Source organism: Rana temporaria, chromosome 1 (assembly GCF_905171775.1).
Source record: "Rana temporaria chromosome 1, aRanTem1.1, whole genome shotgun sequence".
Classification (NCBI taxonomy): Eukaryota; Metazoa; Chordata; class Amphibia; order Anura; family Ranidae; genus Rana; species Rana temporaria.
The window spans coordinates 326,501,586-326,789,943 of NC_053489.1; the positions used below are offsets into that span (position 1 = coordinate 326,501,586).

General features: G+C 42.2%; 1 protein-coding gene across 2 annotated transcripts; it reads right to left on the reverse strand.

Annotated features, from left to right (window-relative positions):
- Positions 1-2,977: 2,977 nt before the first annotated feature.
- MUSK (muscle associated receptor tyrosine kinase) lies at positions 2,978-237,535 on the reverse strand. Of its 2 annotated transcripts, XM_040360661.1 has the most exons (17): positions 237,234-237,535; positions 156,886-157,012; positions 130,495-130,646; positions 120,936-121,063; positions 112,904-113,045; positions 89,788-89,912; positions 87,955-88,114; positions 83,379-83,385; positions 81,391-81,654; positions 61,133-61,308; positions 55,154-55,177; positions 51,765-51,853; positions 49,836-49,995; positions 46,034-46,229; positions 37,794-37,985; positions 26,395-26,543; positions 2,978-4,916 (listed from the first exon to the last, which is right to left on the reverse strand). In XM_040360661.1, exons 1-17 carry the CDS (start codon positions 237,310-237,312, stop codon positions 4,237-4,239), a joined length of 2,850 nt encoding a protein of 949 aa, XP_040216595.1. In that variant the 5' UTR covers positions 237,313-237,535; the 3' UTR covers positions 2,978-4,236. The 2 variants fall into 2 exon arrangements, with proteins under 2 accessions (XP_040216595.1, XP_040216605.1); XM_040360671.1 differs by lacking the exons at positions 156,886-157,012; positions 237,234-237,535 and adding an exon at positions 155,958-156,016.
- Between the last annotated feature and the right edge of the window lie 50,823 nt (positions 237,536-288,358).

Below are 288,358 nucleotides of genomic sequence, written 5' to 3' on the forward strand. Positions count from 1 at the left end.
TGACGTGCGGGCATGTCGTTCTGCCTGTCCATGCCATTCTGCCGACGTATATGTACATGCGACGGTCGTTAAGCGGTTAATCCCTATTTTTTTATTAATTAATGTGCAAATAATGAGCACTAAGGGTCTCTTTCTTGTGTTCCCTATCATGTGGATGTGCTGACTTTGGAGCATCTAATTGTGAGAGCATATGGTGGAGGAGGTCAACTGTTCCGGTACTCGAGGAGGAGAATGATTTTTCCTTTTTAGAATCTGTTATGGGGTCTAATGCTGAGGTAAGCAGGTTTTTCACCCAAAGGTGGCGGTCACTGAATGCTTCACAAGATTGAAGACTGTTGCAATTAATGCACTGCTGTGTTTATACAATTGGGACTGTATATGAACATAGGACCTGTGCTAAGAGGGGGGATTTATGCTGTGGGAATGGGGTGAGAGAATCTGTGCTAGGAGGAGGGATTTGTGCCATGGGGATGGGGAGAGGATTTACACCAGGAGGGGGACCCCGGGGGTTGTGCCGAAAGATGTAGAAAGATGGGGATCCCATGCTAAGATGGGAAATATTGAGGCTATTGGAAATGGGGATTGAGGGGGAGGATTTGTTCCAGGAGGGGGAACCTGGGGGCGTGACAGGCATACAATTTGCTAGGAGGGGAAATTTGAGGGGTGATTTGGGGGTTCGTGTTGGGGGGAAGAGGATTTGCGCTAAGAGGGGGGAACCAGTTCAAGGAGGGGACTTTTTTTGGGAGGGTGATTTGGGGGAGAGGATTTGCGCTAGTAGGGATGATTAATGGGTATTTGCGCTGGGAAAGTTTGAGGGGGGAGGATTTGTGCTAACAGGGTGCTTTTTTGGGGTGGGATAGTTGTGCAAGCAGGGGATGTTAGGGAAGAGAGAGTATTTGAGCTTAGAATCGGAAAACAATACTAATACACAGTTTTTATCATATACAATTTTCACATGGGCAAATTATTCAGAAGATTTTCATGCAGTAAACTGAATTTTAAGGTAAACTTGGTGAATTGTCTATGAAATGGGTTTTAACAAATATGCTAAATTCTGCTTCTCATAATTGTCATTCCAGGTTTGCCACTCCAGGTTTACAGACTTCAGGCTCACAGATCCCACCACTAGAATCCCATAAATTAGTTCATATAGGGTTGGATGCACTTGCAGGACTTTGAGTGGCATTATATGTTGGTGCCAACTAATGAGGCAGAAGTGAAAGTCAAAGGGCACGCCATATCTGAAACAGGCAATGTTTATGGCAGCGTAACGCAACATAAGCTATATGAACTCTTGCCTAAGTACTTGTGTGTACTGAGCTGTTGGTGAATACATTCTCTCCTCCCAAAAACAATGACTGTATACAAGGACTGTATGCTGAAAATTCCCCCTAAAAAGCTTTAGGCACAAGGTCATAGAAATATAATATAACTATTTTATTCCTTATCATTTACCCAAAATTGAAATATTAGTTAAAAGTGATCTAATGCTTTTTGTGATTGATTGTAATGGCTTCATTCCAAATAAACATAATCTAGACAACTCAATAAATATCCACTGTTTATTTATAATAATAAAAAAGACATTTAAAAGTGACATACAATTGCATTTAGCTGAAATAAAAAAGTTAAATAAAATGTTAATAGAAACAAAAATGTTTGCTTCTGAAGAAATAAGCAAAAATTGGTAGGTGTCGTGAAATTGTCTTAAAATTTTTTATTTCATTTGAATTATGTACTATTTTTTTTTACAACAGAATCCACTGTTAAAGGAAACACAAATTGCACATTGTTATGAATCAATAGTACCACTGTAAAGCTATACAATGCATGCCATTGAGCAAACATGTGAAAAAGCTTTAAAGTAGATGTAAACCCAATCACAAAAACTCATAAAAGCTTTAACATGTTAATGTAATTTCAAAAGTAATTTTTAATATCTTTTAAGTTTACAGTTTTCATTAAAATAATACCTGGTTATCCTGCCATAAAAGTCCCTGTTCAGGAACTCACTGGTATAGAGTGACAACAATCTGTCTCCCACTCACTCTCCTGCATTATCATCCCATCAAATGTACTTATAGTGGGGAATATAAGTGACTATGGGCCAGATCCACAACCAGCGGGGGCAACTTAAATGTTCCGATTTAAGTTACACCGCCGCAAAATTTTTACCTAAGTGCCCGATCCACAAAGCACTTACCTAGAAATTTGCAGCGGTGTAACTTAAATCCGTCCGGCGCAAGGCAGGCCCAATCTAATGGGGTGAGTCCCATTTAAATTAGGCGCGCTCCCACGCCGGACGTACTGCGCATGCTCCTGACGCTATTTTCCCGACGTGCTTTGCGTTATGTTACGTTGCGCCGAGTTTTGTGAATCGCGACGGGTAAAAAAGAGATGCGGCGGGAAAAAAAAATAATTAAAAAGAAATTTGACAGCGACGCGGGAAAGACAGGTATACTTTTACATGGTGTACTAAGTTTACACTTTGTAAAAGCAGCCCTATCTTTGCGACGGCAAACTAACATTTACGAGACTTAACGAAGGGAAAAAGCTTCATGGATCTCCGTAAGTGCTAATTTGCATACCCGACGCTGGATTTCGACGAGAAATGCCCCCAGCCGCGGTACTGCATCCTAAGATTCGACAGTGTAAGTCCATTACACATGTCGGATCTTAGGGATATCTATGCGTAACTGATTCTATGAATCAGCCGCATAGATAGAAACAGGGATACGACGGCGTATCAGCAGATACACCTGCGTATCCCTTTTGTGGATCTGGCCCTATGTTACCCCTGAACATGTGCATGCATGTTCCATTGTTCTCACCTTCAGGAAACCCGCCCTGAGAAATGCCATGCAGCCTTCACTGGAGTGCACACATGTAGTCTAGAAGTCACTGAAATAAGGTAATGAAGGAGTTCAAAAGTATTGAGATGCAACAATCAATGAAAAAAGAAGACATACATCTTTTCTACAACATGATAAATGTGATTTACAGTTCTTTTGCAAACTAAATGACATACCGTCAGGATTTATATCTGCATAGGACTTTTTTTCTGCTTATTGTTTCTGGAAATGTTGTACCTATAAATCCAGAGCCCTTACTTTGGAGTTTACATTATTTGGTACTCCAATGATAAGAATTTAAATTAAATGTTAATCAAAAGTTCCAAGAAAGAGAGAGACAGTGTAGGAAATGATCAAGAAATAATATGTTTACAGGGCCCTGGCCACCTCCATTCCTGCCACCAGTATCTGTGTACTCTAGACCAAAATTACATTCTAATTTCGTCCACATTCATAGCAGTGATTTTGTTTTCAAAATCACAGATTTAAAAAAAAAAAAAAGATTTGACTGCTTTTTGTATTGTTTTTACATATTATTTTTTCTTTAATAAACCCTTATGCAGTCAAAGAATATGCCATCTTCTTGATACGCCACCTGTGTTTTCAGCAGTACCAGTTGAGATGCAAATATGTTCTTGGTGACAATTCTTAGAATTGACCCTTCTCTTTCATTCATCTCATAAATGCTTCCTGCTATGCTGGACCCAAAAAATTTGGAGAACTTTTCAGACCTTCAGCTGGCAGATTGTAGAAAGGTTGAGATACCAAGTGCTCAAATTACACCATACAGACATCCGAGAGGTGGCGAGTGGATCCCAATGATTTTCTGACCTTAAACCTTCAATTTGGATGTAACAAATATTCTTTCAACTTGTAAATTCTAGTATTTTGATGATTGAAACATACATATAGTTATGCAAATAAGTACTTGTACCCTGCACTTAGTTATATTCAGGAAAACACAGCGCTGTCTATAAAATAACAGGAATGAATTGGGTTATTAAAAAGGTATATGAAATAGTTTTTATGTCAATGTGAAAATGCACTATAACTGAGCATGTTTGTATTCTAAATGTGTGTTAACTTGAAATGTCCACGGTGTTCGTTCACATATGTTGATCATTTACACTGTGAATTGAAAATTGAATTAGCTATTTTCACCAGTTTTTTTCCAATAATATACATTCATCTAACTGAGTGTTTTTATTTCTTATTCAGTTATGTTAATAGTACATGAGCATTTTCTTCCCTTCTGGTGACTTCTTTCCAATGCCTACTAATGTATGTGCTGAATACCAGTTTAATTACACATATCACAGCAGGTTATAGGAGACCAAGATATACTATGCAAGAGTAAATTTAGTTGGTATTTTACATGTGTCTTTCACACATCAGCAGAAACTGTCCTGTTATACATGCGCTCTAAGATACGATGGATAGAAGCAAAACTTGGGCGATCGGTAGGCATCTTGCTCCAGCAGAGCCGCATTAGATTATACAGCTCCAATGGACAGTTTTCAGGGCATGACAAAATATTTCCATCTCTTACATAGTAGATGACTTCTTCATGAGCCATTCCATAGTATGGTTGCATACCATATGAAAATATTTCCCATAAGACAACACCATATGCCCAGACATCTGATTCAGTTGTATAACGGTTGTAAAATATGGACTCTGGAGGCATCCATCGGATAGGAATAGCATCATTTTCATTGGCCTTATAATAATCAGCTGAATATATGTTCCTTGAAAGACCAAAGTCTGCAATTTTAACCACCATGCTTTCACCAACCAAGCAATTCCTAGTGGCCAAGTCTCGATGGACAAACTTCCGTTCTGATAGATAGGCCATTCCTTCAGATACCTGACGGGAAATGTGTAGTTGATCTGTGCAAGATAATGAAGATGGATTCATGTCTGAAAGTCGAACTTTTGTGACAAGGCTGGTGTGACTTAAGCTGCTTAAAGCTCTAGGGGACCTATGACGCAAGTACTCATTTAAGTCTCCATGGGCCATGTATTCAAAAAGAAGGCACATTGGTTTGCCAACAGCACACACACCTGAAAAGTAAAAATAGCATGTTATTAATAATGTCTTCATACCTACATTTAGTCTAGTTTAACAAATGACTTATGACCTATTGCTTGGTACAGAAAATACAAGGAGGGTATAGACTTGTTGCATGTAAACTATATAAAAAAAGAGAGCAGATAATCCTTTAAAACACTATGAATGCATTATACTTCTTTTTTTAAAATACAACAAAATATAATTGTGTAAAGTAGGCCATGGCAACCATAAGATCTTTTCACAAGTGGACTACAGAAGCATACTGAGATTAAATGATGTTATAAAGGGTAACATCATGCACTCTCTGCAGGAATAAGGATCAACGTGGGGTATGTTTAGCTTAGACTCATGGGAGTATAGACAATATCTCTTATAGAATTTGGAACCCCATCTCTCACATAGGAATGAGAGCTGGATTAAACAATATCAGAGTTCTTACTATCGTCACTTTGAGGCCTTGTACACACGAGCAGACATGTCCGATGAAAACGGTCCGCGGACTGTTTTCATCGGACATGTCTGCTGGGAGCTTTTGGTCTGATGTGAGTACACACCATCAGACCAAAATCCCTGCGGACAGAGAACGCGGTGACGTAGAAGACACCGACGTTCTCTAACACGGAAGTTCAATGCTTCCACGCATGCGTTGAATCAATTCGACGCATGTGCGGGATTTCGGGCCGCTGGTTATACATCGTAACCAGCGGACATGTCCGATGAGTCGTACTAACCATCGGACATGTCCGACGGACATGTTTCCAGCGGACAAGTTTCTTAGCATGCTAAGAAACTTTTGTCCGCTGGAAACCTGTCCGCTAGGCCGGAAAACTGTCCGCTAGGCCCTACACACGACCGAACATGTCCGCGGAAACGGGTCCACGGACCAGTTTCAGCGGACATGTCGGTCGTGTGTACGGGGCCTAAGAATCTATCGGTATTGCAGCAACAAATTCCTTAAGAATAATTGCAAGTTCTCTGTTCAGAAAAGTGGCGGCAATTAAGACCAACTCTGATCAGGTGTAAAGAAGTACGCCAATACTCAGAGCAGGCAACGCCTGTGCTGGGAAGCTCTCATGTATGTGACAGCTTCCAGCACAGTTCTGTATCCCCTACCTCATTTAGCTGTCATCCCGAAAGATTCCCTGGCTTAGAACTATATCAAAGCAAAAGGACCAGGGATACAGCTGATGTCATTACCCAACTATGCACACTGCTTATATTTGGGAAATGACTTGGCACTGGCTGGACGGTGACTCATGGAAGTATAGACAAGTATCTTGTATCTACCAAAATAAATAAAAATAATATCCGCGCTTGGTAGAAAAAAAACAACAAAAACAACAGCTAAGCACTATAACACAGATATTGGGCACAGGGACAAAATGTGTAATATAAAGTGCAGCACTATAAATTAAATAAAATTGTGTACCAAATAAAGTGCAGGTGTGCAAAAGTTAGCAGTGACTGCTATACAATGTTCCATGTAAAACCAACACAGTGCAAAATAAACACATTTAAATGTAAATCCAGTTTCATATAAAGTGCAACATGGTGAAATCAAACAACTATGCACATGTACAAAAGTTCATAGGTGGTTTGAATTCAATGAGAGAGATCCCTTGTGAAGTATGAAGCATGAATCAAATACTTGACCACGTGAAACCTGTCACCACAATGAGACAAGAGGCTTACCAGAAAGCCAGCGACCAACCTTATTCAGGGGGGTCACAAAAAAGCTTGTATTTGGTACACACATATTTGTATTATGTGATTGTTTAATTTTTTATTCATAGCGCTGTACTTTATCTTACACATCTTGTGTCTACTATTTGCTCTTATAGAATTTGAAGCCCAATCTCTCTGACACGGGAACAAGAGCTAGATTAAACAATATCAGAGGATCAAAAGCATAAATACTTATGCCTTGGACACACAATAGGAATTTCTGATGAAAACCTGATAAAAATCCTATGGGAAATTCCGATCGTCTGTGTGGAACTCCGTCGGAGAAAATTTCAACGCATGCTCGGAAGCATTGAACTTAATTTTTCTTGGCTTGTGGTAGTGTTTTACGTCACCGCGTTTTGTACGGTTGGAATTTTGTCTGACAGTGTGTATGCAAGACTGATGGGAGACAGCTTAATCGGAATTCTGACGAAAAATTCCATCAGATTTTTGTCCTTCAGAAACTCCTATCGTGTGTACAAGGCATTGGAATTAATACGTATGGTCTATAGACTTGTTAGTAAAGGAAATTAATCTTAAATTACTAGCCAGGTGGTATTATGTTTCATCAAGGATTCACTAGTTGGACCCCAGATTCAGCCAGATGTTGGTACTGTGGGAACTCAGTGGCCAATCATACAAGAATACTAGAAGGAAATCTTGAAAATGTTCTGAATTATTTGTGGAACTGAAATTCCATTTGACCCCTGGCAATGCTGCTTCCATGCTACATCTAGCTTAAGAGGAAAATATAGAAAATAAAGTAAAAATTCACTTAGTTTGGATGTGGCTAAAGGACCGATACCTAAACATTGGAAAATAAAAATTCTGGTCTTCCATATAAACAAGTCGAGTTTGTGATGTCTCTTTCGAGGTTTGCAGCCGCCTCAAACTATTTCTGGTTTGATGGTAATTTCTACAGGCAGGATACGGGAGTTGCTATGGGGGCAAAGTATGCCCCCAGCCTGGCGAATCTCTTTATGGCCAGGTGGGAGGAGGATGTCATCTATTCAAGAGCTATACCTCAGGTCACCCCATGGGCCAGGTATATTGATGACATCCTCCTCCTATGGGCCGGAGATCGCCATGATCTGGTCGAATTTATACTTCATACCAACTGATAGCTGCCATCACAAACCTTGGCTTAGGGCGGTTCCAAAAAGCCAGTACCTTAGACTTTGGAGGAACTGCACAGACACCAAGGAGTTCCTGACTCAGGCAGAGATACTAACAGGCTGTTTTTTGGAGAAATGTTACTCGATGAAGTCTCTACAAGGGTCTAAGAATGGGGTACTGGCCACTAATAGGGATGACCTTTTGGTTGAGAAAGTCCCCACTGATGGGAGTCAATTCCCAGTGGGAGTACCATTTATAACATCGTATTCGCTACAACACAAAAGTATCACACAGCTTATCAACAAACACTGGCATATAGCTATCAATGATAATGTCCTGAAGGATATCCTACTGATGAAACCAAGGGTTATCTTCAGAGGTGTACAGTCCTTAAGGAACCAAGTTGCAGTTAACGTTCTGGACCCTCCAGTTAGTAGCAGAGGTTTCTTTGACCAATTAACAGGTTATTACAAGTGTAAAAGTTGTAGAGTTTGCTCTCTGAATTCCTGCCCACAGAGACAAATTACTACATTTACCTTGACAGCCACTAGGCGTGAGTATACTATAAAACCTTGTATTACCTGTGCTACCACTGGAGTTGTGTACCTACTGCAGTGCCCTTGTGGCCTGCAGTATGTGGGATGGACTAAGCGAACTTTGAAAGTCCGTCTCAATGAACATATTACCAATATCTTGGTGGGCTTCAAAAATCACTCTGTCTCTAACTACTATCGGTTGAAACATAATAGAGATCCATCTAATACCCTTTACTTGGGGATAGATACATTTAAACCCCATTGGAGGGGGAGTTGTTTGGTAAGGGAAATCTCTAAGATGGAAATGAGCTGGATATACCGTTTAAAGACCTATGCCCCCTATGGGTTAAATATAGAGACGGATGTCAATGCGTTTATTAACAATGCTTGAAAATGTAAACCCGTTGTGATATGCATCAATAGGGGTGTATGCGTCCGGAGGAGAAATAGGTTATATTCCACTTCCAATTTTCAATTCTCAATTTTTGTAATTCTGGCATAGCCATGATGGATTATTTACTGGCTTATACAGTTTGTATGGTATTGATACCAATTATATATGAATACAGTTATACACATATGCACATAAGCACAAAATCACTTATGAGGTATGGCCCTGTCAATGGGGTACACACCCATTTAATTATTATTTTTTACTTCCTTCTTTTTTCGTTTTTTTTGTGAACGTGTGAAAATGTTAGTATGAGTTTCACGATGATATTCATGTATTGACAAGAGACAACTTTCTTGTAAATAAGAACGTTTCCCTTGAAAACTTACGGTTTATTAAGACGGGCATATATGTACACTGTCACATATTAATAGATGATTCTAGGCCCGTGAATGGGGTACACACTTGCACAATGGGGTACACACATGCATAACCTTGCATAACCTTTTATATGCACAGTATTATATATTAATGAGCGGGACAGCAAATGTCTCTATTATTATTATTAGTATTTTTTAGTTTATAGAAGTTTGCAATTGGTATCAATTACCGTTTTCTCTTTAGGCTGGGGAGTAGAGAGTTATTAAACTTCTATTCCTATGGGTTTTTCCAGATTTTTTGTAATAAGTATCATTTATCCTGACATCGTGATCTTGGATCCGATGCATTGTATCAGGAAAATTCCTCTGCTCTAGTTATGGGCCACCATGGGGGGGAGCTATTGTCTGTGACAGGGAGGTGTCTAAATAAAGTTTTGTCCAAGTTAGTCTAAGCGTGCCATACGTTAGGTATCTCTTTGTATGGTGCTGGCAGTGTTTTTCCCTTAGCCAAAATGGCGCCTGCATTGCTATTGATTTGCATCTCACAACGAGGTCTGGGTATATGTACACGGTGAGTCACTGCTGCACCCTATCCCATGGAAAACGTCAAACCCATGACGAAACGCGTCTGGCAGTGACGTCACAACGCTAAGGAGGAAGGGCTCCGCTTGTTGCCGGCCGGCATCTGTTTTATGTTTGATGATGTTATCTGCTTTGTTAGTACCCCTTACATCTTTTTTAAATAAATACGTTTATGGAAATACGCTATGGTGCACCTTTTCTCTATCCATGTTCATCTGGACGAGTCTGTGAATGCGCTGGAAGCCTGATCTGGAAACTTTTAACCCTGTGAATCCACTACAGTCCCTAAAGGCCGCGGCTGGGCTATAGCCAATTGCTAATTGAGCTTGCCCTTCTGGTAAGCGGTTTTATTACTTGGTGGTGGGTGTTCACTTCAGTGCGAAAACACATTTGTTTTCTCACGGTGGTGTTGAAGTTTTTGGAGGATTCTATCTTCAGGATTGACCATTTGTGTGCACACTAATAGTGCACATTGGGACTTTACCTATTTGAGTTTCAGTGGACTTTATATTTTCAATTTTGTTTAATGGCGCAGCTTTAATTTTTCTTTTCCATTCTGCTCTGTGTATCGCACGCAAGCTGCTGCCTTCTTAATTTTAATTTTAGTTAATTCAGTTCAAATCCGGAGAATTTTATTTTCTGTGTACCTGTAATTAGCACAGTTTTTTGTTTTTCTTTTTGATACCTAAACATTGTTTTATGGAAGACCTTGTATAAATCCATAGCGATTCTAATGATATGTTTTATAGCGTTTGGAAGAGATGTAAACAGTCCCCAATATATGGTACGTTCATTAGTGGTAGTAGCAAAGTTATATAATTAAGGAGTAGGTCATCTGAAATAGAATATTCAGGGAGAGATGCAATTTATATTTAAAAAGCAGAGGGGTAAGCCTAGGATAGGTAGGATGGGATAGAAGTTTTAGTTAAGGAAAGATAGAGATGAACTGTCAAGATAGCAGTTTAGTATGTACATCCAATGGAGGCAACCCCCCTTTAAAAGGACATAAGCACCTTTCACCCTACTTTACCAGCCTTTCCTATAGAAGACACTAATGAAGGATTGGTAATATGGACTATTTAAAGAGTGGGAACCTCACCCCCCACCTCCTGCTGATTTTTTTTTCTAGTTTTGAGTTTTGGTTTGGCATACTTTAATACATTTGGTGCTGATCCGTGACAGAATTGTAAAGGGTGTACAACAGCCCTTATGAATTCCCCTGAATTCATCTACATTTTTACAAGCCCATTCAGAAGGGGACTTCAACAGTGACAGCCTCCATATTTTTTCACTACAAATTTCCATCAAAAAGATTACATTATGAATTCATTAAAATAAATGTTGCTATTTGAATTCCAATGTGGTTTTAACATAAAAATTACAAAGTGTGCTAACGAGGAACAAATATGTGACCTCAGATTTTCAGTGTGATCACTTAGTTTAGGAATGTAGAGACAGAACACTCTACTTGCCTAATCTGTCTGCAACCTAGCACAAATATGTGTGAAATCCATGTTCACAAATATGCGTGAAACCTACGAATCACCCAGATATGTATTATGCTCATGTTCATTCTACTGTAAAAGAAAGAATCTTTTTAAGAGAAAAAGAGCTTGTTAAATCCACAGCAATACTCCTATTGGTTAATAAGCTTCTCTCTATCTACAGCTAATTCATTTAGCTGAAACTATACCTTTACCTATATTTACAGTATAAGGTCAATGGCAGCCTCACTGTGACATTAAGACCCCTTTCCCACTGAGGCGCTTTGCAGGCGCTATAGCACTAAAAATAGCATCTGCAAAGCGCCCTGAAAGAGCCGCTCCTTTTACACTGGAGAGGTGCGCTGGCAGGGCATCAGAAAAAGTCCTGCCAGCAGCTTCTTAGCAGCGCATTAGAAGCGGTGAATACACCACTCCTAAAGCTCCCCTGCTCATTGAAATCAATGGGCAGCACCACCGAACCGCCGGCAAAGTGCCGCTGTAGCGGTGCTTTTAATCCTTTTTCCGGCTCTAGCGCAGGGTTAAAAATAGCGGTGTTTTACCGCCGACGCCCGGGCAATTTCAGTGTGAAAGCAGCCTTAATGTAAAGTTTTTTAAAGAGGGTTTTGCAAAGTGACAAAGGTCATCTGGCAACTAATACAAAGTTGCTAAGGTGCAATCCACTCCCCAAGCTGAGATGGATCGAACATGTACAATGGCCGATCTGGCTGCAGAAATGACAAACACTAACCACCAGCTATGAAGTTGGTCAATATAAAATTGACTATAATGGGTATTTAGGCTAGATTCACACCTATGCATTTTTAGTGCTTTTTGCATTTTGCAGATTATAGTGTAAGAATATTTTGTGAATACTGCGCTGTCCACAAACAAGACAGCGCGATATTGTAATGGGGATTTGTTATGGACCAATGTGATTAAATCAGTAAGTATAGTGAAACATAGTCAGATGTTCACATTAACCACTTTTCACTTTAAGAGCATTGGGCGGAAGTGAAGCTTTGACGTCGCTTTCGCCCTGCAATGATTATTTATTTTATTTTATTTATTTCAGGTACTTATATAGCGCCATCAATTTATGCAGCGCTTTACATATACATTGCACATTCACATCAGTCCCTACTCTCAAGGAGCTTACAATCTAAGGTCCGTAACTCACATTCATACTAGAGCCAATTTAGACAGGATCTAACTAACCTACCAACATGTCTTTTGGCGTACCGCCTGCCTCCCCCTCCCTCACCGGAGAGCGGCGGGGGGGCCCTCTCCTGCCGCCGATAAAAATGATCTCACTGTAAATCCGCCACAGACACCATTTTTATCTTGAAGCGTACCCTCCGCTCTTGAAGAGGATACCGAGGTTATGGTAGCTAGCTGCTACTATAACAACGGTATTCCTCTTCAAAGTAGCGACATACTGTATAACAACGGCGGGTGGTCCGGAAGTGGACTAAGATGCTTATAACTCATCCAAACAGCAAATTGTATTTTGTGCTTTGTCTTCTTTATATTTACTCATTAGCCATGACATTACAACCACCCACCATAACATTATGATCACCCACCTATTATTATGACCTATCCTCCTTTTCTGCCAAAACTGCCTTGACCCATCAAGGCATAGACACCACCAGACCTCTGAAGGTATGCTGTGGTAGATTCTTCAAGCCCTGTAAATTGTGAGGTGGGGCCTCCATGGATCAGACTTGCTTTTCCAGCTGATCCCACAGATGCTCCATTGGATTGAGATCTGGAGAATCTAGAGGACAAGTCAACACCTTAAACTAATTTTTATGTCCCTCAAACCATTCTTGAACCATTTTTGTAGTGTGGCAGGGTGCATTATCCTGCTATAAGAGGCCACTGCTATCAGGAAATACAGTTTCCATGAAGGAGTGCACTTGGTCAGCAACAATGTTTAGGTCGGTGATACAGTATGTGTCAAAGTAACATCCACCTGCATAGCAGGACCCAATGTTTCCCAGCAGAGCATTGCCCAAAGCATCACACTGCCTCTGCCGGCTTGCCTTATTCCAATAGTGCAGCCTGATGCCATATCTTCCTCAGGCAAGTGACATACACACACCTACTCATCCACATGATGAAAAAAAAAATGTAATTCATCAGGCCAGGCCATCTTCTTACATTGCTAAGTGGTTCATTTCTGATGTCTATATGCCCATTGCAGGTGATTTTGGCTTCGTGGTTCGTGGCTACATAGTCCCATTTACAACAAACTGTCATGTGCACTGTGCTCTGGCACCTTTCTATTGGAACCAACATTAACTTTATCAGCAATTTGAGCTACATTAGCTCTTTTATTGGTCTGGAATACATGGGCCAGCCTTCGCTCACATGTGCATCAATGAGCCCAGGATCATGTCGCTGGTTCACTGGTTTTACTGCATTGGACCACTTTTAGTATGTCCATACCACTGCAGACTGGGAACATCTCACAAGAGCTGCAATTTTGGAGCTGCTCTGACCAAATTGTCAAGCCCTTGTCAAAGTTGCTCAAATACTTATCCATGCCAATTTTTCAAATTCAGGGACCACATGTTAACTTGCCACCTTAACTTGCCACCTAATATATCTAAGGTACCATTTTAACAAGATAATCAATGTTATTCACTTTACCTGTCAATGGTCATAATGTTATGGTTGATCGGTGTATGTAATTCAGTTATGTTTTTGGTACATAGTAACACTCATGAATCAAAGGCTTTTTAAAATGTTTTGTAAGGAGGAGTAGGTTAATAAAACAAATTAGGGTTAAATTATTTGTATTAGATAAATAGCACTAGTAATACACAAAGTGAGACTTACTATCAAACTGACCCTCAGATTACACCCTCAGATTACACCAGAAGAGTTGCCTTCTCACTCAGTAGTAATGTTCAGAAATAAATTGTCACTTTGACAACTAGGACCTCAAGAATGCTGAGGATACCATGAGAAGAAGAAAGTAAGGCAGGAAACATTTGCCTTAATTAACCAGTTGAGGACCTAGGGTAAGATATGCCTTTCATGTCCTAGGGCAGTGATTTTTAAACTAAGTGCCAAAACTGCAACATAAAACCAACGTATATTTCAAAGTGCCAACATCCATCACCATGCAACACATCGCACATCTTCATCACACTGTAACTTCTAGCACATATTATGTATTTGCCTTCACCTCACACCCTCTTGACCCCCAGGAAAACAAGCACCCACTTCTCTTTCTGAGCCAGTCGATTTGCTGTTCATTCCCCGGCCGAGGGAGGTGATTGGCCAGTCTGTGAGTCAGTCCCTCAGCACTTTCTCCAAAGAGTTGTCTGCTGAGTCAAAGTGCTGTGTGTGATCCGGAGGAGGTAGGCAGGGCTGAGAGTGTGGGGACACTGGGCTCTTTGTCCTCCTAGTAAAGTGTGAGGAGCCTTTGTGTGCCCGGAGCTTCTGCATGCCCACAGACCCACAGAGAGGGCTCTGCGTGCCAACTGTGGCATGCATGCCATAGGTTCACCATCACTGTCCTGCTGGATAGAGGCGGACAGGGAAAATTGTTAGGACTTGCCATCAGTTTGACAGCCAAAGCCCTTATCTGTAGCACAGTTGCTATCAGCAGCTATGTCATCTCTGCCAAGCTCCGTGCTTGTAAACAAAAATGTATGTAGTAGTGTCTGCCTCTTAGAATTAGCTTATTGCAATGTATTTATTTTTTACATATCGCTGAGGCAACACTCTTTCTTGTAACATTTATAAAATATTGTTATTAAATGGTTTCTAGTTGTGGATGCCCCTCCTAACATTAAACTCAATGACACTGTAGCTAGCTATGCCTGCTGTATACACTGTGGGGTTGGATTACTAAAACTGGAGAGTGCAAAATCTAGTGCAGCTCTGCATAGTAGCCAATCAGCTTCTAACTTCAGCTTGTTCAATTAAACATTGACAATGAATACATTTTTGCACACTCCAGTCTTAGAAAATCAACCCCAGCTGGGGCAATGGGGAAATTGCCCAAAGACCACCCTCCCAGAGAAATTAGTGATGGGCAGGCGGGTGAGCCAGTCAGCAGGCCAGCAGGTGAGCGGGCACACCAGTCCAGGGGCCGGCGTGTGAGCGGGCGGACCAGTCAGAGGGCCTGCGGGTGAGCGGGCAGGCCAGTCAGCGGGCCTGCGGGTGAGAAGGCGGGCCAGTCAGCAGGCCAGTGGGTGAGCGGGCAGGCCAGTCAGCAGGTGAGCTGATGGGTGAGGGAGCAGAGAGATGACATCATCTCTCACCGCCCGCCCTGCATCACTGCAGTTCCACCCTCACCTGGTACACAGCAAGTGACAATTTGCACCTTGTAACAGGCAAGTGACCCAACAAGTGACAATCCGCAACTTGTGGCAGGTGACCTGGCAAGTGACAATCTGCAACTTGTGGCAGGTGAAGTGGCAAGTGACAATCTGCATCTGGTGGCAGGTGACATGGCAAGTGACAATCTGCAACTTATGGCAGGTGATGTGGCAAGTGACAATCAGCATATTGTTGCAGGTGATGTGACAAGTGACAATCTGCATCTGGTGGCAGGTGACGTGACAAGTGGCAATCCGCATTTGGTGGCAGGCAACGTGGTAGGTGACACACTCGGTGCTCCTACTGATTCTGCATTATGGTAAGTCAAACTATTTAATTTTATATTCCAATGTAAAAATAGAAATAATGCTCTTCAATCATCCTGACACCATATCAACTTTTGGTTAATCAGACTGTACTACTGAGATACTGTAGCACAGCAGAAGAAATAATGAAATCAAAGAGTCAATTCCTATGATTCAATTTTTGCAGGGCTCTCTGGAAATCCCACACAGCATAATAGATTGTTGTTATATTCATCTATTCCTGCATTATAATGAACATTGGACTTCCACTAAACATAACCTGTTGCTGCAAAAGTGCAACCAGATCAAGCCCACTATGCAGTGAATAAGTCAAGAAAATAATAAATAAAAATGGAAACCCACACATAAAATCAATAATAAAAGTAATGGAAATAAAAGTAAAACATTAACATTAATTATCTATACATTCTCCGGCTACTTTATTAGGTACACCTGTTCAATTGCTTGGTAACACAAATTGCTAATCAGCCAATCACATGGCAGCAACTCACTGCATTTAGGTATGTAGACATGGTGAGGATGACTTGCTGAAGTTCAAATTGAGCATCAGAATGTCACTATGAATTAAGGCAGTTCTGAAGGCAAAAGGGGGTCCAACCCAGAACTAGCTAGGTGTACCTAATAAAGAGAGTGTATATAACCATGCATACATATTAGGATTCTTAAAGATAATGGAGAACCTTTAAGTTTGTTCTGTAAAACTGAGCTACATTTCATAACAAGACTTGCTCATAAAGCTTTATTCTCAGGAGAACTATATTCAGATATTCTATAAAATATAATCTCCTTCAATAATTGTCTGAGTTGTAGGGGCAATGTAGTTATTGAAGGCAAACCACACAATTCTGAATGGAAAAACTTTCCACATAGCTGGGGGTAATGATTCTTGGGCCAAAGTAGTTAACCTAGAAGTATTATTTTACTGTGCTATGCTGTTCTAAATTGTGTGATTACCAGAGATGGTGTCAAAGTATAGGAAATACCTCATTAGATGCTGTTTACTGTCCTCAAGGGGATTGACAATGATAACTATATGATTACAAAGTACAGCTGACCACAAACAACATGTGCATGATCAGATTTAGTAGTAATCCTAATTGTTGACCTTTGTTGATGAGTTATTATAAAAGTGACAGCTGCATAATCATCAATTTTTAGCATGACGTTTCCATTTGTTCTGCTTCTTATAACCACCATGAAATGTGACATTGGTGATTCAATCTTGGTTATAAGTCATACAAATTAAAAGTTGCAAAAATAACTGGACAGAGTGGGTCACATTTTAACCACCATCCTCATCATAACATGCCCAAGCACCCTCATTATAGGAGCATTACCCATTTTCAAATAGCAGTGATTCAACCATGGAGTTCTATGTGACCAACAAAATCACCACGCAATTCTGTAATCGCATAATGGAAAAGCATGAAATACCACTTAGCTTTGACACACATTCTGCTCTTCCACTGTACATTGGAGCATCTAAGATGTTTATAAAGAAATTTGCCATGGGACATTGGAATGGAAGAGGTGCATGCCCAGGCTCCAAAGTCAGATGATTTATCGAAGAGTACAACCAAGTGGAGCATGAAATGCAGAACATGTGTGTTTACAATTTAGATAGAAATTAAACAAATACTGTAGCTGCTGACTTTTAATATTAGGGCACTTACCTGTCTAGGGATCCCGTGATGTCAGCACCCAGGCCGCCGATTTTCTGATCGGCTCTTGTGCTGCTGCTGCCATTCGTGATAAGGGAATCCCTACTGCACATGTGCAAAGCACGCTGTGCTTTCTAACTGGCCCGGCGAAAGAGGAAGGAGGAGGGGGTACGAACTTCCAGGGGACCCAGGTCTCCCAGAAGTGGGGAAAAATAACGGTACTCGTTCCCCCCTCCCCCCAAAAGGTGCCAAATGTGGCACCGGAGGGGGGAAGGAAGCAAACAAGCGGAGCTTCCATTTTAAGTGGAACTCCGCTTTAAGAAGTTTCTTATGATAGTGAGGTTTGATTAACCCAAAACTGTGTGGGTTCGAGAATGGGGGAGTGGTACTAAACACAGTGTTTAAAATTTCTAAATTTGTTAACAAAATGTTCAGATCAAATTCTCCTGTCTACTGTAGGCAGTCATGGAAGGTGACAAGTTTGACAAAACACAGTCCAAGATAGAAGGAATGCAGAGATATCATAAACCTCAGTTAGCCAAGGTCTTCAAAGGACTTTTGATATATCCCGGCTGTAAATGGTCAGGTCATAAATGGTCCGAAGTACAGTTTAATTATTACACATCTGTGATACTGGGATAGGGACATACAGTATATATACACAATATATTGACCTATGGCTGACCTTCCATACATCTCAAACACTCAACTTCCATTCATATTTCAGAACTCCTACTATAATGGAGTTATACTATATCACACTAATGTAGCAGAAGATACCACTCAAATACCAAACATGCCTACAGTATATTACAAGGTCTAGAAGGTTAATAAAGCACAGACATTCTAGAAAAAATGCACACAAAAAAACTGTCATGCTTGGTGTCTAACAAATTATAATTTAATTCTGCTAAATAAAATGCTGGATTGTGAAACTTTGTCATATGGAAATTTAGATAGATAGAAGCTTGTGTGTACATATATGTACTGCTAGCTCAGAAATGAAAATAATGCATTCTGGCCCTAACATAACCTCTACACCCTAATGTTTAACTTAAAAACCCTGACACTTAGGGCCATATTCAGATAGAGATACGACGGCGTATCTCCTGATACGCCGTCGTATCTCTGAGTTCCGTCCGTCGTATCTGTGCGACTGATTCATAGAATCAGTTACGCATAGATCTCCCTAAGATCCGCCAGGTGTAAGTGACTTACATCGTCGGATCTTAGGCTGCAATCTCCCACCGGCCGCTAGGTGGCGCTTCCGTTTGTATACGCGAGGAATATGCAAATGAGGAGTTACGCCGATTCAGAAACGAACGACCGCCCGGCGTTTTTTTTTACGTCGTTTGCGTACGGCTTTTTCCGGCGTATAGTTACCCCTGCTATATGAGGGGTAGCTAATGTTAAGTATGGCCGTCGTTCCCGCGCGGAGTTTTGAATTTTTTACATTGTTTGCGTAAGTCGTTCGCGAATACGGATGGACGTAATTTACGTTCACGTCGAAACCAATGATGTCCTAGCAACGTCATTTGGAGCAATACACGCTGGGAAATTTAGCGGATGGCGCATGCGCAGTTCGTTCGGTGCGGGGACGCGCCTGATTTAAATTTTACACGCCCCCTAGCCGCAGAATTTGAATTCCGCCGGGGGATTTACGATACACCGCCGCAACTTTACAGGCAAGTGCTTTCTGAATTAAGCACTTGCCTCAAAAACTTGCGGCGGCGTAACATAAATCAGATAGGTTACGCGGATCTAAAGATCCGCTGACCTATCTGAATCTGGCCCTAAGCCTCCAAACAAAAGGTAAAGGTGCTACTACCTCAAGGTCCCGGACCCATTTGTTAGTTCAGTGTAGAAGTGAGAGTCCAGCACCAAAGCATCTTGGATTTAAAGGAATCATTTTCTTTATCCAACAAGGCATAAAAAGGAATGAATTCCTTGTAAAAAATGTATGCATTTAACCCTTTTGTAGAGGCCTTAGTCATAATAAAATAATATACTATGAAAAAATATTCATATACAATGACCCACAGCTGCAGAAAACAAAAAGGAGACAGGGCAGCCCAAAAGACAATTTAATGCATGCATTTGTTAATAACAGTCATGACATTCTTTTGGTAGCACCACATACCAATATAGAAATACAAAAATTAAAAAAAATACACAAAAGTCAATAGTAAACACAAATATTAACACAATATAATTATAATTAATAGAAATGGGACGAACACGCCCTGGTTAGGTTTGCGCCAGAACTTTCAAACATCGCAAACGTTCAGACTCAAACCCCATTGAAGTAATTGGGACGAATTTGAAAAATCAAATGTCCTGATTTTGAAGGCTTATATGAAGATTAAATGGCAACTGGATCATGAATGACCTAGATGCTAGATCAGAATAATCTATAAACGCCTTTAGTTCTATATGTTTATAACTATACTGTATATGTTTAATATATATTTTTGACCACCAGACACCAAGCTTCTTTACATACAATAAAACATTACAGTTCATACATATGACAATATTTAACAGCATCTAACAGTAGAGTTAGCGATTAACACGTTTATAAAACACCAGATTAGTAAATGCAACAAACTTACATTGAACTTTGACAAATAATTTTCTGCCATTTTCTGGGAAAAATAGTCTGAAGAAATGATGAAGACTGAGTGTGTTTTAGGGCTCATGCACACAGAGCATTTGAATTTCTCCTCTAAATGCCTTTTACTCCTAGCAAGAAAAATCAGCTTAAAAAACCCACTGAAAGCCATAAATTGCATCAAGTATTGGATAGTTGATCATATTATGGCCACTGGAATACATGATGCTCAAGTTCTAAACATGTTTAGTGTTTAGATGCATCTATGCGTGTCAAACTGTTTTTTTTTTTTTTTTTTGCCCAAAACCTCTCTCTGAACGCACTGATGATTTTTTATTTTTAGCCTGTGAGCAATCCTCTTCTAATATGCCTGTAAATGTCTATGTGTGCACGGACACATAGGCTAACAGAGGCTGAAAAAAAAAGAGACGTCAAACACCTGTAATAGAGCAATTTTTTAGGCCCTGTGTGCATGAGCCCTTATTCTATATATCTCTAATTAGCTTTTAAAACAAATGAAATGGAAACCCTAGATTAACTCACAAAAATACAACATTATAATTTAGATTAATGAAGAAGTTAAAGGCTAAGTTTACATCTTTTTTTTTCGGGCTAAAATCCAGTTTTACCAATATACCATTAATGTACCTCTATTGCACAAAAATTTACGAGTTACGCCAGGAAAATAAAAAAATTTAAAAATTTAAAATTTTTAAAATAATTCAAAAGCGACGCGGGAAAGACAGGCATACTTTAACATGGTGGAGTACTTTTACACCATGTTAAAGGTGCACTATCTTTGCGACGGAAATCTAACACTCGCGGCGACGTAACGACGGGAAAAAGCTTTGTGGATCGCCTTAACTCCTAATTTGCATACCCGACGCTGGTTTACGACGCGAACACCCCCCAGCGGCGGCCGCGGTACTGCATCCTAAGATCCGACAGTATAACTGCATTACACCTGTCGGATCTTTTGCCTATCTATGCGTAACTGATTCTATGAATCAGTCGCATAGTTAGAAACAGAGATACGACGGCGTATCAGGAGATACGCCGTCGTATCTCTATTGTGAATCTGGCCCTAAGTTTTCTCTGATTTTTAAAACAAGGCCTGACCTCATCCACAGTTATAATTTTCAAATCGCTTCTGAAACTCCCTGGTATACAGACAGACAGACCAGCCAGTAAGACACATGAAGGAGATTACAGTGCCTTGAAAAAGTATTCATACCCCTTACATTTTACACATTTTGTCATGTTAGAACCAAAAACATAAATGTATTTTTGGGGATTTTATGTGATAGACCAACACAACGTAATAAATGGTTTTTAAAACTTTTTACAAATATGTGAAAAGTGTTGCGCGTATTTGTATTCAGCCCCCTTTACTCTGATACTTCTAACTAAAATCTAGTGGAACCAATTGCCTTCAGAAGTCACCTAATTAGTTAATTGGTAAAGAGACATACATGTATGTATGTATGTCTCTTTACCATTGATGGACTCCCATTGGTCTAAGTTTAGCCCTTACGTCGTTGCCCTCACTTAAGATGGAGAGGCGGCGTTATATAAGGGCATACGTGATGACAGGGAGGCAGCAGCCAATCCCAGACGACGTCAACATATGACGAAACGCGTAGGTATGGCCTGTGTCCTGACGTCATCACGCTCTTTGGAACAGACTGACATAGGAGAAGGAACGAGAGGGGATGCCGAGACCCGCTTTGCACCCCGCATATGTCATATTTGATCCGGCATGCATTGCATCTACTTTTCTGTAAGTACATTACCAATTATTTTATTAAAACTTGTTTTGCAGTCTACACTATGTTTTTTTTTTCTGTTTCTTACCTGAGATCCCCATCAGCGTTTGATTGAACCAGCTCCAGCCATAGAGTCATATTGGGAGACTTTAAAAACCCTGTGCTTGGTCTGACTGCCAGTTTGTGGTCTTAGTATCTGGTAAGGAGACTAGATCTATCTCACTCGGGTGCTCACTTGGTGGAAGGAGGTTTCATCCCTGTTAATACATCACCCATTATAAGAAGATTTTGGATTAATTTATTACACGTGGGAATGTTTTATGGACACTTTTTACCTCATTTGTGTTTGTCACATTTTTTGGACTTTTACTCTTTTTGCTACTCACATAGGGCTGTATTCAGATAGATTGGTCTATCTATTCGCCCGGCGTAACGTATCTCAGATACGTTACGCCGCCGTAATTCAGGGCGCAAGTTCTGTATTCAGAAACAACTTGCGCCCTTAGTTACGGCGGTGTAACGTATCTGTGTCGGCGTAAGCCCGCCTAATTCAAATGTGGATGATGTGGGCGTGTTTTATGTATATTAACTGTGACCCCGCGAATGCTCGAAATTCCGCCGCAAATTGTCATTGCTTTCGACGTGAACGTAAATTACGTCCAGCCCTATTCGCGAACGACTTACGCAAACGACGTAACATTTTCAAAACTTGATGCGGGAACGACGGCCATACTTAACTTAACTCTGGAGATATGCCGTCGTATCTTCTCTCTGAATCTACCCCACAGTGTTTTTTACTAATTTTGTCTCTAATAGTTATTTACAATCCTTTTTGAGAACTGGTGCCCAAAACTGAACTGCATATTGCAGATGAGGTCTTACTAATGATTTGTACAGGGGTCAAATTATATCTCTCTTAATACAAGAAAGGATTTTGCTTGCTTTGGAAACCACAACTTGGCATTGCATGCTTATATTATGCTTATGTTCTACCAAAACCCCCAGATCCTTCTCCACTATGGATTCCCCCAGTTGTACTCCCCCCTAGTATGTATGATGCATGCATATTCTTAGCCTCCAAGTGCATAATGTTACATTTATCAACATTAAACCTCATTTGCCACATAGTTGCTCAATTAAACAGTGCACTGAGGTTGGTTTGTAAGTTGGAGACATCCTGTAAGGACATTATTCCACTGCATAGCTTGGTGTCAAAGACAACATACTTTTAATCCCAGACCCTTGGAGTACACCACTGATAACCTTATACCATACAGAGTAAGAATAATTTACTACTACTCTCTGAATTCTGTCTTTTAGCCAGTTTTCTATCCATTTACAAACTGATCTTTCCAAGCCTGTAGACTTTACCTTATACCTTAGCCGTGTGTGGGGAACTGTCAAGCACTTTTGCAAGATCCAAGTATACTATATCTGCAGCCACCACTCTGTCCAAGGTTTTACTTACCTCATGATAAAAAAAATCAGATTTGTTTGACAACTTTTGTATTTCATAAATCCATGCTGTCTGACCCTTAAAATATTTTTTTCCAACAAGAACGCATCTATGTGGTCTTTTATTAAACTCTCCAGTATCTTCCTGACTATAGAATTTAAACTAACAGATCTATAGTAACTTGGTAAAGACTTCGATCCCTTTTTAAATATAGGAACCACATTGTCCTTATGCCAGTCCAGTGGTACCATCCCAGTCATTAATGAGTTCCTAAAAATTAGAAACAATGACTTTGAAATGACAGAACTCAATTATTTTAGGATCAACGGGTCGATGCAATCTGGTCCAGGTGCTTTATCTACCTTTATTCTGTTTAAACATTTCTGGACCATATAACTTTTGAGCTATTGTGGATCAATTGGGGCTGTGTCAATACCATGCCCATTATGGACTTGAGCTCCCCCATGCTCCTTTGTATACACAGAGCTGAAGAAAGTATTTAATACATTTGCCTTCTCTTTGTTCCCAGGCACCCATGCTCAGACCTGACCTAAATAAGATCAATATGTAATGGTTGTGCGCATTGAGCCCATGAAAAGCTGTATGCGACATCCGATTTGTTCAGTTCTCAGCAATGTTTGTCATAATAGCCCGGTAATCTTACCCCCCCCCCCCATGTCCTCCTTCAATTCATGGAACCCATAGGCTTAACTTTAATACACTTCAAAAGAGCCTGATATCTCAACTTCTGGATAGCAGGCGCCAGCACACATGCCTATGCAGAGTTTTAAACAGCAAATTGAGTTCTGTCAGGATTTCTGCTGACCAGACCTATCGTAAAATTATGACCAAATCCTTCAGTTCTGTCATCCATGGTTGTTGGGTAATTAAAGCACTAGAAACACATAACAGTGTGCCATAAAATGTCTACCCAGAAAGCAGTCAGACGTGGGGCGATATCGGCAAGACTTTTGCCCATTTCACAACTTAACAAAATCTACAAACAATTCATGAAATCAAACAGGACCAAGACACATTAATATTATGTATATATTTGGATGGGCAATATCATCCCAAACAAATTGAAGTCATACATGACTAAGCTAGCACATACAGAGGGTGAGATAGCAGTCGGATACCTCCTGGGTGAAAGATACTATGTGTTGTATCACTGGACATAAAATTGAATGCTGAAAAATAATCTACCAGTTTCTAGAATGCAACCTGCACATATTGGAAGATATTAATATTAGTATAAAACTGCGTGTAAGAGAGGGCCATAATACAGTCATAAACATGATGGTCACTCCTCAGAATTGGTCAAATGGCCTCTGCCACACCACTTTGATCCCAGAGAAAAGGGTGGTGTCAGGACAGTTTGACAGTTCTCATGTGCCATTAACCAAGGAACATCTGTTATGAGGGCCGATAACACCTTGCTTATTGACTGAACTCAAGGACTAAACCCAAGGACATTGCAAACATTTTTCCTTTTTAACTCTTTTTTATTTCTCTTTGTTGTCTCTTTATTGCTTGTAACACCCATTTTCTGTAAATATTTTATTTCAGTGATCATCAAGGGCCCACTAACAGGCCAGGTTTGCAAGATAATTGAAATACATCACAGGTGATATCATTTGCTGCTCAGTGATTGCAGTATTCAAGTCGGCATCATCTCCTCAAGGTAATACATAAAATCTGGCCTGTTAGTGGGCCCTGAGGACAGGGTTGATGATCACTGTTTTATTTGCACAATTTTTGCCTTTTTTGTTCTTAACCTTGTCTCTAAATGCGCTATGCAAACTAAAAAGAATCTCTGTCTCTTGAACAGTGCTATTGTATAGTTTAAATCCTCTGAACATACCTGTCTGTGGTCACAGTGTGTGTTACGGACATTTATTCAAAAAATTATAGTTGGTATTGCTAAGATTGTGAGTTTCCTCCTTCTCTGTGGTGGTGGTAGCTTAATGGCTTAAGTAAAGTAACCCAGTGACAAAAACTCTCAGGCTGCTGGCACCTAGATTGGGTCCCAAAACCTGGAAAATCTTTTTGCAGAGTGCAGAGGAGGGTGGCATTGTTTCGTAAGTGACAGCGTGTTGTGAAATTTGCCAGTTCTTTGTCACAAGTTGATGGGGGAGGCAGGGATCTGATATCCACTTTTCTCACACAATAAACTGTTTTAAATTGTCATACAAATATAAATTTGAAATCAAATCTTTATAATTTTTTGGCAAAAACATGGTGTGGGCGGATTTCTGTCAGCCACAGGCTGTGTCATGCCCCTCCAGCCTGTGTACACACGATCGTTTTTCCTGTTGGGAAAACTGCTGTGTTTTCCTTTGACTGGGAAAACTGGTCGTGTGTATGCTCCTTATCAGTTTTCCCGACAGGAAAACTGCAGTTTATAAAATTCAACAATTTTCCTATGGGAAACACTGCGAGGGAGCATACACAAGGCCGGTTTTCCCAACCAAAGTTCTCCTGGCAGTTTTCCTGTCGGAAAAGGGACCGAGCCGGTTCTCGGTTTTCCCAATGGTTTTCCCAGCGGTCTTTTGAACGTCGGGAAAACCGATCGTGTGTAATAGGCATTAGAATAAGAGGCAGGTGAAGTCTACATCAATCTAAATGTAATATCCCACCCCATTGTGTTTAGCTGGTTAGAAGGCATGGAGGAGGAGGGAGGGAGTGAACTGCCATTTACCACTGTGTATAGGCCCACATGTGTGACTCGATAGTCACATGGGCTGCTCAGATGTGATAGAGAGTAAATGCTCTGCATAGAAACTCACTAAAAACTGAGCATATGCAAAGCTGCCAACTCTACTCTGCAAAATTCCTAGCTGAATTGGGAACTTGGACAGAATGGAGAAAGAGAGAACAGCAGGATCAACCATTTTTTTTGCAGAATATAGAAAGAGTGAGTGAGTGAGTAACTTATGTAGCGCCAACAAATGCAAACTAAATCGCCTCAAGGCGCTTGTATCCAGAGTCGTCCTTGTCTCAATAAACAGCATTTATTGATTTTTTTTTTAATGATGTGGGTTTAGTGACACTTCAATAGTAAGTTTCTTGTTTCTTTATGGAAGAACAGCTTACCTAGAAGTTTTACAATGTTTGGGTTATCAAATTCTGCCATTAGTGCTGCTTCTCTCTGGAAGTCTGCCTGCATGTCAGCTGACGCCTCTTCTTTCAGCATCTTTACTGCCACCATGGTGAAGGGTTCATATGGAAGCAGTCCTGGAGCCCTGGAAGACCATTATATTTTATGTTAATTTTACAGTTTTTTTTAAGTATCACATAACTTAACAGTAACAAATAGCTTCATGCATTTGAACAGAAGTCTCTTAGCCAGAGCAAAGTATATTTTCCTTTTCACAATGAATCCCCTGCTTGTATTTGAGTACTATTACCATAGCCCCAGTATGTTCATATTCTGTTTATTTCTGTACTCCATTGAAGTTGCAGTATCGAATATTCTCAAGATCATAACAAAATTCATGCAAACATAATACTAATAATGATAATATTAATAAAATAGTGCAATAGTGACAGCAAACTGGAAATAATTGAAAGAATTTTACCATTATGTGATTTTTTTGAGAAGCATCCAGCCCTTTTTATCAACCAGTAGTTATTTTCCTAGAAACATATCCTGAAGAAGATTACCAACATTTTTTACAGCTCTTACAGGAAAGAACCTTTCCATTTGCAAACGCTAAATTTGTTTTCTTCCAGTCGCAAGAAGTTCCTAACTGTCTTTTGGGGTTACCTAATGTCTACAGCTGTCCATTACATTTTCTGTAAGGACTATTTATATATTTATAAAAATTTCACAAAGGTGAATACATTACCATCATATCAATTTTATTCTACTGTAGAAGATTTGAAACTGTGATAGATAGATATCTGAAAAGTGTGGTGTGCATTTGTATTCAGCCCCCATTACTCTAATACTCCTAACTGAAATCTAATGGAAATCTAATGGAACCAATTGCCTTCAGAAGTCACCTACAGTGCATCCGGAAATATTCACAGCACTTCCCTTTTTCCACATTTTGTTATGTCACAGCCTTATTTCAAAATTGTTTAAATTCATTATTTTCCTCAAAACTCTACAAACAATACACCATATTGACAAATGCAAAAAAACAAACTGTCCTGTCTAATAGCACACATTTGCAAATAAATAAATGCTTAAGCTGCAGAGGCCACGTTGCGGCAAGTCTTTAAATTTTGAGAGCCTCCATGGTAGGAGCACATACGGCATAGTATATAATAATGGATAGATTGAGAACAGGTATTCCTGGAGGGAGCCCACCCTTCCTTAAAGGCACAGGGTATCCCCTTTACCAGATAACCAACGGTACAAACAAAAGGAAACTGCCCCAACCTATAACTGGCCTTAACAGCAAGGAGCACATGAAAGGGCGACACAGGTCAAACAACAACAAAGAAGAATTCCAGGCTCAACTTGCCAGCCATCCTGCAATGAACCAAACTGTCCAATCTAACAGTTCACGTTAAAAACAGGGGTTTAGTTTGCACACATTTGCACGTACATGCATAAGCTGCATAGGCCACGTCACGGAACACCAGTATTATCTGCAGTCCTAATTTTGAGTGCCTCCATGGTATAAATAATGGATAGATTGAGGGCAGGTAAGCCTGGAGGGGGGCACAGGGATGCAATGGGCACCTAGAAATCAACAGAATGGCAGCAAAGATGTCCAGTGTGTGCCCTCACCAAGAAGTTGGGGTTGTTATTGTTTGTTTGTACTATGGGGGAATCACAAGCCTTTTTTTTGGGTCTCCAATTAACATCTATATTAGACCCATATCTAGAATAAGAGTCTAATATAGATGAAGGGAATTCCTGACTGTTTATTTTCAAGCAAAATAAAAGCAGCTTAAGCTGCCAATTGCTGGCAATTTAAACAGGTTTTTAATTTGCAATTGTAAATTTTTCGGCAGTAGGTTATATTCATTGTACAGGTGTACCACTTCACAGGCAGGTCAAGGGCATCCATTGGGCATGTTATTTACAGAAATGTTGTCATTTTAATATTCCACTTTAAGCATTATTAAAATTGCTGTCCCCTGCCAAACTGATTTGTTTTTTTAAAAACTCAGCCTCCACAATGATTTTTTTGACAAACCTTTGCTAATTACCCTTGAAAATGGTCAGAACAAATTTTTAACTATTGCCTTCTTTTGATGTCAATGGGGGTTTAAATTCAACACCTACAATTTTGTAATGTTCGTCAAACTTGCCTTGAACTGAACCCAGCTACATTCAGCTCTGTGCTAATATTACCATAAGTGGGCCAGATTCACGTAGGAGAGCGTATCTTTGTGCGGGCGTAGCGTATCCTATTTACGCTACGCCTCCGCAACTTAGACAGGCAAGTGCAGTATTCACAAAGCACTTGCTCCGTAAGTTGCGGCGGCATAGGGTAAATCGGCCGGCGTAAGCCCGCGTAATTCAAATGTAGAAGAGGTGGGCGTGTTTTATTACAATGAGCCGTGACCCCATGCAAATGAAGCGCCGATCGTACGGCGCATGCGCGCGCATGCTCAGTATCACGTCGAATTTACTCACTAAGATACGCCGGCTCAATGCCTGTGACGTGAACGTAACCTACGCACATCCCCATTCACGTACGACTTACGTAAAAGACGTAAAAAGATACGCTTGTTCCGACGTCCATACTTTGCATTGACTGCGCCTCATATAGCAGGGGTAGCCGGACGTTAGCCTAACGTAAACGGCATAGCAGGCGCAAGTACGTTCGTGAATCGGCGTATCTACATAATTTACATATTCGATGCGTAAATCTACGGAAGCGCCCCTTGCGGCCAGCGTAAATATGCACCCAAGATATGACGGCGCTCGTATCTTGGCCAAATTTATGCGTAACTGATTGTAAGAATCAGGCGCATAGATACGACGGGTCACATTCGGACTTACGACGGCGTACATGGAGATACGCCGTCGTAAGTCCTTTGTGAATCTGGCCCAGTGTGTTTACTGTTTGCTTAAAGCCACTAAGCAGCATGATAGTACTCAATCATAACCATTTATAGCTCAATTAAGAACAGGTGTGAGTGTTTCCAAATCCTGATTCTTTGTACTCAATTTGTTCTGAAAATAATATTGTGATATAGTTTGAATTTCATCGAGGCAACACATTTCAACCCCCAGCATAATTCTGTTTCTTAGAAATGAGAACAGACAAGACAAACATGGTTCCGGAATCACACTGCAAAAAATATGGCAAAAGCTCAGAGCATGAAATGCGGAAACGTGGAAAGTAAACTTATAGACCACTAGACATGTTTGCTTAGCACACGTGTAATGAGCCAGAAGATTATCATTTGTCCAAAAGTCAAAACCAACAAAGGGAAAGTGACTGTCCTAGATTTTGTTGACATTTCCTGGAAAGTTCTTCTCAGATCTTTGATTAATTTTGTCATTAATGAATAATTCATGTAATATCTACCCTGCTTTTATTTACTCCAGTCTCAATCTCTTCATTCTATATGTGGATAATTTCCTGAAAAGACTGATCTGCAATGGTTTTCCGCACACTAATATTTCCAAAGTTACAAAGCAGCAGTAAACATGATTTGCCATAATAGCTGCTCTTTTAAGCAATGGCAGTGGAAAATCACAGTCATGTGGATGAAAATAACTATTGTTGTAATGACGTGCTAATAAAATTAAGCACATGGTGTGTCCTTATAAGAAAATGATATGTAAGTAGAAATAGTTATTAAAGCGGAGTTCCACCCACATCTCAAGCCCTGTACACACGGGCCAGTGTCTCGTCAGGAAAAAACCCTTGTTTTTCCTGACGAGATTCTTGGCAAGAATCTCCTGCCGCCCGAGTGTACAGACTCTCCTTTCAAAAGAACTGCGGTTCTCTTGAAAGGCAAGAACGCGGTGACGTCATCGCGTACGATGAGCATGCGCTTGTCACATTCGATGCCGTCGCCACCATCTTGCTGCACCCTACCTATGCCTAGGAAGCTCCCGCGCATGCGTCAAGTCATTTCGAGCATGCGCGGGTTTCCACGGTGACATGTAAGTATACACACTCTTGGGTTTCTCGGCAGGAAAACTGCAGAGAATCTCACGACGAGGAAAATAGAGAACATGTTCTCTATTTTTCTCGTCTAGATTCTGGGGAGTTTTCTTGTCGAGAAACCTGAAAGCCTCGTACACACGCTCGGTATACTCGGCAAGAACCAGCAAGAAAACTGTTGGCAGAGCTTTCTTGCTGAGTAAACCGAGCGTGTGTACGAGGCTTTAGATTTTTTTTAAAAAGAACTCTTACTCTTGCATAATGCATATTAAAAAGGTTGTAAACCCCTAAGCCCTGTACATACGGCCCAGATTCTCGCCAGGTAAAAAAAATTGTTTTTCCTGACGAGATTCCTGGCAAGAATCTCTTGCCGGCCGAGTGTACAGACACAAATGACTTATCGTATGTTAACGTACATGCTTTAAAGGGGTTGCAAACCCTTGTGTGTTTTTTAACCTTAATGCATCCTATGCATTAAGGTGAAAAAACTTCTGCCAGTGACCGGCCCCATAGCTCCCCCGCTTTACTCATCTGAGCCCATTCGTTCTCTCGGCGGAGGCCAGCTCTTCCTCTCTGCCCCATTGGCTCCTGCTGCTGTCAATCAAATCCAATGATGCGGGCACTGGGGGGTGGGGATGAGTCCTGCATTCTGTGTGAATGTATACAGATGTAGGACTCGGAGGCGCACCCGCATGGGTGTCCTCTTTAGAAGAGCCTTCTCCAGCATGGACACTCGATGCGGGGAGGAGCTACCAGCGCTGCCAGGAGACCTCAGAAGTCGAGGATTGAGGCCACTCTGTGCAAAAAGAACTGCACAGTGGAGGTAAGTATGACATGTTTGTTATTAAAAAAAAAGGGGGTTTACAACCCCTTTAACACAATGCATAGGAACAGACAAGTGTGACTGGGCCCTTAAGCAGTATGGCCCGGATTCACATACATCGGCGCATATTTATGCGGGCGTAGCGTATCTATTATACGCTACGTCGACGTAAGCGCACAGAGGCAAGCACTGGATTCACAAAGCACTCGCTCCCACTCGCTCTTAAAGATACGCTGGGTTTCCTCGGCATAAGCCAGCGTAGGTGGAAGTGAGCCATGCTAATGGGGCGTGACCCCATGCAAATGATGGGGCAAGCGCCATAGAAGTACTTAAAATGAACGGCGCATGTGCCGTCCCGTGGCCGCATCCCTGTGCGCATGCTCAGAATCACGTCGGAACTACTCCCTAAGATACGACGGATCACTTCCTACGACGTGAACGTAACCTACGCCTAGTCATATTCACGTACAACGTAAACGACAAAATATACGACGGCTTGTGTTCCCTGGTCCATACCTTTGCATGAGTTGCGCCTCCTATATGGTGAATAACTTTACGCCGGACGTACGACTTACGCAAACCGCGTATATTATGCGCCGGGCACAACTACGTTCGTGAATCGGCGTATCTCCCTCATTTGCATATGTGCATAGAAAATCAATAGGAGCGGAAAATGCGCCCAGCGTAAATATGCGCCCACGATACAACGGCGTAGGCAAGTTACGTCGGTCGTAGGAAGCCTATTTTTAGGTGTATCTCAGATTGTGGGCACGGCGCATAGATACGACGGCGCATAGTTACACTTACGCAGCGTATCTTGAGATACGTCGGCGTAAGTGGTTTGTGAATCTGGGCCTATGTGTTTATCGGCTGCATGTTGGACAATTCGAACTTCCTCTTAAGAGATTTAATAAATGTCATGACCCTTCCTTCCTGCATTGACAAGCTTCTTGACTGTATGCAGACTGCAAACAGCATAAACAGAATGCTGCCGGTTGACATATTATTGGCACTTAACTTAGAATTATGTCTCAGGAGGCAAAATGCTGCACTAGAGGAGAGAAGAAGGTTACTAAGTTTAGCAACAAGAATGTGTTTAAAGTAAGACAAGACAAATATTTTAACAAGAGCAGAAGGAGATGATTCGACTTATGTTGATAAATGTTGTACTTTATAGACATGAACATATGGTCAAATGGTGCCAAAATGTAAATCTGAGACATAGTGCATATGGAAGACAAAAATGTAAAATGTATGTCCTGTCTTGGTTTAAATATTACAACAGATGTCTCATATAATATAAAAGTTATTTAAAGATTGTGTTTCATAGTAAAGGGAATCCCCTGATTTTGATGATTACAGTAAGGTGTTTCACACACTTTACCCCACCTATGGAGCATAAGTGTATCCATATAGTGGCATTATGATATTAGATAAAGATGCACTGATACCGATATCAGTGCCGATACCAAGCATTTTCACGAGTGCTCGTACTCGTGAAAATGCTCCAGATACTGAAACTGATGCTTTGCGGTGCGTTTTGTGTGAATAAAAAATGAATGGGCGCAAATCACGCTACAAAGAATCGCATGTGATTTGAGCAGGAATGCGGTGTAATTCCTGTCCGAATTGCATTCAATTTCCCCCACTGCTTCGGTGTGTGTATGTGTGTGTGTAGAAAGGGAAAAGCGCCATCTAGTGGGCAGTTTATTAAAAATGTTAGAACTCACATTAAGTACAGTTCAAATGCAAAACCTGCATAGGTGTCCCGGTCCCACAGATGATAGAAAGTCACAGCTGCTGGAGGTTCTCACAGGGCTGCAGGAGATGTATAGATGGTCCGCCCCAGGTTGACATCACTTCCGCCCCATACCAACGGGCTCCCGGAACTTCTCCTCCAGCCCTGTGAGCACCTCCAGTGGCCGTGATTTTCTATCATCGGCAGGACCGGGACACCTATGCAGATTTTTAATTTAAAGGGTTTGTTTTTTATTTTCTAAATAGGTTCCTTTAAGCTAGTGCATTGTTGGTTCACTTACCTTTTCCTTCGATTTCCCTTCTAAATGTTTTTTTTTCTTTGTCTGAATTTCTCACTTCCTGTTTCTCCTCAGTAAACTTGCCACCATCATCCAAGCGGTGTTTAGTCAGCCAGAACAGCTTAGTGAACAGCTTACTGAGGAGGAACAGGAAGTGAGAAATTCAGACAAAGAAAACAAAGAAAAAAAACATTTAGAAGGGAAACGTTAAAAAGTTAAAGTGAACGTTAAAGGAAAAAGTTAGTGAACCAACAATGCACTAGCTTAAAGGAACCAATTTAGAAAATAAAAAACAAACCTTTACAACCCCTTTAACCATATATTCAAACAGAAATTGCACAGCATTCCTGTTCAAACCGCATTCAATTTTTTTTGCAGTGCGATTTGCACCCATTTATTTTGTATTGACGCAAATCACACTGCAAAGTATCAATAAAAAAACGGTATCCGCACAGCCCCACATATTATATTAGTTTAGATTTCACTATCAGTCAACAGTTTTCTCCCTTTACCAATATTTCTCAATGATTTGCCAAAGACCTTTCTAAAGTTTTACTGTAACAAAAGGTAAGTTAAGATATGTCAATTACTGGCCCCCTCTTGTGTGTAAAAGGAAAGCCAAAGAGAGAGTATTCTTTAATTCCTGCGTCTACTACTTGGTTTACTAGAAGTCAAACATTGGCTATACTGTAAACTCTCCTGGTGACTCATATCATGTAGTATTGCTTCTGCTGAGAAAGGCCAATGTAACTTCAGCTACTAGAGAAGACAGGCATTTCGCATTGTACAGTATATTCTTTAGATTATTTTCTCCACCAGGCCAATAATAACTGCTTAGATGAAAACAGTCTGCTGTTGAGGTGGCTCATTAGCTCAAACTCAAATTACTCACACAACCGAATAAAAATTACACATCTCTTAAACTCTTCTGTTCTGTACTGCTCCATACACAGATGTTGATTTACTAAAACTGGAGTGTGCAATATCTGGTGCAGCTGTGCATGGTAGCCAATCGGCTTCTAACTTCAATTTGTTCAATTAAAATTTGTCAAAAAAGCTGATTGGTTTCTCTGGTTTTAGTAGGTCATACCCACAATGTCAAGTAAAGAGATCTACTGTGCTTTCTCTAAAGAAAGTCAATAATGCTCTGTGATGTGTCTCATTGGTACACACTGTATTACATATTTAGTAGTAATACTTAAAGGGGTTGTAAAGGTTTGTTTTTATTTTCTAAATAGGTTCCTTTAACCACTTAAGCCCCGGACCAATATGCTGCTAAATGCCCAAAGGCGTTTTTACAATTCGGCACTGCGTCGCATTAACAGACAATTGCGCGGTCGTGCGACGTGGCTCCCAAACAAAATTGACGTCCTTTTTTCCCCACAAATAGAGCTTTCTTTTGGTGGTATTTGATCACCTCTGCGGTTTTTATTTTTTGCGCTATAAACAAAAATAGAGCGACAATTTTGAAAAAAAATGCAATATTTTTTACTTTTTGCTGTAATAAATATCCCCCAAAAACATATATAACATTTTTTTTCCCTCAGTTTAGGCCTATACGTATTCTTCTACCTATTTTTGGTAAAAAAAATCGCAATAAGCGTTTATCGATTGGTTTGCGCTAAATTTATAGCGTTTACAAAATAGGGGATCGTTTTATTATTTTTTTTTTACTACTAATGGCGGCGATCACCGATTTTTTTCATGACTGCGGCATTATGGCGGACACTTCGGACAATTTTGACCCATTTTTGGGACCATTGTCATTTTCACAGCAAAAAATGCATTTAAATTGCATTGTTTATTGTGAAAATGAGAGTTGCAGTTTGGGAGTTAACCACAGGGGGCGCTGTAGGAGTTAGGGCTCACCTAGTGTGTGTTTACAACTGTAGGGTGGTGTGGCTGTAGGACTGACGTCATTGATCGAGTCTCCCTATAAAAGGGATCACTCGATCGATGCAGCCGCCACAGTGAAGCACGGGAAAGCCGTGTTTACATACGGCTCTCCCCGTTCTTCAGCTCCGGGGAGCGATCGCGACGGAGCGGCTATAAACGAATAGCCGCGCCGTCGTCCCGGATCGCTCCCCGCGGGAACCCGACCACCGCATGTAGCAGGGGGGGGGGTCCCGATCGGGGACCCGACCCGCAGAAAGGCAAGGACGTACCTGTACGCCCATTTGCCTGTACGTGCCATTCTGTGGACGTACATATACATGCGGCGGTCGGGAAGTGGTTAAGCTAGTGCATTGTTGGTTCACTTACCTTTTCCTTTGATTTCCCTTCTAAATGTTTTTTTTCCTTTGTCTGGATTTCGCACTTCCTTTTTTTTCCTCAGTAAGCATGCCCCCATCATCCAAGCTGTTCTGGCTGGGGGTTAGTCAACAGGAACAGGAAGTGAGAAATTCAAGAAAACAAAGAAAAAAAAACATTAAGAAGGGAAATCGAAGGAAAAGGCTAGTGAACCAACAATGCACTAGCTTAAAAGGAACCTATTTAGAAAATAAAAAAACAAACCTTTACAACCCTGTTAAGTAGAGCTGAAGTTTTTTTTCCATTTTGGGAAGAGTGGGGGAGAGTTGACTTCCTGTCCCCATAGACAAAACAGGAAGTGAGAGGAAATCCCTCCAAAGTGAAGGAATTACTTGGTAGTCACCAGAACTTATTTACACATTGGAAGATTTCCCCTCTATTCCTGTTCTTATGGCCACTCAAAATTTTAGATTCTCTTTCACGTTCTGTAAGGGTCAGCAGGGCAAATTGAGAGGGTGAATCTCCCTAACAGGGGCATGGACTGCAATAAAAACCTGACAGGTGTCTTAATCCTTTGCCACTATAATCTAAAACCCCCCAAAACGCCCTCAGTTATAGTGTTGCTCACGAATATTCGTATTGTGAATATTCGGCTCGAATATGGCATATTCGAGTATTCGTGATATATTTCGAATTTTGCGGTGAATATTCGCAATTCCGAATATTCGCATTTTTTAAATTTTATTTTTAAAACAGATCACATCCTATCGACGTCTAAAAGCATTGCTGGTATGATTAGAGACCCTGGGCCGAGTAGCTAAGCTGAGGCGATCCTTTTATGTTGCCGAATTTAAAAAAAAAAAATTGCGAATTTTCGCTAATGCGAATGCGAAAATTATTGCGAATTTTCGATAACTGTGGTAGGAGAACTCTGATTGTCTCTGATGCAAAAGGGGGGGGGGCTTTGTGTATGTTTCTGTTATGAATATTTGTATGTTTGATATTATTTTTTTTTGTAAGAAGGAAAAAATTGCGCATACCTTAAAAAAAGGGGAGAATACAGCAGCAACTCAAAAATGTTATACAACATAAATTAATACAAGACAAAAAATGGAGTCGCTCTACAAGAATAAAAAATATGTCTAGTGACAAGACATGTGGGCAAATTATAAAATAAGCAAGCGCAAATAACTTGTGAAATACACAGTGAAACAAATATATAAAGAAATATAGTCCCAATAATAGAAAAAAAATCTTTCATAAAAATGTCTTTGATATGTGAAGTGAAAAAAAGTCCAAAGCATGCAGCATGAACGTGTTCAATCTTCAAGGTGTTTGATTGACAAACGGCTGTGACAGATGGATAGAGTAAAGAATCACCACCAATGCAAAACACTTTTTATTTTCTATTGTAAAATATCAAGAATATTCTGAGCCAATCAGAGTGCTCCTTCCGCATTTGCCGAATATTCGCAATTATTTTGTATTGTAAAATATCAAGAATATTCTGAGCCAATCAGAGTGCTCCTTCCGCATTTGCCGAATATTCGCAATTATTTTGTATTGTAAAATATCAAGAATATTCTGAGCCAATCAGAGTGCTCCTTCCACATTTGCCGAATATTCGCAATTATTTTGTATTGTAAAATATCAAGAATATTCTGAGCCAATCAGAGTGCTCCTTCCGCATTTGCCGAATATTCGCAATTATTTTGTATTGTAAAATATCACGAATATTCTGAGCCAATCAGAGTGCTCCTTCCGCATTTGCCGAATATTCGCAATTATTTTGTATTGTAAAATATCAAGAATATTCTGAGCCAATCAGAGTGCTCCTTCCGCATTTGCCGAATATTCGCAATTATTTTGTATTGTAAAATATCAAGAATATTCTGAGCCAATCAGAGTGCTCCTACTGCAGTTATCGAAAATTTGCAATTATTTTCGCATTCGCAATAGCGAAAATTCGCAATTATTTCATTTCGATAAAATATCACGAATATTCGAATTTAGCGAATATATCTCGAATATTCGACTATATATTCGAGATATATCGCGAAATCGAATATGGCGTATTCTGCTCAACACTACTCAGTTATCCATTTTACATAAATAGTAAACAAAATATCACAAAAAAAAAAAATAGATCCCAAACAACTTATTTTCCAGTAAGTTAGGTTATTGGTAAGTATTCTTGTGGTTGGGGACAGGGGGGGTGATGTCCTGTAAAAAAAAATCCACTTCAAGCAAAGTGATGGAGTATGAAGACACATGATACATATGTTACAAATGCATAATTACCTGGCTTGAAAGACTCTCCCAAATGCTCCTGCTCCTATGTCTCTGACATATTCTATATTGTTCCTAGGATATTCAAGGCTGATGAGTTTATGGTTAAGAAGTAGAGGCATTCTCTGATACATTGGGTTTGGATGTAATCTGTCCAGGACGAGCTCTGAAGGAATGGCTGATAGAGTTGGGACAGTGGATTCCCTGAAATAAATGTAATTTACCATCATTAACAAATTACCAATAATTCAATGTTTCATGTGCAGCTAGAGCAGGGGTCAAGTCCTGGGGAAAAAAGTGTGGGAACTCCCACCCAAGATCCACTCCCCCACCAAAAAAAAAAAATTATACGCACATATGCATAATTACTAAACCGAAAGTTTTTTTTTTTCTCGATCTACTGTACCTTAGTAATCCTTTATGTTACTGGCCGCTTCCTGTATATGAATTCATCAGGTAGTGTGCGGGTATTCCGTCACTTCCTCGATGCCGCAATGTGTCCTGGGAGCTTTTGTCATTGTTCCCAGGAGACATTGCGGAGGTCTGCAGCGAGTTATCGCAGGATTTACAAAGAAGCTAAATCCCGCGATAACTCGCGGCAGACCTCCGCAATGTCTCCTGGGAACAATGACAAAAACTCCCAGGAGACATTGCGGCATCAAGGAAGTGACGGAATACCCTTACACTACCTGATGTATCCATATACAGGAAGCAGCCAGTAACATAAAGGATTACTAAGGTTCGCCTGCCCCTGACAGTGACTCAAGCTGGGCATCGCCGCTTAGTGAAGGATTGGCTCGGGCGGCTCGGCTGCTCTCGGCTGCTCTAGTCCTGCAAAGGGAACTGAGTTCCTGCTGTGAAAAAAGTGTAGGAACTCTGTTCCCACGCGTTCCCGCAGGACTTGAGCCCTGAGCTAGAGGAGCAAAATAATAATGGAATAAATCTTCACATCCTGCAAAATATTGCGGTATCAGCAATTTCAGAGACGGTGTGTGGCTGTATAAAACACAAGCCTGCATAGGTTTTTACATATGTAACAGACCTCTCAAGTGATCTTCAATCTTACTTTTTGTTCTAAAGTAAACTTCTACTAAAAGAAATCTGCAGGCTACCTTTGCTGATCCTCTGGTTTTAGCATTTTGAAACAAAGATCTGGAACACGTATACAGTTATAAAATCTTAAAGTCAGATGTCATTATCTTCTTATTTGTTCTGGATTTAGTCAGAGGCTCAGTATGACATTCAGGCATTTAGTATTTGCAGAATGAGAAGTCAGCAAGCCTCTATGCTTCTCTCAGCAAACATTTCAGGAACTGTTCAGGATAATTCTCTAGGCATTTAGCACATTAAAAATAAAATACATGGAAATTATACTAAAATTGTTCAAGCCTTGCTAGAACATAGTGTAGTAAGGACCCCGACCCTTAGAGGCCTAATGGTGACCTCCAGAGTCAGGGAGAGCTGACATCCTTCTTTGTAGAGTGGGTTACTAGGCATAGTGGGTGTATGGCAAGATGGAATGATTGGGCGCCAGTCACTTTTTGAATGCGGACAAAAGAGATTTATTGTCTCTTAACAAAAACTAGGGGAGAGAGGGTTAGGGCCTGAACACCCTTAGACAGATGCAATAGCAATTGGCAGACTCTGAGACAGAATAGGCAGACAGTTATACAGGTTGAGGACCTTTAAGCTGGTTGCAGCACTGTATTTGTAGAACTGCTGTCTCTTATGGCAACTGGACTTGTAGGTTGACTTTAACACAGATCTGCACACATACCAGACTTGGTATTCCCGTTGTGTAGGACCCGGCCTCCATCTCACAGCCTCCCGCTGTAGCTTTTCTTACTGAGCTCCCAGTCTTCTCACCAGAACTTCAGATCCCAGCCACCTGCTGGATCCCTGAGCTCTACAACAGCTAACCCGCTGTACACTCCAAGCATCACCCATGCTACCTGCTGGGTCCCTGGCTTGGCTCTCAGCTAACCCGCTGAATCCTCTTCCAGTGTCACCCCTGCTGACCCGCTAGGTCCCTGGCTTGGCACTCACTGATGCTCCTCAATCGTCACCTCTGTTGTCCCGCTGGGTCCCTGATTCGAACGCTGAAGCTTTCCCAACTTGTTTACCTTCCCTGGCTAGTGAAAAAGGCTGCTCTGTTACTTCTTCAGGCTTCAAAAACCTGGCCTCTGATAGCAAGAGTAGTTGTCCCTTACTGGTGACAGTGTCCCCTTTATCTCTGACCTCTGGTTCTCGTTTGCCGCTGGTAACAGAAGTGGTCGTCCCATGTGGCAACTGCTTCTCCTTCACCTTTGGCAACACTTGGTTCACCGTCCAGCTGAACCTCTGCAATTATCAGGCTCCCCTTGGGCTGAGCCTCTATACACGTGGCTAGGCTTCAGCCTTAGGCCTAGCCCATAGCTGCTGCTTCACACACAGCCTCCAGGCCTCAGCCTGGGGCTAAAAGAACATTGATCACCTGACTCATTCCCATAAATAGACTCTCCCAGCATGCTTAGCCACAAATATGATTGGCTGAGGAATTATGTCTATTCACAACCCAAACTCACTGTGGTCTTGTCATTCTAATGCCAAAGCCAGCAGTGTCACCTATTGACAGAAGAGAGAAATGCACCATATTCAGGGTTAAGGCAAAAAAGTCAGAGGATACAACTACCAATTAGCTGGGTTAATTACTGCCTAGCATAACTACATTTGTTAGCAACCCTGCCTAATACCGGGGTGCTACAATAGTTTTTGGGATATAGTAAAAATAATTGCTCTTTATAGTGAAGGTGTTGATAATGCAGAGCAAAGCAACATTTTCACTATACTGCCACCCAAACAGCTGCCTATACATACCTTCACTTTACTCCGCACCACTCTCTTCACCTATGTAAGCAGAGAGAAGGTCATATATTGCTGAGGACATTCTCTTTATCTCCCTGTATCAATGCTGGGTGCCTTAGTACCAATTCACCAAGCATCAGTGCTGTCATGGCAGGAAATACTGGGTATATCTTTTTGCTTCCCCAGGCAAATGGAGTAATGATGGGGCAAAGAAAAGGTGAGTAAGTAACTGCAGGGGTTGTGATCATACTAAACCCAATTTATTACTTTTATTGGGAAAAGTAAAAATTAGTTTAAATGAGAATTCATTGGTCCCATGTATGCCCCTTCACATATGGATATACTATTGCATAGCCTGACTATACCTGTAGGGTATAAAGCAGATTTTAAAAACATGTTAATGTCAGCAGCCTTGGCGGTCATTATATTTTATATGCTGAGATACTGAAATGTGGTTTTCTATTAAATGGGACATCCAAAAGAGTTCCAAATGGTAAGGGTTGACACATGGTGGAATCTGGAAAACATGCTTCATAACGACAACTAAAGATCTGATAGGGACCTGGCATTAAATACATGACAAACAAATGACCACTTTATAATTATGCATCTGACAGTATAGAATCACATAATTCAACAATGAGCCCCATCGAACAACAAAATTACTATGAATAAAAAAATAAATAAATAATGAATTGGAGACTCAATGCCCCTACATATAGAGTCACTAGGTAATAACACAATTACAGAAGAATGCATCACTCCCCACCTTTGACTACTACAGATGAAAAATACATATTCATAAATCTATAAAGTAATATTGTCACTCTCCAGATAAAGAGAAAGTTGCAATGACAACGTACAAATTACTTTGTTTACAAATCAAGGTTGAATCACCTAAAACCTTTATGAATAATGCAATCTTTTTTTTAATTGATAAAGCTGGCTGTTTGTTTTCAGCCACCGGACTGAATGGAAAAAAATAAATAAAAACATATTCCTCCATCTACACAACCAATGTATATGGAGGAATCCCCCCTGCCAAGACCATATATTCTGAACCGACAAATTCGATCCATTTATGGCCACCTTAACTGACCTCTACTTTAGTTTGTCCTAGAAAAAAACATAAAGCCATCTTGTTTCTCTTATGTAATATCAGGATTACCCTTCATAGCCACACTTCTTTTTAGGCACCACACACATAGAAGTGGCTTAATCCAGCTGCTCACCGAATAATTCAGATTTGTTGAGAAGCAGATTGGAACAGACATTCCTGTCCTTTACGGTAATTGCAGGACTTATATGGCCAGCATGTGCTATGTCTTATGAATGATAAAAATAGTTTTTCCCAAATGCATAGTAACTATTCAGATAGTAATAAATCTTAAAGAGGTATTCAAGTACATAATGCTCTTTTCATAAAATACACACATGGCAGAACTGCCCAAACATAATATATGTGTTATTAACTCACAAAAACTGTCAGATTTGAATTACACACAAGGGTCTTACCTGCTTTACCTACTCTGACCTACAGCATGAGATAACTAACATTCCTACTGATAGTTCAAAGCTCAGTATGGACCCAATTTCTTCCATTGTGGCCCAGTGAAGCTGAAGGCCTTCCCTCCCACATTTCTTTAATTTCATTATTCATAAAGCTGAACGCCTTACCTTTAGCCATGCCCAACTGTACAGGCTCCTCTTTTGTACTGGAATTGCTTACTCTGATTCCACTGCACAATGTGAGTTTCTCACAGCAAAAACACATGATCGTGGTGGGGGGCATTGTCCATATTTTATTGCAATTGGAATCTTTACAAGCCCTCCTGGACCTAATGAATCTATTAGTTACAAACATTTTTTATAAACAGATCTTTTGTCAGACCGCTATCATATGAGTTATTGATGTTAGGATGGAGTATTAACCTCCCTGGCGGTATGATTCTGTCAGAAAAAAGGTGCTGAAAGCGGTACCATTATTTGCAAGGAAATTTGGTGTTTTATATTGTAGGTCTGTAATTTTTAGAAATAACTCACTTAAATCTGACCAAACAAGATTCTAATAGGCATCCCGGGTATGACATTTTTTTAAAAACAAAATTATAAATTATAATATAATAAATAATTATAAATAATTATAACAAATAATAATATAATTATAATAAAAATTATTCAATAATGTAATCAAATTAAAATCACTGAAATTTGCTCAGTTGCAGAATTGTTGCTGTCATTATTTTTTTTTTTTTATGACGAATTTCCCCACAAATCGCTATCGCACAATTCTGCAAGTGATTATAATTTATTATCGCTGTTTTTTAGCTGATCTAAAACTATTTTTGACATAAAGGGACACTTTTGGTTGCTATGGACAATCTACAGTTTGCAGGGAGAAAGAAACGTTTTTATTATATAAAATGACATGCATGACACAGGACAGACCACTAGGGACAAGGGGGGTGTGTTTTTTTTACATACAGTACTGTAATCTATAAGATTACAGTATACTGTATGTAAAGTGTTTGTTTACGTTTTTAAATTTGGCGCCGTTCTCCGTCCCCGTGCGTCGTAACGTCGCAGGGAACGGAGATCGGCGTCACACGGAAGCACTATGTGAATCGAGCGAGGTCCCGCTCGCTCACACAGCGCGGTGGCATCGCTGGATCCAGGGACAAGGTAAGTAAAAAGTGCCTGTGGATTCAGCGAGGCGAGCCCGAGACTGACTCGGGGTTACCGATCGTAGCAGGAAAATCAAACCCCGAGTCAGTCTCGGGAAGACCGCCAGGGAGGTTAATAATACCTATGTACTGCCTTTTTTTTTTTTCAATTCATGTGTTTGTTTGCATTATGTATTGTTACTTATTTTCATTAGAATTTTTGGGAAAAAATAAAGAAGACATATTTTAATAACCTATGTTGACATGCATACTGACTTTATTTGATTTAATGGTGTTGTTCACTGCACTGCAATTATGTTCCTAGGGTTCTCCCCGAACCAATGGGGCTGGGAGGTGGAGTTGTCATTTGGGCACAGGAATTGCTGGGGTGCCCCAGGATCCATGTGGTTGCTCATACTGTCCCCTCTTTTGAGGCCATTGTACGAATGTCCAGGGTGTTACCAGTGGCCCACGATTTCTCCCTCCCCTCCAGTGACAGGGGGGAGGTGGGAGGGTTGGCGCACATGCATCCTCCCCCTTGGGATACCTGCCGTGACCTCACGTGCCAGCAGGGTGGAGGGGGTACAAAAATCAGGCCTCCAGCGACCATTTTGCCAGAACCTGGGGAGCCTTTCCACATGGTAATTAAGCAGCAGTTGTCTTACTCCATAGGTGAGTGTTCATTTTACTTCAAATCCAGCCTTTTGCAGAGGGAGTGATTACATATATCTATGTGGGCAATTAAGATACATATATGTACTTTGCGCCAATTCTCCTTAGGGGCATATTGCAGCAAGTAACATATTGTCTTTTATAAGCAGGATATGCTAAATTAATCATATTTGGTTGCATGTTTAACGATTTGGATATATAGTTACCTTATCAGGAGCTATGAGCACCATATTAGGTAACTGGAAGTTATATATTTTCTATTTGGCCTTCCACTCCTTCCCCACTTTTTTTATATATTGCATAGATCTGAATCTGGACTCCATTAAAATGAATCACTCAGCTGCATCAAACTTGGTTTGATTTTCATTACCGCAAGTCACTACTACATTGGTTTTAGTAAGTATGCTGATTCCAAGTAATCAGATAACCCTGAGAAGCTATTCAAGTCATTGGCTCTAGGAGTATAGTTATTTGTTTTCAATATGATCTATATTGTAGATTCAGGTTGACTTGTGTTATTTTACCCCCTCTGTGACTGGCCCTGTGTGGGGGGTGTGGGGGCTCAGTGTGGACCTCTGGGTGTCCTTTGTATTTCCTTACCCTTTTGGGACTGTGCCTTATGTCACCTCCAGCCTCCGGTCTCAGTTGGGTTGGAGTTCTGGTGGCTTTGGTATGTGATAGGAGCTTAACATGATGTATGTACTTGATTTATGTATCTTTATTTATTAATTATACATATTTTCTTTATATAGTTGTACTGTTGCACTTTAATACTTCCTGAAGAAGATGAACTTGGCAAAACATGTAGAAGATATAAGCTATTCATTTGTAACCAAATACAATGCAACAATACCCACTGTTCAACTTTGTATATGTACTCATAATATCTATGTGTTTAAACTTTTTTAAGAATAAACTGTATATGTTTTAAATTTACTTCAGTGGACTTATCTGGCACCTATAAAATCCCATTCCTTTCTGGCCTTCAAAAACTCTCACATCAAAAACATAGATAGAGTCTGCCTTAATTTATAGCTGGAGGATGCCCAACACTATCCTGACCTTTCTTTCCCAGCCTTACTGTCCATGGATTGGATTTCAGTTATTTAAATCATGGAAGCTTAGCATCCATGAGGGCAAATGCATGTGAGCTGGTGCGAATGAGTCCCTAGCTGACATCATATGCAGATCGAGACTCATCCTTTTGATCTTCAGATGAAAGGAACAGAATAGACATAACAGTAACAATGTCAATGTCTCACATCTGAACAACCCCCACTCTCACTTATTTTCAGCTTTCTTACCACTCTGATGCCCCCTCCCTTGCTGGTCTGCATCACCCTTGCTCACTCCATACTGTCCCCAGTCTGTACTGCCACCCTCTCACTCATCTACCAGACATTTTTAACCCCTCCCCCCCAGGACACGACCCTGCCTGCACTTACCCTTCTTAAACTTACCAACACCACTTTACTTGCCACCACCTCAGTTCATCTACTCTCGCCAACATAGCTGCCCCAACACACTTTTGCTAGTTATTTTTACATGGACAGATTCTCATGCCCCGTACACACCATCACTTTATGTGATGAAAAAAAACTACGTTTTTAAAAACGTCACTTTAATTGACCGTGTGTGGGGGGAAAAGGTAGTTTTATGTCTTCTAAAAAACGACCAAAAAAAATTGAAGCATGCTTCAATTTTATGTGTCGTTTTTCAAAACGTCGTTTTTTACTTCACAGAAATTGACCGTGTGTAGCAAAAAACGTCGTTTAAAACGACGTTTTTTCATCCACGCATGCCCAGAAGCTACTTATGAAGCGAGCTTCAATGGAAAAAGTGGTGAGAACGTAACCTCGCTTTGCTAGAACATTGTGAGAAAAACGATGGTGTGTAGGCAACTTCGTCTTTGAAAATTGAAGTTTCAAAAACGTAATTTTTTACTTCACAGAAAATGTCGTTTTTTTTCATCACATAAAGTGATGGTGTGTACGGGGCATTAGACTCTCTCAAGAGTTGAATGTGAGGCAAAAGTTGCACATACCTTAATTATAATAGATAATAAGGAAATACCTGTTTATATGCTTTAGTTTCTTCTGTCTGCGACAGCAAACGAGTGCAACAGCTATCAGCAATATCAAGGCAGCAAAGCTGGAGATGGCGGATATGATAACTATCATAGAGTGTACTGAAGAGAAGGACGAAGACAATGATGGTATAGCTGGTGCCTCAAATGCTGTTTTTATAGTTGCTGGTAAATGTGGTACACCTTAAAATGAGGAAAAAAATACAAGTTTAAGACTCATATGAAAAAAATAGGCTGTTTTAAATACCCATCTGAATTTCTAGTTTGCCATTTTTGGCCTGATAGAAAGAATAGTCCATCCAAAAGCAATTCTGTTGCAAAAATAGATGTTGAAAATAAAAGTCTCCCTGCAAAAAAGATAGTCAATACTCAATTCTTCTGCTACAAGTGCTGTAGTGGCAAAAAAGAATGTTTATAAACCAACACTTTCTGGAGTACATTTTCTTGCCCCCCACTACACTTTTAAGTTCCTCTTGCAGACCCCTAAATTCTACAGGACACAGTGGTGACATAGGGCCAGCAGACCAAACTGCTGTGTGCAGTAGGAGACCAGAATAATCAGAATTCTGCTGAATATTTAGCCAGTGGTTTCTCTTTATTGCACCAGAGATTGGTGGCACAGACAGCAGGGAGGCAAGTATTAATTATATTTTTTATTTTGAACATCTATTTTCTGACAAAGTTGCTTTTATGAAATAATATGAATTGATTTGAATGAACTTTAACTTAAAGCAACACTTACAGAAATTAACTTAGCTATTTCCTAACAATCCACTAAGCTCTAGCCCCTACCATTAAAAAGTCCAATACCAGAGCCTTAGCAGGCTGTGGATGGTCTGCTGAAATGCATGTGTAGCGCCTGGTTACTTTGAAGAACCGGTGCTATTTAAATTTAAAGGTAGATCAGATGCCTCGTTTCCACTGAGCGGATCGGTTCGGTTCGGTACGCTATTTTGGGTGTTTCCATTATGAAAGCGTGCCATAAAAGCAAACCGTACCAGACCATTCTGGGTCCTGCTTCAGATGTGGGGCCATAGAAATGGAACGGTTCCATTAGGGCGGACCTACAAATACATCTCACTGATTGGTGGACGTGCTAGGCATTTTTCCTAAATCCTGTATGGTCCCGACATTCCGATTTGCAGTGGAAACACTCACAAGAATAGACCGGTCCATTCTAAACCGTTCCAAACATACTGACCCGAACCGTTCCGTTCAGTGGAAACAAGGCAAGAGTGTAGTTAAACTCTGATCCAAATTGTTATGCTTAAAACAGGGTCTCTGTCTCAGCTTGGCTGTGCTGTGCTGTGCTGTGTATGTGGTTTTTGCACTTAACACTATTGATCTTATGTCACTATAAGAATTTTTGTTTGATTCATTTAGCGCTGCACTATTTATTATCCTGATTTACTTTGTTTGTTCGAGTGCTGGCTGCTTTATATTTGTTTTCTTGTGGGTTAGCACAGTTTTTTCCCTTTTTACATTAAAATAGTATAAAAGAAAAATTGCAGTTTTTCAAACATAATAAATGGCTGGTATAACAACATTATCACCTCAAAGCGACACATAGTAATACAAAGTATTCTATCACTTATGTCCTTTAGGAGTGAAAAACACATGCACGCCAGCCATACAGGTTAAAAACCAACAGTGGCATCCATCATAGCAGCATGAGGACAGCACATTCCAAATGCCCATTGTTTTTTTCTTATATATGTTGGGGGTATGTGCAGCTATCTAGACGTGACCCTTAGCTGTCCTTGTTTTAAGCCCCCCATATGGGCATTTGGGATGTGCTGTCCTGCTGCTATGATGATGTTACTGTTAGTGTTTAACCTGTCCGGCTGCTGTTCATGTGTTTTCCACCCCTAAATAACATAATTGATACATATGCCTCTGCCATAAATCCCTGAAGAAAGAATGCATATTCGTAAACGCGTCGGAACTTCTAAGCAATGCTGTATTGACCAGTCACGGCTCATGCACCAATGCTGTTACACCAGTCATTTATTATGTTTTTTAAAAAATTGTCCTGACTAAAAACTGCAATTTTGCTTCTATACTATGTTGGATTTTTACTACTGATACACGTTGACTATGGGCCCACATAATCCCACTATTGGGGGCTTTGTCTCGTTTCAATTGAGTTGAGCCTGGGCAATCACTAGAAATGGAATGCTAGATTACTGGAAACCAGGGGCTGGCTTGCATATCTACATATAAATGGATAACATAAGCCCTAAGCAGTAGGCAATGTCTACTTTGCATATTTGGTACATAGCTATAATAAGTACATTATTTTCTTCTGCAGGGCATTTTTTTTATATATTTTTGCAGAATACAGTTTATAAGAGTGAGTTATCATCATCATTAATATTGTTGTTATACAGGGTTTATATAGTGCCAACAGTTTGTGCAGCGCTCGCTATAAAGCTTCACTCCCCCACTTGTACAAACATATTCATATACTGTATATAGTGTGTGTTTATGTGTGTCTTGAAAAAGTATTGTAAGTAAATCATATACAGGTATAACCTTAGGCCCCATTCATACCAGAGGTCAGATCGGGGCTGTTTGTTTTCAGCAGACACATTTGGACCCTCTATTCTCCTCTGAGCAGTCGAATGTAAATTTGTGTCCGTGTACACTTGGCTACCTCCAATCTGATTTTATCCGGCAAAAACAAATGGAAGGGGATTTGTTCCCCTCCGTCTAACCAGATCAGACCACTTTTTGCAATTCGGCGCTGCATCGCTTTAACTGACAATAGCGCAGTCGTGCGACGTGGCTCCCAAACAAAATTGATGTCCTTTTTTTCATACAAATAGAGCTTTCTTTTGGTGGTATTTGATCACCTCTGCGGTTTTATTTGTTTGCACTATAAACCAAAAACAAATAAACCAAAACCAAAATATTTTTTACTTTTTGCCATAATAAATATCCCCCAAAAATATATAAAAATACTTTTTTTTTCCACAGTTTAGGTCGATACGTATTTTTCTACATATTTTTGGTTAAAAAATCGCAATAAGCGTTTATTGATTGGTTTGCGCAAAGGTTATAGCTTCTACAAAATAGGGGACTGTTTTATGTAATTTTTATTAATAGTTTTTTTTTACTAGTTATGTCGGCGATCATCAATTTTTATTGGGACTGCGACATTATGGCGGACACATCGGTCACTTTTGACACCATTTTGGGACCATTGTAATTTTTACATAAAAATGCACTGATAACTGTAAAAATTACACTGGCAGTGAAGAGGTTAACCACTAGGTGGTGCTGCAGGGGTTAAATGTTTCCTAGGGAATGATTCTTACTGAGAGGGGTGTGGCCACACGTGACACGTCACTGATGACCGTTACCGATCACAGGATTATGGTCATCAGTGACAGTGTCACTAGGCAGAATAGGGAAATGCCTTGTTTACAAAGGAATTACCCTGTTCTGCTCTTGGCGACCGCAATCGCAGGACTCCCGGGAACATTGAGTTCCCAGGACCCGCGGACGCACTCGCGAAGCACGCGGCGCACGGCAGATTTAAATGGACTTACCTGTAAGCCAATCTGCCTGCCCGTGCCATTCTGCCGACGTACATCGGCGTGCGGCGGTCGGCAAGTGGTTAAAATCTAGGTAATCAGATGACACTCTTGGTCAAATTATAGAGCAGATGATTTATAACCAGTCTGAATTTTATATTTAACCTTAATATTTTACCTTGTAATATCTGAATGTTTTCTACAAATCAAAGTAAGTAGCAAGTAGAAGTAGATTCTGAAAGTACATTACCCATTTTACACATTGGAATGTTGCAGTACTCCCATCGAACATTGGGATCTGCTGTATAACACCAAGGACGATCATGTTCTCCTCCCGGGTTTCTACAATAATTCTCAGAATTGGCCAGCTCCTGGAAAACATCTGGCATCCTTCTGTGCAGATGAGGTAGCTGCAATAAAAATAAAAATCTCTAGCATTTTTAATGATTGCATATTTTGGTGAAGAAAACCTTTACCTTAGTGCAGTCCTCCTTCACTTACCTCATCCTTCCATTTTGCTTTTAAATATCCTTATTTCTTCTGAGAAATCCTCACTTCCTGTTCTTCTGTCTGTAACTCAACACAGTAATGCCAGGCTTTCTCCCTGGTGTGGAGTGTCATGCTCGCCCCCTCCCGTGGACTACCAGAGAGTCAGGACGCACTCTACGTCGCAGATAGAGAAAGGGGCTGTGTGTTAGTGGGTGTCCTGACTCTCAAGTAGTCCAAGGCAGGGGCCGAGCACAACACTCCACACCAGGGAGAAAGCCTTGCATTACTGTGTAGAGTTACAGACAGAAGAACAGGAAGTGAGGATTTCTCAGAAGAAATAAGGACATTTAAAAGCAAAATGGAAGGATGAGGTAAGTGAAGGAGGACTGCACTAAGGTAAAGGAAGCTATTTAGGGGAAAAAAATTATACCTTTACAACCCCTTTAAGAACAACTGTCTTGGAGTTACACCTTTTGTTTAGATGTACATAAAATTTATTTAGCTGATTACAATTAAAAGTTAATTGTGGTCCTTAATTCTCCTTCCCATGTTTGGATGGTTCATTCATTGACTCTTATTATTTATACTGTATAGTGAAAACCTCTAGGGGTGGGATTATACAGGCAACGAAAAAAAAATATTAAAAAATTATAAAAAATATATTTTAATACATGTAGGTAGAAAAGGTACAAAAATTACATTGCAATACAAGATAATATTGTGAAAAGAAAACAGAAATTTCAGACGTTTCCCTAAAGGGGTGAGCTGTAAAGGGTTGGCAAAGATCTGCCAACCCTTTACAGCTCACCCCTTTAGGGGAACTTCTGTTGTAATATGGCGTAGTGTCTATCTGTTATTTATATGTCTGAAATTTCTGTTTTCTTTTCACAATATTATCTTGTATTGCAATGTAATTTTTGTACTTTTTCTACCTACATGTATTAAAATATATTTTTTATAATTTTTGAATATTTTTTTTTCGTTGCCTGTATAATCCCACCCCTAGAGGTTTTCACATTACAAATTTTCAAGGGATGATGGCAACCACATGGTCATTTGTATAGGCTGGTTTATTTGCATTATTTAAACTGTATTTTAGTAAATCAGGCCAAGGGTACAGAAGTAAGTGATACTAATACCTCAGACACAACTCACACGTTCTTTTATAAATAATTGAGTTAAATTCCTATTCTAGGCCAATTTATAATGAGCTAATGGTTTTTAGTTTAACTGCTTAATTTTGTAAAGGATACAAAATAAATGTTTCTTTCTTATCGGTTATGTACACATGAAAAATTAGGCACCGATAACTGATTTTCTCTGTAAAATGCTGTAAACTGAACTGCAATTACAACGGCAGCTGCAGCCACTTATTATTTCTTAAAACGGTTATAGAGTCTGTGTTTATATCGTAAGTTACTTATTTTAAAATCAAATAAAACATTAGAAAATCTCATTATGGTGCAACAGAGGAATATGCAGGTGATTGTGCAGAACAGCAAATATTTTTCAAAGGTCTGGATAAGAATGTATTTTATTAGCTCTTTTCCTATATAAAGATAACACATAGGATCTTGACATTTTTCCTCAGACAAGAGAACTGGAATTTAACAAAGTTGGAGACATTGGGCTGCCCTTGACTAAGTATTTTGCTTCTGTTCTGTGTATAATATGATGTAAGATAAATTACCTGCTGACTCCATTTCTGGCATTGAGTTCCTGAAGCCGTAGTGTTGACATTTCCTTGGTAATGTCTTCCAGTGCCTCTATAACATGTTTCTAGGATACATAAAAAGGCTTTTAAATTATTATTCTTTGTATAGTAAAAGGCCACTAAAACCAAACTATTATAACAGTTTTTTGTAAATGCTGGTGTAGCATTCTCTACCATAGGTAGGTGCTAGAGGTGAGGAATTTTGGTGTGGTAGCTGTCAGGCAGGTACATTTAGGCAGACCTATGCTTCAGGCTAGGCCTGCGTGTTTTGGCCTACTGGAGGGGAGTTGTCGGCTGGGAGAAGTGAAGAATGGAGTGTTAGACTGCAAGCAGGAGGCCCATCCCCATCTGTGGGGGGTGCACGCCTCGGCAGAGGAGCTCGGGAGCTGGGAGGGAGCCTCATCCTTACACGGTCATGGAGGAGGTGTCCTGGAACAGAGGAGCGAATGTCCGGTTAAGTTCTTCACCATCGACTCAGGGCAGGAGAACATGGCACAGTGGATATCTGGAAGAGGCATGCCAGGGGAGCTGGATGCAAGGCCAGAAGAGAGACTGTGGGGTTTTGGGTCAAATCGATGTGGCCTGCGGGCACAGGATTTGCAAGTAGGGCTAGCTAGAAACAGTAGTCGACCAACTAACTCAAGCTGCTAAACAAGTAGGCCGCAAGAAGGGGTATTGCAGGCCCCTGGCCTATTAACAAGTCAACACGTTCAATCAGAGTGATCCCTGGTGTAATGTGAAGATGATGGGGCGGAGGAACTAACATTGCACAGTGAAGTTTTGTGCAGGAGGAGAAGAGTCTTGGGAATGATAGTCTGCAGGAGTCAGAGCAGAAGGGGAATGATAGCCTGCATAAGTTGATGCAGGGGAGGAGACTGAATATTAAGGTCCATCAGTTCTTCAAGGTTCAATTCATTAAATGGCAATGGCAAAATTAAACTACGATGGCAAAGTGATCTGTCCTATGGGCATCCCATACCCCTTTCCCCAACCAAGTTATATCCCCCAAATAAACAAAAACAAAACAAAGCAAAATGATTGTTCATTATCTCTGAGAGTGATATATGGTGGTCTGGCAGGGTGATATGGTGGATGTTAGTAACTAGTAGCAACCATCCGCTACACTGGAGAGCCATATAATACATATAGGAAGACAGGGGCTTACTTGGCCCAGCATGCTTTATCTATTACTAAAATAAAACTTTTATGTGCACTGAGTTTTTAAAAATGTTCTTAAAATAATACAAACGTGAAAGCACATTAACCATAGAGTTATATTATTACACAAAATGTAACACTAACTTGAAACTGAAGTCCATGGAGACGTCCCACTGTCAGAATACACTGATCAGTGCTGCAGACTATAACCGGCAGTGTTGATCTAGTGGCGAAAATCTGAAAGGGCGGCTGTACTGAAGTCGATCAGTAGACCAACTTCTATGCAACCTCTGTGCCTATACATGGTTCAAAGTTCAGCCCTGCTCAAGTGGCTAAATTTCAATCCACGTATGGCCGGCTTAAGTCCTGTTGTGAACAGACAACATTTTTTTTGCTAAACTACTCAACCACTCATACTCTCAAGCCTCGTACACACGGCCGAGGAACTCGATGGGCAAAACACATCGTTTTGCTCGTTGAGTTCCTTGTTAGGATGTCGAGGATCTCGGCGAGCCAAATTTCTCCATTGCTGTCGAGGAAAAAGAAGACATGCTCTCTTTTTGGCTCGACGAGATCCTCGACAGTTTCCTCATCGAAAAGTGTACACACGACCGGTTTCCTCAAAAAAAAAAAAAGTTTCTTGCTGGTTTTTGCCGAGAAACTCGGTCGTGTGTACGAGGCCTCAGAGTATGGAGTCTAATCATTCTGTAGTCCAAGATAAGAACTAGGAATTAAAACAAAAAGTGTACATAGGATTTTTTTTGCACATACAGTACACTATATTACCAAAAGTTTTGGTACGCCATGAATTTTAATGTCATCTTAGTCCTAGTCCGTAGGGTTTAATATTGAGTTAGCCCACCTTTTGTAGCTATGAGCTTCAACTCTTCTGGGAAGGCTGTCCACAAGGTTTAGGAGTGTGTCTATGGGAATGTTTGACCATTCGTCCAGAAGCGCATTTGTGAGGTCAAGCACTGATATGGACGAGAAGGTGGCTCGCAGTAGTCTCCGCTCTAATTCATTCCAAAGTTGTTCTATTGGGTTGGGGTCAGAACTCTGTGCAGGCCAGTCAAGTTCCTCCACCCCAAACTCGCTAATCCATGTCTTTATGGACCGTGTTTGTGCACTGGTGTGCAGTAATGTGGGAACAGGAAGGGGCCATCTCCAAATTGTTCCCACAAAGTTAAGAGCATGAAATTGTCCAAAATATCTTGGTATGCTGACTCCTTAAGAGTTCCCCTCACTGGAACTAAGGGGCCAAGCCCAACCCCTGAAAAACAACCCCACACCATAATCCCCCCTCCACCAAATGATTTGAGTCCTGACCTCAACCCAATAGAACACCTGTGGGAGGAAATCAAGCAGAGACTGCCAGGCCTTCTTGTCCACATCATTAAAGTTCCTCCACCCAAAACTCGTTCATCCGTGTCTTTATGGACCTTGCTTTGTGCACTGATTCAAATCATTTGGGTCACTTTTGTCCAACACCCCCTAGAAAAACTTCTATTGTAATTTTTTGGAACTCTTGGAACATTTTGGAATCTGTGCTTGGATTTGGTGTGCATTATGATATAAGGGTACATACTCCCAAAGAAGCAATGCCCAGAGAAGAAATGGATAGCATTTATTGGGTAGACTATACTAGCTAGTCTCTGTCATACTCTGTATACATCCAATTAAAAGAGAGTGTTTTAGTGCGAGTGTGAGATGGCACAATATTATTATTGTTTTTATTGAATTGATGTAATAAAATAATATTTTTAGTAAAATGTATGTGTTGCTGTCTACGTGGTACCATTAAAGTCCACATAGCCTCAAATATATTTTTTAACACAGGATGTATTTAGAAATTAGAACATTGACTCGTCAAAATTTCCAGCAGATTCTAAGGCATATTGCGAGTGAATTTTTTTAAGGAAAAAGAAAGGAAAATACTGCAAGAAACATTTAAAAACTTGATTGTAAGGCTCATTCACATGGCTGTTTAGGGCCATACAATGTCAAGAACTAGTGCATATATGCACCCCGGAGTCACAGTTGCTTGCATACAGCTGCAGACAGCTGCCCTAAATTCAAAACATTTACTTTAATGTTTTCCAACTATCCACGCAATTTTAGATTTGGGTCACAAAGTGTGTAATAAATGTGGCTGAAAGAAAATGAAACACATTTTGCAATGATGAAATGATTTTTCCAATTCAACTTACTAGTAATGCTTTCCTTATGCAACTCTGGAAGACAAAAAGAGAGAAATATGATTTTCAAATGTACTCTTCTTTATGTGGGGTTTATTAAGTATGTGACACAAGTAAATATAAACTAAAACAGAGCACCTGGAATAAATGCACGAAAAAAATGAAACACTTTTTTTTTTACTTAAAAGGTAACTTAGCCTTTGTGAAAATATAGAGCAAATAAACAATATAGCATTAACCATTGCTACACAAACCTTAATGATAGAAAATTAGGCCCCTTTCACATGATTCTGTGAGCTGATTCCATGCTGATCAGAGCAGAACGGGCAGATGACACATCCTTGTCCACTCAGTATACAGGCAGAGCCAGCTCTGCTCTATGGGTGGCTTGATGTAAATAGACTCTGCTCCCTGTTTACACCTGACTTCCCTCAAATCCACTCCACCTAAAAGGGAGAGGACAGTGTCCTCTCCCATTTTTGGACTGGACCTGGAGGTAGGTGGGTGCAAATGGACACAGATCCATTTACATCGGCCTGGCCATACGGATGAATGGACCTTCTGATCAGGTGACCTGATCAGAACTCCCACCTGTAAGGGTCTTTACTTTATTAAAAATTCCTCTTCAATCCGCTGCCACTGTAATTTTCTGTAAAATTCAATGCAATATGGCAACCTGGGGACATTCTGTACACAGTTGGTGTACAGAACTTCCCCGGTAATGTAATTTCCTACTTGTGTGATTTTTCCAAGAAGTCTGCACTAAGGTGCAACTTTCCTCAATAGAACACTGTATGTGCATCAGCTGATTAGAATAAACACGCACACTGCTATTCAGGAATTAGCATTCCAAGGACATAATGGAGCGTACAGAATTATGCCGCGTACACACCATCACTTTATGTGATGAAAAAAAACTACGTTTTTAAAAACGTCACTTTAAATGACCGTGTGTGGGGGAAAACGTAGTTTTATGTCTTGTGAAAAACGACAAAAAAAATTGAAGCAATTCAATTTTATGTGTCGTATTTCAAAACGTCGTTTTTTACTTCACAGAAATTGACCGTGTGTAGCAAAAAAACGACGTTTAAAACAACATTTTTACACCCGCGCATGCCCAGAAGCTAGTTATGAAGCGAGCTTCAATGGAAAAACGTGGTGAAGGTAACCTCGCTTTGCTAGAGCATTGTGAAAAAACGATGGTGTGTAGGCAACATCGTTTTTTGAAAATTGAAGTTTCAAAAACGTTATTTTTTACTTCACAGAAAATGACGTTTTTTTTCATCACATAAAGTGATGGTGTGTACGCGGCATTAGGTTGGATTCTGCTACAAAGTTTGGTAAACTCCTTGCCTTGTACACAGATCACCCAGAGGGGATTATATATATATATATATACATTCAAAGAGTTTTCTTTATTTTCATGACTATGAAAATTGTAGATTCACACTGAAGGCATCAAAACTATGAATTAACACATGTGGAATTATACATAACAAAAACGTGTGAAACAACTGAAAATATATTTCATATTCTAGGTTCTTCAAAGTAGCCACCTTTTGCTTTGATTACTGTTTGGCACACTCTTGGCATTCTCTTGATGAGCTTCAAGAGGTAGTCATCTGGCGCAGCACCCCATCACTCTCCTTCTTGGTCAAATAGCCCTTACACAGCCTAGAGGTGTGTTTGGGGTCATTGTCCTGTGGAAAAATAATTGATGGTCCAACTAAACGCAAACCGGATGGAATAGCATGCTGCTGCAAGACGCTGTGGTAGCCATTCTGGTTCAGTATGCCTTAAATTTTGAATAAATCCCCAACAGTGTCACCAGCAAAGCACCCCCACACCATCACACCTCCTCCTCCATGCTTCACAGTGGGAACCAGGCATGTAGAGTCCATCCGTTCACCTTTTCTGCGTCGCACAAAGACACGGGGGTTGGAACCAAAGATCTCGTTTGGACTCATCAGACCAAAGCACAGATTTCCACTGGTCTAATGTCCATTCCTTGTGTTCTTTAGCCCAAACAAGTCTCGTCTGCTTGTTGCCTTTCTTTAGCAGTGGTTTCCTAGCAGATATTCTACCATGAAGGCCTGATTCACACAGTCTCCTCTTAACAGTTCTAGAGATGTGTCTGCTGCAAAAGGTGGCTATTTTGAAGAACCTAGAATATGAAATATATTTTCAGTTGTTTCACACTTTTTTGTTATGTATAATTCCACATGTGTTCATTCATAGTTTTGATGCCTTCAGTGTGAATCTACAATTTTCATAGTCATGAAAATAAAAGTGTTCAAAGGGGAAGACATCTATTGACGGCCTCCCAGCAAAGCAGATCTGCGCTGTAGCTGTTATTTGGCTATAGCGCGGATCTCAAGTGGTTAAAGATTACATGAACTGCCCCATGCAGGCCAAGGGAGCAAGTACTTTAAAATGCAATGTGACATTTGTAAAAATATTTTTTAATACAATTGTCATATTTGTAGATTTTTTCTGTCACCCATGTAGCCTGGCAGTAATACTCCCTCAAAGTTTAAATTCCTAGTTTATGGCTTATTTCCAGGACAAGGCAGATAGGGGCTGATTTACTAAAGGCAAATAGACTGTGCACTTTCAAAAGACCTTAGTTAATTAGGTAAAGCTTAAATTTACAAAGGGTATCCAATGACAGGCAACAGAATTTTTTTTTCTTGGACATGTTTGGATAATGGAGGTCATCAGAGCTTCTGCTCATTTACTAAATAGGACACCTCTGCCTAGTGCCATTGGACATCAGGAAGGTCTGGGACAGAAAGGAAGACATCCGAACTTAAGAAGAGGAGTTGGAGTAGGGCAGAGATAAAGGATCCCCGAAATCCAAAACGAGATGAGGTAGCAAACTTATAAGGCCGAAACTTAGCCGATCAAACACTTTCTGGGCATCCAAACTGAGGATTAGTGCAGGGCTAAGAACTCTGTTTAACATATCTATAAGATCAATGGTACGCCTAGTATTATCCCCTGCGTGTCTGGCCGTGACAAAACCTACTTGGTCCTTGTCAATCAGTTTGGGATTTTTGAGACATTTGAGACAGACAATTGGCGAGGATTTTTCTAAAAATCTTGTAGACCGAAATTTAAGAGAGCTATCGGCCTACAATGATCTGGAAGGAAGGGATCTTTGCCCGGTTTTGGTATTACTGAGGTAAAAGAATGTATGAAAGAAGAATGGGGAATCTTGCCTTCAAGTAGGGAGTTAAAGAAAGATAATGTAGGTTATCGCTACGCCATGTATATAGGTTTTGAAGTAGGAATATGGAAGCCCATCATGGCCAGGGGATTTGTGAGTAGGCAGCAACTTAATAGTTCCTCCACTGTAAAAGAGGCGTTTAATTTTTGCAGGTCAGAAGTGGATAACCTAGGTAAGTGGATGTCTGCTAAAAAGCAGTTAAATTTCTCTTGATTAAAAGGTGGGTGATGAGATGGAGTTAAGCAATTGTAGAGTTTACTATAAAAGTCTCAAAAATACCCCAGCCATAGCCTGGGGGAATTGGGTAGGCGCACCATTAGACTGTAACAGGAAATTAGGGCAGGAGTGAAAAGGACAAGGGTTGTGTTTAGACACCCATATTCTTTGGGGTTTATTACTCGTACTCATAACACTTTTGTTTCGCTCAGAGTAAAGATTTGCAGTAGCAGACATAGCTATGGATTTGAGTTACTGACGTAAAAATGTCACTGCATGGAGACGAGCCACCGCAGGGGAGGACACAAGGTGATGTTCAGCAGAGCGTAATTTAGTTAAGAGGGATGTTTTTTTGGGCTGCTGCATTTCTTTTTAAGTGAAATCCCTCTGATATACACTTCCCTACAAAAAGGCATTGCGAGCCTCCCATAGAGTGGCTGTTCCCTCCACTGAGCTGGTATTAAGCTGAAAGAATTCAGTCAGGGCCTGAGAAAGTTTCTCCTTAGTGTCCAGCTGATTTAGAAGAGATTCATTCAGTCACCAGTGGCAGGTTTTAGGGAAGGTCTTTGAGAGGGAGAGATCTAGGGGCATAATCAGAGCAGGTTTGTCAGGTCACCCGTGGCCAGGTGACAAGTGCACCCCGTTGGGGTCAGGGATGCACTACAGGGAAGTGAACCCTATAGCCGACTACTGCTAGCAGAGAGGAAGCTTAACCCAAGATCACCCAGGGCGCGGAGTCTAAGACCCAGTTTTGTATTCACCAGAGCCTTTGATGGTAAGGATGGTCTTCGCCGCAACTGGGTCCAGGTCACGTCCCCGAGATTCCCTAGGTCACACTCCGCAGGGAGAGAGGGGAAGCAGCCAGCAGGACAAACAGTTGTGATGGGCAGGCCGAGGTCAGGGCAACAGGCAGACAAGGATAACCGTGGGACAGGCAAATGGTCAGGGGCACAGGCAGACAAGGATAACTGTGGGACAGGCAAATGGTCAGGGGCACAGGCAAACAGCAGAAGTCAGGAACAAGCCAAAATGGTACACGGAAAGATGATCGTAGCACTCTGCAAACAGGAACTAGCAAACTACACTGTTGAACAGCACTGCAGACCTGTAGCGTGACAGTTAATAAAGACTTCCTGGGCTGGCCTGGGTGGGGCCATACAGGAAGAAGAAGTGATAAAAAGGGAACCTAAACAGAGTCAGGCCTCTTACTGAACAGATAGAAACACAGGTAAGCTGCCAGGCTATTGCAAATCCATGACAGTGTTATTGAGCCCAGTTCAGATGACACCACATTATTCAAAATTGGGTCTGAGTCAAAAAAAGTAATCTAATCAGGAAAACATCTGATGTGGTGGGGAGTAGAATGAGAACTGTTTACTGATAGGGTGGTTGATTCTCCAAGAATCAAACATGTAATGAGAGCAGATCAATTTCCGAAGAAGTGGCTAGAGCCTGCATCTGAGGAAGGAGGTTGGTGTGGAACAAGGATCTTCTATCTCATGAGGGGGAGAAAGCAACATTAAAATCACCACCAACAATTGTAAAATAATGGGAGTATTATTGTAATACCTCAAATACCTCAGTAAAAAAATGTTATCTGACCAGAGTTAGGGGTATAGACATTCATTAGCGTGAGAGTAGTGGACATAAATTCACATTCCAAAATCACATAGCGGCCATGAGGGTCTAGGCGAGTGGACTTGATCCAGAGACGACAGGCACGTTGAATCAGTATCGCCACCCTGGCCTTGCCGGATGAGTCAGATGCCATGTAGGAGTGGGTGAAGTACCTAGAGGCAAATTTAAGTGAACCTCCCGGGCGGAAGTGTGTTTCCTGGATCAGAATCACATCTGCCCCAGAAGCTTTAAACTCCTTTAGAGTTCAAACCCTTAACGTTGTAAGATAAGAATTTTAAAGTCATAACCAGGCATAAGCATAGTGCACAGGTAAGCAATGTATAGTGGAAAAAACCCCAATGGCGTGGTAGGTGATGTTAAAATCAAAGTTAACAGGTAGAGCACAACAATAATTTTAATACCCCAAAAAACATTATTAGGTTTCTGCCAAGCATAGTACATTTCTATTTTGTCTCTAAAGCTGGACACGCTTTACAATCTGATCATTTAATATACTGTATTAAAGCCCCACCCTAGGCAAAAATTTTGTTTAGATTGAGTGGGAAAGCACATATCCTCTGTTAGCCTTTAAATGGTGTTTTTGTTCCCTCTGGAGTGGGAGGAGATTTCCACTAACTTCTGAAATTGTCTGACAGCCTTTACCTGGAAGGGCAAATGAGGACTAATATGGCACTGGCTACCCAAACAATAATTTCAATATATATCTAGTCATGTAGGCCCCTGCGCTACACAGCTGTTGGTAAATGTTACGGATTAAACAAATCTGGCTCTGCATAGCCAACATAAGAACACAAAATCTACAGAGAGAAAATATTATTAAATGTAGCTCTCTGGCATCTCCATTTGGTAAGATGGCAAGAGCTAAAAATACATTTAAAAGATGTTGGAATTCTACAAGAAAACCTTACCAAAATAAGAAATCCCAATACAAGATCTGGGATTCTTCTGCATGCTGGGAAGTTTCTCACAGTCTGGAAGTGTCAGCAACATTAAGCCAGGCTTATAAATTCCCTTGCGTGAATTCTCCTCCATGGAGAGCCATTCTTTGAAGCAATATAGATCTTTAACAGCAAGGCAGTGTTCCCTGAAAAACAGGAGATATTATGTACATAGGCTAGCCAGAAAAGAGAAATAAGAAAAAAATAAGGCCTTACCAGCCACATAGGCTAGTACTATAGTGTTAAACTAAAACAATCTTTGCACACAGGTTAACATTACAAATAAGCAGTTAGCACCAAAGGTTCATGATACTAAACCCACAAAGTATATACAAAACTGGAGTGTTTTCTCCACTCCACTAAGTTTTATTTTCAATGGGTAGCTTGGAGCCATTTAAATATTCATCACCGTTGCGTTTTATAAAGTAAGTTGCAAATATATCGCAGCTCACAGGAGGGGATTCAACAGGCCCGTAACTCACACCCTCCACCCAGGTTCTAAGACTCTGGGCACGTTATCATCTTTGGGCATTACTTTGGACAGATTGTCCTTGTCCAGCCTGTGCATTAGTTCTACTACCTTTGTGCATATTTTGGTGGATTGAGTGAACTATACTTGAAAAAAACGCTTTTCTGCTTACCAGCACACTGTGCTTCGTTTTTACTCTGCTGTTTATTACTATGATTTTTACAATCCTGACTGGCTATCTACTCTAGGTATATTGCCAGTGCCCTGGTATCTAGGCTTGTGTTATACTATTCAATACAACCTTTTTACCACCATGCTCCTGAAGAAGCAAAATGATATGCAAAACATTTAGAGCAAGAAAATGATTTTGCATTTGGACCCATTTTAAGGCTTTTCACTTCACATCTGTGTTGTTCAACTGTTACTGTTTTTTGTATATGCACCAAAATAACTGTAGTTGTTGGAAGTGATATAAGAGCATCATCTTGGGCTATGTATTGATAATTATTACACACAAACAGTCTTAAATGTATTACTGTTTTTTTTATATATATTTCTACAATTAAAACCTATAGATTTTTACATGAAGTACCCATGTGCTGTTTAAGTCCAATTTCTTAGCGTAATTAGTGTCGACGTTGCAAATATTGTTGGTTGTTCTCCTTCTGAACCAATTTATACTTCTTCTCTTTGGGCACTCTTTCCTGTATCTTAAGCTGAATGGATATTTCTACAGCTCTGTTTCCATATAGCTCTTGCCAATAGGTTTTCATGTAGCATATTTAAAAATGCCATTTATATGTATTATGGTGCACACAGTTTCACACATAGAGTAAAAAGTTAATTCTCCTCTGCAAAATGCAAAAAAAAGATGCATGTTAAAATGTTATAGCACAGAGGATGGCAGTGTTTATCAAAAGTATTTAATATGCAAATTAAAATGTGCACATGTATTTAAGGAAACCGTTTCTTTTAGAAAGATAAAGTAGTAGCTAGAGTAGATGAAGTATTCCCAATTTTACGGGCACTAGAATCCCTCACCTCTGCAACTATCTATTTGTTGATCAGTTGATGGGCCTAATTGTCCAGATGATATTTAAGGAAGATGGCAAGGAGAAGACCAGCCTATCAAGGCATCCCCAATTTAGGGGTTTTCACATAACATTTCAAATTCACATTACTTTAGCAAAAGAAAAGTGATCAAGTATGATCAGGCTTTGTTAGCACAACGGAGTAAAATAAATACTTGGTTAATATTTTCTGAAAACTTACATTATAATTTTTTTCCTAGAAGTGAGTGAATGCCATATAATGTTACAGGTATCTTACAAACACCAGTACATTTACAGGCAGGCTGAAGAAGGATGAATTACATTTTAGGACGAATAGGTCAAAGTCTTCTTATAAGCCAAAGAAAAAATTATGGTTTGAGTTGGAGGATATGATTTAAGTAAGCCTGCCCAAAAAATATTGGAGTGTTAGGAGTTCTCTAAAGACAGTATGGGTGAATAAATTAGGTACTGCTGCTATAGTGCAGACAACAGGAAATTACATGCTTCAAAGGTGCTGCTTTATTTTATTTCAAAATCCAGATAGAGAAAATACACTTTCCATAATTGGCAAAGTTTCAAGTCTTCAAGGATCCCTCTTACAAATGTATAAAGGTTAAATAAAAACTTAACTTTAAAAATAAAAAGATTTTGCAGCAAATTAATTCCCAAAGACTGTACATTGCACATGGCTTATACATATTGGCCCGGATTCACAGACAGCAGCGCACATTTATGCCGCCGTAGCGTATCTCTTGTACGCTACGCCGACCCAGCGCAGAGAGGCAAGCATGGAATTCACCAAGCCAATGCTGCCTAAACTGCGCTGGATTTCGAAGGCGTAAGTTGGCGTAGGTGGAAGTGGGCGTGAGCCATGCAAAGCCATGCAAATGAGGCGTGACCCCATGCAAATAATGATTTGAGAGCCAGACAAGTACATTGAACGAACTGCGCATGCGTCGTGTCATGGACGCATCCCCGTGCGCATGCTCATAACCACTTCGGAAAAACTACCTAAGATACGTCGGATCACTGCCTACGCCATGAATGTAATCTATGTCCATCCAGACACACGTGCAACGTAAACTACGTAAAAAACGCCGGACTCTGTTCCCTGATGTAGACCTTTACATGCTGCTGCTGAGTTACACCTCCTTTATGGGGCTTAACTTTACGCCGGACGTACAACTTACGCGCACCTCTCGTAGCCTGCGTCGGGCGGGCGCAGGTTCGTGAATCACCGTATTTTCCTAATTTGCATATTTGAATGGCTAATCAATGGCAGCGCCACCATGCGGCCAGCGTAAATGTGCGCCCACCCTACGCCGGCGTAGGCAAGTTACGTCGGCGGGATTAAGCCTGTTTTTAGGCGTATCTTAGTTTGTGGGTACGTCGCACAGATATGACGGTGCATATTTGCTCTTACGCGGCGTATCTGGAGATACGTCGGCGCAAGTGCTTTGTGAATCCGGGCCATACTGTTTATCCATGACACCAGAAAATAGAGGAATGCCGTAATCTTTCCAGTCCATGACCAAATCCTTTGCTACCATTTTTGCAAAATGTTTCCTGATTTATGTCTTTTCAGCAAAAACTGGAGCAGAATTTGGTGCAGCTATGCATGATAGCCAATTTTTTTCTAACTCCAGCTTGTTCAATTAAGCTTTGACAATAAAACCTGGAAGCTGATTGGTTTCTATGCAGAGATGCACCGGATTTTGCATGCTCCAGGTTAAGTAAATTCCTCCCTGACTTGTAACAAGGTTCCTACCAAATAAAAAATGGAAGATAGGTGCATCATGTTTTGGACGCATTCTAAAAAGATTGTTTTAATGCAATATTTTATATAAACAAATGTGGATATAAAATAAATATATGTATTGAAAGCAATCCATATGTATGATGGCATGTGCAATCAAAGTGCAACAAAAATTAATCTTCATATGTGCTCCATCGTACAGTGCACTCCACCCTGACACACCGGAAGACTGAGGCCTCGGACACACGACCGAAAAACTTGACGGGCGAAACACATCGTTTTGCTCGTCGAGTTCCTTGTGAAGCCGTCGAGAAACTCGACAAGCCAATTTTTTCCATTCCCGTCAAGGAAATAGAGAACATGCTCTCTTTTTGGCTCGTCGAGTTCCTTGACGAAAGTGTACACACGACCGGTTTCCTCGGCAAAAAAATATCTCCCAGCAAGTTTCTTGCTGGTTTTTGCCAAGGAATTCGGTGGTGTGTACGAGGCCTTACAAGAAAAGTTTGATACACAACTCGTGAGACATCAAAAAGAGCCTAATAAATGAACGTCAACATAGTCACAGCGGGTATAAGAGGCATCCAATCCTCTTCACAAACTCCATACAAAGTCGCACATTCAGAAAGAGAAAGAAGAGTCCCACGTTCTAAATAGTGTAAAATCCGAGGACTGATTTTATTTAAAACGTTTAAAAACACTTCCATATAAGCAGACATAATCGTTGCTAAACAAATGACAATTCCCAAGTTGCAACTCACAAACTCGTGCGAGCCTGGTGCCGTTACAGCCTCTGACTTCATCCTACACGTTTCCTCAAAAAATTACATAATCAGGGGCTCAGAGGCGCCGCTACACCACACATTATATACATTGGCAGTGTAGAAAGTAAGGAACACAGAAAAAATTCCGGAAATAGTCCCAATTAATTTTTTTTGTCAATTAGCCTACAAGGCACCATCTTGTTGTCAATAAGATCAACATTGCAAATGTGCACTCTAAACTCCCATACACCGCATAAAAGTATGAACAACCTGTATTTTGATATCCCTTGTCTAATATTACATAAAACCTCCACGTCAATGGAGATTTTTACAACCTGCATGACCAAAAAATCCAAAATAAATAAGTGATTAATAACTGCATTAAAATGTAAAACTTTGTAAATGCATTAACAATATAATCTTAATAAGTATAACATCCTAAATAGAGGAAAAATTATGTCAGCATGGTAATAAGGAAAAGAGGAACAGAACATTCAACTATTGCTAATAAACACATTCTCCTTGGAATCTAAATTTAAACCAAAATAGGAGAAAATCCATAAATCATCAATCTTACCTGAATATCTCCCTTTTTATGGAACAACACCTACAATGGAGTTAAAATGTATCAATACCAATAAAGAGAATTCCAGTGAGATCTTCATTTTGAAACAGTGCATAATGTTTTGAAACACTGTGACCCCTGAACCCTCTCCATATATTTGCCATGTGTTCATTCAAATGCACATGAAGGGCTCTGGTGGTCCTTTCCACATGTTGCAGGCCGCACAGGCACTGCAATAAATAAACACATTTTTTTGTGGCACAGGTAATAATTGATAGGATGGAATATGATCTGAGGGTGGCTGTAGAATGAAATGAGGTGACTCTCTTATTTCTCAAATAATTGACCTGACACAGTCACACCTCTTACGGGGGAAAGCAGCTTTTAAATTCTGAAAAAAAGGGATTTTTATTAACAGCTTACCTGTAAAATCCTTTTCTTGTAGTACATCACGGGACACAGAGCAGCATAGCCATTACATATGGGTTATATAGTGTACCTTCAGGTGATGGACACTGGCACTCTCCGACAGGAAGTTCCCTCCCTATATAACCCCCACCCATAGTGGGAGTACCTCAGTTTTGTAGCAAGCAATATGCATCCCAAAATTCCCCATAAGAGGGGTGGGAGCTCTGTGTCCCGTGATGTACTACAAGAAAAGGATTTTACAGGTAAGCTGTTAATAAAAATCCCTTTTTCTTTATCGTACATCACGGGACACAGAGCAGCATAGCCATTACATATGGGATGTCCCCAAGCAATGCTCCATGAGGGGAGGGAGACAACCAGAAAAAAACAAACAAGAGGTGCCACCGGACAAGAGGAGATTAAACTGCGGCCCGCAGTACCGCCTGCCCAAAGGCTGAATCAGCGTTCCTCCTAACGTCCATTTGATAAAATTTTGCAAATGTGTGGACAGATGACCAGGTTGCTGCCCTGCAGACCTGAGCCATAGGGACCTGGTGATACGCTGCCCAAGAGGCACTTATAGCTCTAGTGGAATGAGCCTTAACCGATAAGGGTGGACTCTTCCCCTTCAGGCCATAGGCCTGAATAATCGTCTGCCTAATCCACTTAGCAATAGTGGCCTTAGACGCTGCCTGGCCCTTCTTGGGCCCTTCCGGCAGAATGAATAAGACGTCCGTCTTACGAATCTGGGCTGTAGCTTCCAAGTAAATCTTTACAGCTCTAACTACATCCAAGGAATGTAGTAACCTCTCTTCCTTAGAAGAAGGCTTTGGAAAAAATGATGGAAGAATCACATCTTGATTAAGGTGAAAATTTGATACCACCTTAGGCAGGAAGGACGGAAGCGGCCGCAAAACGACCCTGTCCTTATGCAATAATAAATAAGGTGCCTTACATGACAAGGCTGCCAACTCCGACACCCTTCTGGCGGATGCCATGGCCACCAGAAACACTAGTTTCCTAGTCAAAAGGACCAAAGGGATCACGGACAAGGGCTCAAAGGGCTGGCTTTGCAAGGCCGATAGAACCAAATTTAGATCCCAAGGATACAGGGGAGCTTTAATCGGGGGATTCACCCGAATAACACCTTGTAAAAAGGATTTCATTAAGGAATGGGCAGCCAACGATCTCTGGAAGAAGACCGACAAGGCAGACACCTGCCCCTTGATTGTGCCGACCGCCAAACCTTTTTCCACTCCCAACTGTAAAAACTCCAGGATTCTCCCAATAGTATATTTGCGGGGATCCCATTTCCTGGTTTCACACCAGGTAATATAGGCCTTCCACACCCTATAGTATATTAACCTGGAAACTGGTTTTCTTGCGTTTATAAGGGTAGAAACGACCTGCCCTGAAAGGCCTCTGTTTCTGAGAATCAGGGACTCAGCCGCCAGGCCGTTAAATTTAGGGCCTGTAAGGCAGGGTGGTAGAATGGCCCTTGTGAGAGGAGGTCCGGACGTAGAGGGAGGACCCAAGGCTCCTCTACGGTCATCCTTTTTATCAAGGAGTACCAAGGTCTTCGGGGCCACGCTGGGGCCACTAGAATCGCTGGCTTGCGTTCCCTTTGAATTCTGTGAAGAAGACGGGGTAGCATCCGTATTGGAGGGAAGGCATAGATTAGCGCAAACTGATGCCAGGGACACACCAAGGCATCTGTCCCGCAAGCCAATGGATCCCTCGTTCGAGAGACAAAGTTTGCTACTTTGGCATTGAATCTGGACGCCATAATGTCCACCTCCGGAGTACCCCACTTCCGGCAAATGACCTGGAACACTTCGGGATGGAGGGACCACTCCCCTGGGGACATCTGTTGGCGGCTGAGGAAGTCCGCTTGCCAATTGTCCACCCCGGGGATAAAGATAGCTGAGATGCAGGGGACATGGGCTTCTGCCCATGAAAAGATCCGATCTACCTCCCTTTGGGCTGCCTGACTCCTGGTGCCACCCTGGTGGTTTATATAAGCTACGGCAGTGGCATTGTCGGATTGTACCCTTACTGGGGAGCCCTGCAGAACCTCCGTCCAGCCCAAAAGAGCCAACCGAGCTGCTCGGATCTCTAAGACATTTATGGGTAGGGCTGATTCTGCCCTTGACCATTTCCCCTGTAGGGTTAAATCGTCTAGGACTGCACCCCAACCTGATAGGCTGGCGTCCGTGGTTACTATCCTCCATGAGGGGGGATTGAACGATCTTCCTTTCAGAAGATTTTTTGTGACTAGCCACCAACACAGGCTCTGCCTTACCGCATAGGGAAGGGAAATGGGAAGATCCAAGGCCTGGAGTCTTTTGTCCCAGGCCGTGAGAATTGCTCTCTGTAGCCTCCGAGAATGGATCTGGGCATAGGGCACTGCCTCGAAGGTGGCCACTAGCTTTCCCAACAGGCGCATGCAGAGGCGTATAGATGGCCTTGTGCTGCTTAGGACTATGTGGATTAACTCCCTTATCGAGTCCACTCTGGACTGGGGCAGGAAGATCCGTTGTTGTCTTGTATCTAAAATCAGACCTAGATACTCCAACCTTCTTGTGGGCTGTAAAGCCGATTTGTCCCGGTTTAGAACCCAACCCAGGGACTCTAGGCAGTTTACTGCTAGCAACACTGCCCGATTTAGACCGGCCGCTGAGTGGTCGACTACCAGAAGATCGTCTAGGTAGGCCATGATCAGAATGCCCTGTTCCCTTAGGATGGCTAATACGGGGGCCAGGATCTTCGTAAAAACCCGAGGGGCCGTGGCTAGTCCGAACGGAAGAGCCACGAACTGATAATGCCGATAGTTTAGGGCAAAACGCAGATACCTGTAATGGCCTGGGAAAATCGGAACGTGCAGGTATGCGTCCTTTATATCGATGGAGGCCAAGAACTCCTTTCCTTGGAGGGCGGCCACCACCGAACGAATGGACTCCATTCGAAAAGACCGGACTCTTAAAAAGCGGTTTAATAACTTTAGGTCCAGAATAGGCCTGACGTCGCCGTTTGGCTTCGGGACAACGAAGAGGTTTGAGTAAAACCCTTGTCCTTGCTCCCCTGCTGGTACTTCCATAATCACTCCTTGAGACAGGAGTCGCTCTAGGGCGGACAGAAGCGATGCCTGTCTCTGAGGGTCGCCTGGAAGTCTTGACGTTTGAAAGTGAGGAGGGGGGAACTCCCGAAACTCCAGCTTGTACCCCTGAGTTACTGAGGACAGAACCCATTGGTCGGTAACTTGGGCCCCCCACAACTCCGAGAACAACCGGAGTCTTCCCCCCACTCGAGAGAGTGGGGGCGCCCCTTCACAAGGCTGCCTTAGGGGCAGCCTTAACCGGCTTACGGTTCCACGGTCTCTTGTTCCCTGCAGCTTGCCCCTGGGGCCTGTTTGCAGCTGCGCGTCCAGGAGGCCGTCGATACTGCCTAGAGAATGAGGGCCCTGGAACTGGAGAGGTTGGGCGCTTAAAAGAGGGACCTCGGAACCTTTTATTAACCGGCAAAAGGGTGCTCTTACCACTAGAGATCTTTTGAATATATTTGTCAAGATCTTCTCCAAACAATCTCTCTCCTTGAAAGGAGAATCCTGTAAGGAGTTTTTTGCAGGGGGTTTCTGCAGACCAGTTCTTTAACCAAAGTAATCTTCTCATGTGAACCAAATACAGGGATAGGCGGGACGCCTGTTGGATTGAATCCTTGATAGCGTCTACCGCGAAACATAAAGCTCTAGGTAGATCGGCTAAGTCCTGAGCCTGTTGAGCCGGAAGGTCCTTTAGGGCCTGCTTGGCCTGGTCTTTTAAAGCCTGGCAGACGCCAATGGCAGCTACAGCTGGCTGGACCACTGCCCCCGCTGTGGCAAAGGATGCCTTCAGTAAGGTCTCAAGCCTTTTATCCACAGGATCTTTGAACATGTGAATATTGTCCACCGGACACGTTAACGCTTTATTGACACATGATATGGCTGCGTCAACAGTGGGGACAGCCCATTTCCTTGAAAACTCCTCCTCTAAAGGGTACATAACTGCGAACCTTTTAGGAGGCAAAAAAATCCTGTCTGGCTTAACCCAGTCCTGAAATATCAGGTCCTTTAATAAAGGATGGACCGGGAACACCAGGTTGGCTTGGGGCGTTTTAGGGAGCCCAATGAGGACACAGCGGAGGCCAGAGGCTGAGGCAAAGGCATTTTAAAAGCTGACCGCACCATATCCGTTAAGGACTGGACCCACAATTTTTCTGCGTGAGAAGCTGAAAAAGGTTCTTCTATAGTAGAATCTTCAGAACCTAAATGGTCCAGGTGATCCTCAGCCTGGTCTCCTGTATCTTCCAATTCCTCAGTGGAAAGGACATCTTCCTCAGGAGATTCAAACCTGGGAGACGGGGACCTAGCCCGCTTCTTCCCGGATAAAGAGGCCGTAATAAGAGCGGCCATCCTTTTTTCAAATCCACCCAAGGTGGAGGCTAACATCTCTTCCGTTACATAGGAAGGAGTTGGTTGAATAGGGCCCGCCATAGCACCTAGCAACCCCGATGGCTCACCCAGGGCAGCAACCTCCGGATCCTCCGGGGAGGTAGGGGCAGGTGGATTCTGGGAAATATCCTCCGAGCCCGATGGGGAACCCTTCGGCTTTTTAACACCTTTAGCATTTTTAGCGTTCCCTGCACCCTTAGGAGCCATAATAAACAAATCTGAGATACTCCGCTAATATACAACTAACTGTAATAGCTGGAGAAAAACACACATTTAAATAAATGAGGAAAAAAATTAGGCTAGGGTAATGTTAGACAGAAAACTAAACTTCCCAAAACCTAACAAGAGATAGCAATATTGAGCCCCAAGGGCTTAATCATATCCTAATATTGCTTCCCTTAATGCTGGGCTAAGAGAGTACCAAATGCTAAGTACTCTGACTGCTACTTAGTACACCGGCTTTTCAGAGAAAATATGAGCTTAAACAGCTCTTTAGCAAGGTGTGTACAAAAAAACGGCCACTAGGTGTCACTGTGTCAGCATAACATAGGCAAACCTATCCTGCTCAGCTCAGCATCGCTGCTCCGTGTCCCTTCACAGCCTTCAGCAAACTGACAGGCTAAATAGAGTTTTCCCTCTGATGTACAGAGGGGAGGGAACTCCCTGGGCGTCCCCCGCCCCTCCACGCAGCGTCGGCGCCTATAACAGTGCGCGCGCACGCGCGCGCGCGCGCGCTCCCGACGCCGCTCTACAGGAAGCAGGAAGCAGAATCCATGTGGGGAGAGGAGCCCGGGAGCTGCTGGAGACACACAGACATCAGGAAGTAAGTAATTTAAACCTGACATGCTCCCCTTTACATTTCATGGAGCAAAAACACCTTGTAGCAGCAGCAGCAGTCTATTAGCCCAGCCAGAGGAACAGTATACCTGGGTGTTTGAGCCATCCAGTCATGCAGACTTTGTGGTTTCTCTTTAGCCCATGCACAGAGGCATAAAAAAAGGCTTTTCCCCAGAGTCCCCTGTGGGGAGCCCACTGACAAACCAAGTTCCGTAGGCCCCCCGCTTACCTTTCCACGCCGCAGGGTATTGCTCATGCAAGAGGCCCAATCTTCCCCCTTCACCGTGGGTATGGTCATAGACCTTCAGGGACCGGGGTCCAAGTCAGGAACACCACACACCTGGACCTATACAGCACTACTGGCAGCAGGTATCCATAGGTTAAAAAACCCAGTCCTGGAACCCAGAGTCCAGCCCTCCAAGGAGAGGCATTATAGGCAAAACCCCATCCACGAATTGGGGCCCGGGTACCGTCCACTTTGGCTATGAAGCACCTTGGACGGATCCGGTCGGCTGGCCCTGGTCCCAAGGACAAACTGCAGGCACAACCTTCAACGTGCACCAACACCTAAGACACTGGCGAAAAAACTGAGGTACTCCCACTATGGGTGGGGGTTATATAGGGAGGGAACTTCCTGTCGGAGAGTGCCAGTGTCCATCACCTGAAGGTACACTATATAACCCATATGTAATGGCTATGCTGCTCTGTGTCCCGTGATGTACGATAAAGAAAAGGTAGGTCTGGTAGGTTGATTTGCTATATTTGGGGCAAGGTAGGAGCTCCCCTGCAGAGGATGCAAGGATTATCTTGCAAGTTAGGTCCTTACCTTATCATTTTTAAAACAGGCCAGTGTTTGATAGGGATACACTTATGACAGATACTGTAATATAAGAAATAAACAGACCAAACAAGATTTTTTTTGGTCTATGAGCATTTATTTTTCCATACAGCATTATGCTATCAAAAACATTTTCAAGAAACACTGGCCTGTTTAAAAAAATGTTAGGGTGATAGGACCTCTGTTGCCAGATAAGCCTTGCATTCTCTTCAGGGGAGTTCCTACATTGGGAGATAAGATTGATATGTTATGATTGAATTGATGTACAGTATCTCACAAAAGGGAGTACACTGACATTTTTGTAAATATTTTATTTTATCTGTTCATGTGACAGCACTGAAGAAATTACACTTTGCTACAATGTAGTGAGTGTACAGCTGGTATAACAGTGTAAATTTCCCCTCAAAATAACTCAGCACACAACCATTAATGCTTAAACCGCTGGCAACAAAAGTAAGTACACACCTAAGTGAAAATGTCCAAATTGGGCCCAAAGTGTCAATATTTTGTGTGGCCACCATTATTTTGCAGCACTGCCTTAACTCTCTTGGGCATGGAGTTCATCAGAGCTTCACAGGTTGCCACTGGAGTCTTCTTCCACACCTCCGTGATACCTCTCTGATATCTAATGATCTAAGATATCAGTTTAAATGCAAGTGTATATATCTCAAAATGCCTATAAACTATACAAAATTTAAAATAAAATTTACCCAAAAGCCAACCTTTAAAATCATGCAGTGCAAATGAACCCTTGCACTCCTACACCTTCCGTTTGAGAGAAAGAAAACCGCCGCTCCAGACAAATGCACTTCAGCGGTGAGTATGGTTCAAAACCCGATGGGTGCAGGCAATGCACAAAGCATAAATAAGAGGGAGGAGATGATGGACAGCCGCACTTCAATAAAGTGTAAAAAATGGTGCCTTTTATTCCAGTAAAACGAAAACTACAACAGCAAAAAAAAAACCGCAAGCAGTGGGGTAACAGAGCTGATGCGTTTCACATCGATAACCGATGCTTACTCATAGCAGCAATCAGTGAGGTGTCACAGTAAGCCATGCCCCCTAACAGTTAGAATCACTCCCTAGGACACAATTTACCCTTTCAGCGCCCCCTAATGGTTAACCCCTTCACTGACAGTCACATTTACACACTAATCAGTGCATTTGTATAGCACTGACCGCTGTATAAATGTGAATGGTCCCAAAATAGCGGCAAAAGTGTCCGATGTGTCCGCCATAATGTCGTAGTCACGATAAAAATCGCAGATCGCCACAATAACAAGTAAAATTATACTAAAAATGCCATAAAACTACCCCTATTTTGTAGACACTTTAACTTTTGCGCAAACCAATCAAGATCTGCTTATTGTGATTTTTTTTACCAAAGATATGCAGAAGAATACGTATCAGCCTAAACTGAGAAAAAATTTGCTTTTTTAAAAAAAATTGGGGATATTTATTATAGCAAGAAGTACAAAATATTGCTTTTTTTTCAAAATTGTCGCTCTATATTTGTTTATAGCACAAAAAATGATCAAATACCAATTATCAAATACATCAAATACCACCAAAAGAAAGCTCTATTTTTGGAAAAAATAGAACGTCAATTTTGTTTGAGACGACCGCGCAATTGTCAGTTAAAGCGACGCAGTGCCTAATCGCAAAAAGTGGCCCGGTCATTTGGCAGCCAAATGGTCCGGGGCTGAAGTGGTTAAGCAGATTTTTTTTGTTTAATATTTCATATAATTATCTAATGATCTAATATATCAGTTTAAATGCAAGTGTATATATCTCAAAATGCCTAAAAACTATACAAAATGTAAAATTAAATTTACCCAAAAGCCATTGTAGTTTTCCTTTAAGACCATGCAGTGCAAATGAACCCTTACAAAAGTAGAGAGGACTCCTGGGTAAATGCAAAAATGAATCCCAGGGTAAGCCTGTGGTTATCAACACAGAACTGGTGGTTCAGGTTTGCATGTGAAATTTTATGACAAATACAAAAGAACATGTGCATTAAAAAAAAGAGCTCTATTTCTATAATCAACAATTTCTAAACCCTTGAACTTTCTTTCAAATAAAATTGTTTTCTGAAAATATATTTATTTTTTAAATAAGATTGATAATTAGGCATTTCCTAGATGGATGCCTTTAAATTTAACCTGCTCGGGTTCTTAAGCTGAGGTTTTTTGTACTACATTTTTTTTTCCTAGTAACAATATATTCTGCTTACTGTACTTCTTTTATTTGGGTCTCAAAATAATGTGTTCTACAAGATCTTAATATGGCTACTGATTCATACAATTAAAAAAATACTTTTTATGGCCAACTGGCTATTGAAATGATTGAAAATACTAAAGTGTAACAGGAATATTGGGCCAGATTCAGCAAAAACTGCGGCGGCGTAACGTATCGTCTTTACGTTACACCGCCGCAAGTTTTCAGCGCAAGTGCCTGATTCACCAAGCACTTGCATGTAAACTTATGGCGGTGTATCGTAAAGACGTCCGGCGCAAGCCCGCCTAATTCAAATGGGGCGTGTACCATTTAAATTGGGCGCGCTCCCGCGCCAAACGTTCTGCGCATGCTCCGTTTGGAAATTTCCTGCCGTGCTTTGCGCGAAATTACGGTGCCCCGACGTGTTTGTGAATGGTGACGTGCGTAACGGACTTACGCCAAAAACATTTTTTTTTTAATTCGACGCGGGAACGACGGCCATACTTTAACATGGCTGGTGTAAAGTTAAGCCATGAAAAAGCAGGCTTAACTTTGCGACGGGAAAAAACGACTTGCGACGACGTAACGCACGCGAGTACCTTCGTGGATCGCCGTAAAAGCTAATTTGCATACCCAAGGCTGGAAAACGGCGCAAACTCCACCCAGCGGCGGCCAAAGTATTGCAGCCTAAGATCCGAAGGCGTACGAAGCCGTAAGCCTGTCGGATCTTAGCCAAAAGCTGTCGTATCTTGTTTGTGAATCACAAATTAAGATACGACGCGGCAAATTTGAAAATACGCCGGAGTATCAGTAGATACTCCGGCATATTTCTTCTGTGAATCTGGCCCATAGTCATTTTGCATTGATTATGGGAGAATAAGTTTCCAGGGTAAAAGGTAACAGATGGATGAGTAGAAATATAAACTTTGCTTAGGTATGCTAGGGATCGTTAACTGCGTATTAAGTAACTTCTCCATAGCAAGGCATGGTATTTACATTACTATTTATACAATAATGTTGTATGCAATGCCCTTTTTCATTAAATACCCATAAGATAGGCAAAGTCCTTGAGTGTGCTGTGAAAATGTCATATGACGTCAATGACATGAGACACTTGTATCTAGCCTCACAGGTCTGAAGGGCTGGTATGTTGTTCAGGGTCAATCTTGCCAGAACTTATCATCGCTTAATCAATCAATGCACAGTTGCAGTTCTTACAGGAAAAAAGTAAATGCATAGTATCACTGATTAAAAACAAAGTTGACCTTTTACTTATACAAAACAGCACTTTAGCAGAAAGAGCATAGCAAAATTGTATTTATACTACAGTTATAAAAATGTTATCTGTGTTCATGTAGTTCCTATCACGTGAATATATAAAAGAACAAATTGTTTATTATCTAATATGAAGTAATAAAAAAGGGTGATGTCAGAGAAGACAAATTTTTAAAGAAAAACTGTTGGGAATATTTGAAAACTTTTACTTATTTTCCCATTCTCATATGTGACCCTTTTGTGGGTTTAAAGCACCTATTTATTTGTGTTAATGCTGGCTGTAGCACCTCCCTAGTCTAAAGCCCACTCTAAGGGTGTTCTTCTGGGAGATTCACAGCCAGCACAAAGCCCCCCGCCCCCTTTGCAAGATTACTGTTCTTTTACTCCTATGGATAAAAAATCAGTGCTGCAGGGCTGTGTGGCTACTAGTAAAAACTGAGGCTGGTGGCAGCGCTATCACACATCCCTGACAGAGCTGCTGGTTCATCCATAATAATAAAGATTTGCTTGTAAACATGCACAGCCCCAGCAGATGGATTACACTGCCCTTCATGTGTATTTACAAGCAGTAGTAGATAAATCACACAGCCACACAGGCTTTGTTAACTGTGCTCGTTGTTCTGCTTTTCCAGCGCTTACTGGAGCACCGTGCTGTAGAGGAGGACCAACTGGCTTCGGCTCTGTTGAGAATCAGAGCCAGCTGTCAATCAGGCAGCTGGGTGGATCCTGATACTTTGGAGAGACTTTGTGACCTGATTCTTCTTAAATTTATTTTTTTCTTTAAAAAAAGACATAAACAAAACATAACATTCAAAATCGTATTTATATATATTTACCGTGTTACCTTACCCATCACCCCTATCCTTACATAAACAAAACATAACATTCAAAATCACATATATATCTACCGTGTTACCTTACCCATCACCCCTATCCCTCCTTGCTATATATTTTACCACCATTGCTCTACATTATCTTAGTGGACAAAAAAAATAACTGATTCTGAGTCACAGGGGTGCAAAAGTAAGTGCACTTCTGTGACCCACAAGAGAAGTATGGCCAAGAAGGCATTGGCCATACTTCTCATTTAACATATCCTGGCCCTCTTGATCATGTTTTCTCTTTTTTTCTCAGGGCACATAGAATCAACATTCATTAGGTGCTGCAGCTTCAAGATCATCCCATTCCTGTATCATGCTACAATCACCTGTCTGTGGTAAAACTTTATGTAAAAACATCATTCTAATTTAAGCTTTATGACAATAAAAATTGTCTAATCCCTATGAAAAAAGTCTGTAGCATATTTCTGCAGTTTACATACTTTTATCCAGCTGTGCTCCCAATTCCTGCTGAAATGCACAATAATGGGGGCCACAGAAATCATCAATCCTAATTAAAGACAGTTTACCCAGTGTTCTATCTTTATTTTACTTAAACATCAGTGGGTTTCTGATCCTAGCTGAGGTATTAAACAAGCCAGTGCAGACTCTTTACTCCCCTAATATAATCTCGGGTCATTTCCCTATTTCTCTCCGGTGTGATAAAGTCTAGGAAATAACTTCAACCTGTTAATCTTGTACAGGACAAACTGCTCTCATACATAATTCACACCCAAGAGCCACATTTATCACACCCTGGAAAATCCAGACAGAGTGACAGCAGCAAACTAGGCTCATCACAGTGACAACATGAATAAACTGTTACATAAAGATTTGTTGATATTAATAATGCACGTGTTGTACCATGCCAGCTTCTATGGCAAGCAGCGTAATTCTAAAACTGCAGGTGACTGATGGAATTCTTAGTAAAGGTTACGGAAAGCCAGTGTTCACAATGCCAAGTATATTACAAGGCCCAGAGGTCAGGATCAATCATCCTCAACTTCTACTTAAAAATATGCACTGAAAAAAATATTGATCTTCTCACAGCATGCAATATGGATTTCATGATGGATTTTATCTCCAGCGCTTTGATGGCTTCTGTCTGAATTTGTTGTTACTGCCAAGGAAGGCTCTTAAGCCAAGATTTATCTAGCACAGAGCAAGCTCTTCAGTCAGTATTACAATTCCAAAGGTTTAGTTATTAAAGTTATGTCAACTTCACAGCAAAACCACGCTATTATATTATTTGGCAATAAATCAAAAAAAGTTTGAATTGCTTAAAAACCGAATACATCAAGGTCTCATCCTATTTACCCTTAGAAGACATATAAGCTTCCCTCCTGATGTCAGTAAAATACAGAGCTCCAAATCTGCACTGCATTTTAGTTATTAACTGTATTTATTTGCAACAGCATATTGCAGATCACTTTACATGGTATCTTCCACAGTTTATGATATTCCCTGTCCCAGTAAGCCAGTAGTCTCAAAACCGCAGCCCAGGGTCCGGACACAGCCCTTTGCTTGCTTTTATCAGGCCCTCTGGGAACTATTATTATATTTATTCACTGACACCAACGAAGGGGCACAATTCCTCCCAATGACTCCAATGATGAGTAATGATGAACAGTAAAATGGCCCTTTGGTTAGAAAGTTTGGAGACTCCTGGTCTATGCTATAGAAATAAAAGCACCTAGCACTCTAAGGACCTCTAAAGCAAAACACATTAAATTGGATAGACAGATAGCCGTAATGTTGCAGAAAAATTTCTCTTGAGAAATCCAAGGAATACACTGGAAACTATGAGCCTTAATCACCTGCGTTACAGGAACGGACGCCTCCACATTGCCATGATCCTCACACATATTTAAGTTTTCTATAACAAAACTCCTGTCTACCCCCACATCCTAGCTCATATGTATCTCTTAAGAACTTGAATTATGTAGACCTGCCTGGCTTAGTAGCTCACCCACTTGCAGGTCCTGTGAATAATTATTTGTCTGATTTCATTTCAGAGGTCTGCACCACTCATTTCAAAACATTAGTGACATTAGTTGACAGCAAGCATATTTGTATCCAGGATCTTACCCATGCTGTATGCAAGATTTACTGCTCCTATGACTCAGTAACCACCATGATGTACTTGTCAGCTATAAAAACCAGGTCCCATTCTAATTTCATTTTAAGTGTAGGACTGCTTTGGGCCAAGTGATCTAACAAGTCATGTTCATGGTCATCTAATTTGATCACCCAACTTGGAATTAGAGCATGCTGTAACCTACTTTTTATTGCTGGGATTGAGCTTTTATAACTGTCTTCTCCTTAACTACCATAGCACACAGCTACAGTATGAAATATTTGATGTTTAGCAAAAATAAGAACCATGCTAAGATGCATCCATCCCCATGGAACTTAAAGTGGACCTTCACACAAAAATATCACTTTACGTCATTGAAATCCTCTTCCCTCCACAATCTAAACAAGCAGACAGTGTGTTTTGTTTTTTTGTGTTTATTTCTCTCTTTTTTTTATTCACAGTCATCCCATCCCTTACCTCTCTTTTCATCTAGACAAGAATGACAAGAACCCTGCTTCTGCAGTATCCTGGGGTTTCCATGGTCATATATCCCAGCAGACATGAACTGAGGCACCAGCTTCCACACAGCACTGGAAAAAGTAACTAATGCCCCGTACACACCATCACTTTATGTGATGAAAAAAAACGACATTTTCTGTGAAGTAAAAAATGACGTTTTTGAAACTTCAATTTTCAAAGACGAAGTTGCATACACACCATCGTTTTCTCACAATGATCTTGCAAAGTCAGGTTACGTTCCACCACGTTTTACCATTGAAGCTAGCTTCTGGGCATGCGTAGATGAAAAAACGTCTTAGAAAACGACGTTTTTTGCTACACACGGTCAATTTCTGTGAGGTAAAAAGTGCACTTTTGAAAAACGACACATAAAATTGAAGCATGCTTCAATTTTTTTCTGTCGTTTTTTAGAAGACATAAAACGACGTTTTTGCCCACACACGGTCAATTAAATTGACGTTTTTGAAAATGACGTTTTTTTCCATCGCAGAAAGTGATGGTGTGTACGCGGCATTAGGCTGCGTCATTAGGAGCCAGCTTGAAGAACCAGGAAAAGGCAGCTGACTCCTGATAACTTAGAAAGGAAGATGATGACACATAACCTGGTGTTGCAACTGTACACCAACACAGCCCAAGACACCACATATTTTTCCATCAAGGGGTCCCTTTCATATCCCTGCCACTTTTCTATTAACTCTTTCTTTCCCCATCCTCAGGGAGGAGCCTTGGCTCTCACGTTATGGGTGTGTCTGTATTGTAAGTGACTGTACTGCTGAATAACCATTTGTAGCTTGGCTCTGAAGAAGAAGGACTTTCCTTTAAAATGCATCAGCCATCTGGGAACAAGGTCAGCCCCCCCCCCCCATGCTAAAGGTTCCAGGAGGTCTGGGAGTGTTCAGCCACATGGTGTGGTTTGATGAGCATTTTTACCACCTCTGTTTGTGAATAGATATTGTTTTATAATTTTTTTTATAAATATTTGTTGGATAATGGACCATGCTAGTCTGCACTTTTTTTTAATCAGTTTCTGCAGTGCTTCAAGGACAACCCCAGTCCTAGAGTGCAGCAAGGCTTCCAAGAAATTATCCACATTTGTTATGGTGGAACAGTCACTATTGGGTCTATTCACTCATGTGCAGGAGTATTGTTCTTGTTCTGGTTGGTGTGACAACAGAACGATGCTGGGTTCATCGGGCATGCCAATATATTTAGTGAGTATAACCCAACAAAAAAGGTAAGGGGAATTAAAAAAAAAGAATAAATCAAAGTTCCTCTTTGGGGACTTTCCCCAACAACCATTCATTTCAGCATACCAGAGTGAAATGAATTTGCTATATAAACCATTTGTGCTTTATTTACCAGCTAGGTGAACAGCTTATGGAAATCAGCCCACTGTGCCGATGACTGACATCAACACCTCATTTCATGAAGGTCAAACAGCAGCTGTCAACATTAAAATATAAATGCCCTCACCATTACATTCATTCTTTTTCTTCTTAAAGGCTTCTTGTTTTGGCTACTGGTGATATTTGAAATAGATGTTTTGATGCCACAAGAAGGATGAAAAGTTGCTTCTCAGAGGGATACTGAGAAATAAGTTCACTGTAAATTTACTATATTACCTAATGAGAGCTACATGTTTCTGCTGACTTTGAAAACAGCAAGCATAGCACTGTAGTAAAACAAGTCACCCTATAAAGGATATTTTCATTTTTTCCTCAGTTTATTTTGCTTAACAAAAGATGCTCTATGACTGTCTTACAAAATGTTTTTAAGTTAGGTAAGGAGTTATACATTAATAAATATGGCAGTGGTAATGATGATGATGATGATAAACAAATGCTTTAGAGAGCAACATAGGGCTCTTATAGGCTTAATAATCATTAAATATTGGTTGGAGACCCAAATGATAAATGGCCTTAACCAAAATCAAATCATTGACTCTTTTATGAATATACCATTTGCAATTGACCACGCTATAGTGATTTTTTCAGTGGCTTCTTCTGATAATACTGGTAATTGGCTGCCTCACATACTAACTTATGAGCTACAAAATATTGGTTCACTTCATTTAGTCAAGTGCATCTTACCTGCATATTGGATTTGGTGCAGGACCATCTCCTGTTGGGTTGCATTCTCGAAAGAAGTAGTTGCACAACAGAACTTCTGCAGCTGGGCGACAAAGAGGGCTGACTGTTTTCAGCTCTGTCCAGGCAGTTTGAGCAAGCATCTCCTGGCTCTCCTCTGGTTCACTGTTAGATGTATTGAAAAAAACTAAAGAGTCCTTTGCAAGCATTGCATTACAAATGTCCCCTCTGTAGGTGCTGCAGTAGCCAGTATCTTTTTTGTACAGCCTGACAAGGGGGGATAAAAATATTTTTTAAACACAGAACTAAGTCAAATCACTTTTGGTTTCATCGTTTTTAACTTCTGAAATCATCATATTTAAAAATGACTTTAACACTTGAAAAGCATTTATTTTACATTTAAAAGATAGTTGCAAAATACAGAATATAAATTGCAAAGGCCATACTGGTACAGTCGAATCTCAAGACACATACATTGTGGTGTTTTTTTAAATAGCTCTTGCAAAATGCATTATCTGCATTACTCAAGCGGTGAAGTGAACTTAAAAATACTTTATACAGGTTTGCAATATACATATTGTGAGCATGAGTACAATTAGGAGTGATGCACTCTGTAGGCATTATCTAGATATCGGGGTTGCAATAGAAGGAGGTACCTCTACTGGGGGTCAGGAACACTGTTCATATTTTAAGGGGAAATAGGTGAGTGCTATAAAGAATAGCTTGGTGGAGTGTGTATATTTGGTGATGTATTCATATAATTGTAAATTATTTTTCCCAAAAGAAAAAGTTAAAGTCCAACGCCAGGCACAATAATTTCACTGCATTATAATATGCATCTCCCCCTGCACTTTCTGATTACAGCAGAAACTAATACAAATTAGTCTAATGCCGTGTACATACGATCGGGCATTCCAACATCAAAACCATGGATTTTTTTCTGATAGATTGTTCGCTCAAACTTGTCTTGCATACACACAGTAACACAAATGTTGTCGGAAATTCAAAACGTCAAGAAAGCGTTCACGTACAACATTACGACGAGCCGAGAAAAATTAAGTTCAATGATTCTGAGCATGCGTCAAATTGATTCCGAGCATGCTTAGGAATTTTGTGCGTCGGAATTGACTACAGACGATCGGAATTTTGTTGTCAGAAAAATTGAGAACCAGCTCTGAAACATTTGTTGTCGGAAATTCCGACAGCAAATGACCGATGGAGCATACACACGGTTGGATTTTCCGACAACAAGCCCACATCAAACATTTGTGGTTGGAAATTCCGACCGTGTGTACGCGGCATTACAGTACTAATTTGTAAAAAAAATGAACTTTTCAAACAATTCAATGTTTATTACTACACAGCCAATGTAAAGAGCTACTTAGAAATTGTAATCCAGTGAAGTTATTGTGCACAGAGTTGAGCTTAAAGCAGTTTTCTTAAATGTTATCATTTGAGGAGAGATTCTGTACTTCTAACTTTGAATATTATGATTGCAAGTTCATCATTTAATGGTGTGTAATAGTAACATAAATGTGATGCTCTTGGCTACAAAAATGGATACAACTGTAAAAAATACCCATACTTTTTTTTTTGTTTTTTTTGCACGAAAGTTGGTATGCAAAACCTTATGTTTGCAACTTTGCTGTTTGTCACCCACTGAGCAAATATTTATATGAAAATGGATAGGGCTGCTATTGTTATATTTCCAAACAAGAACATTTGTACCAAACATTGGATAGCTCCATTTTACTGGTTAAGAGGGAAAAAACAAAGCCATGTATTAGTAATTAATGATCCAATGAAAGCAGTTTTCAGCAGGGCTATTATAGAACCAGATGGCTCATAACTGAGAAAATACAGCTTGTGTCATATACTTCAATAACCTACATTGCATTACGTCAATATCTCAGTGTATTGCTTTATTTAAGCATGAGTCTGTTTTTTTGTGCTTAAAGTGATTAAAATATATACAAGTACAAGTATCCTACCTCCATTCTACAATGAAGTTGTATGATGCAGTCCAAGAACACATGCAGAAACAAGAAAAAAAGAAGAAGAATTAGCCAAGGCATATCTATCTGTGTTGCCATCAGTTTCCTGCCTATAGACCTTTGTATTAACATTGCTATATAACAAGTTGGTCATATTTCAGTCTTCATTATGAGAAGCTCCAGTTAACTCAGCATGGGCAGGTGATGAGGGTATTTCAAGGAGGGGGAGGGTGGCTTTTATTATTTATGAAGTGGGAGAAAATGAAGGAATGCCAAGAGCAATACCTTGTCATGCAACGGTTCAGAAAAGTTCATGAAACCTCAGAATGTCATTGCTGTTAATGAATTGTAAAAATATTTTATGCATCACTTCACTTTAGGTAAAAAGAATCTGCAGACGTGGCCCAGAAGGTTTAAACTGTTTAGTTTTCATTATGATTTTCCTAAAAGAATACATGCAGGACTATTTTCCATTTGATCTTCTTTTTTAGTTGTTTGGGGCTTATCTGCATGCAAAATTTAGTTCTGTAGCATCACACTTCCATGTAGGTACACTTTGAATGACTGCACATCTTTGTGCTTCCAAAAATCAACACAAATTTGGTATCTTTTTGTGAGATGGTCATGGTGTGGAGCAGTGTTTCTCAACCTTTTTTTCAGCCAAGGCACCCTTTAAAATGATGGACATTCTCAAGGCACCCTTATGGACAGTCTCAAGATACACCATTTTAAAATGTAAAAAACAACTCATTGTTTTACATAATGCGACAGACACGTAGGCCACCCAATATTAGAGGTGATTTATTCGTCCAAAGCAAATACACTTTTGCACACTAATACTGACTAGTATTCCGATGTTTCTCCTCTCCCTCAGTTTCTCTACATCACTCAGCTGTGACCCCAGTGCTGAAGAAGAGGGGCAGGGGAGGATCAAACAAGGATGCTGTGCAAGCGACCAACACCTTTTTTTATCAACACCGATGACATCACTGATTGTTAGGTTGGTTGTGGCTAGAAGGTTGAAATGGTGCACAATACAAATAAGTGGCTTTGTGTAACTAAAAGGCAGGCTTGATCCATTTTCTGGCTTATTTAATTTTTTGGACAATTTTTAGGCATTTTGTCAGGGCACCCCTGAAGAAACCCCTGAAGAAACATCAAGGCACCCCAGGGTGAAAAAGGTTGTTGTAGAGAACTCTGTTTTGCTTTATAGAGTACAATGTTTTCTATTGGTCTAAAATAAGGTATAATGAAAACAGAAACGCTGTATTTAAAAATGTTTATTGGAATGTTAATGAGCAGGAGAGGGAGGAACCAGAGAAGGCAAAATATATGCAGATGAATTTTCAGCTTTAATAGGTTATTTGGTTTCTTGAATGAGATCCGGAAGTATAAACGTTCCCTTGACTTCCCCACAAGATAGCTGACCCTGCAGTGCAGCCATTTGTTTAATTATTTCACTTCAACATTCTCTATGGAATATGAGTAACTTCTATTTTACTAAGGGCATTTTCCTATAGTAGAATTTATAAGCAAAAAGACTTGTGTCCTATGATGTTTTTTTTTTTAGATCTCCTGATGTTTGATGCCTTAATATTCTGCAGTGAATGGCTCTATTTCAAGGCCAACTTCTCTTGCTTCTAGTTTTTCTAGGTGTGTTGATTTACATGCTGGCACCTTAAATATGTCATGGACTTTTAACTATGAAATTATGATTGAACTCACTCTTAATGGGTTTCACGTAAACCAGAATACATTATTAAATGAGTAAACCTAGGAACAAAAGAGCGACACCCTTGTCAAGGCCTTCTAAGAAGGAACAGAGGTACACAGAAAATACATTTTGATCTTGCAAGAAATGCAGTGTCTCTGTTACTTCCTGTGAGATAGAAAAACTGGAAACAAAAACAATAATTTCTTTCTTGTTCAAGCCTAGGTTTATGCTTTGTGTGTGTCGGGAATGCACACAAAACTGTGTGGTTACCCGACACTCTCAGAAACATGATGCCCATTAGCAGATGCATGGTGGTGCAATAATTAGTAATGGGTAATGCTCTGTGTTTTTGGAAAAAGGTCAGGGTATTCTTATCTATGTTCAAAATGAATAGGCTGCCTTACAGGTGTTGAGCATAAGCACACACATGTTCCATCATCATACGTGCATGGTGTGAACCTAGCTTAAGCTACTAATCCTTAATAAAAAGGAAACAACTGAAAAAATAAAAATAATGTTAGCATTTGTGTGTGTTTATTTGTAGATTTGCGTGAAAACAGCATACTAGTTTGGATTGGACTGACTGTGCATTGCAACTCACAAAAACACCTTCATTTTTCAACACAGCACTAGAACGTTCACATTTTTATGTTGTAGCGTCCTGAAATGCATGTGCATCAAAGCGCATTGGCAAAATGCATTCGTGTATTCAAAATGATTGGTACTGCAAGACACTGCACCACGCATCAGGGTATCAGGTACTGAACTACATCTTAGCTGTACTCTCATTTAAATAAAAGTAGAAAAATGTATTTGGCTTCATGTGTTGATTCAATTCTCATTTTAAAGAAACATCCTTCTTTGACTTGGGTCCTTGCCAACTTCTACTTCCTACACCATTCAGTTTCTTAAAATACCCGACTTTATCAGTAGGAAAATCCTCTGAAAATGCACTGCAAATGAAGCAGCCAGAAGCCTTTAGGCAGGTCATGCATATTGATCTAGACTCTGCAAAAAACATTTCTACCAGAACAGAGCACAATATATCACTATGGGCCTGGGATCATGAAGTTTTGTGCAGATTAGAAGAATGAGCTCCAAGTATCCCCCTTTAATTTCACTGTCTACAGGGCATTATTAAGCCCATCCATAAACTGATTATCTGACAGATAAGAATTAATTTGCTGATACGTGCAAAATGATTTGATAATAACGACTGACTGACTAAATATCTGAATATGTATACCTGGTCATATCCAAGTATAGGTAAATCTGAATATCTTTTTGTCTCTTTTCCAATATCTCCAACGAATCTTTAAAGATATATAAAAACACTTAAACAGGACTTATTATTTTTAAATTGTTCTAAAAAATTGTCATTTACAGATAAAATTACTAGTCAAGAGTATTCCCTATGGCAGGGATGGCAAACCTTGGCACCCCAGATGTTTTGGAACTACATTTCCCAGGATGCTCACCTACACTGCAGAGTGCATGAGCATCATTTGAAATGTAGTTCAAAAACATCTGGAGTACCAAGGTTCGCCATCACTGCCCTATGGTCTCCCTGCAGCTGATCTTTTCCCGGTCACTGACTCACCATATCTTGTTCTGAACTGTGTTTTTGTGTGGAGGCAGCCATCTTGTTAGAGACAGGGTTTTGCTTTTTGTCAGAGCTGCTCCCCTGATTTCTGGTGATCTGATGACTGATGGGATAATATTCAAGAAGCAGCAGGGACGATATAGACACCACAGATTTACAGAATGAATGTAGTAGGAACAGCTTTATGTTTCCACTGCAGGTCCTCTGGTACAGCTTTTTCTCCAGCAAGAATGTTGAGCAGTACAACAATGATATCACCAAATTTCACTTTAAAACCCATGAGACTAACAGTTATTGACAGCAGTGTCTTAGATACCTTTGATGAGCTAACAGTGAGATATACAGCCGTTCACAGAACTGGAGCTTAACACAGTCAGAAAGTGAAAATATTTTTCGCGAGGGCAAAGTTAAATCTTTTGGCATACTACTTCAGGACAATTATAATTTCAAGATTTTACCTCTAAGGCCCCGTACACACCATAGAATCCATCCGCAGATAAATCCCAGCAAATGGGTTTCAGCGGATAGATCCTATGGTGTGTACATGCCAGCGGATCTTTTTCCACGGATATATCTCCCCTGGGATGGATTCCAGCAGATCGAATATTTGCTGACATGCAGAACATATCCATCTGCTGGAGTCCATCCCAACGGATGGATCCGCTGGTCTGTACAGACTCACCGGATCCATCCGTCCGAAAGGATCCCCCGCATGCGTCGTAATGATTCGACGCATGCGTGGAATTCCATATATGACAGCGTCGCGCACGTCGCCGCGTCATCATCGCGGCGAAGGCGCGACACGTCATCGCCAGAGGATTTCGGCGCGGATTTCAATGCGATGGTGTGTACACGCCATCGCATAGAAATCCACGGAAATCCTCGAGAGGATTTATCCGTGGAAACGGTCCGCTGGACCGTATCCGCGGATAAATCCTCTCGTGTGTATGGGGCCTAAGTCAACAAATCTTCACTTTTTGGGTTCAGATTTTGAACAAGTAAATAGTGTTAATATACTTTTACATTGTAAACTCTAACGAGAAGGACCCTCTTTTTCCTCCTGTATTAAATTGTATTGTTACCATACTGTATGTCCCCACGTTGTAAAGCACAGTGTTGGCGATATATAAATCCTGAATAATAATAATAATATACAGTTATTGTATTGAGCATTGCAAACTAGTACATACTGGTCCCCAGTTTACTCACATACAGTTATCTATACACACAGAGCAACATTCTTTTCTAAAACAAACCTGATATGCTGATTGCTGCTGCTGCTTTGGCAGGACCGAAACTACCAGTGTGTTTATTGTCCGCCATGCAGGTAAACAGTCCTGGTCTGGAGGCTGTAACATGCAGCTTTGAGAAGATCATTCCATCTTTGACATAGTCCTCCACAGACTCTGGTGAAACCTTGAGCAAAGCAGAAATACATTTCTATAGATACATTTTTACTTTTCACAAAAGTAAACTTTTTACATATTATGTAATATTTAAATTTTTTTGCCACTTTTTTTCTGACTGCACTGGTGAGTGTCGAAAGATACATATCAGTGTAATGGAGAGTCAAGAACTTCACAAAACTGCATATATATGACAAACTATGCATGCTCAAAGACATGGTTTTATTTTAATTGGATGGGATCTTTAAAGGTGTAATAACCATGTGCAGATCTCAGTAGTGCATAAATGCAGCCAATCAGACTTCAGCATACTGTAGCCCGATAATGAAAAAGATGCAGTCTACTGCAGGTTATTACTGCTAAAAGAAACAAGCCACCTTCACAAAAATATTTATTATTTTTAGCTTTGGAAGGGCCTAAATTACTGTCAAATGTTATCACCCACAAAATTTTCAGTGTCAATCTGGGCCTTTGTCAATTGGATTTTGTTTGCCTCAGAACTACTTTTCTTTGTATATAATTTGAAGGGTAAAAGGGATAGTAAAATCGAGCACAGCTTATTTATTACTACAGTATACTGTACATAAAGCCAATTCTGTTTTCCAGATTTGGATAGAGATGGAACGACTATAACTGGACATACATTTTAAATGTACACATACCCCCAAATGTGTACAATCAAAATTAATTATTTTCATCTCTCTGCATCTAATATTTTTGTTTTCATAAGAGATAAAATAAATCCCTCTGATCTTTGGCAAAAAATCAATGGTTGGAAAACATTTGGGAGCCTTAAAGCGGGGTTCCAACCACAATTAGCATTTTTTAAATGTATGTCCTTTCATCATGCGTTTTTATAATATACTTTACTATTTTACAATCCGCCGCAGCTCCGCATAGTTATTCAAAAAAGATAGTTTATAAAACTATGTCCACACCGTTGTCATTTTGCTTGTGGGCATTGTGAAGCCCACAAGCACTTACTTCCTGGAAGTCTTGGATGGGGAGTGATAATTGGGTAGCACACTGCATCCTGGGAAATGATGACACACATTTCCCAGGAGCATTAGAGGGAGATGATGTCAGGATCCTCGGTGATTCCAAAGGCAGATTTCGTGGGACTGCATAGCAACAGGCATTTCCAGATGAGTAAAACATTTTTTTTTCTTTTTTTCTTTTTTAGGTCTAATGAGCACAATAATGAAAAAAAAAATTGGGATGGAAACTCCACTTTAAGAGTGAACAGGCTTCATCCCCTGCTGGGCCTGTAGACAAATTGCCTGGATCTTTCAATTGATGCTTATAGGAGGTGGCAACTTTATATCTAAAAATATTGGGGGATTTTATTGGCACCTAGGTGTCAATCCTAGTCTACAGGCATCTGTTTTCTTTCAATTAGTTTGGGACCATTTGTCTAATGTTGATTAAGAGAATATAGCATCCTTTATACCACATAATTAAATCATATCTACAATCAGACTACTTTTACAGGCTACTACTTAGGTCAGCTACTGATGAATAGAATTATTCGACATTTACATTCATGCTACCCCTCTCCATTGAAAAAGTTTTTTGTTTTATTGATAAAATAGTAACTCATTTATAAAATTGCAATGACATGACTTGATATATTCCAGAACTATAGGGTAATCTATAAGAATTAGCACCAGAAAAAAAACTCACGGCTTTTCCATTTTCAAACCACCTGATGGAAGGAACTGGAATACCAGTTGCTGCGCACTTCAAGGACACTTCTGCACCAAATGTTACATTCTTTGATTCTGGTGCCTTTATGATCTTGGCAAGCACTAGGAAGAGAAGATCACGTGACAAGGTTACAAATAATATGTATTGCTTTTTTCCAAATATGTTTGCACTTACATTGAGCTGAGCATTACATTATTTTAGGTCTAGCTTGAAATGAAAATGAAGACTCATATCTACTTTGCATTTACTCAAATTGTATCAAACCCGAGAACAAAAATTAAATATATTGTACCTTACCAGTGCTTATATGTAGTTGACACATTTGTTTTCCTTTTCGTTATCTATACCTGGTGATATTGCCTGTAACACACAACCTGTCTTAGGGTGACAACGCTTTATACTGTACTGTATCATTGGAGGAGTAGCTGTTCTCAAAATCTAGACTGAAAACACTTCCTCCTTCTCCCTGTCTGAACATTGAAATTCAGTGCTTCAAAATGTGCAAAAAACATATATCTAAATGTTGTCGTCTCTATGTAAAACAACTTGTGACCTGCAAAGCCTGGAGAGTGCACACCACTCTCCAGTGCGCACCACGACTGCTGCACAATGGAAGCCTGAGTGGGATCCGGAATGCTGAGTCCCGGTATGCCAACAGCCAGAGTCACCTGGGTGCAGAACAGAGAGTGGACTAATCGCTATATGTGACTGGATGGTAAGTTGCAATATGACTGGGACCAGTGAGCTGATGCTATGTGGATTTACTATCTGCTGATAGAGAGACTGAGCATAGAGAGAACTGACTATACAGCCTAGTTTCTGCCTGCAGGCCTGCTGGGAGTATTCCTGTGTGCACCAACAGTACCACTGGACCCTAACACTAGCCAGCTGAAGAGTTAGGAACAGAAACCGCCTCTTTACAGCTGCTACCCAGAGACCTTCGCCTATTGCTTATGCTAAGAGGTACCTCCCAGGGGACATTGCACTATATCCCAGACATTCTCCTAGAGAGCACTCCCATTGCAGCACTCTAGAATCGTTTATAGTATTGTTATTCCCATTGCAGTTAATGCTTATATTCACTGTTTATTGTTGACTTTGCTGATTCATAAATGAATCCTAGTTTAGTGGTACAGACCTTTATTCTAGGGTACCTTGGCATAGTAATTATACCATCTAGCGGACTGTGTCTGAACCTACCTTTTGTGTGTTCATTTATGCTTAAACCATCAATTTTTCTAACCTGTACAAATACGTTTAGTTAATTTCCATGACGTCTCAGCATTAAGTTGAATTAAAGCAGTTGGCTTCTGGCATAGTCCTTGCCTTAAGCCACACCCTCTGACACATTTCAGCCCAATTAGTAGACCTCTATAACATTTATGCATAAGCCAAATCAGGGTGAAATATGTCATAGGGGCGTGTCATACACAGGGACAATTTCAGAAGCCAAGTTCTCTACTTAAATTTCATGGTCATACTTTATGGAAGTATGGCTTTGTCCTTCGTTTTTACTATATGTGCTGGGTGGGATGAGCTCCTAAAGCTCCTTAAGCCACTACCCAGTGTGGAGGGGACTGGAGCAATGTGCACAGGACTCAGAGTGGTGCAGTCTTTTCTTTGTATCACTTTGTATCACTGGACTGGACTTTTGTTTGGAATTGCCTGTTATTGATTGTATCTAGGTCAGAATAAATATATATATATATATATATATATATATATATATATATATATATATATATATATATATATATATATATATATATATATATATATATATATATATATGTGTGTGCAGCAATCCCACTTGATTTATTTTATAATATAAGTCCTTGGGAAGGCTTGATTGCTATTGCACATACTGCTGTGACCGACATGCACCTCACCCTTTGAATTCTCTCTCTCTCTCTCTTTTTCTCTCTCTCTCTCTCAAATTCAAATAAGCTTTATTGGCAAGACCAAATACATGTTAGCATTGCCAAAGCAGTTGAGTTTGTATAAGAAAAAGGGGGATAATATAAAGGGGAATGGACGTAAGTCTGTGAAAGGATTTTTAAGTCCTCAGTTTCTCATGTCCCTCTCAGTCTGTGACACGCTGTCACATTTTGGACAGCTATCTTCACCATTGACTTCTCTTCTCCCAGTATGAATTGGAGTTTCCTCCTCTCTTCTGTAGAGGTGAAGTCCGGGATAAAAGTGGAGATTCTCCGGAAGTGAGTGTCTCTCACTGAGTACTTTGGGCAATGTAGCAGGAAGTGGTCCTCATTCAGGACCCCCTGACCACATATCTCTTTCTCTCTCTCTCTCTCTCTCTCTCTCTCTCTCTCTCTCTATAAATATATATATATATATATATATATATATATATATATATATATATATATGTATATAACACCCATGCAGTCTCTATCATTTACTCCGGGCTGCATACATCAAATAAGGAGCCCAAGAAGATGGCCACAATCCTACTGATTTTGTTCTGTTAACCTAAGCAACAATTTTAAATTCAATGTGGTAGCTCTCATGCATAAACTGCTTCTGCGGACCTGTTAATAAAATGTTTTCCCTTAGCCCACCAATGACTAAAACCAGCCCTGATTGTGGATACAATTTATAAAAATAAAAAAAGGTGACAAGCCTTTGTCAATAGACAGCTTCTCCCAAATACAACTGAATTTCCTAGGTTATGTTTACATTTGTTAAAATGTGATGAAGATTAGTAGAGGCATTGCCAAAAAAAATCTTTACAACACAAAAGAATCAGTTGGAATTCATACTTCCTGAAAATATATGGTTATTACTTTTATAAACAGGCCCTGAAATTTGCAATTAACCTCCCAAACGTTATTCTGTTAGAAAAAAAAAATCTTCAGCATTACAATCAACATTCATTTAAAACAAGGATGACCAAAAGATAAACACAACTGTGAGCAATTTCAGATTTTTAAAATTAGTAACCCACATTGACTTCTAAGCTGAAATTAGCCATTTGGACTTTATCTGCCAATACAGTCAGCATTTTTTCAACACAATGATGAAGAGCAGCAATTACTTTCAGCCAAAATAAAATTGTATGTGATTTGTGTCTTCATTTGGAGTGTTTCTCTTCTCTTTCTGTTCTTTATGACATCTGTCACAGATATAGGAAGTGAGAGAAAATCACCCTCACTGCAGACATTAACTTCTAAAATTTCCTCATTCAACTAGATTATTAATTTTATTGCTATACAATTAGTAGTTCTAATATTTCAGTAGCAGCCTCCCAACAGGGATTGGCCCTCTGACCCTATATGAACAGTCACAGGTCCATCCAGCAGCAGTTTCCTTGAAGTTCTCCTGGACTCTCTTGAACATAGCAAACTCCTCTAAAGACGCTGCAGACTGGTAGCCATCTTAATAATTCTCTAGGTTCTAACATAGACCAACTTAGATTTATCTGGCCTTGGCTCAAGCCCCTGGCTGGGGTTAGGCTCCAAAAAAAAAAACCTTGTCACTGTGGCATCCTCCCCAGATCAAAGCCCATAAGGGAAAGCTAAAGCCCCGTACACACGATCGGACCTTTGTCTGACCAAAATCACATCGGAATTCCGACGGAATTCCATCGGAGTAAAAGAGAACATGTTCTCTATCTAAACTCTGATGGAATTACTCCGATGGGGCATACACGCGGTCGGAATTTCCGATAGAAAAAGTCCATCTGACTTTTTACATCGGAAATTCCAATCGTGTGTACGGGGCTTAAGACTCTTTTTCAAAGTCGGTCCAAATGTTTATCCTATTCCCTTGGGTCACATCACTAGATCAAAATTATTAGTGATTGACTAAGGCAGATAAATATTCATAACTCAATAAAATTTTACCTCTCACAAACTATTGGAGTTAACTCAACATTAGCAACAGGAAAGTTCAATGTAATGCGTTCAGGAGAAACCCAACCAACACAGAACACATAAACAAAGCTTATGCCAGTCACAGAGGTATACAGAACTGTGTGGACATTAGGTTATGAACTCACAAAGGTAACAATATTATGTATAATTAAATGAGATTGTAATGTTCAGAAACGTGAAACCACGACCACGTACGGATATGCAGATGGTTTCCCAATCATCTCTATAGCCTAGAGTTTTTCCAGTTGTTTAAAAGGACATCTTGTCACACAGATGTAATGGAAATGGATTTTAATTCTTTGAATGTTTAATAAAGAAACATGCTGTTTTTACAATAGAAACCAAAGATGTTGGGCCTTTTTATGTTACAAATTAATAAGGCTAAGCCGTTAATGGATCAAATATAAAAAGGAGATGTCTATTATATACACAAAAGTGAAAGGTTAAATTACAGCAGATTTAAAATTAACAATATTCTATTCTTATTCTGATTATGTAAGGCTGACAAAGAAAATGTCCTAGCATGAGCAAGACTACTTGTCAACATATGTTATTTAGCATACACATATTAAATAGTTTATCTTACATCCTGCTTAAGTCAAAATTTCTGTTATTGTTATGCAGTTATGTTCTGTATAACACACTTCTGAGCTCATTAACTTGTGCAGCAGTGCAACTAGTGTGTGCCAAGAGCTTTCTAACTGTTCCATGAGGTCACTTAGTTCTGTGTAGCTGTCCCAAGCCATTTCCTGCAAGGTAAATAAATAAAACATCTGCTGTGCTATTATAATTAAAGACAGCAATCTAGGCAATCTGTAATTTAACACCATCCCTTCCCTCAAGATAAATGTGTTGCAATTTATGCTTTTAGCATTCATTGTAAAAATTATTTAGAAGAATCAGTGAAGAGGAACAAGTTGGGCTATGGAACATTTTTTATAAAACATCATGGATCCATATGTATATTTCATATACATATTTGATAATATGGACTTTTGAAACTGTACCTTTAAAGCCCAAGTCTTATACCTTTTCATAATTTTTTTTTAGTCCTTAAAGTGGAAGTAAATCCATCGATTTAATAGTTTCAAAAAACAGTTACATTCCCGGCATGCCAGAAATGCCAACTGTCACATTGGTTGTGCTCTCAACCAAACTGTCAAACCAGCCAATGGCTGGTGTCCTAGCTGATCACATGTCCAGCACCATGGCAGTTGAAGTTTAAACAGAGGCCAAGATGGCAGCTTCCTTGGCTGAAAACAACAGGAGGCTTTACTTCCACTTTAACCCACAAAAATGCATACACACACACACACACACACACACACACACACATTTTATGATTTATGAATGATTTTTGTTTTGAAATTCATTTAAAAAAAAATTACTATCAGAAAAAATGCTGCTTCCTGCCCTGCCCCATTCCAGTGCCCTGCATTGGCATACCTGAGAAACAGGGGAGGCGAAGGGGGTGGGTATGTTTTGCCAAGTCTGTTGCTGAGTGTTAACTAATTACATAAAGCACTAGGTATAACTCTGGTCCCTATTGAACTATACAATCATATATAAGACACCTGGCATTGTGAAAATTAGTATAATTATTCTTATTGCGATCTGGTACACCTGGAGATGTACATGTATATTCCTAATACTTAAAGGATAACTCCACTTTCATTTTTAAAAAAATCGAAATAATAATATAATAGCGTATACAATTGCAACACAAGTCATATTGCTATTGAATGGTATTAAATATTACCTTTCCTTTTCAAGCTGCAGCTCTGTAATTTTCTGTAAAATGCAACATGGAAGTGTTCTGTATACAGAATGTGTACAGAACTCCATCCAGATATGTAATTTGCTGCTCGTGTGATTGGCTCACTGATTTTCTCAGAAGTCTGCACTAAGATACAAGTCAGATTTCAGGCATCCCCTGCCACAAAAAAAAAAATTTTTGGTCAGATACACTACACCAGCCCTCAAAAAATCCACTCGCTCCACTCGCATTTCGCGAGTGGATTTTGAGGGCTGGCGAGAAGGGCTGACTGGGAGCCCCGGGGGGGGGGGGGGGCGAGCACTGCCGATCAGAGGGGAAGAGAAGAGAGCCGCTGGCTGGATGATCAGAGCAGGGAACATCACAGCTTTTATTTCAATAGCTGTGTGTTCCCCACGCCGTGCGCAGTCACATAAACCCCTCCTCTTTTTCCGGAACTTTGATAGACAGATCACCGTCCAATCCTAGGACAGGTGACATGTATCAAAGTTCCCCGGACAAGAGGAAGGGCTTATGTGAAGGCGCGCCGCAGGGGAACACACAGCTATTCAAATGAAAGCTGTGATGTTCCTTGCTCTGATCATCCAGCCGACGGCTCTCTTCTCTTCCCATCCACAGGTAGGCTGCATGTGACACAGGCTGCATTATGGGACACAGGCTGCATGGTGGGCACAGGCTGCATGGTGGGCACAGGCTGCATGGTGAGCACGGGTTGCATGGGACACAGGCTGCATGGGACACAGGCTGCATGGTGGGCACAGGCTGCATGGGACACATGCTGCATGGGACACAGGCTGCATGGTGGGCAAGGGCTGCATGGTGGGCACGGGCTGCATGGTGGGCACAGGCTGCATGGGACACAGGCTACATGGTGGGCACAGGCTGCATGGGACACAGGCTACATGGTGGGCACGGGCTGCATGGTGGGCACGGGCTGCATGGTGGGCACAGGCTGCATGGGACACAGGCTACATGGTGGGCACGGGCTGCATGGTGGGCACGGGCTGCATGGTGGGCACAGGCTGCATGGGACACAGGCTGCATGGTGGGCACAGGCTGCATGGGACACATGCTGCATGGGACACAGGCTGCATGGTGGGCAAGGGCTGCATGGTGGGCACGGTCTGCATGGTGGGCACAGGCTGCATGGGACACAGGCTACATGGTGGGCACAGGCTGCATGGGACACAGGCTACATGGTGGGCATGGGCTGCATGGTGGGCACGGGCTGCATGGTGGGCACAGGCTGCATGGGACACAGGCTACATGGTGGGCACGGGCTGCATGGTGGGCACGGGCTGCATGGTGGGCACAGGCTGCATGGTGGGCACGGGCTGCATGGGACACAGGCTGCATGGTGGGCACAGGCTGCATGGGGCACAGGCTGCATGGTGGGCACAGACTGCATGGGACATGGGCTGCATGGTGGGCACATGCTGCATGGTGGGCACATGCTGCATGGTGGCCACGGGCTGCATGGTGGGCACAGGCTGCATGGTGGGCACGGGCTGTATTGGACACAGGCTGCATTGCTGGGCACAGGCTGCATGGTGGGTACGGGCTGCATGGTGGGCACGGGCTGCATGGGACACAGACTGCATGGTGGGCACAGGCTGCATGGTGGGCACAAGCTGCATGGTGGGCACACGCTGCATGGGACACAGGCTGCATTGGACACAGGCTGCATGGTGGGCACATGCTGCATGGTGGGCACAGGCTGCATTGGGCACAGGCTGCATGGTGGGCACAGGCTGCATGGTGGGCATGGGCTGCATGGTGGCCACAGGCTGCATTGGACACAGGCTGCATGGGGCACAGGCTGCATTGGCGGGCACAGGCTGCATTGGTGAACACAGGCAGGCGGCATTGGTGGGCACGGATAAAGTTGTTAATATTTTTATAACTTGTTTCTGCATAAAACAGAATTAAGTTATTCAAAACAAAACATAAAAGTAGTGTTATTTCATGAGATAATTTATGAGGGTGGGTTAAGGGACGGGATTAGGGGTGGGGCATGGTAGGAGTTAGGCGGGGGCAACTGGTGGCAAGTAACCCTTGATGCCTGGCAAGTAGCTCAGGACTTGAAATTTTGAGCCCTGTAGTACCCAATAGGAAATCATGTCTAAATGGATGTAATTGTCCTCCTTAGAGATTTGCAGGTGCATCAGCTGGTTGATATTCATGAAACCACTCCTATTGGACTTGCTGTGTACATGAGCGCAGAGAAACACACAGGGATTTCTTCAGAATAACAAAAGGTAGGAATCTGCAACAAAGTTTGTTAAAAATCCTTGTAATGTACATAGATCACTCAGAGGGGAATGTTTTTCTTCTTAACACAAGTGGAGTTACTCTTTAAATTCATGTTAAAACAACACTACACATGGAACTTTTAGGTGTACATCACCATTCATTCAATGGCCGTATTGATTAAAATTAATCTTATATTTTATTGGTACAAAAAATGGTTAAGCACTTTCCTTGCAGAAAATAATATACAACATGCTGTATGGCTGATTTAACACAATTCATTGTGTTTCACATATTAACAGATTAGACATCCAAAAAACAGTTAACCAAATTAAGTATTCTTTCTGCCAAGTTGGCCAGAAAATGTTCTTACACAATTATTTTTTGTGAACCTTCACAAAGCAAACTTGTCGGGAAAGAACTATGCACAAAACTGCACAGGACCGTGACTCTGCACCCAGTGGCATATTTAAAGCACTGCAAGACTCAAGATTATTGCTGAGTGGTCATCAACATTTGTGACCGTGACTGAGACAGAGACCCAAATTTGGACAAATCAACATGGTCAGAGTTAACTAACTCTCTGACCCCCTCTAAATTTAACATAGCACCGGTTCTGAAAAGTAACAGGGCGCTACATTAAGTTGACCCATCCTTTGCAGCTATAACAGCCTCAACTCTTATGGGAAAGCTGTCCACAATGTTTAGGAGTGTGTCTATGGGAATGTTTGACCATTCTTCAAGAAACGCATTTGTGAGGTCAGACATAGATGTGGACCAGAAGGCCTGGCTTGCAGTCTCCGCTCAAATTCATCCCAAGTGTGTTCTATTGGGTTGAGGTCAGGACTCTGTGCAGGCCAGTCAAGTTCCTCCACCCCAAACTCGCTCAAACCATGTATTTATGGACCTTGCTTTGTGCACTGGTGAACAGTCATGTTGGAAAAGAAATGAGCCATCCCAAAACGGTTCCCACAAAGTTGGGAGCATGAAATTGTCCAAAATGTTTTGGTATTCCATCACTGGAACTAAGGGGCCAAGCCCAACCCCCTGAAAAACAACCCCACACCATAATCCCCCCTACACCAAATGATTTGGAGGGGTGACCCAATACTTTTGGCAATATAGTGTTAATGAGCAAGTTTGAGGTGGAGGAACTTGACTGGCCTGCAGATCAAAATCTTTTGATTTTCAAATAAGTTAAACTTTTACATTGGATATTATTACTTATGGTATTAGCAAGGTCCATAAAGACATGGATGAGCAAGTTTGGGGTGGAGGAACTCGACTGGCCTGCATAGAGTCCTGACCTCAACCGGATAGAACACCTTTGGGATGAATTAGAGCGGAGACTGCGAGCCAGGCCTTCTCATCCAAAATCAGTGCCTGACCTCACAAATGCGCTTCTAGAAAAATGGTCAAAACAATCCCACAGACACACTCCTAAACATGGACAGCCTTCCCAGAAGAGTTAAAGCTGTTACCTGAAAAGGGTGGGCCAACTCAATATTGTACCCTACAGCCTAAGACTGGAATGCCAATAAAGTTCATGTGCGTATAAAAGCAGGCATCCCAATAATTTTGGCAATATATAGCCAGATTCACGTAGACTTACGACGGCCTATCAGTAGATACGCCGTCGTAAGTCTGAATGTGCGCTGTCGTATCTTTGGGCGTATTCTGGAAACCAGATACGCCTGAATTTGGCCAAGATACGACCAATGTAAGTCTCCTACGCCGTCGTATCTTGGCTGCCTACTTACCCTGGCCGCTAGGGGCGTGTACGTTCATTTATGGGTCGAATATGTAAATGAGCAAGATACGCCGATTCACGAACGTACGTACGTACGTACGCCCGTTGCAGTAAGCTACGCCGTTTACGTAAGGCGTTTTTCCGGCGTAAAGATAAACCATCAAAAAGATGGTGCAGCCCATGCAAGGTATGGACGTCAGAAGTGCTGTCGTATTTTACGTCGTTTGTGTAAGCCGTACGTGAATGGGGCTGGGCGTAGGTGACGTTCACGTTGAAAGCATTGAGTATTTGCGACATTACTCTGAGCATGCGCGCGAATGCGCGCGCAAGCGCCGTACGAATGGCCTTCATTTACATGGGGTCACGGTTAATTTAAATGTAGCCCGGCCACTACATGCCTACTTTGAATTAGGCGGGGTTACACCGGCCCATTTGCGCTACGCCAACGTAACTTACGGAGCAAGTTCTTTGTGAATACTGGCCTTGCCTCACTATGTTACGTCGGCGTAGTGCAAATGGAATGCGTTACGCCAGCCAAAAGATACACGGCTCTACGTAAAACTGGCCATCAGTGTATATATTTACAACTCATTCAGAAAATAAGTTTTTAAATACATTTGCACATGTTGATAACATCAGAAAATATCATTGCCAAAATACATCCCCATTAAATCAGAACCAGGTGTTATTCTGCAAACTGGAGTCAATTGTTGCACTTTTACTGTCACTGTGACTTAGGTTCTATGTATCAAATATTCCATGTAAGTCTCAAGGTGAAATATGTTATGTGGACAGCAGCTCAAGTCATGACAGACAAGGCGGTAAGCACAGTCGATACATGCTGCATAGAGGTCCACGGCTGGGGCAATGGAAACTTAATACACATTTTGAAATGATAATGATTTTATTGTCAGCACTCACATTGGACATGTGGTAGGAGGTCAGAATATCTGCCAACTATACCAATTAAACCTAGATAAAAATACTCTGTACTATGTTCTCATCAAGTTTCAGCCAGACCTTCCTAAAAAGACGTTAATTTATCCAAGACTGTCGAATTGAGAAACATGAAGGGAGAGTTTGCTTGGTCACATTGATGATATGTTTATCACCGATCGAGATTAGGCATAGACTGGGTTTTTATATTTACAAAAGTATCTGCTTTGAAATGTTCTGTAATCAAAGTTGCCTTGTCACGTTTCTAGAAATAGATTTTTTTTTTACAAATAAGTGAGGAGGAAATTGAAAACAGATAGCTGATACTGGAGCTCCTTTATGGAGCCAGCGTCTACAGAACTCCCTTCCATATCCAGAACAAATACAGGCCCATGGGCTATATTCAGCAAGCTGACATTCCAATGCAAAACGGAAGGTCATGTCATTCCAGGACAGGGTGGCATCTTCTGTCTGTTTCCGTTCTACCTCTACTGAAACATTATTCATCTTCAGTATGGAAATGTCATAGGCTTTTTCTGGCTGTCACGGTCTGCAAGCAGCTTAACATCTTATAAAAGCCGTGATAACAAAGAGCTTATAGACAGCCGCAACAAGAGAAATTTTTTCATGCCATAATGAGAGAAAACACTTTTTACTAACGTGCATTTTAACCTTTGCACATTCAGAATAGTAGAACATTCTACACGTTTCTGTATTGTGTCGCTTTGTGACAACAAGAATTGTTAGTTAAATAATATTAACAATATCCTGCTTAAATATTACATTTATATATCAGTGTTACTATTTTATTTTACAAGCTACAAAGGAATCCCTCTGGTGGGACTTTTAAGGGCATATACTCCGAAAGGATCAAATAATTGATATAAAAATATAAATGTTTTATTGAAATTGTTAAAACAGGAGATTCAAATGTATAGTTACAAAACATATACAGTAAAACCTTGGATTGCGAGCATAATTAGTTCCTTGAAACATGCTTGTAATTCAAAGCACTTGTATATCAAAACACACTTCCCCATAAGAAATGATGGAAACTCAGATGGTTTGTTCCACAACCATTTATTCATAGGTCCTTCAGTCCATATAAAAAGATTATAGCAATGTGATCAGGTTGTGGCAGGTCTTAAAAAGTTGACAATCATTGTGGCAATATACAAACAGAGAACTTTTTATGAATTAAAGCTAAATTCCAGGAAACCTAAAAATTCCATCTCTACTAGACTGGTCCTGGAGACTTCTCCCTCATACCTTAATAGTCTAAGACCTTCTGACATCATCATCAAGGGTCATTAGCCCTGCACTGTATGAGAGGATGTCGAGGAAGATCCACTGATGGAACATGGGGGAGCACCATCTGCTGGGGGCATGGAGGATCAGGTAAGTAAAAGTGAAGTGTTCTCTACAATAAATGAATGATTAGCCCTTGGAATGTGGGTGGAGCAACACTGCAAGGAAGAATTTTTAGGTTTCCTGGAGCTTTAGGTTACAAAGAAATCAAAAGTAAAATACGAGGCTATGCCATGTGCATTTTCCACAACATTGTTCAAACACAACATAAATTATAGACAGGATAAATTCAATCCTTTTGCGAAGCAAATATATTGACCTTGGCACCTACAGACTTGTACAAACAGCTTTTGACCTTCTAAACCTCTACTATTTCCCGTTCATGGTTGTTGTACATTTAGAACAAATGGGCTGATTTACTAAAGGAAGTAAGAGTCTTCACTCATACAATAATATGAACATTCGCTTCAATTATCCAACTATATAAAAAGGATCTGTAAATGACTGGGTATTCAAGGTGAACTAAAATATGTTTTTCACAATTCTGAATCATGCATACATTTTGAATTTCATAGTATTTGGTTATAATATACCTGTGTAGCAACAAAACATTATATGAAATGTATAATCTAATTCAAAATGTTCCATTACATATAAACCATATTGCACATATTATTGTAGCAATATTTTTACTGCTCATGAATATACGGTAAACCCAGAGTAGCTCTCAACCATTTCACTTAGGAATGTTCAATGCAAGCAACTCTCATGTACAGACTCTCTATGTGAAGCACATCAACATGTGTATACGCTTGCATGAGGCTTGCTTGTCAGCCATCTCTAGCTCTCTAGCACACATGCCTAATGCCCATATACAGGGCTGCATCTTGAAGGAACCTGTGCTCTACTTCTAACTCTTTCCAGCTCCATCCAACAGAAAAAATGGCTTTAGAGGCAGATTGATGTGTATGTAAATCCAACAAACAGCTTCTTGTTTTTGCTCCCTCTTGGTCCCTTAAAGTGGCAATTTACCTATTACAACTTGTTAAAAAATTATGTATTCTAGCAAGTGGCATACATTTCACACTAATAATTATGTTACCAAAAATTAGTGTGTGCTGTAAATTGCCTCGAGCATTTCTAAAGCCCAAAACCCCTGAACAGCAGTAATTCTTAAGGTTGTCAATAGGGTGAGCCATTTATATGGATACACCCTAATAAAATGGGAATGGTTGGTGATATTAACTTCCTGTTTGTGGCACATTACTATATGTGAGGGGGGAAACTTTTCAAGATGGGTGGTGACCATGGCGGCCATTTTGAAGTTGGCCATTTTGAATCCAACTTTTGTTTTTCCAATAGGAAGAGGGTCATGTGACACATCAAACTTATTTGGAATTTCACAAGAAAAACAATGGTTTTAAGGTAACTTTATTCTTCCATGAGTTATTTACAAGTTTCTCTTTGTTTACAGCCATTGACATGTCGCAGAGGTTAACACGTGCGGAGCGGATAGAATTTGTTGAACGCAGTAACCGGGTCACTGCAGCAGATTTCAATGCAAGGCAGCCTACGAGACCACCCATCTCCCATTCTACAGTTAGCAAACTGCTTGCTAAGTTTCGTCAAACTGGTTCAGTGTTGGATTTGCCAATATGTGGACGCATGAAATCTGTCACTAATGAAGAAACATCAGTGGCTGTCCTAGCTTCATTCAGCAAGAGCCCACAGCGTAGTACTCGCCGCATGTCACTGGAGAGCACATTGAACACATTTTATAAGTGGTCAGAAACTTGTAAATAACTCATGAAAGAATAAAGTTACGTTAAAACCAAGCATTGTTTTTCTTGTGAAATTCCAAATAAGTTTGATGTGTCACATGACCCTCTTCCTATTGAAAAAACAAAAGTTGGATTCAAAATGTCCGACTTCAAAATGGCCGCCATGGTCACCACTCATCTTGAAAAGTTTCCCCCCTCACATATACTAATGTGCCACAAACAGGAAGTTAATATCACCAACCATTCCCATTTTATTAAGGTGTATTCATATAAATGGCCCACCCTGTACTTCTAGTGGCTCGGATTTTAGGCACAGTGCTTAGAATAGAAAACAGGTGCGGCTGTACAAAGTAGTACGAGACCAATACAGGATTTTAAACAGTATAGGCACTTATCTTTAATGTTTTACATAGTTATACCTGTAAAAGCAGCAAGCCTGAAGTAATGTATCAGGACTTAGTTTTCTGACTAAAGTTCCACTTTAAATATACAGCCTCTATCATTAGCTTGCTTAGTTGAGCTTTGAAAATGAGAAATAGGAGAGCCAGGAGGCGGGGTCTAGCTGCACAGTCATGCTGCACTAGAGCTCCGCTCTGTGGGGAAAGAAAACCGCAAATAATTGATTTTAATAGAGCTGCAAACGAACAGAAAACGACGGGTCGAGTTCCCAGGAGGTGAGGAGAACCATTTTATTGAAATATGGTGCTGGGGGTGCCAGAAATAAGGGTAAATCCAACCCTAATAGCACGGCCCAGCAGATGAAGGGCTCTGTAAAAAAGGCGGCATTCTCCTCAGCCACCTCAGCTACCTCAGAGTCTAATACTGAGGGGAAAGGCAAGCAACGCTTGTTAAAGGGAATGAAATCCGCAGCTTCTCTGAGGAACATGGACACGGACAGTGAGGAGGAGGACTTGTCTAATACCCCACAAATAGCTACATTAAGTAAGACAGTCCCCTCAGAGCTCCTAAGTCAATTCGAGAAAATGCTGAATAAAGCGCTAAAGCGCACCTCAGAGCAAATCACCACTAGTCTAACTAAGGAAATAAGAGACTTGGGCTGCCGCACAGAGACTTTAGAGGCAAAAATGGACGAAATTGAAATTTATACTCAAGATCGCCAATCAGAACTAGATGCGCTTAAAGAGGAGAACTTGGTACTTCATAGCAAACTAGAAGATTTTGAGAACCGCGCCAGGAGATCGAATTTGAGATTCAGGGGAATTCCTGAGACGGTCCTGGACCTTTCAGGTACCATTCTAGCACTGTGTCAGGAGCTAGTGCCGGGACTGCCTGTAGAATGCCTGGAATTTGATAGAATACATAGGGCATTAGCCCCCAAAAAATCTGAGGGACCCCCCAGGGATATCATTGCAAAATTCCACTACTACAGAACAAAAGAGCAGGTTCTGGAAGCAGCCAGAGAGAAGAGCAGTTTAACATTCCAGGGAAACAATTTCCAGATATTCGCCGATCTATCGCAACTGACAATTACCAAACGGCGTGCAATGAAACCCCTTTTAGTGGAATTACAACAGCGAAACATAAAGTACCAGTGGGGATTTCCCTTCTCCCTCAGATTTACATTCCAGGGCTCAAAGATAGTGTGCAGATCACCTGATCAATTACACCAAGCTTTAATTGATCTGAAGCTCATTGATCACAGTATCACACACAACTCCTCCCGCAGAAGATCAGCATCAACATCTTCCCGCAATGGCATCATTCAACCTGAAAAGAACAATGGAACTCATCACACAAACAAACGAGGAAGATTTGTGTCTCAACCCCAAGACCAAGAGGATACCATGGACTGACCACCTTCCAGAGGACCTCATGAATTTCTTCTTCCCCTGGTCACAAGAACACTTCACAAGAAAAGATGTACAGATTGCATGGATTGAGAACTTGATGTTTTTTATTTTTATTTTTATTTATTTTATTTTTTTTACTCTTATTTTTAATTTCTACTTTTAAATTTTTCTCTTTTGACCCAATTTTATTCTCATTTTCACCGCTTATTGCGATTTTTATTTTTCATTTTTTACCTTGCACTCCTACCTTTATCACATTCTTACTTCTTTCCATTTTTTTCCACTTTCCCCCCCCACTTTTTATTTCCTCACCTCCTCCTCACCTCAGGGTGGGGAGGAGGGGGGGGGAGGAAACGACAAGGCCTGCCTCTTCATTCGCAGGGTCCCTCAGACTTATGACATCCCACACCATTTAATTACACCCCGGGTACCTAAGAGACACCTCTAAAACCCATTCTCTTATCCTCCTCTAGTTATAATATCCAAAGTTGCTTCACCACATTACACCACCTCGTGCACTAGTAGCCCAGTCAGCGTCCAGGCGCAAGGCGAGTTTTGGTGTGTAGAATCTGCATCGTTTTAATGGTCAATAGGTAGATACCCAATCTGACATATATCTGATCAATAGAAGCCTAATCTTACCCAAACTATTGGACCTACTTGAGGAATTTTTTCCTAAAATTCCAATGGAACACATGATCCAATTAAAACATCTTTGGTATAGGCTAATGAATTCTACAATCTCTTTATTTAATTAATTAAGGATAGTTAACCCCCTCTCATATCTCTCGCCTAAACAACAGAAGGCGAGCAGTTAGTGTTATCCTGTTCGAAATGTTATTAACAGCTTAGTTGAGAAAAAACACCTCAGACGGTGTTTACTTGAACATATTTACAGCGGTTTTCCACCGCACGGAACCAACCTGTGCTCCACCATGATCTCCTCAGTTCCCCGCAAGATTAAGCGGGGGATTGATGGGATCCCCTTTTCCCCTGGCGGGGGTAGTCCATCCCCGCCACGGGTAAACCTAACAAACTTTATTGGTTTATTGTTGACTGTTTATTTACTCATTTTTTCTGTGTTTCCCTTCCTTTTCAAGGTTGAATACCCCAGAGACCCCTTTTCCTTTTCTTTCCCCAAGTCTGCAGGGATTGGGCTGGCCAGATGTCCTCCGGTTTATCACGGTAAGATGGACAGAGAAGTAAAGCTACCATGGCACCATTGAATATATTGTCGTTAAATGTACAGGGATTGAATGTGCCACAGAAAAGAACCAAGGCCTTCAGAACATTTCAGGCCAAAAAAGCCCATATTGTTTGCCTACAGGAAACTCACTTTACTACGAACACGACTCCTAGATGTTTTAACCCCTCCTATCCACAAGTCTATTCAGCCTCTGCTTCAGTCAAAAAAAGGGGAACCCTTATCGCTTTTCATCGCACCACCCCATTCACTCTAAAAACGGTAATCAAAGATCCAGAGGGCAGATACATACTATTAACAGGCCAAGTGTTAGATACGGAGATCACGATAGTATCTTATTATGCTCCTAATCTAAACCCGTTACCCTTCTTATCGCATCTTTTCCAAATAATTAATTCACATAAAATAGGGACTCTCCTCATCTGCGGAGACTCCAACCAAGTCCTTCTTCCATTCTTAGATAAAACCCCCTATGTCACACCTAAACACCAAGCTAAATGGACCCTTCCCAACTTATTAGCCAAATACAATTTAGTAGACACGTGGAGAGAACACAATCCCACAAAACGGAACTACACATACTTTTCAAACCCACACCAATCCTTCAGCCGAATTGATCATATTTTTGTGACAATCGGTATGGTCCCTGAAATACTATATTCAAATATAATACCCATCCCTTGGTCAGATCACAATGCGGTGTACACCACAATGGCATCAACCATTCCGAAAAACCATGATCCCACTTGGTATCTTCCTGAAATTATACTCAAACACCCTGCCCATTGCCAATTGATTGAACAAGCTCTAAAAGACTATCTAGAACTCAATGCAAGCCCTGAAATATCCCCACTTACATTATGGGAAGCACATAAGCCAGTCCTCAGAGGAGCATTCCAGCGGCAAATAGGGATCTTAAAAAAGGAGCGAGCACTGATGGCAAGAAAATTGGAAACAGAATTCAACTTAGCATTTCTGGCCCTACAAAACTGCCAAACTCAAACTAATAGAACTCGGCTGGACAAAGCACGTCTGGAATACGACTTGTTCTTAACCGATTCGGCGAATAGAACACTTAATAGATCTAGACATGCTTTCTACAAGCAAGCTAATAAACCAGGGACATATTTAGCTAGAGCGCTAAACACACTCAATAAGACTTTTAAACCCATAAAGTTAAAAATTGCAAACAGGGTTCTCTCCAGCAACCCACTTAAAATAGTTCAAAAGTTTAGCTCACATCTAAAACAACTCTACTCAGAAACTACTGTATTTGACGAATCTAAAGCTGACTCCTTTTTTGCACAAATTAATCTTCCACAAATAAGTCAATCACAGAAAGAACAGTTGGAAGAACCAATTACGCAAGAGGATGTAGCTTTAGCCATTCGGGAACTCAAAATCAACAAAAGACCGGGACCTGACGGGTTCTCGGCAAACTACCTCAAAACTTTTACTGAGTTACTTTCACCCAGACTGGCAGAGGCATTTAACAACTTACTAGAGCAAAAAACCTTCAGACCTGAAACGTTGCTAGCAACGGTTTGTATGTTTCCCAAACCACATTCGGATGACACACTTTGTAGCAATTATCGTCCCATATCTATGCTTAACATAGATATAAAACTATTAGGTAAAATACTAGCTACCCGCCTTAACAATTTTATCGGTACTCTAATCAATCGAGATCAAGTAGGTTTCATGCCATCCAGACAAGCGGGCGATAATATACGCAGGGCATGCCTCTTGGCCAACATAGCAAAGAAAAGGGGTATACCGGCGTGTTTTCTCTCTCTGGACATCAAACAAGCTTTTGATTCTGTTTCCTGGGCGTATTTAAAATATACTCTACAGAAATGGGGCTTTGGCCCTAATTTCACTAATTGGATTATGGAACTTTATAATAACCCTAAAGCTTATGTTAAATACGCAGGATATAAGTCTGACACATTTGATATCAGAAGAGGAACGCGTCAGGGCTGCCCGTTATCCCCGTTATTATTTGCCCTCCTTATCGAACCGCTTGCTCAGAAAATCAGATCAGACCCCACTATCCTAGGTATAGAATTAGGAGGTCATAAACATAAATTATGCCTATTTGCGGATGACATTCTTTTATTTATTTCTTCCCCGCAAGTAACTGGCCCTAATCTCATCCCAATACTTGATAGATTTGCGACGTTCTCAGGTCTAGCCATTAATCCCAAGAAATGTGTAGCACTAAACATATCCCTCTCAAGACTAGAATTAAGTGCAGCCACAGTAGGTCTTCCATTTACATGGTCGGATAAGAGCATCCCGTACTTAGGAACACATGTAACGGCTGATACATCTGATTTATTCTCTTATAATTATCCCCCTCTTCTTAAACAGATAACAAACTTACTCAAATCCTGGTCCCAGCTCCCATTATCCTGGTTAGGTAGGATCAACGCAGTCAAGATGACAATATTACCAAAATTGTTGTATCTTTTTAGAGTGCTCCCGAGTCCAATACCGGCTTACTTTCTGAGGATAATACAAAACAGAATGACGACCTTTATATGGGGCACATCTAGGCCCAGAATAAAGGCGAAAATCTTGCATCTCCCCAAAACTCAAGGAGGGTTAGGATATCCGAATTTTACAAACTACTATAGGGCAGCGCAAATTTCAACCTTGGCCAAATATCATGCAAAAAAGGAAACACCTCTCTGGGTAGCGATTGAGGCAACCGAGTGTGATCCCATCCCTCCAGCTAACTTACTATGGATTCTTCCCAAGCTACGCGGGAAAATCTGCAATCCAATTATTAAACATTCTCTCTCACTATGGGATAGCTATAAATCCAAGTATTCACTGGTGTCCCCTCTCAACCCACTGCTTTCATTTTATAAAAACCCAACATTTTATCCGGCATGGATCTTCCCTAACACATTCAAGGAATGGGTAAGGAAAGACTGTATATATGTCTATACATTTTTGGATTCATCGGGTATCATGCCCTTCCCGACAGTATGTAAAAAATACGGTATACCTCAATCAGAATTGTTTCGATACCTCCAAATAAAAAAATTTGTGGAAACACATCTGACCTCTTCGGCTCTGAAAAACCAGATGTCACCTTTTGAAAGTATATGTAAAGATAATCCACATGTAAGAGGTACAATTTCGGTTCTGTACTTGCAGTCACTATCCCACAATAACACAACAAAGCTTCCTTATGTTCAGAAATGGGAGAGTGACCTGGGTATAGAACTTAATACCTCGGATTGGAATCAAATATGGCGAAACACTAAATCGGCTTCCTCGAATATAATAGCATTGGAAGCGGGCTATAAGGTATTAATGAGATGGTACCTGGTGCCAAGCAGAATAGCTAAATATGCACCAAACTGCACCGGACATTGCTATAGGGGTTGCATCACCGAAGGTACATATTTTCATACTTGGTGGACGTGTCCAATAGTACAGAAATTCTGGGATAAGATTTTCAAGATGGTAAATGCGGTGACTAAATTGAGAATACTTCCAGACCCTAAATTGGCACTACTGAATTTAAAGCCCATCAATCTAACACACACGCACTTCAAGCTACTAACACAACTCTTTACGGCAGCCAAACAAACCATAGCAAAAGCTTGGAAAACTCCAATTTTATCAACGACGGAAACAAAAAATAGAATGAATATTGCTATGACGCACGCCAAAATGGAAGCGTTAGAAACGGACACGATCGCCAACTTTGAAAAAATATGGAACCATTGGATACAATATGCTATACCAGAACATTTTAATAGAGGTGTAATGATGCCATGGTAGCTTTCCTATACAAAAATAACCGTTGTACATTTCATGCTTTGACGACGGATCCTAGCCCATCCCTGCAGACTTCCTTACCTGACCCCCCCCCCATTTTCCTTCCTTTTCTTCGCTTCTTCCTTTTCCTGATCTGATACTGCATAAGGTAGTACCCTCGTGTATCTACCGTTAACTTTGAAAAGGTAGCACATTTTAGAAATTTAAAGTTGATAGGTAGTAAGGTTACATTAAATAAGGACGTATTATCTTTGATATATTATCCACTAGCCACTAGGACAAGTTGTAAGGATTACATATTTGGCTATGTTAACTACTTAAACTCTTCCTGCGATAGTACACAGAACATGGCTAAAATATTCCCGTTTATTGTTGTTTAAGAAAGATGATACTGTTAGTCAATCTTATGTTATAATAACCACCTGATAACTGTAACGAATGTATGCTTCATGTACAATTTATTCTTGCATTTAATAAAGATATTCTTGACAAGGAAAATGAGAAATAGACGCTGACTGGTTGCCATGCACTGTTCCAGATTCTGACTGCTCCAATCTTTATAAATTATTCTTATTATTTGGATTGGTTAACTGCAGCATATTATTATTCTGTTTCTGTGTTTATATTCACTTTAAGTCCAGGTGAGGACAGTCACTAGGCTTGAGTGAAATTGCACTGCAAACAAAGTGTCAGAAAAAAAAGAGTCTTATTCTAAAGCTGGCCTTACACTGTTACCTAGCAGATTCTTCCATCCACACAAACACAGTGGATTGAAAATTGCTTCCTGCTAGGCCAGAGTGTTCTAACAGCTGCACCCACTGATCAAGAAAAAAGTTCGACAAACTGACCAAAATTTGTCTGGTCCCTGCTAAACTGTAGGAATTTCCATCAGTGTATGGACTGCTTTAACCTAATTCTATCTCATAACTCCAAACATCAGACAAAGAAACAAACACATTTAGCCCAAGTTCACAATACTTATATTTAACCACTTCCATACAGGGCACGTATACACCTTCCCGCCCAAGCCAATTTTCAGCTTTCAGCACTGTCGCACTTTGAATGGCAATTGCGCGGTCATGCTACACTGTACCCAAACAAAATTGGCGTCCTTTTTTTCCCACAAATAGAGCTTTCTTTTGGTGGTATTTGATCACCTCTGCGATTTTTTTTTTTGCGCAACAACTAAAAAAAGACTGAAAATTTTGAAAAAAAATAAGTTTTTATTTTTTTCTGTTAATTTTTTTGTAAATAAGTAAGTTTTCTCTTTTAATTACGGGCACTGATATGGCGGCACTGATGGGCACCGATGAGATGGCACTGATGGACATCGATGAGGTAGTACTGACGGGCACAGATGAGGTGGCACTGATTGGCGGCGCTTGTATGCGGCACTGATGGGCACACATAGGCGGCACTGATGGGCACACATAGGTAGCACTGATGGGCACTCAGGGGCGGCACTGATGGGCACTCATGAGCAGCACTGGGCACTCATAGGCGGCACAGATGGGCACTCATGGGCGGCACTTATGGGTGGCACTGATGGCTACTTATGGGTGGCACAGATGGGCACTGATAGGTGGGCACTGGGCATGGATGGGCACTGTGGGGTGGCACTGATGGACACTGTAGGGTGGCACTGATGGACAATGTGGGGTGGCACTGATGGACACTGGGGAGACAATGATTTACCTATGTTGCCAGTCAGTGCCCATTTGTGGGCACTGATTGGCATCTTTTTTTTTTTTTTTTAAATGCTTTTTTTTTTTTTTTTACAGACTTTTTTTTTTTTTTTAACAGCCTTTTTTTTTTATCTGCCCTTCCCTGGTGGTCCAGGGTGGGCTTCCCTGGTGGTCCATGTGGCGATCCGAGGGGGGGCTGCGCTGATAAACAATCAGCGCGAACCCCCCCTGTCAGGAGAGCCGCCGATCGGCTCTCCTCTACTCGCGTCTATCAGACGTGAGTGAGGAAGAGCCATCAACGGCTCTTCCTGTTTACATCGTGATCAGCCGTGATTCGACACGGCTGATCACGTGGTAAAGAGTCTCCGTGAGAGACTCTTTACCGAGATCGGTGTTGCGGGGTGTCAGACTGACACCCCGCAACAACGATCGCCGCGATGTGCGCCCCCGGGGGGGCGCAGCGGCTCAGAATCCTGAGGACGTCATATGACGTCCAGTCAGGATTCTACAACCACTTTGCCGACGTCAATCTGTCATTGGCGGGCGGCAAGTGGTTAACTTCAGATAAAAGATTTAGGAAAATATTTCTTGTGCAAAGACAAACCTATTTTGTAGTATATTAGTGATTATAATTCTGCCAATTTGTAAAATGCTGACATAAAAAAATAATAATTAATTAAATCAATAAATCCAATTCCCATCATGTAACACTGGTCTGGTTATCGTAATGTTGCTTTTTTTATTCCTGTGTTTGACATACCAGTGAAGCAATAAAACAGGTTCTGTATGGATTTTGGACCCAATACAGACACTAGAAAACATAGAGCATAACATGTTGTGAATAATAGTGATTACGTCCCATATGTGCTTTCATTGACATGAAGTGCTATACATAACCATACCTTCTACTTCTAGCAGTGCAGGTTTGGAAATTGCAGTACCAAGGCTGTTCTTGGCTACACAACGGTACTGACCAACATCCTCCCTTTGCACTTTCTGTATTCTCAGGCTTCCTGATTCCAAAATGGAGATGCGAGTGTTCTCCTATAATTACAGAAATAAATCATGTCTGTTAAAAGCAGTCAAATCATACACTGTTATGTGAAACAGTGGGCCTAAACTCATAAAGTGAAGATTTGTTATGTTGTTATTTTGTCTCTAAGCAGTACCCCAAATATGCACATTTTGTCTGGAATTCCTCCTGAAAGGTAGCAGTGCTTTTTCTGGTATGTGAGTGTGCCTAGGCATTCCTGTGTATACAGCCTCATAGCTATATACAGTAGCTGCAGCCTGAGACCTAAGGCACTGCTGCTACTGGCTGTTAGTGTCATGAGATCTGGAGTGAGGTTTTGTAACATTACTACTGTGCTGTCATTGCTCTCCTATCTGAGGGCTTTGACATGAGGAAAGTGCCAGAGTAGATGCTGTGGTTTGTTGCATTTTCAGGAAGCAATCCATGCTGAAACCGGTGTGGGCAGATCAGTGGTCCGGTTTCCTTGTGCAACCGAGGCACCGGCAGGATCCAGCAATGTGTGGTAAGCTGCAGAATAGCCGGTGGGCAGGAGTTCTGAGCTTGAGCATTCCCACACCACCTGTAACAGGCGATCTGTGCGCCTGTTTCCTTTACTATAGACTGGCGCTTTCAGCGCCGTAATGACGTCATTGCCCCGGCGCCGCCCTGCGTTCCAGCATGGAACGCGGATGTGCGCCGTACACGGCACCCTGTTTGAATTACTGCAATGCACTCCAGCTGATCTCCTGCCTATAAAGGCATTCAATGGAGATACAGCTGGCGTTCTATTATTGCCAGCCGTAGACTCAGGCCTAGCCTGTCAGCTCAGCAATGCTGCTGTCTTTGCTCCCTTTGCCGGAACACCGATCCAGCAAACAACTACTACTTTGCTGCTAAGACTTCATACAACAACTGCATTGCTGGGAACTACCTTCATGCCATGAACATCTTGCACCATGGACATTCCATCTAATGCATAGATATCTACAAACGGATACGTAGACATTCCTTCACTTGTAGTTCTATAGGAAGATCTAATGCTAATGATTCATCTATTACAATTGTACTATTACAAATACCATGTGGATATTACTATATCTTATGGGAGATAATAATGTGCTAAAGCTTATTGCAAAGGAGTACCTAAAAGAGACAGCTACCTCTAAATCATTAGAGCAATAATTACCTCATGTATGCTACTCTAATTATCTGAGCTATATTGCCTCTCATATGTGTGCATTGCTATATCTATAATTACAGCTCATGTCTACAACTATATTTACCTGAGCTATACTGCCTCTCTTATTATTCTACAAATAAATACCTCAAGTGTGCTACTATAACTACCTGAGCTATATTGCCTCTCATACACAAGCACTACTACTCAATTAAAGTACTTGTTATATGCAAGCATCAGTTGTTACTACAACTTCTATTACTACAAGTCCGACATGAGTACAAATCCTCATAGGCCTTGTCCTAATTGTTTGAACTTGTTCGCTCTAACTTTTCTATGCTAGGGGTTAATGTTATTAGATAGCATCTCCTCTAGTGGCCTTAATACATCTCTACATGCCAAGGCGATATGATGTAGAGAACCCCCAAACTCCTGTTACAAGGAGAGACCCCTGGGGTCCCTTACTGATAATCACCTGCATGTAGTGGTGTATTGGGATATTGTCCTTGAACTAATTTTAAACGCTAAGCTCTGGTCGCATGCGTCCATGCTTAGTAGCTCAACGCCTTACTTTATGTGACAGAGAGATGATGTATAGATCCCCCAAACTCCTGTTGCGAAGAGTGACGCCTGGGGCCTAATACTGAGTTGTCGCATAGAGAATCGCATTGAAGTCCTTGCTAACTGCAGTTGTGGTTCACTCCGTTCACCAGTGCTGTTACACCACCATACCGAGATCACGTCCCCGATCACAAACAAAATTAGGCGGGCACAGGACCCCTGTGAGTGCGAGGCATTAGGCGGCTGCCTAATCTGCCTAATTAAGGAGCTGCCTCTGCACAGAGATGAAATTAATTTCCCTACATACGTTTTACATGCATATCTGCTGGCTTTAGCTTTATATATTCTTTAGATAGTGCACATCATGTTAGGAGATTTTCTCTCTCTGTTCAGCACTGGGAGTGTATTCTTGGCATACAGCTAATTGGAGGAAAGACACCACCCCCACTCCATATTGTTGTAATATTAATATTGATATATAGGTGTAGATTATATATATATATGTATATATGTATATATATATATATATATATGTATGGGTTGGTGTCATATTATTGTGTTATAGATCTAACATATACAGGCCGGATTTCGAACCTGTAACCTGTAATTCAAGGAAGGGTCTCAAACATTACTCAATCAGTTGAATTAGATTAAATGATAAGTCTAGTTTACACATCAGGCCTGTGATTACATGTTGCAAGTCAAAAGAGGTTTGTCTATTGTCAAAAAAAGACAGAGACAGGATGGAGCCGTTTTTACATATCGAACCATTATTCAGATCACATGCAATCTAATTACTTATTAGAGGGGGGGCTTATTAGTATGCAAGGATGCATACTAATTAGTGACTTCGGCTGAAGTCACATCCTGTCTTTTAGAGTGGCAGGTAAATATGTCCTGCTGTCTTTTCATATAAGAGACAACCAATCAAATTGGTCAGCTATTCAAAAGAAACAATATATAATGTTGGGAATTTCTGGTTATCAGTTAGAGAATGTACCCCCACGTATTCTCTGCATGAACATGTGAAGGCACAAGTCTAGTCTTGTCTTGTCACTCTATGATGAACATTACTCTGTTGGATTCTTGTATCGTCTGTGGACTTTGTATGTTATTGGAAGATCCATTAAATGCGTTCTCTGGAGAACCTTGTGTGAGTTGCTGCGGAACAACCTAATTTACTCTCTGACTTCAGTACATTGGATCTTATGGTTCTGTGTTGGACACTATACCAGATTACTACATTGGTGCCGTTCAAGTGACCAGAAGCATATTTTCAGGACTTAGTAACAGAAGCCGGTGATGATAGCAATCCTGTGAGTTGGACAGAAGTCTGATAGAGACCCAAGAGCTGTGCGGTGACTCTAATGTCTGGTTGTGACATAAGAGAGTCTGATATACAAGACTAAACAAGTTTGGAACCCCAGAATTATTCTCTGGAGACTGGAAACTGAAGAAAGAAAAGACTGCCATGCACTAGAAGAATGGAACTGGCAAATGCAGTGAGTAAAATATTTCCTTTATTTTAAATTATTAGTACTATAGTCAAAATGCTTACTCAGTGTGAAGCTAGTGTCAGTTCTGATAAAATTAACAGATGGGTATTAAAATGTATTAAGCGGCATGGCGGTCCTTATGAAATTCCAGAAAAATGTAAGCAGACGTGGACTATGATGAAGGAATTTTTAGAAGAAAGTGTTTTTGATAGCAAAATTTCAGAAAGTAAAAGAAAAGGTTGTATTGTGCAGGGCTTGTTATCTTGTTGTTTAACAATGGAAAGTTCTTTGAATGATAAAGTTGAGGAAATTGCGCAGTTACAGAGTGCAGTTGATAATAGCCATAAGGTTTGCCAGAGGTTACAAAACCAATCAGAAACCGAGACAGTAAATTTAAAATTGCATACAGTTACCATTGGTGGAGCTTTGCTTGAGAAATCTAAACGTTGTGATGAATTATCAGAGGAAAATGAGAGATTAAAATTAAGAATTATGGAATTGGAGAAGAGATCTCAGGAATGCAGATGTGCATCAAATCTTGGATTAAGCAATCTGCAGCAAAATACAAACGTTCTATCAAATGAAACAGAACCTCATATTAAATCTGATAATTCATTGCCAGCCGCACCCACAGTGACCACCACGGTTTATAACAATAACAAAAATACAGGGGAAGTTCAGCTTGTAATGAAGCATTTGAAACCAAAAGAACTGGATGCAGTTCTTAAAGAAATAGGAATGGTTCCCTGCCATGATTTAAACAAATTTTTAAAATGGTTTTGTGACTTGCAGAATGTCATAGATTTGTACAATATCAACCCATCTGACGTAGAAAGAGTTTTGCAACATTCTATAGGGAATGGTCTTTGGATGAGAATCAAACAGATCTGTCTTCAGCCTCTGAGGACAAGGGACATATTACTGGAGTTATTATGTGTTTTGTATGGAGTGCGTTCTGATGTTACGATTCATGGGAAGATTGAGCAGATGCAAGGTGAATCTCCCTATGAATTGTCGCACAGGATATACACGGTTATGGAATTGTTGGTTGGTAATAATCTTGCATTTGAGCGTGGAGGCTCGATACATATCAGTATGTTTCTAGATGCTTTGCATGAAGATATCAAACAAAATATTTTATTGGTTACCCCGAATCCTCACGATTTAAAAGACATATTATTGAGAGCAGATCATTTATGGAGAAGGTCAAATGAGCAAGCTGTCAGAATTGATGTAGCCACATTGTTTAGGACAAACACTGAACAGAAAGATCAGAAGATAGTATCTAATGATCACATCAAAAGGGGAAACTCTGGGTCAAACATTGGTGATATTAACATGATAAACAGAGCTGACCAAAATAATAATAAGAAAAGGACCTGGATACCATTTCCTCAGTTAAAACAGAAATATGACCACCTGAAGATTGAGTATGATAAGATGAAAATAGAATATCACACACTATTAGAACAGTTGAATGGTACAGATCTGTTTTTGAATGAAAATGACACTCCTATAGCAGTGGGGGTGAATTAGCTTTAAAGTGTAAACATGTAAATAGTTCTTTGTTTAAGGTTCTTGCTAATGAGATTTTGTCTGAGAGTTTTTTGTCTTTCAGGTACGTTGCTGGAGATAGGCGTTTGCATGTAAAAAGCAGGAGTAATTGTTGACTAGTGGGGGAGAGACACTGAATGGACAATATCACTATACAAGAAATTATAAAGTATTCATGGACACTCTCTCAATTTTCATCAAGCAATGGACTTTGTTTTTGAACATTCAAATTTTTTTTTTCTCTTAATTTTTTTATTTTATTTTCAATGGACTTACCCAACGCCCTATTTTTTTTCATTTTCTCCCTTTCCCGATATATTTTGCTTTTTTATTATGTTTTATTTCTTGAACTTAATCTTAAAACCAGAGCAAAGCATTTAAATCTAGAATAATTGTATAACATCTGTACATATGAAATAATGCATATTGATATCAATATATTTACATCTGAGGTGATGTTGCACAAATGGCTGGGCATAGCATACATTATAGTAGGTTGGGTAGTTTTCCTAAATTTATAAGAGGGGTGAGTGAAATTCATCACTCTAGTCATGATTTGAAACATTGTTGAATCAGTTATTTATAATATACTGAAGGCTATGACACATATGGATGAAAGAGACCTTTCTACTCTTCATAAAAAAATACTGGCAAAAATTTCCACTGCTGATTTGTCTGCACAGAAGATCTGATAAACACTGATGTCAAGCTGATAATATCTATACCGTCGCATGGGGGAATATATATATATATATATATATATATATATATATATATGTTGGCATACCATTCTGTGGAATTATGGACTGAATGATACAAAACAGCTCTATTAAAGGCAACAAGGGTTCGGCCTACAGCACGTTACGAAAGCAAATTGCTGCTGGCAATCAACAAATTCAGAATATTGAAGGTTTGAATAATTGAAGGTGTCAAGTGCAAGAAAATAGTTTGCAGCACAGAATTGTTACTGCCGGTCCGGATCCAAACCTTTTTGACTTGGAAAATGAGTGCTGGTACATTAATGGTTCTTCTTACTACAAAGATGGAAGATGGAAGAATTTCAGGAATTGCTGGTGTTTGTGTAAAAGCATCTTTAAAAATGAAAACTTTGAGCCTGGAGATGAGAGAATCCTGGACTTATGTGGATTGGACCTCCCAAAACATACCAAGCTTTACTTTCAGTGAGATGGTGAGAGATGTGAAGTCAGAATGGACGGTGACATCAGCTCGGTTTTGCACAATATTCAAGATCGTGATGTGATTTACAAAACAAGGAGCAATCTTTGAAATGAGGCCTAACAGCTATACTGGCCACAAATGTTTACTGAATCCTTTTCCAGTTATGGTCTAAAGTTATATTATCTAATAACTATTTCATGGGGATATTTTAGAGGTTGGTGAAGAGAGATGTAACCAGTCTCAACTTAATATTTCATATGAGCCATTGTAAAGCATCCAGTACCTCAAACCATAATGCTTGATTTATGAGTCAGTTCTAGTAGTTAGAACCGACTCAAGTGGGGGAATATGTTGTAATATTAATATTGATATATAGGTGTAGATTATATATATGTATATATGTATATATATATATATATATATATATGTATGGGTTGGTGTCATATTATTGTGTTATAGATCTAACATATACAGGCCGGATTTCGAACCTGTAACCTGTAATTCAAGGAAGGGTCTCAAACATTACTCAATCAGTTGAATTAGATTAAATGATAAGTCTAGTTTACACATCAGGCCTGTGATTACATGTTGCAAGTCAAAAGAGGTTTGTCTATTGTCAAAAAAAGACAGAGACAGGATGGAGCCGTTTTTACATATCGAACCATTATTCAGATCACATGCAATCTAATTACTTATTAGAGGGGGGGCTTATTAGTATGCAAGGATGCATACTAATTAGTGACTTCGGCTGAAGTCACATCCTGTCTTTTAGAGTGGCAGGTAAATATGTCCTGCTGTCTTTTCATATAAGAGACAACCAATCAAATTGGTCAGCTATTCAAAAGAAACAATATATAATGTTGGGAATTTCTGGTTATCAGTTAGAGAATGTACCCCCACGTATTCTCTGCATGAACATGTGAAGGCACAAGTCTAGTCTTGTCTTGTCACTCTATGATGAACATTACTCTGTTGGATTCTTGTATCGTCTGTGGACTTTGTATGTTATTGGAAGATCCATTAAATGCGTTCTCTGGAGAACCTTGTGTGAGTTGCTGCGGAACAACCTAATTTACTCTCTGACTTCAGTACATTGGATCTTATGGTTCTGTGTTGGACACTATACCAGATTACTACACATATAGGCAGAGACTTGCAGAGTTGTGCTGTGACAAGTCAAGCTCTCTGCAAATTTATTTATAGCAACCATCCTCAACACAAATTTCAGGCTGGTTTTATCTTGGTTGACAGAGAACTTGTCAGAAGTTATCATGCTGATAACAGAGCAACGAAACAGCAGAAACACACGGGACTCTGGGCTTTGGAGAGAGATAAGAAAACACGAGAAATTAGAAAACACTACAGATATTTGTGCTTAGGTCAAATTTCATGAATCAGGTTTACATCCACTTTAAGTTATTTTTAGTAGATTTATAACATGTAAGCAACTTTGTGTGTGCTATATGCGGAAATTGTGTCTGTTAATATAGTTATACTGCTTGGTTGTTTCCAATTTTATGCAAAGAATATTATTCATATTGCTGTGCTGTATGCATTGCTTTCAAATGGAATACATACTTTTACATAACAACTCTGATATCTGCAACGGTAAACCCGGTCCTGAAGAAGCAAAACTAACTGCAACATGTGTTCAAATGGGCACATAGATAATAATCTTTATCTAAGATCTATATGTGAGATGGTCACATATGAACATACCATGTGCCAACGAGCACTTGGTTTGATGAACAGATTGTATTGAGCTTTTATCTGGAATATTAATAACATTTTGTACAATTTTTATCTTATGCTCATTTATATTTTTTATGCCATGTCTAAAGTCTCTTCTAAAATCTACGCTGAATGTGTGTTTTATTCTTCTTTGTTAAGTTGTTATGAGAAAATGGATAGTTGACCATAAATAGCAATAAGAAATGTTTTAATTTTTCTATTACCTTAATAGCATTTTCTCCTTTCATCCAAGAAACAGAAGGCTTTGGATTTCCCAAAGTATTGCATGGAAGGACAGCTTTTACACCTTCAATAAGTTTTGCATTCGTTGGTGGACGGGTGATTTTTGGTTCTGAAAACAAGAAGAATTTTTTTTTCTAATCAAATATGTATTATTACCAATTTCCCTGTGATGGTAGATATTTAAAAGCTTATATGAAACATAAAACATCTGTAAGAATATCGATATTGTCTGATCTCCTTCGATTGATCTCCTTCAATGGACAGGTAGATTACAAAGAACATATATTATTTAACCACTTGCCTACAGGGCACTTTCACCCCCTTCCTGTCCAAGCCATTTTTCAGCTTTCAGCGCTGTCACATTTTGAATGACAATTGCACGGTCATGCAACGATGTACCCAAATGAAATGTTTATCATTTTTTCCCACAAATAAAGCTTTCTTTTGGTGGTATTTGATCACCTCTGCGGTTTTTATTTATTGCAATATAAACAAAAGAAGAGGGACAAGTTTGAAAAAAACACATTATTTTGTACTTTTTGCTATTTTCTACATATTTTTGGTAAAAAAAAATCGCAATAAGCGTATATTGATTGGTTTGCGCAAAAGTTATAGCGTGTACAAAATAGTTGGTCGATTTTTAGCATTTTTAATATTTATTTATGTTTTACTAGTAATGGCGGCGATCTGCGATTTTTATCATGACTGTGATATTGCGGCGGACACATCGGACACTTTTGACACATTTTTGGGACCATTCACATTTATACAGCGATCCGTGCTATAAAAATGCCTTGATTGCTGTATAAATATGACTGGCAGGGAAGGGGTTAACACTAGGGGGCGATCAAGGGGTTAATATGTTCCCTAGGGAGTGATTCTTACTGTAGGGGGAGAGAACTGACTGGGGGAGGTGACCGATCGGTGTCCCTATGTACAAGGGACACACCATCGATCTCCTCTCCCTGACAGGATGTGGATCTGTGTGTTTACACACACAGATCCTCTGTCCTGCTCAGTTAATGGGCAATCGCAGGTGCCCGGCGGACATCATGGCTGCCGGGCACACGCATCGGGTTCCCAGTGACACGGCGCGCCCCCTAGTGGCTCGGGAAGGCGCGACGTCATATGGGGTCCACCCAGAACGAGAGAGTCTTCGTCCCACCATCATATGATGGCGGGCGGTAGACAAGCGGTTAAATCAAAAAGTAAAAAAATATATATACCGTAAGCATTTTCATTTCCAGTCAGCAGACTGCACTATAGGTGACGTTTCATGTGTTATCTGTCTATTTTTAAAGTGACACTATAACGATATCCTTCTCCTTCAAAAATAATCCATATTATTTCATGGCCCTGTAATCTATACTTCATAAAACCATTTCTTATTGTGTTTTTCTGCTTCAATGTAATGTGAAGACCATAGTCCCTAGTCCTGGGAACAAGCAAACAGTGTTCCTACATACAGTGGGACCATGGAGACTGAATGTAGCCACCCTCTAACAGCAAGGCAGATCAGAGCAGCAAAAAAACAAAAAACGAATTTGGACATTTGGAGGATCCAAATCCATTTGAAGAATATTTTTTTAACTCAATATTTAGTGTCACTTTTATTTCTCTGTTGAAAAAAAGCCAGTTGTTTAGGAAAATGTATTCTAAAAAATTGCATATACAACAGAATGGAAGGAAAACTGTGACAAATTTCCCTGTATTCTCCCCTTCTATATTTGCTTTATTCAAACAGGCCTATATGATGTATTCAAGCCATACAATTAGCCTTAATCATCCTTGTCATGCATTCACAAGTGTTGGCTAGCCCTTGCCGCTGCTGTTGGCTCTCAGCTTTAGTGTTAATTTATATTATATACAGCATTGAAGATGACAGGGAGTGTGCACACGAGAAGAGTGGGGTGGCTAGTTCAAGCCGAGTTCAGTCCAAACATCGCCTGCTCGCCCGTTTGGTGAGCACCCAAATTTGTGGGGAGCTTAGCAGGATGTTTGAGTAACTGTGAGGAGTTACAGTGTGCAGGCACCAACAACAGCCAAGGCCTGATTTTTTCACACCTGTGTGACATTTTTTAAGAGCAGAATCCAATCCTGCGTTTGCCAAGAATAACTGTGAGGGGTTATGGTGTAAAGGCACCACCAACACCCAAGGCCCAATTTTTCCACATCTGTTACTTTTATCCAAAGTCTGTGAAAGAGACACCAGACTTTATGTAAAAAAAAAACTTAATCTTGGCCTGAGTGTACTACAATTTGGCTTCTTAACATAAGGCTTGCTTACTGTGGTGCAAAACTTTATTTCCATCCAAAGTCTGCCAAAGAGACACCAGAATATCCAATTTATCCAAAAGAATCTCTAATCTTCTTCCGAGTGTACTAAATTGTGGCCTCATCATACAGACTGGCTCCCCAAACCGTTGTTTACAAAATAAAGAAAGCTTGCAGGGAAAATCAAATGAAATGTATTTTTTAAGTTTTGCTGCAGCAGGTTCTATACACGGTACATATGCCATGCTTTACAGGAAGACTAGGGGGACCCCCCAGCCACTATATTTAAAATAATTTTACATTTTTATTGTTTAAATTAAAATCATTGCATTGATACATGTCCCCCATACCCTTTTTTATGGCCAATAACTTGCATACAAACCTTCAAAATGGGCACATTTGATTTTTCAAGTTTGGGTCCTATAGACTTTAAGGGCCAGATTCTTGTAGATCGCCGCATCTTTGCGGCGGCGTAAGGTATCTCATTTACGTTACGCCGCCGCAAGTTTTACGGGCAAGTGCTTGATTCACAAAGCACTTGCCTGTAAAGTTGTGGCGGCGTAGCGTAAATCCTCCGGCGCAAGCCCGCCTAATTCAAATGATCCGGGTAGGGGGCGTTCCCGCGCCGAACGTACTGTGCATGCGCCGTCCCTAAAATTTCCTGACGTGCATTGCGCTAAATGACGTCGCAAGGACGTCATTGGTTTCGACGTTATGTAAATGGCATCCAGCGCCATTCACGGTCGACTTACGCAAACAACGTAAATGTTCAAATTTCGACGCGGGAACGACGGCCATACTTAACATTGACTGTGCCTCATATACCCAGGGGCAACTTTACGCGTCGCAAATCTTACGTAAACGTCGTAACTTCACTGCGTCGGTCGGGCGTACGTTCGGGAATTCGCGTATTTTGCCAATTTGCATACTCTATTGCATTTAAGATCTGACAGCGTAAGAGCCTTACGCCTGTCGGATCTAATGGTTATCTATGCGTAACTGATTCTAAGAATCAGGTGCATAGATACGACGGGCAGACTCAGAGATACGACGGCGTATCAGGCGATACGCCGGCGTATCTCTTTTGAGAATTTGGCCCTAAAAGTATTCAGAGTTTGGGTCTGAACTTTTGTGATGTTCCAGAGTTCTGGCCTGAATTGAACCAGGGGTATTCAGACCAACTCTACCCGTCATATCACCTTTTGGCAGCCCCTCCCTGTAGGCGATCGCCTGGGACACGTGACAGGTCCCAGGCGATCGCCTGTCCAATCAAACAGCGCAGCGCCGGGCCGCGCCGCTCGCGCATGCGCAGTGTCGCTCGCGCATGCGCAGTGGGTGCCCGGCCGTGAAGCCGAAAGCTGTCACGGCCGGGTGCCCACAGTGACAATGAAGACGCCGGCCGGGGAGGGGGGGAGAGGAGCGGACCACCGGCCGGCACGTCGCTGGAATGCTGGAGCAGGTAAGTGTCAGTTTATTAAAAGCCAGCAGCTACACTTTTTGTAGCTGCTGACTTTTAATAAACTTAAAAAAATGGGTGGAAAACCCCTTTAAATAAAAGTCTCTATTTTTTTACACAGTATTAGCTACCTTGCAGATGAGCCCATCTCCTTTTTTCCCTACCTTTTTTCCTTTCACTTTTAAGACCTCATTTTATATATTTAATTTTGGGTTTTGGTACCTAACATTATATACATACTTTTTATATTATTATTATTATATTATATTCACTTCTACGTGAATCTGGCCCATGGTCTCTTAAAAGTATTAAGGGCCAGATTCACGTAGAAGTGTGGCGGCGTAACGTATCGTAGATACGTTACAGCGCTGCAAGTTTTCATCGCAAGTGCCTGATTCACAAAGCACTTGCAATGAAAACCTACGCTGGTGGCCTCCGGCATAAGCCCGCGTAATTTAAAGGGGCGTGTGCCATTTAAATTAGGCGCGCTCCCGCGCCGGACCTACTGCGCATGCTCCGTTTCGAAATTCCCGCCGTGCTTTGCGCGAAGTGACGTCATTTTTTCGAACGGCGACGTGCGTAGCGTACTTTCGTATTCCCGGACGTCTTACGCAAACAACGTTGATTTTTAAATTTTGACGCGGGAACGACTATCATACTTTATACAGCACATACGTGTGCTGTGTAAAGTTAGGGCACCCAAAACGACGACTAAATTTGCGACGGGAAACTAGACTAGCCGTAACTCCTAATTTGCATACCCGACGCTGGTTTACGACGCAAACTCCCCCCAGCGGCGGCCGCGGTACTGCATCCTAAGATCCGACAGTGTAAAACAATTACACCTGTCGGATCTTAGGGCTATCTATGCGTAACTGATTCTACGAATCAGTCGCATAGATACCCTGAGAGATACGACGGAGTAACTGAGATACTCCGTCGTATCTCCTTTGTGAATCTGGGCCTATATGCTTAAAAATAAATTTGACCCTGGATCATATTTTTCTTTTACTTTCAATGGTGATTAAAATTTTTGAATCTCCCCTTACACTTTATGAATGAGCATACAGAATTTTTATGAGCTGAAATGCTATGAGTTTCTCATCCTAACTCTACTATCTGTCTATTGTTTTTGTGCCAGCTGTTTAACTGGTAATAATGAAATGCTAGATCGTTGAAATGGGATTTGGTTTCTAATTAGTGCAAAACCCAAAATCAAGTATGCATGAAATTGATTGTTCAATCTTATTTAAAGGAGAATTTCTGGTAAAAGAATTATCTCAGTAATAAGTAAGCCATGAGTGTCTGCATTTTATTTGGCAGAAAAGCTATCATAAGTATTCATCCCTGCAAAATCTAAAGGCCTGCTTGTTAAATATCATTCTTTATCTGCTGCTACTGTTGTCCTGGACACACTCAATAAGGCCATACATTAACCATTTTTTTTCCTTCAATTGCGGGTTAAAGGAAAGAAAATAGCTCCATATCCCATCAATACATTCAGGGGGAGATTTACTAAAACTGGACCACTAAGAGTCTGGTGCAGCTTTGTATGGTAGCAAATCAACTTAGAACTTCAGCTTGTTCAGTAAAAGCTTTGGCAATAAAAACTGGAAGCTCATTGGTTTCTATGCAGAGTTGCCCCAGATTTTGCTCTATCCCTCCTGTGGTGCTATTGTATTCTGACAGTGGAAGCTGGGAGGTTTCCCTGCCATCACAATACAATGAAAGAAAATCTGACGGACTGGTTGTACTGAAGTCGATCGATGGATCGACTTCAGTACAACCAGCCTGCCCATTCATGGTTCGAAATTCAGCTGGTTCCTGCTGAACTGGCCAAAATTCGATCCATCAATGTCCGTTTCAGTATTCCTGCACACTATGGGCATACCTAAAATTAGTTCTGCTGTCAAGGCTTTTAGGAGTTTTAGGGCCCTTTCACAGGGCATTTAGTCAGGATTCATCTGTCAGTTTTTCAGACAGATTCAGAATGAACCACAAAATGTGTCTTTGAGCAGGCCAGTGTAAACGAGCAAATGTGTGTTTATATCCAAGTCTATTTATGTCCACAGAAAAAAAGGTAAATGTTTGTCCCCATTTCAATTTCCGAAAAAAAAATGAATGTAAATGGATGTCGTCTGTTCATGTCTTTCAGGCAAGAAACATTTTTTGTTAATACTTTTGTCCACCTATGGCTATTTTCTTCAACTAAACTCTATTTCTTGCAACTAAAAAAACAGGTGTGTAAAAAAAAAAAAAAAAAAAAAAACAGGCTGTATACCTATGTCGACTGAACTGAAGACGGTTGTATAAAAAGATGTGTGAGGCTTTCATGTCTTTTTGCCCCCCAAAGCACCTTGTCCCCATGTTGATGAGGGGAAGGGTCTCATCCCCACAACCCTTGCCCGGTGGTTGTGGGGGTATGCGGGCAGGGGGCTTATCAGAATCTGGAAGACCCCTTTAACAAAGGGGACCCCCAGATCCTGCCCCCCCCTGTGTGAAATGGTAATGGGGTACATCACCCGGCGCTGGAGAGATCACCCGACGCTGGATAGAGACAACGATGGAGCAGCGAGCAGCACCGGTCGTCTATTTTCACCGCTGGATTTTTATTTGGTTTAATTAATAAAGTAATTTGTTCTACGGTGTGTGTGTTTTTTTTCTGAAAACTACTATTTACACTTCCTTCGTGAAATGGTAGGGGTACAGTGTACCCCATTACCATTTCACACAGGGGGGGGCAGGATCTTGGGGTCCCCTTTGTTAAAGGGGTCTTCCAGATTCTGATAAGCCCCCTGCCCGCATACCCCCACAACCACCGGGCAAGGGTTGTGGGGATGAGACCCTTGTCCCATCAACATGGGGACAAGGTGCTTTTGGGGGCACCCCAAAGCACCCTCCCAATGTTGAGGGCATGTGGCCTGGTGCAGTTCAGGCGAGGGGGGGCCGCACTCTGTCCCCCCCTCTTTTCTGCAGCCGGCCAGGTCAACGTGCTCAGATAAGGGGTCTGGTGTGGATTTTAGGGGGAACTCCACGACATTTTTTTTTTTGGGGTGGAGTTCCCCTTAAAATCCACACCAGACCTAAAGGGTCTGGTTATGGATATTTAGAAGGAACCCTACGTCATTTTTTTTTTAATTGATGGCGGGGTTCCCCTTAATAGCCATACCAGACCTAAAGGGTCTGGTTATTGAATTTGGGGGGACCTCCGCGCATTTTTTTTCCCGAACTCCGAACCCGGACCCGAACTTTCAGCAATTATTTGGGTTCGGGTCCGGGTTCGGGAAAAACCCAAAGTCCGTACCGAACCCGAACTTTACAGTTCGGGTTCGCTCAACTGTACTTCTGATAGAACTGACGTTCATGAGAAAGGCCCTTTACCATATATTTTAGTAACAGAATTTACAGAGCATCAGTCTAAATGAAATGGTTCTGCGCTATCGAAGGGTTTTATGGAAAAGCTTTTAATATAAAAAGTTTATCAAGTTTGTATTAGTTTATAAAGATACAATGCTAATGTAAGGTCTAGGTTCTGTGGTCTAAAGCTGCCCATACACTGTTAGATTGTTTTTGTTCAGTCTGTGGGCTGAATGAAAAATATTTAAAAGATTCTTCCATCCATGCTGTACACAGGCATGTACTGGCCATCAGGACTACCGGCAGTTTCCTAGTGGGCTGATGGCTCAGTGGGCCAGTCAGGTGCAGTCCTATAGTCGCTCATCTCTGACAGTGAGTGATCATGATTTCACTCCTGTCAGGAGGAGCAGCTGCCGTCACTTGCTGGAGAGAGGATTAGGCTTTCTGCTCCATCCAGCCTGCAGGGGACCTTCCTTCCTCTCTCCCCTTATCACTTGTCACTTATCACATACCTGGAGAGAGGAAGAAGAGAAAACGGATGCAAGGTGGCTGGTGATGGGACACTCTGATGTAAGGGGGCTGCTGATGGGGACACTCAAAATTTAAGTAGGTCAGTCTGGATGAAGTCCAGGCCCAACTTTTTGTCCCAGTTCAGCCCTGGCTGTACATGTGACATTTATTTTAACTGAAGTGCTATTTTAACACAATTGTGCCACATTCTGAAAATAAGATTTCTAATTACCTGTCTGGTGGGTAGTGAGCCAAAACTTCCTTTCTTTAAGAAAATACACCATTGCTATTCAACACTATCTGTTTGTGTTGGATAGTGTGACCCTCTGCTGCACTGCTGTGGTTCCCCCATGCAGCCACTACACTGCTACAGAACATGTATCCATATTTCTTAAAAAAATACAAAACTTGACTTGCTGCACACTGAATAGGTGACCATTAAGCTTCTTCTTATATAGGCTGTCCATGCTTTAATTATATAAAAAGACTACAAAGTGCCAGGTTAGTGGAAATAAATACTATAAGGTCAGACTATGAGTTTTGGGTAGCACCATCTGGAGTGAACACAGGCTGTGGCATAGCCCAGAAACAACAACAGTGGGTATGTAAACTCTAAGGCCCCTTTCTCACTGGAGGAGTCCTCCAGCGGATCCGCCTTCTCAGAGGAGGATCTCTCCGCTGATCCCTATGGGCGGTCTGATGTAAAGGGACTGCCTGTCCATTTACATCTGATGGCCATCCGATCCGACAGATGGATGGGAAACAGATTCCCCATCCGTCTGTTTCTAGTGGATAAGATCAGATAACGCCACACATGTGTCTGTTGACAACCACCACTCCATAGAGGGCAAAAATTCTCTTATTTGATCCTTTTTGAATGGTTAAATATACTTTTGGAGTTTTTTTTTATTATATCTATTCCATAAGTACTAAACATACCCGCTGATTCTCCCAAAAATCTAGTAAGCCTGAACGTTCTCAAGTTACAAAGTTACATAGTTAGTCTGGTTCAAAAAAAGTCCATCTAGTTTAACCAATAAAAGGGAAACAAAAAATAAAATAAAATAAATAAAATAAAAATATCCTAAAAGTGAGCTTTTGTGTAGATGCATTTTAAAGGGGTTGTAAAGCTACCATTTGTTTCCTAAATAGCTTCCTTTACCTTAGTGCAGTCCTCCATCACTTACCTCATCCTTCGATTTTTCTTTTAAATGTCCTTATTTCTTCTGAGAAATCCTCACTTCCTGTTCTTCTGTCTGTAACTACACAGTAATTAAAAGGCTTTCTCCCTGGTGTGGAGTGTCGCGCTCACCCCCTCCCTTGGACTACAGGAGAGTCAGGACGCCCACTAACACGCAGCTCCTTTCTCTATCTGCAACGTAGAGAGAGTCCTGACTCTCCTGTAGTCCAAGGGAGGGGGCAAACACGACACTCCACACCAGGGAGAAAGCCTTGCATTACTGTGTGGAGTTACAGACAGAAGAACAGGAAGTGAGGATTTCTCAGAAGAAATAAGGACATTTAAAAGCAAAATGGAAGGATGAGGTAAGTGAAGGAGGACTGCACTAAGGTAAAGGAAGCTATTTAGGAGAAAACACATTGTACCTTTACAACCCCTTAAAGTTTACATTTAGTTTAATAAATGTAGGCTTTTCTTCTAGGAGAGGGAATTATTTAGGCAACATGTACTTAGCCTTTTTTTTATATAGCTGACAAGATAATACTATAAAAATGTAAACAGATTCATAAAAGGTACTGTTGATAACTACCAGTACAGTAAATATAAGGACCCCATATTTTTAAACACACGTATCTCAAAGTTGGATTTACATCAGATGTTTAAAAGCATCTGACAAAATTTGACAGGCTAGCTTAATTGGGTTTAAAGGAGAGAACAACTGTTGGCACAAAGTGAACTCATTTTTATTATCATTGACACTTACTCATTTTCACTTGTAAAGCCCCACAGCTTTCGGCGGGGTCTCCCACACCATTTTTAGCCACGCAGCAGTATACACCATCGTCTCCTTCCTCCACACTGAGAATGGTCAGGAGTTGTCCATTTTCTCGAATGCTGTAGCGTGTGTCAAACAACCTGTGGGCACAATGTTAGATTTACTACTATTTATTTTTCTAGCTAACATACAAACACCACCTACTGTATGCACTCAGTGAGGGTGATTTACCAAAGGAACAAAAAGCTTTCCCATTGTAAAGTAAATGTTACTCAGCTGTTTTTCATATAAAGTTACATAGCTAAGTGAATAAAGTCAAGTTATTTTTACTTCAATCATCCAATCAATGGCCCAGATTCAGGTAGAATGGAGCAATATTTGCGTGGGCAAAGAGCAAAGATTTTTCTCTGCGCCCACGCAAATATTTCGATTTGCCCAGCGATTCACGGAGCAGTAGCTCCGTAAATTGCGCGGGCGATATGCTAAACAGCCGGGCGTAAGGCTGCCTAATGTAAATGATCCCGCCGGGGGCGGGAATCATTTAAATTAGGCGCGCTCCCGCGCCGAGCGAACAGCGCATGCTCCGTCGGGAAACTTTCCCGACGTGCATTGCGGCAAATGACGTCGCAAGGACGTCATTTGCTTCTAAGTGAACGTGAATGGCGTCCAGCGCCATTCACGAATCACTTACGTAAACAACGTGAAATTCAAATTTCACGAGCGGGAAGCGCAGCTATACTTTAGCATAGGTTGCCCCTGCTATAGCAGGAGCAACCTTGCGCTAAAGTCGCCGTACGGAAACTCCGTACCTTGCGTGCGCAGGGCCCGCGCAACTTTTGTGAATCGGTGGTAGTATGCAATTTGCATACTATACGCCGATCACAATGGCCGCGCCCCCTAGCGGCCAACGCAAGAATGCAGCCTGGGATGTGAAGGCATAAGGAGGGTTATGTCTGTCAGATCCTAGGCTGCATTCGGTGTAACGAGGCTCCTGAATCAGGAGCACTCGTTACACCGGAGCAAGTAAGCACTTGCGCCGCGCAACCTATGGTTGCGCGGGCGCAAGTGCTTCTTGAATCTGGGCCACTGTGTCTTCCTTGCACATGGTTAGGCAGTTTTAGTGAATACACCTTCATCTTATTCATGAACATTCACTTTGCAAAGTGTACATTGTCTACAACATTAGTAAACCAACTCCATAAAGAGCTAGGGGCAGATTCACGTAGAATTGGATGGGCGCAGCGTATGTGAGACACGCTGCGCCGCTGTAACTTACTTTTTGTTGCTTCGAATCCAGAAAGAATTTGCGCCGTAAGTTACGGCGGCGTAGTGTATCTCTCGCGGCGTAACGGCGCATAATTCAAATCGGCGAGCAGGGGGCATGTTTCATTTAAATGAAGCGCGTCCCCACGCCAAATGAACTGCGCATGCTCCGTTCCTAAATTTCCCGCCGTGCATTGCGCTAAATGACGTCGCAAGGATGTCATTTTTTTTTACGTGGACGTAAATTACGTCCAGCCCGATTCACGGACGACTTACGCAAACAAAATTTTTTTTTTTTATTCTACGCGGGAACGACTGTCATACTTAACATTGAGTACGCCACCAAATAGCAGCTTTAACTATACGCCGAAAAAAGCCGACTAAAAGCGACGTAAAAAAATGCGACGGCCGCTCGTACGTTCGTGGATCGTCGGAAATAGCTAGTTTGCATACTCGATGCGGAAAACGACGGGAACGCCACCCAGCGGAGCCGAAGTATTGCATCTAAAATCCGAAGGCATACGAAGACGTACTGTACGCCTGTCGGATCTAACCTAGATGCCGTCGTATCTTGTTTTGAGGATTCAAAACAAAGATACGACGCAGGAAATTTGAAAGTACGCCGGTGTGGATCTGCCCCCTAGTTTACAGTAGTTAAATATACTTCCTTTTTAGCTTAAAGTATAACTGACAGCAACACATTTTTTTATTTTCATTTTGGATAGGGAAGAGACGGTTTGTCAGGTTTTTATTGCTGTCTTTGTCCCTATTAGGGAGATTTGCCGTCTATAACTGTCCTGGTGGTAGTTATCAATTTAAACTGAAAGTTAAAAAAAATCCACATTTTCAGTGGTCATCAGAACAGTAATAGATGATAAATCTTCAAGGTAGAGCACTAGTTCTGGGAACCCTGGAGACAACCAGAAATCCCCTCAGTTTGTAGGGCTTGCCTGTCAATTCCTGTTATGCCTAATATACAAGATGTGAAGGGAAATCTCCCCAATGGACAAAGATGGCAACAAATTAAACCTGACAAGTGCAAATATATTGACGTGTGCTTTAACCCCATCTTGCTATGCACTCACCAGAGTTTGGTCTGCAACTCCAAACGTTCACCAGTACCCTCCTTAATGGTGAACGATTGCAGTTGCAGACCACTGAATTGGCCGTCAGAATGAGGGAAATGATAAAAAAAAAAAAAAAAACATGAGTTATCAGTAGTGAAGGAATATCAATAATGTGAGCTTTTTTATGGAGCTTTTGGAGTTTTAAGAGGAAGTTTGTGCCACAAACAAGATAATGCCTGGTAGATTGCTTGCAATAGGGAACTAATAGAGAGGTTTATACTACTTATACTAATACTACATATTTCTAGTGAGTGCATAATTGATGGAGGATTAACATCACTGGAACTTTTGTGGCACATGGTGGAACATGATATATGAAACACACTGGCGCCACTAGTGCAAAAAAAATCAGCTGCTGTTCCAAACTAATTAAGTTGTGTAATGCTCAAATGACCCACAGGAGTGTTAGCTCCGTGTGTGTAAACAGTGCTTGCAAATGCAAATCAATTAAATAAAATAGTAAAATTATATAGTACACTATAGTGCCAAAATGCAATTCTCAAATTAAAAACATTATTGTAATTGATAATAAATGATGATATTATAAAACAATTGTGCAATAAAAAGAAATAGTGAAAAATAATGAAAGTGCATGTCCCAAATATTGGTGATAATCAATATACCAAATTGTTCCGGCTGAGTTAAAGTGCCTTGTGCTAATTTCAGCTTCAACATCCACTTTAATGTCACCACTTAACCATGTGTGAGATATAGATCCCCACTCACCAAATGGAGTTGACCCTCTTGTTGTTTAACAAATGGAGTCAAAAATAATTAGTGATCATTCAAAGACCAGGGGTATCCTCCAAACCACTCCCCAGTGTTCTCTCCTTGTGGCAGCATCACCAATGGCTCCAATTGCAAAATTATTTGTGGATGAGAAAGAAAGAGAAGGATGGGCTTCTCATAGTAATAAAGCTTCAGGTTTATTTAAAAATATATCTGTTGCTGGTAGCATACATGAAGTTTAAAAACATAGGCATCCCATTAGTGCAAAAAATTAAGCTGTGAGCCGCTGGACTCCAGAGTGCATCCTACCTGCCAGGAAACCTGTACACCGTGCATTCCAAATTGACATGTTTTGTCACTACATAACGTCTTCAGAAGTTCGACTTCTGAAGATGTTACATTGTGACAAAACGCATCGACCAGAGCGGTACTGAAACGCCAGCCTGTCCAAGGAGGAGCTGAAAGAGCTGGTGAATGAGACAAAGGGGATGACATTTTAAAGACAGAACGAGAGGAAAAGACATATATAAATTTGGATTTGGGTCCTGCTGTAGGGCAGTTTAAGCTGTGAATACGAGATACAGTACCCCCTTGAGGGGAAAGCTCTCTGGTAAATGCATTAACATAAGGGGAATACGAAGTGAAGCACCAGTACACGCACGATTAAAGAGTGCCCGTCACCTTATTTCTTAACCGTATATTGACTGATTATTAATTTAAGAACTTTTTGCACATATCCCAAACTGGTCATTTAAATTGTCATTTTTATTTTCTTAGAATTTTGGGTTTTTAAAGACAACCTGTCACTTAACATATAACCATTTGAATGTGTAAAAGTTATATATTATTTTTTCCACTGATAATTGTTTGAAAAAACTAATGTGTATTGTGTAGTTTCATAATTTAATTTAATTGGAATGTGTAGATATTTCATTGCAATTTATAATCACAGAGCTCTAGGCACTTTTTTTAAGGGATTTGTTTTCACACATATTATTTAAGGGGAACCACACACACACACACACACATATTTATATATATAAAGCTGGAAAGCGCAAAAATCAGGCTCAATTCTGCATAGAAACCAATGAGCTTCTAACCCCAGCTTGTTCAATTAAGCTTTGGTAATAAAACCTGGAAGCTCATTGGTTTCTATGCAGACATGAGCCTGATTTTGCGCTTTCCAGCTTTAGTAAATAAACCTCATTGTGTACTTAAAAGTGGGGTATGCCTGTAGATATATATATATAATTAGCAGAGCAGTGCCACACCCAATACTCCCTAATTCTCAATCTCAGACGCTACCTTGGTAGTTGTCTTAGTGGAGGCAGCAGCTCCCATAGAAATTAACAACAGCCACTTGCGTGGAACTACCCCAGTTTTCTTAGAGAATTGCATATTGGCACTATAGTTCACTATATGATATAAGATATATATATATATATATTATATATGAGATATAAGAGATATATGATTTTGCTATTTAATTTAATTGATTTGCATTTTCAAGTGCTGTTTACACACACGGAGCTAACACTCTTGTGGGTCATTTAACATGGTGGACCATATAATTTTCCCAAGAATATCATACTTTATTTGTGTTTGCAATATTGAGTAGACATGTGCATTCGTTTTCATCCGAATGCATTTTCGTCTGAATTTCAGGTATTTTTAACAAACGAAAATAAACACAAAACAATACGAAAACTGAAAGATACGACATAAATAAATGCTTTATTTTCGTTTTCGTTGGTCGAATGTGCCTAACCTTAACTCTATTAGTCCAAGATTATTGTACATAGAGAGGAAAGATTTGACATTATAGAGAGAAAAGATTTGACATTATAGAGAGAAAAGATTCGACATTATAGAGAGGAAAGATCGCTGCTGAAATTGGGTGGGGGAAGTAAAATAAAAATAATGATGATGATGAATGTTATTGGCTGATTGTAACCAAAGAAGAGGAGCAGTAAAATAGCTAGAACTAACTTGACAATTCAACATGAACGACGAAGATTCGACAAAGCATCAAAAAACGTTGAATCTGTCATTGAAGGCTTATGGTGTCTGTTGATAGTTCTAAGAAGATTCGACGGAGCAGCTAAACTGTACGACGCCGCAATCATATATTTCCGGTCAATTGCTTGGCCCATAGGCTATAGAAAAATTCTATTGTTGGTTGACTAGTAATAATAATTAATAAATATAATTATTACTAGTCATACAACATTAGCATTCTACTATAGCTTGTAGGCGGAACAATCGACCCGAAAAGTATGATTGAAGCGTCGTACAGTTTCGCTGCTCCGTCAAATCTTCTTTGAACATTCAACAGACAGTCAGACACCATGAGCCTTCAATGACAGATTCAACCTTAATCCGTTCGGATTTTCGGACAAATGCAATTTCAAACGAAAAACAAAATAAATAAAAACAAATTTCTGAAGTAGCTAAATACATTTGTTTTTCGGACGAAAATGAAAATCCGAAATAAAATATTTCAGTGTGCACATGTCTAATATTGAGTTCAAGCACACGTCGTTATACAATGTTTTCTACTATTACATTATTATTTGGACTTTTTTATTTTTATTTTCTTGTCACATATGTTCATTTGTTTTGATGTAAGCGCTGCAGCTGTGTTTAACATATTGATGTACAAGGTTTTGTATGGTCATCTTGTGTGATAGAAGATCTACTCCCAGGTGCTTACAATCTAGTTTTGTGTTTTCTTTAGAAAAAAATGTTAACCTTCAGTTCAAATCAATATTAATTTTAGTTGTTGGGGGATTTATGCATCTATGCAGTGGCAATCTAACAGTGAAAACAGCACATAGGGAACTATATATGTTGGTATATAGACAAAATATTGTATGTGTGAGTGCGTATGTGTGTTTGGGTGAGGGTAATTATAGGCATTTTCACCATGAAAAACATAACTATAATTTTAGAAGAACTAAGAACTCACTGGAGCTGACGTAAGAATGAGAATTTAAGTGTTCTCTTCAGCTATATTTTGTAAGCATACTAAGGCTCCAGTAGACTGAGCACTTATTTCATCTGTTTGGTTAGCTGCGTTATCGGAAGTTTCACTGACACACATATGCTTGATCTGAGCATATATCATGATTGGAAACAGTACAATATGAGGGGACATCTTTACATTTACACACATCCCTCAGCTCCTGGTGATATGAACACTTCTACTCAACTGTTTAGACAAGTAGAAGGTGAGCAAACGGAAAATGTTATGCTCAGCTGTTCTGTGCAAGCACAATTTAGATAAACTCATTGGAAACACATCTACGTGCTGACAACTGCCAAAAATGTGTTTGATGACCTTATTTTATTTCTTTTTTTCCATTCTAGGAAAAGCCTGTGAAATGCACCATAGTGGTGGAGTGCAATGCACTCTGTTATTACACTTTTATCTAAGTCCCCCTAATGAATACTACTACTCAAGGATTTCAAAGTGGACTCCATGAAATATTAATATGATGAAAAGCTTCAGGCAGAAAGTTATTCTACATTAACTTGTACACATGGAAAAGCCCTGTGAAGTTGTATCTGATACCGGGCTGTGAGAAATATGGAAGCTGCCATTTCTGACCTCAGTTTCTGATAATACTCGTTGTCTAGCTGTCATGTTAACGCAATAAGTTACTAAACTGGGAACAAGCATGTAGATCAGGAACTCTGTCTTCACTTGCAGTGTTTTGCAGTCAGCACTGAAACTGTTAAATTAGCATGACAGCCAGGCAACTAGCATAACCCTAAGGAGATCAGCATTGGCTGTAAGAATCTCAGCTTCATTAGAGTTCCAGACTAACAGATAAACACATAGGGGCAGATCCACGTACATCGGCGCATATTTCCGTCGGGCGTAGTGTATCTAAGATACACTACGCCGCCGTAACTTACTTTTTTTAAAATTCTCAAAGAATGCGCGCCGTAAGTTACGGCGGCGTAGTGTATCTTTGGTCGCATCAAATCGATGTGATGGGGGTGTGTTTTATGTAAATACGTTGTGACCCGACGTAAACAACGTTTTTTTTTTACGGCGCATGCGCCGTCCGTGGGGGTATCCCAGTGCGCATGCTCAAAATTAAACCAGAACAAGCCAATGATTACGACGGTGACGTCATTCTACGCAAATCCCTATTTGCGAACGACTTACGCAAACAACGTAAACAATTCAAATTTCGACGTGGGAACGACGGCCATACTTAACATTGAGTACGCCACCAAATAGTAGGGGTAACTATACGCCGGAAAAAAACGAACGCAAACGACGGAAACGCCACCTAGCGGCCAGCATAAATATACACCTACGATCCGACAGCGTACTAAGACGTACGCCTGTCGGATCGATCCCTCATTCCGTCGTATCTTGTTTTGTGGATACCAAACAAAGATACGACGCAGGAACTTTGAAATTACGCGGCGTATCAATAGATACGCCGGGTAATTTCTTTGTGGATCTGGCCCATTATGTGCCAAAGAAGTTGTAATTCTGTTCAGGCAGTCTTGTAATTTACTCACTTCATCATCCTGCATAGATGACACCAGTATTTCTTCTATTATTTTTTTTTTTATGTAGTGACATGTTCCTTTATAACATACCTTTGCATTCTCAATACTGTAGCATGAGGCGCATTCTTGAAATTATACTGTAATACCAGAAATTATAAAGCAATTTATTTATTTGAAATAAGAAAATGTTAAGAGCTTCAGATTCCCAGAACCAACCAATGTGTGATTCATTATAGATCTGTGTTAATTGCTGCAGCATTACACAGTGGAGTGTAGGCTTTTAGCTAGCTTTTGCCAAATATTCATCCCCTGCTAACATAGTTCAGCGGCTGCTTAGTGTAATCCATGGGAGTAATATCTATTGTTGGGGAACTTATAAATAGAATAGGAGGCATTAGCTGTTAGTGGACTAGATCAGAAACAGTTACCTTGTTTGACATTTGCGACCTATACAAGAGAACATTGTGAGTTGTACAAGATATTTGTGCATTCACTAATAGGGATAAACAAATCAGTTTGCATCCAATGAGCTTGCTCTAACAAGCAGTTGCTGAGAAGGACTAACTTACCTGGTAACTTCTGGCAAGGCAGAGTGGCAGTTGGCTAACATTAAATAAGGAAGCATAGCACATCCTTATTAGGCCAATAGCATCATAATAGCCTCAAGTCATACCCTCATTTTAACAATAATCTGGGGATGGGCAAAGATATAATTTATTTTAGGTTTTCCCCAGGAACTTAAAAAAAAACATGTTTGCCCATTCCCCAGTTAATATTAAAAGAACAATGTTGTATTTTTCCTCTAAAAATCACTGACATGTTAGTTCTTGTTAATATAGCACCCTGGTGTAAATTTGAGTTTTCCAGGCCCTGGTTAATTGTTAGTAGATCCACTGATTCCTCTCTAGTTCTGGAGTTGCTGCACCTTCTTTCTTCTGTCACTAGGTGGCGCTTTGGTGGTGAATAATTTTTATTATAATTATATTATTATTTGTTATAATTATTTATAATTATTTATTATATTATAATTTATAATTTTGTTTTTAAAAAATAATAATTCCCGGGATGCCTACTAGACTCTTGTTTGGTCAGATTTAAGTGAGTTATTCCTAAGAATTACAGGCCTACAGTATAAAACGCCAAATTTCCTTGCAAATAATGGTACCGCTTTCAGAACCTAAAATCTGAAATAATCATACCGCTAAGGAGGTTAACCAAAACTATTCTAAGCAAATTTATAATTGCAACACTTTTGTGTTTGCCCCTATTTATCATAAGCTGAACTCAAAGATCTACGACTTTTTCTGCGTACACCAAAGGCCTATTTCTCTCAAATATTGTTCACAAATCTGTTGAAATCTGTGTTGGTGAACTCTTCTCCTTTGCCGAGATAACACATCCACCTCACAGGTGTGGCATATCAAGGTTAGACAGTATGGTTATTGCACAGGTGTGCCTTAGTCTGGCCACAATAAACGGCCACTCTAAATGTGCAATTTTATCACACAGCACAATGTCACAGATGTCGCAAGTTTTGAGGTAGCATGCAATTGGAATGTCCACCAGAGCTGTTTCCCTTGAATTTAATGTTCATTTCTCTAACAAAAGCCGTCTCCAAAGGTGTTTCAGAGAAATTAGCAGTACATCTAACTGGCCTCACAACGGCAGACCATGTGTAAACACCCCGGCCCAGGACATCTACATCCAGCATTTTCACCTCCCAGATCGTCTGAGACCAGCCACCCGGAAAGCTGCTGTAACAATTGGTTTGCATAACCAAAGAATTTCTGCGCAAACTGTCAGAAACCATCTAAGGGAGGCTCATCTGCATTTTCCTCGTCGGGGTCTCAATCAGTTCATTGTCGCAACTGATTTGAGTGGGCAAATGCTCACATTGGATGGCACTTTGGAGAGGTTTTCTCTTCACGGATGAATCCCAGATTTCACTGTACAGGGCAGATGGCAGACAGCATGTATGGTGTTGTGTTGGTAAGTGATTTGCTGATGTCAACATTGTGGATCGAGTGGCCCATGGTGGTGGTGGGGTTATGGTATTGGCAGGTGTATGCTATGGACAGCTGTTATTGATGGAATTTTGAATGCACAGAGATACCGTGACGAGATTCTGAGGCTCATTGTTGTGCCATTCATCCACGACCATCACCTCATATTGCAGAATGATAATGCACGGCCCCATGTTGCAAGGATCTGTACACAATTTCTGGAAGCTGAAAACATCTCAGTTCTTGTATGGCCTGCATTATCCCCAGACATGTCACCCATTCAGCATGTTTGGGATGCTCTGGATCGGCATATACTACAGTGTGTTCCAGTTCCTGCCAATATCCAGCAACTTCGCACAGCCATTGAAGAGGAATGGACCAACATTTCACAGGCCACAATCAACAACTTGATCAACTGTATGCAAAGGAGATGTGCTGCTCTGCATGAGGCAAATGGTGGTCACACCAGATACTGGCTGGTTTCACCCCCCTCCCCGACCCCCCAATATAGTAAAACTGCACTTTTTAGAGTGGCCTTTTATTGTGGCCAGCCTAAGGCAAACCTGTGCAATGATCATGCTGTCTAATCAGCATCTTGATATGCCACAACTGTGAGGTGGATGTGTTATCTCGGCAAATGAGAAGTACTCACTAACACAGATTTCAACAGATTTGTGAACAATATTTGAGAGAAATATGCCTTTTGTGTACATAGAAAAGTCGTAGATCTTTGTGTGCAGCTCATGATAAATAGGGGCAAATACAAAAGTGTTACGTTTATAATTTTGCTCAGTGTATATTAATGCTTTTGGGTGAACTAAGCCTTAGAGCTCCTTTTTTATGGCAGTTTTGCATTTTTATTTACATTAAAATGTTGACTGAATTCTTTTTAGCATTCAATCTATTACAACCACAAAACCTCAAGGGATGTATATCTAGCATGATGTCAGACGTGCTTGTGGTCTGACCTACATTTAGATTACATTTACAATTAGGGCTGGTGCAAGGATTTTTGGCTAAGCAGGCGAAGGTGCATCTTAACCACTTGCCGACCGCCCACCGCCATTATACATCCACAAGTTGGCTCGGCTGGGCGAGAGCACGTAGTATGACGTCCTCTCTCCCAGCCGCCACTAGGGGCGATCGCTCGGTACAGAGCGGGGACCGGGAGCTGTGTGTGTAAACACACAGCTCCCGGTCCTGTCAGCAGGGGAAATGCTGATCTTCGGTTCATACAATGTATGAACCGAGGATCAGTGTTTCCCCTAGTGAGGCCACCCCCCCCCACAGTAAGAACACACCCAGGCATACTTAACCCCTTCCCCGCCCCCTAGTGTTAACCCCTTCACTGCCAGTGGCATTTTTATAGTAATCCAATGCATTTTTATAGCACTGATCGCTATAAAAATGCCAATGGTCCCAAAAATGTGTCAAAAGTGTCCGAAGTGTCCGCCATAATGTCGCAATACCGAAAAAAAATCGCTGATTGCCGCCATTACTAGTAAAAAAAATATAATAAAAATGACATAAAAATACCCCCTATTTTGTAAACGCTATAACTTTTGCGCAAACCAATCAATAAACGCTTATTGCGATTTCTTTTTACGAAAAATATGTAGAAGAAAACGTATCGGCCTAAATTGAGGAAAAAAAATGTTTTTTTATATATTTTTGGGGGATATTTATTATAGCAAAATTTTAAAAATATTCATTTTTTTCAAAATTGTCGCTCTATTTTTGTTTATAGCGCAAAAACTAAAAACCGCAGAGGTGATCAAATACCACCAAAAGAAAGCTCTATTTGTGGGAAAAAAAGGACGCCAATTTTGTTTGGGAGCCACGTCGCACGACCGCGCAATTGTCTGTTAAAGCGACGCAGTCCCGAATCGCAAAAAGTACTCTGGTCTTTGGGCAGCAATATGGTCCGGGGGGTAAGTGGTTAACCTGCTCCCTGATCATACCAAATCTTCCTCTTCCCCAACAGAAAGTAAAAAAAAAAAAAATACGACAGGGGTTGTAAAACCTTTTTTTTTTGCTATTAGTTCTACTTTAAAGCCCCAAAAGTGTTCTGATTAATGTGTAATATGACACTGTGTTGTACACATGGCAATGTACAAGGTTTAATTTTAATGAGGTAGTAAAGCCTGCTTTGTGATTTTTACCTACGTGTAAGCCTATAATAAGGCTTACCTGAAGGTAAAATGAATATTCCCCAAACCTGCACGTTTTAGGAGATATTCACCCTGCATGCAGCCGTTGAAGTGGCACATGCGCTCTGAAGGTCTGGAATACTGTTCCGAACCTTCAGAGCTTTGTGACGAAACTGAGGGAGCATGAGTGATGTCATCGCAGCTTGGTCGCTCATACAGCCGGAGCATGCGAACCCTGAAGGAAGACTGGGTGAAGTGGAGGGCTTTGTTCTAAAGAATTTCATGACATTCTAGGATGCAATGCATCCTAGCACATTATGCCCTTGTCTTGCATGTATTTTTTGTAAACTGCTGCAGTTTACTACCGCTTTCCGATTGAGCATGCATGTCTGTTTTTCAGGCGGACCTGATTGGACCATCCATTCTCTATGGAGAAGCAGATGTAAATGGTCAAATGATCAGTCAGCGTTGGTGCAGCAAGTGACTGGGGACTGGTAACTAATGCTTTTGGGTGAACTGAGCCTTACAGACATTTTTTTATGGCAGCTTTGCCTTTTTATTTACATTATTTCTTCAAAATTTTGACTGAATTATTTTTAGCATGCATCTCTTTCAACCACAAAACCTCAAAGGATGGGCTTACTGTATATCTAGCAGGATGTCAGACGTGCTTGTGGTCTGACCTACATTTAGATTAAATTTACAAGACAATGTCAACCTGGACTTCGAGAAGAATGAAACGAATGGTGTGAGATAGTGTGCTGCCCCAATAGGGGCATAGAATATGAGATGCATAGCCTCAGTTAATATTAGCATTGTTATATAGATTGGAGTCTATATAGTGTGGTTTGCCTACTATTTTCTCATAGCTAAATCTATGTGTTATCCTATGCTGCCATCTAGTGGCCTTTGTTGCAATGCACATGTTTTTATGTGATTCTTTGAGTTACCACATATTTTCACTGTATGTATGCCCCTCCCTGCTTCCTGTGTGGAGTACTTCCTGTGTCATCTCTCCAGCCAGCAAGCCACATGTAGAAGGACACTCATGTACTCTGCCCAGGGTAGGAAAGGCATCATCTTTTGACCGTACAATACTATCACCATTCATCTGCTGTTCCTGTTATCTGCTGTAACCCCTGAAGTTAAAGAATAAACACCTCTTTTGAATGAATCGGTATTGACGAGTTCAGCTGTCTGACAAGGATTGTCCACAGTGAGTATATCTGCTTATACAGGCCAGGCATAGAGGTCTCAGCAAGGGATATATCGCTATCACAACAATCGGAGTCAGAATAGTCAAAAGATGCATAGAATTCTTACAGCCTGCTGGGTATATGTGTGTGCCTAATCTGCAATCAAGCTCAGTGCCAGCCGCCATCTTGTGTAAGCACATGGTCGCACAAGCTTACTGCGCTTCATGTGAATGTTGAAAGCTGTTTCTCTAATTGAACTGTGTTACCCCACCTGTCTAAGCTGCTGTTCGTCTTCTTAAAGAGACAGTACCATTTTTTACAAAACCGTGAGAAATGTCTAGACAAGGCTCTGAACACTCTTTTACGGCTGAACCAACGCAGATTCATCATGCCTCTGAACCCGCAGACGTACAGGGAGCAGACTCTGCAGATATTGCTGAACAGAGTGTAAGACCCAAGCGTACAATAAAACCAATACAGAAACTCAGAGAAAACTACGAATACACTAGAGATAAGTTCTCCAGCAAGCTATCAGACTTCTGGGACAGAACTTCACACTGCATGTCAGTTTTGCCACACTTTAATGATCAACCGGCTGAACTAGGAGATTCTATAGTTCGCCTATCTGCTGCGTATGAACACTACCAACGGCTGTCTGCAAAATACACTGCTTTCTTGCAAGACTGTAATATAGAGGACTCTTCAGCAGAACTGACCAAGACTGATGCATTGAACCAACAAAGGGATCTCTTAGTGAAAAATGCTCAGTGTAAGGCAGAACTCCGCATTGCTCAACTGCAAGAGACCAGATCTCACAGATCAACATCAACCAAGCACACTGCACGTTCTTCTAGATCCTCTCGCTCCAGAAGTTCAACATTAAGCGACAAGCTAATAGAGGCCCGCGCTGATGCTGAATCCAAAAAAGCGCAAAGCTCCCTTGCTAAGAAAGAAGCAGAGATGAAGGCCCAAAGCAAAGCTCTTGAAGCCCAGAGCAAAACTCGCCAAGCAGAGATGGAAGCCCAAATAAAGATTCTGCAAATAGAGAAAGAGGAAGCAGGTGCGCTAGCAAGGCTGAAAGTCCTTGAACAAGCAATGGGTCAAAGTACTAATTCAGACTGTCTTATCCCAGCAGAACTGGAAGATCCAATTGATCGCACCAGTGATTATGTGCTAAAGCATAATGTTTACAAAGATACAGAGTCATCTCCTGTACCTCCTACTAACAACACTGTTCTGACTCTCAACTCAGGGACCTCCCAGCTCAAAATGCCTGAGTCTCCTCAAGTCCACAACGCCAGAGCATCTACGCAGCAAACCACATCAACTCCTGCCATCAACAAGGTGACTTCCAGCGACAAGCCGCAGCTCCAGCCACAGCCAGCAGAAGCCTTAAAGACTACACCAAAGTTAAGCGCTCATGCAACATCATTTCATCCTGGTAAACCTCACCTTTCTTCACCAGAGAACTTTCACACCCAAGGGGTTCCACAGATTACTTTGGCACCAAAGAGTGAGAGATCAGACTTGAATGACTTAGCCAGCTATATGGCACGCCGTGAGCTCATTATCACCAGCCTCTCAAGGTTTGATGACTGTCCAGAGAGCTACAGGGCCTGGAGATCAACCTTCAAGGCTGCTATTGCTAATTTCAACCTTAATAGCAAGGACGAACTTGATTTGCTCATAAGGTGGCTGGGGCCAGAATCTGCAAATCGTGTTAAAAGACTGAGGACAGTACATGTTGACCACCCAGATGCAGGTCTTGTTGCCACATGGGCAAGACTTGAGCAAGCCTATGGTAGCTCAGAAGCCATAGAAAGCGCTCTATTCAAGAGACTGCAAAACTTCCCAAAAATAGGGAACAAAGACTATCGCAAGCTCCAAGATCTAAGTGACCTCCTCATGGAGTTAGAGTTGGCAAAGACAGACCCACGTCTACCTGGTCTAAGCTTCCTGGACACTGCTCATGGTGTCAATCCAGTGGTGTCTAAACTGCCATATGGCCTGCAGGAGAGATGGGCGCAGCAGGGCTCAAGGTACAAAAGAGACTATAACGTATCCTTTCCTCCATTCTCATATTTTTGCAGGTTCATCAGTGAACAAGCCTGGATGAGAAATGATCCCAGCTTCAGCTTCAGTGAACCCAACTTGCCTGCTTCATCACCATCTCCAAGGTATGACAACACAGCAGCTAAACACAGAGACTTTCATAGAGCAATATCTGTTAAAAGGACAGACATCTCACCACCCGTATCCTCTCATGCATACCAGAGTAATTCGGGTGACAAAGATCCTAATCGTCAGTGCCCTATTCACAAGAAGCCTCACCCTCTTAAGAAATGCCGAGAGCTGAGAGCAAAGACTTTACAAGAGCGCAGGGAGATTCTCCAGAAACTTGGAGTATGTTACAGGTGCTGTGCTTCTTATAGTCATTTTGCCAAGGACTGTAAAGTTGTCATCAAGTGCACAGAATGCAGCAGCGAAAGACATGTGACAGCTATGCATCCTACTCCACTTACAGACAGCCCACAGCAGCTACCTACCTCCACCCCTCTCTCAAATCATGGCGGGGAGCAACGAAGCCACGCTCTAGCCCAGGAGAATGTTTCTTCTTCATGCACAGAAGTCTGTGGAGAAGGTTTAGATCACAAGTGCTGTGCCAAGATATGCCTTGTTAAGGTATACCCAGAGGGTCAACCTGAAAAAGCTGCCAGGATGTATGCCATAATAGATGAACAGAGCAACAGATCCCTGGTCAAGCCTAAATTCTTTGAGATCTTTGGCATTGAGGGTCATGCCACACCGTATACTCTCAGAACCTGTTCTGGTCGCGTAGAGACTTTCGGCAGAAGGGTCGATGGGTTCATGGTGTCTCATATCGAAGGGAAAGAGGGCATACTCCTACCAACATTAGTCGAGTGTGACCAGATACCAGACGAAAGAGAAGAGATTCCTACTCCAGAGGTTGCATATCACCATCCTCACTTAAGGCACCTTGCTGATGAGATTCCCGCAATGGACATGAATGCTGAAATCTTAGTCTTGCTAGGAAGAGACATTCTTAGAGTACATAAGGTACGTGAGCAGTGTGATGGACCTGAGGATGCCCCTTATGCACAAAGACTTGATCTAGGCTGGGTAATAGTGGGCGATGTATGCTTGGATAGAATGTGTACATCATCTGAGATCCACTCCTTCAAAACTTACATGTTAGGAAATGGACGCGCATCCCACTTCAAAGAGTGCCCTCACCATTATGAAATAAAGGAGAAGCCTCTTGACATCATCCAAGTACCTGATGCCACTCCTATCCTGTGTGATGACAACCTAGGTACCACAGTGTTTTGTACCACAAGTGACGACAACAAAATAGCCTTGTCAGTTGAAGACAGAGAGTTCATCAAAATAATGGACAAAGAATTCTTCAAGGATGAGTCTAACAGCTGGGTTGCACCATTGCCTCTTCGTGCTGCAAGGGTCAAACTGCCAAACAATCGGGAACAGGCTTTATCCAGATTCAACTCACTTCAACGAACATTAAAGAACAGGCCTGAAATGAAGGACCATTTCATTACCTTTATGAAGAGGATCTTTGACAATGAGCATGCTGAGCCAGCTCCACCTCTTCAAATACACGATGAGTGCTGGTACCTACCCTTCTTCGGAGTGTACCATCCACGTAAGCCAAAACAAATTAGGGTAGTGTTCGACTCCAGTGCCAAGCATCAGGGCGTATCCCTGAACGATATTCTTCTCACTGGTCCTAACCTTACCAACAACCTTGTAGGTGTACTCATGAGGTTCAGAAGAGAGCCAGTTGCCATAACTGCGGACATTGAACAAATGTTTCATTGCTTTATTGTACGAGAAGACCATAGGAACTTCCTAAGGTTTCTGTGGCACCGTGACAACAACATGAACAATGAGATGATTGAATACCGCATGAAGGTTCATGTTTTCGGAAATAGCCCCTCACCTGCCGTCGCAACATACGGTTTACGAAGGACTGCTCTTGATGGAGAACAGGAGTATGGCGCAGATGCTCGACATTTCGTCGAGAGAGATTTCTATGTGGACGATGGACTTAAATCTTTACCTACAGCGGAAGAAGCCATAGACCTGCTCCAAAGGACACAAGTTATGCTTTCTGAGGCTAACCTCAGACTACACAAGATTGCCTCAAACAGTGTTGCTGTTATGAAAGCCTTTCAACCTGGCGATCATGCCACAGGGTTTAAAGACTTAAATCTGGGGATGGACATGCCACCTGTGCAGAGAAGTCTGGGCCTACGGTGGGACTTATTAAAGGACAGCTTCGGCTTTCAAGTCAGCTCTGCAGACAAACCATTTACCAGGCGTGGAGTTCTGTCAGTGGTGAACAGCCTATACGATCCAATGGGATTTGTGGCTCCCATCACCATACAAGGTAAATCCATACTTAGACAGCTCTCAGAGACTATCAAAGATTGGGATGCCCCACTACCAATAGACAAACTTTCAAGGTGGGAGTCCTGGAAACAGTCGTTACATGCCTTAGATGGAATCCGTATACCACGCTGCTACACTCCGACTTCCCTTGCTACCAGTCGGAGGAAAGAGCTGCACATCTTCTCAGATGCATCTACTGAGGCCATAGCGGCTGTTGCCTACCTCAAGGTAAGGGATTCAGCTAATCTAACCCATGTAGGGTTTCTGTTTGGGAAAGCTAAGTTAGCACCCAAGCCTGAACACACAATTCCTAGGCTTGAACTTTGTGGGACTGTGCTAGCTGTAGAGATTGCAGATTTCATACTGCGTGAGCTAGACATTCAGATAGATGACATCAAATTCTACACAGACAGCAAGGTTGTTCTGGGCTACATATACAACCAGACTAAACGTTTCTATGTCTATGTCAGCAACCGTGTAGAAAGAATAAGAAAATCATCTAAACCTGAACAATGGCATTATGTTCCATCTGAAATTAATCCTGCAGATCATGGCACCAGGCCAGTGTCTGCGAGTGCCTTCGTAAATTCTTCTTGGTTAACAGGTCCTGAATTCTTGTTGGCTGATCCAGAAGAAACCACGGCTGATGTCTTCAGTCTTCTAGAACCCGACAAAGATCCAGAGGTTCGTCCTGAAGTTAAAACCCTTGTCACCAGAACTGAACAAAGATGTGCCTTGGGCTGTCAACGCTTTGAACGTTTCTCCAAGTGGACAAGGCTGGTACGCACCACCGCAAGGTTAGTTCATATTGCACACTGCTTTCACACAAAGCTCACAGATGCTCACTGTCAAGGTTGGCACATGTGCCAAAAGCTTCTTTCTGCAAAAGACATTGCTGAAGCTGAACTGATCGTAATACGCAGTGTACAACAGGATGTCTTTGGCTCAGAAATCAGACGTATCCGTGACAAGGGGGACATTCCAAAAAACAGTCCAATTGCTAACCTGAACCCATTCATTGACAATGATGGCACGTTAAGGGTTGGTGGACGCCTAAACAAGGCTAAGTTCAGTGAGCAAGAACAGAATCCTCTCATTATACCTGCTCGCCATCACATCACCACTTTGCTCATACGGCACTACCATGAAAGGGTGAAACACCAAGGTAGACACTTCACAGAGGGAGCCATAAGAGTTGCAGGCCTTTGGATTATAGGAGCAAAAAGACAGATTACAGCTACACTGCACAGCTGTGTTCAGTGCCGCAAACTAAGAGGGAAACATCAGCAACAGCAAATGTCAGATTTGCCAGCTGACAGGTTAAGTACTGACCCACCCTTTACTCACGTTGGTCTGGATGTCTTCGGACCATGGATGGTAACAGCCCGCAGAACACGAGGTGGCCAAGCCAATAGTAAGCGATGGGCAGTGCTGTTCACCTGCATGAGTGTACGTGCAGTACACATTGAAGTAATAGAATCTATGGATGCCTCAAGTTTCATCAATGCTCTAAGACGGTTCCTTGCCATCAGAGGACCAGTCAAGACACTAAGATCCGACTGTGGAACTAATTTCGTTGGAGCTTGTCGAGAGTTACAGCTCAACTCTAGGCCAATACAAGACCTTTTAGCTGAAAGAGGCTGCACATGGATTTTCAATCCTCCTCATTCTTCCCACATGGGTGGTTCATGGGAGAGAATGATAGGAATCACGCGAAAAATACTGGACTCTATGCTCATGGACTTGAATTCCACAAGACTTACCCACGAGATTCTAACCACCTTCCTGGCAGAAGCATCTGCCATAATCAATTCAAGACCACTTGTTCCAGTGTCTACAGATCCAGAGACCCCAACTATCCTTACTCCAGCCACTCTTCTTACCCAAAAGCTTGGGACTGTTCCCGTGCCACCTGGAGACTTTAAATCAGGAAATCTGTGCTACGATCAGTGGAAGCGAGTACAACACCTTGCCAACTGCTTCTGGAATCGTTGGAAGATGGAGTATCTTTCTACTCTGCAAGGACGCAGGAAATGGCAGCGCCCGAACCTTAACATCCAAGTTGGAGATCTCGTTCTGCTTAAGGATCAGCAAGCTGAAAGAGTCGAGTGGCCTATGGGTCTCATTGTAAAGAGCGTTCCTAGTGATGACGGTAAGGTACGTAAGGTGGAGGTGAAAGTTTCAAGACACGGGACTGTAAAGACTTTCATCAGACCTATCACGGAACTCATTTTGCTCTTGCCGTTTGGAGACTGAACTTACTTGGGTATGCTGTTGGATCCTACCTGCGACTTCGAGAAGGAAGTATCTGGAACTTTAGTTGTCACAACTTGAAGCCTTATATTATAGTTGTTGTATTATATGCATGTTCTCCATTATGTCTTTCAGGTTTTCAAGACATCAAGCAAATTGCGCTGTTGTTTATTTGCATAACTACCATTGTATTATGTAAATAGTGGCATTATCATGCCAGACGGGGAGTGTGCTGCCCCAATAGGGGCATAGAATATGAGATGCATAGCCTCAGTTAATATTAGCATTGTTATATAGATTGGAGTCTATATAGTGTGGTTTGCCTACTATTTTCTCATAGCTAAATCTATGTGTTATCCTATGCTGCCATCTAGTGGCCTTTGTTGCAATGCACATGTTTTTATGTGATTCTTTGAGTTACCACATATTTTCACTGTATGTATGCCCCTCCCTGCTTCCTGTGTGGAGTACTTCCTGTGTCATCTCTCCAGCCAGCAAGCCACATGTAGAAGGACACTCATGTACTCTGCCCAGGGTAGGAAAGGCATCATCTTTTGACCGTACAATACTATCACCATTCATCTGCTGTTCCTGTTATCTGCTGTAACCCCTGAAGTTAAAGAATAAACACCTCTTTTGAATGAATCGGTATTGACGAGTTCAGCTGTCTGACAAGGATTGTCCACAGTGAGTATATCTGCTTATACAGGCCAGGCATAGAGGTCTCAGCAAGGGATATATCGCTATCACAACAATCGGAGTCAGAATAGATAGCAAGGTGTCTTCTCACCTAAACAGTTTTTCCATTTAGCGCGATGAAACCACAAGAGATGTGTTTGATACAAAATAATTATGTTGCACTGATGGGTTTAATAGCACCAGATCAGTTTTTATTGCCAAAATTGGGTTAGATTCAAGATTTTTTGGGGGTTTCCCAGTAGATATCTAAATAGATATCTAAATAGACACATGCTACCTTTAGGGGCAATTTAATATTTTGTGTTTTCATATGCAGCCATCAGGTGGAGAATAGAATAAGGCACTTTTTTTTATGTTTTCTAGGATTCATTTCTTTGATCTGTTGAAAAAAAGCTATTAATTTACAGAGGTCAATAGCTTAAATTAAGCATAGGAAAAAGCCAAGGCGGTGACTGATATGACTCTCTCCTTTCTTCATAGAGCTCCATCTAAGGTCAGAGGGGGAATGTCTGAAAGGTCATTGGTTCACCCAGTATTTTATATTTATTAAAAATATTACAAGTATTATAACAAAGATAGATAGATAGATAGATAGATAGATAGATAGATAGATAGATAGATAGATAGATAGATAGATAAATCTCTTATGCAGAACTAAAGCCATATTTTTCCTTTCAGTTTCATGGGGGTGGATTGTACACCCAGTTCTCAATTTATTTTACTATGCCAACCATCTCGGTTTCCAAGGGACTGTTCCAGAACTTCAAATAAATCTCTGTGTCCCTTGGACCCATCCCAAGTCTCAGTACCAGGTGCTGGAATACCTATTCCAGCATCCCGTGCCTGTAAAAGCCAGTCCAACTGCTTGCTGCTGTATTTAGGAAGCGGAACTCTCTCTCCCTAATTCCACCTAAATGATGTATCCTATGGGTGGCCTTCAGTGTCATTCAATAATGCAATGCATTACAGTCCTGGTATGGGCTGAGTGTGGAGGGGGATGTGTGTATCAGGTTGAAAAGGGAGCCGGGCTAGGAGAACAAGCTGCGAATAGTGACAGCACCAAGCTGACTGCACTAAACCTTTAGGCAGCACACAGTATTCTAAACTGCGTGTTCCTGCACTTAGTAAATGAGCAGCAACTCTGCTGACTTCCATCATCCAATCATTTGCAAGCAAAAATACAGTTTTAAAAAATGTCCTTGCACGTGATTGGGTATTCTTTGCAAATGTAATCCTTACCTCATTTACTAAGCTTTGGAGCAATTGCACTTGCAATTTAATTGTACTTTGCAAAGTGCACAGTCTATTTTCCTTTAGTAAGTTAACCCATTGTGTTCTCCTGGCAGGGGGCAGGGGAAGCCATCCCTGCTGACAGAACACACTATAACAGCAGCTGATTGTACCCAAGTTGATCAGTCCATAAAATCCATACTGGTATGGACAGGGGGGGGGGGGTATGGACAGGGGGGGACAGACCATTTTTTTTTTCATTTCTTTTAATCTGTATTGCCGGGAGCAATCTTAAATTACATTTTTTCCTTTCGAAATCTCATTATTGCTGTGGCATGTTCTAGGGTTGTCCCGATACCGATACTAGTATCGGTATCGGGACCGATTCCGAGTATTTGCGGGAGTACTCGTACTCCCGCAAATACCCCCGATACCAAAATAGAATACTCCCCCCCCCCCCCCGCCGACGCATCCCGCCGCTACGCCGCATCCCGCCGCATCCCCGCTTGGTTAATACGGGCGGGGAACATTACAGCATTCATTTGAATAGCTGTAGTCTTTCCCGCCGCGTATAGACACTCCCCCTTGCTCGGGTGAACTGTCCAATCCCGAGCAAGGGGGAGTGTCTATACGCAGTGCGGCGCGAAAGACTACAGCTATTCAAAGCTGTAATGTTCCCCGCGCGTATTAACCAAGCGGGGATGCGGCGCGGCAGCGGGGATGCGGCAGCATGTACGGTAAGGGGGACATGGCTGCTTTTTTGGGGGGGGGGGCATGGCTGGATATGGGGAGGACATGGCTGCATATGGGGGGGGACATGGCTGGATATGGGGGGGGGTCATGGCTGGATATGGGGGGGTCATGGCTGGATATGGGGGGACATGGCTGCATATGGGGGGACATGGCTGGATATAGGAAGGACATGGCTGCATATATGGGGGGGGACATGGCTGGATATGGGGAGAGACATGGCTGCATATGGGGGGACATGGCTGGATATGGGGGGGGACATGGCTGCATATGGGGGGGACATGGCTGCATATGGGGGGACATGGCTGGATATGGGGGGGCATGGCTGCATATGGGGGGACATGGCTGGATATGGGGGGACATGGCTGGATATGGGGGGACATGGCTGCATATTGGGGGACATGGCTGGATATGGGGAGGACATGGCTGCATATGGGGGGGGGACATGGCTGCATATGGGGAGGACATGGCTGCATATGGGGGGACATGGCTGCATATGGGGGGACATGGCTGGATATGGGGGAGACATGGCTGCATATGGGGGGGACATGGCTGGATATGGGGGGGACATGGCTGCATATATGGGGGGGACATGGCTGCATATATGGGGGGGACATGGCTGCATTTGTGGGGGGACATGGCTGCATTTGGGGACACATTTAAAAAAAAGTATCAGTATTCGGTATCGTCGAGTACTTGAAAAAAAGTATCGGTACTCGTACTCAGTCCTAAAAAAGTGGTATCGGGACAACCCTAGCATGTTCTATACATTGTACAGATGCGCCACTTCAGACTAAGGCCCATTTCACATTTCCTGCGACGTCGGACATCAGAGTCGCATCACAAGTCGTACCCCAATGATAACCTTTCATATCTGTGCGACTTCAATGTAGTCCCTGTACTAATTTGGTCTGACTTTGATGCCAGTTAAGGTCCATAGATCTCAAGTTTCCCTGAAATTGTGGAAAAATCATGCAACTTTCAAGTTTTGGTAATTTGAAAGGGGCCTCAGGGGACCGCCCATGCACGATATTTAAAGGAATATTTAATTTTTATTGCTTCACTTTAAGCATCATTAAAATTACTGTTCCTTTAAAAACAATAGTTCTAAAAACTTTTTTTTTGCATTGATTCATGTCCCCAAACACTTTTTATGGCAATAACTTGGATATAAGCCTTTAAAATTAGCACTTTTGATTTTTCATGTTTATGTCCCTAGACTTTAACAGAGTTTGCATGTTCGGTAGAACTTTTTGCCTGTTCGAGCTGTTCTGGTGCGAACCAAACCAGGGGGGGGGGGTGTTCGGCCCATCCCTAGTGGTAAGAAAATATCCCCCACACCATTACACCATCAGCCTGAACAGTTGATACAAGGCAGGGTGAATACCGTTGATACTAGGAACAGAAGGATTTGCCCCCTTAACCGTTTGTCCACCGCCGGCCGCAGTGGAGCTCACATTTTGGGCGTGCATTATATGGCATTCTAGCCTTCCCGAGCCACTAGGGGGTGCGCACTCCTGCCGCATCATTGGGAACCCGATGGGCACCCGCTGGGGCACCCACGATTTCCCAGTAACGGAGCAGGAACGTGGATCTGTGTGTGTAAACACACAGATCCACGTCCTGTCAGGTGGGAGGAGCCTGATGTGTGTTCCCAGTACAGAGGAACACCAATCGATCTCCTCCCTTTGTGAGTCCTTTCCCCTTACAGTTAAAATCACTCCCTAGGTAACATTTTTAACAATCTGATCGCCCCCTAGTGTTAACCCCTTCCCTGCCAGTCACATTTATACAGTAATGTATAAATGTGAATGATCCCAAAATAGTGTCAAAAGTGTCTGATCTGTCCACCGCAATATCGCAGTCACGATAAAAATCGCAGATCGCCGCCATTACTAGTAAAAAAAAAAAAAAATGCTATAAATCTATCCCCTATTTTGTAGACGCTATAATGTTGCGATTTGTTTCTTAAAAATATGTAGAAGAATACATATAAGCCTAAACCGAGGAAAACATTTGTTTAAAAAAATAAAATAAAAAATGGGATATTTATTATAGCAAAAAGTTAAAAATATTGAGGTAGATTCACAGAGAAGATACGACGGCGTATCTCCAGATACGCCGTCGTATCTCTGAGTCTGGCCGGTCGTATCTATGCGACCGGCGTAAGTGTCTATTATTACGCATATATTTCCCTAAGATCCGACCGGCGTAAGTGTCTTACACCGTCGTACCTTAGGCTGCATATTTACGCTGGCCGCTAGGTGGCGCTTCCGTATATTTACGCAAGGAATGTCACGTTCAAAGTCAGTTAAATCCCCTTTCTTCCCCATTCTGATGCTCGGTTTGAACTTCAGCAAGTTGTCTTCACTACGTCTAGATGCCTAAAGGCATTGAGTTGCTGCCATGTGATTGGCTGATTAGCAATTTGCGTTACCAAGCAATTGAACAGGTGCACCTAATAAAGTGGCCGGTGAGTGTAGTTTCCACACAGAAAAGATATATATAACTGGGTGGGTTTGTAAGGAGTCAATCACATTTGTAAATAACCCCATGGATACAATTTTACATTCACAAGAATAAGTATAATTAAAGCAATATAGAGTTCTGGGCTAGGGTCCATTGTATCTGTAGCCTGGTGGTGGAAGTTTAGTATTACAATGCGCAGTTGAAGTCTCTTTATAGTCCAGAACCACCATACAGTTGAACCTCGAATTACGAGCATAGTCCGTTCCAGGAGTATGCTCGTAATCCAAAGTACTCGCATATCAAAGCGAGTTTTCCCATTGTCAATGGAAACGAAAATAATTTGTTCCGCATTGACTTCAATGGGATGCAATACCGAATGCGGCCAGAGGTGGGGGAGCGCCAGAGAGTGCTGAAAACTGACGAAAAGGCCAGAGGACACTTTGACTCGTTTCCTGCGCCCCCGTACCTCAGGCCAAATGAGGTACTGCAGGCCAATGTTCAGCTTTTCATAAGTGGCCTGGCCTGGTCTTTATTATTACAGAACATTTTATATAATATTTATGTAAAAATGTTACACAATTTATAAACACATTTTAGGCACAAATTCTTTTAACATACCTTATAGGAATGTTATTACGTGTCCAGGTTATTTCTGGCGAAGGATATGAATCAACTGCACATATAAAAGGACCAGGGCTTTAGTGGTTAAAGTGATTCTAAAGACATTATATATTTTTTAAATAATAAGCATGTTATATGTACCTGCTCTGTGCAACGGTTTTGCACAGAGCAGCCCTGATTCTCTTCTGTGTCCCCCCCACCCCTGCTGAGTGCCCCCATAGCAAGCTGCTTGCTATGGGGCCACTCATGCATACTTGCTCCCAAGCCCAAAAGACATACAGAGAGTGGCTTGACTCTCATCCCCCGCTCCCTCCTCACTGGCTAAGATTGACAGCAGCAGGAGCCAATGGTTCCCGCAGCTGTGTCTGTGCTAATGAGAAGAGAGAGAGAGTCGAGAAAGCCTCTGCTTTTGTGCACATCGCTAGATCAAGATCAGGCCCAGGCAAGTATTTAGGGGTGTTGGGGGGAGATGCTTGCAGAAAGTTTTCTAACTTACTGCATAGAATGCAGTATGGTAGATGATCTTTTGCCTTTAGAAGCACTTTAATAATATGTAAATAATTTAATGTCTGGGCACAGGGATAATCTATGTGGTGAAACTACAGTGAAAGCAGTAGGTGGCACACAAAAAAAAAAATGGTGTTCAGTATCTACTGTAGTATTGAAAAGCATGAAATGTACTTATTTAATAGTGAGGTTGAGCAATAATCCAGGTTAATTTATCAAAATGAGTCCTTCCTTTTACTTTACTTCCTTTTACGCAAATTAATTCCAGTGCTCTTGCCACTACATTGTTAAATATATTATTATACATGATAATAATTTCTGGTAACTGTTTATTATTACAGAACATTTTATATAATATTAATGTAAAAATGTTACACAATTTATAAACACATTTTAGGCACAAAATCTTTTCTCATACCTTATAGGAATGTTATTACGTGTCCAGGTTATTTCTGGCGGAGGATATGAATCAACTGCACACATAAAAGTGGCAACATCTTCCACTAATCCATCAAGTGTCTCGAGAGGAGTAGTGATGAAAGGAGCTAAATTAGAAACACATACCAATAAATTACCACATACTCAAACGGATATCTAAAAACATCCATTATCAGTTAAGCACAGAGATATAATTAATTGTTATGCACATAATGTATTGATAATCATACTAGCAGAAATAATAAGGATAAAAACAGTACACTATAGACTTCAATACGTTAGCCCCATTCAGCCCATTAAGCAAAGTTTATGTAGGGCATTTTTTTTTTATGCTTTTGTAAATGCTTTACAGAAGCAGGATTGTTCTTTGTTAGGTCCATTAACTTTTATTATAGGAGCACCTTAAAAATGAGTGTAATGCGCGTTCTTGTGCGTTTTTTGTGAACTCCCATTGAAGTCAAGGGGCCCAAAACACTCCATTCTGTCTCATGAATCTTTTCAACATTGAGCTACAGCAGCCTGAGCGCTCAAATTTGAATAGGGACTATTTACTAGACATGTGCATTCGTTTTCGTCCGAATGCATTTTCGTACGAATTCCGGGTATCTTCGTTATCGTTTTAACAAACGAAAACGAACGCGCAGAATCAGAAATCCGAAAGATCTGACATAAAAAAATGCTTTATTTTCATTTTCATTGCTACAACAGTTCGATGTAGATAGGAAATTCGACATGACGCTGACAATAGCAATCTGTGTCTATCGAATCTGTGGTTGAATGTGCCTAACCTTAACTCTATGGGCCAGATTCACAGAGCAAGTACGCCGACCTATCTACTGATACGCCGGCGTACTTTCAAATTTCCTGCGTCGTATCATTGTTTTGAATCCTCAAAACAAGATACGACGTCTTCTGGGTTAGATCCGACAGGTGTATGTCTTCGTACGCCTTCGGATCTAAGATGCAATACTTCGGCGTCTGCTGGGTGGCGTTTTCCGTGTCGGGTATGCAAATTAGCAAATTAGCCATTTACGACGATCCACGAACGTACGCGTGGCCGTCGCATTTTCTAACGTCGTCTGTAGTCGGCTTTTTCCGGCGTATAGTTAAAGCTGGTATTTAAATGAAACCCGCCCCCAACCCGCCCAATTTGAAATACACCGCCAGAAAACCACTACGCCGCCGTAACTTACGGCGCGAACTCGCTGAGGATTCGAAAATGCGCCAGGTAAGGTACGGCGGCGTAGTGTATCTCTGATACGCTGCGCCAATGTATTTCTTTCTGGATCTGGCCCTGTTAGTCCAAGATTATTCTACATCAGGAGTCTCCAAACTGCGGCCCGAGGGCTAGCTTCTATCCAGCCCTTGGGGCACTATTTCTTCCACTGATATGAGGCACTATTTCTCCAACTGACAGCAACAATGAGGCACTCTTTCTTCCACTGATACCAATGATGGGAGACTATTCCTCCTATTAATAGAGGCACTACCCCTCTTATTGACCACCAATCCTGAGGCCATATTCATTCTCAATGATGCCAAAAAAAAATTGCCCCTCCTGGCCACAATCCGGCCCTCCTAAAGTCTAAAGGACAATAAGGCTTCTTTCACACTATGGATTGTATGTCCGTTTTATAATATCCGTATTACACCTATTAACGGACGTTTATTAACGGATTTAATAACGGATACATACGGATAAATATTTTACCAATCTTCCTTTATTAAAAAAGGATAATGTTTATCCGTATATATCCGTATACATCCGTTATATCATTCCTTTCTAACGTCCGTTAATAAAAAACATTTCACCCTTTCTTGAAGTCCAGCTCCAGAAGTCGTATGGATATTCAGGGGAACCCGCCGTCAATTTAAAACAAAAATGACGTGCGGTTCCCGGTAAATATCCAAACCAGACCCTTCAGGTCTGGTATGGATATTCAGGGGAACCCCGCCGTCAATTTAAAACAAAAATGACGTGCGGTTCCCGGTAAATATCCATAACCAGACCCTTCAGGTCTGGTATGGATATTCAGGGGAACCCCGCCGTCAATTTAAAACAAAAATGACGTGCGGTTCCCCCTAAATATCCATAACCAGACCCATTATCCGAGCACGTTGACCTGGCCGGCCGCAGAAAAGAGGGGGGGACAGAGTGCGGCCCCCCCTCTCTCCTGAACCGCACCAGGCCACATGCCCTCAACATGGGGAGGATGTCCCCATGTTGATGGGGACAAGGGTCTCATCCCCACAACCCTTGCCCGGTGGTTGTGGGGGTATGTGGGCGGGAGGTTTATCAGAATCTGGAAGACCCCTTTAACAAAGGGGACCCCCAGATCCTGACCCCCCCCCCCTGTGTGAAATGGTAATGGGGTACACTGTACCTCTACCATTTCACGAAGGAAGTAAAAAGTATTGTAAAAAAACACACTGACACAAAAGAATAAAGTCCTTTATTAAAAAAAAAAAAAAAAAACTCCAGCGCTGAAAAATCCACTCGTTCCCGGCTTCCTGCGTTGTCCTGATCCAGCGACGGGTGCGGGTGATCTCCCGAGAAGATCCAGCGTCGGGTGATCTCCGCTCCGGTGATGTGAAGATCCATCCATCCGGCGCAGCAGCATCCCGGACCTCCTCTCACCGCTGGGCACAGCCCAGCGAATGAGCGGCTGAAGCTGTGACATTTCTTATATAGAGGAGGCAGAGCCACCCGTCACGTGACCCTGCCCCCTCTGACGTACCTCTGCTACGTCACTGGGGAAGACCAAGAAGAGGAAAGACCTTTCCCCAGTGATGTAGCAGAGGTACGTCAGAGGGGGCAGGGTCACGTGACGGGTGGCTCTGCCTCCTCTATATAAGAAATGTCACAGGTTCAGCCGCTCATTCGCTGGGCTGTGCCCAGCGGTGAGAGGAGGTCCGGGATGCTGCTGCGCCGGATGGATGGATCTTCACATCGCCGGAGCGGAGATCACCCGACGCTGGATCTTCTCATCGCGGGAGATCACCCGCACCCGTCGCTGGATCAGGACAACGCAGGAAGCCGGGAACGAGTGGATTTTTCAGCGCTGGAGTTTTTTTTTTTTTTTTTAATAAAGGACTTTATTCTTTTGTGTCAGTGTGTTTTTTTTACAATACTTTTTACTTCCTTCGTGAAATGGTAGAGGTACAGTGTACCCCATTACCATTTCACACAGGGGGGGGTCAGGATCTGGGGGTCCCCTTTGTTAAAGGGGTCTTCCAGATTCTGATAAACCTCCCGCCCGCAGACCCCCACAACCACCGGGCAAGGGTTGTGGGGATGAGACCCTTGTCCCCATCAACATGGGGACATCCTCCCCATGTTGAGGGCATGTGGCCTGGTGCGGTTCAGGAGAGAGGGGGGGCCGCACTCTGTCCCCCCCTCTTTTCTGCGGCCGGCCAGGTCAACGTGCTCGGATAATGGGTCTGGTTATGGATATTTAGGGGGAACCGCACGTCATTTTTGTTTTAAATTGACGGCGGGGTTCCCCTGAATATCCATACCAGACCTGAAGGGTCTGGTTATGGATATTTACCGGGAACCGCACGTCACTTTTGTTTTAAATTGACGGCGGGGTTCCCCTGAATATCCATACCAGACCTGAAGGGTCTGGTTATGGATATTTACCGGGAACCGCATGTCATTTTTGTTTTAAATTGACAGCGGGGGTTCCCCTGAATACCCATGCTCAGTAAAATTAACGTCCGTTAACATAACGGACATTTACGGAGACATTTACTAACGTCCATGTGCCATAGACTTCAATGTTAAAATATAACGGACGTTAATATATCCGTTACTTGCAACGGACAAAAAATTTACAAAAAATAGTGCAAGACCCGTCACATATTCCGTTATAACTAACGTCCGTATGTTATAACGGACTATTACGGATCTTTACGGAACATAAAAAAATCCCATAGACTTTAATGATATTTTATAAAGGACGTATAACTTCCGTTTTTTAACATTATCTGACGGATTTTAAAACGGATTATTAAAACGGATTTATTTTGTAGTGTGAAAAGGGCCTAAACTGGCCCTTTGTTTAAAAAGTTTGGAGACCACTGTTCTACATAGAGAGGAAAGATTTGACATAGAGAGAAAAGATTCAACATTATAGAGACAGTGTTGGGGTAGACCATTCGACATGAACGACGAAGATTCGACGAAGCAGTGAAAAACATACAAACGTCGAATCTGTACTTGAAGGCTTATGGTGTCTGTCGAAAGTTCTAAGAAGATTCGACAAGCAGCTAAACTGTACGACGCCGCAATCGTACATTTCCGGTCAAATGCTCGGCCCATAGGCCATAGAAGAATTTGAATGTTGGTTGACTAGTAATAATAATTTATAAATATAATTATTACTAGTGTCATACAACATTAGAATTCTTCTATAGCTTGTAGGCGGAACATTTGACCGGAAATGTACGATTGTGGGGTTGTACAGTTTAGCTGCTCCGTCAAATCTTCTTAGAACATTCAACAGACACCATAAGTCTTCAATGACAGATTCGACCTTAATTCATTCGGATTTACGGACGAATGCATTTTTTAACAAAACAAAATAAATAAAAACAAAGTAACACTCAGTAATGAACATGAATAGCAGTAATACCACTTTAACCACTTTACTACCGGCCACCGTGAATTGACGGCGGCACCATAGTGCTGTTGTTCTGAGAGGATGTCATATGACGTCCTCGTCTTGCAGAGCCACTGGGAACCCGATGCGCGTGCCCGGCGGCCGCGATATTGCCCAGTAACTGAGCAGGACCTTGGATCTCTGTGTGTAAACACAGAGATCCACGTCCTGTCAGGGAGTGGAGACCGATGCTGTGTCCCTTGTACATAGGGACACAGATCGGTCATCTCTCCCAGTCAGTCCCCTCCCCCTACAGTTAGAATCACTCACTAGGGTACACATTTAACCCCTTGATCGCCCCCTAGTGTTAACCCCTTCCCTGCCAGTCACATTTACACAGTAATCAGTGCATATGTATAGCACTGTTTGCTGTATAAATGTGAATGGTCCCAAAATAGTGTCAAAAGTGTCCGGTGTGTCCACCGCTATATCACAGTCAAGATAAAAATCACTGATCGCCGCCATTACTAGTAAAAAAAAAATAAAAAAAATTAAAATGCTATAAATCTATCCCCTATTTTGTAGCCGCTATAACTTTTGCACAAACCAATCAATAAACGCTTATTGCGTTATTTTTTTTTTTACCAAAAATATGTAGAAGAATACGTATCGGCCAAAACTGAGGAAAAAAATCGTTTTTTTATATATTTTTGGGAATATTTATTATAGCAAAATGTAAAAAATATTGCTTTTTTTAAAAAATTGTCGCTCTTCTTTTGTTTATAGCGAAAAAAATAAAAAACGCAGAGGTGATGAAAATACCACCAATAGAAAGCTCTATTTGTGGGGAAAAAATTATTAAAATGTCATTTGGGTAAAGTGTAGCATGCAAATGTAGCATGCAAGTGTAGCATGCAATTGTCATTCATATTGTGAAAGCGCTGAAAGCTGAAAAATGGCTTGGGCAGGAATGGGGTGAAAGTGCCCGGTATTGAGGTGGTTAAATACAATTTGTTTTACAAAGTTGTCATTTTAGCAAGTTATTCCAGCATATACAGTATACACAGCATAGGAATACTTATAATTTTACTCCAAAACACATTCTGTTATGGCTCCTGAGTATGGGGATACCACCAGTGTGGAACCTTTTCACAGCCTAAATGCATAGAGGGGCCCAAAATCCAAGGTGCACCTTTGGACTTTCAATGAGCATAAAATGCATGTCTAATTTACAGTTTAGATATCATATTTCATGAGGTTCTGAAGTGCCAGGACAGGAGAAACACCCACAAAATGACCAAATTTTGGAAAGCAAACTCCCTTGGTATTTTCTGAGGCCCCGTACACACGAGAGGATCCATCCGCTGGAATTAATTTGTGGACTGGCTCCAGCGTATAGATCCCCTGGTGTGTACAATCCAGCGGATCTGTTTCCGCTGATTTTTATCCCCTGGGATGGATTTCAAGCGGATAGAAATTTGACATTCTTTCAAATCTATCCGCTTGAATCCATCCCAACGGATTGATCCGCTGGTCTGTACAGACTCACCGGATCAATCCGTCCGAAGGGATCCCCCGCATGCGTCGTAATGATTCGACGCATGCGTGGAATTCCTTATATGACAGCGTCGCGCACGTCGCCGGGTCATCATCGCGGCGACGGCGCGACACGTCATCGCGAGGGGATTTCGGCGCGGATTTCGATCCGATGGTGAGTACACTCCATCGGATCCAAATCCTCGCAAATCCTCGAGAGGATTTATCCGCGGAAACGGTCTGGTGGACCGTATCCGCGGATAAATCCTCTCGTGTGTACTAGGCCTGAGAGGTATGGTAAGTTTTTTAAAGACCTCAGGGCCAAATCCTTTAAAGATCCTGCCTAACTTATCTTTTCCCATTTAAGTTACACTGACTTAAAATTTCTACCTAAGTGCCCGATCCACAAAGCACTTACCTAGAAATTTCAGGCCGTGTAACTTAAATGTCTCCGGCGCAAGGCGGTCCTCTTCTGCAGGGGGCGATTACAATTTAAATGAGGCGCGCTCCCGCGTCGGCCGTACTGCGCATGCTCGTGACGTCATTTTCCGGACGGGCAGCGGGCGAAATTACGTTACGCCGGGCTTTGTGGATTGCGACGGGACAATAAAGTTGCGTCGGGTAAAAAAAAAGTTACGCGCCGGGAAAAAAAATTCAAAATTTAAAAAAAATTGCGGCGATCGAAAAAAAGGTCTGTTTTTACAAGGTGTTACTAGTTTACACTTTGTAAAAGCAGAACTAATTTTACGTATGCAAACGTAAACTTACGCAGAAAACACAAAGCTGAAAAGCTTTGTGGATCTCCGTAAGTCCTCATTTGCATACGCTAGGCGGCATTTCGACACGAAATGCCCCCAGCGGCGGATGCGGTACTGCATCCTAAGATCCGACAGTGTAAGTCTCTTACAGATGTCGGATCTTCTGCCTATCTTTGGAAAACTGCTTCTGAGGATCAGTTCCAAAGATAGGCACATTGATACGCAGGCTGAACAGCAGTTCCGCCTGCGTATCCCTTTTGAGGATTTGGCCCTCAGTTTTTGGAAAATGTAGAAAGAAAATTAAAATGTTATTATTATTTATTTATTTTACACAAAAGTTGTCAATTAATAGAATATTTCTAAAACAAAGCATAGGCATACTTAGAATTACACCCCAGAAAAAATTATGCTATTTGTTCCAAGTGTAACAATACCATAAGTGTGATACTTTTTTACTGCCGTGCCATATATAGAGCCCGCATATCCAAGGAGCACCTTCATGCATTCCAGGGGCATTAATTACGCACTTAGGGCCAGATTCACAGTGAGTACGCCGGCGTACTTTCAAATTTGCTGCGTTGTATCTTTAGTTTGAATCCTCAAACCAAGATACGACGGCTTCTGGCTTCGATCCAACAGGCGTACGGCTTCGTACGCCTTCGGATCGTAGGTGCAATACTTCGGCGCCCGCTGGGTGGAGTTTGCGCCGTTTTCCGCGTTGGGTATGCTAATTCGCTTTTTCCGTCGATCCACGAAGGAACGCGCGGCCGTCGCATTCTCTTACGTCGTCGCTAGTTGGCTTTTCCCGGCGTATAGTTAAAGCTGCTATTTTGTGGCGTATAGATAGACTTGCCATGTTAAAGTATGGCCGTCGTTCCCGCGTTGAATTTTGAATTATTTTTTTTTTGCGTAAGTCGTCCGTGAATAGGAAAGGACGTAACTCACGTCTACGTTAAAAAAATGACGTCGGTGCGACGTCATTTCGCGCAAAGCACGGCGGGAAATTTCGAAACGGAGCACGCGCATTTCAATCGGCGCGGGGACGCGCTTCATTTTAATGAATCATGCCCCCTACCAGCCCAATTTGAAATACGCGCCGAGAAATACACTACGCCGCCGTAACTTACGGTGCAAAATCTTCCTGGATTCGAAATTCCGCCAGGTAAGATACGGCGGCGTAGCGTATCTCTGATACGTTGCGCCAGGGCAATTCTTTGTGAATCTGGCCCTTAATTTCCTAACTAACTATGACATTTTTGGAGGCCCTGGAGCACTAGGACAGTGGAAATACCTACAAAATTACCACATTTTAGAAAGCAAACACCCCCAGTTTTTCCTAAGAGGGATAGTGGGTCTTAATTTTTATTTTTATTTTTTATATACAAAGTTGTTAATTATGTTGATGTTTCTAATAATTCTCACACATAGCATAGGCATACTTAGAATTACAAAAGTACAAAATGCAGCGCTTCACAAAATAATAATATATGAACATATAAATGTGAAAATGTAAAAAAATAAAAAAAAAAGTAGAAAAAAGCAGCCAGCACAATTTGTTGATTATCAAATGCAAAATATAAAAGTCCAAAATGTGGCGCTTCAAAAAATGATAATATATGAACATATAAATGTGATAGTCCAAATGATAAAATTTCAATATGGAGTAAAGATGAGGAGCCTCCACCAAACTTCAATGTGCTCCTCATCTTTACTCAATATTAAAATTTTATCATTTGGACTATCACATTTATATGTTTATATATTATCATTTTTTGAAGCGCTGCATTTTGGATTTTTATATTTTGCGTTTGATAAACTGTGCTGGCTGCTTTTTTTTTTTTTTATTTAGCGCAGATATCTGTTCACCCTGCTTTATATTTAGAATTACACCCCAAAACACATTCTGCAATAGCGATACCACATGCGTGAGGCTTTTTCACAGCCTAACCACATACAGAGCCCCAAAATCCCAGGACCACCTTAAGGCTTTTTAGGGTCATAAATTAAGCATTACATTTTGTGATTACCTATCACATTTTTGGATGCAAACCGCCCCTCAAACATCACCCCCTTTAGCTGCAGAGACAACGACCAAGGTGTCCAAATGCTGCAGCTGCAATACTTTGCTTTTTAACCGTTATAGGAATTATATTCCATGTACACCAGTCAATCACTTCCTATTTGGGCAAATGGGGGTACTTGTGTGGGGTTCAAGGGGTTAAAGCAGGTGGTGAGAAGACAATACTTTACCTCCTCACTGCCTGTCAAATGAAGAAAGAACTGAACATGGATGAGACAAACAGATGAAAGGGGGCACACTGAAGTAAGGGGGCACACAGATCTAAGGAGGGGAGCAAACACATGGGGGGGGGCACAGGTAAGAGGGATGCCACTCTAGGAAGGGTGTCTGAAAATGTATCTCTCCTCAGAATAGGAACAGCAGGTGCAAGCTAAACATAGGCAATTGGGTGAGGAGAAATTCTAGACAAAAGCACTCAAAATCAATGCCTTTATTAAAAAGAGGTAATAATCCAAAAAAATACAAGCCACAGCAAACAACTGGAATACAGGAGCTGACAAATTTTCTCCTCACCCAACATGTAAGGGGGCACACAGATTTAAGGGGGGAACACAGATGTAAGGAGGCAGCAAACAGATGAAAGGGGGCAAACACATTTAAGGAGTGGGGGCACACAGATGTAAGGAAGGCAGCACAGTGGTGCAGTGAGTAGCACTTTCGCCTAGCAGCAAAAGGTTCGCTGGTTCAAATCCTAACCACGACACCATCTGCCTGGAGTTTGCATGTTCTCCCTGTGTCTGTGTGGGTTTCCTCCGGGTACTCTGGTTTCCTCCCACACTCCAAAGACATGCTGGTAGGTAAATTGGATCTCGTCCAAATTGGCCTAGTATATATGTATATATGTGTGTATGACTGTGTGTCCCTAGCGTGTCATGATCCTACAGGGTAAAAATGACCGCACCAGCCAAGCAGATACTGGCTGGAAAAAGCGCCCAGAGGCGATTCAGTTCGCATGCGTTGCGCTATACAAGTCATTCATTCATTCATTCATTCAAGGGGGCAAACAGATTTAAGGGGGAAACACTGATGTAATGAAGGGGCATGCTGATGTAAGGGGGGTCACACAGATGTAAGGAGGGGGCACACGTATGTGAGGGGGACACACTGATGTAAGAAGGGGCACATGCACATTGATGTAAGGGGGGACACGCTTATGTAAGAATCTCCCCCGGGATCAGTGGGAAGTGTCCCCGGCCACGGGTTGGGGGGCTTTTCGTGTTTTTTTCACCTGGGCCCTGTAGGTTCTAGTTACACCTCTGATGTATAGGTATGTCCTCCCAGAATACTGTGTGTCCTGCCTGGTCTAAAATGCACCTTGACTGGTTGGGAATCAGTTAAATATGGTACATGGGGTTCAGCAATTATACTTCTAAATTGGTGATCTGATGGTCTGACTGTAGTTGGATACTTCCCGATTTTTAAGAAAGATTGCTCACGGATTGCTGGTGTACAAAGCAAAAGAATAGAACATTGAATGGTCAGAATGTAGTCAGCCCTGATCACAAACTAAAATCAATTTTGGAAAAATGTTTAAAGCCTATTTCCTGGCTGAAGTTTGTTTTCTATCTATATTCCCATCAGAATCTTTCCATAACTTCCTGTTCTTGTGACAACATTGTCAACTACTAACAACTGTAGCGAAAACTAAAAAAGATACCTCTCTTACCAAAATGGATTGTCAAAGTTAGTTAAAACACTTCAGCCTAAATATTTTTAGATAAAGTGTGGAAGGGTTAAAGTTGTAGCTTTTTATTGTTTTGTATGTCCCCACTGTGATAGTTGTGCACACGAAAAGCTATATGCAGCGGCCGTGTTGTTCAGGTCTCAATTCCCCTCATGCTATCTTTTCAGAATAAGAGACATAGCTGCAGTGACCTTTCCCCCACCTCCCTCCAGTATATACAATCAACAACTCTTAGCTGCTGGTCAGAACATTTTTATTAGTTTCTCGAGAGGACACATGTATACCCTGTCGTGCCTATTAGCTGAATCCACACTTCAGTCTAGGTTTCATTGTAAAACTGTCAAATTCGTAATCCTGAGCAATGTGGAAAACAAACAGATATCCTGCCAGATCACCTCATCATAAATACATTAGCTGGAGTCCAAACACTCCTATCTTAGATGATATGGGGAGCTAACTAGACACATTACCCCTCCTAGGTAAAGTGGACATCTAAAACCTGTCATATTTATATCCATTCTGAAGGTAATTGCATGCTGGACCATAATATGCAAGTTAGCAGACTGCCACGTGTAGGTATTCAAAAATATTTATATCTATAGAAAACTGGATCTAGACATGTTCGTAAACACAGAAAGATCCCATGGCCACCCCTCTCATGCACAATCAATGGCGTAACTAGGGGGGCTAGAGGGGACCATGCCCCCCAACATTATGCTGTGCTCCCCATGTGCCCCCCCAATTAAAAGACAAGTACACTAGGACTGGGAGCAGTCTGGAATTCAGGGCACAGGGATAGACTGAGCCACCGTAGCGCTGGCTCCGGCTCCTCCTCCACCTGACTCTGCGCCTAGCCACTGGTTGCTAGAGCTGCCTGATGTCTAGCAACCAGTGATGTCAAAGCCGGCATTGATAGTTTTCCCTCCCCCTTCTTCCTCTCTCGCACGGGATGGGAGAGGAGACACTCAATTTGCTCCTTCTCCCCCCGACCTTCACGGAAAGTGTGAGCTTGTTAGCTTCACACTTGATTTCCCACAGTGCACACACAGGAGAGGGTTGGGGGGAGGAGGAGCAGATCGGCTGTCTACTCTCCCATCCCGTGCGAGAGAGGAAGAAGGGGAAGAGAGAACTATCAATGCCGGCTCTCAGGCTCTGAGCTGTTCCATGAGAGAGACACTCTCAGCTCAGAGTCGTGCTGGAAGGCAGACAGCATTCATGAGCACTGATAGGAGGCACTAATGGGCACTGATGCTGATAGGTGGGATTCGTGAGTACTGATAGAAGGCACTAATCAGCACTGATAGGTGTGATTTGTGAGCACTGATAGGAAGCACTAATGGGCACTGATAGGCTGCATTGATGAGCATTGATAAGTCGAACTAGTGGGCATTGAGCCCTGATAGGCAGCATTCATGGCCACTGACAGGCTGCAATGATAAGGAGTAACTGATAGGTGGCATTGATGAGCACTGATAGACGGCACTGATGGGCACTGATAGGCAGCACTGATCAGCTGCACTGGTAGGCGGCATTGATGAGCAATGATTGGTGGTGCTGATAGGTAGCATTGATGAGCACTGATATGCAGCACTTATAGGCTGCACTGGTGGGCACTGATAGGCAGCATTGAAGAGAACTGATAGGCTTCACTGATAGGCTGCATTGATGAGCACTGATAGGTGGCACTGATGGGCATTGAGCACTGATAGGCAGCATTGATGGCCACTGATAGGCTGCACTAATGTGAATGTACTGATAGGTGGCATTGATGAGCACTGATAGGTGGCACTGATGGACACTGATAGGCAGTATTTATGGGCACTGATATGCTGCACTGATGGGCACTGATAGGCTGCATTGATTAGCACTGATAGGTGGCACTGATGGGCATTGAGCACTTATAGACAGCAATGATGTGCACTGATAGGCAGCACTGATAAGCTGCACTGGTAGGCGGCATTGATGAGCATTTATGTTAGCCCAACATTGAAAGAATATTTACACTATTTGAATCTAAGTGGCTGCCTGCAGCTGCAATGTTTGGCTAACATCTCTCTTTCTACCAAGACCTCTGGAGTGCATTCTATCCTTGAAATATATATATATATATATATATATATATATATATATATATATATTGCATTTTATAGTTCCCTTACTACTCCCTGACCACCCATGTGCCACCCCAAATATGAAAGCTGGAGACGCCACTGTGGACAAGAAAAGGAGGCTGCTCTGCAAGTTGACAGCTCTCGTTTTGCCATCAACAAGAAGAAAAATCTTTCAAGTTTATGAGAGCTACTTTTTCACTTTGCTCATTGATTGAACTTTGCTAAAAACCTGATCTTTGTTTTCTTTGTAATATCATTTTTTATGTAAACATTTTATTTGCACCATTTTTACGTTTCGTTAGTGTTAAAATTGTCTCTAATGCACAACCATTTATGTTTGTGCAAAAACACAAAAACATAAACAAAAACACAAACTTTAATTTATTTCTCTTGAAGAGCACTGCCACATACTGTGGTGACAGTGTGTGCACAAACATGTATTTAAAATCATAATTGCTACTGCTAATATTGTGACCATTTACTATTTTTCAATAAAAGTAGTTGGTGTCAGTTAAAAGGAATAGTTGCTTAGAAAGGCCGCTTTCACATGTGCGGATCCGTTTTTTGACATCCGCTTGCTCAGCGGGGATCGCTCCGTTGATCCCTGCTGAGCCGACGCATGAATATTTTGTCTCTGCACCCTGTGCAGAGACAGACCAGTCAGATCTCCGCTCTCCTCTATGGGGGGATCAGATGAAAAGAAACCGTCTGTCTGTTTTCATCCAATCCTATCCGCCAGACAGATGCAAAATAGGGTTAGCATCCGTCACACTTTAGCGGAGAGGATCAGATTGGGTGTCAGCGGACATGTCACCGCTGACATTCGACACTCCATAGAGGTACATGGAGCGCCCGTTTAGATCCACCTGAAAAAACTGACAGGTGGATCTGAACGGTCCGCAGGTGTGAAAGGGGCCTTACCGTAACTAAACCCAGTGACAATCGCTCTCAGTCTGTTAGTACTTAGATCATGGTCCTGCAAGCTGGAAAATCGTACTTCCAGACGCTCTGAGGTCGCAGCACTGGTCGACGGTTTACCAACCAAAACTGAGCTTGCATCTATGTTCCTGAGCCTGGAGCGGTCCATTAAGAAGGAAATATCCGCGGTGAGAGCGGATCTGTCACAGGTGTTGGAGCAGGTGGAGGAATCTGAGCTACGCCTAGACCGCCACGCGGACGCCATTAGAAGCCTGCAGGCATCCACCAGGTCACTCACCATTGCGCACAGGATGGCCCTGTCTAAGATCGAGGACCAGGAAAATCGCAACAGGAGGAACAACATACGCATCAGAGGCTTACCTGAGGCGACAGGTGACGACGACCTCCTCCATTCCGTGCGCGGCATTTTTAATGGCCTGCTGGGCCTTGCGGCCGACCATCCGCTCAAACTGGATAGGGTCCACAGGGCCCTACACCTGGGCAACCTCTCCACAGACACCCCGTGGGATGTTATCTGCAGGGTCCACTATTACGAGGAGAAGGAGCGCATAATGCGTAAAGCTAGAGAGACTGCCTCCCTGGATTTTGATGGTGCATCCCTGTCCTTCTTCCCAGACCTTGCCAAGGAAACATTGAACCGCTGCAGGGCCCTTAAACCCCTGACAGAGAAACTCAGAGTCGCGTCCATTAACTACCGCTGGGGCTTCCCATCGGCCCTCATTGCTCACCGGGATGGTAAGACCACAATTCTCTGCTTTCCGGAAGACCTTGAAAAGTTTTGTTTGGATGTCAATATTTCTCCCCCAGAGCTACCTGGCTGGCTGGATACTATTCCCACCCTGCCTACTACTGCTGATTCACAGTGGCAAAAAGTGGGCCGCAGGCGTCGCCCTGCCGCCCCGTGGGCCTCTCCTCAGCTGGAGTGAGTACTGGACTGTGTGTCTGGGGCCTTCCAGTTCTGGGCTCATCCACCTTTCTTGGCTGAGTGTTTTTGTTCCTGCGTATTTTTTAGCCTTTTCTGGTTTCCATGACTAAGCTATGGATCTCAGGAGCCACCTTCTCCTGTTTAGGGACAAACTGATCCGTCATTTTATTTTGTATAACTTTGTTTTATTTGGTTTTCAATTAAGGTATGTGGGTTATGTATGGTTAATGTTCTCTTTACACTGTGTTATGTAGGGTGTCGGCGCTGGGGCGACATGGCAGCTATCATGTTATTTTAGGTGCTCGTTGTCGGTTGCCCACGACTTTGCGACCCCCCTTATGGAACGTGGCGTGGTCTCATACTCTTGTGCCCCTGTCCCACCCGGGGCGAGGTGCATGTGGGTGCCGGACTGCCCGTGTGTCCCTTCTTTGCACAGCAATCATATGCGTGCGAACACTAGGTTCTCCCCCCTGTGGGGCATGTTTATTTTTTGTCCTGTTGGTAATTGTTCTTTTCTCTCTTTTCTCCTCTCTATTCTTAGTCTATGTTTTCTTCTCCCAATCCCTTCACCCTCTTTGTTCCTTATTTCTCCCTCCTGCCACAGGTACGGCTCTCATCGGTATGCTAATGTGAGCTCCTTCTGTTGAATCCTATGGCTGCGCTGAACTTAGTTTCCCTAAACGTGCGGGGTCTACACGCCCCAGGTAAGAGACATAATCTATACAGAGAGCTGGGTCGTCTGCGAGGGGATGTTGTGCTCTTGCAGGAGACCCACCTGACACACACTACCTCGGTGAGGCTTTTTTCTCCACAATACCCAGTATGGTATTATAGCTTATCTGATGTTCACAAGGCCAAGGGTGTAGCCATTGGGTTCCGCAGGGGGACCTCTTTCTCGTTGGATTCTATGCTTAGTGATGAAATGGGTCGCTTCCTGTTCCTAAGAGGCAGTCTGGGTAATATGCCTTGCACTATCGCCACTCTGTATGCCCCCAACCGCGATCAGGTCACCTTTTTAGCCTCTACCCTTAAAAAGCTACGTGAATTTGCCCGAGGTTGCGTTCTCCTCGCTGGGGATTTTAACGTGCCGATGGAGCCGTCCCTTCAGATGTTCTTAGGACACTCCGGTATTTCACAGAGACGTTTGACGTTTCTGCGCAAGCGTTTTCACAAAGCCGAATTGATGGACGTGTGGAGGATTATGCACCCTTGGGTAAAGGATTACACAAATTTTTCCCACTTGCACCACACCTACTCTAGGATAGATTATTTTTTCATTGATCACCACCATCTCTCCCTCCCAACAACTTCCAGCATCGCCACTACCTCTATATCGGACCGTGCTCCGATCACTCTTACGCTAAACATCCCTTCTTTACCCTGTAGAACCACAAACTGGAAACTCAATGATCATCTTCTTTCAGATGACATCGATAAAAAATTGATTAATGATGACTTGGCTCGGTATTTTGTAGAGATTGCGCTCCCGGACGTTGCGCCGGGCACGTTTTGGGAGGCCCACAAGGCCTTTATTCAGGGAAAATTTATTGAACTAGGCTCCAGGAAAAAGAAGGAACGAACTTCCAAACAATTAGAACTGATCCGCGACATTGAAGCTTTGGATTGTCAACATAAGGAAGGTCAGTCACAAGCAGTTTTTCAGGCTCTGACCCAGAGGAGGGAGGCGCTGAGGGCCCTCTTTCTTCTGGAGCAGAAACAAAGCTTTTGTATAGTAGCTCAGCGCTTGCACGAATGGGGTAATAGGCCAGGTCGCCTCCTGGCCCGTTCCTTGCAACAAAAAAAGACTGCAGCCTTTATTGCTAGGATAAAAACCTGACATGACTCTATGGCTCATGAGATGTCCTCCATAGCCAAGGAATTCCGTTCGTTGTACCAGACTTTGTACCACGTACACAGTACTGTTGGGGATAAGGACGTTAGGTCCCAGCTCATTCGTGATTATTTGTCTCAAGCTAACTTGCCTAGACTCCCAATAGATGCCCTGTCCACCTTGGAGGGAGAGCTTACTACCTCTGAAATGCGTGTTGCTTTAAAGGCCATGGCCAATAGTAAGGCACCGGTATTGTATCGGTCCTTTGCGGATCTCTTGATTCCACATCTGACCAACTATGTCCTGAATCTTGGCCCTTTACGCCTCTCCCACCGCCCAACTCCGTATAAATGGCACTCTGAGTGACCCTTTCATGCTATATAATGGCACCCGCCAAGGTTGCCCCCTTTCGCCCATTTTATTCGCCTTGTCCCTTGAACCATTCCTCTTCACGATTAGGCATAATCCGAATATCCACTGGATCACGGTGGGCTCCTTAGAACATAAATACACTGCTTACGTAGACGACATCTTGTTCTACATACAGCAGCCCACTATATCACTACCTAACTTGATGTCGGCTTTTTCAACGTTTAGTGTCATTTCTAATTTCAAAATTAATATGACAAAATCTGAAATTCTCAATCTCACGATCCCAGCCAGAACCGCATTCCATTTGAAAGAGTCCTTCCCTTTTGGCTGGCAAACCCATTCTCTTAAATATTTAGGTACATATCTTACCCCCAATCCCTCTTCTCTGTTCCACACTAGCTACATACCCTTATTGAACACGATTAGATCCGATTTGCAGAAATGGTCCCACCTTGCACACTCTTGGTTGGGGAGGATCAGTGTTGTGAAGATGAACATACTGCCCAGGCTGCTATTCTTGTTTCAGATGATCCCTTTTAAGAACCCTGTGGGTTTCTTTACGTTGGTAAGATCCCTCCTTTGCAGGTACATTTGGAATAGGAAGTGACCCAGATTAGCTAGGACCATTCTCACTACATCTAAGAAAGAAGTGGGCCTTGCCCTGCCAGATGTTAAGGGTTATTTCTTGGCTGTGGTTCTCAACAGGATCTCGGATTGGAAATTTCACAAGAATACCAAACTGTGGATGGCCTTGGAGGCGGACTTGTGTGGTGCAGATATTTTCACACAACTGTGGATACCGAGGAGGAACAGGACTCTATCTACGTCTACATCGCCACTTACACATTCTACCCTAATGATCTGGGACTCACTGTGCAAGTCCCACAATTGGCCGTACAATTCTCCTTTAAGGCCCTTAGCCGGTCATAATTACTTCCCCCCTGGGAACACATATCCCTCCAGTCGCACTTAGTCTCTGGGGAACACGTAACTACTCCTTCCGGCATTGTCCCATTCTCCGACCTTGTAGGTCCTTCTACTGGTGCACCCTTGGATCACTGGAAATACCACCAACTTACAGCTTTTGTGCAATCTCTTCCAAAGCCCCTTCGAGCTATCACAGACCTAACACAAATAGAGGTCGCCTTTGTAGAAGACCATCCAACCGAGAGGCCTCTCTCCTACTTTTATAATGTTTTGCAATCCCTTTCCACCACAGGTCAGCCTACCTTTTTGCGCAATTGGGAGAAGGATCTTCGTAAGGAACGCTCAGAGACTCAAAAATCTACAATTCTATATCTTGCACACTTCTTCGATGTCTTCAAGGACTGCAAAAGTCAATTACAAATTGCTCACTAGATGGCACCTTACCACAGTGGTGCTTCACAGGATTTTTCCCCAAGTTTCCCCTCTTTCCCTCCCCCCTTCTCTTTCCCAGCCTTGATCCCTTCTCTTACTTCCTCTACTATTCTTTCTACTTTGCTTTTGATTCTTTTCTTTGTTTTATACAGGACATGTTAGGTGCATTTAAACAGAAGCGGTCCTGGTTGGCTTCTTATTGCTGTACTATTCTTGCCACCAGGGTATCTTAGGTTACTTCCCGTTTACTTTTGGTGTATGACATTTGGAGGGTTATGTTCCTAAACAGCCTAACTAAGTGTATCGCTCTTGTAATTTTGTAATTGTGTTATATATGATTGTCACATGTCCTTTATTTTGTCCTAAATAAAAACTTATTGAACAAAAAAATAAGACACTAAAAAGGGATTCCTAATTCTTTTTAATCACGGCAGTGGTCAATATTTATAACTAAGCCTTGGGTAACACTTTATGGATACCGTGGTGGTTTTAGCACCATTAAAACAATTGCGTATCTTGTATAAATGACCAGGATTTGCCACCATTTTATGTCCTTGGTGCAAGGACAAATAGAAAAATAGAAATACTGTATTTTCCGGCGTATAAGGGCGACTAGGCGTATAAGACGACCCCCTAATTTTCCAGCTAAAAATGTGGTTTTGGGATATACTCGCCGTATAAGACGAACCCCTTCCGACACACCTCACTGTGCCCACTGCATACCTCACTGTGCTCATTGCATACCTCACTGTGCTCATTGCATATGTCACTGTGCCCATTACATATCTCACTGTGCTCATTGCATACCCCGCTGCGCCCATTGCCTACCTCACTGTGCCCATTGCCTACCTCACTGTGCCGATATCCAGATCTCCATGCCTTATCCCTGTATGCAGAGTCAGACTTCGGGCATCTATTGTTCAAAAGCCACGCCGCCTCCTCGTTCTGTTCCGTGATAGGTGGAGCACTCAGTTTCCCAGCAGAGCCCGTGTTCGGTGTTCAGCCTATCACGGAGGTCCTCTCCTCTGACGATGAGAGGACCTTTGTGATAGGTGGAACACAGGCTCTGCTGGGAAACTGAGTGTTCCGCCTATCACAGAACAGGGCGAGAAGGAGGCGCAGGTTTTGAACAATGGATGCCCGCAATCTGATTGACTCTGCATTGCAGGTACCGGCATATAAGACTACCCCCGACTTTTGGGGGATATTTTTAAGTACAAAAGGTCGTCTTATACGCTGGAAAATACGGTAGATAAATCTCACCAGCAAGAACAGATACAAAAATACAAATCTTACAGGAGTTCAATCCATTCCCTGATGTATCAATTTTTTTTTTTTTTACTTTTTATACGTCAGTACTAAATTAGCTGTGCTGAATACCACAAACTGGAGTTTTAATTAGTGACCCATGGAGAATTAGCTTGTACCCACTTTCTGAAAGCAAGGTGGCATAACAGACACACACTTTTGCCATCAAGAGTTTTACCCCATTTTTGTGTGCTTCTGAGTTTTATGATCACATAGTCCCAATCCCATAATAGATTTTTTATACGTTATATACAATCTTAGATACATTTGAGTAATCTCTGTTCCTAAAAGCAATTTACTAGAAGTTTAACATTTACATCTGTTTATAAGGAAAGATTTCTGAGTCTGGACTAGTTATATAAGAGGTCTTATACTGTGCATCTGGAAATGGGTAAATAGATATTTATGTGATTTGCAATATTTATTGTTATTGCATAGGCAAGAAGAAAAACCCAGAGGAATCAATTTTAACACCTCACTAAGCACCCACACTGCATTGATTCATATATCTCTAATCTGTTTGTTGCATAACCAAGATTTTATCCAGCTGCAACGGATTCAATTGTAAAACAGATCAATCCAGCTTTTCAACAATTTTCTAATTTCATTTTCAGAGCAACATTACCTTGCTGCTGTATAAACCCTGAATATTGAATACTAATGTTCACAAGTAAATTTAGGAAAAAATAACACCATTAAATGCTTCCTGTTCAAAGGATATTTAAACTCAAGACCTTAGATGTGGTGACTGCATTCATTTAAATTATTCAGGCTAAGAAAGTACAAAAAGCATCTGTTGATCTTACCAGAAATGCAGTGTTCTAGTCACTTCATATGACATGGACCTAAACTGACAGTAAACTCTGGTTTAAAAAAGAAAATCAAGTATGTATACTTAACTTAAAGTGATATTAAAGTATGTTTTTTTTTTTTAAATAAAATACAAAGTTATTATAAAAAAATATGACATATGTACCTGCTCTGTGCAACAATAATTCATGATCGGCTGGGGGGGGTTGTAATTCCTGCCACAACTGCAAAGCATCACAGCTGCAGCATGTGTACACCCTGTCTGCTGTCTTTGCAACAAAGGGGGGTGTAGTGGAGGGGCAGTAAATTACTGATGCCGAACCTCACATGTGTACAAGCTCTGATGCCTCGTCCGGGTTTCCTGGCAGACTTTTTACCACCGGGAAACCCGAGGGGAAAGCCGCCATGGAGCATACACATGGCCAGTTTTCACGGTTCACAGAAGTTGTAATTTCTAACACACAGCAGGGCATACTTAGAATTACTGGCCAAAACACATTCTGCTACTTTTTCCAAGTGTGGTGATACCACATGTATGAGACTTTTACAGCCTAGCCACATAAAGCGGCCCAAAATCCAAGGAGCACCTTCAAGCTTTCTAGAGCACCAGACAGTGGAAATACCCACAACATGACCACACTTTGGAGAGTAAATACCCCAAGGCATTTTTTTAAGTGCCATGGTGAGTCTTTGGAAGACTTAATTTTTTGCCACAAGTTTATGAAAATACAGGAAGGAAATAAAAATGTATTTTGACAAAGTTGCCAATTAGACTTTTGCACAATGGAAAAATTAGTTTAGTTTAGTTTAGTTTAGTTTCTTTTCCATCCTGTTGATTCGTAATCATTCCTAATTTTGCTAAACAGTATTTTTCATGTTCGGACTAATTCGTATTTTCGCAAGCGTAATTTTTCGTTGAATCAGAATGATTCGTATTAATGTAAGCCTTATTTATAGTTGATTTATATATATATATATATATATATATATATATATATATATATATATATATATATATTTTTTTTTTTCGGTAGAGTACATTGTTTTTCGTTGAATCGTAACTTTTTTTGGTTTTGTTGATTTTTAATTTTACGTGTCTCTCTCACAATGGCGCTGCCTAACGCGCTTCGAATGGATTTGTACTTTTCTAAATACATTGCAGTTATTTGTAACGATTCGAAATCTGGTATTTGACTTTCGTTTTTGACATACGGCTATATCCTCCGCCCCTGTACACCATTTTGAGAGGAAGTTCAGCATGGTGAGGGAGGAGCAGAGAGCAGAGCAAAGCAGAGAGTGTTATTGTTGGATGTGTGGTTGGGATCACAACAAGTCGACTTGCTATTGAATCAGGCCGCATTAATGCATCAGCGAATTATGCCGAAGGCATACCGGCATTCGCTATTTGCGATATAATTTATTTATGATTCTGTTTTATTCATAATTGCTTTGTTCAGAAATTCGAATGCTTCCGAACCTCCGAAAGTTGCTATATTTGTGCGAATTTCGATTCGTTATGAAACAAATTGCACAAGCCTATTGTCAATTTAGGTAAGTGTTTTGGCTGCAAACGCTGATCGGATGCTGGTTTTGCAGCATGTCCCTTCATCTTTAGACTAGCTGACAGAAGGACAGCTGTACACATGGTCTGAATATCAGCCAGTTCAGCAGGAGCCATGTGGGACTATGTGCACCCATCTTTAGTAATGTACTGTTTATTTAGCAGTTGTTGCATATGCTTGCATTGCACTGACTGCTCTTTTCTGTCTATAACCAGATTCCACTATAGATCTAGACAAGCAGTTTACTTTCCTTTTAATGCATTAATAGCATTACACAGATAAAATAGTCATGTTATAATCTGAACAGAAATCAAATTACTTTTTGGCTTACTCCTCTGAAAGTCCTATGGAAAGAATGTAACTGAGGGAAAACGCTTCCTGTAGTTAACAGCCCTCATACAACTTAGTAGAAGTGCCTCTATATCTAAGCCAAACCTTTTGATAAAGTAGTTCCCTTACTTATCACTGTATCTCAGAGAAAGGTTGCTCATGTTGCCCCATAGCAACCAACCATACTTGTACTTTGGTAAATTACATTTTTTGAGACATACTTATAAATAAGGTCAAAATACTCAGCTGCCTCTGTGACAAATATATTTTATTTTTACATAAATTCATGTCTTTATCAATGAAGTATAGTTGTCTTGATGTTTTTATACATTTAATTTTATATAAAGTTATCAGCCTGTATTTTGTGTTAAAAAAAACAACATCTTTCTATCCATAGGTTCTAATCATTGTTAGGTCCACTTTAACCGACAATTGAGTGGTCGTGCAACGCTGTACCCACATAAAATGTATGTCCTTTTTTTTTCCACAAATGGAGCTTACTTTTGGTGGTATTTGATTTGAAAACAATGGCCCGGATTCAGGTACGACTTGCGCATTATTTGCGAAGGCACAGGGCAACGATTTTGCCCTACGCCCCCGCAAATAATTTGCGCTGCCCTCGATTCACGGAGCAGTAGCTCCGTAAATTGCGAGGGCGCGCCGGCAAAATTGCCCGGCGTAAGCGCGCGCAATGTAAATGATCCCGCCGGGGGCGGGAATCATTTAAATTAGGCGCGCTCCCGCGCCGAGCGTACAGCGCATGCTCCGTCGGGAAACTTTACCGACGTGCATTGCGGCAAATGACGTCGCAAGGACGTCATTTGCTTCAAAGTGAACGTGAATGGCGTCCAGCGCCATTCACGATTCACTTACGCAAACGACGTAAAATTCGAACGTCGCGACGCGGGAACGCCGGGTATCCTATAGCATTGGCTGCGCCTGCTATTAGGATGTGTAACCTTACGCGAAACCCGACGTACGCAAACTACGTAATTTGCGTACGCAGGGCTCGTGCAACGTTGTGAATCGGTGTTAGTATGCAATTTGCATACTATACACAGACCACAATGGGAGCGCCCCCTAGCGGTCATCGCTAGAATGCAGCCTAAAAGATTTTAGGCTGCAGTCGGCGTAACGAGTTCTCTGAATCAGGAGAACTCGTTACGCCGGCGCAAGTCAGCAATTGCGCTGCGTAACTATGGTTACGCAGGCGCAATTGCTACCTGAATCTGGGCCAATATGTTTTACTTTCTGCTACAAAAACCCATACAATAACATTTAAAAAAAAAAATCTAATTTATTCATCAGTTTCGGCCAATATGTATTCTGCTACATGTTTTTGGTAAAACAAAATCCCAATAAGCGTAAATTGATTGGTTTGCACAAAACTTATAGTTTCTACAAACTATGTAATATTTTTATAGATTTTTTTTCACTAGTAATAGCAACAATCAGCGACTTATAGTGGGACTGTGACTGTGACATTGCGGTGGATGACACTTTTAATACTTTTTTTGGGGACCAGTGTCACCAATACAGTGATAAATATGCACTGTCACTGCACTAATGACACTGGCAGGGATGGGGTTGACATCAGGGGAGATCAAAAGGTTAACTGTTTCCCTAAAGAGTGCTTCCTTACTGTGTAGGGGGTGCATAAACTGTGGGAAGACAGAGATCTGTGTTCCTGCTTAGCAGAAACACAGGATCTCTGTCTTCCCTACTAAAAGAAGAGCGATCTGCCTCTGTTGGGAACTATCGGCGGGTCCCAGCGGACATCGGGACATTTTTATTTTTGTTATGAAACATATACAGTAAAATCTCATTTCTTCATAAATTTAGGCCAAAATGTATTCTACTATATGTCTTTGGTTAAAAAAATTAAATAAATCCCAAAGTGTATAATAATTGGTTTGTGCAATATAGTTATATAATTTTCAAACTATGTTATATATATTTAAAAATTGATCAATTCTGAAGTACTGATGGCTTATCTCAATTCTTGAGGCCTTTAAAATGCCAAGACAGTACAATTACTCCCCCCCCCCCCACACACACACAAATTACCCATTTTTGGAAAGTAGACAGTCTGAAGTATTTAGTAAGAGGCATGGCAAGTTTTTTTAAAAGTTGTAATTTTTTGGCACAATCTTTTGGAATATAATTCCATATATTTTTTTTCTTTCACAATTATTTTTTTTTTACATACCTTCACCAGTGCAGTAAAGTGCCATCATATGGCTGGTGTAGTGGTGATCGGGTATACTGACTGGTATCACAGTGACTGATGATGTAATTTTATTTAAAACATTTTTTGATCAATCATAGCGTGGCCCTAACCCAGAATAGGTTGGATGATGTTCATGTATGCGATCCAGCCTGCCCGTGCCGCTCGCCCACAGAAAATGTACTGCAGGCGGTCCAGAACTAGTTAATATATGTGACTTAAGCTGGCTATACACTAGTACAATTTTATTCAAAATTAATATTACTAATGGAAATATTTCAATATAACATTAATATAGATTCCTATAAAGCAAATATGTAATATCATATATTCATTTCCACACTGTATTTCAATTATTTCTAGCCTACTCCTAATAATCTGAATGTTCTTGAAGTTTATAAACTTACAACATACTTTGTGAAGATCCTCACACATTTACTTCCTTAAAATCTGTGACACATATTGTGTTCCCTATGCCCTGTGAATAAGCACTGCTGTGTCACACATATCACAGATAGGGTTGCCATCTTTTCTTCAAGCCAGACCCAAACACTTATGGACCTGGGACACCTTTGGGTGCCCCCAAACAAGAGTAGTAATGCAATGTGCATAGCATGCCGCAGAAAACAGTGGGTGTGGCCAAATTGCTCTTGCTGACATCATTGCCACGGCCCCCCCGTGATGCCCAACCTGCCCTCAGACAGCTGATCACAGCTCCTGGGCAGCAATAGATTTGTGGGTGACTATCTTCATTACTTGGGGAGCCACAGCCCAGTCTGAATAATGTGTCCGGGTTTCAGTCCCCCTGAATCCCGGACAGGTGGCAACCCTAATCACAGAGTCTACCTTCTGAACTACAGAGGTGCTGAGAGGAGGAGTTTCAGGGGGTGTCGTCAGTACAGGAGTCACTGCGTGCAGACAGCAAAATATCATGGGATATGTAGCCTTTAGGAACTAAAAGTAAACAACAAAAAAGCAGCTGTAAAGCATGCTGTGAATCCAGAAAGTTGTGGAAAACAATGATCAGCAGACAGGCAGATCTCTCAACATGAAAAGAGATTTTACAAGTAAGCCTTTACTGGCTTGTCAAAAATGCTTATGGTTTGTATTGTTTTTACAATTATGATGTTATAAATTAAAAGTTTATGCTATGGCCATAGAACTCCTCTAGCTGCTAACATATTTATAAGTATAAAAATGGACCAGTAATTAGGAAAACTAACATTGGCAGTTTCATGAAAGCCTGTAAATATTTCTATCTTAAAATCTCTACTCTTCTATTTTGTTTCAACCATAAGATCTACATGTGAAAATAGGTAGTATCACCCATAAAGATATGTGTTTAACTTCTGTTAGGCCTCGCACACATTACGTACAGATATTTTTTTGCAGAGGAAACCGGTCGTGTGTATATCTTCGTCGAGGAAACTGTCAAGAAACTCGACGAGCCAAAAAGAGAGCAAGTTCTCTATTTCCTTGACAGGAATGGAGAAAATTGGCTTGTCGAGTTTCTCGACGGCTTCACAAGGAACTCGACGAGCAAAACAATGTGTTTCGCCCGTCGAGTTCCTCGGTCGTGTGTACAAGGCTTAAATGTTCCTGCACTTAACGTGGAGCTCCAGGCTCCTTCGGAAAAAATGACAAGCCATCAGCTACAAATAAAATAGCTGTTGACTTTTATTAGACATTTACCTGTCCATGAATCCGGTGGTGTCTTTTTAATCAGCTCTCGGGTTCTGCCACCTCCATCTCGGGCAAGGGAAACCTTTTGGGTGAAACTCCGCTTTAACATCCAATCTAGAACAAATTTGTTTTACACACTGGGGGAAATGTACAGAAACTTACTTAGAATATGGTGCAGCTGTGTATAGTAGCCAATCAGCTTCTAACTTCAGCTTGTTAAATTAAGCTTTGACAATAAATCCTGGAAGCTGATTGGTTTCTATGCAGAGCTGCACCAGATTTCGCATTCTCCAGTTTTAGTAACCCCAATTGTGATACTAAAAGAGTACATATTTTGTTTATTAACTCTTAAAGGGGTTTCAAAAGTAATATTTTTTTCCCCTAAATAGCTTCCTTTACCTTAGTGCAGTCCTCCTTCACTTACCTCATCCTTCCATTTTACTTTTAAATGTCCTAATTTCTTCTGAGAAATCCTCACTTCCTGTTCTTCTGTCTGTAACTACACACAGTAATGCAAGGCTTTCTCCCTGGTGTGGAGAAAGCCTCTTGAGGGGGGAGGGGGCGAGCAGGAGGGTCAGGACACTCTCTACTTTGCAGATAGAGAAAGGAGCTGTGTGTTAGTGGGCGTCCTGACACTCCTGCTCAAAATAAGGACATTTAAAAGCAAAATCGAAGCATGAGGTAAGTGAAGGAGGACTGCACTAAGGTAAAGGAAGCTATTTAGGGGGAAAAAAATTACCTTTACAACCCTTTTAAGTAAACAGGTGTTCATTGTCAACTTTAGCTTTACTAAATCTGAGAAAATTACCCTACAATGTCACCCCAGATTATTGGACCAGCAAGCAAATTTAAAGTTACACTTTATTTAAAGTGTATTTAAGACATAAACTCTTTTATTGTTCTGTTTTTGTTTTGTTTTAGATTTGGAAAGAATACAGAAATGTTAAAGCCCCAGGTTAAGATTTTTTCCCGTTGGTATCCCCACTAGTGAGATTTTATTTTGGTGACTATTGGCTAAAGCCTAGCTCCCACTGTTGAACTTGTTCTCCTGAACTCTGCAATGCACATTATGCACATTGATGAACTGTGGTGTCGTTAATTTATAATTGCACCCCAACGCACCTGTGGTGCAGCACACCACAAGTCACAAAAACTCACTACTGTGCATTGTGGTGGCTGCTACATAAAATAGTGCATGCACCTGTTTTTGGTGTGCTTTGGTGTTTAAGACAGGTTGTCGCAATACAATGAACAGTAATGTAAATGCATTAACACACTGCAACAGAATCCAAACTTTGACAGCTGTCTCCAGTACAGAAATAAAGGGAAAACCTTCCAATCAGAACACCTGTTCTGTTGACAACCGTGACTTGTAAGTCAAATGGAACAGCAAAAAAACTACTGAAAACTAAAATTTATACTTTTGGCTATAGATGCACTTAATTAATCCTAGATTTCCCAGCCTGTAATATGTGATCTGTGTGAGATTTGAAAGCTGGATCAACTCTACAATAAGTACCATTTGAAGTATATTTTATCTGCCAGGATAATATATGTAATCTATACTGTATGTTGTACAACTATGTAGATAAAATATATCTGTATATCTGTACTGTTTCAGTATTTTTCACAGATGCAATGTTTAAATTAGTTATCACAGCATGGTATTGTTTTTGCACTGTTTTCAGAACCTAAAATGTTTACTAGCATAAACTTAGTTAGCATTTTGCAGTGTGCAGGACCTACCAAGTATGTAGAGAAAGATACAAACCCCTTTTCTGTTCTGCAGTTGCATCAGTCTGTCCAAGGTGATAATGACAACCTGGTATGTTAGGCTATCCGCAGATGGCTTGCAGTTTGTGTTAATTAACACTACATTGCCCTTCTGTACATTCCTGCCATATTTGGACGAATGTTTTCACTATAGCATTACCATAGTAGAACATATTGGATTTAAAGATGAACTTCCTGCACATATATTTGGTTACTCATTTATTGCATTAAAAAAATTATAATAATTCAGATATGATTTTTAATGTGTAGACAATTGGATTATAAAGACATAAGTCTACAGTGGCAATTATGTTTTGGCAGTTTTCTAATACAACCATTGGGTTTTCAAAAACAAAAATGAATGCATTTTTTCCAAATGTATAATAGATTTATGCTACATTTCCATTTTGCATCAAAATATTGGTTAGTGGAGGTTTACTTTAAAGTGTATTTAAAACTCAATAAATAACTTCTGTTATTTGATCTCTTTTTGTCTTTTACACATGCCATTGGAAGGTTTTGCTATATCTTTTTGATAAAATACAAAAAAAATGCTGTTGATCCTAACAAGAAATGCAGTGCTGTCCTGTGTCCTATAGTTCTGCACACTTATTATCCTGTCCTAGGGTGATACTCCTGTAATTTCAATACAATGTGTAAGCTTAGTCACCTACGGACAGGAGATATGTTATTGGCATGATCACTATGTGAAAATAAGGGAAATAAAAAAAAGAGCAAGATTTAAATTTAAATTTAAAATTAATGTAGCTATCACATCTAAAGAATGATAGGGTACAATATATTACAATTGTGTAGTGCCACCTCCGTAAGGTCAGCTGGAAGATAACTGACCCCAAAGGTTGCCCTGACCTTGCAAGCCTTCTGACACCTTTGACACCCTGGGTTTAGACATAAGTATTTTACTAAGGATTTTTAGGTTAACGGAGAGAAAGCAATGTAATGCAGATATTTTTACAATCTCAAAACTTAGTCTTAGCAAGTCTACAGAGGATATACAATACAAGGGAAATCACAATAAATCAAATGGTAATAACCAATAGGCCCTGGAAGAACCTATGACCCCAGGTATAAAAAAGGAGAAGAAATACCTTTCCATGTCAAGACGCTTCCCCTAATTCCTGATGCCAGGGGCCCAGATAGTAAACAATTTCTAAGTCAGAGGGGGCGGGGTCACCCGTACACGTCACTGGGTAACCCCGGAGATTCCTCTTGCATCTCTGGACCCGCCCTCAGCTATATAAGAGCTGTCAGGCTGGCGGCACATCATTTGTCGGTTGCCTCCGGTGGAGGCAGGATCGCGTGCGTCTTATCCTCGCTGGAGATCGAGAATGGATTACATCGCTGGAGATCGAGAATGAATTACATCGCTGGAATCTTTTCATTTTATTTAAAAAAAAAATTAATAAAGGACTCGTCCGAACCGTCTCCTGAAGTTTTTTTAACATTTTGACACTTTTTTTGGTGAAATGGTAGGGATACAATGTACCTCTTACCAATTCACATGGGGGGTGGCATCTGGGGGTCCCCTTTGTTAAAGGGGCTTCCAGATTCTGATAAGCCCCCCGCCCGCAGACCCCCACATCCACCGAGCAAGGGTTGTGGGGATGAGGCCCTTGTCCCCATCAACATGGGGACATCCTCCCCATGTTGAGGGCATGTGTCCTGGTATGGTTCAGGAGGGGGGTGCTCTCTCATCCCCCCTCTTTTTCCTGTGGCGTGCCAGGTTGCATGCTCAGATAAGGGTCTGGTATGGATTTTTGGGGGGAACCTCACGCCATTTTTTTTAAATTTGGCGCAGGGTTCCCCATAATATCCGCACCAGACCTGAAGGGCCTGGTAATGGAATTTGGGGGGACCCCTATGCATTTTCTTTCAATGACTTTCAATCTGTATTGCCAGGACCCAACAATTCATTATAACCGCGAGCAGTTTTAAATGACTTTTTTCCTTTAGAAATTTAATTTTGTGCATGGACTGTTTTAAACAAGGGAAACATGTGCTACTTTACAGGCATACTATAGACACCCCAGGTACAAAATTTAAAGGAATATGTCACTTTTGTTGTTTCACTTTAAGCATTATCAAAATCACTGCTCCTGAAAAAACTGCAGTTTTTAAAACTTTTTTTGCATTGATACATGTCCCCTGGGGCAGGACCCGGGTCCCCGAACCCTTTTTATGACAATAACTTGTATATTAACCTTTAAAATTAGCACTTTAGATTTCTCCCATAGACTTTTAAAGGGTGTTTCACGGCTTTTCGAATTTGCCGCGAACACCCCAAATTGTTTGCTGTTCGGCGAACGGGCGAACAGCCAATGTTTGAGTCAAACTCATGTTCGACCTGAACTTAAAGCTCATCCCTAGTAGCAAGTTACTGACATTAAAAAAACATCTTGAAAATCAAATGCAAGAACATCTCTTTAGTTTTGGACAGTTTTGGTAAGGTTAAAGCTTTTGTGAACCCTTTATTTCTGTATGTGCCCCAATTTAGAAACATTTGAATTTAACTTTCATTCTGCATGCTGCACATTAATCATTTACTAGACAGTGAAGCCAGGATGATGGATCAGGATTTAGTACCTTTCAAAGCAAGTTGGCAGTGGCAGCTACCATGTTTACATCCTAATAGGTTTATTTGAAGACATACCCAAGTTTATAATAACAATAAATCAACTGGCTAGCAGTTTTTAAAATAGAAATGTACTTCTTGTTACAATATTCAGCCTTCAGTGCTGCCCCCCACCCCTTACTCACCATTTCAGGTCCCAAAATTGGTTCCCGCTGTGGGTTGAATGTTTTCGAGGGGCATTCAGCCTACTTTCTGTAAGCCCAGGGCATCAAGGATCCACAACTTGGGGGTACGCCATCAAGCCACCCTGGGATCACAGGAGAATGCTGCAGAGAGTAATGCCATGTCATTATGGAACACCATTCTCTGTATAATGTAGCACCCACCTTTGAAAGATCAAGAGAAGGAGGAAAAGGACCTTGACATAACACAACTGGCCCGAGGGTCCATGGGGAAAAATGTATTAAAGAAAGACAGCAGGAAGCTCCAAGGGAGTGAGCTTTAACAATGAATGTATTTATTTAAAGGAACGGGTGAGCCAAATAATTTGTTAATGAGTTATAAGTGATCATTCAGGTAATAGCCATATTGTATATCATGCTTGGCTATTTACAGGAATGACCATCCAAGGTGATTTTAATGTGCAAGTCATTTGCATAAATCCATTGCCATATTTTAACATATGCATTTATTTATTTTCATACATATACAGTACTGTATATATAGATATATGAAAATCATGACTGTTAAAGGGGTTGTAAAGGAAACATTTTTTTCCCCTAAATAGCTTCCTTTACCTTAGTGCAGTCCTCCTTCTATTACCTCATCCTTCGGTTTTGCTTTTAAATGTCCTTATTTCTTCTGAGAAATCCTCACTTCCTGTTCTTCTGTCTGTAACTCCACACAGTAATGCAAGGCTTTCTCCCTGGTGTGCAGAAAGCCTCTTGAGGGGGGAGGGGGCAAGCAGGAGGGTCAGGACGTTCTCTACTTTGCAGATAGAGAAAGGAGCTGTGTGTTAGTAGTTGTCCTGACACTCCTGCTCGCCCCCTCAAGATGCTTTCTCCACACCAGGGAGAAAGTGTCGCATTACTGTGTGGAGTTACAGACAGAAGAACAGGAAGTGAGGATTTCTCAGAAGAAATAAGGACATTTAAAAGCAAAATTGAAGGATGAGGTAAGTGAAGGAGGACTGCACTAAGGTAAAGGAAGCTATTTAGGAAAAAAACATTTTTTTACTTTACAACCCCTTTAAATACTAGTGGCAGCCTCTTTTAATTGGTTGTGGTGGTATCTTGGCCTGCTTTCTAAATATATTTATATATTTTTTGTTGACATTTAATTTAATTGTTGCTACAGAGCTGTACTAATCAAAGCAAGTAGACCAATGAGATATACCAGGTCAGACACAGTGCTATGCATCCATTGATGCATATAAGCAGAGCTGATTCATTTTCTATATAAGAATTCCATCTGTTATATCTGGTATTATACTTGCTGTAGACATTTGATTTATTTGGCTGACTAACATGTGCTCTGATATTTGCAAAGCAGAGACATTTACTTGAATTTGAGCTTACTTTATTAGGTAGTATTGGAGACAAATTCTAATTATGCAGAATTTTTTTTATTATCTATGATTTCATGGATGCCAATTTAATTGGTTCAAAGCTGACATGCCTATGCCTAATATTAGCTTTTGGCATAAACTGCTGTAGTTTTAAAATTACATGGGGAGGAATAATCTTCCTGTACATGCATATCTGATGGATATAAGATTAATATTAATAATAATGATTCCGTATACTTTAGTAATCCCAAAGGGAAATAAATAATAATAATATTAATACTGCCATATACTTAAAAGAGAAATATGGGAATTACAATCCATCAATCCCAGCTGGAGCTATTTCCCGCTGCCTCTAAGACCGAGAGCTGAGCGATCAAACACTGCTAATCACTCATCTCTAGGTTCTCAGCCTGCAGAGAGCTGGTGACTTACAGTCTCTATGCACCTCCAGCACTCCCTGAAGCGCTGGGCTGTGGAGGGGACTGGAACAGCTAGCTTAGGATCTCAGCAGCTCACTGGGAGGCTGAGCCATCTGCATGTTTATGCTTTTGGGCAGATCCTGACCATATGGACCAGGTCTGTAACGTCAGCTGACAGCGTGCTATAGCCCACTGTGTGCCCAAAATGGGTAACAGGAGTGCAGAACTATCTGCACCCTTTTGACCCACAGGGGAGGTACTGTGTAACCCAAAAAATCTGACCATACTTCTTCTTTAAGGCCCCTTCCACACGGGAATGGATACGTTGCAGCGGTCCGCCAGCTCAGCGGGAGATCTCTCCATTGATCTCCACTGAGCCGGCGGATGACAGGTCCCTCTGTGCTCACTGAGTGGGGAGGGGCTTGTGGAGCGCCGCTTCTTTTCTATGGAGAGATCGGACAAAAAACAGACAGCATTTCCGTTTTCATCAGATCTCACCCAATCTGATCCACCAGGACGGATGGCAACGTATTGCCATACGTCTGATTTTAGCGGATCGGATCAAATCGGATGTCAGCGGACATGGTCACCGCTGACATCCGACGCTCCACAGAGTTTTATGAAGCACTCGTTCAGGTCCGCTAAAAAAATTGAACGGTTTGCCCATGTGAATAGGGCCTAAGACATGCTAATGGATATTAACCTCCCCGACGGTATGATTATGTCAGATTTTTGATGCTGAAAGCGGTACAATGTTTTGCATGGAAATGTGGCATTTTATATTGTAGGCCTGTAATTCTTAGGAATAACACACTTAAATCTGTCCAAACAAGAGTCTAGTAGACATCCCGGCTATGACATAGTTCAAAACACAAAATCCTAAATTATAATATAATAAATAATGTTTTTTATTTTTATTTGTCTCCACCCCCGGGACATCTCTAGATATTTTTAGCTAAAAAGAAAGCAAACTAACTATAGGTGGAAATATTCACAGATGTTATTGAGAGGTGTCTGAAGATTTACTATAGTTTAATGAATATTAAACCATCCCTCCTTTGTTTTGTTTGTTGATATATATATAGTTGATATATATATATATAGTTTAAAGAAGCTGTTCCCTAACAGTAGGGATGAGCCGAACACCCCCCCCGTTCGGTTCGCACCAGAACCTTCGAACGGACCGACCGTTCGCGCGAACATTTAGAACCCCATTGACGTCTATGGGACTCGAACGTTCGAATTCAAAAGTGCTTATTTTAAAGCCTAATATGCAAGTTATTGTTGTAAAACGTCTTTGAGAACCCGGGTCTTGCCCCAGAGAACATGTATCTATGGAAAAAAAGTTTTAAAAACGGTCGTTTTTTCTGGAGCAGTGATTTTAATGATGCTTAAAGTGAAAAAAAAAATTCCTTTAAATATCGTACCTGCTGGGTGTCTATAGTATGCCTGTGAGGTTGCACATGTTTAGAACTGTCCCTGCACAAAATGAGATTAATATATGAAAAAAGTAATTTAATACTGCTTGCGGCTTTAATGTAATGTCTGATCCCTGCAATATGGATGAAAATCATTGATAAAAATAGCACAGACACAGACAGTACACACACCACGTAGCTTTAGGTGCACACTGCAGAGGACACGGGCAGTACACACCACGTAGCTTTAAGTGCACACTGCAGAGGACACGGGCAGTACACACACCAAATAGCTTTAAGTGCACACTGCAGAGGACATGGGCAGTACACACACCACGTAGCTTTAGGTGCACACTGCAGAGACACGGGCAGTACACACACCACGTAGCTTTAGGTGCACACTGCAGAGACACGGGCAGTACACACACCACGTAGCTTTAGGTGCACACTGCAGAGGACACAGGCAGTACACACCATGTAGCTTTAGGTGCACACTGCAGAGGACACAGGCAGTACACACCACGTAGCTTTAGGTGCACACTGCAGAGAACACGGGCAGTACACACCACGTAGCTTTAGGTGCACACTGCAGAGGACATGGGCAGTACACACACCACGCAGCTTTAGGTGCACACTGCAGAGGACACAGGCAGTACACACCACGTAGCTTTAGGTGCACACTGCAGAGGATAATAAAAAGGGTATATTAATCTGTATCCTGTGCAAAGATGTGCCTTTGTAGGGCACCTTAAAGCAGGGACGTGTGGTGAGGTGAGTTACTGCTGAGGCACTGGCTAGTATCATAGCCAAATACACACAGGTTACACACGCTGTAAACGTTAGAGCGAGAGCAATAATTCTAGTACTAGACTTCCTCTGTAAAGCCTCATACACATGATCGGATTTTCAGACGGAAATTGTGTGATGACAGGATGTTGGAGGAAAATCCGACCGTTTGTATGCTCCATCGGACAATTGTTGTCAAATTTTCCGTGGACAAATGTTGGATGGCAGGCTTTAAAATTTTCCGTGAACAACGGTCTGTTGTCAGATTTTCCAAGCGTGTGTACACAAGTCCGTCGGACAAAAGTCCAAAGTACAAACACGCATACTCGGAAAAAATGCTCACCAAACACAACATTAGCAGAAGGTGCCCAAAGGGTGGTGCTAAAGAGCTGAAAATCTACTTGTGCGCCAGGATGCCCCCTAACGCACAGCTCCTTTCTTTATCTGCAACGTAGAGAGCATCCTGACTCTCCTGTAGTCCAAGGGAGGGGGCGAGCACGACACTCCACACAAGGGAGAAAGCCTGGCATTACTGTGTGGAGTTGCAGACAGAAGAACAGGAAGTGAGGATTTCTCAGAAGAAATAAGGACATTAAAAAGCAAAATTGAAGTATGAGGTAAGTGAAGGAGGACTGCACTAAGGTAAAGGAAGCTATTTAGGGAAAAAATTGTACCTTTACAACCCCTTTCAAATGCACACTGGATTTCTGACATGATCAATGGGTATTTTTCTGTACTTGAGTTTTTAAAGCAACATAACTTGGAGGCATGTGCATGTATTTCAGTAATGCTCTGCATATATGTTTTTTTTTTTTTAATTAGGCTCAGACAGATACTGATACTTCTAGGTGAAGCAGCTAGCAAGCTAAGAAAACCAAAAATGACTGCTATGAATAACAGTGCTGTGACTTCAGCGATCAGAAATCTACAGCAGATACAAAGGGCTCAACTTGGAGACACAAGCTTTATTATTTTAGTGTACACATTTGGACCTACAGATAAAAGAACTTGCAGATGCCAGCTTTGATTTTCATCGTCTGCTAGAAGAATGGCAGCTGTAGGCAAACTGTAAAGCTACTCTCTTTTTTTTTACGCACTCTCTCATTGCTTTATTAACACTATGTCCTTCATAATGGAACAATGTCTAATAAAGAATTTAACTTTTTTATAAGAACAGCTAAAACGGAATGTGCAACTTTACATATTATGTCCCATGAGCAATTTGCCAATATTCTGCAACACTATTTGACAAATGTTTGTGGATGCCCCTTCAAATGACTCAGCTTCAACTGGGGTGTTAAAAAGTTAAAAGTACTGGAGATGCTACAAAATACTGTACACAGATATTTAAAACAATTTTGTGTTTCCAACCGCGTGGCAACAGTAACTCCTGACCTAAATTCTATTGAGCAATTTTGGAAAAAAATGGAAGCCGATTGCGAGCCAGGTCTTCTCATTCGACATCATCTTGTGTTGATGTTCTTTAACCGCTTCAGCCCCGGACCATTTCGCTGGCCAAAGACCAGGCCACTTTTTGTGATTCAGCACTGCGTCGCTTTAACTGACAATTGCGCGGTCGTGCGACGCTGTACCCAAACAAAATTGATGTCCTTTTTTTCCCACAAATAGAGCTTTCTTTTGGTGGTATTTGATCACCTCTGCTGTTTTTATTTTTTGCACTATAAACAAAAATAGAGTGACAATTAAAAAAAAAAAAAAATTCAATATTTTTTACTTTTTGCTATAATAAATGTCCCCAAAAAATATATAATAAAATCATTTTTTTCCTCAGTTCAGGCCAATACGTATTCTTCTACATATTTTTGGTAAAAAAAAAATCGCAATAAATGTTTATTGATTGGTTTGCGCAAAATTTATAGCATCTACAAAATATTGGATAGTTTTATGGCATTTTTATTAATATTTTTTTTTTACTAGTAATGGCTTCAAGTACCGGTAGCTGTCTATTCAGCTGTGCAAGCATGAATGCTAATTTTTTTGATTTGTTCCCTTGGGTATTTAAAAGGAACACTTTTTATTTTAATGTATTACGATTTCTGAGCTTTCACTTTGCTAACAGAATGTTCCCTAGTCCTTTAGTAAATGAACTCCCATGCATGCTTACTGAATCACAAATGTTTGGAAACATGAGGGCTCGGAAACATAAACTAGACTACAGGAAAGACCATGAAACTTGAACTTTAATGGGGGGGGGGGGGTTACTAAAGGCATAGTTTACTGAAGACTTTAGGAGCCTAACATAACAAAATGGTGCCTTTAGCTGCATCCAGACCTAATAAATAAGTGTAATGTCATTCATTAGCCTATATATACTCACAGTACGTAAGAAAACAGAGACTGCTATCACTGCCAAAATGTAATTGCAAACACTATTCACTAAACACTGCAGCATTAGCATTGCCTCCTCAAGCATTTATAGTTTGCAACAGCCTCCATTAATTTCTATTGAAACACACAACAAACGTATGATCAATGCACTTTAAATGCACCTATGGTGTTTACAGTGCATTTAGGATGTGGTTGTAAAGCATCAAGAGCTATCCCATCCTAGTCTTCATAAAAAAAATCATACCTCACAGGGCGTTTGAGGAGCATTGCCTGACATGATTAAACGTCTGTACAACATGTATAACATGCTCATTAGTGCTTTTAGTGTGTTAATGCTCCTTAAAGTCTGCATTACAAATTAAGGCCTGTGTGAAAGGGCCATTAGACCATTCTTATGCCGCGTACACACGACCGTTTTTCATGATGTGAAAAATGCCATTTTTTTTAAATGGTCATTAAAAACGATCTTGTGTAGGCTCCAGAGCATTTTTATCGACGTGAAAGATGGACATTAAAAATTTAGAACATGCTCTAATTTTTCTTGTCGTTTTTCACGTTGTAATTTTTCACGCAGTGAAAAACGGTCGTGTGTAGGCTTTAACGACGAGAAAAAAACGCGGATGCTCCGAAGCAAGATATGAGATGGAAGGTAGCTAAAGGGGGGGCGGGGTGGGGGGGGAGGGTTGTAGGGTTGCGATTTGTATAGAGAGGTATGATTGGTTAATTAAGGGTGAGTAACATGGAGCCCACAGGTAGAGCCCCCAGGGGAGGCCTAGGAGGGCCAAGGGTGGGAGGGCTGAGTAGAATGGGTAGGGATAGGAGGGTGGGATATGTCGGGGGGAGTGGGGGGGAGGGCGGGAAGGGTGGGGGAGGTTGGGATGGGTCGTACACCACCACTAAACATTTGTTAACACTAGTAATTTTTGCACCTTTCTACTTAGATCGTGTTTTTTTTTTGTTTACTACGCTTCTTTTTTATGGGACGACGAAGTAGGTAAATGTTTACTGGGGTTTTTCCCCTGTCTTTTAAAGAAAGGAAATGATAAAGGAAATGATAAAGAGATAAGGGGGGAACAAGGGAGGGGAAGAAAGGAGAGAAGTAAAGAAGTGCACCCTGGGGAGTTTTGTTTACACAACCAGTATCCTACTCTTAGACGTCTATGTTCCCCGAGGTGTCACCTATGGGGCATCCCCTTAGCATATAGAATTTTGAACGTTGCTCAGGTCTTGGTCCTTCCTTTGTCCCTTTTACCGCCAGGTCTCTCTGATTTTTCTCGATGCTCCCGGAATCAAATCGGGCAAAGGTTAAAGACTCATACATTTTATGATTGTACCAATTTTTCTTTCTTCCTCTGTTTATCTCTAGGGATTTCTCTTGAGACAAGACAAAAGAGAACAATAGAGTGGCTAATATCAAATTTAACCATAGGATATGGTAGATAAAACATTCTGCATAAAATCTTTGAACGTGCGCGGAATGAGGGACTCTATTAAGAGAATGAATATCCTAGACATGTTGGGGGCGAGAGGAGCAGGCCTGCTCTGTCTGCAGGAGACGCACTTAACTGCAAAAACAGCCGCACAGATGTGCACAGATGTGCGGTCCTAAATTCCAGTCCACTTACCACTCCTACCACACATCCTATTCTAGGGGTGTGAGTATACTGGTGGGAAGAGGATTGACATTCTCCTGTAGAGAGAGCAGGATAGACGACCAGGGAAGGTTTATATTTTTATCTTGTCTAATCGAAAACAAACCATTTGTGATAGCCAGCGTTTATATCCCCCCCCATTTAAATTCGAAGTCCTACACAAATTGATTGAGTACACACTGGATAAACCTGGGACTCCGATACTTATTATAGGAGATTTTAATGAAGCCTTAGATAGGACCCAGGACAGGTTCCCGCCGGGAAACAGGCCTAAAACAAAAGGAGAGGACAGATTAGCTCTATTTCTTGATGAATTTGGATTATGTGATATTTGGCGCACGCGCTACCCGTTTGAACGCCAATATTCCTGTTTTTCGAAGACTCACCACACCCTGTCCAGAATAGACATGGCGCTGGGTAACGACGAGGCAGCAACACTAGTATCTAACATAGAATATGGCCCAAGAGGAATCTCCGATCATTCACCGATCGAGTTGACAATAAAAACTAGGGGCAAATGGTACCCCAATGAATGGAAAATTAGCCCTCATTGGCTTGAGCTAATGAGTGAACACAGTACGGTGATGTCTGCTCTTAAAGAATTTCTACAGAAAAATGCGGGAACAGCTTCAGTGGGGGTGGTATGGGACACCCTAAAAGCTCACCTCAGAGGTCTCCTGATTCAAAAGATAGCAGGGATTAAGAGGAAGAATAGGGAGGCGGAGAGCGAGATAAGGAGGCAGCTGCTACAGGCAGAGAAGAGATATGTTGAAGCCCCAACCCCGCAAAGCTTAAAAGAGTGGTTAGAAAAACAACAGATATATAAAATGACTACATTAAAAAAAACAGAGGGAAAACGAATATTCCAGAGACAGAACCAGTTTGGAGAGGGAGAGCGAGTGGGGCGCCTATTATCTCTTCTCATTAGAACTAATTCCCCCCCATCCACAGTTACAGCAGTCACGTTAGCAGGTGGGGTAACTTCTACCGATAAAACTGTGATATTAAATACTTTCAGAGAATTCTACGTGTCCCTGTATAGATCCAAGAGAAGGGAGGGGACCGAAGGACCGGGAAATTTTTTCCTGGGAATGTCTGTCCCGGCACTGTCGGAGGAAGATAACATTGATATGGAGGCTCCAATTACTATATCTGAACTAAAACAGGCAGTGGCGGGGATGTCAACTCAAAAGTCACCTGGTCCAGACGGGTTGCCCATAGAGATCTACAAAAGATACGGGGATATTCTGCTACCAGAACTCCTCAAGACACTAAATTGGGCACTGATCCACGGAGCACTCCCCACCTCGATGTTAGAAGCTACCATTATTGTCTTACATAAGGAGGGGAAGGATCCAACTGAGGCCGCATCATTTCGTCCCATCTCACTACTATGTACGGACGCCAAGATCTTGGCTAAAGTATTAGCAACTCGGCTAAACCGGAATATCCAAACGCTCATACATCCTGATCAATCTGGCTTCATCCCAAATAGGTCAACCAGTATTAATATCAGGAGACTGTTCCTGAATATGCAAATTCCAACAGAAGGGGTGGGTTCCAGAGCGGTTTTAGCCCTGGATGCCGCCAAGGCTTTTGACAGTCTGGAATGGGACTACCTATGGCAGGTATTAGAGAAATTCGGGTTTGGCCCCAGGTTTATTAGTTGGGTGAAGTTACTATATAACCAGCCAAAAGCTAGAATTAAAATCAATAACGAATTTTGTGAAACCTTCCAGCTAGAGAGAGGAACTCGACAAGGCTGCCCCCTTTCCCCCCTTCTGTTCGCGCTGGCGATGGAACCATTGGCCATTAAAATTAGAAAATCAGAAGATATACAGGGATTCCGCAGACTAACATAGAGGATAAGATCGCATTGTTTGCGGACGATGTCCTGTTTTTTCTGGGAGACACCGGAACATCGTTAAAAAAGGTAATCAAAACGGTGGGCGAGTTTGGGCTATGCTCTGGGCTGGTCATCAATTGGGAAAAGTCATCATTACTGCCAATTGATTCCCCTGGTGTCCAGATACCCCACGGCATTCCTCAGTTAAAAGTAGAAGCAAAGATGAAATACCTCGGAATATGGATTACGAGGGACACTAATAGCTTCGTTCCAAATAACTTAATCCCCCTCTTGTCCAAATGGGAATATAAAAGAGACATCTGGTGTAAACTACCATTATCCATAGCGGGGCGATGCAATTTAAACAAGATGCTATGGCTGCCCCAGCTACTTTATATACTCCACAACTCCCCAGTTTGGATAGACCAAAAATGGTTTAAAAGGATAGAATCCATCTTTAGAGATTTAATCTGGAAGAAGGGACAAGCCCGGATTTGCCTCCAGACCATGCAGCTGCCAGCTAAGGAGGGGGGAATGGCTGTTCCACACCCGAAAACATACTTCCTAGCTTAGCAGCTGCAACATATCACGAATTGCGGAATGGAGGGAGACGGGAACTCTGGGACACTGATGTTAATAGGGGCACCACATAGGACAATATTGGAGGCACTCGAGGCTGGCTCGTTTATTCATAAATGTCCAACCATAAAACTTATCCTTAAAGTATGGCAAACAACAAAAACACTGTTGGGCTATAAGGGTATAACAACGTTTGCCCCTCTCTGGTGCAACCAAAACTTAAAGGAATTAAAAGACATTGAGAGACATTGAGAGATGCAAGGAATGGGAGAGACAAGGGATAAATAGCTTAAATCAATTATATGAGGGAGAACATATGAAATCATTTGCAGACCTGCGACAGGAATTCAATATAGCAAACAAAACATTTTATAGATACCTCCAGATCCGGCATGGCATCCAAGCCCAGTTTGGGTCACAACCCTCGGCTCCTACTCTCCTGAAAATAACCTCTTCAAAAACAACTAAGGGCCTGATATCCGAACTGTATTCCAGAATAGAGTTAAAACAATAAGTAGGGCAGGCCCCATTAAGAGCAGGACAGGATGGGAGAGAGACTTAGGGCAAACGACCATGGAACAGTGGAACGCGATCCTGAGGAGGGGGGTATTGGTCTCGATCTCTCCATCTCAGAAAGTATCACACTTGTTCCTCTTGCATAGAGTATACTACACCCCCAGGAGAATGTTTAATCTTGGGTGGAGAAGTACTGATGAATGTCCAAGGTGCAGAGCGACAGGCAACCTTATCCACATGATGTGGAAATGCCCTAAGTTATTCAGATACTGGGAGGAGGTGATAGATATAATAAATAAAACTTTTAAAATGAATTTGGAAGCTGAGTCTAAGACATGCCTATTAGGCAGTATTGATGAGGACAGAGTGCCTGTTGGAACCCTGGAGGTGGTGCTGAGATGCCTCTTCCAGGCAAGGAGGCTAATTGCGTGGAGGTGGCAGGCCCAGTCTCCACCCACTGTCCAATCGTGGGTTGAAACCATCAATACAATGATCTGGAGCGAGAGAGTGACACTCACTAAACAGGGGAATTATAGAAAGTTTGTGAGGATGTGGAAACCTTGGCTAGACATAACGGGTTGTTCTATATAAAGAGATGGCGTATTTTAAATTCAATATATACTTTAATCCGCTAGTAGACACCCCTCTATGGGGAGGATTAATCCAATGAAGCAAATCGAATTAACTTAAAAAACTGGGCCACGGTGTGATGGGAGGGTGGAAGGGTGGGTGAGGGGCGGAGGGGTGGTGAGGGTGGACACAAGGGAAGAAAATGTGGAACCTAAGTGTTTTTTTTTACTCAGCCACAACGACTCAGGGGTAGGGGGAGGGTGAGGGGTAAAAGGTTTGCTTGTGTATGTATTATGTTAAATTTACGCACGTTGGTGCACTACTTCTGTAATTTATATATGCAAATAACAATAAAAAAATTCATAATTAAAAAAAAAAAAAAGATATGAGATGGAAGCACTGACTGAAAAGCGCAAATCGTCTCTCACCAAACCTTTACTAATACGAAATCAGCAAAAGCAGCCCCAAGGATAGCGCCGTCTGAATGGAACTTCAGCCTGGAGGAGAAATGCAGCTGTCGTACGTGTTGTACGTCACCGCGCTTTGCTCAAGCATTTTTTTTTCACGATCGTGTGTATGTAAGGCAGGCTTACATCGAGAAAAACGTTGTTTTTTCTAGGATATTAAAAACGGTCGTGTGTACACGGCATTACAGGAGGAATGTCCTCATCTAAGTGCAGCAGCTCCATCATACGGTGATCAACAGGGTGGGTTGGGTGTTTAACCGGGCTGTATTGCATAACTGCAGTAGAGAAAAGTTGGGTGGCTGATGTGATGTATGGCAAGTATTAACAGTCTTACAAATTCTTTGAAAGGTAAGTTCATATATATATATGGTTCAACTATAATTGATTTCTACCTGCAAAAGTTTCATACATAATTGTAGTCACCAGTATTTTAAGAAACACATACAACAAACAAGAACTGTGGGAGAGAGGGTTAAGTCCAGGACACCCATAAGTAGATGCAATGACAATTGACAGACTCCCAGACATCTATAGGTAGACAGCTATACAGTGGAAGGCTTCTAGCCTGACAACACTTCTCTATAGGTAGGACCGCTGTCTCCTATGGCAACAAATCTCAAACAGTCACTAACGATAGTTGTATTTAACTATTGGTAACACAAATAGCTCTCACACTCTACAGTCTCTCATTGTAGGTCTTCGCTCACCGAGCTCCCAGTCTCTCACTAGACTCTCAGACCCAATTGCCACTTGATCCCCTGAGCTCTTCCACTTCCATAACTTCGTATCTTACCATTGGTCCACTTCTTCACCGTTCCCGGCTGATGAGAAGACTGCTCTGGTACTGGTTCCAGCTTATTCAAAGTGGTCTCTGGTAACAAGGTGGATGGTCCCTTAGTGGCGACAGCTTCCCCTCTACCACCACAACTGGTTGCCCGTCCGGCAGAACCGTTACATTCAGTTGGGTTCCAATACTGCAGTCCCAGACCTGTGCTGCTTCTCCTGCTTCTGGATAGTGTTGAGCAGAATATGCCATATTCGATTTCGCGATATATCTCGAATATATATTCGAATATTTGAGATATATTCGCTAAATTCGAATATTCGGGATATTTTATCGAAATTAATTGATTGCGATTTTTCGCTGTTGCGAATGCGAAAATAATTGCGATTTTTTTATAACTGCGGTAGGAGCGCTCTGATTGGCTCAGAATATTCGTGATATTTTATCGAAATATCGCAACATGCGAATGCGATATTTATTGCGCAATTTCGAGATATGCTGGAGGAGCGCTCTGATTGGCTCAGAATATTCGTGATATTTTATCGAAATATCGCAACATGCGAATGCGATATTTATTGCGCAATTTCGAGATATGCTGGAGGAGCGCTCTGATTGGCTCAGAATATTCGTGATATTTTATCGAAATATCGCAACATGCGAATGCGATATTTATTGCGCAATTTCGAGATATGCTGGAGGAGCGCTCTGATTGGCTCAGAATATTCGTGATATTTTATCGAAATATCGCAACATGCGAATGCGATATTTATTGCGCAATTTCGAGAAATGCTGTAGGAGCGCTCTGATTGTCTCACTCTGAAATCGAATATTCGAGATATTTTAACGCAATTTCACAAAATGCGAATGCGAAATTGATTGCAGATATTTCGAAAACTGCTGTAGCAGCACTCTGAAATCGAATATTTATGATATTTTAACCAAAAAACATATTGCGATTGCGATTTTTCGATCGCGCATGCGCAATCGCGCGAACAACACGCGACCATTTCCTGGAGCCTTGCCAGTTTCCAACTTATGATCGCAACGCAATCACAGAGCAACATGGTTGGAAGCAATTTCACTAAATCTGAGGAAAAGATGCTGATTTGTGTAAGTATTTTGACCACTGTTATTTCATCATCTTCAACTGCATTTTAGTCTAGTTTAAAAGTTAGTATATATGATCAGATATTAGTATTTCACAAAAAATGTGTCTCCTGCTTTTACAAAACTACAAGTCCCAGCATGCCTGGACAGCTGCAGACACCCTGGTTGGCAAATGTGTATTTAGGCACTTTTCCTTGTTATTTAGCATAATGAATTTAACATTTTTTTGGACATAGGACGTATGCGAACGTCCTGACTTCAGTGTCCTCAAGGCCCAAGGACGTTCGAATACATATTGCCCTTTAGATGTTGCAGAACTACAACTTCCAGCATGCCTGGGAATGCTGGCACTTCTAGTATTGTAAGTTCTGCAGGCCCCCATTTTTCAGGCCTTTATGCACGGGTCTCTAAACTGTGGCACCCTAGATGCAGCAAAAGTAAAATTCTTAGCATGCACTGACAGACCGTGGCTGATGGGAGTAGTAGTTTTGCAACAGCTGGAGGTGGACTGGTCTTGAAACCCAGAGTTAGGTAACAAACCCGTAGTGTTTTGCAACCATTCTGCCTCCAGCTGTTTTTTTTCTGTTGAAAAGCCTGTGGCGTGCAAAACACAACCCAAAAACTCCACCCGGTGCAGTGAAAAATGTGCACACACCTAAAGAGTGACATCACAAAAAACTGCGACGGGTACATACGTCAGTGGTCCTCCGAAAAGGTCCCGTCTCTGACCCCCCGGGGCGTTAGGCTCCTGACAGGGAAAAGAGTTAGCAACGCATATCTCCCCTATACGTGTATCCTGTGTTGTTAATAATATATTCATAATTATGCAAATGATAATGGCTGCTATATTTATGCAAAAAAGGTGGCGACCGAAATGGCAGGATATAAAATCTGTCATGTTACCCCTGTCATTGATTAATAAGGCGAGAATGCTTCCAATTGTTGAATAGCATACATTTACGTCATATATCCATAAGGCTGTCAACAGAAGTATTACAATATACTTTGTTCTTCATCTTGCAGAAGTTCCTGGAAACAGGATACGACCTGCTCCGCAGGCAGCCAGAGAAAATGGCTGTGGTCAGCGCCCTAATCACTGACTTTGGCGGCCAACACGACCACAAGGCAATAGTCAAGAAGTGGTCTGACCTGAAGAGGCGCCAAATGGATCAGGTCAGACGTCTTCGGGATAGATATCATCCAGGTAAGTTATTGTTGACAGTTATGTTTTTTTTTTCAAAAGTGTATTTTGTGCGTGAACTCGAAAGAGAGAGGAGCCGGCCTGCAGGAGTTGGGAGGCCTCCCCCAGAGGCAATCTGCCATCTTTCTCCATGCCCCGGGTGGCAATGGCGGGTGTGAGGGGGTCCTCCCAACCCAACCTCGCATAGCACACCCACCGGGGGCGGGGCTGAGACCACCAAACTCAATTCACATGTAGCCGAGAGCGGGATCCGAACCCCTAGCTGCAGAGGTGAATCACTTGTCAGCGCAGTGGCAATCGCGTGGAGCCACCGCAGCTCCTTTGGTGACAGTTATGTAAGGTCATATGTAATTCATGTAAGGCCAGATGTTGTTAACCAAGATGCCATGTTGTGCTAACATATATCACCACCAGCCAAGGTATTCATAGTACTGTTGAAAAAAGACATGGGACAGCAGACAGGAACACAGAAGTTATGTGGGAACATACTTTTCCCATTGCTTTGCATGGGACTTTAAAGAAAAACCACGACCATGGCAAATGGGGGTGGGTAAGGGTTAAACCACCTATCCTATATTTGTGGCTGACATATAAGTAACCTGTGTGCCAAGTTTCATGTAAATATCTTTAGCCGTTTGTACGTGATGCTGGAACATACATACATGCACACACACGTTGAGTTTTATATATATAGATTCCCACTAAATTCCTGTGTTAGGCGTGGGGGTTGTTATAGTAATCCCGTGTGCTCCATCAGGCCCTTTTTTTAACATGAGATCGTCTGAACAAAACAAAGGAGACAAAAACAGCTCATTTTAACATGGTGGCATCCCAGCTCACGCTCAGTCCCCTGTAGTGCCCACAAGACCCTTTAATATAACATTGTCCCATTGGTTAACTGTCTATATAAATCAATTTGTATTCATATACAATACAGCAGAGTACACAGAATTTGCATACGTCATTAGAAAACATTTTTATAATATATGAACATTGTGTTATTATAGGTGCTCCAATACCAGTTGTGCGCGCCAAGCGCAGAAGGCGCCAGGCCGATGAGGAGGAGGAGGAGGATGCGGCAGAGGAGGATGCGGCAGAGGAGGAGATGGATGAGGAGGAGCAGCCAGGGCCCTCCCACTCCCCAACCCCAGCTCCTGTTGAGGAGCAAGCTGAGGAGCTTCCCCCCCCCACCACCCCAACTTCTCAAGCAGACGAGCAGGAGGAAGACAGCGGTCCTGTGAGCCTCGTTCAGGAAGGTAAATATGTGCACAATGATTAATAACATTTCAACAATAAAATGTAGATATAAAAATGGACAACATATAAAGCGCACCTGTCAGATTGTAGAACCATAATATGGTATTTATGCTAGAAGTATACAGGTAGTGCATAATTATTAGGCAAGTTGTATTTTTGAGGATTAATTTTATTATTGAACAACAACCATGTTCTCAATGAACCCCAAAAACTCATTAATATCAAAGCTGAATTTTTTTGGAAGTAGTTTTTAGTTTGTTTTTAATGTTAGTTATTTTCGGGGGATATCTGTGTGTGCAGGTGACTACTATTACTGTGCAGAATTATTAGGCAACTTAACAAAAAAATAAATAGATACCCATTTCAATGATTTATTTTTAACAGTGAAACCAATATAACATCTCAACATTCACAAATACACATTTCTGACATTTAAAAACAAAACAAAAACAAATCAGTGACCAATATAGCCACCTTTCTTTGCAAGGACACTCAAAAGCCTGACATCCATGGATTCTGTCAGTGTTTTGATCTGTTCACCATCAACATTGCGTGCAGCAGCAACCACAGCCTCCCAGACACTGTTCAGAGAGGTGTACTGTTTTCCCTCCTTGTAAATCCCACATTTGATGATGGACCACAGGTTCTCAATGGGGTTCAGATCAGGTGAACAAGGAGGCCATGTCATTACTTTTTTTTATTTAATACCCTTTCTTGCCAGCCACGCTGTGGAGTACTTTGACACGTGTGATGGAGCATTGTCCTGCATGAAAATCATGTTTTTCTTGAAGGATGGTGACTTCTTCCTGTACCACTGCTTGAAGAAGGTCTCTTCCATAATCTGGCAGTAGGACTGGGAGTTGAGCTTGACTCCATCCTCAATCCGAAAAGGCCCCACAAGCTCATCTTTGATGATACCAGCCCAAACCAGTACTCCACCACCACCTTGCTGGCGTCTGAGTCGGACTGGAGCTCCCTGCCCTTTACCAATCCAGCCACGGGCTCTTCCATCTGGCCCATCAAGACTCACTCTCATTTCAGCAGTCCATAAAACCTTACAAAAATCTTTCTTGAGATATTTATTGGCACAGTCTTGCCGTTGCAGCTTGTGTGTCTTGTTCAGTGGTCGTCGTCTTTCAGCCTTTCTTACCTTGGCCATGTCTCTGGGTATTGCACACCTTGTGCTTTTGGGCACCCCAGTGATGTTGCAGCTCTGAAATATGGCCAATCTGGTGGCAAGTGGCATCTTGGCAGCTGCACGCTTAACTTTTCTCAGTTCATGGGCAGTTATTTTGCACCTTTGTTTTTCCACACGCTTCTTTTGTTTGATGATCACGCTTCAGAAGCTTTGCAATTTTAAGAGTGCTGCATCCCTCTGCTAGATATCTCTCTATTTTGGACTTTTCAGAGTCTGTCAAGTCCTTCTTTTGGCCCATTTTGCCAAAGAAAAGGAAATTGACTAATAATTATGCACACCTGATATAGAGTGTTGATGTCATTAGACCACACACCTTCTCATTACAGAGATGTACATTACCTAATATGCCTAATCGGTAGTAGGCTTTCGAGCCTATACAGCTTGGAGTAAGACAACATGCATAAAGAGGATGATGTGGTCCAAATACTCATTTGCCTAATAATTCTGCACTCCTGGGATGTGTTAGACACATAACAAGTGTATACACATGATAATGATTGATTAATAAGCAAAAAAAATATTTTATTTATTTGGTAACGTTCTTTGAAATCCAAATGTTTTTTTATTATATCCTAACAGCATCAAGAGATATGAGAAGGCAGAACAGACTCATCAAAAAAACACACCAGAGGATCCTGCAAAACCAACGCAAGATCCGCTACCTGACGCAACAAAATGCTCTGCTAGAGCAGCAGCAATCCGAACATATTGCGGAAATGGAACGGATTCAGAAACGCATTGATAGTTATATCTGAATTTATTTTTTTATTAAAAAATCTTATTTTTTGGAAATGTTTCATTTCTTTTTGAGATAGATTTGTAGGTTTTTCAACACATCTAACTTCACATCAAACAAATCAACATCAACACATTTAACTTCATAATAAGCAAAAACATTTTATACTATTATTTTATTTAACAGTAACCTAGGACAAACTAAAGCACACGACACAGACACGACGAACACAAAATAAACTGTTGAAAAATGAACATAACAAAAGCAACAATATATATATATATATACAAAGAGAGAGAGAGGGAGAGCAAGAAAGAGAGAGAGAATGCAGATGAGCTCTTGCAGACAGCCCAATGGTTGCAGTATAAATGCCGCAAAACAGGGTTTACCATAAGGTTCATTGTTATAGTTACACTTGCTGTTTAGATCTGGTCTGGTAGCTTGTAGCGGAGGCTGTTGGTGGATCCGCTGTGCCAGAGAGGTCATGAAGCTTTACTCAGCATGGAGGCAGCAGCAGTAGTATTAAAATATAATATAACTAGACAATGCATTTCCTGAGGAAAATGCGAGTGGGAATGCTGAATAGCTTAATTGGTGAGCCCCTTGCCAAAGACATTCACCATAACCACTACACTATCTTTAGGACACACAGCTTCTTTCTCTATCTGCAAAGTATAGAGTATGCTGACTTCCTGGTCGCCCCTCCCCCCTCAATAGGTTTCCCCTCCCCCTCAGGTCAGTGAGGAGGAATATTGCACTGAGGTCAGGAAAGTTATTTATGGAAAGAAATAACATTACAAACGCTTTTAATTCACAGATCTAATACATGATTTAAGCCTCCAAACAAAGCTTAATAAATCCTCAACCGTACATGCGATCGATACAACGACTACACCGTTTGAAATACACGGCCCTTGTAAACGCATCGATATGAAATTTATGTTGATAAACTTAAAAATGTGGCCATGTCTGCGATTTAGAAAAGAGCGTCTTTGTGAGTTCTGCAGCAACATTTTTTAGATAATTTAACATGAGAGTCTATGAGACATAATTTCTGGCTGTTGCTCCAATAACTAAAACTAAAATACGTATCGCAGAATTGATCACATTGCCAGAAACCAGACAAGCATAGCTACGTTTTGATATAAAAATTGTGTATGAAAAGTAGATCTTGTGGGCGTGAGAGCAATTTGTTTCCCCTTTTTCTAAAGATATTTTTAATTACAAAGATCTCCAATGTTAAGGTCACATGACAGACTCTAAATCCCCTCCATAGGATTACATTATAACCGATTGCATTTTTGTGAAAAATTCTCCAAACGTAAATTGCGTTTTCACCAAAAAATTGTAAACGATAACGATCTGAAAAGTCATAGCCGGATAGCTAAATATTTTGTGACCGCTTTAAAGTTTGTTTAGTGTCTGTAAGTGAAAGTATGAAGTAGCTGAAACTTTTGGCAGGGCATGTGAATTCAAAGGGGAAAAGGATGTTCTCATTGACTTCAATGTTAAAAAAAAGGGTCTAAAAGCTTAAAATTTATAAAAGTGTAAATAGTCGAAAAAAACTTGAAGAAGTCCCATCATTAGCTGAACGAGACGAACATTTTTACAGTTGAATGGTCTCAATAGCTGAAAGTATGCCGAAGTTACGCAGAACCAAAAAACGTAAGGAATAATAAGATTACTAAATTTACGGATATCAATACTGGAAATGTTTATTAAAGCATTCACACTAATTAAGATTAATACATTTACGGGTATCCATACTGGGAATGCTTATTAAAGCATTCCCACTAAGTATCACACAGGCAGGATTTACAAGCAGTAGTGGTAATAGTACTAGATAGCATAAAAACACTTGGGGAATACTTTACAGCATCAGTAGTGGTCATAGTAGTCAATAGTTTACCAAAAAATTGGGACACAGGTGTCTTGACAGAGCTGTAATAGTAGTAGTATACATTGACAATACAGTGTCAAATCACTCGGGCAAGAGGTGCCATGATGAACAGCAGCAGCAGCATCTGTAGTGGTAATAGTAGTATAGAGTGGCAAATAACTAGTGACATAGGTGTCTTGATTGAGCAGTAGTAGTAGTAGTAGACATTGACAATACAGAGTCATATCACTTGGGCAGGAGGTGCCATGATGAACAGCAGTGGTAATAGGAGTATATAGAGTGTGAAATAACTGCTGACATAGGTGTCTTGACTGGGCAGCAGCAGCAGTAGTATTATCAGTAGTAGTTGATACAGAGTCATATCACTTGGGCAGGAGGTGCCATGATGAACAGCAGTGTTAATAAGAGTATATAGAGTGTGAAATAACTGCTGACATAGGTGTCTTGACTGGGCAGCAGCAGCAGCAGCAGAAGCAGCAGTAGTAGTATTAGCAGTAGTAGTTGATACAGAGTCATATCACTTGGGCAGGAGGTGCCATGATGAACAGCAGTGGTAATAGGAGTATATAGAGTGTGAAATAACTGCTGACATAGGTGTATTGACTGGGCAGCAGAAGCAGCAGTAGTAGTATTAGCAGTAGTAGTTGATGCAGAGTCATATCACTTGGGCAGGAGGTGCCATGATGAACAGCAGTGTTAATAAGAGTATATAGAGTGTGAAATAACTGCTGAGATAGGTGTCTTGACTGGGCAGCAGCAGCAGTAGTATTATCAGTAGTAGTTGATACAGAGTCATATCACTTGGGCAGGAGGTGCCATGATGAACAGCAGTGTTAATAAGAGTATATAGAGTGTGAAATAACTGCTGACATAGGTGTCTTGACTGGGCAGCAGAAGCAGCAGTAGTAGTATTAGCAGTAGTAGTTGATACAGAGTCATATCACTTGGGCAGGAGGTGCCATGATGAACAGCAGTGTTAATAAGAGTATATAGGGTGTGAAATAACTGCTGACATAGGTGTCTTGACTGATCCAGAGGAGTCATGGGAGAAAATCATGTGGTCAGATGAGACCATAATATAACTTTTTGATCATAATTTCACTAACCGTGTTCAGAGGAAGAATAATGATGAGTACCATGCCAAGAACGCCATCCCTAATGTGAAGCATGGGGGTGGTATCATCTTTTTTTTGGGTGGTGTTTTTCTGCACATGGGACAGGGTGACTGCACTGTATTAAGGAGAGGATGACCGTGGCCATGTATTGCGAGATTTTGGGCAACAACCTCCTTCCCTGAGTTAGAGCTTTGAAGATGGGTCGAGGCTGGGTCTTCCAACATGACAATGACCCAAAGCACACAGCCAGGATAACCAAGGATTGGCTCTGTAAGGAGCATATCAAGGTTCTGGCGTGGCCTAGCCAGTCTCCAGACCTAAACCCAATAGAGAATCTTTGGAGGGAGCTCAAACTCCGTGTTTCTCAGCGAGAGCCCAGAAACCTGACTGATGTAGAGAAGATCTGTGTGGAGGAGTGGGCCAAAATCCCTCCTCCAGTGTGTGCAAAGCTGGTGTAAAACTACAAGAAAGGTTTGACCGCTGTAATTGCAAAGAAAGCCTACTGTACCAAATATTAACATTGATTTTCTCAGATGTTAAAATAGTTATATTCAGCACTGTAAATACATCAGGTCCGGGGCTCCATCAGGGAATGCATGACAAGGGACCCTTCAGCGCCCTGAACCGACGACGGGTGCCAGAAAGTCACCGCCGATCCAGGACTCATTCATCTTTATGAATGTGAGTCTGTCCACGGAGTCTGTGGACAGACGGGTCCTCTTGTCCGTGACCACCCCACCTGCCGCGCTGAATGTCCGCTCAGATAGTACGCTGGAGGGGGGGCAAGACAATAACTCCAGCGCATACTGAGCGAGCTCGCGGCAGGTGTCCAATCTGGCAACCCAGTACTCCATGGGGTCGTCGGTGCTCATACTGTCAGAAGCACAGACGGACGCCATGTAGTCTGCCACCATGTGGGCCAGCCGCTGGTGGTGACTGCTGCTGCTGCTGGTGCTGGTACTGGGTCGCTCGGTTTGGAAGAACATCCTCATCTCATCCATTAGGTCTCCTGCTCGGCTGCTGCTGGGTGCAGCCACCTGCTGGGTGAGATGAGGGGGGACAACTGGAGGCCGGGGAGTTGCCTGCTCCAACCGGCTGACAATGCCTGCCTGCAGTTCCTCCATCCGGTGCTGCCTCCGGCTGGCTGGGATGAACTGCTCCAGTTTCCCCTTGCACCTGGGATCCAAAAGGGTGGCCATCCAGAAATCATCCCTCGCCTTGATGGTCTTAACCCGGGGGTCCCTCCTGAGGCATCTCAGCATGTGGGCAGCCATGGGGAAGAGCACAGCCCGCTGTGACTCCTCACTGCTGGCCAGGTGAATGAGGTCCGACTCTTCATCCCTGAGGCGCTGCTGGTCACGCTCAGAGATGCCCAACCCCCGGACTATCGGTGCCCCCAACACCGGCTCTCCCTCCTGACCAGGCCCTGACTCCGGGACGACACCAGCAACCACCTCCTCCTCATCATCATCATCCTCCTCCTCCTCCTCGTCCTGGCCCTGGTCTCGGTGGAGCATTGCTGACTCCTCCTGCTCCACCAAGGCACTCTCCCCAGCTTCGAGCAGGCGATCTAGTGTCCTCTCCAGCATGAACACTATTGGCAGCACGCTATTGAGGCCGACGTGCTCACTGCTGACCATCTTGGTCGCCTGCTCGAAGGAGGACAACACTTGGCAGACCTGCTTTATCTGCCCCCACTCCGCACAGGCGATGAAAGGGAGTTGTGGTGAAGCCCTCTCAGTGCGTAGTTCCATCAGGTACTCCCTCACCGCCCTTTGCTGCTCCCACAACCTCTTCAGCATGTGGAGGGTGGAGTTCCACCGCGTCACACTGTCCACAATCAGCCTGTGAAGGGGCAGACTGTACTTCCGCTGCAACTCGGACAGGGACGCGGTAGCGGTTGGGGAGCGCCTGAAGTGGCTGGCAATCCTACGCGCCTTTGCCACAATGTCACTCAACCCGGGATAAGTGCGCAGGAACTTCTGCACCACCAGGTTGAGGACATGTGCCAGACAGGGCACGTGGGTCAGACTGCCAGCACTGAGGGCGGCGAGTAGGTTGCTGCCGTTATCGCAGACAACCATACCTGCCTGGAGCCTTCGGGGTGTCAGCCACTTCTGGACCTGAGCCTGAAGTGCTTTCAGCACTTCTTCTCCAGTGTGTCTCCGGTCCCCTAAACTAACAAGCTGGAGCACGGCCTGACAGCGCACGTGCCCCACACTTGAGTAGCTACGGGGGCGCTTGCTGGGAGGCTCAGCAGCTGCGGAGACAGTGGCTTGAGGGAGACCAGCAGTTCTCCCCTGGACACCCCGGGGCGGCACCACAAGATCGGTTGCCGCCGATCCCTCACCGACGCCTCGGAGGGAAACCCAATGGGCCGTGAAGCTGATGTAGCGCCCCTGCCCATGCCTGCTGGTCCAGCCATCCATTGTCAGATGATCCAGCGACAGGGTTACATTCTGCACAATGTGCTGGTGTAGGGCAGGGACACCAGTCCTGGCAAAGAAATGGCGGCTGGGGACACGCCATTGGGGTTGGGCCTGCTCCAACATCTGCCTGAAGGGGTTGCTGTCAACTATGTTGAAGGGCAGCAGATGTTGGGCAATAACCCTTGCCAGGAGCCCATTGAGGGAACGCACACGTCGGTCTCCAGGGGGGAAGGGAGTGGTGCGGTCAAAGGCGTCTGAAATTGACGCCTGGCGCCGGACGGCAGTGCGGGACACAGACGCGGAGGGTGCTGTGGAAGTAGAGGTCTGGCTGCCGGTACCAGTACCTCTACTAGAGGGAGCGGGGGGGCATGACCTGCTGGAAAGAGATGAAGATGTGGCAGGGGCTGCTGTACCCTGCTCACTTGTGGTGGTGGCGCTGCTACCACCACCACGCTTCATCTCGTCAAACACCGCCCAGTGGTTTATCCTCAGGTGCTGGTTCAGGGCTGTGGTACCCACCCGAGCCAAACACTTCCCTCTCTTCACCCTCACTTTACAAATCCGGCAGATGGCCACGGTAGGGTTGTCTGCCACCAGGGTAAAGTAGTTCCAGACAGGTGACTTCAGCACCGCCCTCCTGTCAGATGGGGTGACGCTTACTTGCACCTGCTGGGACTCGGTGCGCACAGGTGGAGCTGCCTGCTGCTGCTGCTGCTGCTGCTGCTCCTCCTGACACCTCCTGCTGCCATCACCAGTGGAGACCCTGACGATGGTCTCCCTGGTGGTGACCTGGCGCACCGTTTCACCAGGGTGCCTACCTTCCCCGTCATCACTGACGTAGTGAGCCGACGCGTCAGATGGCAACCATGATGGGTCACCCTCTTCGCCCCCAGAGATGTCAGACCAAGGGCTGAGATGTGTTGGTCTGAGGGAACCAACTGACATGGAGCCTCTAGCCTGGCTCCGCTGTCCCCTCACCCACGCCTGGGTCTGACTAGGTGCTGCTGTTTCCTGCACCAAAACAGCAGCACCAGTTTGAAGGGATGTCTCTGGGATACTGCCAGCAGGTATCCCATCCTCCTCATCCATCCCTTCAAAAAGGTCCTGACCATCAGGACAGAGCTGAAGGTCTGCCTGATGCATAGCCTCCCCCAAGATATCCCTCTCACTGTCGCTGTCGAACAGTAAGATGCTGGACTCTTGGGGGCTGGGGGGGGTACTACAGGCACCGGTGTAATGGTGGTACTACTGTGAGTCGGGACCGACGACTCAGTGGCACTGCTGTGCCCCATGTAGTCCACCACTACTTCAGCCTGAGATGGCAATATCGGGCGGCTGCCCGATGGGAAGAACTCCCGGATCAGGCGGACTCCCCTTGCACCCGATCCTCTACCAATAGTAGGGGCACGAGAGGTACCCCGTGCTGGCAGCGACCCAGCACTGGGAGTAACTCCCCTACCCCTGCTGCCACGGCCACGGATGCCGCTCATTATTGCTGATGTGTGTGGGGGGGGGGTAAACTTTATTGGGGGGGGAATGTGTTTTTATGTGTTTTTTTTACAAGACAGGCACCCAGACAAAGACGTACACAGACAGCTACTAAACTATAATAAAAGTAGTACACCAAAGACAAGGACTACAAAATTAAAAAAAAAAAAAAAAAAGCACTAAACAAACACTAACTTTTTTTTTTTTTTTTTTTTTAACACAAAACACAGACACTAAACACACACTAAGCTAAGCTAGATGAAATAAATGTACACTAACAGTGTGTACACTTACTACACAAAATTTAACTAAACTGAACAACACAAAACTTAGCTTTTAGAAAAGCTCTTTAGGAAAAACTAAGCAAAATGTGCACTGAAATCACTAGCAAATATCACTGAACAGCGAAGATGCAAGATCAAACAGTAACACAAGATGAACAAAACAGCACAAAACAGCACAAAACGTAGCTTTGAAAAAAGCTCTTGGGTCTATTGCTTTGAAAAAAGCAGTTGATATACTGGAAAAGATGCACTGGAATCACTAAATAGCAATGCAGCACTATGCTGGTGATGATATAAATCAATCAGGAACAAAGACACAGGAACACAGAAACAGCCTCCACACTCTCTAGCCAGCTTCTGAATCTGCAATGAAATGGTGCTGGGAGTGAGCTTATATAATGTCCGTGCAGGCAGGTTCCTATTGGTTGCTAACCTCTGACGAGTGTGGAAGGAGAACTCTGATTGGCTCTGATGCAAAAGGGCGGAGAAAATAATCGCGCAATATTCCTATTGCCGAATATTCGCATTGCGAATATTCGGCAATATAAAATGATCGCTTCAGCTACTCGGCCCAAGGTCTCTAATCATACCAGCAATGCTTTTAGACGTCTATGGAGATCACTAGGATGTGATCTGTTTTAAAAATGAAACTGTAAAAATCGCTCTGATGCGGAAGATAGGGGCGAAGAAAATAATCGCGCGATATTGCGTTTGCCGAATAATCGCATTGCGATTTTTCGGGAAAATTCAATGAACGCTTCATCTACTCGGCCCAGGCTCTCTAATCATACCAGCAATGCTTTTAGACGTCGATGGAGATATCTAGGATGTGATCTGTTTTAAAAAAAAAATTGTAAAAAATCGAATATTCGGAATTGCGAATATTCACCGCGAAATTCGAAATATAGCGCGATTTCTCGAATATGCTATATTCGAGTCGAATATTCGCAATGCGAATATTCGTGAGCAACACTACTTCTGGATAGGCACTCAGACAGCCTAGCAGCCAGATGTCCCTGGGATAGGCCTCAGGCTTCCAGCCTAGCAGCCCGGGGCAGCATAATACACATCCACTCACACAGCCATCCAGGTGGCACAGAACCCCGATTACATGACTTCTCCCAAATAAATAGGCTCTCCCAGGCCAATGGGCTAAATAAACTGGCTGAGACATCCCATCCATCCATGACCTGACCTTGCTAAGCCACTGTCTATCTAATGTCACCAATAGCATGCCACCGAGAAACAGAAGAGAGAAGATGCAGCAAGTTCAGAACTAGAGAGAATTCAGTGGATCTACTAACAATCAACCAGGGCAACTACTACCTGGCAAACTAAATTTCCTAGCAACCCTGCCGAAACACCAGGGTGCTACATCCTCCCTCTGCCTAGCAAACGATGTCCCGGAGTTGCAAGAAAATAATTTAACTCTCGAAAACCTAAAAGTGGATGTCTTGGCAAAACTGGGATGTGTGGGGAAGCAAGGAGAGAAGAAAAAATAATAACAAGACGTGGTGTACCACATGAAATAAACAGCAGTGTATATACATAGGCAAGTGACATTTCACACAAGGGCATATAAATAGCAGATAATATATACAATTTTACGTGTGGTGTACCACCCGAACAATATAAAAGGGGAAAATATAAAACAGAAGCCTAACTATCTATCTATTATAAACACATGGAAAAATATAGAAAATATTAGCTTGGTTATAAAAGCTGAAGTCACTGTCTCTCCTTAGCTAAGGAAGACGCATTGAGGTGCAGGAATACCTGAAAGGGAAAATAGACAGCATAGAAATACATAAATGCCTAAACACCAGGCAGGGTGCTACATCAACAACAGTGGACTATGCCTTCATAATGCATGTTGATACATACATAGTTTCCATCAGAAGCCGCTATGACAGAGTGATAACCCAGTTGAACAACTGGGAGGCAGGAACAGCATTGCCACCCTTATTGTTTAAAAAAATGTTGAAGAATGTTGATGTTACATATACTTTGAAATGTAAAACAATGGCTCGGATTCACAAAGCACTTACGCCAACGCATCTCGAGATACGCCGCGTAAGTGTAAATGTGCGCCGTCGTATCTGTGCGCCGTGCCCACCAAACTAGATACGCCTGAAAATAGGCTTCATCCGACCGACGTAACTTTCCTACGCCGTCGTATCGTGGGCGCATATTTACGCTGGGTGCATTTTCCACTCACATTGATTTTCTATGCACATATGTAAATGAGGGAGATACGCCGATTCACGAACGTAGTTGCGCCCGGCGCATAATATTCGCGGTTTGCGTAAGTCGTACGTCCGGCGTAAAGTTATTCCCTATATAGGAGGCGCAACTCATGCAAAGGTATGGACCAGGGAACACAAGCCGTCGTATCTTTTGTCGTTTACGTTGTACGTGAATATGACTAGGCGTAGGTTACGTTCACGTCATAGGCAGTGATTAGACGAATCTTAGGCAGTTGTTTCGCATGGCCCATCATTAAGTACTTCTATGACGCATGGCTCACGCCCACTTCCACCTACGCTGGCTTACGCCGAAGAAACCCGGCGTATCTTTAAGAGGGAGCAGGAGCGAGTGCTTTGTGAATCCAGTGCTTGCCTCTGTGCACTGCGCCGGCGTAGCGTAAAAGAGATACGCTACGCCGGCATAAATATGCGCCGAGGTATGTGAATCCGGGCCTATGAGTTTAAAGAATCCAAACGTGGCTTCAGAAACACCCTTTTCTTTGAATACAGTGTCCTCGTGCCTTTAAGTGACACATCCGAAATATTAAGAAGAAGAATTCAAAATATTGTGAGCTGTGTGTAACCCTTGCTCAGGATGCCTGTCATTAGTGGGGGAAGAAACAGAAACAGCATGGATTCTCACAATGAACTATGGGCCAGATTCACAGCAGAGATACGACGGAGTATCTCAGATACTCCGTCGTATCACTCAGAGTATCTATGCGACTCATTCATAGAATCAGTTACGCTTAGATAGCCCTTAGATCCGACAGGTGTAATTGTTTTACACTGTCGAATCTTAGGATGCAATACCGCGGCCGCCGCTGGGTGGAGTTCGCGTCGTATTCCAGCGTCGGGTATGCAAATGAGGTTTTACAGCGATCCACAACGGTTTTTCACGTTCGGTACGTCGTCGCTAGTCTAGTTTCTTAGTCGTCGTTTTACCTGCCCTAACTTTACACAGCCCACGTATATGCTGTATAAAGTATGGCCGTCGTTCCCGCGTCGAAATTTAACCACTTCAATACCCGCCCATTGTCATTTGACGTCCACAGATGGGATCTCCCATCCTGGGTGGACGTCAAATGACGTCCTGGGCTTTGCGGGTGGATATCTGAATGATGCCTGCAGCTAGAGGCATCATCCAGATATCCTTTTGTTCTGCCCAGAGATTTTGCGCAACATAAGAATGATCATAGCGGCGGTTCCGCCGCTTGATCGTTCTTACAGGCGGTGGGAGGGGACATCCCCCCTCCCGCCGCCATCCGGTGCTTCTCCGGGCTCTCCCGTGCCATCGGGGGCCCGGAGAAAGAATCGTCCAGCGCTCGCAGGAAGCATAGAGATGACTGGTGACCAGATGGTCACCAGTCATCTCTATGACCGTCGGAGGACCCGGGCGCGATGTGATGATGTCACGCCCGGGTCCCCGTAAGTAAACAATTTTAAAGCGTGACATGTTAGGTATCTATTTACTCGGTGGAACATAATATTTCACATTATACAAAAAAATTGGGCTAACTTTACTGTTTTGTTATTTTTTTAATTCATGAAACAATTTTTTTCCAAGAAAAGGGCGTTTGAAAAATTATTGCGCGAATACCGTGCAAGATAAAACGTTGCAATGACCGTCGTTTTATTCCCTAGGGTGTCTGCTAAAAAAACATATATAATATTTGGGGGTTCTGCGTAATTTTCTAGCAAAAGAATGATGATTTTTACATGTAGGAGAGAAGTGCCAGAATAGGCCCGGTAATGAGGTGTGTATAAAAGCCCAGTATTGAAGTGGTTAAAAAAAAAAAATTCTTGCGTAAGACGTCCGGGAATACAAAAGTACGCTACGCACATCGCCGTTCGAAAAAATTACGTCACTTCGCGCAAAGCACGGCGGGAATTTCAAAACGGGGGATGTGCAGTAGGTCCGGCGCGGGAGCGCTCCTAATTTAAATGGCACACGCCCCTTTTAATTACGCGGGCTTACGCCGGAGGCCACCGGCGTAAGTTTTCATGCAAGTGCTTGGTGAATCAGGCACTTGCGATGAAAACTTGCGGCGGTGTAACGATACGTTACGCCGCCGCAGTTCTATGTGAATCTGGCCCTATAACCACAGGGGAAACAGACACAAACAATGTAGGGTGTTTTTTTTTTATGTTAAAGTTAAGTGGCAAAAATTCTATAAATGATAGTCTTTCACAGCAGTTTTGTATCTCAAAGTTCTCTGTATAATGTCGTTTTATTACCTATTGATTTTGCCAGTGGATCTATTATTTTCCACTTCCTTCAAAGTAAGTAAAAAGGCAAATTTTTTATTTTATTTGGTTTAGAAAAGTAGGGGAGGGTTGGACCTCTTGTCAAGTTTTTATTGCTGTTTGTATCATTGTTGGGGAGATGCATCCCTTATTTGTCTTAGTGACCATTGTCACCAAATAAAAAGTTAATAGAAATACAGATTTTTAGATTTGTCATGACAGTAAGGGGTAAGGGGAAATCATCCAATGGGGAAAAACATTCTGATTAATAACCTGTCCGTGATGAGAATTTCCCTCACTATGTAAAGATTTTCTGCATCTCTAAGATTGGAAGTTAAATCTTTCCAGCAGCACACAAAGCAAGAGAAAACCTAAGGACTCATGTACACACTGACTATGTTGAACGCCGGCCACAGGAAAACGCAAAACATTCCTATCCTGAACGTGATTCTTCCGCATTCAGGAGAGGGAGGTTGAACCTCCCCTCACCTCAGCAGCTTCCAAACTCTTGTAAAAGCTTAGCCTAGCCTTTTTAGGCTACACCGCCGTAAATTAGTTAGGCTAGTAGTGATTCTCAAACCACTTACCTGCTAATTTTCGGTGGCGTAGCCTAAAACGAGCGGGCGTAAGGGCGCCTAATTCAAATGACTTGGAGGGGGGCGTGTTGTATGGAAATGAGGCTTGACCTCACGTTTTTTGACGGTTTTTGACACTGCGCATGCGCCGGGCGACTACATTTCCCAGTGCGCATTGCGGCTAAGTAGGCCGTACGGGCCTATTGATTTCGACGTGTACGTAAACGTCGTAAATCCCGATTCGCGAACGACTTGCGCAAACGACGTAAAAAATTCGAACCTCGCGGCGGGAACGGCGGCCATACTTAACATTGTTATTCCACCTCATAGGTGGAATAACTTTAGGCGGCCAATGCCTTACGGAAACTACAAAATGCGACGGTGTAGGCCTGGCGTACGTTCGTGAATCAGCGTATCCCCTCATTTACATAATCTACGCCGGCCGCAATGGAAGCGCCATCTAGCGGACAACAGAAACATTGCAAGCTAAGATAGAACGGTGCAAGCCGGCCTATCTTAGCTTTGTTTAAGTGTATCTCTGTTAGAGAATACACTTAAACAAACGCCGGCGTAGATTCAGAGTTAGGTCGGCTTATCTACTGATAAACCGGCCTAACTCTTTGTGAATCTACCTAATAGGCTTTTATGAAGTTGAGTTTAGGAGCTTTGGGGAAAAAAACGCAGAAAGCTCCTAAACTCAAGTTTAGAAGCTGTAGTGTACATAAACCCTTAAAGGGGTTGTAAAAGTTTGTTTTTTATTTTCTAAATAGATTCCTTTAGGCTAGTGCATTGTTGGTTCACTTTTTCCTTTGATTTCCCTTCTAAATGTTTTTTTTTTCTTTGCCTCAATTTCTCACTTCCTGTTTCTCCTCAGTAAGCTTGCCCCCCATCATCAGTGACGTTCTGGCTGGGGGTTAACCAGCATGCTCGCACAGCGTCTCCCCACAGGCATGTAGTCCCAAGGGAGGGGGCGAGTACGCTGACTAACCCCCAGCCAGAACGGCTTGGATGATGGGGGCAAACTTACTGAGGAGAAACAGGAAGTGAGAAATTCAGAGAAAGGAAAAAACATTTAGAATGGAAATCGAAGGAAAAGGTAAGTGAACCAACAATGCACTAGCTTGAAGGAACCTATTTAGAAAAAAAAAAACTTTACAACCCCTTTAAAGTGGTTGTAAATCCTTTACAACCACTTTTGACTACAGGTAAGCTTAAAATAAGGCTTACCTGTAGCTGCCATGAATATCTCCTAAACCTGCACGGTTTAGGAGATATCCCTTGTATCAGCATGTGCCAACGTCATCGGCACATGCGCATTAAAGCAATGGCACATTCGTATCGTATAGTATGCCATACCACGGCTCCCGCGCGAATGCGTGGGAGTGACATCATTGTAGCTCCAGCCAATCACAGCACCGGAGCCAGCGATACACGGAAGTAACTCCGGGAACGTTGTCGCCAACCGGAGTGGTATACGAGGAATGCTGTGGGGGCTTCAATCTAAGGTAAGTATTTCTTGCAGGTTTTTTTTGGGTGGGGGGGGGGTTACAACCCTTTTTAAAATATTATTACCTTTTTCTATTCTATCCAAAGCTAAAAAAAAAAATGCCCATACATTTAAAGTGTATGTTTGTTGACCTGTATTTTTTATATAGGTTTTATATTAAGGTGTGCAAGCAATTGCACAGATGTATTTGAATGGAAGAGCACAGTATTTAATTTGAAATTTGGACTGGGACTTTTACATTTATTGATTTAGTTACATGTTTCTCTACGTGGGTGCATGTGATTGTGAATATTGGGAAGATATTTATATGTGTAATTGATGAACATATCACCGTGGAAGATGGGAGCAGTGCAACACTGTTTTATTATTTTGGTTGATGTGGGAACACATTATAGTGCTGCAGCAGCTTTATTGGTGATATTTTAATCTGATACTTATTTATTTATGTAATTTTTGCGTTGTGTAGTGTGGCAGTATGCAGAGTGCTGCTTTTATTTATCTATTTTTTTCAGACATGGACTTTAAATCTTACATTTTACATTGAAATCTTACTTACACTTTGGGGTTTATTTATATATATATATAAAAAATGTTAGCATTTGTCAAAAAGTCACAAATATTCCCTGTAATGTTTGTAATATGCATGAAAGGTCAGAATCTATCTGTTGTCTTTCGCAGAAATAAATGTCATAAACAAACAAAAATTTCACAAGACCACTTACCAGCTAACCTGCAAACAAATCGAATTGGCCCTGTCTAAAATGTTCCTTAACATTTCCTAACATTTATTCCTAGGAGTGAATAACTTTAAGAACATTCGACCTACAAGAGACAAGTTAAAACTGAAATTTTCACACATATTACAAACGTTATGAGTATTATTCGTGACTTTTGTGTGAATATTGAGACATCAGCACTGCATTTTTTTTTTATAAATACACACTTTATAGTTATTTCTCCATACCCTAATTTACTAAAGGAGTAGAAACAGAAAGAATAAGCAAACATAATTTTTCCTTGCATTTGATTGGATATAAATACAACTGTATTGTATTCTCTAAGCTTAGAAAGCATTCATTTTTTAAGTGAAAATTATCATCTATTCCTTGCTGTTTTAAGATTTATTTACTGGAGGAATTAAGTCTGTTTACCTAGCAAAGTAAATGTTAGTGAAAATGTGTGGAAATGTGTTCATTTTGAATACTCAATAAAATGAGAATGAAACAAAAAGAAAAAACAGGATTTTTGCTTGCACATGACTGGGTATTCAAGTTGAAGATGTGTTCACTTTGTTAGGTGAACAGCCTTTATTCTTGAATTAAATTAACTTTTTTTTATATTATCATTTTTTTTTATAAATTTTTCAACAACAATTCCATTTAACAATATATCACATATCAAAAACATTATAATAAAGTAAACATCATTATCTATATCATATACACCCCCCTCCCAAAAAGAAAACAAAGAAGAAAAAAAAAAAGACAAAGGAAATTGTCCCCCTCATCCCCCACTTATTCCCTGTGACTCTCTCCCACCCCCCTATAGAAAAAAAATAAACAAAAAGGGTCGGGGGGTAGGGAAAAAAATCTTCTTCCTTTCCCTTTTTTTTCTTCCTTTCTTAAAAAATAAAACAAAATAATAAAAGCCATTTTGCCCCTTTATAACTTATCACTCATCACTCCAATTACCCTGCCACCCTTCCCTAAAAATAAAATAAAAAAAATATTTATATCTGAGGCTTCTAAACGCCATAATACCCATTCATAACATACCCCCCCCTTTTATCTCCCTTCCCCTCTTCCCTTTCCACTTTCAAACAAAACAAAAAAAAGTGAAAAAACCCCAACCCCTCCCTCAATGCCCCCCCCCCCTCCTCTTATACATATACAGGTGGGGGTTAGGGGCAGGGCCACACAAGCATTCATTAAAAAAAAAAAGGGGGGGGATCGAAGAGAGACAAAAGAAAAACAATTGTTAAAATAATCTCCACATCACCCCTCCCCCTACTCTCTCTCCCTCCATGAGCATTTACCTAGAATTTCTGCATTAAATATTATTAAATTAACTTAATTGTCTTATTTATAAAATGGTTATAGTAACATTGGGATTCATTTGTACATCTTCCTTTTGGTCCCTTTGCCACCTATACATATTCCTTGGTTCCTTCGTGTTGTGGACTTTCTTTCAAGTTTGTAAAAAGTCATTCAATTCACAGCTGAGTTTATCACAAAATGTGTTAAAAATAGATATAAAAAATAAAGAGATTTTTAATACAGCTTACCTGTAAAATCTTTTTCTTGGAGTACATCACGGGACACAGAGCGGCATTCATTACTATATGGGGTTATATGGAGTACCTTCAGGTGTAGACACTGGCAATCTCAAACAGGAAATGCCCCTCCCTATATAACCCCCTCCCATAGGAGGAGTACCTCAGTTTTGTAGCAAGCAGTATGCCTCCCAAAATGGTCCTCAAAAAAGAGGGGTGGGAGCTCTGTGTCCCGTGATGTACTCCAAGAAAAAGATTTTACAGGTAAGCTGTATTAAAAATCTCTTTTTCTTTATCGTACATCACGGGACACAGAGCGGCATTCATTACTATATGGGATGTCCCAAAGCAATGCTTACAATGAGGGGAGGGAGAACATCTCCAAGACAAAAGGATTTAATTTAGAGATATACTCAAATCATAATAAATCCAACTTAGTTGAGAAAAATAATTTTAAATTTTAAATTTAACTCAAAAAAGAGGAGCCCCCGGAATCCGAGGGTCTCAAACTGCAGCCTGCAGCACTGCCTGCCCGAAGGCAGTATCAGTATTCCTTCTTACGTCCAACTTGTAGAATTTTGTAAACGTGTGGACAGAAGACCAGGTTGCCGCCTTGCAAACTTGAGCCATAGAGATCTGGTGGTGTGCTGCCCAGGAGGCGCCCATGGCTCTAGTAGAATGAGCCTTTAATGATACTGGAGGAGGCAACCCTTTCAAGCCGTAGGCCTGAGTGATTAATTGCTTAATCCACCTAGAAATGGTGGACTTTGCAGCTGCCTGCCCCTTCTTGGGCCCATCCGGTAGAATGAACAGCACATCTGTTTTCCGGATCTTCTTTGTAGCTTTAAGATAGGCCTTCATGGCCCTGACAATATCCAAGGTATGCAGCAACCCTTCCTTTCTGGAAGTAGGTTTAGGGAAGAAGGATGGTAATACCAAATCCTGGTTTAAATGAAAACTGGATATGACCTTCGGTAGGAAGGAAGGATGAGGGCGGAGAACGACCCTGTCCTTATGAAAAACAAGATATGGTTCCTTACAGGATAAGGCTGCCAGCTCCGAAACTCTTCTTGCGGAAACTATGGCAACCAAAAATACTAACTTCCTTGTCAGTAGAACCAAAGGAATATCAGCCAACGGCTCAAACGGTTGTTTCTGTAAACTTGACAGAACAAGATTTAAATCCCACGGACAAAGCGGGGATTTAACTGGAGGTCTAATACGTAAGACCCCTTGAAGGAAGGTCTTAACCAGCGAGTGGGTGGCCAGCGGCCGCTGAAACCACACTGACAGAGCAGAAATCTGTCCTTTGATTGTGCTTAATGCCAATCCTTTATCCACTCCTAGCTGGAGAAAACTTAATACTCTATCGATGGTAAATTTGCGAGAAAGCCATCGCTTGGACTCACACCAGCCTACATAGGCCTTCCAGACCCTGTAATAAATCACCCTAGAGACCGGTTTCCTGGCTCTGATTAGGGTAGAGATTACTTTCTGAGACAGACCTCTACCCCTGAGAATCAGGGATTCAGCTTCCAGGCCGTCAAATTTAGATGCCGTAAGGCAGGGTGGAGGATCGGACCTTGCGATAGCAGGTCTGGCCGTAGAGGAAGAGTCCAAGGGTCTCCCACTACCATCCTTAAGATTAGTGAGTACCATGCCCTTCTGGGCCATGCTGGAGCTACCAGGATGACTGGTATGTGCTCCACCCGGATCCTGCGCAGCAGGCGGGGTAGTAACTGGAGCGGGGGAAACGCATAAAGAAGTTTGAACTGATGCCAAGGGCAAACCAACGCATCGGTTCCGCAGGCCATCGGATCCCTTGAGCGGGATATGAACCTGTCTAGTTTCTTGTTGAGTCTCGATGCCATGATATCCACGTCCGGCACTCCCCATCTTTGGCAGAGTGCTTGAAAGACTTGTGGATGCAGAGACCATTCCCCCGGCCATAGAGTCTGGCGGCTTAAGAAGTCCGCCTGAAAGTTGTCCACTCCTGGAATGAATATTGCCGATATGCAGGGCACATGAGCCTCTGCCCATAGGAGAATCAAGCTCACCTCTCTCTGAGCGGCTTGACTCCTGGTTCCCCCTTGGTGATTTATGTATGCCACGGCCGTGGCATTGTCTGATTGAATTCTCACCGGGAACCCCTGCAATTTTGACGTCCAAGCCCTGAGGGCTAGTCGAGCAGCTCTGAGCTCCAAGATGTTGATGGGCAACTGCTTCTCTGGCTTTGCCCAAGTACCTTGGCGAGTGCAACCATCCAAAATTGCTCCCCAGCCCGTCAGGCTGGCGTCTGTGGTCACTATCTTCCAAGCCACTGGGCTGAAAGACTTCCCCTTCAGTAGATTCTGAGGGTCTAACCACCAACACAGACTTTGTCGGACTCTTGATGAGAGCGGCAACGGGATATCCAAGGCCTGTGGCCTTCTGCTCCATGCTGACAGGATGGCTGCCTGTAGGATGCGAGTGTGGCTCTGGGCGTATGGTACCGCCTCGAATGTGGCCACCATCTTGCCTAGTAACCTCATACATAGGCGAATAGTCGGTTCTTTCTTGCTTAGAACCAGTAGGATTAATTCCTTGATGGCTTTTACCTTCCTCAGAGGTAGGAACACTCCTTGTTGTTCTGTGTCTAATCTCATGCCGAGATATTCCAACTGCCTTGTGGGCTGGAAAGCTGACTTTTCTCGATTTAGGACCCAGCCGAACCTCTCGAGGTATTGGACCGTGAGGGCCACTGCTCGCTCCAAGCCGGGAGACGAGTGGTCTATGACTAGGAGGTCGTCCAGGTATGCTAGGATCGTGACCCCTTGGATCCTTAGCTTGGCTAGGATCGGAGCTAGGACCTTCGTGAACACCCGGGGGGCCGTAGCCAACCCGAAGGGAAGCGCCACGAATTGGAAGTGACGCGAAGCCACCATGAAGCGTAGATATCTTTGATGTGGCTGATAAATTGGAACATGAAGGTAGGCATCCTTTATGTCTATGGACGCCATGAAGTCGTCCTTCTGGAGTGTGGCAGCTGCTGACCGCACGGATTCCATCCGAAATGAGCGGATCTTTAGATATGCATTTACCATCTTTAGGTCCAAAATTGGCCTGACATCTCCATTGGGGATGATGAATAGGTTGGAGTAGAAACCCAGCCCCTGTTCCAGGACTGGCCGGAATCCGAGGCAGATCGTTTGGAATCCTCGACTCCTGGAAATGAGGAGGAGGAAACCTTAGGAAATCTAATTTGTAGCCTGTGGCCACGGAAGACCGTACCCACTCGTCGGGAATGCTGGCTTCCCAAATCTCTGAAAAGAGTCGCAGCCTTCCCCCCACCTTCGTGGGTGGGGGCGCCCCTTCATAAGGTTGGCTTGGGGGCTGGTTTTGCTGGTTTGCGAAACCACTGCCTTTTGCCTCTAACAGCCTGTCCTTGTGATTTGCTGTTGAAGCCGAAGTTTGCTTTTGCAGGAGGCCGTCGATACTGCTTGGCATTAGAGGGCCCCTGCCCAGGGGAATACTGTCGTTTAAACGCAGGCCCCTGAACCTTCTTCTTAGTTGGCAAGAGAGTACTCTTGCCGTTTGAAATGGTCTGAATGTATTTATCTAGGTCTTCTCCGAAGAGTCGTCCTCCATGGAAGGGGAACCCTACCAGGAGCTTCTTGCATGGGGGCTCAGCCTCCCAGCTTTTTAACCATAAGAGTCTTCTCATATGGATAAGGGATAACGATAAACGTGACGCTTGCTGGATAGAATCCTTGATTGCGTCTACCGTAAAACATATGGCCTTAGGGACATCCGAAAATTCTTCTGCCTGCTGGGCAGGAATAAGTTTAAGCATCTGCTTAAATTGATCCGATAATGCTTGAGCGACCCCAATCGCAGCCACAGCTGGCTGTACTACTGCCCCTGCAGTAGTGAAGGAGTTCTTAAGTAGTGCTTCCAAGCGCTTATCAACTGGATCCTTGAACACCTGTATGTTTTCTACAGGGCATGTTAACGATTTGTTAACACATGAGATGGCTGCGTCCACTGCAGGAGTAGCCCATCTTTTGGAAAATTTTTCTTCCATAGGATATAGGACAGAGAACTTCTTAGGTGGTAAGAAGATCTTATCTGGCTTGTTCCAATCTTGGAACAAAACTCCCTCTAATAGAGGATGGATCGGAAACACAGCATTGCTTTGAGGCGCCCTCAGTGAGCCCAAAGCTGAAACCGTCGATACCTGGAGATCTGGTACTGGCAAGTTGAATGCCCTATGGACCAAGTCCGACAATCCTTGAATCCACCAGCTCTCCCTCAGGGAGACTGCCCCAGACTCCTCTGTATCCGGATCTTCGATCCCTGAACCTACTTGGTCCTTGTCCAAGAGGTCGTCCAATTCCCCTGAGGAAAGGACCTCCTCTTCTGAGGGTCCGCGCTCGGGCGACGGAGATCTATTCCGCTTACTGCCCCGCATAGCTGCGGCTATCATTTTACCCATGCTTTTCTGCATCTCTTTTAAAGAGGTGAGTAATACCTCCTCCGTGACCATCTTAGGGTTGGACTGACCCGCGTCAGCTCCAGCCCCAGATCCCGATGGCCCCAAGGCTCCCTGTGGGGAAAGCAGCGGCATAGCATTGTCCGAGACCTCAGACTCTCTGGGGGAATCCCCACCTCTTGTACCCTTGTTTTTTGATGCCATGGTACAATACCGAGGTACACCTGCTACTTATTGGTACCTGGGACTTATAAATAGTTAAATGCCCAAACACCTGTTTGGGGGATAAAAAAAAAAATGCTTCCTCTCCCCTAGATGACACTTTTTTTTTTTTTTTTTTTTTTCAAATCTAGGAAAGAAAAAACATTCTGTCCCCCTGAGTAGTATTGCAAGAAAAACTATGAGATGGAAAAGAAACAGCCTATTCCTAGGCTTGAAAACAGTCTTTCTGAAGACTGCAATATTCTTTCTGGCCACTGTGTGTCCTCGGCGCCCCGTGCTTGCCGTTCTGGTCTTTCCTCCTCAGTTCCAAAGTATTGAATGAGCTATATGGAACAAACAAGGAAGGGCCGCCCCTTCCTTAAGCCACTGACCCGCCCTTCCCCCCCAGCAATCTCAAACAGGAAATGCCCCTCCCGACAGGGGGGGGGTGGGGTTGGGAGGAAGGGACCTCTCTGCTCCAGCAAACTGCAGCCTGCAGCCTGGAACCATGAGGAGGTCAGCGTTTTGCCTGCTTTGCAGGCCGTGAGGAGGAAGACTGAATGGAGCATCGCCTGGAGGCTTGCAGGTAAGCACAGCTCTCTGACACACACATATACTTTTATATCACACAGGCCCCACTCAATGCTTTTCCAACACTACAAGGGAGGTCACATCTTATGGGGAATAATACATATAGAGCCATCCTATCTTTATGATATGTGACTAGTTTGCCAGATGCAGTGCATAACTTTAGGCATGTCCCCTGTGACCCCCCAGAAAAAACCTGCTAAGAACCAAGTTCCGCAAGTTTTCCCCTCACTTACCTGCTCCATGCCGCAGGACTTTGCCAAGCAAGAGGCCCAATCTTCCCCCATCTCGGTGGGGATGTCTAGACCTTCAGGCCCTGGGTTCCTATGAAGGATCCACTGTCCTGGGCCCATATAGCACTCTGGCAACAGAAACATTAGGCACCCAAAGGTTTCTAAGTTCTGGGCCCAGGGTCCAGCTCTCTAAAAAGAAAAGCATTATGGGCTATACCCCAAGGGTTTGGGGTCCGGTTACTGACCACTTTAGCGCTGAGGCTTTTTTGGACAGAACCGGTTAGCTCACCTAATCCCAAGGATGTGGAGGCAAGCTAAACCATGACTAACACCTAAGACACTGGCGGAAAAACTGAGGTACTCCTCCTATGGGAGGGGGTTATATAGGGAGGGGCATTTCCTGTTTGAGATTGCCAGTGTCTACACCTGAAGGTACTCCATATAACCCCATATAGTAATGAATGCCGCTCTGTGTCCCGTGATGTACGATAAAGAAAAATATGTATTTGGATCAGTGAGAGCCGGTTCACACAGGGGTGACTCGTCAGGCGACTCAGCCGCCTGACAAGTCGCACTCCACTCTGTTCAATGGAACCGTTCTAATAGTAGTGACTCAAGACGCTCCGACTTAGAAAAAGGTTCTTGCACGACTTTGGGGGCGACTCAGGGCGACTTGCATTGACTTCAATACAGAAGTCATTTTGCAAGTCACCTCTGAAGCCGTCTTGAGATCACCTTGCCGAGACGCCCCCAAAGTCGTGCTGCCCCAGTGTAAACCGGGTCTGAATTGCATGCCAATTTGAAACTGCAACTGTAATGCCGCGTACTCATGGTCGTTTTTTGGCATGAAAAAAAACGACGTTTTTAAAAACAACATTTAAAATCATTGTGTGTGGGCTTCACGTAGTTTTTCGGCTTCTGAAAAACGACGAAAAAAACAATCGAACATACTGCATTTTTTAACGTCGTTTTTTAAAATGTCGTTTTTCGGGTTGTAAAAAATGATCGTGTGTGGGCTAAAACGACTTTTTAAACCCTCGCATGCCCAGAAGCGAGTTATGGGACGGGAGCGCTCGTTCAGGTAAAACTACCATTCATAATGGAGTAAGCACATTCATCACGCTGTAACAGACAAAAAAGCGCGAAACATATTTTACTAACAAGGAATCAGCTAAAAGCAGCCCAAAGGCGAATAGAACTTCCCCTTTAGAGTGCCGTCGTACGTGTTGTACGTCACCGCGCTTTGTTCATCATTTTTTTTAAACGATGGTGTGTGGGCAACATCGTTTTTAATGATGAAGTTGGAAAAACTTCGTTTTTTGGACATGCTGAAAAATGTCGTTTTCTTTTCATCCTGAAAAACGTATGCGGCATGAGTCTTATACAGGTAAACATGCAGTATATTGCCCTAAATGCATTTTGGATGTTTCAACCAAATCCTATTATAATCTTCCTTATTTAACAACATTAAACCGGGACAACCTTTAATCCCTTTATTACCACCGTACACTAAAGGGTAAAGTTTATGGGTTTTATAAAATCTGCATTGTGGCTATAAGTAGAGGGTAAGAGATAGGAGTGTGGAATACACATTTATTGCCAAACATTAAAGGATGTTATTATTCATTGCTGTGACCAGGATTTTCAATTTTCCTCTTCTATATTACAGTATTTGTGCATGAATCCTAATCTGATATAAATATATATAAATACAGTGCTAATAAAATGGAACATAAAAGGTGTCAGAATGGTCCGATAATATGTGATAGAAATACATAATTAGAAATGTGCCAATAAATGTGCAGAAAAAAACCCACAAACATATACCTGACACTCAGTCCATAAACCGTGATATAATCAGGCCACCACAGTGCAACTTGTGGTATGAGATCTTTAATTTAAAAAATTAATAAAATGCACTATATGTGCCTCCACCAAATAGGTGAATAACCTGCTCACCTCAATGCTTGACAAAAGATCAAACTACACTCAGAAAGGAGCCCACTCTCACAGAATCAGTGTGACCATACATCACAGGATATCAGAAAAACAGACCTATATTACTCTCCATTTAACCACTTGGAGCCCCGGCCATTGTAAAATTACGGCTACAAGGTGGCTCTACAATGCTGGGAGGACGTCCTTGGCTCCTCCGGCCACTGAGGGGCACGTGTGCGCCGCCAGTAGAGCGCACGCGTGCCCGTTGTGTCACTGAGGTGCCGATACAGGTGCCATGTCCGCCAGGTACCCACGATCGGCCGTTACACAGACAAGGACGTGGAGCTCTGTGTGTAAACAGATCCACGTCCTGTCAGGGAGAGGAGACCGATGCTGTATCCCTTGTACATAGGAACACAGATTGGTCACCTCCCCCAGTCAGTCCCCTCCTCCCACAGTTAGAATCACTCCTAGGGAACACATTTAACCCCTTCCTCGCCCCCTGGTGTTAACCCCTTCCCTGCCAGTCACATTTACACAGTAATCAGTGCATATTTATAGCACTGATCGCTGTATAAATGTGAATGGTCCCAAAAATGTGTCAAAAGTGTCCGATGTGTTCACCATTACTAGTAAAAAAAAAAAATAATAAAAAAAAAAATCATAATTCTGTCCCCTATTTTGTAGGCGCTATAACTTTTGCGCAAATCAATCACTATACGCTTATTGCGATTTTTTTTTTACCAAAAATATGTAGAAGAATACGTATCGGCCTAAACTGAGAAAAAAATATAAAAAAAAAAAAAAATTGGGATATTTATTATATCAAAAAGTAAAAAAAAATATTGTGTTTTTTTAAAATTGTTGCTCTAATTTTGATTATAACGCAAAAAATGAACACCGCGGAGATGATCGAATACCACCAAAAGAAAGCTCTATTTGTGGGAAAAAAAGGACGTCAATTTTGTTTGGGAGCCACGTCGCATGACCGCGCAATTGTCAGTTAAAGTGACGCAGTGCCGAAAGCTGAAATTTAGCCTGGGCAGGAAGGGGGTATATGTGCCCAGTAAGCAAGTGGTTAAATAATGAATTTAAGCCCAAAATGATTTATAAAAACTTGCAAGAATAAAAAACAGCAAGGCTTGTATTGTTAGGCATTCATAGCTCACCACACCTCAATTAAAGATGGCCACATGAGGACATCACAGGCTCATCTCCACCTCCCATACGCGTTTTACTTGTGATGTATGGCCATACTGATTCTGTGAGAGTGAGCTCCTGGACCAAGAGGAGGACTATGAAAGGAGATATAAGTGAGTACAGTTGACCAATATCTTTGGAGTGTTTCTGAATTCAGTTTGACCCTTTCTATGTGGTCAAGCATTGAGATGAGCAGCTTATTCACCTATTGGGTGGAACACGAATGACACATTTTTAATATTGAAGATTTCATTATCATAAATTGCATTGCAGTGACGTGATTATATTACAGTTTATGGACTGTGATTTAATGGACTTTATTTGTTGTTATAGTTTAGCTCTACTTTTTTTGACATATAGAGGGGGTGTTGTGGATTTACCTACAGTGCTTGAGCAAGCAACTAATATTTTTTGTTTTTTGACGTATGATTGTGGCGATTGCACTGAATACACGTATATTCATATATCGGACACTATGTAGAGCAGGAATCTCCAAACTATTTTTTTTTTATAAAAATACTAAAAAATAATACTTCCACAACACTGACTAGTGCTTCACCCAGCAGCACTACTGGAATCAATCATTCAATAGCATTAGGGAGCTGCACACCACACTGAGCTCTCATTGTGTGTCAAGTCAGTGCTCTGACATCACCGTGTCTTAATCCTGCTGAAGCATTTCATCGTAGATGTCCCCAGGATCAAGACACAGTGGTGTACACATAACAAGTATGCAGCTGTATTTCTTATTTTTTTTGAAAGGCACTACCAATCAAGGTTAAAAAAACTGTCATCGATGTGAGGGCTGCTGCTAGAATAAAAGCAATTTATGACATATATAATTTAGTGACAGCTTCTAGCAATCTCTTCACTGGAAACTTGAAGGAGTTATTATTCCATTTCTTTGGACTCTCCTTGCTTTGTTTAGGCTCCATTGGCTTTTATAATGGTTCAAACACATAACAAGAATAAAGCAGGAAATTATTTTCTCTAAACACGCTTTCCTTAAAGGGTAACTCCACTTTCGTGGGGGAAAAAACAGTAGCAAATAAAGAAAAAATAATATAGCACATATAATTGCGATACTAATCATATTGTTATTGAATGTTATTAAAAATGACCTTTCCCAAAGATATTTATGAAACCACTCCCATTAGACCCACTTGGAACAGAGGCACAGACAAACACACAGGGGTTTCTCCAAAATAACAATAGGTAGGCATCTGCAACAAAGGTTTTTTATAATCCTTGCAATGTACAGTGGAACCTTGGATTCCAAGCATAATCCGTTCCAGGAGAATGCTCGTAATCCAAAGTACTCGCATATCAAAGCGAGTTTCCCCATTGAAGTCAATGGAAACAAAAATAATTTGTTCTGCATTGACTTCAAGGGCATGCAATACCGCATGTGGCCAGAGGTGGGGGGTGCAGGCGAGCCTCGAAATCACTCGAAAAGGCCTGAGGAAACCTCGGCTGAACTCCGAAAACCTCGGAAAGGCTAGAGAACAGAGTATTTCCGAGATTTTCCGAAGGCTTCGAACGGTGCCGTTTGGCTCTGCTCGGCTCCGTCGCCCCCCACCTCAGGCCAAACACGGTATTGCACACCACTTTGGCTTGAATCCTGTTTATTTTGTGAGACAACACTCGCAAACCGAGTCAGGATTTTTAAAAATACAGTGCTCGTATTGCGAAATGCTCCTAAACCGCGTTACTCGCAATCTGAGGTTGTACATAGATCACCCAAGGGGGAATGTTTTTTTCTCAACAAAAGTGGAGTTATGCTTTAAAGTTTTTTTACTATTTCCTTTTATTTTTGCAAAGCCAAATATAAACTGTACAATAGCAATGGCTAATAAAAAAATATTCTAACTGCAATTGTATGGGTCACAAGAAAGGGCACCATGAGTTAAATTACAAACCAAATTAAAGCAGGGGTTCACCCAAAAGTGAACCTCCACTTTTTGGAACCCTCCCCCCCCTCCAGTGTCACATTTGACACCTTTCAGGGGGGAGGGGGTGCAGATACCTGTATAAAACAGGTATTTGCATCACCTCCGGGTATAGACTCGGCTCCCAGAACACAGCGGGGACCAGTGGGAACTGCACAGTGCGACTCGCGCATGCGCAATAGGGAACCGGGCAGTGAAGCCGCAATGCTTCACTTCCCGATTCCCTTACCGAGGGATGCTCTGAGGCCTCGTACACACGACCGAGTTTCTCGGCAAAAACCAGCAAGAAACTGGGGTTTTTTTTTTTGCAGAGGAAACCGGTCGTGTGTACATTTTCGACGAGGAAACTGTCGAGGATCTCGTCGAGCCAAAAAGAGAGCATGTCTTCTTTTTCCTCGACGGGAATGGGGAAATTTGGCTCGCCGAGATCCTCGACAGCCTAACAAGGAACTCGACGAGCAAAACGATGTGTTTCGCCCGTCGAGTTTCTCGGTCGTGTGTACGAGGCTTCATGCTTAATATGGAGGAATCATGTTGAATCTCCTATCTACTGTATATCGAACTGTTGTAGAAACGAAAACTAAAATAAAGCATTTTTTTATGTCGGATCTTTCGGATTTCGGATTCTGCTTGTTCGTTTTCGTTTGTTAACCCCTTAACGCCCGCCGCACGACTATTTACGTCCGCACAATGGCACGGACAGGCAGAAGGACGTATATATACGTCCTTGCCTTTCCGCGGGTCAGGGGTCCGATCGGGACCCCCCCGCTGCGCGCGGCGGGCAGATTCCCTCGGGAAGCGATTCGGGACGACAGCGCGGCTATTCGTTTATAGCCACTCCGTTGTGATCGCTCCCCGGAGCTGAAGAACGGGGAGAGCCGTATGTAAACACGGCTTCCCCGTGCTTCACTGTGGCGGCGCATCGATCGTGTCATCCCCTTTATAGGGGAGACACAATCGATGACATCAGACCTACAGCCACACCCCCCTACTGTTGTAAACACACACTAGGTGAAGCCTAACACGTTCAGCGCCCCCTGTGGTTAACTCCCAAACTGCAACTGTCATTTTCACAATAAAGAATGCAATTTAAATGCATTTTTTGCTGTGAAAATGACAATGGTCCCAAAAATGTGTCAAAATTGTCCGAAGTGTCCGCCATAATGTCGCAGTCATGAAAAAAATCACTGATCGCCGCCATTAGTAGTAAATCATTTTCTTTTATAAAAATGCAATAAAAATATCCCCTATTTTGTAAACGCTATAAATTTTGCGCAAACCAATCGATAAACGCTTATTGCGATTTATTTTACCAAAAATAGGTAGAAGAATACGTATCGGCCTAAACTGAGGAAAAAAAACATTTTTATATATGTTTTTGGGGGATATTTATTACAGCAAAAAGTAAAAATATAGCATTTTTTTCAAAATTGTCGCTCTATTTTTGTTTATAGCGCAAAAAATAAAAACCGCAGAGGTGATCAAATACCACCAAAAGAAAGCTCTATTTGTGGGGAAAAAAAGGACGTCAATTTTGTTTGGGAGCCACGTCGCACGAGCGCGCAATTGTCTGTTAAAGCGACGCAGTGCCGAATTGTAAAAACGCCTTTGGGCATTTAGCAGCATATTGGTCCGGGGCTTAAGTGGTTAAAACGATAACGAAAATACCCGAAATTCAGACGAAAATGCATTTGGACAAAAACGAATGCACATGTCTAATCCCAAGCAGGGGTTCTCAGATCACCACATTACTGGTAAAATGAAATGAGGTGGGTTTTTGCACTGCAAAGCTGAAATACTGAGGTTGGCTGTGCACATTTCAGGGTTTAAAGCAGAATGTTAATAGCAAAGGTGTCCTGTCATTAAAATCTCTTCCTTATAATTTTACTTGGATGTTATTCCTCTGTTTTTTTTAGCATCGCACACCAGCATACATCACATGCATCTGTTAGATCCAAGCATAAAGAATTTGCGAAGCTGTAGTAATGACATCAATGGAAAGCTCTGTTATAGGTGTGCGCCATGCAAGCTGTTCCGCCATCTGTGATCCAGAAAAAAGACAGATCATAGTATGGTGTCAGGATCTGCAAAACAACATCCGTAATTCTGTCGCAGTGTCAGGGACCGTGCGTATTGGGGCAGTAATGAAAACGACTTTGTTTATCTAGTGCTCCTCTGTTACATTTACTAAATACAATTTTGCATCATAGTTTATAGTTTTCAAATAAATCAAAAGCATTTCCCATTTGAACTATAGGTCTTTGGCTCTGTAGAGCACCAGGTAACTGCTTGACAACCTCTCCATTCCAAGTTTAATCGCTTGCAAATTGTGGTAGGCCTAATGCCGCGTACACACGATAATTTTTCGGCATGAAAAAAAACGTAGTTTTTTCAGCATGTCCAAAAAAAGAAGTTTTTCCAACTTCATCATTAAAAACGACGTTGCCCACACAACATCGTTTTTAAAAAATTATGAAAAAAGCGCAGTGACGTACAACAACACGTACGACGGCTTTCTAAAGGGGAAGTTCTATTCGCCTTTGGGCTGCTTTAGCTGATTCCTTGTTAGTAAAAGACGATTTGCGCTTTTCTGTCTGTTACAGCGTGATGAATGTGCTTACTCCATTATGAACGGTAGTTTTACCTGAACGAGCGCTCCAGTCTCATAACTTGCTTCTGAGCATGCGTTTGTTTAAAACGTCGTTTTAGCCCACACACGATCATTTTTTACAACCCGAAAAACAACATTTTTTAAAACTACGTTAAAAAATGCAGCGTGTTAGAATTATTTTTTTTGTCGTTCTTCAGAAGCCGAAAAACGATGTGCAGCCCACACACGATCATTTTAAATGACGTTTCATGCCAAAAAATGATCGTGTGTACGCGGCATTAGACTTGGTGGCCAAGGGAAAATTAAAAATTTATAGGTAACCCCATACCTTATCCTTGACCTGCATCCTTTACATTTATAATGTACACAGTGACTAAAGAGTCACAACAGCTATGAAGTTTTGTATTTCAGGTTTCGGGTAATAGTTTGTGTAGTCATTTGTTAACTTATTAACTGACATTTCTATATAAGTGTATATAATAATAATAATGGCATATTTTTTTGAGTTTACAATGAACAGTTTACTTTACAAACAAAGCAACCCAGTATTTTGCTATTATCTCATCTTACATATAAATAATTTCAAATAAGCATGAAATAAAAAAAAAAATAAGAAGAACAAAAATCTATTAAAAATGACATAGAATATATGAATATAACAACCGCAAACAGAAGATTTGTTAAAGAAAATGTGATAGTTTGCGACTTTAAAAATCTGTCACAGAACGCTTCCAGGTAACTTTTACAGTCGCATATCAATCATATGGACAGAGGATAATCTATGATTTCTCATCAGGCTCATACATAATCATTTCATCAAATTAATCTTTTTCTCGACTTTTACAATCAGAAAATGGTAAGCACAAACCAAAGAAGTCACGGTTTATAAAAAAAAGTGACGGGGAAGAAGAAAAAAAAGTACCCTTTTATATCACTTTGGAGGGACATTTACAAATGATTGCGAAAATTGAATATTAATTTAATTTAATTTTAATAAATTTTAATGAAGGAACTGAATTCCCTAAAATAAGGTTGTCCATACAAGGGGCGGACTGACCATTCAGGCACCCGGGCACTGCCCGAGGGCCCCATGCCACTAGGGGGACCCATCAGAGTTGCCAGCCTCAGTAAAACCAGGAACAGTATGTAAAAATATGTTTTTAAAAAAAAATCCAAGATTATAGCTGCCCTGCCTCTCCAGTACCTTTTCAGTGTTATGTATGTATACTGTGTATGTATACTGTGTGGCCCCATAATCTATTGCCCGGGGGCCCCATGAGTGGTCAGTCTGACCCTGGTCCATACGTAGGTACATTTCACACAAATTTTATTTAGACTATCTATACCAATCACACCAAAACATTATAACCCTTGTGTAATTCGTAAGTTATGGCTTGGTCGCAAGGAAAAAGTTACTTTTTATGTGGAATGACTCAAGCAACCCTCTTTGTTTGTTATCCCGTATCCTACCTATTACCACTAGCAGTATTTTATCTGGTTCCATCCCTAGTGTGTACAAGGCCATATATGGCCATTCTAAAATGTAAATATTTGCACAATGTATACAATTCACACAGAAAGAACTATGGCAATTTTTTCATATGTATATATGTAACTTATCTACCTTTCTACATAAACATATGTGTGTGCAAACAACAAAAATAAATTCATATATACTGATTTCTAGCGGGGAAAAAAATATAAATATAATATATAAATATGTGTCTTTTTTTTTATTTATTTTTTATTACTTATGTTATTTTATTTAAAAAAAAATATATAAAGGTGTGTGTGAAACAATAATCAATGAGATAGCAAACTGTTACTATTAATCATGTTTACAGAATGAGAGCGAAACTCAAAGGAAATACAAGACAACTAGTTGTAATCAATGCATAAAACTGTTGAAACAAAATAAAATCTATTTAACTTATTATAATATAAGTAAATACAAGATGTCATTTTAGCAGTGTCTATATAGGTTATTCATGTAACTATTAAAGAAATATCAAAAGTGTTTTAAGCGTATTAACTTGAAAATATACAATGGTTATATGTTTAAACATTTCACTCTCTTTCACAGCAGTTAAAATGCATAACCATGACCAAGTGACAGAATGAAGCAGTTGAAACAAACCTTTGGGGAGTCTCTCCGCAAAGCCAAAAGCAGCCACCATGAAGATAGAGAGAAGTGGAATGTGTGGTAAATCTTTCATGATTAATTCACAAAAAAGCTGACTTCTTCAGGAAAAATTCCAAGCTTGTTTCATTTTAAGCCCTGGTTTGCTCAAGTCCTACAAACTAATGACTGTTTGTGCAACAGGCCCTGCCGGATCTAAGTATATTCAGGAATTCTGTGACTTGGCTCGAGTGATGGACATGGCCAGCTGGTGTACATCTACTTAGGTCAATGCAAGTACGCAGGGCTCAGAAGGCAAATCTGCCTAGAATCCTTTTTAGTGGAAAATTGTGATATACCAAACTGGCATGCTAATGATAACAGTATTTGCAGTCCTCTGATTATGACTGACCACCAGTGAGTTCATTTAAGCTCATTATAAATGTATGTTATATTAAAGAAAATTGTACTAGTTGTATCTACAGAACAAAGCCAGTCTTCATTTTTTATTCTATGGTATATTAACTTTTTTTTCCTAGTTGTTTGAGTTGGAACATTTTATAGGGAATTTATGATGTTTTTCCCTATTTTTTTATTTACCATGTACATGACTACAAGCTCTTTGTTTAATTATTTGCTCTAGAGTTAGTTTAATTTGATATCCAATCTATTCTGCAGTATTCAGTGCACAAAGGGGGTTGGCGCCTGCTGTGTAGATTATACCATAATTGTGCTGATGCTAATAAAGTGAAATATAAAGTGAAATATGTAAATACTTCTTAGATTACATTAAGTGAAAAAATATATACAAATGAAAATAAAAATATGAAATATATATATTAGTAAATAAATGTGTCACATATAGATCTGGTAATGCTCAATATACATGCATAAAGTCCATATGATATTGCATAAAGTCCATAAAGTGATTAACGTGCTGAATAATTAATTTTCTAAAGATATATTGCTGTATTATAAAGTGCTGATTAATCCGTGCAAAAGGTGCTGCATGCCACTCTTAATAGAATTTCAGGTGATTCACTCTGTGCACCCTTCCTCTGTGCTCAAGTGTTTCCCGCACTCACCAGATTAAAATCCCCTCCTGGGGTAGCAGGCATCCACAGTGTACGCCCTGTGCTGCGCTCTGGCAAATGTTTGCTTGTTCCCCTGTATATGGCCTTTTTATCCAGAAGCCACTCAAAAGAAGGAAGAAAGGACCGTTTAAAAAAACTATGTTTATTAAATAAAATCACTGGGTACTCACATTTGATTCAAACAAATCAGGCGTTTGTATATATCCGTGGAAGTGTTGTAACATCGTGCGTCCGCTCGACCGGTTTCGTCGTAATGACTTCGTCTGGAGCTCCGGGAGAGTTGTGTCCCGACTGAAGAAAGTGTAGGGGGGGGCTGGATGGATGAGGAGAAGTTAAATAATGGTGCTAATTTCCAACTCTTCTTTCAGGCCTTCGGGTGAGAGACTATTGAGTTTAAAGATCCAATAGGTCTCTTGAGCACACAGTTTTTTTAAATCTTTCTCTATCGGGTAGAGAGTGGGTGATGGATTGGATCGCTGTTATTTTTAGTAATGCATGGTTTCTATCATATAAGAAACACTACTTTTTTAAAATTTAAGTACCTTTGTCCTATTTTATAGAAAAGTGGGATATTGTGGAGGCAATATGGACTTAAGTTGCACGGTATGTATTACAAAGTCAGTTTACAAAAATATACATTTATTTTACAAAATCATATATAATAAAATAGGGTTTCTATCATGATGTGCTAGAAAATGTCTTGGGATGCTGCATTTGGGATATGTGTTTTTCAAGCTCCTCCTATGTTCCCCAAATCTGTTGTGAAGGGGTCTGATGGTACACCCCACATAGCACATTTTGTATGGATAAGTAATGAGGTAAAAAAAACAAAATTATTCGAACATGTTAAAAATCCAATGGCAAAAGTATTGCCTTTTGAATCAGAGAATGTCTTTTGTCCATGTGTCACATGTGCACAAGTGAGACATTTTCTTTTGTGCCATTTATGAATTCCAATGAGTGAAACCATTCTAGTAATGGAGTCCAAGAGTGTTTTTTTTTTGTATCTGCATAATTAGCTTGGGACTATAATGTTTTCAACATTATTAGCTCTTTTAACCACTCCTGCCCAGACCAATTTTCAGCTTTCAGCGCTCTCACTCTTTGAATGACAATTGTGCGGTCATACATCACTGTATCCAAATTTAATTTTCATAATTTTTTTCCCCACAAATAGAGCTTTCTTTTGGTGGTATTTGATCACCTCTGCTGTTTTTATTTTTTGTTAAAAAAAAATAAATACAGAATTAAAAAAAAATTTTTTTTTGCAAATGGGTAATTTTTCTCCTTCATTGATGTACGCTGATGAGGCTGCACTGATGGGCACTGATAGGCTGCTCTGATGGGCACCTATGGGGTGCACTGATGGGCACCGATAAGGCAACACTGGTGTGCACTGATAGGTGGCACCGGTGGGCGCTGAGAGTCTGCATTGGTGGGCACTGAGAGGTGATACTGAGAGGTGGCAAGGGGCCGGGACTGGCCCCTTACTTGGATCTGTGATCACCCGAGTCTCAGTGACTCAGTGATCACAGCGCGCGCCGTGCGTGCCCCTGCAGGGGGTGCGTGCATAAGGGAGGATGTCTATTGACGGCCTCCCGGTAATTGGGGGCCGCGCTGTAGCCGTCATTCAGCTATAGCGCAGACGCCTAGTGGTTAAACACCAATTTAAATGTTCTAGGGGGTGTGCCACTGTCAATGCTCCAATGAGCATGGTGAAGCAGAGAGGAGAGACACTCTTCTCTCTGGGATATGTGAAAACCGAGTTATTGGCGGTGTTCAGTGGCTCGGTTCTCGGTGCAGAGATGCCGGGGGACAGCTGCGGCATCGGTCTGATGCTGCATCCGCATAGGCAAGTATGAATAATGAAAAAAAAACATACTTCTCTTTTAAGTTCTGACACAGGAATGTAATAAATGGTAAGATCTATTGAATAAGGTTGTGTGTGTCATACATTTCTACAAAAGATACCAACGTGTCAATGATGCTAACCATCATTTACTATGTAAAGTATAAACAATATTTAGGCAATTAAACAGTCAAATTGATTATAAACGTTTCTTCTTTTTTAAATTACAAACATGTTATACTTCCCCCCCCTTCCCCCGCTGGCTATGGGGCACTTATGTGGGTTCACCCCCAAGCTGGCTCTGTGTCTCCCTCCTCACTGGCTGTGATTGACAGCAGCGGGAGCCAATGACTCCCGCTGCTGTCTCTGAGCCTGAGAGGAGGGAGAGAACCAAGAGAGAGATGCTCTTGTTCGCTGGATTGAGAACAGGTTCATAATCTGTAAGCCATCTTCCTTTTGCATCTTCTTTCTACATGGGAGTACCACAGAGTTGGGACTTCTTCCCCATGTATACTAAGTCAACAGTATTCAGCTTCCTTTACCGACAATCATCAAGGTGCCCTCAATAGAATTCTAGTCTCTCCCAATGTCCCATTCTATAGCTCGGCCCAGCTGGGCTCACTGCAAGAGGACACACTCCTTCCCAGGTGTACTAGTACTCAATTCAGAGGATAGCCTGGCCTTAAAGGCCTTTTACATCCCACTCATGGCCTAAAGACCACTATAAAATAGTCAAAGCAATTTCAACTGGTCCTACTGGATGCTGAACTAACTAATGTGGGGTTACAGCCCTGTTAAGGACCCTTTCTCACTAACCAACTACATCCAGATAGCTCTGGGGTGTTTGGCTCCCATGCTCCAACTCACAAGGTCTTTCCCATCTTGGCATTTATATGAAGACTAACTTCACCCATGACATCACAGAGGAAGGTTTTACCTAAGGTTTTCCAGGTGTAGAGCAGAGCGTAAAAGATGATGTTAAAGAGAGTGATAGGGAGAGTTGATGGAATGAGGAATGGTACATTGATGATGACATGGAAGGAAAAGATGGATGGAACCATGTGGAAAGGAGGCGTGTGAACACCTGCAGAGCCATAGACATAGATGCATATATACACATAAATCAACACATAGATATTGGTACATATAGTGCATACATGCACATAATCAGGGGCACATTTGGGAAAGCACACACATGTGTGACCATGTGCATAACCACCCCTGTGCACATGAGGGATGTGTATATGTGAGATTGGTGAGGGGTGAAATAAGTCGCTGGGAGAGTTGTGTCACGACTGATGGAAGAAAGTGTAGGGGGGGGGGGGACTGGATGTATGAGGAGAAGTTAAATAATGGTGCTAATTTCCAACTCTTCTTTCAGGCCTTCGGGTGAGAGACTATTGAGTTTGAAGATCCAATAGGTCTCTTGAGCACACAGTTTTTTTAAATCTTTCTCCATCGGGTAGAGAGTGGGTGATGGATTGGATCGCTGTTATTTTTAGTAATGCATGGTTTCTATCATATAAGAAACACTACTTGATAAGACACAATTTAAGTACCTTTGTCCTATTTTATAGAAAAGTGGGATATTGTGGAGGCAATATGGACTTTCGTGGCACGGTATGTATTACAAAGTCTGTTTACAAATATATACATTTATTTTACAAAATCATATATAATAAAATAGGGTTTCTATCATGATGAGCTAGAAAATGTCTTGGGTTGCTGCATTTGGTATAAGTGTTTTTCAAGCTCCTCCTATGTTCCCCAAATCTGGTGTGAAGGGGTCTGATGGTACACCCCACATAGCACATTTTGTATGGATAAGTAATGAGGTAAAAAACAAAATTATTCGAACAAGTTAAAAATCCAATGTCAAAAGTATTGCCTTTTGAATCAGAGAATGTCTTTTGTCCATGTGTCACATGTGCACAAGTGAGACATTTTCTTTTGTGCCATTTATGAATTCCAATGAGTAAAAACATTCTAGAAATGGAGTCAAAGAGTGTGTTTTTTGGTCCCTGCATAATTAGCTTGGGAGTGGGACTATAATGTTTTCAACATTATTAGCTCTTTTAACCACTTGCTTACTGAGCACTTAAACCCCCCCCCCCCCTCCTGCCCAGACCAATTTTCAGCTTTCAGCGCTCTCACTCTTTGAATGACAATTGTGCGGTCATACATCACTGTATCCAAATTAAATTTTCATAATTTTTTTCCCCACAAATAGAGATTTGTTTTGGTTGTATTTGATCACCTCTTCGGTTTTTATTTTTTGTTAAAAAAATAAAAATAAATACAGAATTACATTTTTTTTTTTCAAATGGGTAATTTTTCTCCTTCATTGATGTACGCTGATGAGGCTGCACTGATGGGCACCGATAGGCTGCTCTGATGGGCACCTATGGGATGCACTGATGGGCACCAATAAGGCGACACTGGTGTGCACTGATAGGCGGCACTGGTGGACACTGAGAGTCTGCATTGGTGGGCACTGAGAGGTGATACTGAGAGGTGGCAAGGGGCCGGGACTGGCCCCTTACTTGGATCTGTGATCACCCGAGTCTCAGTGACTCAGTGATCACAGCGCGTGCCGTGCGTGCCCTGCAGGGGGTGCGTGCATAGGGGAGGATGTCTATTGACGGCCTCCCGGTAATTGGGGGCCGCGCTGTAGCCGTCATTCAGCTATAGCGCAGACGCCTAGTGGTTAAACACCAATTTAAAAGTTCTAGGGTGCGCCACTGTCAACTCTGAGGCCTCGTACACACGGCCGAGGAACTCGACGTGCCAAACACATCGAGTTCCTCGGCCAGTTCAGCACTGAAGCCGCCGAGGAGCTCGGCGGGGCGAGAGCTCCCATAGAACAACGAGGAAATAGAGAACATTTTCTCTATTTCCTCGCCGAGCTCCTCGTCGGCTTCCTCGGCCGAAAGTGTACACACGACCAGTTTCCTCGGCAGAATTCAGCCAGAAACTCGGTCGGAAGCTGAATTCTGCCGAGGAAACTGGTCGTGTGTACGGGGCCTGAGTCTCTAAAGCAAATGCTGCAAAGGGAGCAAGGCTGCAGTTCAGTATAAGCGTTGTAATCTGTTATACCCTTAAAAAATATATCAATGTTGTTAAACAGACAAGCAATATACCTAACTTAAAAGCTATTTTTTTTTTTTACGCATATAAAGGCTAAGAGAAAAGAAATGTTCTTTCAGCAGAACCAAGATAAAGGTTCATGTACAAAGTCCCATGAAAAGGTGCAGCTTGTGTCAGAAAGTCCAATGTAATGGTATGCAATAACATCAATAGATAAGTCTTGCAGAAAGTGTAGAAAAGTGATCCAATGAAGTGCTCCAAGATCTGCCACCCCACTCCAGTGAAATGGACACTCACCAGGAAGGATGACGTTAGGGCAGTAAACACGCAGACTGTAAGTATCACTCATCCAATGTGTATGGGTTGTCCAGCGTCATCCTCATCAGGATACATCTAAGATAAATGAAGCTCACGAGAAGCCAGATAGAGTCCTCAAAGTGTAGTATCTTTATTGCAGTTGCAACAATATTAAAAGCCAGAAACGGTCAGTGGCGCAATGTCTAACACTAGAGGACCCCTTCATAATGTCCTATTGGACAAAACATGTCAGGGTGGAGACATCAGTGCTGATGTCGTGCCGCTGACCAATTCCGGGTCCAGAAAAACAGGTCCAGAAATTTCCAGAAAAACGCATTTAAAAAAATGTATAAATTGATTTGCCTTTTAATGAGTGAAATAAGTATTTGATCCTCTATCAATCAACAAGATTTTCAGGCTCCCAGCTGTCTTCTATACAGGTAATGAGCTGAGATTAGGAGCACTCTCCTAATTTTGGAATAAAATAAAAAAAAGTGAATCTCATGCGTTGCCACAAGATGGTGGTAAAGAAAAAACAAAAACCGAAGCTGCTGTATGCATCCCAATGTGTTCCTACATCAACAAAATGAATGCATTAAAAAAGTGATTAGCAGAAGAGGAATTAGCAGCACAGTGCTCTTCTTTATGTACTAATTTTGGAATAGTTTAGGGAGTGTAAAAAAAATAATAATGAGTTTTATCATACTGTAAACATCCAATTTATTTTCTTAATTGAACATACTCCTATATGTTCCTGGATAATAATTTGGGCAAAGCCACATCATTTACAGTAGATAAGCCCTTAAGTCAGCTACCAGTACATTTTTAGAGTGATTTTTGCAGACGTTTCATACTATGGACACAGCAGTGGGCACAAGCTGCTGAAACGGAAAGGAGCAAATCAGGAGTGAATGACACAAATTATATCCAAAGTCCCCTTTCCTAACTCTGTTAGTAGTGCATTACATGCACTGTTACTAAGAGGAAAAGGATTTTAGCTGGCTGAAAGACTGGGAGAATTCAAAAGTGTGGCTTTAGTTGTCCTCCGGATGAGCAATGTACAGTACATTGCTAGGATTTTATCACACTTGTGGCAGAGTTTTACCCATTTCTGTTTTGAAGAAAAAGTTTCACCAAGTCAGGGAAGCTCAAGCTTTTGAAGAGCGAGGGCCACTTAACTGATTTGGTAACCAATTGCAGGCCACAAATGTAAACATGACTTTACTGTCCTGAGCTTCCTATAAGGCTGCTTTCAAATGGGTGCACTGCAGTTTAGCGCAGTGCACCTGTGGCTTTCCTGAGGGTGAGCTGCACTGAGCCATAGACTTGTACTTGTGCTTTTGCGGGTGTGATGCACTTTCTGAAAGCGCACTGAAACTCATGTATTCAGGGGTTATGGAGAGCTTTCAGAAAGGGCTCCAAACCCGCAGGATATAATAGAAGTCTATGGCTCAGGGCAGTGCACCCGCAGGAAAGCTGCAGGTGCACTGCACAGCCTAATAACCCTTTTTATAAGTGCTAATATACCCATTTCAAAAGTACAGGCATACCCCACTTTTAAGTACACAATGGGACCAGAGCATGTATGTAAATCGAAAATGTACTTAAAGTGAAACAATACCCTTTTTCACTTATAGGGTGTAGTGGGGGGTCAGGGGGTGTTAGGAGCTGTAGTTAAGGTCTCAGGGGCTGTAGTGGGGGTGTCAGGGGCACACTGGAACAAGGCGGGCTATGCTCTGAGCTTCAGCTCCTTCTACTGCGGCTGCAAAATGTCTGTACAGTGCTTGTAAGGCACTTTACATACACTCACGGGTATGTCCTTACTCGCGAGTGTATGTAAAGTGAGTGTACTTAAAGCGGGGTATGCCTGTACAGTGTTTGTGATGTTTAATACACTGACCTTTACCTTTTCCAGCTTCTGCTGACATTGCTCCCAGACTGCTAGAAAGGTCACAGACGAAGTACACTTGGTATCACTCCTCCTGGAATAGGAGCCAGTGCTACTAAGGTAGCATCGGCTTATGCGGCTCCTGCTCCCTCCACGACTGCCTGCTTCCTCCCATGCCAGCACTGACTGCATGCACTCTGATGCTCTGGGATGGTGGGTGGGCAACCCATTGATTGCGATCTGGGCTTTCTGACCTGTCATTACAGAGCATAGGCATGCACTTCCCTGGTGTGAGGTTGCAGGCCACATCAGTTGGCTCCACAGGCCACATGTGGCTTGTGGGCCGTGGATTAAGCATCTCCGCACTGAGTCCTTTTCAGACTGCTTTCTGAATGGAAGAGTCTGTGTTCATTATAATAAATCACCATATGCTCATTCAGTGTTTCAACAAGAAAAGTTACAATGCTGGCATCCATTTAGAAGCAGTCAACCCTTAGGGAGTATTTCAGTGAAAATGAAATTCCTATTGCAGGGGATGCCTAAAACGTGACTTGTATCTTAGCAGAGATGTCTGAGAAAATCTTTGAGACAATTACACAAGCCTCTCTGGAGGCTTTCCATACACCAACAATGTACTGAAAGCCTCCAGATTGCAATATTCCTAAAACAAAAAAAATTGCAGCAAATTCAGATTGAAAAGATAATTTTTAATAACAATAATTTACAAAATGGGTATATATTTTTATTATAATATATATTTTTGACGAACATGAAATTCAAGTTTAGACCTCCAGAGGTATAACTATTACCATAGAGCAGTGGTCATCAACCCTGTCCTCAGGGCCCATTAACAGGCCATATTTTAGGTATTACCTTGGGGAGATGCAGACTAGACTACTGCAATCACTGAGCAGCAAATGATATCACCTGTTATCTTGCAAACCTGGCCTGTTAGTGGGCCCTAAGGACAGGGTTGATGACCACTGCCTTAGAGAATAGAAGTTATCCAGGGTAAAGCATCCACACGGAATGAATAACACTGATGAAACAACGAATAGGCTGCATGGAAAAAAAAATATATATTTTAGATACAGGTTGTATTCCTTAAAACTGCTTTACAAGAGTTATATTACCTTGACTAAAGCCTCCCTACCCCAAGTTCCATACTAGACAGCTGGCACTAGAACCCCCAGTTATGTACTAATGAACCATCGTGTTGTTAGAATCAGGGAGAGCCCCGAGATGTGATACATCCTCTTCACAATCCCCTGCAAGTTGTGGAGTTTAAAATCAGAGCCTTAGGCCTGGATTTACAAGTTATCTGTTACATATCCATCTGTTCTCTTTGGGAGATTGTGCTGAGAGATTATTTTACCATTATAAATGTCTGTATTCAATTCATTGTGCAAAGTGACTGAAGTGCCACTATTGACTACTTCCTTTAAAAGTAATCAATTCAACACTCAAATTAAAAATCACAATATCATTAACAGAAAACAAAAACGAAGAACATGTTGGTTTTGTAGAGACTGACTAACAACAGAATCTCTTCAAATGGATCTTTCAAAATGAGTTTTACCCTGGTCTGTTTTGAGGCATATTTAGTAAATTTTGCTATTTTCGGGCTTTAAAATGCTTTTTTTCCATGCAAAATCAGAGAAAAATACATGTAGTTGGGTTCTCAAATAATTTGCATATGCTTTGATATGGGTACTTGGAAACAACCTGTCCTGATTGGCTGTAGAATAGACAATATTAGAGAAAGACAGGAGATCATGCAAGCTTACATGGAGCAATCTGTTATGCCGCGTACACACGATCGTTTTTTCCGATGAAAAAAGTCCGACTGACTTTTTCCATCGGAAATTCCGACCGTGTGTGTGCCCCATCGGACTTTTTTTCTGAGGAATTCCATTGGAGTTTAGAAATAGAACATGTTCTATTTTACTCCGATGGAATTCCCTTCGGAATTCCGATGTGCATTTGGTCGGGCAGAAGCCCAATGGTGTGTACGTGGCATTACATATCATTAAGAAACAGAAATGGTGCAAAACTGTTTGGTTCAAGCTACAAAAATTTGTTTTATTTGAGGTAATATATAGTTTTTTACTAGTTTAGGCCTTTAACCTGGGAATCACTTTCAACCTATCTACCAAAAAGTATGTTTTTAGCATGCATGACTTTTAGGAACTAAGCTAGCATTTCAATTTATAGTAAAAGAAGGCACATAAATTTAAGTTTATTTAAATAAGAATTACTTTTTTCCTAATTAATTTCTCTGAGCTCTCAGTGGCTTACCTAACAAGGGAAGAGCAACAACAGATGTTGAAAGGTGTGTTCTTGATCATGAAAGTATTCCCTTGATTTTTAGTGGAGCAGTTAATAGAGCATACTGCATTTGGTATGTGATGTAGGTTACACAATACATATACTTTGACAGAAGAAAGGGATCTGATTTGTAGAAGCTGTGTGTAGCACCCTCTAGTGTGCTAGAAGTAAAATAGGTTTTGTTAGTGTAGGTAAATTGTCAGGCTTGGCTGGCAGCCAAGCCTGTGTTGTTTTGATTTATCAGGTGAGTGACTCAGGGAGGGCTGGATGACTCACAGACATCTCTTATACCTCCCCCTACTTCTAGAAACTTACAGAAGATTCCAGAAGAATGGGAGTGGAGGAGAGGGAGATCTGCCTGAAGTATTCTGAGGGCCCTGACCAATTCCCAACAGATAGGTTGGCAGGGGGCAGGCTCCCTCAAATACTCAGGGTCAGCCTAGCTAGGGGCAGTGGCGTCTGGGTGGAAGCTGGAGATGAAGTGTAATGCCTTGTACACACGATCGGAATTTCCGATGAAAAAAGTCAAACGGAATTTTTTCTTCAGATATTCCGACCGTGTGTGTGCCCCATTGGATTTTTTTCTATCCGAAATTCTGACGGACTTAGAAAGAGAACATTTTCTTATTTTTTCAGATGAAAAAAATTTCTTTTGCAAATTTCGATCGTCTGTGTGGAACTCCGACGGTGAAAAAACATGCATGCTCAGAATGAAGTTGACGCATGCGCGGAAGCATTGAACTTCATTTTTCTCGGCTCGTCATAGTGTTGTACGTCACCGCGTTTTGGACAGTCAGAATTCGGTGTGACAGTGTGTATGCAAGACAGCTTGAACGAAATTCTGTCTGAAAAATCCATCAGAGTTTATCCAGATGGAAATCCTGATCGTGTATACGGGGCATTAGGCTTTGAGTGGCCCTTGTGGGTAGCCCCCTAGTCTGGGGGGGGGGGGGGTGACCTCAGGTCTGAGCTTGGGTGCAGAAGGGACCCTCTTCATGACACACAGAGGTGTCCTGACTGGAAACATGGGAGCAAGTGGAGGACAGCATGAGAACACTTCAGGGCAAATCTCCAGGAAGGAAGACAGCCAGGTGAGTTTTTACAGTCAGAGGACTGAGAGGCAGCCTGAGAGGACTAGGTGCAAGCAGTCTTGGATGTATGCAGAGTTGGCCTGGGAGGACTGTGGAGTCTTAGCCAAGCGGGCTAGTGAAAGGGGCAGCTGCAGCCAGGTGGGCTGGCAATGTCTAAAGAGGTGGTGCTGGGATCAGTAGCCACAGGAGGAAGACAGCTGGGCACTAGGACTTTCTTTTGCTACACTCTCAAAGGTGCCCCTAGTCCCTGCCTGCAAAGGGCATTTTCTACAGATCTAACTGAGCCTTTGTTAGATCATCTATGGTGCCCACTGGACCTGGGAGTTGTAGTCCTACAAACAAGATTATGCTGGAGGTAGAAGGAGAAGTGTTTATATGGATTGTATACAGTTGTGTCCTTGAAGAGTTCAACTACTGTTCTGATCAAGTGGGTATCCCATAATAACACTATACCTATCCAAGTTAATTCCTCTAAATATAAAAACAAAGCACTGGACTGTTCTTCTGACTCAAGTGTGCTATGAAGATGCAGTGTACCTGGCTGTGCAGAGTAGGGGATCCCTTTCTACTTTCAATAAAATAGAAGAGCTCTCGCGCTATCGGTGATACAAGCCTAGGGGGCACTGCTGCAGTTGCCTGAAACCGGTCCTAGCCAGAAAAAGAGTGAATGAATGAGTAATGGTAACTGCACTGTGTGGGGGAGGGGAGAAGTGAAAAAAAGATAAAATAACACCAATAGGGGTAATGGTAGATGGCTATAGCCAACCTAAGGTAATGGGGATAAGTGACCTGTGAAAAAGGTGCTGGTAAGCAAAACAAAAATTACTTTTCTGATTTGACACAAAAATAATCTAATAAAACAGTACTACAGGTGAACGTGTATATATCCAGAAACTTAGTACCATAAGACCAATACATACAATGGTACCGTGAATCATAAAACAAAAGTCCAGTGAACAAAAGTCCAAATAAAGTCTCATATACTGAGAAAATGTAGTGAAAAAAGTACAGTCTTGGGTGCGCTGTGAGCAATAGTGTAAATGAGAACCCAAAAGGATATCCAGTGTAGGAGGATGAAACTTCAGTGCACACACCTTTAGTGGTATAGGATGCTCACCTCCAGGCCATAGCACGGACAGCCCAAATACCACTGGAACACTGTATATGCGATAGCTCAGCAGAGTGAATGCTTAGATGTAGTCTCCACATTAAATGATCATGTTAAAAGAAGAAAAAAGGCAAACATGGCATAATACTGTAACGAGGGTGTAGGAGATAATGAATCACATGCGCATGCACTCACATGGAGGCTGTCAGCAGTGGGCCTATCTCCAACGAACAGCGAGTTTGTGCGATCCAATCAGTAGTCTTGATAGATAAAGTATTCCTCTGTCTTTAATTACCACCCGGGCATCCGCTGGATACTGGCATAAAGGGTGCTCAGGGGGTATGTACATAAAACGAGAGGAAGGCAAATAGTACAGCTCCGTATAAAAAACGTTTAATGTTAAAAGTAGATAAAAAAACTCACATTTCCAATGCAGGGTATTTTCCAAACAAAACGAGCGTGGAGCTCGTGTTCCTCCCGTCAGAGTGTGTGAGGTCTAGCACTTCCTGTCCCTATGCGTGGCGTCACGTCACGTGACTTCATCCCCTGCTATGGCCTGGAGGTGAGCATCCTATACCACTAAAGGTGTGTGCATGTTCAAGCGTCCCCTTGTGGTCTCGTACTGTTGCCATTTCACCTCAATCCTTCTGGGCTCTTGTTGAGCTAACTGAATATTCTGAACATCTACACAACAAGGACTCCACCCACTTAAAGGACTCTGTACACAATATCTGCTCACATTAAGGGTAACTCTAATCAGAAATTAATCATTGCATTTCTTTTCAATTATAATTGTGCCACAAACTTGTTGGGCCTGTGACATCAGGATTTGAAGGAAGCAGTCTGACTTAAAAAGGTCATCCTCTTCCCTTTTATACCTGGGGTCATAGGTTCTTTCAGGACCTACTGGTTACTACTGTTAGACTGATTGTGATTTTCTTTACATTGCATACCCTTTGCATATTTACCAAGAATAAGAGATTAACACTGAAAAATATTGTCTTAAGCTAATAATCTTACCTGTTTACTCTGTTAGGCCCCGTTTCCCAGCGGACAAATATTCCTGGACTTGTTTTAAAACCGTCCGCTGGAATCCTGCCCGCTCGGACATGTATGGTCGTCAGTACAGACCTACCGTACATGTCCGAGCGCCCGCCGTCCCTCGCATGCGTCGAATGACTTTGGCGCATGCGTGGAAGCATTTAAAAGGCAGGCCTGCCCACTTCGCCGCGTCATCGCCGCGTCATTGTTGCGGCGACGGCGCGGACACGCCCCGCGTATTGTTTACGCGCGGACTTCTGTACGATGGTTAGTACAGCCATCGTACAGAAGTCCCCGGGCAGACATGTACGGTGAAAACGGTCCGACGGACCGGTTTCATCGTACATGTTTGCCCGTGTGTACCCGGCCTTATAGTTTGGTGTATGTGTAATTGCATTATCTCTTTGAAATATGTCCAAACCCAGGGTGTCAGAAGTGTCGGTAGACTTGCAAGGTCAGGGTAACCTTTGGGGTCAGCCATCTTCAAGCGGCCCTTACTGGGGTGTCCCTACATTATAGCTGATCTTTTTCAAATTACCCACTCACCATGTCTTGTTCTGCTTTATATCTGTGTGGAGGCAGCAATCTTGTTAGAGGCAGGGTTTTGCTTCCTCATGTGTCACAGCTGCTCCTCTTGACAACAGCTGATCTGATAACTGGTATATGAAAGGAGTAGGACAGGTGCAGATCCACAGAGTGAATAAAGGAAAAGCTGAGATGCATGCAGTACAGACTCATCTCCAGCCAGCAGCACAGTGGTGACATGATTAGACCTCACTGCCCAATCGTGTGAGTCTAGTAGTCACACCAGCAATGAGGCTGTTAGGCACAGGAGCGAATAAGCATTGTCATATACCAGAAAGTGCACTTCTATTTTTCAATTAAAGAGAAAAGCTAGATTTTAAGGGTATTGCTTTGGGCACAATAAAAATGTCTAGATGTTCTATATAACAGTATAGCTTCAGTTTTTCATCTCAGGTCAACTTTGACTATTCTGTATTTGTGTCAACATGAAATATTCAGATATTAAAAATTACAGCACTAGTCAGTGGCATCTTCAGCTTTCATATTTAGGGGGGCACATCGGGGGAAAGGTTCAAAAGTAGGGGGGCCAACTATAAAAATGATATATACAGTTGTGCTCATAAGTTTACATACCCTGGCAGAATTTATGATTTCTTCGCCATTTTTAGAGAATATGAATGATGACACAATAAAACTTTCTTTCACTCATGGTTAGTGTTTGTCTGAAGCAATTTATTATCAATCAACTGTGTTTACTTTTTAAATCACAATGACAACAGAAACTACCCAACTTACCCTGATCAAAAGTTTACATACCCTGGTGATTTTGGCCTGATAACATGCACACAAGTTGACACAAAGGGGTTTGAATGGCTATTAAAGGTAACCATCCCCATCTGTGATCGGTTTGCTTGTAATAAGTGTGTGTATAAAAGGCAAATGAGTTTCTGGACTTCTGACAGACCCTTGAATCTTTCATCCGGTGCTGCACTGACGATTCTTGATTCTGAGTCATGCGGAAAGCAAAAGAATTGTCAAAGGATCTGCAAGAAAAGGTAGTTGAACTGTATAAAACAGGAAAGGGATATAAAAAAATATCCAAGGAATTGAGAATGTCAATCAGCAGTGTTAAAACTAATCAAGAAGTAGAAAATGAGGGGTTCTGTTAAAACCAAACCACAGTCAGATAGACCAACTAAAATGTCAGCCACAACTGCCAGGAAAGTTGTTCGGGATGCAAAGAAAAACGGGATGTTGTTCGGGATGCAAAGAAAAACCCACAAATAACTTGAGATGAAATACAGGACTCTCTGAAAACATGTGGTGTGGTTGCTTCAAGATGCACAATGAGGAGGCACCTAAAGAAAGATGGGCTGCATGGTCGAGTCACCAGAAGAAAGCCATTACTACGCAAATGACACAAAGTATCCCGCTTACAATACTCTAAACAGCACAAAGACAAGCCTTAAACCTTCTGGCACAAAGTCATTTGGAGTGATAAGACCAAAATTGAGCTTTCTGGCCACAACCATAAACACTACATTTGGAGAAGACAACAAGGCCTATGCTGAAAGGTACACCATTCCTACTGTGAAACACGGAGGTGGATCGCTGATATTTTGGGGATGTGTGAGCTACAAAGGCACAGGAAACTTAGTCAAATATTGATGGCAAGATGAATGCAGTATGTTATAAAAAAAAACTGGAGGAACATTTTCATTCATCAGCCAGGAAGCTGCGCATGGGACATACTTGGACATTCCAACAAGTTGACCTGTCATTGGCTACAGCAGAATAAAGTAAAGTTCTGGAGGGGCCATCACAGTCTCCTGAACTCAATATCATTGAGCCACTCTGGGGAGATCTCAAACATGTAGGTCATGCAAGACAGCCCAAGAATTTACAGGAACCGGAGGCTTTTTTTTCCAAGAGGAATGGGCAGCTTTATAATTTGAGAAGATAAAGAGCCTCATCCACAAATACCACAAATGACTTCAAGCTGTTATTGATGACAAAGAGGGCAATACACGGTATTAAGAACTGGGGTATGTCAACTTTTGATAATGGTCATTTGGGTAGTTTCTGTTGTCATTATGATTTTAAAAGAGTAAACACAGTTGATTGATAATAAATGGCTTCAGCCAAACACTAACCATGAGTGAAAGAAAAGTTTTTGTGTTATCATTCACATTCTCTGAAAAATGGCCAAGAAATCATAAATGTTGCCAGGGTATGTAAACTTATGAGCACAACTGTATATATACACACAGTGCCCTGAAAAAGTTTTAATTTTGGTGGTGTTTGATCAACATTTTTTTATTATATAAACAAAAAAAAGAAATGTTTGAAAAAAAACCTCCAATATTTTTTACTTTCTGCTATAAAACATATCCAATTGAAACATTTAAAAAAAAAAAAATCTTCATACAATTAGGCCAAAGTATATTTTGCTACATGTCTTTGGCTTGCGTAAAAGTTATAGCATCTACAAATGATGGTACTGTACAGTATATATACTGGAATTTGTATTTCTTTTTTATTCTATACTGGTAATGGAGGTGATCAGCGACTTATAGTTTGACCATGATGTGCTGGCGAAAAATCTGACACTGGGTGGTAACTGACCAACTGACACTGACATCACCAGTGACATTAATACAGTGATCAGTGAAAATACTATACAATGGGGGTTATTTACTAAAGGCAAATCCACTTTGCACTACTAGTGCAGTGAAAGTGCACTTGGAAGTACAGTCACTGTAGATCCGAGGGGACATGCAAGGAAAAAAGAGATTTTTAATACAGCTTACCTGTAAAATCTTTTTCTTGGAGTACATCACGGGACACAGAGCGACATTCATTACTATATGGGTTATATGGAGTACCTTCAGGTGATGGACACTGGCAATCTCAAACAGGAAATGCCCCTCCCTATATAACCCCCTCCCATAGGAGGAGTACCTCAGTTTTGTAGCAAGCAGTATGCCTCCCAAAATGGTCCCCATAAGAGGGGTGGGAGCTCTGTGTCCCGTGATGTACTCCAAGAAAAAGATTTTACAGGTAAGCTGTATTAAAAATCTCTTTTTCTTTATCGTTACATCACGGGACACAGAGCGACATTCATTACTATATGGGATGTCCCAAAGCAATGCTTACAATGAGGGGAGGGAGAACATCTCCAAGACAAAAGGATTTAATTTAGAGAATACTCAAATCATAATAAATCCAACTTAGTTGAGAAAAATAATCTTAAATTTTAAATTTAACTCAAAAAAAGAGGAGCCCCCGGAATCCGAGGGTCTCAAACTGCAGCCTGCAGCACTGCCTGCCCAAAGGCTGTATCAGAATTCCTTCTTACGTCCAACTGGTAGAATTTTGTAAACGTGTGGACAGAAGACCAGGTTGCCGCCTTGCAAACTTGAGCCATAGAGATCTGGTGGTGTGCTGCCCAGGAGGCGCCCATGGCCCTAGTAGAATGAGCCTTTAATGATACTGGAGGAGGCAACCCTTTCAAGCCGTAGGCCTGAGTGATTAATTGCTTAATCCACCTAGAAATGGTGGACTTTGCAGCTGCCTGCCCCTTCTTGGGCCCATCCGGTAATATGAACAGCACATCTGTTTTCCGGATCTTCTTTGTAGCTTTAAGATAGGCCTTCATGGCCCTGACGATATCCAAGGTATGCAGCAACCCTTCCTTTCTGGAAGTAGGTTTAGGGAAGAAGGATGGTAATACCAAATCCTGGTTCAAATGAAAACTGGATATAACCTTCGGTAGGAAGGAAGGATGAGGGCGGAGAACGACCCTGTCCTTATGAAAAATAAGATATGGTTCCTTACAGGATAAGGCCGCCAGTTCCGATACTCTTCTTGCGGAAACTATGGTGACCAAAAATACTAACTTCCTTGTCAGTAAAACCAAAGGAATTTCAGCCAACGGCTCAAACGGTTGTTTCTGTAAACTTGACAGAACAAGTTTTAAATCCCACGGGCAAAGCGGGGATTTAACTGGAGGTTTAATACGTAAGACCCCTTGAAGGAAGGTCTTAACCAGCGAGTGGGTGGCCAGCGGCCGCTGAAACCACACTGACAGAGCAGAAATCTGTCCTTTGATTGTGCTTAATGCCAATCCTTTATCCACTCCTAGCTGGAGAAAACTTAAAACTCTATCAATGGTGAATTTGCGAGGAAGCCATAGCTTGGACTCACACCAACCTACATAGGCCTTCCAGACCCTGTGATAAATCACCCTAGAGACCGGTTTCCTGGCTCTGATTAGGGTAGAGATTACTTTCTGAGACAGACCTCTACCCCTGAGAATCAGGGATTCAGCTTCCAGGCCGTCAAATTTAGATGCCGTAAGGCAGGGTGGAGGATCGGACCTTGCGATAGCAGGTCTGGCCGTAGAGGAAGAGTCCAAGGGTCTCCCACTACCATCCTTAAGATTAGTGAGTACCATGCCCTTCTGGGCCATGCTGGAGCTACCAGGATGACTGGTATGTGCTCCACCCTGATCCTGCGCAGCAGGCGGGGTAGTAACTGAAGCGGGGGAAACGCATAAAGAAGTTTGAACTGATGCCAAGGGCAAACCAGCGCATCGGTTCCGCAGGCCATCGGATCCCTTGAGCGGGATATGAACCTGTCTAGCTTCTTGTTGAGTCTCGATGCCATGACATCCACGTCCGGCACTCCCCATCTTTGGCAGAGTGCTTGAAAGATTTGTGGATGCAGAGACCATTCCCCCGGCCATAGAGTCTGGCGGCTTAAGAAGTCCGCCTGAAAGTTGTCCACTCCGGGAATGAATATTGCCGATATGCAGGGCACATGAGCCTCTGCCCATAGGAGAATCAAGCTCACCTCTCTCTGAGCGGCTTGACTCCTGGTTCCCCCTTGGTGATTTATGTATGCCACAGCCGTGGCATTGTCTGATTGAATTCTCACCGGGAACCCCTGCAATTTTGACGTCCAAGCCCTGAGGGCTAGTCGAGCAGCTCTGAGCTCCAAGATGTTGATGGGCAACTGCTCCTCTAGCTTTGCCCAAGTACCTTGGCGAGTGCAACCATCCAAAATTGCTCCCCAGCCTGTCAGGCTGGCGTCTGTGGTCACTATCTTCCAAGCCACTGGGCTGAAAGATCTCCCCTTCAGTAGGTTCTGAGGGTCTAACCACCAACACAGACTTTGTCGGACTCTTGATGAGAGCGGCAACGGGATATCCAAGGCCTGTGGCCTTCTGCTCCATGCTGACAGGATGGCTGCCTGCAGGATGCGAGTGTGACTCTGGGCGTATGGTACCGCCTCGAATGTGGCCACCATCTTGCCTAGTAACCTCATACATAGGCGAATAGTCGGTTCCTTTTTGCTTAGAACCAGTAGGATTAATTCCTTGATGGCTTTGACCTTCCTCAGAGGTAGAAACACTCTTTGTTGTTCTGTGTCTAATCTCATGCCGAGATATTCCAACTGCCTTGTGGGCAGGAAAGCTGACTTTTCTCGATTTAGGACCCAGCCGAACTTCGAGGTATTGGACCGTGAGGGCCACTGCTCGCTCCAAGCCGGGAGACGAGTGATCTATGACTAGGAGGTCGTCCAGGTATGCTAGGATCGTGACCCCTTGGATCCTTAGTTTGGCTAGGATTGGAGCTAGGACCTTCGTGAACACCCGGGGGGCCGTAGCCAACCCGAAGGGAAGCGCCACGAATTGGAAGTGACGCGAAGCCACCATGAAGCGTAGATATTTTTGATGTGGCTGATAAATTGGAACATGAAGGTAGGCATCCTTTATGTCTATGGACGCCATGAAGTCGTCCTTTTGGAGTGTGGCAGCTGCTGACCGCACGGATTCCATCCGAAATGAGCGGATCTTTAGGTATGCATTTACCATCTTTAGGTCCAAAATTGGCCTGACATCTCCATTGGACTTCGGGATGATGAATAGGTTGGAGTAGAAACCTAGTCCCTGTTCCAGGACTGGTACCTCTACTATTACTTCCTGGGAAAGTAGATGATTTAATGCCGACATTAATGCGGCTCCTTTCTCCGGATCGTTTGGAATCCTCGACTCCTGGAAATGAGGAGGAGGAAACTTTAGGAAATCTAATTTGTAGCCCGTGGCCACGGAAGACCGTACCCACTCGTCGGGAATGCTGGCTTCCCAAACCTCTGAAAAGAGTCGCAGCCTTCCCCCCACCTTCGTGGGTGGGGGCGCCCCTTCATAAGGGCTTGGGGGCTGGTTTTGCTGGTTTGCGAAACCACTGCTTTCTGCCTCTAGCAGCCTGTCCTTGAGACTTGCTGTTGAAGCCGAAGTTTGCTTTCGCAGGAGGCCGTCGATACTGTTTGGCATTAGAGGGCCCCTGCCCAGGGGAGTACTGTCGTTTAAACGCAGGCCCCTGAAACTTCTTCTTAGTTGGCAAGAGAGTACTTTTGCCGTTTGAAATGGTCTGAATGTATTTATCTAGGTCTTCTCCGAAGAGTCGTCCTCCATAGAAGGGAAACCCTACCAGGAGCTTCTTGCATGGGGGCTCGGCCTCCCAGCTCTTTAACCATAAGAGTCTTCTCATATGGATAAGGGATAACGATAAACGTGACGCTTGCTGGATAGAATCCTTAATTGCGTCTACTGTAAAACATATGGCCCTAGGGACATCCGAAAATTCTTCTGCCTGCTGGGCAGGAATAAGTTTAAGCATCTGCTTAACTTGATCCGATAATGCTTGAGCAACCCCAATCGCAGCCACCGCTGGCTGTACTACTGCCCCTGCCGTAGTGAAGGAGTTCTTAAGTAGTGCTTCCAAGCGTTTATCAACTGGATCCTTGAATACCTGTATGTTTTCTACAGGGCATGTTAGCGACTTGTTAACACATGAGATGGCTGCGTCCACTGCAGGAGTAGCCCATTTCTTGGAAAATTTATCTTCCATAGGATATAGGGCAGAGAATCTTTTAGGTGGTAAGAAGATTTTATCTGGCTTGTTCCAATCTTGGAACAAAACTCCCTCTAATAGAGGGTGGATCGGAAACACTGCATTGCTTTGAGGCGCCCTCAGTGAGCCCAAAGCTGAAACCGTCGATACCTGGAGATCTGGTACTGGCAAGTTGAATGCATTATGGACCAAGTCCGTTAAGGCTTGAATCCACCAGCCCTCCCCTTGGGAGACTGCTCCAGACTCCTCTGTATCCGGATCTTCGATCCCTGAACCTACTTGGTCCTTGTCCAAGAGATCGTCCAATTCCCTTGAGGAAAGGACCTCCTCTTCTGAGGGTCCACGCTCGGGCGACGGAGATCTAATCCGTTTACTGCCCCGCATAGCTGTGGTTATCATTTTTCCCATTCTTTTCTCCATCTCTCTTAAAGAGGTGAGTAATACCTCGTCCGTGACCATCTTAGGGTTGGACTGACCCGCGCCAGCTCCAGCCCCAGATCCCGATGGCCCCAAGGCTCCCTGAGGGGAAAGCAGCGGCATAGCTTTGTCCGAGACCTCAGACTCTCTGGGGGAATCCCCACCTCTTGTACCCTCTGACCCGGATGCCATGGTACAATACCGAGGTACACCTGCTACCTATTGGTACTTGGAACTATAAAAGTTAATTGCCCAAACACCTGTTTGGGGGATAAAAAATGCTTCCTCTCCCCTAGATGACCTTTTTTTTTTTTTTTTTTTTTTTTCAAATCCAGGAAAGAAAAATCATTCTGTCCCCCTGAGTAGTATTGCAAGAAAAACTATGAGATGGAAAGAAACAGCCTATTTCTAGGCTTGAAAACAGTCTTCTGAAGACTGCAATATTCTTTTTGGCCACTGTGTGTCCTCGGCGCCCCGTGCTGCCGCTCTGGTCTTTCCTCCCCAGTTCCAATGTATCGAATGCTGTTTGGAACGAAAAGGAAGGGCCGCCCCTTCCTTAAACCACTGACCCGCCCTTCCCCCCTCAGCTAAACGGCGCGAATTGCGCCTATAACACGTGAACGCGCGCGCGCGCCGATAGGGGGGGGGGGTTGGGGGGAAGGGAGCCTCTCTGCTCCAGCTGGAACCACGAGGAGGTCAGCGTTTTGCCTGCTTAGCAGGCTCTGAGGAGGAAGACTGATGGAGCATCGCCTGGAGGCTTGCAGGTAAGCATAGCTCTCTGACACACACATACATTTTATATTACACAGGCCCTACTCAAATGCTTTTCCAACACTACAAGGGAGGTCACTTCTTATGGGGAAAAAATACACATAGAGCTATCCTATCATTAAGATATGTGACTAGTTTGCCAGATGCAGCGCATAACTTTAGGCATGTCCCCTGTGACCCCCCAGAAAAAACCTGCTAAGAACCAAGTTCCGCAAGTTTTCCCCTCACTTACCTGCTCCATGCCGCAGGACTTTGCCAGGCAAGAGGCCCAATCTTCCCCCATCTCCGTGGGGATGTCTAGACCTTCAGGCCCTGGGTTCCTATGAAGGATCCACTGTCCTGGGCCCATATAGCACTCTGGCAACAGAAACATTAGGCACCCAAAGGTTTCTAAGTTCTGGGCCCAGGGTCCAGCTCTCTAAAAAGAAAAGCATTATGGGCTATACCCCAAGGGTTTGGGGTCCGGTTACTGACCACTTTAGCGCTGAGGCCTTTGGACAGAACCGGTTAGCTCACCTAATCCCAAGGATGCGGAGGCAAGCTAAACCATGACCAACACCTAAGACACTGGCGTAAAAACTGAGGTACTCCTCCTATGGGAGGGGGTTATATAGGGAGGGGCATTTCCTGTTTGAGATTGCCAGTGTCCATCACCTGAAGGTACTCCATATAACCCATATAGTAATGAATGTCGCTCTGTGTCCCGTGATGTAACGATAAAGAAATAAAAAAGAGCATTTTAGCTTGCACATGATTGGATAATAAAATCAGCAGAGCTTCCCCTCATTTCAGATCTACCCCTCAGGTTTACAGCGACTGCACTTCCAAGTGCACTTTCAGTTCAATTTCAAGTGCACTTTGCACTTGTAGTTTGCACTTGTAGTACAAAGTGGATTTGCCTTTTGTAAATAACCCCCAATGTTAATGGCACTGGCTGGGAAGGGGTTAACTTTGGGCCTAACAATGTGTGTAATGTGTGCTGCTTCTACTAATCGATGTGGCTGATTTTTCAGGGTGAAAAAAATAGCCACATCACTGCTCTGTGTAAAGAGCCCTGTGTTGTTAGTAAACGCAGGGCTCTGTACTGTGATTCGCTAAACCAATCAGCAGGAGACAATTTTGGAAATGAAGTGTCCCAGGGATTTTATGGGCAAGGAAAATGAGCCAGAATAAAAGGGAGTAATATTGTAAAAAAGTTAAAATGTATTGAATATACATATATATTGAAAATGCACATGCAGGTACACCTAAAAACAATGTATTTGAACACGATCAAATAGAACAGCAACTGAATGCTGGAACCTACTAGCCTCAAAATTGAAGGTTACAGTAAATGTGTGGTCACAGATGATCCCAACATGTTTCAGGGCTGTAGGTATTCAATTCCTTCTTCAGGGGTTTTTACAGGCTGTTTTTTCTATTCAAAAAGATGTACATAGAGAAAAACGCATAAATGTATATAAATGCTAGAAAATAAATATGGACGTATATAAGTACAGCAGATAAACAGCAAACCATCTATTTGTGGGACATGGGAATTCATCATACTCACAGAGGATCATGTCCTTAGAAATACAATTCACATCAGAAGTTCGCTTAGTAGCATGAGGGACTCTGGGAACCAAAAGTGCATTTTCAATATATATGTATATCCAATACATTTTTACTTTTTTACGATATTACTCCCTTTCGTTCATTCTGGCTCATTTTCCTTGCCCATAAAATCCCTGGGGTACTTAATTTCCAAAATGTTCTCTTTTTTTGGGGATATGGCAAGGATTGCCAGTGATGCACTCCTGATTGGTTTCTCCTCTTAGTTTTAATCAGCAGGAGACAGCCATAAATCATTGGCCGGGAACCTGCTGACCGACTTCTGCTGTACTGAATCACAGCACAGATGGGGCAGTGAGCACTCGCTCGCCCCCTACCTGGAAATTTCAAACAGAAATTCTGTACAGAGGTACAGGCAAGAAATCTGGAAGAAGTGTCTACAGCAGTGGTTCTCAACCTGGGGGTCGGGACCCCCTTGGGGGTCCAATGACAATTTGCCAGGGGTCACCAAATCCTGGGCTATCCCTGAAGCCGGCGCTGCTCTACCAGTCTTTTCACAGCCCAGAAAGGCTGTCTCCGGAGCCTGTGACTGCCCAGCTGGGCTGTTGTTGGAGCCCACTGTCGCACTTTTAGTTCTGGGGGGCAGAGACTAAAAGTCAGCTGACTAATGAGGAATGTGAAGTGGGAGGGGCTGGAGGAGACCCTATCTCCTGATTACGGCATAGGTGTCACTGCTACGAGACACCACAAAGTCGGAGACACATTGAAGCCAGAGTGACAGTGAGTAACACTACCTATGATTATAGTTGCCATTAAAAGTCCCCATTACAGTTCTCAGATCAGCAGATGACCTTGATCAAGAGCACCTACGTTGTCTGATCAGAACTCCCCCTAACACTTCCACTCCCCACCAGCACTGTCACTCATCCCATTCCCCCCACCCCCCACCAAGCAGTAAGAGAATGAATAAAAAATAGAGAATACATGCAATGGAGAGGAAAAGAGGGGGATCGAACAAAGAAAAAGGGAGAAAAATAATAAGAAAGATGTCTAGAGGGAGGAATGGGGGGGGGGGGGATAAGAAATTAACATAAAGAGAGATAAAAGGGAAAGAAGGAGAACAAAGAGAAAGAGTGGTACGTCGTAAAATGTACCATAAGGGGTTTAATACCGTATGAGTGGAAGGGACTCAGGGAGCGCTAAATGTCCATGGTTAGGGGTGCCAATTACTTGTCTTGCCTTGGGTGCTGACAGCCCATGCTACAAAAATAATTTTACTGTTAGGGGTCCCGACAACTTGGGAAATGTTATCAAGGGGTCACGGCACTAGAAGGTTGAGAACCACTGGTCTACAGGAACCTGGCATTACACCAGGGACTGATCAGTGCTGCTATGCTCTACAGGCTATGGTGAAAAATGGTATAAATGCACATTTTCTTTCTTTTACAAAAATATGTGCATAAATTATTATAATTTTTTTGAAAGGTGAACTTAGTCTTTAATATTGCTTTTTAACCTGCATCCATTTTATTCCACTTTACAAGTCAGTATGATTGTGTTTCAAATGCTGATCTTAGAAGTGGTTGTAAAACTTTTTTTTTTTTCTACCTTAATGCGTTCTCTGCATTAAAGTAAAACATATTTTAATGTCAGCTACTCCCCTATCCCCCCTATATTTATCTGAGCCTCATCTTGATCGGTTGCTTTGTATGCCTGCAACAGCTGTCAGTCAAAAGTTGTAAGAGGAGAGTGGGGGGGGGGGCAGGATGTGTGTCTGAATAGACTCAAACAGCCCGGCTTGGGATCGAGTATGCACATGTGCCCCCATAGCAGGCTGGGGGGTCCACCCTGCAGGTTTAAGCCATAATGTGTCAGAATACTGCGTACTAGCACATTGTGTTAGACTTACCTTTAGAACTTATCCCTCCAGCCACGATGACGTTACTCCAATGCGCATGCCCCAGGAACGAGTATGCAGTTTTTTGACGGTGACGTCACTGGCTGCTGCTCGCTGAAATGTCTCATAAGCGGTGCACCCATAAGAGACATTAATTTTACCTATAGGTAAGCTTTATTATAAGTTTCACAAAAATTTCACAAAAGGGTTTACTACCAGTTTAACTTGACCTAATATCTTATACTGAGGTCAAACTAATCTTAAATTGTTTTCCTGAAGAAGCCTGCTGCATATGATTTTCTGTCACTATGTCACTGTTTCTGCCTTGCAGGAAAGTAAGCAGGGGAAGAGATCTGGCTAGGTGGAAATTAAGGAATGTGGTTTTAAAAGAGGGACGGAGAGTAGTAAAATACTATGGAGGTTGTGGTGGTGGAAATGGTGGGGGTTCAGCAAGAGGTTTGGAAATTTAGGTGGTAGGAGGAATGATATATGACTGCTCTTGGTGATGAGGAATGAGTGAATCTACCCTGGATACATTTATGAGTTTAGCAAATCCTGTTTTATTTTGGTGAACCCAAACTGAGCAGTGAATCTCACTGATGTCTATAATGGAAAAATCCCGATAGTTAATTCTGCCAGTTTTTAGGGCTATTAGTTAAACTACTGTTAAAAAGACATGGGGAGCTGGGCACTGCCATTGGGGATATTAAAGGAGTTGTAAAGACAGAAGGTTTTTTATCTTTATGCCTTCTATGCATGTAGATAAAAAAAAACTTCTTTGTGTAGCAGCCCCTCCAGCACCCCCTAATTACTTACCTAAGCCCCTGTCCAGCGATGTCAACAAATGTCTAAGCCTTCCGGGACACAGCAGCGGCACCATTGGCTCGTCTGGCTGTCAATCAAAGTCAGTCAGCCAATCAAGGGAGAAAGGGGGCTTGGCACGGCTGGGGCGCCTTGTCTAAATGGATACATGGAGCTCTGACTCGGCTCGTGTGCCCCCAAAGAAAGCTACTGGCTGAGTGGGAACATGATAGGACGGAGGGGCCAGGAGCAGCAAAGAGGGAGCCGAGAAGAGGAGGATCTGGGCTGCTCTGTGCAAAGCGACTGCACAGAGGAGGTAAGTATAACATGTTTGTTATTTTTTTTTTTAAATAACAAGACTTTTCAATCACTTTAACGGTACAAAAAAATGCATAGTATGGAGAGGGTTTTACATGTGGCTTTGGGACCAACATTGAAAATACACAATTCCTTTAAATATTATGCTTAGGGGATGCATTAAAGCTGTATGTAGTGCTATGGACCAGCACAGTAAAACATGATTTTCTATCAAGCGTTACTAAGCCCACTTTGACCAACAGAAAGAAAATGCTTTGCAATTCACTATGGTTCCCCTGTTTCCTTTTCTGCAAACCCTTATGCCGCTAGACATTTTCTATCAAATTCTTATTAGGAATTTAAAGCAGAATTTCAAGTTTAATTTCAGCTTGACTCTCTTTAATTCTGACAGTAGACAGGAAGTCACCCATACTACTATGGAACATAGCATCGCTAACTGTATGTAGATAATGCTACTACAGTGCATTACAACACATACAACAATCACATCCTTCTATAATGGAATATATGTGTAGGTAGGCATGTGGAACTGATCTTAGGAAGTGTATGATTTGCAGATTCTCTAAAAATCCAGTTTAAGGGATCAGAATCTTGTGTTAGGGTGGTAATTGGTGTTAAAACCAGAATGAGGTGCCGATAACCCAAAATGGGGTATATTGGGGAGTGTTTGGGGGTGAGAAAGATAGAGAGGTGCCCTGTATGTTTTTATTCAATTTTTCAATACACATTTATTGAGAAAAACATAGAGGGCTTTCATGCACATTTTCAGGGTGGGGCTGATCGTTGATTGTGATCAATGGGAAAAGGGGAGGCTGGTAAAGCACCAGGGTGCACTTTGTAGAGGTATGTTGAACTGGGTCTGCTTAATCAATGGCCAAAGTTTGACTTTAGTACAGTATGTCGGCACCAATCAATTAGTCTCACCAAATAGGAAGCTTGGTAATATTTTATGGGGTCAGGTAAGGCAAGGCCACCATATCATTTGGGAATCGTTAGCAGACATCAAGGTAATCTTGGTTTCTTACTAGCCCAAATAAAGGTGACAAAGAGAGTGTTGATTTATTTGAAATAAGAGGTTGGTAAAAAGATCGGTAAACCTGGAAAGAGATATAAAAATATGGGTAAGGGCATCTTTAGGATGTTGCAATGTCCAAAAAATGAAAACAGGTCAGATTGCCATTTGTTAAGTAATGTAATCAGTGATAGAAGTGGAGGAAAATGCAAGGAGAAGATCTGACCAAAATGGGGAGGATTGTAAGTGCCAATGTATTTTATGTCCCAGAAGATCCATAAGCATTTGAACTTCCTCTGTAAGTGACTTATTTTGGGTCTTGGACATGGCTGCCCCCATCTCGTCTAGTTTCAATCAATTGATTTTCAGGTTAGATAGAGTTCCATATTGGTCAGATTCGCTGAGCAGGTTAGAAAGCAAGATGTGGGGGCTTGTGAGAGAAAACACCATGTCGTCTACATAAGTAAAACCTTTATTTTGAGAGGTCCCTAATTTGTACCCATGAGATGCTGGGGTTATGTCAAACCCTGCACAGAAAGGGTTCCAGAGAGAAGGCAATTGGAGCCGTGAAAGGGGGCAGTGAAACCCTGTGTATAGAAATAGAATTAGTATTCAAGCGTGGAGTTCCCCTTAAAACCCACACCAGACCTGAAGGGTCCGGTATGGATTTTTGGGGGGAACCCCACGCCATTTTTTTTCATTTGGCGCAGGGTTCCCCTTAATATCCATACCAGACCTAGCGGCGTGCTGACGTCATCACTACATACAGAGTCCCGGAGTGAGCGGGCTGTGTTAGCCGGCCGGCTACAAATTTTCACATGCGATTTTTACATCTTCACATTGTAAGTGTGATTTTACTTATTTTATACATTAAGACGTTTTTTACTGGATTACGCTATGTCAGCCTTTTTCCTTCCACACTTGGCTGCCCTCATTCCTGACCATTTGTGAGCGGTGGGAGATCCATCTGACATCTGGGTAAAGGCATCTTGTCGCAGAGACCTCTAGGCTGGGTTTGAAAGCCACACACCAACAGAAGATCTCTGGTTGGGATCTTCCCTTTCGGTAAGAGGCTGCTTTATTGGAAGGTGGAGGATATCTTTTCTGTCCCATCACTGTTCTGTGGTTCCTTTTTTGGTTTGATGTCACCATTTTACCTGTGGGAGAGCAGTACATTTCTAACTACCAAATCACCATATGAAGTGCCCCTTTTTTTTCTTTTAATATTGGACATTGATTTGCTCACTTTTCATTGGGACTTTTTTTCATCATATAACTCAAATAGGGTTACCTATTTGTCTTTTTGATTCCAATACACCATTGGTACTAGTATTGCAATACATGCAGTTGCTGGTCTTTGTTTGAATCATTATATTAGTTGCGCAGCTTGTTTGTTCTATTATTGTTTATTTTGTGTGTGTCTCACATTTATAGTTGCAGCATTTAAAATATTTTCTTGTTTGTTTATGCGACAGCCCGGTATCACCCCTATTTCTATATGCTCCTAAATATAGACATAGACCGATTCCCACCTGGTTGCCCAACATCTATCACCCATCTGCTGTTAGCGGCCAGATCGCTCATAACTAGGAGATGGAAAAAACCTAATGTGTCAGAGGTGTTAGATATAGTGAAAAAAATTGTGCTTATGAAAGCTTGCTAGCTTACAAACATGAGGCAAGCAACTATTTGACTACCACTGGAACCTATGGAAACTATGGATTAAGAACCACTGAATGTATTTTGATATGCTAATATACATACCATTCTTTCTAAATATTAAAGCGGAGTTCCACCCTATTTTACAACTTCTTTGCATTCGTTTTTACACTGCCCCCTTAAATACATTTGGGATGTTTTATTTTTGTCTTTTAAAAACTCACGTTTTTATCTGTGAGTCTCGTATTCCCCCGCCGCGGCGGAATGGCCCCCCCCCCCCGCCGCATCCAGCGCTGCTATGCCTCCTGGGATATGTGTGTCTTCAATCCCAGGAGGCTGGGCTGAACATCGCAGCCGTGGATGAACATCTCGGGGGGCGGGAGGGAGGGAGGGCAGTGCCGCCCATAGAGGTGGTGTCCTTCCTCTTCTCCCTCTCCAACTCCTCCCCCGTCCTAGCTCCTCCACCCGTCCTAGCACCGCCCCCGTCCTAGCACCGCCCCCGTCCTAGCTCCTCCACCCGTCCGTCACCGCCGTCACCGCCGCCCCCGTCCTCCTCCCTCCACCACCCGCCCACCTGCCATCTGTCTCCGATGCACGGAGATGCAGATCATCAGGCAGAGAGAGCGAGTCTCTGTCTGATAGTGAGAGCACCGAGCATAGTACAGCCCCGCCTCTCTGTACATAGAAACATCGCTCTGCACTGTGTGTTACAAGTCTAGTGCAGGGAGGCGGGCTGTACTATGATCACTGTTCTCAGATACAGATCTACACAGACCGAGATGTGCTCTGTATGCCTGATCATCTGTACCTCCCCGCACTCTGCACATAATGTCACCGCACTGTCACCGCACTAACATCACCGCACTAACATCACCGCACTGTCACCGCACTAACATCACCGCACTAACATCACCGCACTAACATCACCGCACTGTCACCGCACTGTCACCGCACTGTCACCGCACTAACATCACCGCACTAACATCACCGCACTGTCACCGCACTGTCACTGCACTAACATCACCGCACTGTCACCGCACTAACATCACCGCACTGTCACCGTACTGTCACCGCACTAACATCACCGCACTGTCACCGCACTAACATCACCGCACTGTCACCGCACTAACATCACCGCACTGTCACCGCACTGTCACCGCACTAACATCACCGCACTAACATCACCGCACTGTCACCGCACTGTCACCGCACTAACATCACCGCACTGTCACCGCACTAACATCACCGCACTGTCACCGCACTGACATCACCGCACTGTCACCGCACTAACATCACCGCACTGTCACCGCACTGTCACCGCACTGTCACCGCACTGTCACCGCACTAACATCACCGCACTGTCACCGCACTAACATCACCGCACTGTCACTGCACTAACATCACCGCACTGTCACTGCACTAACATCACCGCACTGTCACCGCACTAACATCACCGCACTGTCACCGCACTGTCACCGCACTAACATCACCGCACTAACATCACCGCACTGTCACCGCACTAACATCACCGCACTGTCACCGCACTAACATCACCGCACTGTCACCACACTGTCACCGCACTAACATCACCGCACAGTCACCGCACTAACATCACCGCACTGTCACCGCACTGTCACCGCACTGTCACCGCACTAACATCACCGCACTAACATCACCGCACTGTCACCGCACTGTCACCGCACTAACATCACCGCACTAACATCACCGCACTGTCACCGCACTAACATCACCGCACTAACATCACCGCACTGTCACCGCACTAACATCACCGCACTGTCACCGCACTGTCACTGCACTAACATCACCGCACTAACATCACCGCACTGTCACCGCACTAACATCACCGCACTGTCACCGCACTAACATCACAGCACTAACATCACAGCACTAACATCACAGCACTAACATCACAGCACTAACATCACCGCACTAACATCACCGCACTAACATCACAGCACTAACATCACAGCACTAACATCACCGCACTAACATCACCGCACCAACAGCACCGCACTAACATCACCGCACTAACAGCACCGCACTAACATCGCAGCACTAACATCGCAGCACTAACATCGCAGCACTAACATCGCAGCACTAACATCACAGCACTAACATCACAGCACTAACATCACAGCACTAACATCACAGCACTAATGTCACCGCACTAACATCACCGCACTAACATCACCGCACTAACATCACAGCACTAACATCACCGCACTAACAAAATGAATTTATTGACAGTGCACATGTCTGGTATATGTATACACACCACATATATAACAAGAGATATATATATAATCTTGTTATGTATATATATCTGCACAGGAACACATTATTTATTATATTTACTGGTTCCTGGAAAGAGGAGGGGAGGAGGGGAGGAGGGGAGGAGGGGAGGGGAGGGGAGGGGAGGGGAGGTTTGCATAGATAAGGGGCGGTAACTTCCTCTGACACTCCCGTTGCTATTGAAAACTGATCTGAAACCATTACACTGCTTGTACAGCACTGAGCATGTGCGAGGCTGAAATCCAGGAAGTCATACAGTCTGGCTTCATGATGCCCACACTTAAGATGGCCCCAGTCAATTTCTGTTTTATAAAGTGTCTAAATGCTGTAACAACCTAACAAAACTGACCTTAGTTTACAGACTAACTGTAGTAGAATACATTCAGCTTGTGTATTACAGGGGTATTTATATTTAAAAAGTTTTTATTTTTAAAATTGTGGCCGGAACTCCACTTTAAGTTCAATGCTACTTTTTATACAATCCCTGATATAGCATATTTGGTCAGACCACAAGCTGTTATGCCCTGTACACACGATCGGTTCATCTGATGAAAACGAACCGAAGGATTTTTTCATCAGTTATCCGATGAAGCTGACTTTCATCAGTCTTGCCTACACACCATCAGTTAAAAAAACGATCATGTCAGAACGCGGTGACGTAAAACACAACGACGTGCAGAGAAAAATTAAGTTCAATGCTTCCAAGCATGCTTCGACTTGATTCTGAGCATGTGTGGATTTTTGACCGATGGATTTCCCCACAGACGATCGTTTTTTTCTATCCGTTTTTAACCATATGAAAAATTTAAAACAGGTTCTATTTTTTTTCACGGATGGGAAAAAAACTGATGGTGCCTACACACGATCGGTTTGTCCGATGAAAACAGTCCAGCGGTTCGTTTTCATCAGCGGTCCGATCGTGTGTACAGGGCATCACTGTATTCTCTGCTAGCTAGATGTGGCTAGATTCTAGCTACTGTTACAAAAAAAAATTTAGGTACTTGTTCCCTGCATTACTTGTGCTTCTAAAATATATTTTCAAACAATAAAAACAAATGAAACTAAAAGCTCAGAAGCAGGTTTACAATATGAACTGATGTGAGATTACTCAATCAGTTTTAATTGCCACAACCAGACTTGCTTATAAAATGAATAACATTTAGTAATTGTAGATGTAGCACTACCCCCGAAGGTGCTTCTTGTTTATTTTGGGTGCCATGTTACCTCTATTTCTCTGCCATCTAGGGTACTGGATGAGAGCTGAAACAAAGTCAATGTCCACACGTTACGATCCTTTTTCTCTGCTTTATTTACCGAACATGGTAAAAGAACAATAGATTGAGGAGGTGAAATAGGGTATAGGTAGTGGGTTCAGGTGTAGAACTTGATAGGAAGCACTCCTGCTTCCAGACATAAACTCTTGTTCTCACTCTAGCCAGAGTGGGTAGTGTGCCCCTGGACAGGCCTCTCTCTACTAGTCCTAGCAGCCAGGGTGCCACACGAAACCTTGGTACAGTCTCTGCCACTGACCTTCCCAAAGGTGGAGATACGTTCGGTCCAGAATCCTCTCACTTTAGGATTAAGCACCCGAATCTCTTCTCAAAGTAGTAACTTGTGAAATCAGGAAACTGACGGGCGATCACTGCTCAGCCTTTCAGTAGTAATGTATGCTTCAATGAAGTTCAGGCCTCCCTGAGTGTACCAGCCTCGTACTGGGTGCTCTCCAGACAGGGACTTCATTCGGCGGCTTCCTCCCTCTAGGATGGATAGCGCAGAACCACTTTGTCAATGCAAAACCAGTCTGAATACTGGGCCTGCTCGGTAGGACATGACTCCAGACTAACGTGGTCCCGGAGCCAGGAAACTCGGAACGTGCACCCCTGGCCAGGAGGGCCACACACAGGGGTGGTGGGACGACTGCCCATGGCGGATGACGGCAACCCAGAACCCGTGACGTCTGTCCCTTAAATACTCTCCCCCAGCATGCACAGTGAGGCGATCAATCCCCACTGATTGGCCACTGAGAAAGAATACCCAACACACCTGGATCTGACTGCTGCCACCCTTGGCCTGGGGTGGAACTGACAACAATAGTGGCCACCCGCAGAACAGCCACAGCTGGAACAGAGGTCCAAATTTGAAAACAGAATGGGTCAGAGGTAACTAATCCTCTGACTAACCTCTAAATTTAAAGCAGGGTCAGCAAAGCAAATAGCTGCCCGTTACATAGATATAGAGCTTTCAGTTGCTGTTTTGGGGAATTGGGGTTGACAGGCCAAGTGGCCGAATTTTTGCTTGAATTTTCAGAGTGCAGAAATGGGAAATAAAGAGTAAACAGTGGAGGTGAGCCAAAGGGAAAGAGGAGTGTTTGCACTTATTCAAGTGGAAGAAAACTGTGTGGGTGTTTAAGACTGAGACTGCAACAGCTAGAAAACAAATCTCTTAAATAATTCTAGGATGAAAATAGCTACTGATGGTTGTGGCTTTAGGGGTTTTGTCTTTTGCCTGTTTTGTGGGTATGTGGGCAGCACAGTGGTGAAGTGGTTTGCACATCTGCCTAGCAGCACTAGGGTCATTATCATTAGTTATTGATGCAATCTCTATCTTTTCAAGTAGAAGGCTCTTGTAGGGGTTTGGTAGTCCTATAAATAGTTGAAATCCCCACCCCCCCCCAAAAAAAAATAATATTTCTTATAGTATAGAAAAACTTTACTATTTCATTGTTAATGCTTGTACGCAGCTTGTCATGAGACTGAATCTTATTAGGGCTGTCAAATTCAAATGCCATATGTGTTTCAGTGTGGACATCTGACTCATCAGTGTGCCAGCCAAGGTAAAAAAGGAAGATTTACTCTACATAGAGCTCAAGACAAACTTTCAGAGTTTCATATTACATTTGACCTGAGATATTGACAGCACAGGATATCATCTGGCTTGTCAGACTAAAATGTGACACTGTTAAATTGGCTAAGATAATTCCATAGGTGGCTGCATTAGTTGTACTGACGTCACACCAATTATAAAAATTTACAACAGCACTTTGGAGGATTACCAAGCCAATGATAAAATACAAAAGAACAACGTTTTAAATATGTAGTGTGTAAAGATTATAGTGCTCTGCAATATTGTAACCCTGATAAAAGTGCAAGGAAACATTTTCTAAATTCCCTATTACCAAATTAAGAGTGTGGGAAATATAGTAGGAGGATAGTTTGTGACCTACTTCATTTGAAATTCTTAAAACGCCAGATGACCGTAAAGTAGGAATACAAGGGTCACATTCATTTTGGGAAAAAAGTTAACTTTACAGCATTTACATTTTCTTTTTTTTCTAAATGTAAGGCATGGGGATGAACAGCTGAACATGAGTGCAGTTATTAAAGTTCTCTCCTCTGTGTATACTTCATCTTTTAATTTACTACCAATCAGATAACATTAGCCTTTTTTTCAATCTCCAAAGATAAAGGCCCAGATTCACGTAGAGCAGGGCATATTTAGATCGGCGTAACGCATGTCATTTAAGTTACGGCGGCTGAATGTTGTGGCGTAAGTGGCGTATCCACACAGTATTTGCGCCCAAATGTGCGCCAGCGTAACGTAAATTCCGAGGCGTAAGGCGGGGTAATTGAAAGTGGGAAGGAAGTGGGCGTGCTCCATTGAAATGAGCCGTGACCCCATGCAAATGAAGGGCCGGCCGTACTGCGCATGCGCGCACAAATCTTCACCTCACTGGGCATGCTCAGAACTCGGCCCGGCGCAATCAGTGAGATAAGAAATAGGCCAAGCAGACTTAGTGAGATACGCCCTGTGTATAAATAGCCCCAGACAAACGCCCTTCCATTGCAAAAGTACATCCATGTGTTCCCTTTCCTAAAGCAAGGTGCTTTTGTTCTGTTGTTTGTTGGTGTTTGTTGGTTAGTGTAGTATTGTTAGATTAAAGATTTATAGAAGTAGGAGATTGTAGTAGGTGTAAATGCCCATGCCAGGGGCACTGGAGGAGGCCCACCCTGCACCCTAAGGTGGACTGAGGAGGAGGGTGCGGTGGCCCAGTGCTTCCATAGCCAGCAGGTGGTTGGCCTGCCTGGCTTTGACTCCGAGGAGGCCGTGAGGACAGGTAAGTTTTTTTTTTTCTATCTGGCGAGTAGCATGTGTGGGGGGGGGGGGAATATGTGCCAAGTGTGTGGATCCTCCAACCTGTGTATGTTTTGTGTCATCCACAGATGGCCAGGAGGTTGCTGGGCCATCAGGCCAGTCTGCACCGTCCCCCGGACTTGAGGCTGCTGAAGAGCCCCAAGAAAGCCAGGAGTCCCCAGGGCAGGGGAGTGGCCACACCTCACCTCAGGAGGAGGTTGAGGGGGAGGAGGATGAGGGGGGGAGGTTGTGGATGATCGGATGGACATTGCCAGGGAAATCCTTGTGTGTTTGCAGGAGGATCCCCTTGTGGCTGCCCCTGAGGCTGGCAGCAGTCAGGCCTCCATCAGGGGTAGCCCCTCCCACTCCTCCCCCAACAGGGCTCCCGCCCCAAGGGTCTCTTTCTCCCCTCCTCCCAGGCCACAAGCCTAATCTTCAGGCAGGAAGGCCACCCAGAAGACCAGGGGGATGGCCGAGTTCCTGCCTGCAAATCTGCAGAGGGACCAGGCCCGACAGACCCAACATCTAGGTCATGTCACCCGGACTTTGGCCCAGATGGAGGACAGCCTGGGATCCATTAAGGAGTCGCTCAGTGATGTGGCCACGAACTCATTGGCGGTAATAACGTGCTTTTGTGAGCTGCAGTCCGCCACAGCAGGCGTGGCTCTGGAGGTGAGTGCCCTAACCCAGGCTGTCAAGGCCAATACCCAGGCTGTCCAGGCCAATACTGCAGCCCTCACTGTGGGCCTGAACAGGATCGCCGTGGCCTTGGAGGGCAGGCCAGCAGGTGAACAGCCACCAGGGGAGGCTCCTCCTTCCCCTGCTCCCCCCCCCCATGAGTCTCCCCTGGTTGGCCGCGGCCGTGCCCGTGGCCGGCCCAGGCGTAGCTCACGCCGCCGTTGATCATTTGGGATGTTCTTTTTTTTTTATGATTTTCTACTGTAACTATGATTTGTTATATTTGTGTGAATGATGTATGAATGTGGGGGTGACATTACTGATGAAAAAAGGGTGTCACCCTCATTTTTGGTGGAGTAGAAATCCCCAGGACCAGGGAGAAGTGATCCCAGGTCCATGTGAATGGTGTATGAATGCACAGTGACATAATTGGAGCCTTGGCGTGGCGTTGCTGCTCCCTAGTACCATGGGGGGTACTTGGGTCTAATCCAATTTGATGTGGATGTGGGGTGTGTGCTAGGGACCACAGTGTGTGTGTGTGCATGCATGCATTCTCATTGTGCCATGTTTAATGTGTGTGTTTACTGTGCAAAGATGCCTTCTGCGAGGCGTCTCCTGGCTGCTGCTCCCTCAGAAGACGGGGTAGCCTCGGTCAGGGGGGAATGTCTGGTTGGGGGGTCAGGTCATCACGTATGTCAATCTCCAGGCCCCTTCTCACAGCGAAGTTGTGCAGAATGCAACATGCCCCGATGATCTGGCACACAAAGTTTGGGGAATACAACAGGGTACCCCCAGACTTATCCAGGCATCGGAAATGGGACTTCAGGAGGCCAAAGGTGAGTTCCACCACTCCACGGGTACGTATGTGTGCAGCATTGTAGTTTTCCTCTCCTGGGGTTTGGGGGTTCCGTAATGGAGTCATGAGATGGGGTCCAAGTGCATATGCAGAGTCACCTGGAAGGGAAAAGACAGGAGGATGTTAGTCATGCATGTGCCCCTCGTGATGTCTGCATCATGGGGGGGGACAGTCATACCTGACTCCCATGTCACTCACCAACCAGCCAGCTTTCCCCATACACGTTCTGTTCAAATTGTCTTGGGATGTCGCTTTGACGGTATATGTAGCTGTCATGGCTGGACCCTGGGTGTTTGGCACGGACATGCCATATGAGGCAATGGGCATCGACTATTACCTGTACATTGATTGAATGCCAATGCTTCCGATTGCGGTACATGTGCTCTGTCTCATGGGGGGGCTGTAGTGCCACATGTGTGCAATCAATGGCCCCCACAGTGCGTGGGAATCTGGCAATTTTGTAGAAATCTGTCATTGTCTTCATCCGCTGGACCTCCTGGGTGGGTTTGATGATTTGGTTGGCCATGCGTCTCAGGATTGCAGGGACAACCTGGTGCACACATCTGCTAATGGAGGATTGTGACATCCCAGCCGACAATCCACTTGTGCGCTGAAAAGAGCCAGTGGCCAGGAAATGCAGTGTTGCCAGGACCTTGACCAGTGGCTCCACTGCATGTGAGCGGTGTGTTGGGCTGGTGATGTCATCCTGCAGGGTTGTGGTTATTTCCATGATGGCTTCGCGGTTGAATCTGAAGGTGCGATACACCTCAGAAACAGCCATGCCAAACACATCTAGGCGTCTGCGGTATATCCTCTCCTGTGCCCTCCTCCTCCTCCATTCCCTCCTCCTTCTGTGCGCCTCTAAAGTCACTAGTATAGCTATGACCATGGATGCCCCTGGCATGTTGGCATACAGATTGTTGTCCTGCAAGTGTGTGTGCTCAGCTCTTCCTTAATGGTGTTGCTTTAGCTGACCTTTACACGGCTGGTGTAAAGTTAGGGCACCTTTTATAAGGTGTAAATTTCCGCCGGCAAACTAGCAGATGCGCACAGGGCGTAGCCTACGCCGCACAAGCGTACTTTTGTGAATCGCCGTATCTCCCTCATTTGCATCTTGGCCTAGCAAAACAATGGTGTGTCTAGCGTATTTGGCGCTCAAAGATGCGCCGGCGTAATCGTCTTACCTCGGACGGAAAAAAATGGATTTCAGGCGTATCTTGTTTTGAGGATACGGCGCAAAGATACGCACAGCGCATTTTTCAATTACGCCGCGCATCTCTAGATACATTGGCGTAGGTGCTTTGTGAATCTGGGCCACTATGTCTTCTCTATGGAGTTGTAATATAGCCAAACAGAAAACCTAAACACATACCAGGGGTAATTTTTACCTATCTGATGGAAAGGTTCCTAACTATATTGAAATAGTTTTTGGGTTAAGTTATATGGGCAGCTTCAATACATATTCTGTGCCCCTCACACAGGTGGGCTATATTTCAGTGATGTAGTCACATACTTATAAAAGGGTAGCAGGTCCTCTTTACAGTTATATATGACTGATGGATGTTTGACATGATGTCTTAGTTATATGGGAATCACCCATATTTGACAATTAGCAAGAGGGCCTAGGTTTGGAAATCACACTATGAAGTCATCTGAGCTTGTTAGTTCAATACTGAAGAAGAACCTGCAGGAAAAATGGGAAGAATGTGAGATGATGCATACATAAAAGGTCATTAAGTAAATACCATCATTCACCCTGCATGGAGGAGAGGTGCATCTGAACTTCCTTGGAGGTTTCCTAAGTCAGCGAGTGGTAAGTGAGGCTTCCTACTCCCATAAGTTTAAAACATGTTGCCCAAATTGCAGCATAAACTATGTTATGACCCTTCCAGGAACTTAACGAAAGTAAATATGTCTTATAAATATTCTGTTACAATGTGACACGTTTAGCAGGTGAGATCTACCACTGCTTCAAGTAAATCATACTGTATATTACCTTCTATGGGGACTGCATAAAGTATACAATATACAGAGGCATCTCAAAAAAATAGTTTTTAAACTAGAGTACCATAATGACCATAGTACTAAAGATTTTCTGCTTTCCTACAACAGACTCTACATTTAAACCAGTGTATAGGATACGGTTGTCAGATATTTTATAGGAGAATGTTCTGTCGAAGCTACTGTACAAAACGTATGTTGTTTGCCACCTGTTCTGCTTGAAACTATTACAAGTTGCCGTAGTACAGTAAAAGTTATGAGTACATGTTCTGTGTGCAGGTTGTATACCCATCCAGCACCACCAATGCCACAATAGCACCACCACTGCCACAATAGAAAACCACTCTACGTTACTCACTAGAAAAGTATTTACTGTATATATTTTGGATGCACTCAATGATTACATGGTGTTCAATGACCTTGTTTATTTTGCCATCTGATGGGAGTATGCATCTGACAAAGTTAGAATATCATCGCAATTGATGAGCAAACCTGTCTCAGCATGCTCCGCAGAGGATTTGTCAACCCCCTATTGAAGCCTATTAGGGGCGAATCGTAGTAATCAATTCTGGGTATTTTTCAGGCCCATAGGCAAGGGATTTTTAAGAAAAGAGCATGGGGAGCAGGACACTACTATAGTAGACATGCACCAATGAAAAAAAAAAACATTTAAAAAAATACCATATAATAGAGAGTGTTCCCCTTTTCGTGGGACTTTCCAATGCTATAGGACCCCCTACCCATAAATTTGAGCTCACCTCCATGGACTGTGTTCCTTTTATGTCCTCCTTCAATGGACCCTACATCCAGATGTTTCCTGTCCAACGTCCTGTTGGGATAACTTGATTCCTGGTTCCAGATGTGCGCTGTGACCCAGAGCCCAGCCATGGGCGGGCAAGTGTTTTTTTTTTTTGGACCTAGAGGATTCCCCTATAGTGGAAGGGATGCAGCCCAGGTATACCAGGATGGATGTCGATCAGGTGCATCACGACTGGCAAGGTCTGAAGTTTCCTTTTCTCCATGGCAGTTGTTTATGTATGTTGTGTGTGTTTCTGGCACCCCCTTCCCTGTTAAAACGTGTTTTCCAAGCCGTTATGGCTCCTGGAGCGCTTCTGCGGTCCAGGACGCCGCAATACTTCCGGGTTTGGTTGCCGCGAGCATCCGCGCATGCACGAAACCTTAGTGAGATCGAGGCTTGGTTAGCGCATGCGCGGAGCAGCCCGTGGCGGCACAGGCGTCGTTCAGCCGGCCTCTAGGGTGCATGAGCAAAACGGAGGCCTGCGGTGATGTCATCCGGGCGGGCGATTCGAATAGCTGTCAGCCCCTGCCAGCTTGGGAAACCTGTGGGCAGTCAGTGCCAGCTTGCCCAAGCCCAGCACAACGTCAGACAAGGTGAGCCTTTTGTTAATGGAAGAACTTGTGTGTTTCATCCTCTTAAAGGGGAAGTTTTTAAAAAAAAAAGGATCTTTTGTTGAATGAAGGCTATTTATTTACTTGTCTCTCTGGTGAAGTCTAGGGTTCCTAGGTATTGCCCAGTTGTGTGTGTGCCTTCTGATCTCCGGCACGCCCAGGAGTCATGAACAAGTCACTGCCTTTGTGTGGCCAGCCCTCACGCACAAGGTATGTGCAAGCGAGGAGGAGGGTCTGATTTTCTTCTAGACAGAAAGAATGTGTTGAACATCTGGCTTTGCACCTCCCTTCTACCCCCCTTTTTTCCTTCAGCCTCACTACAGATCAGACCGCCAAATAGTGGTCCGAATTGACAGAGACCTTGCTAGGCCGCAACTTTTTTCCATCGTTCAGACGCGACTCTCCGTCTTGAATCTACCAGCGGAGGAGATGTTCCATTCCTCCTTTTATTCAGAGGAGATGTTCCCATTCCTCCTCCAAACAAGGGAGATGTTTTCCATTCCTCCTTTTATTCAGAGGAGATGTTCCCATTCCTCCTCCAAATAAAGGAGATTTTTTCTATTCCTCCTTTTATGCAGAGGAGATGTTTGCATTCCTCCTCCAAATAGTGGAGATGTCCCATTCCTCCTTCATACACCGCACCCACCGTCATAACAGCCACTCTGATGGAAGACATCGCTGGCAATGCGGACTCAAGTCCTAGAGGGCAAATCATTGTGTGACCCATGTTATGCCCGGGCAGATGGGAAAAAAGACAGAAATCCAGCAGGTGGAGTCACTTGTGAAGCGTGTGGTACAACAATCCATGTAGGAGTGGGTTACAACCCGCACGCAGAGCCAGTCCACCACCCTATCTGGCTCTCTGGCTGACGAGGCCCAGGAAGATCAGGGCCAATTCCAGCCTCATGATGCCTCTACTGATTCCTTGCATAGCCAGATGGTGGGAGATGAGTTTTTCTGAGGCTTCGGCTACTCCCCTGGTTTCCCCACTGATCAAGGTGGTTAAAGAGGCCCTCAAGTGGGAAGACACGTCAAGAGAAGCACGCTCCTACAAGCCGGATGGGACTTCAGGAGGAGTTAGTCATCCTATGTAGATCCGCTGAGATCACAAGGAACAGCGGTGCCTGTTCCGAAGAACGCAGATCTCCAGGACGTGTACTCCCCTCTCTTCTTGGTGCAGGAGGAAAACGGTTCATAGAGCCCGGTTATATATCCTTCCTAAACAGGTTCATAAAATACGAATTGTACAAAATGGAGACCCTGTCTACCATCCAACAGACTGTGCAACCAGGCGATTGGTTATTCTCAATCGATTAAAAGGATGCTTAATCCCAGGTACCAGTGGCAGAGGAACTTTGCAGATACCTCTTGAGGTAGGCAAAATATTAAAGTAATACCTACAAGTGACTTCTTCCTTCGGACGTTCTAATTATCTGTTCATCTTGCACTCCGGCATTAACAGAGGCAAGTGAGCTTCATCCAAAACAATTACGGCCTGGTTTGCAGGCTTACAGAGCTAAGGGCTTGGCTCCTCTAGAGGTGGTGACAGCATACTCTGTCAGGGGCAGGGCGGTCTCATGGGCAGCAGCTTGACACATAGCTCCCGATGTCACCTGCAAGGCGACTTTGTGGGCCTCAATTAATTCCTTTATGTCACAATATTGCATAGAACCTGCTTCTCTTTGCTCTGTGAACTTTGGGGTAAGAATCCTGTTGGAAAATGTATTACCAAATACTTACCGTAATTTTCCTTTCCCGATAGACTCCATTACAGATGGAGTTTCCACCCATGAATAGGAATATGAGAGTTGGACTAAGAGTCGGCTAGTTACAGAACACAGTTCATGGAGGTGAGCTCAAATTTATGGGTAGGGGGTCCTATAGCATTGGAGAGGAGGCAGGGTTAACCTACACGTAGTCTGCCATGGAGTCTATCAGGAAAGGAAAATGACGGTAACTATTTGGTAATAAATGTTCTGTTTTTTTACAGATGGAGTCAATGACACCATATTTTGGCATCATACAACATATATTTTCGATGTATGATGAATTTTTTTAACTTTTACTTCTATTACTGCGAAAATATAGGAGCACCACAATCTAATGCATTACATCTATTAAAAAAAGGCAGTTTAGTTCGTTATGGCTGCAACGCTTGATGCTCATTTTGTATCCAGCAGTAAGGTCTCAACTGAACAGTGGAAGTAGCAACCTCAACAAACCTGCTAGCTAAAGAAAAAATACAGCTAAAGCACTCAGCTATGTTATGTTAATTGTTAATTGTTTTTTAATTTTAATAGTTATGTTAATTGTTAATTGTTGGCAAGTGGCACAACAGTTTAATAGCCTATTTTTTTTTTTACAGTAGCACACTGTAATGTCATAAAAGTAAAATAAAATGTCAACAGGTGTCAAAAACACTTCAGACATACAACCCCAAATTCTCTCTACCCCCTCAAATCTCAGTATCCCCAATTATACCCAAAATATAGACTTCAGGTATGTGTTTGATAGAAATTGTCTATCTTCAGGAATGTAATCGAGCACTTGCATAGGAAGTAAATATAAATGCTCAAGGCATGTTTTCTCTTTCAATAAAAATTTGAGTGTATTATCTGGACACAATAGCCACAAATATTGTTTGCTGGATAGTATGTTAGCAGCTTGCGGCAATAAAGGAGGGAGTAATGAGGTACTGTAGGTCTTATTTCGAAATTAATATTAGAGTGTTTCATTTCAGAGAAAATAGCAAAACATATTGTACAGTGGCTGGCCAGTGCAGCTCCAGATGACAGCAGACATCTGGACCTAAAAAGAAGTACAGTATAATAATCCCAAGTTTGATGGTCTTAGCCCCACTTTTCCTAAGTTCTGAGTTCCTTCCTATTGTAGTAGTGTGGTACCCCAGGGGTGTGGTGACCCGGGGTTCTCAACGGGACGGGTTGAGGGGCTCCAGGGAGATTACAGTTCACAGAGGAAACTGGCGTTTCAGTTTCCTCAATTGTTAATAAAGTCCACTTTGGGACCTGGAGCCCGGGGATTTCGTAGAGATCTGGGTGGGATGAAATCCCCAGTCCTGGGTCCAGATTTTCAGGTTTACCAGCACACTGACTGGTCAGGTGTGTGCTGGCCTTTTTATAGACAGCTGACCATGGTTCTGGGCTCCACCCTCCCGAGGAGTCCAGGCTTGGAAGGGAGAACTCAGAGAGTGCAGGTGTGCACTGAATTAGCTGGAGAAGCTGGAGAGTGCTGGCTGCACTGTGAAACCCCAGAGACCTGAGTTTAAGGTTGCTGACAGGAGTCAAGAGAGCTCCATGCTGGAGCCTGAGCAGTCGTGCTACTGCTAAAGAGAGCCAGGTGGCTCGGTATTTTCCTATTCACGTGTAAGCCAGGAGGCTGAAGGTATCATTTTGTATGGACAGTGAAAACCCCCTGCGTGGGAAGCCTGTGTTTGGATTTTTATTTTTTTGCCTTTTTAATAAAAGTGGGCCAACAAGCCCCTAAAGCGGGGGTTCACCCAACAAAAAAAATGTTAACATTAGATTCAGCCGAGTTGTCAGAATGACAATCGGCATTTTTTTTTTTTTTTTATCGCCGTACATACCGTATTTTCACCGCCGCTTCCGGGTATGTCTTCTGCGGGACTGGGCGTTCCTAATTGATTGACAGGCTTCCGACCGTCGCATACAGCACGTCAGGAGTTGCCGAAAGAAGCCGGACTGCGAGTCGGCTCTATACGGTGCCTGCGCACCGACGTTCGGCTTCTTTCGGCAACTTGTGACGCGCTGTATGCAACAGTCGGAAGCCTGTCAATCAATTAGGAACGCCCAGTCCCGCAGAAGACATACCCGGAAGCAGCGGTGAAAATACGGTATGTACGGCGATAAGATTAAAAAAAACAGCCGATTGTCATTCTGACAACTCGGCTGAATCTAATGTTAAAAATGTTTTTTTGGGGTGAACCCCCGCTTTAAAGATAGTTCCTGTCTGGCGTGAATCACTTAAAAACGCATATCCCACTTGAGCTAACAACCCCCAACTTTACACTATGTAATCTAGAAGAAAGTTCCTGGCCCTTTTTCTGCTTCTCATCAAGTGTACAGAACAGGCTATTTTTGTTAATGATCCCTTTTTGTTACCTGTGCTACAACACAGTTGCAGGTACCCAGCCCCTGTGAAATTTGCCAAGAAGGTCTATTGCCAGCATCATTATTTTGCACTGAAAGCCATCCATGCCCTTCAACAACATGTGCAATGCCATAAAGTATCAGAAGGCAAAAGAGGAATATGAGGAGGAGACGTAGGGTAGGGGTTCTGGCAGTGGCCATAGGCTGCCAGCCCTTTCCAAAATCTTCCTTAGATGTTGTACGTATTAGAAAGGCTATGTGGTTATTCCACCTCCAAGTGCTAAATCATGAGTGGAATCAAGCCTTTTTCTTTTTACTCTTTCTAGACAAAGTGCAGCCACTTCCCTACAAATGCGTCCTTTTACTCCTCCTCCTCAAGGGTGCAGATCAGCCACCTTTCTTTCTAGGGCGCCTCATGTGCTTTTTTTCACCTGCCATTCCCCCTTTTTTTTAAATGTCAGTTATGCCTAAAGTGATAGTCAGGGGTTCTACACGCAAGAATAGTAGGATTTTGGTATTTACAAATGTAATTTTTTGCATTATCATTTATTTATTTTTGTACAGCTTTCCCTGTCCTAGTTAGGCAATCACGGGCAAACATAGCAATGCAAACGAGTCACTACTTTTATAAAAGAAACAGGACATTTTAGTCCAAAACCCTATCTCTATGCAAAAAATAAAAAAAGAGCAGCTTGCCCTTCCAAAATGCAGGGGTAAGGATAGGCAGCAGCAATTTGATGTTGCTTAAAGTGTTACTAAACACACAACAGTAAAATTAGTTCTGTATATGCAGTAAAGCACAGATAGACCAGAGCCTTGGAGGTAAGCTGCACATGCTCAGTTTGTTGTACATTGCTAGAGAGTTTATTTTTTTCAGGGCCAATCAGCACTGTCCAGACTGAGGGACAGGGGTCCTGTAGCCTTATAGGACAATCAAGGGAGAACAAAAACTCCTCCAAATTTAACCAGACATTGATAGAAGTCACACAACTGCTTTAAATGCTGATGAGAAAAGGTTTTTTAGCAGTTTATATTTACTAAAACTATTGCATTTCCATGTTCTGTGTACTGTGGGAGACCAGATATAGTGAATGCATGGTTCTTAGTTTTGTCAAGTTCCATAACAGGATCCTGTATGAAGAACAGTACTAAGAGCCATAATTAACTAAGAGATTATGCCAATATGCACATACCCTTTAAGTGCAATGTTACAATGCAGTGAGCTTATAACCTAAAAATATAATAGCTTCTAGTCTATTTATAAAAAAATTGAATAGAAAAAGGGAGGAAGTCGCTGTCTTTATAAATGGAGCATCATTTTAGAGTGAAGTTTAATATATTACACTCTTCAGATCACATGTTTGAACGGTTTGATTTTCCAGAATGCTTACTTGTCTGATGCCATCCACTTGGCTGTTCTTCCTAAGCAGGCAACTGTTATTTAAATGATGATTTCACACATATTAAATGTCTAGCCACAGTTGGAAACGGTAACATTGCATCTCTTATGTTATCCTTTCCCGAGCAACGGAGAAAGTGTGGAGCTACCTTGACTCCATCTCTTGTTACATTTTCCCACATGGAAACACAAATGTATTAGTGGATAGTAATTCTGAAGATTTTGATGACTTTTTATTTTACACAATGCTGTAAAGTACAAAGGTTAGAAGGTGTTGGAAGCACTGCTTCAGTACTGTGAGTATAAATAAATGAGGTTTGCTGAAGGGGTTTAAAAGTTGCAATCATATTAGTTCTTGAAAGTAGACCCTAATAAGGGCTGAAGCACAGAGTCTAAGAAAACAACCTAGGGGTAGATCCACAAAGAAAGTACGCCGGCATATCTATTGATACGCCGGCGTAATTTAAAAATTCCCGCGTCGTATCTTTGTTTTGAATCCTCAAAACAAGATACGACGGAACCCATGAGTAAGTCGGGTGCCTATGACGTAACGCGTAGGGAGGAGCCTGCGATCGAATCCGAGTGCATCGGATCGAGCTGAGGAAACAGCATACTGAGTGGCGTTTTCATGCTTTACTGAAAGCGGGGATTCGTGAGTGCATATGTCAATGCTCTGATTAAATTTTTGATCTGTCATCGAATATTGCGCAATGAGGTTTTTCTCTTTTCTTTCATGCAATCCCTGTCTGTGAGTGCCTGTATCATCTGATCACAGCGGTGGAGGGCTGGATTAGCATTCAGATTGAAGAGAGTGATTTTTCCCTGCATGGAATCCTGCTAATCACTAATCACTAATTAAGGACATATTAGTAATTCACAGTTTATGGAGTGTTCTCCCTGATTAGTTTTCTTTGTACGTTTTATCACCTTTTAAGTTAATATTAGCGCATCTATATTTTATATGTTTCACTGTTTGGATTTGGTATCACTCAAGATAGCAGCTATATTATTTGTTTTTTTATTCAGGTGCACGTGGAATTGATTATTTAATTAGCGCTGTAGTATATTTTTCACATTACTAATTTATTAGACATGTGCATTTGTTTTCGTCCGAATGCATTTTCGTCCGAATTTCAGGTATTTTCGTTATCGTTTTAACAAACGAAAACGAATGCGCAGAATACGAAAACCGAAAGATCCGACATAAACAAATGCTTTATTTTTGTTTTCGTTGCAACAACAGTTTGATATAGATAGGAGAATTGACATGACGCTGACAATAACAATCTGTGTCTATTGAACTTGTGGTCGAATGTGCCTAACCTTAATTCTATTAGTCCAAGATTATTCAACATAAAGAGGAAATATTCGACATAGAGAGAAAAGATTCGGCATTATAGAGAGAAAAGATTCAAAATTATAGAGAGAGAAGATCGCTGCTGGAATTGGGTGGGGGAAGTAAAATAAAAATAATGATGATGATGAATGTTATTGGCTTATTGTAACCAAAGAGGAGGAGCAGTAAAATAGCTAGAACTAACTTGACAATTCAACATGAACGACAAAGATTCGACAAAGGATCGGAAAGCATACAAACGTTGAATCTGTCACTGAAGGCTTATGGTGTCTGTTGATAGTTCTAAGAAGATTCGACGGAGCAGCTGAACTGTACGACGCCGCAATCGTACAATTCTGGTCAAATGCTCGGCCCATAGGCTATAGAAAAATTCTAATGTTAGTTGACTAGTAATAATGATTAATAAATATAATTATTACTAGTCATACAACTTTAGAATTCTCCTATAGCTAGCGTGTAGGCGGAACATTCGACTGGAAATGTACGATCGCGGCGTCATACCGTTTCGCTGCTCCGTCCAATCTTCTTTGAACATTCGACAGACACCATAAGCCTTCAATGACAGATTCGACCTTAATTCATTCAGATTTTGGGACGAATGCAATTTCTAAATAAATAAAAAACGAATTTCGGGAGTAATTAAAGCGGGGGTTCACCCTATATAAAAAAAAAAAAAAAAAAAAATTTCCCTCTAGCATTAAATTCGGCATAGTAGCGCGAGCTACAGTATGCCTGTCTGTATTTTTTTATCCCCGTACTCACTGTGCAATTGGATATTGAAGATTCCGGGGAATGGGCGTTCCTATGGAGAGGGAAGGTGATTGACGGCCGGCCCTGGCACGTCACGCTTCTCCGGAAATAGCCGAAATAGGCTTGGCTCTTCACGGCGCCTGCGCATAGCCTGTGCGCAGGCGCCGCGAAGAGCCGAGACCTACTCCGGCTGTCTTCGGGGAGCGTGACGTGCCAGAGCCGGCCGTCAATCACCCTCCCTCTTGCTAGGAACACCCATTACCCGCAGCAGACGGAATTGTCTATGTACGATTACACTGTGAGTACGGGGATAAAAAAATTAGGACAGGCATACTGTAGCTCGCGCTACTATGCCGAATTTTATGCTGAAATGTTGTTCTGCAGGGTGAACCACCGCTTTAAATACATTTATTTTTCGGACCAAAACGAAATTCCGAAAAACAAAATATTTCAGTGTGCACATGTCTAGAATTTATCAGTAGCCTAATACAGTATATCCAAAAATATAAAAATCCAAAAAGAAAATGCATGCAAGCATTCGTATATACCATTGTTGTGGACAACTCCCAGATTGAGGCTTACAGATAAATGCAAACTGGTAATAGAAACAGAAGACCAGAAGCAAAGTCTCAGGAACAGGAACCTACGAACAGAGGCCCAGATTCACGTAGAATCGCGGCGGTGTAACGTATCATAGATACGTTACACCGCCGCAAGTTTTCAAGTGTCTGATTCTCAAAGCACTTGCATGAAAACTTACGCTGGCGGCCTCCGGCGTAAGCCTGCGTAATTCAAAGGGGCGTGTGCCATTTAAATTAGGCTGAACCACTAGCTAGTAAACATCTATGGAACACTCTAGTTTTAGGGCCCTTTCACATGTACGGATCCTGGGAGGATCCGTACCTTTCTCATCCGATTGCTCAGCGGGGATCTCTCCGTTGATCCCCGCTGAGCCGGCAGATGACAGGGCGGTCCCTGCACACTGTGCAGGGACCGCCCTGTCAGATCTCTGCTTTCCTCTATGGGGGTATTTTCCTCCGTCTGCAGAATCGGAACATAGCGGACACTGATGAGATCGGGTGTCAGCGGATGTTCATCCGCTGACACCCGCTATCCCATAGGGATACATGAATGTCCGTATTTCATCCGAAAACGGATGGATGAAATGCGGACATACGGTCCGCTGGTGTGAAAGGGTCCTTAAACCTCTGAATACCAGGAGAGAGTGCAATGGTATTTCAATCAGCAAGGTGACAAGATACTTTCAAGCAGTTCCAAACTTCAAAGTTACTGCACCACCCACACATTCTATTTGACCTAACAACACTATAATGGACTGCTTTCTTTACTAATGGAAATGTGTCATACCAAATGTGAATGCGCAAATACAGTAATATGCTGTAAAACACACACACACACACACACACACACACACACACACTTATAGCTATATTTCTTCTGACTGCTCCCTAATGACATTTAGCTGTACACGGTTTGTTTGTTTGTTTGCAAGATGTACTGTTCTTCATAGACAGATGAAGTAGCTGCCATTTGTTAATATGAGAGCTGCCCCCTATGGTTTCAGAAATGTCCCTCTTATTCCTCTCACTGGAGTTACGCTGACTCTCAAATGTATCATTTCTCAGGGTCAGCTTTCCTGGGTATGCCTTCTTAGGTCAAAGGATATGAGTATCATGCAATCTCATAATTTTATATCATGTCAATTGCTACTTGTCATTGGACAAATGTAGAACATATTCCATTCTTTTTCTAAACTGTACTGTAGTTTTACATATCATTTACCGGTATGCTGCTGGAGGGCGGGGGGGGGTGATATTGTAGGGGGGGGGGGGTTGAATGACAAACAATTATACTGCTGTGAAACTCAAACATTCACAACTTATAAATGGTAAATATATTTATATTTTTATTGTGTTTCTAGATGGAATAGGTGAAGGGAGCTCCAAATCGTCCTTTTATGGGTTGACAACATATAAGTACATAAGTATTCCCCAAAAAATGAAGGTCTTTTTAAAGAGAAAACTCAAAATTCAACTTTTATTAGCACACTAATAACTAGCACATATACATTTATTTAACTAGCACCAACATTTTTGCAGCATTTTACATACTGTACATTCATGTTAGTTCCTGTCCTCAAGGGGCTTACAGGTTCTAATTTCACATTCACAAACACATATACTAAGGCCTCATTCACACGACGGGCCATTCGGGTCCGCCTGTCACGGACCTGAACGGCCGCTCCATGCATCGCTATGGAGCGTCGGATTTCAGCGGAGACATGTCCGCTGACATCCGACCCGATCCGATCTGATCCGCTAAAAACAGACGTATGGGGGCCACGTCCCCATCCGTCCATGCGGATCGGATCGGGTAAGATCTGATGAAAACGGACATGCTGTCCATTTTCATCAGATCGCTCCATAGGACACAGCGGTGCCCGACAAGC

Coding starts and splice junctions, on each gene's coding strand:
- MUSK (XM_040360661.1), bottom strand. CDS start 237,312: ATGAAAGATTTACCACACATTCCACTTCTCTCTATCTTCATGGTGGCT. Junction 49,996..51,764: donor GCCAGAAATGGAGTCAGCAG/GTAATTTATCTT, acceptor TTTTTATTGCAG/CTACCTCATCTGCACAGAAG. Junction 46,230..49,835: donor CATTCCAATGTGTAAAATGG/GTAATGTACTTT, acceptor CCTCATTTTAAG/GTGTACCACATTTACCAGCA.